We start from the raw sequence: 228,020 nt of genomic DNA on the forward strand, positions 1-228,020 counted from the left end.
TTAAACGCAAAGTCTTTCAAGATATTTAGAATTTGAATATGATAATATGTATAGTGAGTGTATATGACATGGGACATTTTCTGTAAATTTGTCTTCTGGAGAAAATTACATAATTATTAAAATGCCTCAGCTCCCAATGTGATACCATCCTACAATCATTAACCTCCATTTTCCAATATAAATAAATAGAAATGAAAGAAAGAAAGAAAAATGTTGCCTTCAAATAGGCATTCAATGAAAATACATCACTACAATTTACTGTGAGCTATTTATTTATATTCAAACAGGGCTTCCATTTTTTCATACATGGCCCTGACATAGATGTACTTATTCCCCTAAAATATAAATATTAACATAATTAGAATTTTGGTGAATTATTACACACACGTTAACAGAAGAAGCACCTTCAAATAGTTGGAGTTGTTACTGATATAGTATTTCTTTGTCAGTAGGTGAACTAAAACTTGACGACGCTCTTCTTAGCTCAGTTTCATTCCAGCAAGTGATCAGACAACAAATGTAGAGAAATTGGAGTTAAACCACTTTAGGAATTTGATTTCTTTTAAATATTTTGTTCTGTCAAAATACTACATCAGCATTCCTTGAAACCGTTTCTTCAGAATAAAGTGGAAGTGGACAAATTAAAGCTTGTTTATTGTGAATATTAAAATCAAAGTTAAATTAGATGTGAGACTAGAATATGTAATGTCATGTAACCCCTTACACAGGGTTGCATTAGCTTTCTAAGTCTACTATTTTCTTTGATTGATATTTCCTTTGTTTGAGTTTTACAACAACTCAACATTTTACAGTTACAAACTCACACGATAAAAAAAAAAGTCAATTTAAAGCTTTCAATTGGAGAAAGGACATTTATTCAACTTGAAAGCATCTTCAGGTCTACATAATGGAAAGACTTAGCAGGTTAATTAGTATTCGCAGTTAAATATTAAATCACAAGTGACCAAATTAACACAAAACTAAACTAAATGGAGAAAATTAATTTCAATTTTAAATTAATTTGTATTCAGGTGGTTTCTTGTGCTTGAGAAATTTTCATTTTTCACCTAAATAGTACCTTTTTACTTACATTTTTTGATTAATATTACTGCTGCATTAATGTGTATCTTGCATTTTACTGCTGTACATCTTTAGGGTTGAGCTAAGTTGAACTACTTTATACACTGTTGGGTAGTTTAATCTACAGAAATGCATCATGTTCTATAATCTATAAGATTATTTGCATCGCTGTCCAGTGAGAACCACTACTTTCAAAACGTGAGCTTTAAGCGAGCTCAGAAAAACATGCCTGTGTTCAGCTTTGTGACATTGCATTTCCAAGCTAATCCAAAATGATTAATAAGTAGTTTGTGCAGCTTAAGAAGCAGGAGAAATTTCTCAACATGCAAAGCAACACTTAATCCTTCAGTTTATTACAGACATTCAAAATAACCACAATCACCACACCCACAGGGGGAAAAATCATTACAGCCACAATTAAATATGTGATATTCAACAAAGTGAAATGTAAACAATATAAAGATAGAAGTAGAACATAATAAGGAGTTTTAGAAAAAACTTGGGGTCTTGAGATGATTTCTATTATTTTTATTATAATTTCTACATCTCTCAAGATCAATTTTGCCCTCATAATACTGAACAGAATTATATGTTAATGTCTACTGTGTGTGTGTGTGTCACTGTATCTGTAACTCAGTTGTTCCTGTGAATGGTGGACAGTCATTGTGGTGAGCAGCAAAATGACAGCTTAGTGGTGACTAAGGTGAGAGATTAGCTCTTGTGATGCACCAAGTCAACAAAATCAGCCTAAAATCTGGCAACACTGGTGTACAGAGAATAGTTCAAGTTTATCAAAAATTCAAATTCAGATAAAAATGACTAATTTGCTAAATCAGTCTAAAAGAGCTGACAAATATTTTTGTATTTCAGGCAACAGATTGAAATACAGGTGTTTAGAGACAGACAATGGACGCTGCTGGATTGAGGACATACCACCTAAATAGGTACCAACCAAGAAACTGCATTTTCAGGAGAGATGGTTCCATTGGCTTCATTACAGGCTGTCATCAAACTCAGCGCTGTGCAACTTTTTTGCTAAAGCCTTTATCGATAAAAAGCCACATATTGAAAGAAAGACAGATCCTGATTTTGTGTCTGTTGGATTTAAAGAATGAAAGAAAGCATCAGAAGAGCAAGAGCCACAAACATGCAGCCTCACATTGTTCAGTAAAGCTTATCACTGCAAAACTGTCATAGTCACAAAAGAAGCAGCAGGACGAGGCCTGAGGAAACCTCTGGAGGACTGTAGGTGGAAGACAATATCTGACTGGTGCAGTGGCAGTTTCTTTGAAATAAAACACAAAGTCAAAACTTTTCTTGCACAAACATTAAAATGAATGAGCTGAGTGGAATGAGAAGAAAGAAAAGACACAAAGTCTTTACAGCAGACAGCCTCGAAGGTCAGTGGTGCCATAAGTCACGTGATATTCTCTTAGCTGATAGCATAATTAATGTCTTCAGAGGCACCACACAGACTCGCTGTATCTCTTCCTGTTTCTTGCACATTCTTTTAAAGGTATAATAGTCTATTTCTGTGGTGCATGAAGCACTAAAAGCTAATAATATTGACTATTTATGCTGGAATGTTTACCATGATACATTTCACATGGACATGCACAGTTGCACAAGCAATAAAAATTTCGATTGTACTGGACAAGTTCAAGCGTTGAGAGAACATGAACGACTCCAAACTGACAATTTGCTACTCCTGAGGTGCAAAATGTAATATTGTAGATCAAAACAAACACAGTTGTCAAAGAAATCAAAAAGGGCATGAAGAATCTGCCAGAGGTGCAATATTTACTGATGAGGAACAGCACATGACTGGAGTAGAGCTTGAGTCAGCCTTTGTTTCACTCACAAAAGCCGTTAACACAGACAGGAATTTACTGGGTTGTACAAAATGAAAATAAAAGATGAGGGAGAGACTTGCATAGGCGGCTGCTGATGTGCTACATCAACTGGATCTTACAGTTTCACAGTGAAGAGGGCAGAACTATGATGAAGCAGCAAACTTGTTGGGTAATATACCAGGAGTACACATTACTCCTTGCACATTGCTCCATACATCCCATGGAGCAGTTTGGTTTCCCAAATGTAATGCCTGAGAAAAGACCCAACATTCCTACTGTGGCCTATGTACACTGCAGACTATACTGTGTCAGCCTCATAATGCCATCATCTCAATCTGATCATCTCCATTTGTTTAGAGATGAACGAAACTTGGTTCATGATTTGTACATTTTCTACCACCAGTCTGGCAAGTCCAAAAACTCTTTCAAGGAGAAAGCTGTTTGGACGATTGTGTCCTCGCAGATGGACTATACACACAGCTGCTGTCCAACTGTTGGTTGCACAATATGAGACTGTTCATGACAGAACATGGCTTTGTGCAGCGTGATAGAGGCTGCAGCAAGAGTCAACAGACTGCACAAAAGCTTCCTCAAAGAAAACACATTTCATGAGCTTCAACTAGCTCAGAATGTGGCATCAAAATTAGAAAGCCTGAATGTCTCCTTTCACCATAAACAGTAAACATTATCTGCTATGTTGTCAGCTACTGTACATATGAAAGAAGGCAAAGAAACAGAAGTATATCAGACTGGTTGTATTCCTTCACAAGGAACTTACCTCATCATTGGAGCTGCTTCATGGCCCTGAATATACTGTTCTCCAAAACGACTCCCAAGACCTGCAGAACCTCATGTCCATCTGTTAGATTAATTACATCTCATAGAGGTTCTTGGTTGCCTGTCTGACTGTGACCCTTTGTCCCAAATTTGTAAGACCAGATATAAGAAGATTGTTGATGGTTCCAAAATCTTTCCATTTCAGAATGATGGAAGTTACTGTACTCTTGAGTTGTTTTCAATATTGCACTTGACAACAATAGGGCTTGACATTGGCTATAGGCAGTCCTCTTGATTTCATTGTTTGGTTGTCACTCTGACATTCACCATCACATGTGAGACCTTGTATAGACCAGAGTATATGTTTCCAAATCACGACCAGTGACTTCAATTAAGAAAAGATGGACTTCATTCGAGTTGTAAAAGAAACACACACACACACACACGCACGCGCACACACACCAACCATGGAAGAGCAGATCATGAGTTTGATTCGCCAGGAGGGAGAAAGACATCGACTCACTGATCCACCTCACCAGGATCAACAGCAGTGAGGACATCAGGAAGTCATTTAGACTGGACAAGTGTGGCGACGTGGTGGCAAAGAGAGGGAAGATGATCAGGACAAAGTGGGTAGAGTGGCAGACATACAGGACAGCTACAAATACCAGGGCTCCTAAAGGTCAACGGGAGTCATGATGAGTGCGCAAGGAGGTCAGCAACAGCCAAATACCTCCAACTGGTGGGATAACATCCGAGCCGTCGATGTGTATTCCCTACCAGTCATCAGATACCCATTTGGATTAGTGAGCTGGACACAAAAACTCCTCACAGTGGCTTGTGGTTCCACAGAAAGTCCAGCACCTTGATATTCTACAAGCAGCGAAAAGAGGGCAGTGAGGGATTAGAGAATGTCAGAGCCATGATCCAGGATGAAACAACAAATATCCAAGAACATATCAGAAAAATGGCTCCCTGGGATGACCTGCTCAGAGAGTGCCTCAGGCACCAGAACACTGAGGATGATAAAGAGGAAGAGGAGATATCATGGGAGACCAAATCACTCCATGGGATGTATCACCTGCAGAGAGAGTATGTGGCTATCATCAAGAAAAACTGCTGGCCGCTAGAAAAGGCACAGTGGCTCTCATCATGGCAGCAAAAGAACAGGCCCTGAGCACCAGATCCATAGAGGCAGGTATCTACCATCACAGGACTCAAGATGCTGTGCAAAGATGCACCTGAGACAGTTCAGCACATAGCAGAATGCAATACACAAGCTGGAACACACAGAAACTCACAACCAAGTGGTCGGGTCAATATACACGAACATCTGTGCTGAGTTTGGACTGGAAGCCCCCAAGTCTCAGTGGGACACACAAGTGAAAGTGGCTGAGAACAGCAGAACAAAGATCCTGTGGGACTTTAAGTTCCAGACTGGCAAGCAGGTGCTGACTAAACAAACTGACATAGTGGTGATTGACAAGGGACAGAAGAGGGCAGCTGTGGCAGACAAAGCAGCCCCAGCTGTCAGTAACATCAGGAGGAAAGAGCATGAAAGATCAGGAAGAACCAAGGGCTAAAGGAACGACCGGAACAGATTTGGAAGGTGAAGGCCAAGATGTCCTCAGTGGTAACAGAAGCATTAGTGGCAGTGATGCCTAAACTGAAGGAGTCAGTCCAGAAGATTCCAGGTGCAACATCTGAGGTCTCTGTACAGAAGAATGCAGTGGAGGAACAGCTAAGACAGTGCAGAACCCTGTAACTCCCAGGTCTCTGGTAGAGGAACTGAGAAAGACACACACCACCCACACCAAGTGGTGACAGGGAGATTTATATGTGTATATATTCTAAAACACTGTAATTTATCTCCACAGATTCAGTTAGGTGGCTGTTACTTCTCTTGACCCTATTTTAGGCCTGTGTTTTTTAAGTTTGTGTCACCAGTATTGCATCTCAACAAAGCACTGAAAGCTAAATCCTGCTTCTCGTTCCACACTCCTCGTAAGTAATTTACAAAATATAACTGTAGAAATATTTGGAATGGTGAGTGTAAAGACTCAAGAGGTTAGTGAACATATGATTTCACATTCAAAGTCAAAATGAGAGCGGCAATTTTCCTTAAAACCCACAAACTGATGTTAACGTTGAAGAGGATGGGCATGTGTTAACAGTTTAAAATGTGAAAATTTCTGTGTCATACGTGAAAGCAAGTCATGGAGATAATCATTTGAATTGTATCAGCAAGTCAATGTCACATTTTTGAAATTGTATCACAGTTGAATATGTTGAAATTTTAACCGTCACTTAATCTATCTTGCTGAAATATTTGAAAACCACCTTTTTGAATTCATGGGATCTGGACTGTCAGGTTCTCAACTGTTAGTTTCAAGCTTCAAGAAACTTTATATCCACTACATTCTTATTTTAGGGTTCTCAAATACAAATAGAGAAGTCATCTAACTATTATCTAAGAGCTATAGTGAAACTGACCTATTTTAATAAGTTAAAATCAGATTATAAAATTCAAGTTAAGTTACAAACTCCATCTAGTTGCTCAAATATACTTGATTAAATTCAGATAATAAAATCTCAAAGCAGATGATGGATGATGTGGGACTTCTCTATCTGAGTTTGATAACCTTAAAATAAACATACACTGGAAATAAAGTTTTTGTAATTGAATAGATTGACTTGAAACTGGCTATAGAGAATTTCACAAAGTGAAAATCAGACAACATGAATTCATGAATGTGGTTTTCAGCATCAAACATGAGGATTTCATGCTTATGAACAACCTGTAAAATATGTTTCGATTTACCAGATTACAATGTAATATGAAAATCTATTGCTCTTTAAACTTAAAGACTATATTGAAATGTTGTTTAGTGCATAAATAAATGCAACAACAACCCTCGTTTTTGGAGATATTGTTTATACAGCAGGACTACTTGATTATTTTGTGAGATACTGTGCAGTTTTTTTTAAATAACATCTTCCATGTGATTCCCACTGCACAGTGCAGGACCTATTTTTGTGCTTCATCCTTTTCCTTTGACAGTAAAAACAAGACAAAGTAACAAGTCAAACGGGTGGTCCGCCGTACCTTGTTATTAGAGGTGATTTTTACCATTAGTCTTGGAAACCTTGGAAGGCAGTGCTCACCCAAGAAGACCCACATCTCAAGGGGGAGAGGAGATATGAGGCTGGAGAAAAAGTGGTTGAGGAAAATAAGCGGCTGTATTTCTGTACTCGTCCACACCCCACAGAGGAGGATAACATAATTACACCCGCACAGGACTGTGTAAACCACTTCAAGGGCGACAGAGGGGGGCCGCTGCTACTAAATATGACCAGTATGGAAGTACAGAGTGGAGACTTGGCTGGGAGGAGCTGCGAAAAGCTGCAGAGACCCTTTTCTGAACTCCCTGTTTAAAGAACAGACATACAGCCATGGGACTAACCAGGAAGAGATGCCAGGCATGGTGCTGCTCTAAACAAAACATGACAAATCTAATCTAAACACCCCTGTCATTGCTGGAGGGGACACTGCAGGCCAAGGTCCGGGTCCAGGAAATGTCTCTTCAGCAAAGAATTGAACAGATAGTGTGTTTTTATTCAGACAACTAAAGATAATAACAACAGTAGCTTGTGAGGGGACTGGATAGGACCAACGGATGTTCTCATTTAACTGTACAACAGTCTTCTTAAGTGGATGACTAAGCTGCTTGTGGGATCTATGATATAAAACAATTTTGGAAAGGCATGAGTTAATAGTGTTTTGTTGCTGCTGAAATTGCAATCCTGAACATTTCTCTGGACAAATTAAGCAAACAAAGCATAAATGAACACTGACTATAAAGATGCATCGAAGCAAAGAAACTCAAAGAATTGTACCCTAGTAATCTGTCTTTGTTTAAGGTTCTACAAATCAGTGTTGTGTTGTGGGGAAGATGTTATCACATGGTCATATTTTCAGTTAGTTTTTCCGTTTAGTTTCACTTCCCAAATATTTAACGAACTGGTGACTAAGATACGCACAGACTTTTAATTAGAATTAGAGCTGCAACTAAAAAATATTTTCATTGGTGATTGTTTTCTTGAACAACTGATTTGTTGTGGTCTGTAGAACATCAAAAATGATTAGTGTTTTCCAAAACCCAAGATGGCTCCACAAATGTCTTGTTTATTTCACAATCCAGAGATAATCAGCTTGTTGTCCTGGAGGAGTAAAGAAATCAGAAAATGTTTAAGTTTAAGAAGCTAAAATCAGACAATTTTGACTTTTTTCCCTTTTAAAAAAATTACTGGGTCTGAATAGTCGATTACCGAAAGAGTTGACAATACATTTTTTGTAGATTATTTTGGTAGCCTACTAATAAATTGCCTGTACTGTAATTCATGCTGTTATTCAGTGCATTGCGTCAAACAAAGCTCGGTTCTGATTGGCTGACAGGTGTGAAGTGATTTACAACAGCTCCGCAGCCGTAAACTACCGGTGGTCATGGCAACATTCAACACACATCAGCTAAAACCATATAAGGCTAAAACTTGCCACTCCGGTTAAAACTGGAATTTCCCTTATCTAAACAACTGAAACTGGCTTAAGGTACATGTGTTTTAAATAAGTCTTCATCTTAATTATCTTTTTCAACGCTGAGTAAGTAAAGTGATGCAAAAAATCTAACTCCAGTTGCTCTCTATTTGATGAACACAGCGGAGAAAAGTCCGCCTTCACCTTAGCTAACGTTAGCTTCTGCATGCTATCCTCACTTATTGTTAGCTCGGTCATGCTGCGTGTTTTGGCGTCCGTTCAGTTTAAAAATGTCTCCATGTTGTGGGTATTTGGGCAGAGAGCTTGTTCACCCCAGACTCGGACTATTGGCTTGTGGCGTGGAGACACTCCCTCTCCTGACCCTCCCTCGGAGCTGGAGTGATGCAGCGGTGAGCGGTCACTGGGGGGAAGGAGGGCAGCCCCGGCTACTCAGCTACTTGGCTGTTAGCTCTGGAGGACGGCGGCTGTGAGGCAGAGCGGTTCGGGTGTTGAGGCGCGACAGAAACCGCCTGACTCGGGATATATTGATCCAGACCAGCTCTCACAGGCACAACTTGGCTACCCGAGGATCCCAACATGCACCGAATAACGGGGAGAGCAGGAGGAGACAGTTTAATTGAGATGAGCCCGTCAGACTCTTACAACGGTGAGTCGCAGAGCCCAGAATACCTTTTAAAATGCTGCTATTGAACATCAGTTCATGAGATGCAAACTAATTGGGGAAATAATTAAGACTAAACTGAGCAAGGTACACCCTAATCTGTGTAGGCTTCAAAATAACTTAAAAAATAGGCTAAAATTTCAGGGGATTATCTATCATAGATTGAAACTACAGCTATTTAAGTCACATTAACTCATTCATGTCGAACATGTACATGAAATTAAACTTTCTAACAACTTTAAGCACTTTTTTTTATCAGACAGCCAAGGTAAACAGCTCATTTAATCACTGTTTGGGCAGCTAACAAATTATAGTGTTTATTTTTCCAGTAACAACAAGCTGTGTCTCCTTCATCCATTCAGAGGACATATTAACATCAATTTAGTGACATTTGCTCGGCTATTTTAAAAAGTATCCACACTGCTCATTTCCCCTTTAACGCCCCAACCAGCTCATAGTCTGGTTTTTCTTTTCATGGAGGCAGCAGTGACTCTGCAGGCAGCCAGCCTCTGACAGCTGGCCAGCTTACTGGAAACACTCTGTCACTTACAGACAGCCACTTTATCCACCAGCACAAACCCCAAATCCCTCTCTGTTCCTTGCTAAATGTAAATTTCAAACCCACGCTCAGACAGAGGGTTGCGTTTTAGCCGTTTATGCCTGTAAAATGTGTGTTAGTGAATGAAATATGAATCACCCTGGATAGTCTCTAGCAAACCATATCAGTATGAATCAATGTGCGAGTGTAATGTTTCCTCTGCAGCACTAAGAGCTTCACATGATGGTGGTCTAGCCGAGACAGACGACTGACTGCCGCAGGATCATGAACTATAGTTACTGTTACCTCGGTGTTGTGTGTTTCTGGTCTGTTTAGATAACAGTGGAAGCAGTGTTTTTTCTCACAGTATGCTCACAGCTCCATAATATTAAATCACAGTGAAATCTGTGAAAGTAAATCTTAATTTTTAATATAGAGATACAGATTGTTTGACAATTTGCTTACAGAGTCGTTGTGGACCACGATAAAAATACTGTAGGTAGAGATTGCCAAGCTAGCCGGGTTGGGTTTGGATCATGCAGATTCTGATTAGTTTTGATTTAAATTAACACTTACTTTTACAGTAAATTTGTCTAGAATTATCTTGATATGTGAGCTTGCTTGGTAAAACTGGCACCTGTGCACCTTAAACTTGTGAGATGAAATGTGACCACTGTCTTCCTGTCCCAGGAAATCAGTCTCAGCCACTGTGTTTATATGCAAAATGCAGCAGTTTCAAGTGAGGTAACTGACTCATTTACTCCTTCAAAGTGTCTTAAAACTATTGTCAGATTCAGTACAGCTGTATGGATACCAAAGATTTGTAGCTGTAGCTTCGAGATCTGTTATCTCTGTTATTTCAATACATACACTGTATCTGTTGTTATTGTTGTTTTAGTACCCACTAGAATTTGCTTTTATCATCAGTACAGAGTTGTACAATAATTTCATTTGCTTGAATAATAGATGTACATGAGGTGTGCACTCCAGTGTTGCTGTGGTTTGAAAAAGAGAGACAGTAGCAGCCTTGTGGCATTTCCACTGTGATCAGCTGCTCACTCTTGAACAAAGCCTTAACTGTGGAGGCTACTTAGTGGGAAAACACTCTTGGCATAGTTGACTGGATAATATTGCGTCCAATAGTGTATCAAACTGTGCAAAAATATGCTCAGCTGTTCAAGAGGCGTTCTCATATGTCGTCAAAGAAATACATCCAAATCAAAGTCAGTATCATATCCGCTTTTTAAGAGGAAGAAACAAGTTGGTTTCCCTATTGTGAGCACTCCACATCCTGCTGTAACTCAAATGATAGCAAAGGTAGCATAAGCATAGTATGGTATGTATGCAAATCATGATAACAGGAAGCTTGATTTTCATAATGAGTGTGATTATATTTCTTTGTTAATGTATACTATGAAACATAAATTGCCAAATAAGTTGGGTGTAGGTTGTAAGGCTGAAGTTAAATGAACAGCAGTGATTTTTATACAGAAAAGGTATGCAGTGGAAAAAGTTACATCACAGGTGTTTCAGTTCTGGAGTGCAGATTTTGTAATAAATGTCATTCATTTTAGTTTAGAACCACTAAGTTACCTTTTGGTAACTCTGTGTGTCATAATGTAGCCTGAAGGTTTGAATGCTTGTTTTCTGTGTAAGCACATTTTTTTGTGTTGAGTCCAGACTAAATTTAACCTCAGAGAGACCATCAATTAGGACTGTTGTATTTCTATTTAAAAACACAGACAGAGACTGAAACCTTTTTTTAGTGATAGTGATGCCAACATGGTTTGATGTTTGTCTTGTTCTCCATTACCCTTTCCATTTTTTTATGTAAATCTTTTCTCAGAATGTACTCTGGAAAGTTCTAATTATTTTTTGAAAGGCAGTGAGTGGTTTGTAAGAGCAGAACTTCATGATACTTAATGCCGTATATCATCACACTGGCAGCTTTCGTTTTCAGACACGTTGAGGGGGTTTACCAGAGTGCTCAGTCACTCCTGTAGTGGCAAGATCATGGCAACATGGCTGCTTGTACTCTTTCACAGTGACTTCTTCTTTCTGTGTTAAGTCACACTGCCTGCCCTGTGGGACCGCTGCCACGAAAAACTGTACAAATATAGACCACAACATTGGCTGTCTGTCAATGCTCCCCACTTTACTCGGGCAGCTGTTCATATGCCTGAATCTTTACTGCCACCAACCTGCCTATTTGAGATTACTCATAATTGCTACTTATTATTGTTCTTTTATGGTGTTTAGAGATTCACCCTGTAATTAACTCTGGTATGTCTGTTTTAATTTTTGTATTCTTTGTCTTACTGTCTTGCAGATGATCTAAACGGCTATCCCCAACATCCCTCATCGAGCACAGGATCTTTCCAGCAGGGACAATCAGGGGTAAACACCAAACTCACCACGTTTACGTTCACACAACACAGTTATGGGGATGCTTCTGTAAACCAACTTATTTTGCCTTAAGAGTGGACAATCTGCAATTAAAAATTCAGTTTATTGGTACTGTTTACTATGTATGTTTGCAGTTACCTTTGAATAGTTTGTCTGTATGTTGGTTTTCATTTATACCAGTTATTTAAATATCTGAAAACATTTCCTACCCATATGTAAATATTTAGCTGTCCAAGTCAGATTCGGGAAGGATTTCTGTTTGATAGTCATGTATCTTCACCTCCAACTTACCTCCTGCCAGCGTGGTTGCAGGAAGTTCACTGTGTAAAAGTAAAGTGCTTTATTTAGATTTCCTTCCTTCTCTTTTTCCATTGATATTTGTATACTCAGCAGCTAAAGCACGGTGGTTTAATTTGTAATTTTAGGAACCTGTCCACTGATGCGAGTATACAATCTACAAAAGTCATTATGGAGTTAGAGATTACCCTAATGCTTCTGTGTTCTCCTCCTTCCACACTGCATTTAAAGTCTCCTTTCACGCCTGATGTTTATGTAGAGACCTGTGAGTCTCTCAGCTCCAGCCTGGCCTCCCTGGCCCCCTCTGATCACAGCGACAGCCCACATTTTGAGACTCACACCTTAGAGCGAATCAGTGCTTTGACTGGGGTAAGACTCCAGTCAAGGTTTGGTTGCTGCTGTGTCGGTGTCTTTGTGTTTGTGTTTCTGTCGCCTCACTTGATCTCAGAACTCAAACCTACTGTCCTAAACCTGAGTGTGATTGTGTCTGAGTGTTATGCAGTGTTTTTGAACATAATCTGTAAAGATGCAAGCGTGAAGTGTTTGCCGTGTTGATCCATTTTAATCACCTCTTTAACGTTGCTGCTACAGTTTTAGCCATGTGCTGTTGAATTTGTTGTGTTGATCCACTTTCTCTCATTGTCCACTCGGTTCGTCCACAGATTTCGAGAAAGCGGGCACTATTCCTGAAGTTTCGTTCCAGGGTATGGCATGGTAAAACAGGCTTGTGATGTGTTGCAGCCTTGTGTATATGTCTGCCTGCCTGCCCGCTATTATGTCCTCTTTGAAGAATGTCTGCTCAGTGTTGAGTTTCTCCACTGGCATAGATATTTAAAGAGTAATGTTCAGAAATCAGGGAAATCAATATTCATTTCTTGGTGGAGAGCTGATGTTGTCTTTTGGAAAGCATGTTTTTTTTCTTTGGAGTAATGGAAATGTGCAGGCTTGAGCGATGTATTGATGTATCACGAGAGTTCATTAAAAATGAAGGGGGCCTTTGTACTTGCTTTGTTCTCACCTGTGATAACTGTCTGCCTCACTGAGGAGAAAGCAACAGCCTGGGGTGTTACAGCATAATTAGAGGGTGCACAGTTGCACGTGCACATGCAGATTTTCAGATGCACTGTGCAGTGCATCTGTCATTTGCCTTGCTGTTTTTGTGTAAGTGCACTTAAGTGTGTGTACAGTTTAAGTATATATACTGTAATCAAGGCCCTGCCCTGTGCTTATGAAAGGACTCAACTGTGATGCGGCTAACCATATACTGTACTACAGGCTTCTTCCTTTCAATCCCCCTAAATGCAGCCTTATTTAAGCAGCGTGTAACCTGTTTTAATGAAAAGTGTTATCATAACCTTAAATAACAACAGCCACTCTTCAGAATGACAAAGAATGCAGAAAGCTTTACTAGTAATCTGGCTCACTAAAACATACGATTTCGCTCATTACAAGATGACATCAAGGAGTTTTAAGGGGGGTTTACGCCACGTGTTACATTGTCTCTGGACTCGCTGTCAATCTCTGCGGTCTTACAAGACTTGAGAAATACAGGTCTTGTTTCATTACAAATGCAAAGTTCCATGTGCATGTAACTTTTAAAGAGGGTTTTGTACTCTTGAAGATTATAATTTTCTGCAAAATGGAGATCCAACTGGAGAGTTAGCTCTGGAGGAATGTCCAAAACCTTTTCTATGTTTAGAACAAATTTGAGGATTGCAATCATCTGTTACATGCAGTAAAAACACGTTGCAGTGATACAGTAGTCAGCATTTACTTACTTTACTGTGAGAAAAAAAACCACATTATCTTAGTTTAGTTGTTGCTGAAAAACAGAAAAGCATATACATTAAAGAGAGAGTGGCACACATTAGATTTTGTGGCACAAATATCAAAGTGCATTAAAACAAAGTCTAAATCTTTTCGTCCAAACCATAAATGCTTTAAAGATATTATTTTAAAGGACCCCCTCCCTGAAATCAAAAGCCTACTTATGTTCCACCATGTTCTACATTTACCCTCCTTAATTAAGATAAAAGGCAGCATACACATGTCGCAACGCCCAGTAGTTACGGGTTACTTAGTTGATGTATAGAAGTCTGTGGCTGCTACCAGCTTCACTGAGCAGAGGCACATCCCAGCAGATGCACTGATTCCATACGGCTGATCTGTAATTACCGCAAATTAGAGAGCTTCTGCAGCATCGTCCCAGTTAAAGAAAGCATCCACCCAGCCATGGTCAACATGGCCCAATCTGGTCAGGAAGGTAATGCAGACCAGTGGTTAAAACGTATGCATAATTTGGGACAAGAAAACCATAGAAACGTGGAAAACATAGACATGAATACACGTTGACTGCTCTTAGTTGGTACAGAAGGAACCAGGGTAGTAGATGAAGCTGTACAGTGGGTTAAAAAACAGTGGTGTTACTTACGGTACATCAGTGCCTTCATAGTTAATTTATGCAGCATGTCTGAGACTACTGCATTTTTCACTGTGCCTACAATAAGGTCTTCAGATTGTTCAGTCATTTAGGTTCAAAGAGTCAGAACAGAAAACAGTTATCAGTTTTGGTATTCTTATCAGGTCCTTCTAGAGAAGATTTCTTAACGTGGTTGTCTGGCTTTTGAGCTGAGATTTCACTGGTTATGTGAAATGTGAGGCAGCATATTTAAAGGACTGTTGGACAGCACAGGGATGCCACCTCCCCTCTCTGATGCTGTGCTCTCTATTAGATTAGCTAGCTGGTTGCGGCTATGCTACCCCCGGTGCTGATGTCATCTGTCAGACTCTCCTTCACCACTTGCCTAGTTTCCCTCCTCCTTTTCCTCTTTCTCTCTCTTTTCTGTGTGACTGAGCTAGTGAGGGCTTGTCCTGGGAGGTTAGTGGACTGGTTGTGTCTATCTGGACAGAGATCAGTGGAGTGAGAGAGGCAGTGCTTTCAGAGCTGGACCCTACTCCCTGGAGAAAGGCAGTTTTACTCTGTTGGATAGCCGGCCTTTCCGCTGATGCATCTTTACCATAAAGGGAGTGGGCCATGGAGGTAAAGTACACTTCTTTTCCTCCCTTCCCCGACAGTGTGAGGATTATGAGCCGGGTACACTCTGTCTGAATGACAGTACAGTAGCCACACAGGCGACTACGTGGGATGTTGTGGCTTTTGCTTTGCTAAATGGATTCTCTGTTGTGTATGTGGTAAAGTGTAGGTAGCTACTGTAGTGAGGTGTAGGAAAGTACATTGTACACAGTTATTTTTAGCTTTCTGAACAGCTGAAGCAGCACTGACAGCACACAGCCATGGCTTCTCCTCCTCTGCTAAAGCATTCCTGTGCAGTCCATTCTTGTCAGCCTTGTAGCTGCTGAAGAGACAGCCTCTGCAGGGCTAGCATTAGCTGATACACATACTTGGAATTTCTCTGGCCACCAATACAGGTGGTCTCCGTCACTGTAAATATTAGGATTTGCCAAAAAGCATAAACTACTAAAGTGGAATAATGTTGGAACCTTAACGCCCATACAACTGAGTTTGTTTAATCAGTTGACAGATGACTTGTAATTAAAGCATTCAGAGGATTCATAATGTCTTCCTGGACTTCATTCTGTAATACACAGACTTCTTTAAAAGCATGTTCCTCATCTTATTCAGTGCCATCAGATGCCCTACATTTAGCATGGTGTTTGCAGTGAAAATACGATAATCAGTATTTTTGTTTTGGACAAACAGTCGAGTGTGATGTGGTGTGGAGGCCTTGTTCTTTGTGCAGCCACTAGACGCATAGTTTAACTCTGGTCCGCTGAATGCATCCAAGGACTTGTTGATGCCGTACCTGTGTATGTATGTGTTTAAATGTCGCCACTTCTGTGCTTTCTCATTATAGATTGACAAACAACAGCACAGCAAAGACTCTGTGTTCTTCCGTGACGGAGTTCGCAGGATTGATTTCGTCCTGTCCTATGTTGATGATAAAGATGGGGAGAGAAAACAGGTAAGAAATAACTTCTTGGCACTGTTTATACATGCTACATAATTCCAGTTCAGTTTTTTTCCTTGAGCTGAGGGACACTAATTATTTATTGTGGTCAGGACTAAATATTTGGAAATTGGAAAATATCACCCAAAATAACAGCTGATGTTATTTCTAGTTCTTGATATTAACACTAAGAACTGGACTAGACAGGAAATCCTCAGAGTCCAGCGTGTGTCAGCAGCATACTCTAAATACCACAGCACTGATACGCTAAACTTTTCTTCTCAGCTAGTATCAGTAATCCTCTCAAGGCATTTTCTGAGACGGTGACTTAATCCTGCTTTGTTAGGTAAATCAACTCCAGCATTTCCATACTGTCGGTGGCCACATGTCCTTTTGTGACTAGTTTCTTTATCAGCTGTAGAGTGCTGAAAGACTTTGAGTGTTTCATACTGAGCTGTGAGCCTTCACATCTGAGTGTTACCACTCCTGGGCTTTGAGGACGCAGTCGACTCACATTTTGCCCACAGCCCAGTCAGTGAGTCAATGCTAAAGCCTCTGGTCCTGTCAGGGACTTGCTCATTTTTTCCACTGTTTGAGGAAGGGCAAATGGGAGGCCAGTTCCTGGGTATTATCCACATGTGTTGTAAAATATCACATTAAATTTCAGCTCTAACAAGGAGGGTTTATTTAATTATTTTTTGACAGTTTTCACTGAAGTGATAGGCCAGTTCATTTTTTAGGTGCTTGTTTCTGAAAACATTGAATCAGTGTCGTCACTGTGCTATCACAGCTAGCTTTCACTACCTGTTTTCACTGCTATGATGTCTTCCAACAAATCCACACAGAGGACTGATACTGCCTTATCCACACTGGTTGATACAACACTTTTGTAGCACTCGGGTATCTTCTGTACTGACTGTGACTTCATGTTTAGCTTGATTTCTTTTATTTGTGTCTTACCAGATGTGCACTCTTCACATGATTTATTTCACCTTACATGCAATTGTTTTAGATTTGGACATATTATCTCTGTGATTCTCATGACATGTAATACACATTTTCCATTCACTGGTTTTATTTTGTTTGTGTTTGCTTTAATTTTCCTCTTCGCCTGCTTAAGGAGAGGAGGAAGGTGTATGAGGCCAATTTGGAGAAAGTTGGCCTGGAGTTGGAGACAGAAGATAAATCGGTAAGTTTCACTTGTACTGATTTGATTGTTTCTAATAATGTAAAATGGAATGTAGTGGGGGGTTAGCACTGTCGCCTCACAGCTAGAAGGTCCTGGGTTCAGATCTCAGCCTGGGGTTTTTCTGTGTGGACTTTGTGTGTACTCCCTGTGCCAGCTTCCTCCCACAGTCCAAAGACATGTTGAGGTTAACTGAGGATTCTAAATTGTTCATAGGTGTGAATGTGAGTGTGATTGTTTGTCTCTCTGTGTGGCCCTGTGATAGACTGGGACCTCCAGGGTGTCCCCTGCCACCCTGAGTCACCTAGAATAGGTTCCAGCCCCCTGGAGACCTTACAGAGGAATAAGCGCTATATAGATAATGGATGGATAGAATGTAGTAGCCTGTCATTTTATCATATTTCAGAACATCTTAATGTTATTTAGTCAGAAAATTTAGAATTTCACAATAAAGCCGTGGATTGTCAGAGATGTCTTTTTATTACTGAATGATTTTTAAATGTATGAATCGCATTGTACTGTGACGTGTATTATATATGCGTTATGCTGTTCACTGTCATTATCATCAGGAGTCAGAGGATGGCAAGACATATTTTGTGAAAGTCCACGCTCCATGGGAAGTGTTGGCTACCTACGCAGATGTGCTGAAGATCAAGGTTCCATTCAAGGTCAACGACATCCCAGACAACAGCGAGATGCCCATGAACTGGCTGTCCACGCCGTTTCGTCTGCCTGAGCACATCATGCACCCTGAGCCAGACTTTTTCACAGCTCCCTTCAACAAGAGCAAATCTGACTTCTTCCTTATCGACGACAAGGACACGTTCTTTCCTCCCTCTACGCGCAACAGGATAGTAAGCATTTTTAAACAATGGCCGTCTTATCTTGTCTGTGACCTTCAAATTGTCAGTGACAGTTAAGTGATTAATATAGTGAAACTGTTGTGAACACCAAGTTAACTTTAACTTATCAAAATCAACTTTAAGTTTATAAAAAACAAAATACTATATACTTTTTTTTCTTTTTCTGACCAGGTCTACTATATCCTGTCCCGCTGTTCCTACTTCAGGGATGAATGTGCAGATAAAGACAAAAAGGGAATCAAGAGGTTGCTCAACAATGGCACCTACACTGCTGCCTTCCCCCTGCATGATGTGAGCCTCTTTCAGTCAAATTTTGGACAGTGTTTTTTTTTAATCATCGGAAAAACTGGGTCATCAGTGGAATGTGCGTCCATCGCTCTCCCACAGTAGCATCCTGTTGGAGGCAGTGTTAGACATTACAGTGTGAGGATGCATCAGAATTATACAATATGGTGGTGACTTGTGTCTTCCGTGTGTCTGCAGTCAAGATACTGGACAAGATCGAGGGATGATAAGTGCGAGAGTGAGAGATACAACCTCTACAAACACTGGGCCAGATTCCTGTGTTTCTTTAAGGAGCAGCCCCTCAACCTTGTAAGGTCAGACATGAGAATCAGCTACTTTTATCTGTCCTGTGTTTAGTCAACATTAATCTGGCAGTGGTATTAACAGCAACATTTTTTCTGTATTTCCTTCAACAGGAAGTATTATGGGGAGAAGATTGGGATTTATTTTGCGTGGCTGGGATTCTACACTGAGATGCTGCTGTTTGCTGCAGTTGTAGGGACTATTTGTTTCATTTATGGATTCCTCACCTATGATGACAACCAGTGGAGGTGAGATTTACCATTTTCTTAAGTCTTCCATAACATCTTCTTCTTCTTCTTTTTCTTCTTCTTCTTCTTACTATTACGATTACTACTATTAATATTGCTATTATTATTAATATTATTATACCTGCGTCTATTATTTAAAATAACCTTAATTTCCCCTACAGTAAAGAAATATGCAGTGAGAAAATTGGGGGCAATATTGTCATGTGCCCACTGTGTGATAAAAAATGTAGCTACTGGAAACTCAACACAACATGCAATTCCTCATGGGTGAGTAATTTTTTGGTCATCATGATTCATGTTCTACCCACAGTATGTGACATTTAAAGAGTTGTTGCAGCTAAATGTCAACAAATTCATTTTTCATTCTTTCACTGTTTCTTTAACATTTCTCCTTTCAGCAATCACACTTATTTGACAACGTGGGAACAGTGTTTTTTGCCATATTCATGGGGATTTGGGGTGAGTAAAAATTTGAACACTGCAGTTTGTGTTTTTGTACCCAGTGCACCACCTAGTGGGATCAGTAATCATTGAAAATATTTGCCATGTATTCTTCCACAGTTAAAAGACTAGCTTCACCCCAAAAAACAACATTTTCACTTCTGTTATAGTTAAAGGAGGTCAGAAACTTCTGCCACTGCTCTAATATAATATAGTTGAATGGGATCAAAGCAGCGGACAATGACATTTGAAAAGCTCAGCAACATTTCTTTGCAAATGAGGCAACACTCTTATTCCAGATTCAGTGAAACAAATACGAACTGACAAACGAGGTTATTATTGTGACGTGAAAACACTGTTGAGACGGTCTTGTGCCTCTGCAGTGACGCTGTTTCTGGAGTTCTGGAAGAGGCGGCAGGCCCGTCTAGAGTATGAGTGGGATCTGGTCGACTTTGAGGAGGAGCAACAGCAGCTGCAGCTTCGGCCAGAGTACGAGACCAAGTGCACCAACCGCAAGATGAACCGCATCACTCAGGTGTTTGTGTGCTCATGAAATACTAATACACCGTATTGGTCTTGATCTGTGTAGCTTCTACTTTACAAAGCAAATATACTGAATGGTCGGACTTGATTACAGATTATAGTATCTCCTGTATTTGTTTTACATAGTTTGCTCTCATTCATTAGGACATTTTCTGGAGAAAAAAAATAGTTTGAACTGGGACTCTTTTATCAGGAGCAGTATTATTGGTTATAGGTTCTGACACACACAGACTTGTAAGATGAACAGAAACGGATTGCTGCAATTTGCCATGACCACATCCCACCCATCTTTAGGAAACTGAGTGGGTTCTTGACAGGACTGCTACAGATCTAGTGGGGAAATTGTTTCTGTGCTGGGCCACCGTACTCCTCTGGGTAAGGGTGGCACTCAACAAGGAATGCCAGTTTGATGAGAAAGAGGCTTTGGTGTGGTGTAGTTTGTGTAGATAACTGAATTCTTCTGGAAAGACTCAGAGGCACGAGTTTCCTTCTGTACAGCATTACACTGTTTGCTGGTTGTGGATGATTATCTTGTAAGAAGTTTTTGCAAAAGCATGAGTTCACCAGGAAACCATAGATGACAGAATTGGACACAGGCTGACACAAACACACACTGTGAGTTCTGATTCGGCTACGTAACTTTGCCTCACATGTGAGGCTAGAGGTAACTAAAGGAACGTGGCCTTTAGAGCCCTCTTTTCAGGACGTAACAAATGCTGACTGACTCCTGTGTCCTTGCTTTGCTTGCATATGATTTAGGAAATGGAGCCTTACTTACCCATAACAAGCAAGTGTGCACGCACATGTCTGTCTGGAGCCACCGTCCTGTTGTGGGTGAGCATAGTATCTTTAGTATACTTGATCAGTTTAATGTACCTCCGTCTATCATCTGTCCTTTCACCCTCTCTCTTCATCTTCTCATCATACTGTTCATCATCACTAATATCATGTGTCTAGGGCTAGCATGTATAAAACTAATATAATTTAAGCCGTTAAGAAATTTTAATAACACCCAATTTTAAAAAAGATCATTAATGCATTTTGCTAAATTTAATAACATTATGGCTCACTTAGAACTGTGACCCAGTGAAAGTTTTCATCTGAGTAGTTTAATACATACTGGCCCACGATGTATTACTGTTGTACTCTTTTGTTTGTAAAAATCTGTAACGTGACTGAAGTAATCTTCTCATAGGACACGTGTGCACACTTCAAATAGTTACTTCTAACATCTCTGCTAATTTTAAAAAAAATCTGCTCACTTTCTGCACAAATATTTGCTTGCAATTGTACAACTGGTTTGGTGTTTTCACTGTACTTCTGTCTTGTGATGTTTTGTGCTTGTGGTTGTCTTTCATGTTGTCACTGTTTTCTTCGTCCTGAAGATCTCATTGATCATTGCCTGCATCATTGGGGTCATAGCGTACCGCTTGGCGGTGTATGCGGCCTTTGCTAGCATCATGAAGGACAGTCCCACCACCCACCTGGAGGTGGTTGGTCCCTACATCACACCACAGCTGGCCACTTCTGTCACCGCCTCTTGCATCAACTTTGTCATCATCATGATCCTCAACCTCATGTATGAGAGAGTGGCTATTTGGATCACTGATATGGGTGAGGGCTGGAGCAAGCCATGTATTTAAAGTGACTGCATTTCTGTGTCTGTCCACACATCAGTGTATAACATGCTGATTCTTGAATCTGTTAAATTGTGAAAATTTACTTAATATCTATGCTTTGTGTCTTTTTATCATGTGACAGAAATTCCAAAGACCCACCTGGAATATGAGAACAAACTGACGGTGAAGATGTTCCTCTTCCAATTTGTCAACTACTACTCCTCCTGCTTCTATGTGGCTTTCTTTAAGGGAAAGTTTGTTGGCTATCCTGGAAAGTATGCTTATATGTTTGGCTGGAGCACACTAAGGAATGAAGAGGTACCAGATATGACTCCATTAGAAGACGTATACTGGTGATTCAGCTTCAACCTGAATTTGATTCTGATCCATCCCTCCTCTGTCTCAACCTGTTTGCTCCCAGTGTGACCCTGGCGGTTGTCTTATCGAGCTGACCACCCAGCTGGTGATAGTGATGACTGGGAAACAGGTGTGGGGCAACATCCAGGAAGCTCTGGTCCCGTAAGTATATGAACATCACATTTCATCTGTACACAGAGTACATATGTCGGGGTTAAATTCACAAACTCTTTAAAGGCCTTGCAAGTGCACCTCTCATCTCATTAATATATCCACCATGAATGTGACCTAACATAATCTTAAGCAGTTCTTTTGCAACTGTAGCCTTGTCATCTCTTGATGAGATGAGTTTTGTTTTGTGCCGCCTGTTACCTAACTAACCAGCTAGCTGATTCAGCAAAGTAATGTTATGAATCCACTAATCACTAGTACACTGCAGAATTGTGATGCATTTACAAGAGAGCAGTTTCTAATTAACTAGATCATCAACAGCCTGGAACAGAAAATCAGTGTTCAAAAAAAGACAAGAACACCTGTTCACTTGTCACAGTAGGTAAAAGCACATATGTAAATAATGAAATGAATGAAGGCTGAGTTTGTTTGTGATCCATAGATCATTCTTTTAGTTTAATTTTTTGTAGGCATCAAAAAAGAAAAATGTTTCCACATTTTCATCATGTAGGAGGTAATTGATAAAAACACATCCATGTGTCTTGCAGTAGCATGTAGTGTCAAGCAATTTAAAAGCACTTTTGTATTTGAAAATTAAGGTGCATTTAAGAAATTAAATGTTTCCTGAATTAAACCCCAAAAATGAATGGTACTGTTAATCGAAAATAACATTCTTTACTATCAAGTTCATCAAGGGAGCAATTTTTTTAAAATGTATGCCTAGAAAAAATAAATGGTGGTGCATACTGACTCACTGTCACACTGTGATGACTCACTGAGATTCCTGACTTAAACAAAGCTATCGGTAATCTGACAAGTAATACCTGCGCTTTACTACAAGTGTGTATAATGAGAAATGATCTGCATTATATATTGGATAACTATAGACGATGCAGTCTTTTCATTGTTTACAGTTCAATACAGCCTTCAGCATAGCTTTCAGAGCAGGGTTAAGTTACATGAAAGCTCTCTATCGCCCCCTTGTGTCCTTCAGGTGGCTGATGAACTGGTGGGGCAGCAGGAAGGCACGAAACCACCCAGAGAGTCTGTACAGCCGCTGGGAGCAGGACCACGACCTGCAGGGCTTTGGACAGCTGGGCCTCTTCTATGAGTACCTGGAAATGGGTAAATATCCAGTACATAATAAATCTGTTACACACAGAGAGAAATTTAGAGACCCTGTTGGTGGAGTCCAAACTAAACCAGCACCACAACCAGTAATGTGTTCTGAAATACTACATTTGATGAACCTAAAGTACTGGTTTTAAGTAAACAGACAGAAACATACATACATGTGTACTAGTAGATGCATAAATAGGTGGATCCCTGTCATCCTTCAGATGGTGCTGTTTCCACATACTGTCTCTCACCAACGTCTCCCCTCTCTGTGTCCCAGTGATCCAGTTTGGTTTTATCACACTGTTCGTCGCCTCCTTCCCCTTGGCACCCCTGCTGGCGCTCATCAACAACATCATTGAGGTTAGAGTGGACGCTTGGAAACTCACCACTCAGTTCAGACGCCCTGTGGCAGCCAAGGCTCACAGCATCGGAGCCTGGGAGGAAATCCTCAACGGGATGGCTGTGCTCTCTGTGGTGACAAATGTGAGTGGTGGACTTAACGTCCCTGTCTATTCAATGGAAATTTAAAATTAGGCTAATATTCAGTATCCTAATAGTATTGTAAATGCATCTGAATGTGCATTTAGATGCCAGTTTATTTTGATACATGCAACCTTATGTTCATTTCAATACAATACTGACACACTGAGCCGATTTTAAGAGAATTCATCTCTCTATCTGAGCATTAACTGCTGTCTGTCTGGGGTTGCAGGTAGCTGTGTAGCACCTTAGATGCCACAGTTACCTGCCGTCGTACATGAATAAAATAATAATCAGTTTAACCAACTAGTGTTTCTTGTGTCCACCAGCGAGGCGAGCAGAGTTTAATTGTGCACATCACATTATGTTGATTTCGCTAACCCAACTAACATCTCTTTCCCTGCTTGTAGGCGTTCATCGTGGCCTTCACCTCTGATATGATCCCTCGGCTAGTGTACATGTACGCCTACCAGCCAGAGATGAACATGAAAGGCTACATAAACAATAGCCTGTCGGTGTTCAACATCTCTGACTTCCTAACGGACAGCAGGCCAGATGATGACGAGAATCCTGCCTGGTTCAACAGTTCCATCACTACCTGCAGGTGTGTGTGGTTAGAAGACTGTGTGTGAGAGAGAAAGAGCGACTGTGTTAGTATGTTACTGTGGTGGAACACGTATACTGATCTTTTACCACAGTAAAAGAAGAAATGCTTTCAAGTTAAAATTCAGTTTGAGTGAAAGTGCAGAGCTGTTTCCAAAGTATCAACAAAAAATCTGAATATTCATTGCAGACACTTGTCCCATACAGATTATTAAATATATTGCAGTGGTGGGTTATGGATGTTTTCAAATATATGTAGCATTTTAAATGTAAATGTAGCTAGCTGAGTGGAGCTAATTTAGCCTGTTTTATAGCTTTAAGTTGTCTAGTCCACTTCTTAAGTATTAAGTAAACTTTACTGAATATTACGTAAGTTTGTCTTTTGTTCTACACATTAAATTGATTATATTATGTTGCCTGCAGCATGACACCTGAGTAAATATTATTTCATTCTTCTTTGCACAAGTGGTTTTAAGTATGACAATAAACAATTCTGAATTTTCAGCCAAAGCTTGTATTAATATTTGCATGAAACTGAAATATTTTCTTGCTTTGTAGGTATCGTGATTACCGCTATCCTCCTGGGCATGAGAAGCAGTACTCCCACACTATGCAGTTCTGGCATATTTTGGCTGCCAAGCTGGCTTTCATCATTATCATGGAGGTAAAACGATCCCTCGGTTCCTCCACCAGCACCACCAACACTGACTGACCACTTGAACTGAGCCTCATATTCTTACCTTGTGTAGCAGTTGATTGTTTTTTTTCTCCCACACACACTGACTTCGGTTTTCTTCCTCCACAGCATGTTGTGTTCGTAGTTAAATTCCTTGTGGCCTGGTTGATCCCTGATGTGCCATCCGACGTGAGGGCTCGGGTGAAGAGAGAGCGCTACCTGGTCCAGGAGTATCTCCACAACTACGAAGTGGAGAAGCTGAAGATCCAACTCAGCCAAAACAGCAACGAGTGCAACTGCACGCCCATGATATATCCGTCTTTATCCAAACATGAGGTGCTGTCAGAGTGCCTTTAGCCCGACGAGCTGCTGCTTGACCAGCGGGATGTGGTGATGTAGATTCCCCTGCTTGTGTATTCTGATACTGACCACCCCTTTGCAGCGTTGCCTGTGTTGTTTATTACATGCTCACAGACGACGTTTACTAAAGAGCTAGAGGTTCACTCAACTCAAAGATATCCCTCTACTACAAACCTGCTGATAGTGGACTTATAGTGCACAACTTGCAAAGACCAAGTCTCCATGCATGCTGAAACCTTGAGGCACTTGAATTTAAACATCTTTCACCTATTTATGGCTTTTCACTCGCTGTGTTGTAATTACAGTGTTGAGGATATTTAACATTTGCTGTAAGGAAAGAGGAAATCATACACTGAGTCTAAACCGGACAGCTTGTTTTAAAACAAGACTATTTATTTTAAGTGCCACTATGAGTAACCAAAGACTTGATGCCTTAATATGATAAATCACAAAGTCATCATCGGTTCTATGTCAGTCAAATCAAAGTTACTGGAAATTTTGCTTCTTCTTGAATGTTTGAATATTTCCTTTGTTCAAACTTTATGTTCAGATTAATGAAGCTTTCAAGTGTCATATAATGTAAGTTTGTTCCAACTCTTTTTTTGTTGTTTTCTACAGTTATTGCAACAAATGTGAGCATTGTTTATTTCTCAGCATTGAGGTCACAGCACAGATGTAACACAATTTTCCCAAATTATGTGCCTCACTCCCCTGGCTGTTAGAGGCCTGGACACATTCTGTCATAATCTCACAACAAACCAACACTTTCTGTAGGCCAAAACCTGACATGTGAAGTAGCTTCTTCTTTTTTTTTATGAAGAGAAATCTGTGCTGCTGTTACTACTGTGAGTAAGGACAGATTTTGTCCTACGTTGGCCAGTTGTTCAGCCGCAGGAGCAGCAGCTGGTGCGCGTTGACTGTTGACAGTGTGTACTGTTCATGGAGATGAGAGACGAAAAACCTAAGAGAGTGAAGAGATCCCTTTTTAATGTGCCTCTGTTTACCGACATGTCGCCGCTAATGAAAGCCTTTCCCCTCCTCCTACTGAACCCTGTTTGCTCCATTACACAAAGCACATCAGCCATCGCCTAGCTCTTGTGCTTCTGGTTTCCTCTGCTGTTTCTGTGTAGAGAAGGAAAGATACACATTCTTTTTTTTTTATTTTGCACAAAGCACTTAATGAAACATGACTACCAAGACATACGCATGTCAAACTAATTGTTGTCATGACACTCTGTACTCATAATCAGTGTTTTGAAGCAGCAAGGTGTGATAATTGTTGTTCATTTAAACGGAAGAAAAGCTGTACTGTTAGTAAGAAGGAGTTCCCTGTTCTGATTTTGATGTTTGTATTAAGTTGAAATGTCAGCAAGAAAACAAAATGTAGCTTTTGTTAGAAATTATATGAAGGATGTTTCACATTTATAAGATGGCCTACATGGTCATGTGGGAGGTGTATCTGTTACTGAACTATTTAAATTGAATATCAAGTAGCCGACTGGTTGTGCTACAGACTCAGACAATTAAATCTGTTGATTTAAGGTGTATTTAGATCTGGCAGTCTAACTACACTTGCCTTACTTATTACCTTCGCTCAGCTGAAGTAATGCCTGTTGATGCCTTAATACATCCAATACTTTGTTTTCTCTTGTATTTACTTGTACTTCTCTCTCACCCTGTTTTGTGTATGTTGTTTTTTGTTTATACTTTAGTAATATTTTATTTTACATACTTGTGGGTGAAAAAGGTGAACCTGTTTACTGTATGCTTAAAGTTAAAATTTCAAGTTTTTATTCATTTTTGTAATTGTCCTTTATCCAAATGTGTAATGCAACAGAAAAAAAAATCTGTAAAATAAAGTACCAGTTCAGCTTGAGCAGTTGTCTGATATGTATGGAGCAGTACTGAACACTGTAGACATGAAAGGACATGAAAGTCGCTGTTCACAGAACAGATGGTCAGAGTGAACACTGATAACTATTCAGTGTTTGTTCACACTGGTGGGTGTGTGTTTTACACCAAAGTGTGTTGGCGTGGTTTCACTGGGCACAGTGCTGATGCCACCCGTAATAAAGGCATGGGCAACACTCAGGTTCAGGTAAGGGTTTAATGATTTTAATGAGTCAGGATGAGTTTATGAATCAATAAAAATGTTTTTCAGTGGAGTTAAATAGTTCTGACAAAGAGTGCACTGTAACAAATTGCTGTAAAAATACAGCATATTTTGTATAGCTATATACCGTTCTTTGTAAATACAGCTGAATACTGTAAATTCACGTGTTTTTAAAGAACAAAATATTAACAGCAAGCTACCGTACAATCTTACAGCAGATTACAGTATTTTTCTGGTTTGGGTTGATTTGAGTGTGACTGTTGCTGCAGTCCGACTGTTACTCGTCTTGGCAAATCTTCCTGCATATCACTGCATTTAGCAAACAGCCAACACAAAGAAGTGACGAAATAGGTTTAAAATATTATGTATCAGTGATTCTACTCATTACTGAGGGAAGATGTGGAGAAAAGGAAGAACTGAGGACGACGATTTTCGGCCCTCAGACCTGCAGGGACCATCTGTAGCTGATCCATCCTGCTCCGGTTCACTGGACAAGGTAACTGTGATTATTAAAAAGTCAGCCTTACTTTTAATTCTGTCAGTCTATTTTATGTTTTATTCTGTGACAGTAACATAAACATAGCCAGTTAGTTACTGCTTGGTGTTAGCCACGAGTCGCTAGCATGAATGCTAACGTTTCCCACACTGTTAGCTAGCAGCCAGCTAGCTAGCATCCTCTCCTTTGGCTGCAGAGTGGACACAACTTTGGGTCTTTCTTTTAAACCAGACCAGGAAAATTAATTTCTAAGCAACCAGATCCAGCTAGGTTAGGTTAGCTATCTCTGTCTTTCGTGTAATTTTTGATCAACTATACAGTGTGATGCTCCACTGACCTGTTATCAGATCTCCACATGTACTTGTCTGCATTCGAGCATTTAGGTAATTTCAAGTTTTAAAAAGGTTTGTAGGATGTGTCATGTTGCTTTTCTCTCCACTTAGGAAAGGTAAATTTGGGTGTTCTGCAAACAGCTGCAAAAACTGTATTTAAATGTGTACTGAACTAAACAGCTGTTATAAGTGGAAGCCTCTGTTTTGCTTAATAATTTGAGTTTCCTGTTTTTTTTTGTTTGTATGTTTTTTTTTTGATGAATGTGACAGAGTTCCATATTATGTTCAAGGGATGTTTGCCTACCACACCTAATATATTCTTTCTTTGTCATTTCGTTGTAGGCTCTTTCTTGGTAATCAACCCTGAGAGGGGAACAAAGGCCAGCCAGGAGAAGGTGATGTCCAAGAGGTCAGGAAAGGTCCAGAAAAAGACATCTACTGTAAATCCCCATGTAGTCACCTTTATAAAAAGACTGATGGACTCTGAGTGGGACTTCATGTAAACCCACAGCTCCTCTCCACAGAACCTCACTTTCACAAAGCAAAAGCCCAGTCTGCAACCAGATGTTCATGTTGTCATTTTAAGGTAACAAGTCTCAGTATTGTATTGGGTTCAGTTGAAAATACTTCAGTTCCAGGTTTGTTCCTTGACTAGGTGTTTATTGAACATGATCATGAGTTATGAAAGACTGATTCTGAAGGCAGGGTACCTGAAATGTGATGTGCAATTTTTAAACAGATTGTTGACAACCTGTTAAACATCATTAATTGTTTTTATAGATTTTATTTTACAAGACTTGAATTACTTGACATTTGTTAGCTGCTGAATGTGTTCAATGCAGTAGTTAAATAATTTAAGTGATATATAGGTATCTTTTGTTACAGTTCAGGAAAAATGGAAACCAAACTCAGTGTACCTGAACTAGAACATGCAGAATGGGAACCTGTGCAGCATGAGGAAATGATTGTATGTTACTAAAATTGAATGGGTTAGATAGGTCAGTTTTTGAACTATGATGCAGAGTTGGCTTTAATAAAAGCTTAATGTTGAAAAGTCATCTCTTGTCTGAGCCATTTCTATGCTATGCTATTTCCTGGGGCTTTCATTTTGAAAACCCCAGGAATTAGCTCTCTAAACGGCATAATACTGTAATATTTTTTACAGTAATAAACTGTTGTTGTAGAATACGGTAGGATTACTGTAAAATAACAGTGCGCTGCTGGCAACTTTTGCTGCCAGCTCTTTACTGTAAATTTACAGGGAAATTTCTTAGAGTGTGGTTTATAAGCTTTGTATGTGAGAGTGAATACCTCTACATATGTTTAATTTGAGGTTGGCTATCTGAAGCTTTAGATGAAATCCATCTATGTTTAAACCTCTCAAACCTCCTCCAGTCCCCAGCTGAGGTCTACTGCGACCTCGACACCAATCCGGGTCTACCTGTGGTGCAGCTCTACGTGATGCCCTCCTTCTTCCTGGCGGTGCTCATCCTCGGCCTCCCCCTCAACCTGCTCTCCCTCTGGGTTTTCTCCCACCGCCTGCGGAGATGGACCCGCAGCACGGTGTTCCTCTTCAACCTGACCCTGGCTGACTTCTCCTGGCTGCTGGCGCTGCCCTTCCTCATCCACTACCACCTGAATGACCTCTGCTGGACGCTGGGGCTGCCGCTCTGCACGGCCGTGAGGATGCTCTACCACAACTACTTCTACCTCAGCATCTTCTTCGTCACCTGCATCAGCGTGGATCGGTATCTGGCCATTGTTCACCCGCTGCGCTCCCTGGTGCTGCTGGGCCGCCGGCAGACCTGCCTGCTGTGCGCGGCGCTGTGGACGGCCGCTCTGCTCCTCAGTGTACCTGTTGCCACCATGACTCTGATCCAGACCTGCCCCGGGAGCAACCGGACCATTTGCACCCTGTACGTCCTCCTGAATGAGCCCTGGCAGAGCCTCCCCTACTCCCTCTCATGCTCCGTCCTCGGCTTCCTCGTCCCGCTGCTCTGCATCTGCTACTGCGGCCTCCACAGCGACAGAGAGCTGCGCCGTCGGCCCGATCCGCACAACAAGCAGCTGCGTCTGCGGCGGTTGCTGAGCGCAGTGTTGGTCTTATTTGCGCTGTTTTACCTGCCCTACCATCTGAGCCGCAACGCCTCCGTCATGGTGCGGGCAGTCTACCAGAACAGCCCTTCCTCCTGGGGGCCCGCAGACATGGTCTTCTCCCTGGAGATGTGCTTCTGCGGCCTCATCACCTGCGTTAACCCGCTGTTCAGCTGCTTCATCGGCTGCCAGTTCAGGAAGGAGTTTTACGGCACTTTTGCTGTCATGTTTCCTCACTGTGTAGGCCTGCAGGTGGACTCAGTGAAGTCCAAACGGTCCCGGATGACGGCGAGGAGAAGACAGAAGACGTCTGCTGTCACACCTGTGTGCGCACCGCCTGCTCCCAGACCATAGAGAGCAGTGGAAATGTAATGAATAATGTCGTTTCAGCTGATTGTGTCAAACACCATGAAGCTGTAAACATGTGATCCTTGTCTGTGTCAGTAGAAGATAACTGAACCAGAGAATCCAACTGAAGCTCTTAGAATCATGTGTTTCCGTTTAACCAGCTGTTTTACTTAATTGGTGACATCTGATAAATACGCTGTTCACAACAATGGTTTCCAGTCTGGTTTATCTCATCTTATCTCTTATCAGTCCATCTACTTGACTTTCTTACACAACACTGCCTCTGCGTGGCTGCCAGCGTACTGTACTACAGTCTGCTTCCACATGCGTAAAAAGCAAGGCTTTCTTTTTTTTTATCAATGAAATGCTGAATCCCAGTTCCGTCAATTTCAGAATTTTAATCCCCACATTTTAAACACAGATTTTACTTCCTATGAGTCAAACTAAACCTGAGAAATAACCGAGTGTAAAGGCGGTGTATTCGGGGGGGATCTCTGCTTTGTGCCTGCTGCACCAAGTGATTTATAATTGGTCGGAGCATCACCCTGAAACCCTTTCTGAGTTCGTTTAGAAAGTAGCGAAGGACAGGGGTTATAGGATTGGCGGTTGTGGCCGTGGAGAGATTTTTAAGTTGTAATTGAATTAGAGGAGCGCAGGGAGGAGGGGCGCTGCTCGGAGCTGCTGACAGGTAGATGAGCTGTGCGCTGTCCGCGGTGCTGAAACCTGCTCCGGCTGCCGCCACACCGGAGCTCCTCACCTCAGGTTAGACGGGAGCTCCACCGACCTCCACCGGCTCCAGATTCTCACGTTGCCCACCTCGATTTCTCCAAAGAAAAAAAGAAAAGCAGAGACCCTCCAACTTGTGCATTTTCTGCCGTTTTCTAATCGCTGGCTGGATCTTAAGATGGCACTGCACGGATTAACATTGCGCAAGGCAAAAGCGGACTTATTTGACTGCTGTTTTGTGACTGTGAAAGCAGCCCTTTCAGACTGAACGTGTTTCATCCTCTTTCTCCATTTTTCTGGCTCACCTTTTTTTCTTTTCTGGACATCGAGGCCGTTTTCTGCGTAAAAGGAAGAGGCGCGTTATTTGGAATAATATCTCAACAATATGCTCGTTAATGCTGCACTTCCATTTGTTATAGTATTATAGAAATTTTTTAAAAAGATTATTTGGATATGGAGCCAGGCAAGGAGAGAGCTTTCCCCACCACTAAAGAGGGGCTGAAACAGATCGCAGGAAAGGCCCTCGGGAGTCTGTACAGGTAAGAAAGGAAGAAATATATGCATTTATTTTAATCACGGATGCGCTGGGGTGAATTAAGATAGAAAATACGCAAATGTTAACATGGCACATCAAACGTGCACTGGTTTTTAATGTGCTCATTCCTGCGTTACAATCAAATCAAAAGGGAAATCTCTTCTTTATGGCATGAATCACGGACGGGATGTTGAAAGCAGAGTCGTGTGGCCCGAATATTTAAGGATCAGATATTTCCCTGGAGGCTGGTCCCCTCCACCAGCAGCTGTGGGTGTTTTTAATAATTAATGAAACAGAACGAGTCGTGACACAAGGTCGGAGGATATCTATTACCTTATGTATCCATCTGTATTAATTCAAGATCGATGAGCTTCATATCAATTGACTTCCTATATCCTTTATATTCACAAAGACATGAAATGGAGTCCAGAGGAAATCTGACTAGAAAGCAAACAGTTTCGATTTAAAGGAGGAATAAAGTGATGAAGTGACTCAGATGTAAATAATTAAATTAACATTTAAATTGTCACTGGAAAAGCAAATCAAATATTTCAAAACGAATTTGGCACAAATGATCCAGAATCAGAAAACCTGTCTATCTGATCTTTTGTGCGTTTTATTCGTTTGTTTTTGGGGCCTAAAAATGATTTTCAGTTGTTGGATTTGATTCCAAGCTGCAAAACAGAAACGTGACTGAAAGCTGTGAAAGAAAAAAAAACAGTTGGTGTGATTTAAGCAGCTGCAGGCCTGTAATTCCACTGGATGAGGCCTTCACATTTCAGCGTATTAGTTCAGAAATTACGATTTCTGCGGAGAAATTCCGATTCAAAGCGGAATTCCAACACTATATTTATGAGGGCTAATTTAAAAAAAAATGACAAGGGGTCAAGAATAACTCTAAACAACGATGGTGCTGATAGTGCTGCAATGCGGTATGAAGGTCATTTTCTCTTCGGTTCCCATCCAGTGAGGGTTTTTCTTTTCTGCGAGAAACGAATAATAAAAAAAGATAATTGGACCCTGTGAGAAGGATGCAGGCTTTCAGGGGCCTGTGTCCGATTTAAAGAAGAAAATAGAGATATTAAAGGCCTGTTATTAAGGGAGCACGATGAGAACCAGTTCATCTTTGTAGCATAAAAATGCATGTGAAAAAAAAATCATTACATAAGTAAATACAGTAGGTTTGTGCTTGTGCGTAAAATCAAGAAAATCAGTTGTGATTCTCGCCTCAATCTGCCTGTTTGCTTGATTTGACACATCCAAATCGGCTATGAATTTAACCCGAATAAAACGGTGTTATATAATCGGCTTGTCGTGCAGGAGGCTCGAAAAGAAGCAGCAAACAGGTGAGGCCATCGAGCTGACGGAGGATGGGAGACCCAGGGCGGACGAGGAGCGGAAGGCGCCCCTGTGTGACTGCACATGCTTCGGGCTGCCGCGCAGATACATCATCGCGATGCTGAGCGGGCTCGGCTTCTGCATCTCCTTCGGTATTCGGTGTAACTTGGGTGTGGCCATCGTCAGCATGGTCAATAACCACACGATCCATCAAAACGGCAAGATCATCATCAAAGAGGTGCCTGTAAACTCCGCCTCTCCGTCTCCACACCAGGAACTCCCATTTCTGATAGGAGATCAGGGCCAGAGCAAAAATTAAAAAATAAAAAAAAATCATGACAGGCTTTTTCTAGTTAAATCCACCTGAGAAAAATCCAGCTACATTGGCTTTTCTATTACATTTCAAGTGATATTTTAGAAGCAAGTTGGCGCAGCCTGTGTTATGTTTATGCGTAACTGTATCGAAAATGTGCGTAATTTTCGCTTCTATTGGATTCTGCTCTCATGCATCACTGCCAAAGCATCATAGTATCGAATTAAATATAGATATCGTTCTGAAATTACTTCCTCCTTAGAAAAGAATCGTTTTAAAATGAAATATCAACGAATTGCACCTGAAACTTAGAAGTAATTGTCTTTATTTTTATGTGTCTGAAAGAAAGCAAAATTCAACTGGGATCCAGAGACCGTGGGGATGATTCATGGCTCCTTCTTCTGGGGCTACATAGTTACACAGATTCCAGGAGGGTATATCTCCTCAAGACTGGCTGCAAACAGGTAACAATAAACCCCTAACAAATAATGTGTGGATGGGTTGTTCAGGAAGCAGTTTTAAGATACTGTATTTTTGAATTGAAGGTGTGGTATTTGTGCTATAGTCGGTGCTGTGAATGTTAAAGAAACCAGCAGATAAACTGGGGATTTGGCTGATGCCCGCCAGGCGTGCCTCCTCATGTTAATGAGCTCCCATGGGACTACCATGTCTAATCCTTTATGTTGAGAGAGGCATGGCAACCACACCAGCCAAAGCCCTGTGTGAGATATGGCTCTAAGTAAGAACTGTATTTTTATTTTAAGTGACCATTTTTACCCTATTATTGCACTAACAACTCATTGGCCATCTCCCATTAGACAAAGGAACAGAGAAAATGTGTAACAAAGAACAATAATTCTGAGGAGGAATCACAGAATTTGGAGAATAGTGTGAATGTGACTATGCTGAAGGTGTAAGATCACAGTTTTGGCCTCTAAATATTAATGTTAAAGGTTGTTAAAGCATTTTTATGCGGGGAGTTGAATCTAAAATAGGATGCAAATCTTTGAAGAGCCTCATCATGCCAAGTCAGCTGAGCCCACTGACGCCTTCTGCTGCAAACACCTCCTCTCCTCACTCCCCTGGTTACTGAATAACTGCCTGTTGTGTGTGTGTGTGTGCTTGCATGTGTGTGTGGCATCCAATTAGGACTTCATTATGAGTATTTTTCATCCAGTATGTAGTAAAGAATTACACTGTACAACATTATAGAAGACATTTAAATGAATGTTTCCCTGTTTAATGTACCTGCATTGGATCAGCACTATTTCTGTGTCTCTGTCTGAATAATATGATGATTTTGTTTGGATAATAATTTGACAAATAATCCCAACACACTGTTTATGCAGAGTTTTTGGTGCTGCCATCGTGCTGACATCCACCCTGAACATGTTCATTCCCTCCGCCGCCCGGGTGCACTATGGATGTGTCATCTTTGTGAGGATATTACAAGGGTTGGTGGAGGTACTGATGCACAGTTTTGCACGTCAGATTTCGACCTTTAAAAGACTCAAAAGTGATGCCTCATTATCAAGCCGAGAGCTGAGCTTGACCCCTAATGAAACTGCCCTGACATTCTGTATTCAACCAGGTTGTACAGAAATCCCCTGTTCCACGTTAAACCCTCCTGCTTTCTGTTTGAATTTCCAATGGAAAAAAAAAAACGGGGCCCATTATGAAGCGGCTCCATTCATTAAACTGTACACAGATTAGTACGCGGTCGGCAAACAACATAAAACCCTGAATAGCAGGGCTTATGTATGTTGGTCTGTCGTGCTGAAACTGCTCCATGTTCACATAGAAACACATCGGACAAAAGAGATAAAAAGCACTTGATGCAGGCGGCTCCCACAGCTCAAGAAGGGGCACGATTTCAGAGACGCTATTATCAGATTGAAGGTCATCCTCTTTTGTTGTTTTGTTTAGCTGCATGCTGTCGTTTCAATAGCAGCTCATGACCAATGAGGGAGAGCAGAGAGGCAGAGAGCTGGCTGCGTTCAGCACCACGACTTATTACTACAAATTAAACATTAGCATTTCAGGGTGTCTCCCACTGCAAGCCCCAGCAATTTGTGTCTATCAATAGTTGATTGTATGCCACTTAGTGTGTAATGAAGATTTAATGGGAGCAATTCAGTTTTTTTTTCATGAAGTGGGGAGTCAGTTCGAATTTGCACAGACTCACACCTAAGCCATTAGTCTCCATTAGAAAGGTCAGCTACAATGCATGTCAGTTTGTTTGTTATTAACAGCGATTTGTCCTGTAAGTCTTTGTTGAATCAGAAGAGACTGCGTCAATCAGGCAGAATATCTTCCCTTTATGTAAATTCTATTGAGTAAAGGTGCAAAAAGTAGATGTCTGTGTTTGTAAAATTACAAAGTTATGCATCTTGTGCAAAAAAAATTGTGTTAGTGGAAAATGTCAGATGAACCTCTGACTATTATGTCATTTACTTTGCAGGGAGTGACTTACCCAGCTTGCCATGGGATCTGGAGCAAATGGGCTCCACCGCTGGAAAGAAGTCGTCTGGCAACCATCTCCTTCTGTGGTACAAAATATACACGCATGGTTTTGGTTTCTGTGGAAAAAAACAAGATTAGCTCATGAGTGTCAGACAGCTTTTATCCTCACATTGCTCTATACACTGAGACACAGGTTTAGAATGACACAATATTGTTCCTGAAATGTGTCCTGGACACATTTGTAGCCACAACAATGGGACGACACTGATCTCTGGATAAACAGCCGGGATCACTTTCTGCTTAGTCATAATGTTCTGTCTCGTTCAGGATCCTATGCTGGTGCGGTGATAGCCATGCCTCTGGCCGGGATCCTGGTCCAGTACACTGGATGGTCCTCTGTCTTCTATGTGTATGGTGAGTGTCACAGCATTTTAAAGTGATAGAAAACAACCTTTTTCTTGTGAATGAAAGGTTGATTTAAAAAGCAACTACTGCAGCCTTACACAAACTGTCAGCAGACAATGCTGGAGAAGTGACATTACTGAGTCAGTTTGCTGTCTTCTTTTGTTTCAGCATTTGCTGTCATCCTATAATAGTTGTAGCTACTAGCCTAGTTTCAAAATGCACATTTTAATTCCTTTTAAGTATCTTCCAAGTCAGAAAGATCATCTTATTCCACAATGTCAGACTGTAACTGTCGTATGCTCTACTTTCTATCAGTTTATTATGTTCATGTTGAGTGAAATATTCAGACCAGAGCACCATGGTTGTTAAAGCTGGGCTATTCAGTCACATTTCTGCATACTTTTACACACAGTTCCTTCAAAATCTTCACATGTGTATTTGGTATTGTTGAAAATAATGGAACTGCCAGTAGAATTTAAAGTCCTGATTAAACCCTTAAAACTCACCTGTGTATCAAAGCTACATATTTATAAGTTTTATACAGGAAAATGATCCCGTCCTGCTTTAAAATGGCTTAGATGTGATTCTACACTGTTGCTTCCTTTAGAATGTGCAGATCCATTAAGTATCCACCTCTGTCACCACCCAACCCTCCACTACTTGCTGCAGCTTGAGCACACCAGCTCACTATTTTCTTTGGTAAAACACTCTCAGATACTTTACGCTACACAATGGCAAGCTGTAACATTGGAGTAAGTGGGTCCAACACGTTCACCAAAAGTTGACAGGGTTGGTTTGTTGCCTGAATCCATGTTTTTGAGACTGTCATGGACACACTGCAGTGGTAAAAATAAAACGTACTTTTCACCGGAGCTGGTCTGTAAGTTCTAATAATTAGGGTTTGTACTAACTGACATTTTTGGTTCTGATGATTTGTTCAGGATCCTTTGGGATAGTTTGGTACATGTTCTGGATTTTGGTGTCCTATGAAAGCCCGGCAGAGCACCCGACCATCACCGATGAGGAGCGCCGTTACATCGAGGAGAGCATTGGTGAAAGCGCCCAGCTGATGGGTGCAATGGAAGTGAGTCCTCGGTTTGTATCACTTCATTTGTATCATCACGCCGTGTGCTGTGCATCCAGCTGATTCTGTGTCTGACAAATGCTTCAATAGAAATTCAAGACTCCCTGGAGGAAATTCTTCTCCTCCATGCCCGTCTATGCAATCATCGTGGCCAACTTCTGCAGAAGCTGGACCTTTTATCTGCTTCTCATCAGCCAGCCTGCATACTTTGAAGAGGTTTTTGGCTTTGAGATCAGCAAGGTAAATAAATATATCCTTTATACTGCCTATTATTAGCCCTAAAAATATTTTAATACATCATCTGATCTGTGATAAGATTGTCAAGATGACAAACAATAATTTTCAATTACATAAATTAATCAAGTTTAATGTTTTAATCTTTTTTTTTATTCTTGCAAGCTAAACATTTTTTAAAATTTTTGCCCTTATTTTGAGTAAACTGAGTGGAGAAAAAATATCAAAGCAGCTGTAACTAGTGTTTCTTTCAGTGATAACAGTGGTGAGCGTCAACAATGTGATAATGATATGATATGATGAACCTACAGAGAATTAGGACTGAATCTGAAGGTCGTCATTTAACTGTCTGGCTCACAATTTTATTGTTTTGCTTTGCTCTTATCATAGTATTTGGTGAAAGAGGACAGTTGTTCAGAGCCCATGAACTCATGAACACAGTGCAGCGTGTAGCGGCTAAAGAGCCAGATATTGCAACCAGAAGGTGGGACAGACCAAAACAGACCCTTGTAGCCACAAATTGCTTCAGCTGCCCTCAAAATCAATTAATTCAATTTAATCCAATTTTCTTTATATAGCACAAATTCAGAATATATGTCATCTCACAGCGCTTAAAGACCTTACGAATTACAAACAGAAAACCCAACAATCCAAAGCTGTCTTTGGATTCACTGTGAGCAACGGTGCAAAGGAAAGAAAAGAACCCTGGGGTGGGAGGGGGGAACTCTAACAGAACCAGGCTCAGGGAAGTCAGCCATCATGCCTTGACCGGCTGAGGTGAGAGTGGGGATGAGGGGCTGGGGAAAGCAATCATAGAGTTCCAAATATAAAATTCCTAATAAAGCCAACCTAATACTAACAGGTTTAATGAGTTTAATTTCTAACATGAAGGAAAACTGAGAATGTACCAGTGCAGAAGAGTCATCGCTGTGATTCTCATTTAATGTGTATTACTAGTCTTGTTGTGTTTTACAAAACAAAAAAGAACAGATGTAGAATTAAGTGACATAGTAAAAAGATTTCCAGTATTCCCCATCTCAAGATGTATGACTGTTACAAGAAAACAGATTTGAACACGGATTACAAAGCGAAATGAATCATTTAATGGGGCAATTTTGTGATGAATTCCTCTTCCCTAAATAAAATGCATCATCGCAGCAACGTAATCCACTCAGTCTCACTCATCTGCCCTCCAGTCAGAGTGCACATCATGACTCAAGCTGCTCTGACAGGTGTAATTCAGGATCAGGATGAGATTCTGCTATTACTGAGGTGAATTATTGCTCACATGCGATACTGGAGTCAAAGGGACAGTTGTTCCGACACTGGGAGAATCACTTTTGTTATGACAGTTTCTTTGTAGCTGTCACAGTTGTTTCAGAAAAATATTTGCTGGTTTTTCAGGTTGGAATGCTGTCGGCTCTTCCTCACTTGGTTATGACCATCATCGTGCCTTTAGGAGGCCAGTTAGCGGATTACCTGCGGACCCACAACATCATGTCCACCACTACAGTCCGCAAAATCATGAACTGCGGAGGTGAGGCTTTAACCATCAGCTTTCTGTCTGCTCCTGGTGATATTAAAGACACATTTCTCTTCAGCTCATCAGCTAATACCTCTGGCTCTGTTGTTTTCAGGGTTCGGTATGGAAGCTACTCTCTTATTAGTGGTTGGCTACTCTCACAGTAAGGGGGTGGCCATCTCTTTCCTAGTTTTGGCGGTGGGTTTTAGCGGTTTTGCAATATCAGGTGAGTCTAAAAACAGTGGAATATTGCTCACCTTCTATCCGATCACCGTTCAAAAGAGCATCTGAGTCAGAATCGTCTCCTCTTTTTGCCATAGGTTTCAATGTGAACCATCTAGACATCGCTCCTCGCTATGCCAGCATCCTCATGGGCATATCCAACGGTGTGGGCACCCTGTCAGGGATGGTCTGCCCACTTATTGTGGGAGCAATGACAAAGAACAAGGTGAGTCACTCCTGATGTAAATGTTAATACAATACAGATGTATTTTTAAAGCTGCAGAACAGTTTAAAAAGAAAACTAAAGCTAATCTCATAGCTAGAAGTTTCTCTCATGAATCTGTATGATTTAAAATGGATTAGACGTAACTACACCTTTGCTTCTCTAGTAAGTATGATCTATGAATACATCTCTAGCTTCAGCCAGCCTTCTGCTGCTCACCTGCTCATACACTGTAGAACTACTCTAAGCTACACAATGGCAGGTTTTAGTCTCGGAGTAATGCAGGCAGACACCTTAGAATGGGAAATTGATTTTGAACAAGATGAAGAACAAACTGTACAGGGTTCCCTAAAAGTCAGTGTATCCGAATGGTAATGTTGATTATGTATTGCTCTCCACAGCGTGTGCATTGTAACAGTAGTAGATAACATAAGTCTTCAGCTTGACTACATTATCAAACAGCTAATAATGTGTTGCTAAAGTTAGATAAAGGCTTGCAATTTCTTCTTTGCAGCTTTACAATTGAAAACAGAACACATGGTCTGATATGGTAATCCCCACCTCACAAGCTGACAGGATTGGTTACTTATATTTGTTGTATGAACCCTAGGAAGTCTGAATCCATGTTGTTAACAATCCGCGGTAAACTAGTTTCAAGGTGGAAGTGCTCAACCATTGCGCTGACTGTTTAAATCACTCGTGATGTGTCTTCCAGCATACAGAAAAACATCATATAGACAAGTTTACAAGTCAAAGAATAAAAAAGATATTCATTAGAAAGGGTCTTCTACACAGCGGACAAAGCTACTGTGCTCAAGTGTCATTCAGATGAGATGGCGTCAAGAAAAACAGCCGCATCAGTTCATTTCATCAAGTGTTTCAAAAAGGAAGATCTTTAGATTGAAGTGGTAAAACCCAATGGTGGCTGCAGAAGTTATAAGAGAAGTAAAGGATGAAGTTGGGAGATGTAAGGAGGAGGTTGGGGTGGATGAAGAGGTCAGGAAAATATCAGACTTTGCAAATTTTTCTCCAGTTTTCAAGCATGATTACAGTCGTAGCCTAACCTTAACCACACGATCGTTATTGTAAAATGATAGCAAAGGTGCTGCAACATCAACAAAGTAGCTATTTCAACCCAAATCACAGTGTTTCCCCAACTGTTGCTATTATAACCCGAACCATGATCCCTCAACCACAGCCAAACTCAACCTTGACATAAACTTGACATGTGATACGAGCACAATTTTTGGTTCATATAAGACTTCATTGCTTCTAGTATGAAGGCCTTAAAGAAATGACTCAGTCTGGTTACAACTCTTTTCTGCTCCTAGACCCGGGAAGAGTGGCAGTATGTCTTCCTCATTGCCTCTCTTGTGCATTACGGAGGCGTGGTGTTTTATGGGATCTTTGCATCCGGGGAGAAACAGCCATGGGCCGACCCTGAGGAAACCAGCGAGGAGAAGTGCGGTTTTATCGATGAGGATGAGCTGGCGGAGGAGACGGGCGACATCACGCAGGGCTACGGCGCGATGGGTGGTCCGGCTAAGAGCTACGGGGCCACGGCTCAGCTCAACGGAGGTTGGGTGCAGGACTGGGATAAGACGGAGGAATACGTACAGGAGCCAGCAGGAAAGATGTACGCTGAGCGAGGCTATTCTTAAACCAGACAGTCGTGGTGAGTCTGCCTACAAAAAACAGACTCTCCATCAGAGATTGCACAAATAAGCATTATATTACATATTTAAATCCATTCTGTGTGTTCACGTGAAACTAGTTTCAAAAGCCAATTGTAAAGAAATAGTTAATTGCAATGCAGAACAATCCTCATTAGATTCTCACGTTTCTCATCACATCTACACACCGCAGGGCTTCACTATACAGATAGCGGTTGCAAAGAAAGCTGCAGAACTATGTTGTACCACTTAGACACCCAAACCTCATCAGTCTACTTGAACAACATGAGCCAGATGACACTGCAGTTGACCATCATATAGGGTCTTTCTCTGAAATACCACTCTGATTGCACTGAAACTAAGTATTCTAAAAACAAGATTCTATTCTGTTTCTCAAATGTGTTTTATGTACTGTATATACCTGTATACTGTTTCTGTGAGACTATTGTGGATTTTGGGTCGTTGATCTGTGTTAACATTAATATAAAAGGCCATATTTTTCATGGACAGTACCTCTTCAGGGAGACGTCTGCTTGCAAAAAAGGTCTTCTCGAGTGAGGCCTGTAATACACGATAAGACAAAAAAAGCGTGAGTGAAATTGAACTGTAGAGTTTTAGTGTGTGTTTGTTGCATGAATTTGCTCAGATCAATGTTTCAGATGCAGCCGCCTCACAGTCACTGGTAGTCCTCATTCAGCCTACTGCTTTGTTCTTAGATAAGTGTCTTCTGCCACTATGAATAATAAAAATGAACTTTCATAATAATCAGGTCTGGTCGTGATGTGAGACAAATCAAAAAAGTTTCGAAGGCAACTGCTCAGAAGACATTGTTTATTGATGTTTGGTGTGCACTGCAATAAATTCTGTGTACCAGCCGCCACCCATCACATTCTGTTTCGTAATGTAACACTGGCTTGCTGTATCTAACTGTAGTTGTTTTTGAGTCATGTGATGATCAACATTAAGGTGTATGTTTTAACAAATTACTAGTGTCTGGAGAATCCAGCTTTAGTGCTCATGATGCAGGAGATGTTGTTGCATTTTGACAGCAGGGAATGCAGTACTGTGTATGAACAACCAAGTATCGTGATCTCTTGGTGTTCCTTGGTTGTTGTCACTGTCACCAGAAGTACTTTATTGACACATTGATATTGTCACAATTGAGTGGACCTCATGAATTAATAGATGGCTCTTCCACCTGACTTTATTTGCTGTTTAACACTTTCCTTCATTTGCTGTATGAAATCTGCAAGGATGTTTAAAATATATGAATATTTAAGAATGTTTAAGATGACCAAAAGATGCTATTACGGCTTTGTGCCTGAAATTTATGTAAACAGATAAATGTGATTTTATGGCTTCTAATATTGTGTTTAATGAAGAGGTATGTTGATGTCAAAAAAAGTGTTATAAAAATACTCATATCATTTTATAAAAAAAAATACCAAAAAGTCATATATTTTTGTCATTTTTATCATGTGTGATGATGTGATTCTCCTATTCTAGACTACCTAATCAGTTAACCAGTTTTTCCGATCACTGCCAAGCATCTCCTGTTCTCTCCATGTTTCTCATTAGTAAATCAATGGCAGAGGTCTCTAGAGTCGAGGGGAGAGTATTGGACCCTGTGGCCTGGTAATTGGAAAAAGGACAGACGAACAGCAATGCTAATGATATTACCAGACTTTATATCCCTACAAACGAGGACTTCTGACTTTAATATGAGGTGAAGAAAGTGCTGCTGAGGTGTCGCGTTAGTGTATAAAAGTGTGATGAATCTATTAAAGCTCTCAGCGGCACCTCACGCCTTTCTGCGCAGGCAAAAGAATGAAAATCAGATGCTTAACTGAAGAAAGAAACACCTTGTGAGAGTGTAAAGTGTGTAATGCGGAAGGCTGGAAACACACTTGGCTTCTCTTCTCTGCACAGCTGAGGTAGAAAGTGTTAAATTCAACAACTATTGACCGAGCTCCTTCATTAAGTCCAATCACGTGACGAATCAATATGGTTTAAATGCAGAATCCATCTGTGTTTCAAAGGATAAATGTTCAAGTGAAAATTTGAATTTAAATTAGATGTGCTGATGACTTGGAAGGTCGTGTTGCTTTTGTAGTTATCATTGTGCTTACTGTTTTTTAAGCGTCTCACACTTGCTGGACAAACAATGAAAAAAAACTTTATGTATTAGTTTTAAAAATGGCATGTAGCATGAGCATGATTGTGACACCGTGTGACTACATTTCAGTTGAGGTTTCATGCAACAGTTGTGCTGACTTCAAGCTGAAAGTTTATATTTTATACATAAAAAACATCTTGAGTATGGAGTCACAGGAATGCCACAATAAAATATAGATAAATAAATAAATAAATGTGGAAATATAAATAGAAATGAATAAATAAATAAATGTGGAAATATAAAGAGAAACAAATAAATAAATGTGGAAATATAAAGAGAAATAAATAAATAAATGTGGAAATATAAAGAGAAAAAATAAATAAATGAATGTGGAAATAAAAAGAGAAATAAATAAATCAGTAAATAAATAAACAAACAAACAAACAAACAAATAAATAAATAAAATGGAAAATTTTGTCTTTGCTTTTCCCTTTTCGCTTTTTCCTTTTATTTTTCCATTTTATCATTGTCTTTTCCGTTTTGCATTTGTTTTTTCATTTTGTCATTCAGTCCACCAAGTAAAAGCAAAGACAAAAGCCTTTGCTTTTAATTGGTGGATTGAGCTGTCAATCAAATGGCTCTGGGCGGGGCTTTCTGTCCAGGGTGGGTAGTCATACCCATAGATATGAATGAGTAGATAGGACACGCCCCTTTGAGCTGCGTGCTACAGCGAGGCTAAGCTAGTGGGGGCAAAGTTTCAGTGCATTCGGTTGATGTAGACGGCGTGAAAACGGAAACAAGTATGCCGTCTCACTGTGCTGCATACAATTACACACTGCGTCGTAAGATTGAGACAAGGAAACCTGGAATGGCTTTTCATAGGTAAGAATAGTTTTTGGCTCTTTTTTCAGTATGAAATCTTGTTGAGAGCTTCCAGTCTATGAGAGCTAACTAGTTAGCCACTAGCAAAACGCTAAGGCGAGCTAGCAGCTTGACAACCAAATACCAGATGATTAATAGTAGCTGTAGTATAGTTGTACAAGCAGTAGTAGTAATACTAAAAGTACAAGCAGCAGTAGTAGTATAAATAGCTGTTCGAGTTGTAGAAATAGTATCAGCATTTGTAATAGTATTACGAGTTGTAGTGGCAGTGCCAGTATCAGCAGCAGTAGTTTGTGTACTAGTAGTAGTCACATTACTATTACTACCACCAATACTACCAATAGTAGTTATAAAGCTTAACTCATATATATCCAGATTACCATCTATGTTCTTCCTCCAAACCCATTTTATGATTGGGATTACAGACAATTCTTTAGGACTGCTCTCAAATAATTGAAATGTTACTAAACAAGGTTCTACTTAGCAAATTAAATAGCTCTGGTCTCCAGTATATTGGCTAATTTGGTTCTTTGTACTTAATTTATTAGCATGATTTCTTTTTAAATGTGTTGTGTACAGACTTATTTACTTCTCTGTCTACTTTTCTTACTCCATGTAGGTTTCCCAGAGACTATGGGATGAGGAGGAAGTGGAAGTTTGTCGGCTTAGACCTTGTGTCATTCCATCAGTGTTTAACTTCCGGGCTCATCTTGGAAGAGTACGTGCCAGAAAGACCACGACCAAGCAGCCTTGAGATCTTAGGTCGCGTCTCCCTCAGGTGGGTGTCAACGGTGTTCACGGTCAGGTCTGTGGTAATCCTGTCAAAAAACAAAACAAAAAAAAAAATCTAGATTATAAATCAACATGTAACCAAAGCACTCAGGGTATAACGCCATAGTATAGGATGTAGTTAAGAAAATGTCAAAGTATAGTATACTTTACTCAAGAATAACATAGTATGGCCTGTAGTTCATAGTACAGCATGTTGGCAAGAAACCCCCCGTAGATTATTATGTGGTTCAAAAAGCACAAAATGATAGGATGTTGCCTAAAATTGTCATGTATGATATGTGGTTCAAAAAATGTCATAGTGCAATATATTGTCAAAATAGTATGTTATTCAAGAAAACATCAGAGTATAATATGTCATCTAAAAAATGCCATAGAATAATATTTCATTGCACAAGTAAAAGTATAGTAAGTTTTAAAACTGTTCAAATTCTTATATGTTGCTAAAAAAAAAAAACCCAAAAAAACCAAAAAAAGGTCAGTAATAAAAAAGCCTATAGTATAGTGTGTCGCCCAACAAACATCATAGTATAGCTTGTCGCTCTAAAAACGTCATAGTATAACCTTTAGTCCACAGCTGTCAGTAGGTGAGGAGCAACACAAAAACAGTCCAAACGCTGGTTTCCAGAGGGTTAGACGAGTATTTATTTGAAAGAGTAAGTTTACAACAACACAACATGTGAGGGGGTTAAAAGTAAATGGGTGTTAGTAAAATAAAAATAAATAAACAGAACTAAAAGTGAACTTCATGTTGACATTGATGGGCATTCCAACCAGGAAAAAAGTCAAAGATAATCAATTCTAAAAAAATCTCTTCCTGTCCACCTCTTAAAACCAAAAAGACACCGCAGTAGCACCCTAAACTAAAACTACCAATGGGTTCTCTGTTTTCCTTTCTGAACAATTCAAAGGTCCCTCTCTATCTCCCCACACATCCACCAACCACTGGAACACATCTCCAAAGTTCTGCCGGGCCAGCTCAGCTTCCCCTCAGAAGAAGTTCCTCCACCTGCCAGATGAAGGAGCCTTTTGAGAGGCAGCTGGCATCGTGATTGGACTGTACTTTGGTCTGTTCCAATCCAGCTTCAGCTCCAGAGACGGCAGGCGGGACGAGTCAACGGAGGCCTGGTGGACGAAGGCATGCAGCTGAGTACAATCCAGAAAACAACAGAGGAGGAGTGCAGCGGCCCAGAGCCAGAACAAACAGTAGCATCATATGTCTCTGAGAAAACATCATAGTATAGCCTTTGGTATGAAAAAATGGCATCATATACATCGTATATTGTACAAATAAGTCAAAGGAAAGAGACATACATTGTAGAATTGTAGTAACTGTGGGCTGACTGATTTACTGATTATTAGTATTTTATTTTTTACTGATTTACGGTAATAAATACATTTAAAAATGGCGCTACTTTGGCTCTGAACCTTAATCTACCTGTGGTCGCTCTGTCTTCTGGAGTGATTTGATTGGTTATATGTCACGAATAAAACTTCTTTAACATCTGTAAACAAAACAACAACGTGATCAACAAAGTTTTCTGTTAGAGTTTGTGTTCTTCAAAGTTTAGCTCCAAGATTTTAAATACTTAATTTACTGCAAATGAATATCTACTCCAAATGTGTCACTAATAATCATTATCAGCCTTAAAAACCCACAAAACACCCCTCTATACTCGACCACACTTAGTACAGTCCGGTTCCCCCCTTCTATAAATCTGCTTGGAATCTTCCACTTCCTGTTTGTCAAAGTGACCTTCTACCTGACAGGTTTTGATGGAGCTCATGCAACAAACATTTTGGGTAACTGCACTTTAATATGGATGGATGACACTGAATTAGAGTCTGTTTTAATGAGACTGAGTTAAGATGTGTAGCTGTCATTAAATAGGAAATTATTTCTCAGAATTCACAGAGAAAAGTCTGAAATGTTTGCTAGGTTAGCGTCCCACATGTTCTTTGGCTCAGCTAAAGCTAACTCTGTCCAACTTCTGGCTCTCTTGAGTTGTTGTTCCGTTAAAATATCTTCGCTAGAAGGTGCTGAAGCTCAGAAGACTGAGAATGTTTGTTTACAAATAAGCTCATTCTCAAGTCTATCCTACTGACCTCTTTTGTGTTGAACTTTCCCTACACTTAGGAGTTAATTGACAGAGCCAGCAATCCAGACTCAGGTCTCATTTATGTAGAGATTAAACTTCTGTGTCATTCATTGATGTTAAAGTGCAGTTTTCAAATGTTTGTTGCACATGCTCCCGACCAAACCAGTCCAGGTGGAAGACGATTGTGAAAGAGAAAACTCCAGAGGATGAATATCACACATTTATGTTGGAAATAAATGTCTTTACATTAGACATTGTCATGCAAATTTGGATTTACCTTTAATGATGTTTCAAATCTTTGTTGAGTGTTTTGTTGATGTTGGTTTCTAAATGTTTTTTTGACACTCGGCCCAAAAATTAAAAACCTACGGCTCACAAGCTGCAACAATTCACACATTATCAAATATCTTTCTGACTAAACTAAGATAAAAAGTGAAAAACTGCCTGATTCCCTGCATCATGAATGTAAATCTTTTTGGTTTTTATGACAGTAAACTGAATATATTTGGGTTTTGACATTTTATAAACCAAAACAAGAAATGAAGTTACTGGAGAAAACAATCAACAGATTAATGGGCAAAGAAAATGTGTTTTCCAACATATATGGCTGAATTACTCCAACATTACAAGATACATACAATTTGAATTCAATTTTATTTATATAATGCCAATTACAGGCTCAAATTGTCTCAAGACCTTTTATTTTTATATTTTTTTGTCATATTATAATTAATGACAAGTAAAAAATTTAAACCTCTCGACATAATCCATTTATTTTTGGTTTTTTAAGAGACTAATCGAAACTACAAATAACTTTCTCCACTAAAACTAATAAACATGAGGTCGAAATAGAAGGAAGCAGTTTTAAATACTGCAGTCCACCCCGACTCCAAGAATAAAGTATCTCAACAAAAACTAAATCTGCATGGTGGATTCCATTAAAGTCCTAATAAATGATAATAAAGTGTGATACTAAAGGTTGTGGTGCTAAAAAATGTCAAAGTAAAGATATCAATTTGAACATCTGGATGGAGGTTGATAAAAGTTGACCTCCCTTCATTTCTCTGGAGCCGACTCCATGGATTTATGGATGGTGGTTAAAGACCTGCTCTTCTAGTGGTCTTCCTTCTAGTCGCTGTAAAAAGTCAGTCCATCCTGGCCGACTCACACCTCTTCATGACAAACTTGTTCTGCCTCCGACCTGGTGGAAAACTCCAGAAACTCGGGAAAAACCTTGTGGAGAACTCGAAGAACTCGTCGTTCCATCAGTGTTTAACTTCCGGGCTCATCTTGGAAGAGTACGTGCCAGAAAGACCACGACCAAGCAGCCTTGAGATCTTAGGTCGCGTCTCCCTCAGGTGGGTGTCAACGGTGTTCACGGTCAGGTCTGTGGTAATCCTGTCAAAAAACAAAACAAAAAAAAAAATCTAGATTATAAATCAACATGTAACCAAAGCACTCAGGGTATAACGCCATAGTATAGGATGTAGTTAAGAAAATGTCAAAGTATAGTATACTTTACTCAAGAATAACATAGTATGGCCTGTAGTTCATAGTATAGCATGTCGGCAAAAAACCCCCCGTAGATTATTATGTGGTTCAAAAAGCACAAAATGATAGGATGTTGCCTAAAATTGTCATGTATGATATGTGGTTCAAAAAATGTCATAGTGCAATATATTGTCAAAATAGTATGTTATTCAAGAAAACATCAGAGTATAATATGTCATCTAAAAAATGCCATAGAATAATATTTCATTGCACAAGTAAAAGTATAGTAAGTTTTAAAACTGTTCAAATTCTTATATGTTGCTAAAAAAAAAAACCCCAAAAAAACCAAAAAAAGGTCAGTAATAAAAAAGCCTATAGTATAGTGTGTCGCCCAACAAACATCATAGTATAGCATGTCGCTCTAAAAACGTCATAGTATAACCTTTAGTCCACAGCTGTCAGTAGGTGAGGAGCAACACAAAAACAGTCCAAACGCTGGTTTCCAGAGGGTTAGACGAGTATTTATTTGAAAGAGTAAGTTTACAACAACACAACATGTGAGGGGGTTAAAAGTAAATGGGTGTTAGTAAAATAAAAATAAATAAACAGAACTAAAAGTGAACTTCATGTTGACATTGATGGGCATTCCAACCAGGAAAAAAGTCAAAGATAATCAATTCTAAAAAAATCTCTTCCTGTCCACCTCTTAAAACCAAAAAGACACCGCAGTAGCACCCTAAACTAAAACTACCAATGGGTTCTCTGTTTTCCTTTCTGTACAATTCAAAGGTCCCTCTCTATCTCCCCACACATCCACCAACCACTGGAACACATCTCCAAAGTTCTGCCGGGCCAGCTCAGCTTCCCCTCAGAAGAAGTTCCTCCACCTGCCAGATGAAGGAGCCTTTTGAGAGGCAGCTGGCATCGTGATTGGACTGTACTTTGGTCTGTTCCAATCCAGCTTCAGCTCCAGAGACGGCAGGCGGGACGAGTCAACGGAGGCCTGGTGGACGAAGGCATGCAGCTGAGTACAATCCAGAAAACAACAGAGGAGGAGTGCAGCGGCCCAGAGCCAGAACAAACAGTAGCATCATATGTCTCTGAGAAAACATCATAGTATAGCCTTTGGTATGAAAAAATGGCATCATATACATCGTATATTGTACAAATAAGTCAAAGGAAAGAGACATACATTGTAGAATTGTAGTAACTGTGGGCTGACTGATTTACTGATTATTAGTATTTTATTTTTTACTGATTTACGGTAATAAATACATTTAAAAATGGCGCTACTTTGGCTCTGAACCTTAATCTACCTGTGGTCGCTCTGTCTTCTGGAGTGATTTGATTGGTTATATGTCACGAATAAAACTTCTTTAACATCTGTAAACAAAACAAAAACGTATCAACAAAGTTTTCTGTTAGAGTTTGTGTTCTTCAAAGTTTAGCTCCAAGATTTTAAATACTTTAATTTACTGCAAATGAATATCTACTCCAAATGTGTCACTAATAATCATTATCAGCCTTAAAAACCCACAAAACACCCCTCTATACTCGACCACACTTAGTACAGTCCGGTTCCCCCTTCTATAAATCTGCTTGGAATCTTCCACTTCCTGTTTGTCAAAGTGACCTTCTACCTGGACAGGTTTTGATGGAGCTCATGCAACAAACATTTTGGGTAACTGCACTTTAATATGGATGGATGACACTGAATTAGAGTCTGTTTTAATGAGACTGAGTTAAGATGTGTAGCTCTGTCATTAAATAGGAAATTATTTCTCAGAATTCACAGAGAAAAGTCTGAAATGTTTGCTAGGTTAGCGTCCCACATGTTCTTTGGCTCAGCTAAAGCTAACTCTGTCCAACTTCTGGATCTCTTGAGTTGCTTGTTGTTAAAATATCTTGCTGTAGGTGCTGAAGCTCAGAAAGTCTGAGATGTTTGTTCAAAATAAGCTCATTCTCAAGTCTTATCCTACTGTCCTCTTTTGTTTGAACTTTCCCTAAACTTAGGAGTTAATGACAGAGCAGCACATCCAGACTCAGTCTCATTTATGTAGAGATTAAACTTCTGTGTCATTCATTGATGTTAAAGTGCAGTTTTCAAATGTTTGTTGCACATGCTCCCGACCAAACCAGTCCAGGTGGAAGACGATGTGAAGAGAAAACTCCAGAGGATGAATATCACACATTTATGTTGGAAATAAATGTCCTTTAATTAGACATTGTCATGCAAATTTGGATTTACCTTTAATGATGTTCAAATCTTTGTTGAGTGTTTTGTTGATGTTGGTTTCTAAATGTTTTTTGACACTCGGCCCAAAAGATTAAAACCTTCTACGGCTCACAAGCTGCAACAATTCACACATTATCAAATATCTTTCTGACTAAACTAAGATAAAAAGTGAAAAACTGCCTGATTCCTGCATCATGAATGTAAATCTTTTTGGTTTTTATGACAGTAAACTGAATATATTTGGGTTTGACATTTTATAAACCAAAACAAGAAATGAATTACTGGAGAAAACAATCAACAGATTAATGGGCAAAGAAAATGTGTTTTCCAACATATATGGCTGAATTACTCCAACATTACAAGATACATACAATTTGAATTCAATTTTATTTATATAATGCCAGTTACAGGTCAAATTGTCTCAAGACGCTTTATTTTTATATTTTTTTGTCATATTTTAATTATGACAAAGTAAAAAATTTAAACCTCTCGACTAATCCCATTTATTTTTGGTTTTTTAAGAGACTAATCAACAACTAAAATAACTTTCTCCACTAAAACTAATAAACATGAGGTCAAATAGAAGGAACAGTTTTAAATACTGCAGTCCCACGACTCCAAGAATAAAGTATCTCAACAAAAACTAAATCTGCTGGTGGATTCCATTAAAGTCCTAATAAATGATAATAAAGTGTGATACTAAAGGTTTGTGGTGCTAAAAATGTCAAAGTAAAGATATCAAGTTGAACATCTGGATGGAGGTTGATAAAAGTTGACCTCCCTTCATTTCTCTGGAGCCGACTCCATGGATTTTATGGATGGTGGTTAAAGACCTGCTCTTCTAGTGGTCTTCCTTCTAGTCGCTGTAAAAAGTCAGTCCATCCTGGCCGACTTCAACACCTCTTCATGACAACTTGTTCTGCCTCCGACCTGGTGGAAACTCCAGAAACTCGGGAAAACCTGTGGAGACTCGAAGAACTCGGGGCTGCACAGTGGCGTAGTGGTTAGCACTTTCGCCTTGCAGCGAGAAGATCCCTGGTTCGCGTCCCGGCTTTCCCGGGATCTTTCTGCATGGAGTTTGCATGTTCTCCCTGTGCATGCGTGGGTTTTCTCCGGGTACTCCGGCTTCCTCCCACAGTCCAAAAATATGCTGAGGTTAATTGGTCATTCTAAATTGCCCGTAGGTGTGAATGTGTGAGTGATTGTTTGTCTATATATGTAGCCCTGCGACAGACTGGCGACCTGTCTAGGGTGTCCCCTGCCTTCGCCCGAGTCAGCTGGGATAGGCTCCAGCACCCCCCGCGACCCTAGTGAGGAATAAGCGGTGTATAGATAATGGATGGATGGATGGACTCGAAGAACTCGTCGGGCGGGGGAAGGTGTGGTGGGTGGTGGGGGGAGGTGGGGGAGTAGAGGGGGGAGGCCGCCACCCACCTCCCCACCTACTCTCCGCCCAGACTCCGCCTTGGCTCCACCCATGTGGTGACTTCAGAAACTACGATGCCAAAGGGACGACGAAATTATTTCTATTTATCTGATCTGTAGCTCAGTGAGTTAAGGATTTGCCTATGGAGCTGCAGGTCGCTGGTTCAAGACCAGACACTTCTTAAATTTTCTCAAAATTCTGACAAAGACAAAGAAAGAAAAAGGCCCATGGCGGGTCTTGAACCTGCGACCTTCCACTTGGTAGTCCGTCTTCTTACTCCCTGAGCTATTCGCTCAGATACAAATTCTTTGTTTTTTTGCGCATTTATCATCTATTTTTTGTCGTTTTCGAGTTTTTTTTTAACTCGAGTCTCGACTCGACCGTTTTTCTCAGGAGGTTGGACTTCAGCCTTTGTGCTGGAGGGTGGAACCCTCAGTTCCAAGACTTTCCAAAGCCTCCAGACCTCCCGAGTCCTCAGGACCTGAGCTTTCACACAGTCTGAGGGCTGAAATTTTCTAAGTCCCACAGTAGTTCTCTGTTAGTTTGAACCTTCAGACAGTCCAAGGACTGAAATCCTCTAAGTTCCTGAGTAGTTCTCTGTTAGTTTGAACCTTCAGACAGTCCAAGGACTGAAATTTTACAAGTTTCTCAGTACTTCTCTGTTAGTTTGAACCTTCAGACAGTCCAAGGACTGAAATCTTAAAAGTTTCTCAGTACTTCTCTGTTAGTTTGAACCTTCAGACAGTCTGAGGACTGAAATTTTAAAAGTTCCTGAGTACTTCTCTGTTAGTTTGAACTTTCTGGTTAACAGAAGCCTTAAAACTTGTGACCATGAGTCTTGATTTCACATTTAGACCATCCATCTGAGTTGTTCTCAGACCTTCAGCTGTGGCTTTTTTAGAAATCCTTAACAAACTTTGATTCTCTTCACTGAACAGTAAAGTTTGTGGAGATCAGAAGGTAACATTAGTTTGATCAATGCCTTCAACCATTAGTAGACTTTATCTGGAAAGCAGTTTTCTTAAATGAGTTCTTAGTAAATCTGTCCACAATCAAACCAAGAACATAGAAAGAGGAAATGTTTGAAGAAACAACTTGATGTTTTCATTTCAGACTAGAAAACGCGTTAAGACATTTATCTGTTTTTGCTCTTTTTGATCGTTTTATTGTCTCTTCTTTTTATTTGATCTTCCAAGGTCTAACTGGTGTCTTTTCAAATGTTTTGTCTTTAGTTTGGCACTTCTTAAATGTTTAGAAAAGAATAAAAGGTGAGAAAAGAGCAAAACTAATGTCTGATTTGATTTCCAAATGTTTTGTCTTTTTAATGTTTGTTAATTTTTCAAATGTTTTATCGGCTTGTTTGAAAAATTTCCTTTTCTTTCCCCGTGTTTAATTTTTTGATTAAATCTTTGTTGAGGTTTTTCTTTTTAAATGTTTTATCACCTTTTAATGTTTAATTTTCTTTTTAAATGCTTCATTGTATTTTCTGTTTAATTCCTATTTAAAGTTTTATTGTCTTTAATATTTAATTTTCTAATTAAACATTTAATTTTTTTAATTCAATGGTTTGTCTTTTTAAAGGTTTAATAATCTAATTAAATGTTTTGTATTTTTAAAAATGTTTAATATTCTTGTTTAATTGTATTTTTTAAAGGTTTAAGTATCCAAAATATTTCGTCTTTAATGTTTAATATTTTTTAAAATAATTTTGTTTAATTTCATAATTACATGTTTTGTATCTTCTCTTTAATTATCTAATTAAATATTTTGTCTGTTTAATATAATTTATTTGTATGTAATGTTTAATTTTCTTTCTAAAATTTTTATTGTATTAAATGCTTTTTTCCTTTGATTTAATTGCTTTATTTATGTAGTATATTTCTTTAATCATTTTTTTCTGTCAAGATTTTAACCCCAACCTTAAAAATGAAATAAACCCTTAAATCACAACAAAAATACTTCTGTTGTCACAATCATGAGTTAGTCAATTATTCAGTTTATCAATTCAACTTTATTTGTTTAGCACCTTTCACACATGAAAAAACTAAACAAGCAAAGAGAGAAAACTATGCTAAAACTATGATTAAAACTCAGTAACATTTAAAAAAAAAAAAAAAAGATTTAACATCGTAATAAAACGTGTCCAGGGGATGGAGGGAGTTTATTGAAGTCTTCTTCGGCTCACATGGTAAATCATTTAAAATATAAACTTGATATTCAAGTCTAAGGAAACTACAGAGCGACAGAAGAACCAACAATATCTCCTGTTTTCTCCTTTAATGAGTCGACTCTTCTTGTGCTTTCAGACCAAAGAACTACAGACTCTTCACAACCTGCTCAAACTCTTGGTACAGGACCTCATCACACGGGTCAAGAAGGTTTCCTTCTCCTCATTTCTACTCTGAAGCTCACCTTCTCAAACTGCTGACAAATGTTTCTGCTGCTCTAAAGTCTGGTCTCCAGAACTTCCTACAAACTCTCACAGTCTCTTCTGCTGCAGGTTGCTATGTAGAACTGTTGCAGAAAACCTCACTAAACCACATGGAGGGGCCTCAAGATAGTCGTCCAAATGAAACCATACAAAAACCAAACTAGCACAACCCAAACACTAAAGTCTCCTGCAGCCTACCAGAGAACCTCTGAGAACAGAGAATCAGGACAGGAACTCTTACCTTCTGGACAACCAACGTTGGTTCACAAATAAGAACACAGAATGTGTCTGACCAGAAACCTCTAAAGACTCACTACAGCCAAGATAAAGACACAACTCAGCTGCATCAAATCCACTAATCACTGCACACATCAGCACCATGTGCTAACTGTGGCTAAAGAACCACATTTACCAAGACAACTATCCAGTACAAAGCCCTAAAACACACTAAGAAACACATTAAAGATGATTTTACTGCTGGAAGCTGCAAGCCAACGCCTAAAGAACAAACTGAAGCAACGGAGCCAAACCCGGTTCAGTGGTGAAGAGAAGCAGAGGAAATGTTTGTCTGCAGCCACATAAAGCAGGAAGACACTGAGCTGCTCAGGTGTTCCTGATAACACCAAGCAGCCACCTGGACAGCCAATAGGAACACAGCTTACTGGAAGTCCAGAGGGCTGGGTTAGTAAAGGAAATTTAGTTTAAAGTTGAAGCAGAAAGTTAACAAAGAAAGTTGAAAACCACCTTCTGATACCTGAAATCTCTGAGTTTTCACACAAAGAACACCTGAACATGTCAAACTGGTTCCATAGTAGAACCATCATTGTAAAAATGTCATAGTATGGTGTGTTGCTCAAAAAACATTAGGACCCGGTTGTCTAGGGTCACTGAGGAGCAACACAAAAACAGGACAAACGCTGGTTTCCAGGGGGTTAGGCGGCTATTTATTTGAAAGAGTAAGTTTATAACAACACATGTGAGCAGAAAAATCACAAAGTCTGTCTTTAGTTCAGCTGAAAATATTAGTTTTTGTCTTTTTTACTGACCAAACTTTTCAGGAAGTAGATGAAGAATAATTGAAGCTCTCATGTAGAAGTCCAACTTATTTTGGATCCTTGTGGAGAGTTTAATCTTAGTATTTGTAAAGCTGTTGAGTTTTTAGAGTCACATGAATCGTTTTGACATTTAATAACCGAGTCCTGAAATAAAATTACAGTTGTGGATTTCTGTCATTTAGTCTGGACTAAACAAATAACAGCAACATGAATCTCAAACCTCATTATGAGGAGTCTGGATTGAGGTTTCTCACTTGATAATGATCAAAACATGAAATTTAGGTTGGTTTAAAGGAATATTCCACCTTAAATCTTTGAATGTTGACCTAAAAAGTTGGTTTCAGGAAGTATTCCACCTACAAGGTCCTCAAACATCCACCTTAAAGGAACATTCCACCAAAAATCCTTGGACATGCACCTAAAATGTTGGTTTTACCGAGTATTCCATCCAAAATCCTCAAAGAGACCTGAGGGGCTGGTTAAAAGGAATATTTCACCTAAAACCTCAAATATAGACCCGAAAGGGTGGTTTAGAAAAAAATCCTTCAATGTAGACCAAAAAAGTCAGTATGGAGGAATATTCCACCTGAAATGTAGAGCTGAGAAGTTGGTTTGGAAGAATATACCATCCTAAACATCCATACATGTAGACTAAAAGAGGTTTGGAAGAAAATTCCACCTAAAATCTTTCAATGTGGACCAAAAAAATCTTGGTGTAAAGGAGTATTCCACCTTAAATGTAGACCTAAAGGATGGTTTGGAGTAATATTCTACACTAAAATCTTCCAATGTAGACCTAAAAGGTTGATCTGATGGTATATTCTACACAACATCCTGGAACATTTACCTAAAAGGTTGGTTCAATGGTATCATTCCCAGAAGAACCCTTGAACATCGGGCTTAATGGTATATTCCACCCAAAATACCAAGAAGTCAGTGTAAAGGAAATGTAGACCTAAAAGGATTGTTTAAAGGAATATTTCAACGATTATGGTCAGCATTTAATAATCTGTTATCAGTCAGAACCCTGGCAAACTTATTTTCATCAGTTTTTTTAGTGGAAGTCACAAATAAAGGAGCTCTTGGTTTTTCCCGGCGTTACTAAGTCAAAAGCTGCTGTTTCAACACAGACATGTTCACATCCATCCACAAACCTCTCAGCACTCAAACACCCACAGACGGGAGGCCGGCTGGACCGAGGCTCGGCGGCGTCCTCAGACCCACGAGTCGGGGAGTCTGTGAACTTGTTGGTCCGGTTTGAAGGCCTCTGTGTGGTCCAGTTGAAGTCCACGTAGTCGGTGTTGGCTTTGAACCACAGCGACTGGCCACCATCAGGTGGACCAGCTCGTCCTCGTAGGACTCCTTCTGTAACCTTGAGGGAACCACAGGAACATTCAGTAGCTGTTGGAGTTCTTCCTGTCAGGCTCGTGGTAGAACGGCTCTGAAGAATCTTGTACTTGTCTTATCTGGAACAATCTAACATCCTAAACTGTTAACAGCAGTGTAAAGAAGCAAACACACAGACATAGATTAGGACTCAAGCTTCCTGGCTCATCTTGGAAGAGTACGTGAATCATTGACAAGGATGCAGCAACTCAGTTTTATTGAGTTTCATTATTTTCATGAAAATTTACACTTTTACTGTTTCTTTATAGACAACCTACTGTGACCCAATGCACACTTATTATTCACCCTACTTGTGTTTGTATCTAAATAAATAATACTTATCTGCTTGTATCCCTGCTTTCGTGCTGTTAGCATTTATATGTCAATTGTGTATATGTCTAAGTATTTTAAATTATTTTTGTCATGCTTAATGATTCAGTTCAATGTACCTGTTTCCTGTAAATGGCAATAAACTCTATTCTGTTCTATTCTATCTCCATGTATATAACAGCCTATAGCTGTAGAGAGAGAGAGAGATAGATAAATAGATATAAATTATTGTTTGATTACCTTAACAATTAAATATTTTGATCTAAAAACATATTTTCTATATATGTATATTTCTTATCTTTCTGTTTTGTTCATATAGCTATATAATTATTTACAATGTAAATTTTACATTTATGTATGTAATGACTGAATGTAGAAAGACTTTCCATTTTTTTAATCAAATGTTCTGTATTAATAGCACATGTTTTGACATTGACAATAAAGTAAATCACATGAAAATCGGTTGAGAAAAGAGCAAATTATGATTTATTTTCAATGTACATGGATTGCTTTTAATGGGAACGTTGCCCCCTTCAAGATGGCTGCCACGTAGGCACGTAGCTTAGCCGGCTGCTACAGCGCGCTAGCGTATCTAGTCTTCTATATATATCTATGGGTACAACTACCCACCCTGGACAGAAAGCCCCGCACAGAGCCATTTGACTGACAGCTCAGTCCACCAATTTAAAGCAAAGGCGTTTGTCTTTGCTTTTACTTGGTGGACTGAGGAATGACAAAATGAAAAAGCAAATACCAAATGGAAAAGACAATGATAAAATGGAAAAATAAAAGGAAAAATAGCGAAAAGGGAAAAGCAAAGACAAAATTTTCCTTTTTATTTATTTATTTATTTCTCTTTATATTTCCACATTTATTTATTTATTTCTCTCTATATTTCCACATTTATTTCCCTTTATATTTCCACATTATTTATTTATTTCTCTTTATATTTCCACATTTATTTATGTATCTATTTCTCCTTATATTTCCATATTTATTTCCTTATTTATTTATTTATTTATATTTTATTGTGGCACTCCTGTGACTCCATACTTGAGGAAAGAGAGTTAAGAACAAAAAAGCAGATGGGAATAGGCCTGTTGATCTCTCTTGATAAAAATAAAAAAGGATGAAAACAATGACAAGTACAACTAAACAAGAAATCTGTGGAAAATAATGCAAATAATACATGATAATACAAAAAATGCAATATGAAATAGGTCTGTATCAAAAACACATGCTTGTACTAACATATTCATATGCACAGAGAATGTTTTATGTTGGTTTGCTACCGGATTCAATGGAAAAAATGCCAGAATGATCACCAGATCCAAGTTATTATGAATATTTATTGAATTTGTACTCTTTTAGGGCAATAAACTATGTAGATTTGGATTTCTGATTGTGATTTGGGGCAAAATGAGCAGTTTAAATATGTCAACTTTGGCTTAAGAAAATTATTATGGGGAATTGTTTAATATTTTCAGACATTTTATATAGTTAATTTAAATATTAATCATCATATTAATTGGCAATGAAAACGATCAGTAGTTGCAATCCTTGCTTGCACACACAAATATTACTGTATGTTCAGAATGTGCCAATTTGGATATACAGAGAGCATCTTATGTAGTTCACAAACTAAACTTGAACATGATGTGAATGTTTCCATATCTGTTGTGTATTAAATTCAGGGATAGAGGTCTTATGGGAGACAGTAAAAACTGAAGTCAGAGAATCAGAAATGTGATATTACCGCCTGTGGCTGCTCTGTGCTTCTCTGCAGATTGTCCAACACATCACTCTGGAGGCCCACAAACTGCTACCCTTCACTGAGGTGGTAAATAATTCAGGAAAAGATGGCGTCCATCACCAGGCAGCACTCTGAGATTCTTCCTACAAGAGCTCGGTGGTGTGTTCGAGTACGGATCAGAGATTTAGATTCTCATTGTATCTGTTGTAAAAATGCAACTGGTGCCATTATTTAAAGCTGCCGGGTGTGGTACAGTCAATGAAGAGGTCATTTAGAACTAAAATTCAACAATTGTTGTGCTTCTTGCATCAAATTTCCTAGAGTTGCAGCTGAGAAACTTTAGCACAAAAAATTAGTTTTTCATTAAAATTAGTGTTTTCCGTCAGGCTCTTTCATTAAATTTCCCCAGATATACCTTATCAATATCATCCAAGGTTGCTTTTGTTGGCTTTGTGAAGCCGTAACTGAGTGATTTGGAGGATTTTCCATCATTTTTAAGTTTCAGAAAATAGCTCAGGCCTTGAGGGGGTAAATGTGTAGGTGTTCCACTGTCCTCTGACTGGAGGAAAAGGAGAACATGTTCTCTTTACCGCTCCTCTCTAAGAGAAATGATGGACAGGCATGAAGTTTGTGGGGGTGGGGGTTAAGGTGTTGGCCACTGGTTTTATGCACATGATGGACAGACTGAGTACTTTACTGTGTTGACTGATGGTTCGATCACAGGAAGCAGCTCCATGTCTGAATCATCCTCAGCAGCAGCAGCAGCAGTGGCAGCAATTACAATAAATCTCAGCTTCTTCTCCCCTGATTATCTGCCCAACTGAGGAGGGAAACCATTAACGCTCACCGCCGCCTGCTCCCCGGTGCACATGTTAATTTGACAGAAAACACAATTGTGTCAGCACTCACGTGGAACATGTTTTCTCATGCCCAACCAGCCGCGCACTGGTCATGGCTGTTACACCGGTGACGTGCTCAGTAATTGGGCGAGATCCGGCGTCAGCGTTTCATTCATAGGTGGAGATTCTCTGCCTGTAACATCGACCCTTCCTGCCTCTGCAGCATCTCATTGTGATGTTGTGAGGGCGAGGGAAAGGGGGATTGAGTGGTTGTCGGTGTGTGGGGCAGGTGCAGTTTGGCTCCTGGGGGACTGTAATGGGATGAGGCCCAGCCAGAATGAGTGTTTGATGACGGGGTTGCACGCCTCCTCTGGGACTCCGCCTGCATGCAATTATCCTCCTGATCCCTCCTCTTCTGTCTCGTCTACAACCCAAAATGTCTTCAGAAATATTTCCAGCGTGCAGACTCAATATCTGTTCATTTGCATTGTAAAATTCAACTCCTTCACAGGCTAGAATATGACGTAAGTAAACTGCAAATTTCAAAGCGGTATTGGAATAATTAAAGTTTTATGACACCCTCCAGTGTGACATTACAGCACCTCAGGGCGATTGAATTTAGACACACCTCCTTCTCCACCCTTGTTAATTGCTTTATTAATGGACAGCTTCTTGACCCAAAATTAGTTTTAGACAAAATGACATGTTATGCGCCACTGATCTCCTCCCACTGCAACACATGAGCAGCCTGAAATGACTATTTTCATCAGCCATGTTTCCAAACTGACTCCTGAACCTCGTCCTTGTTGTTGTGACGAAGCTAAAGATGCTCCGTCACAAAAACAGAGAAATGCAAATTGTTCCCACTGCAAAAATCTCCATTTCCTCAGCTCCCTGCAACAATGAGAAGCATCTGCTATCCTCAGTTTGTTCAGCACTTTACTTCCCAGCCCCACTTAAACATTTATAAGCACCAAACTGGATTTCATATCGCTCACAGTAATGAGGCAGAGAAACAGAGGTGCCAATTTCAGACCTGCCGTTTGTCTGCAATGAGAACTGAATGCTGTGTTCAGTTGGTTTTCCTCCTCAGAACTGGCTTCCTACAGTTGCATGTGAGGTCATCTATCATAGTACATCCAGTTAGTTCCCCTCCCCCATATCAGATCACGTTGACAGCTCCATACATGCTCATATAGTATCACACACACAGACAAAGGATGATTAGATTTCACATGATACTCTCACTACTGGCAGGTCCTTTACCAACGCTGAGAGAAACCTGGATAAAATCACGATCACATGTAAGCAGATAAGTTTGGATTTTGTCTCTTGATCTGCTGCACATTATATTTCATGTCACATGTAGAAAAACAGGTGTTTGTGATTATTTTCATAATCCTTTCTCAAGTAATCAATTAACAAATGATGTGGATATCATCAGAATTGCAGAGCCTTAGGTATGTCATCACTGGTCTTGTTTTGTCCAAAACTCATATCATGTCCAAAACCTTAAGCTATTTAGGTTAATATAATATAAAGACATTAATTTAAAATAATGTTAAGACATGAAAATACATTTTTACATGTGAGAAGCTTAAACAAAGGGCATTTGTCTTTTTTTAAAAAAAAGAAACATTTCAAACAATTAAATGATTATCAACTTGGTTATTAATTTTTCTCGAGTGGCCAATCAATCACTTCATCACTGCAGCTCTGCTTTCTTTTGTACTACAAACCAACTCCCTCCCTCTCCTCAACTTACAGTGTTGTTTCTGCAACCACAGCGCTTCACTGGACTCTGACAGAGCAGATTTTTTTTGGGATGTCATGCAGAGGACAATGAGAAAACCTTTCTCACAAGCTGCACCAGCATGACACACATTTACAGCGATCTTCTCCTCACAGCTTCACAGCAACAAACCAGATTACAGCATCAGCCTCTGGCCCTCGCTGCTCGTCTGATGGCGGCGGCCACCGATCATCAGCAGGCTCTGAGTGGGACACAGGTGTTCGGTGGGGTCCTCCTGCCTCTGTGATCCGTCACCGAGGCCACGCCAGGGCCAGGCTGGAGCGGCTTAGGCACGTGCCGAGGGAGGGCTCTACCCTCCCACAGCCTCCCCCTCAGAGGACTCCCTATTCACTCCACCAGATGGTGGCTGGCTCTGAGTTTTAATGAATGTTATCCTTCATGACCCTTTAGAAGCTGCAGAACAGCCGTCCCCCTCAGCACGTCGCACTGCAGTTTGTTACCCCACGCTGACAGGGAACAATATTACACTGGATGGAATATGAAATAAGGCAGGGAATACAGGATGCTTCAGCTGTGATTTAACATCCACATAAGACATTACCTCAGAGTAAAACACAAATACCACACATGGACAAATCTGAAATTCTATGGCTGAGACTGACAAGTTTGAGTTTTATCACCTTCAATTTAGAGAACAATGCACCTTTTAATGAGCTGGTTATAGAAAATAACATTGCAGTAACACTACAACCCTACAATCTACTTTACAGAGGGCAATTTGTGGGTAAAAAGCTGCATTATATTAGACTGATGGTCAGTGAAAGTGGTCATTTACATGTGTAGCTAAATACAGCATCTGCCTGTCAAAAAAAATAAGATTCTTTGGCATTTACAGGCTTCATTTTCAGCTTTCAAACATGTCAAATAACTGTTTTTCTTATATAAATATCAGAGGTTTCAGTAAATATAGATTGATAGATGCAAAGCACTGAATTATTGTCTTGATTTTCTTGTAAGCTTCTTGGAGTCTGACACTAACACTTCTGAATCATCTCAACGGCTGCTCACTCTCTCTGCCAATTATGTGTAAGGCTGCTAATAGGAGTGAGAAGCACAAAATCTAAAGAAAAAAATCTGTCAGTGAAACAGCCCAGAGATTAGATGCTAAGGCGCTCCTTGGTTGCAAACAGAGGCTAGAAATTCTCATTTGTTTGTTGAACAAAACTCTAAAAATGGGCAAAACAGAATCAAATTATTTAAATGTATTTATAGGATAAGAGTTGGTTAGATATCTCCAGTCATTGTTGGTTTCTGTCCAGCCGGATGCATATGTTCTTCATTGGTTGGAAATAAATTGGTTGTGTTCATGCTGCCCTATATTCAGTGACCCTTGTCTGTCTCGACGTGAATTGCCTTCACGGTGTGTTAAACGAGCCGTGGCTGTGTTGGTGTTTCCCTCCTCACGGTGGCCGGGGCTCTAATCCGCTGTCTGGCAGAGTTATGTCACACACCAGCTATTGTGGAGGCTTTGATTGAAGACGCCCGGACTGACTAATTGATCCCTCGCCGCAGAGGTGCAAGATCTGAAATGTGTGAATTGGCAGTCAAGTCACATGACTGGCATTAAGCCAGTGAAAATTTATGGGTTTAGATTGTACTGGAGGCGTCACTGACAGATGGTGTGAGAGGAACTGAAAATCATTTTAGGTGTGCACAGTTGGAGAAGGGTAAACTGGACACACAGTGCTTTTGCTCCCTTTGCTTTTTGATATTTCTGTGCAGCCTGTTGTCCTTTAAAACTGTTTAGGTCTGTTAAGGTCTGCTTATTGTGAAGTTTGTTTAGGTCCTCATGAATCAACAGCTGCAGAATAATTTTTAAACAGCACAAATCAATATTTTGGTGGGTGGATGACATTTGTGACGCTGAATGAAACCTTGAGTCTCCAGAGAGCCGTTTATCAGTGTAAACTATTCACTGTCTGACAATTACTTTCAGTTTAATTCAGTCACATCACGTGCTGCCACCTCTCACCAGGCAGCATGTGACGCTACCATCTGTCCAAACCCAGTAAGCTCTGCAGTTTATCAAATATCCAACTGGAATTACTAAAACAAAAAATGAATAACTTCCATTACCACAAGGCAAATAATCATCTCAAGTATTTATAATGCGAAATATTTAGTCTAGTGTTAGACTTTTTCAGTCTACTAAAGTAAACATCTTTATTATTTTGTCTTCTTATCGCAAATGCAAATCATTATGTTGGGTTTCTGTTTGTCTGCATACAGTTACATCTCATTACCTGGAGAAATGTGCATTTTAATTAATTAAAAATGTAATTTGCCTGGAAACTTTGTGTGGACAACAGTCAAGTGTCAATTCATCTGCATTTTGAAAAACAAAAAGCAGCCAAACACAGAGATGTATACCATTTCCACTGTTCTCATACCATTGCTGATACAGTGACTGAATTTTAGCGCTGACATCAAAACTTTCACTGATAGACAAATTGGTTTTGTGTAATAACATGCCTTTTTCATTTAATGAAAGAAAACTGCTGATATCTGGAATGCAAAAAGCTACCAAACCCGAAGCAATGCAGAAACTTTTCCTAAATAAAATGTGGACTAAAATTGGCAAAATTATGATTTTAAACCTTTGATCAGAAATATTGAAGAACATGAGCAGGAAATTCAGTTTTCAGTCATTTATAGTACTCTCTGCCACTGACAAAAATGCACAGAACATTTAAACATTACATTAACATTTACACAATCATTTTGGCCATTTTTCCCAGCTGTAAGAAAAAAATCCCAAATCTGACAGTCACATGTTTAATGCAGACAGAAGGTCTCCCCACACACTCAGACCCTTGACATCAAAGTCTCCATCAGAAATCTTCAAAGCTTTGAGCTCTTTTTCAGTATTCGCCCTCAGAGAAGGACAGGCCTCGAACAAGGCCATAAACTTCTCTGTCAGTTTGTGAAAGGACACTGTGGGGTTTGTGCTGGTTTGAACCCACTCACCCTCACTTATGCAGTACTCCATATCCGAGGCCCATTTTTTCAGTACGTCACAGTATGCATCTCTAAATTTATTGTGCTCTTTTGCCAGGTCTATAAGGAGTGTGGCAGGGAGTGCAGAACACAAACTCTGCAGCACACTGTGTTTATTCTGCAGCCAGTCCAAGAGGAATTCTCGTGGAGCAGTTTGTGCAGCTGAGTTTTTTGTTGTCAGCAGAGCCGCAGTGATGACTAAACAGAATTGTCGCCCTGCTCCTTGACATCCCTGGAGGACACAGCCTAAAAAGTGCTCTGCTGGTCGTGTGTCGCTGCCTCGGCTCAGCAGAGCACCGAGTCTTTCCATCAGCATCCGTCCCTGCACCTCAGCACCAGCAGCTGACAGATCAGTGAGGGGACTCAGGACCTTACAAGCAGCTTTGCACCGAATAATGTGGCTGCAGAGCCCGGTGACATCCTGATACTCACTCTGCATGTTGTCTAGGGGACTCCTTGTGTCAAAGAGCATCTTTATGAGTGAGATGGGCAGTTCAGGATTGTTTAACAGTCCGATGAGCAACAAGTGCTGGAGTCGGGGCAGATCCGAGAAGGAGACCTCAGTATATCCAGGGATGACATCTTGTAAACTCCGATTTGTGAGCTCCAGCTGCTGCTCCATGACCCTCCTTATTGCGGGGTTGTTGTGGAACCTGGAGTGGACGTGTTCACAGTACCGGGCCCAATCAAACGCCCTGGACATGGTGTGTTTGTCCCACTGCTCCACCGCACCGCTGTTCGCCGCACCGCTGTTCGCCGCCACGGCCAGCAGCTCCACCGTGCTCGACAGGTTTTTCAGCACCGCCTCCATGTGGCGCTCTGCTTTCACAGTTTAGTGATGGAAACCACTGAGGAGAAAACACACAACCTAAACATCCACCCGAACTGCCTCCTAACACCGCTAACACAGCTAAACACCGCCCAGCCGGTGCGTTAGCTGCGTGTTAGCCCGAACCGGAGTCAACAAAGTCTGCTGGTAGACACAACAAACAAACTTCCTTTTAACAAACGTGAAACATGAACACAAATACTAGATATGATACATTAGCGAGAGTAAAGTGTGTGTTATTAAGTAAACTCACTTGTCTTTGTTGTTTTCTGTAGCTCGGCGTTAGTTTAATTTGTATCACAGACTATATGTGCCGCCTTCGTCACTGCGCATGCGTCTGAGCGTGCAGAGACCAACTTCTCCTTCATTCAAAATAAAAGCCAGTCGATTAAATAACGTAAGACAAACATTTGAGTTTACCTTTCTATTTATTTATTCTGGCTTACATTTAATACTTTTTTTTTTGCAAACATTACATTAGTGTAATTTAAATGTGACTATAGCTGCAGTACATTAATGGACCAGATCTTACATAGTTAGGGTCTGCTCAGTTGGATCAGATTTGAACATGGGCAATGAAAAAAAATGATCACATCAAAATGTGGCGACGGACATAATATGTCTGGATAAGAAAAGTTGTGCCTTGTTTTTTTTTTTTGTTTTTTTTAAGAAAGTCTGTACAGTGCTGTCAATTTATCTTCCTTCAAAATAAAAGCCATCGATTAGCTAGACAAACAGTACACACATTTTTGGATTTTAATCATTTTCGTTAATGTGTATTTTTTGGCTTACATGCATGCTTACATCATATATTTTCTCCTTTGTATAGGCAACTCTGTCGTTACAAAAGTCCATCCAGCTTGTAAGATTATAAAAAAAAAACCCCATTCATGCTTGTAATTGTGAAAATGATTTTCATAGTTTGTGGTTGTCTTTCAATAATTATTTACCATTAATTTCCAAACATTACATCAGCATCATTCGCATTTCATAGGTTTGTCACGGTAAGTAAATGTAACAAATTTGGTTCAGATACTGGCGCACAGAAAAAAAAACTCCTTTATATCAAAACGCTTCGGAAGATATAATTTCTCGTGCTAATTTGTTTACAAACCAGAAATGTCATATTGAGGCAACACGAAGAGGAGCAGAGGGAGGCACCGCCAGCAGGATCAAACTTCCCTCCCATCACCATCACCAGCAGCAGCAGTGTGCTGTGAGTATTTCTATGTATATGTGTGTATGAGCGCAGCCAGATCTTAGTGCAAATGCGCAGCGAGGCAGACCTCCCTGGTCCACGCTGGTTCAGTGTTTTTGGAGCCTAACCTGTGGGTCGTTGCACCGCTGAGAGAAGCATGAAAACTGGGATCCTGCAGCTCTCAGGACGAGTGAGAAGAAGGTGCGCACCACCGAGCTGAAGCCTCAGGGTGAGCGCAGCTTTTCTGGACTCATACTGGACATTTTTGCTGCATTTCAGTTACCATATGGATGTCAGACTGTTTACGGTTGTTATGCATGCTCTGTTTTAGCTTTAGATTGTGTCTACTAACTTGTTAGTGCTTTTCGGAACTCTGAGGGGTCTGGCTTTGCAGATTTATGTCATCCTCTGAAGCTCATTGCAAACTTAGTTATGTCTACTTATTGACAGTTCACATGGAGATGTAGGACTATTTCTTTTGCTTGCTTTTTATTTCTCACACAAGGAGGCATTTTCAGTCACAGTGAATATAAGGTATTTTCTTCAGTAGCAGCTCTCAGTCAGTCCATTGGTTTTTAATTAGTGGGAGCTCTGCTGGATTTCAGTCATAACTCATCAGGCGTTCTCCCTTGATCCTATTTCTAGAGTGGTAAACTGTCTGCTGTGGCTGTTTTTATCTGTGACCGTTGTAAAGAAGGAGACAAATTTTAAAAAAAAAACTAATTGCAGTTGTAAAGGAAATCGGCTGCCAAGTGTTTTAAGAGGCCAAAACAACACAAACCATAACCTGAGTCATTGCACTGAATTCAGTCACAGTAGAATGTGTGTCTGCTTCCTGCATGTGTTGTCTGCTTGAGATGCTTGATATTTACTGCTGGAGACTTTGTCCTGCACTGACCACAGCAGCTGACACTATCTGATACTGGAGCACAGCGTTCACTCACAACACTCACAGTGTTTATCTGCAGTGGAAACATGCTGTTGTATAAATGAGCAAATCGGTGTCCAGATCAGTTTGCGGTTGTAGAGGAGAAAGGCATGAAGGGAAGTGAGGGTGAGGAGGACAGAGCCACTCTTGTACGTTGTAACTGATGTGATTCAGCAGTCAAAATTCCCATCCATATGTCTTTCCCGGAGCAATCTTCAGCCAACCATGGCATGTTACGATGGCTTCACTGAAGTCATGAGGCTCTCAGACTGACGAAATGTGTATTTATATCCCTGTATGTTTGAATATCGCCAGGCTCAGGGAGGTTATTTCTTTCTGATTCTAGAAAGTGTAGCATCAGATTCTGAACCTGATTCTGAAAACAGAACACCCACAAGTTCAGCAGACGGGGCAGGAAGGCTGGCAGAGCGGTGTTGGCTGAGGTTTGGGCCTAAAGTTGAAGAGGTCAGGCTACAGTGTGGTGAGAGGAACCAGGTATCTTCAACAACAGCAGCTTGTTTGTTTTGGGCTCTTTCCTGGGAGAAAGTGGGCCAAATTCATCCTGTCAAGAAGAAGACAACTTTTAAACATTTGCACCAACTGAATAGAAAATATTATGAATTGTATGTAATCTATATATCAAAACAGTGACTTACAACATGTATAATCATCTAATCCAGTTTTGTATTAAAACATACATGAATACTACAGTCGTTGGCACACACGGTTCTCATTCTACAGCAATAATAAGTGAATATACAACATTTAAAACAGTGAGTAAAATTTGCTGTATTTCCCACTGACTCATGTCAAATCCTCAGGTTTGTATTTACACATAGCACCGGGGAACGAGCTTGTCTGAAAGGGTCTCGCGCTGTGAGACACGGCACGTTGTCCCACTGCCCTTGTTCTGTCTGTTAGCCTTCACCTCAGCGGACGTGGGAATGTCTCACCTGTGTGTGAGTGCTGAGCTCCAGGGTTTAGTGTTTGTACGCAGCAAGTAGCTGTTGTCTTCACCCAAATACAGTGACCTTGGTCCGACATCAAGGTCCTGATGTCCAGTTTTGCAGCACAGTGCGATTTGGTTACAGCCAACTCCAGAGGGACCTTGAAATGTTACACAGCTTTAAAGGTCAGATTCCTCACATTGTGATGCACTCCCTCAGTATTCAGAGGAAAATTTCAGCCAATGCACACTGTGAACTAATTGTTCGCAGCAGCTACGCTTCCTTGTTTGAATAAGCTTCCCTTGCAATTTGCATCAAATATCCTGTTGCTGTCTGGGGAGTGTAAGATGTCCCTGCTTGTGTCCAAACGTTTATTTTAATTTTGTTATATTTGTTTCATTGACAATAAAGTTCTATTCCATTCTATTCTACAATGATAGAAAGAATGTGAATAGTTTCTTTAATACAGCCTTGACAAAGACTTTAACAATGGCAAAGAAGTAGAAAGTAGAAAATAAGGTCATATCTGTTATATCACAAATATGTGCTGTTAGGTAATCTGTAATAATAGAAAAGTTGGGATATCTCTTTCCTCTTATTTTCATTCAGTGCATCATAAACGACACAATTTTAAAGAATTCTCTTATTTCTGATTGTTAAGATAAAAGCCCTCCTACTACAACAGCCTTTGGAGTAAGCACTGAATTAAAGAAAACTATTTATACCCTTGTGTTCCCCCATCTCTGTAGTTGGAGGTTGTCTCCTTCCTGTCTGCATCACTTAACTTGTCCCTGTCAGTGTGTTTGCAGAGGTAATGGCAGCTCACACATTTACACAGTGAATATTAACTGCAGAGCTGTCGAGCTGTGTTGTTACTCTGCTCAGGTCTTACATCTGGTGCCCAGTTGTTTTGTCAATTACTCACTCTTCTCTCCGGCAAATCCATTAATGGAGTGACACTGGACTGAAATCTGAAAGATTTTCACATTACAGCTCATACAGTGAACACTTGGCAAGCTGTGGCACAGTGTTGGAAAAGGTTGTGAGAAATATCTCATTTACTCAGTGACTTCACTTTACAAGAAATAAGCAGCTATTAAATATCGCTCTTAATATTGATGTCAAATGCAATTTATCCATCAGGCTGTAATGTAAGGCCGGCCGTATTGGATTGATATAGACTCCAGGATAGACTGCATTAGAGAGAAGAGAGTAATCTGAAGGAGCTCTTTGTTTGTGGTGCTGTCTGTTGATTAAAAGTCCTACTGTATGAGTCTGGCTGGTATAAATGTGTCTTTTGTCAAATGAGGAAGTGGACAGGAGGGGTGCTGTCTAATTTCATCAGGTGGATTGTAATCCATACCAGGACGAGGACAAAGGTACTCAGATCCTCTTTGTCCTGTATGAGTCTGATCCAGTCCTATTCCTGTTGGGAATATGAGGCCAGGATCACAGCTGTTACTGAAGAATATCAGCACGGAGATTAATTTAAGAGCCTGGTTTAAGTTTATCAAATAAAAGGATCCATGGCTTTCCTCTGTTTTACATCACTGTCAGTTTAGGTGCAGGACTGTTGGTGAGTTAAGATAAGATGTTTGAAAACTGCATTGTGGACTCTGGGAAACTATAAAGGGAGTTTCTACAGTTTTTTTGACATTTACAGACCGGAGGATGAATCAGTAATGGAAATTAGCTGCAACTCTAATGAAGGACAGAAAATAATGCCCTCTAATTCCATATACTTAAAGGCATACATTATACACAAATACACCTATATACATAAATGCACAGTATGTCATATCCATATACATGCATAGGGGATGCTTTGATGCTTGAAGTGTGGCTACAAACACTTGTGTGAAGTTGAATGAGCATCTGGATAAGTTGAACAATATCAGCTGCATGAATGATTTATTTTACAGATCTGTTGTATTGTATGACGTTGGCCATGCTCACTTCCATATTAATCCAGATTCTCTACATGAAAATGGACATGTCTGAATTCTTAGATCTTGTCTCCTTCCTCCTCTGCCTTCAGGCTGTCATTAGGGAACCATGTGCAGCTCCCTGAGCCCCAAACAGCCCATCGGCCCGGGCCTGACGGACATGCAGCAGTACCAGCAGTGGCTCTCCAGCAGACATGAAGCCAGCCTGCTGCCCATGAAGGAAGACCTGGCCCTGTGGCTCACTAATATGCTCGGTAAGCCATACTCAGGATCAATACACAAATGCGTCTGTACTGCTGAAACTCCCATCTGAATATTCTGTCTTTGCTATATATCCTGATATCAATCAATGACATCTTGTGAGGGTAAGTCAGCATCAGGGTTAGGTGGTAAATTGTAATGGTTTAATCCTCTATGATACATGTATATGTGTTGCAAATGATTCAATTCCCCAGAAATGTTGCTACATTTGCTAAAAAATACAAGTTGTTGTTGCTGATTCATTGAAAATACTGTCCTAGAAATAGCATATATTGAAAATTCACTGCACATTTCCTCATCTTGACTTAAACATTAATTGAACTGGTGTTGCTGATGTAAACACTCCTGCAGGGAACTGGAATCAATCTGACCCTCATTACAAAGTATTTTCAAGTCACCAGACTGTGTGAGAACCAGCCTCAGTGTCCCACTTTCTCTCATAGATTACCTTAAATGAATAATGGACATCATTAACCTTTCTTAAATAATGCACAGCCAGTGGTGGAGAAGAAGCAGCGAAGGGAGTGTCAGCATGGTGGAAGGATGTTGTTGCATAATAAATCTTGCTGTGCTGTGTACTTCTTCAGCAGTGGGGCCACAAAACAAATGCATGTGATTTGAATTCAGCGGGATACAGCAATTTAGGAGAATGGTTTATTTGTTGGTTTGATGTTTTATAACAAGAACATGGTAAGTATAGGCATACACTAAAGCATGAAATATGGCCATCATTAATAAAAAGAACATGTCAAATTCATATTTCCACATCATTCTATGTCTAATTCATTATTCCAGTTGGTTTAACTGTGGCATCAGCAACCGACCAGTCAACACAAAAATGTACTTGTTAGCCAAACGCAAATTCTTAGAATTTCTTCTTAAGAATTAGACAGTTGTTTGTTGGATTTCTGAGGCAAACTGCTTGTTTACCAGTATTTTATCGGCATTCAAAGATTTTTAAACCATAGATTTTTAGAAGAGAAGCACTCTACAGATACACAACAATATTAGTGTTATTTCTCCACAATGTGCTTTAGAACTGTGTGCAGTTAGTTAATTACTGGGAGTGAGTCCAAGGGACATCCTGCTGAGTAAATGCTAGAAGCCAGTTCAGTTCCTGAAACGGACTCCTGCTTGTGTGTGAACAACTTAAAACAACTAAACTATCCTCGCTGTTATCTCTGGCGGTCTGAGTGTTTGCCCTGGAACCAGCTGAGCCAGAAACCTCTGGTGTGGATTAAGGACTTACAGACTTGAGAAGCAGAAGTGTCCATGTGTTTCCAGCGAATACACACCAGTTTGTTGGTTTAAGCCAACTTCTGTATACTTAGTTCATTTAAATTCAAACAGAGAGGGTGATGATATTCTTAATTACAGTTTCGGGAGGGAGGAGCAGAGCGGTTCGCTGATTGAGTGGGGGGTGAAAGTCTGGTCTTGCTGATGACTCATATTGTTGTTGAGATGTGAGGTTGAAGCGGCTTATGTGACTGAATATTTGAGTTTACATATTCCTGTTAGAGCCCTCTGGAATATATTCTCCTCACAAAGCGAGGGTTGTATAGGGTAGAGTATGAGCATAAAACTCACTGAGTATTTCTCAAGATTTGAATCTCTCTTTTCTGGGCTCAACTGCAACATTTGGAACTCATTAAACATCGAACCCCCAAACCCCTCCTCCTATAAGAAACAGAAAGGGGATAAAAAAAAAAAATGTCTCCAGTTTCTTTCCACAGACACCCCCCTGCCACCACCTCCTATTTCACAATGATCTAACTATGAAAGAATGGTCCTCTGGAAGTCAGTCAACTGGACACCACATGTTGATCACCAATGTATCTCTGCAACTGTGCAGGATAATGAGGCCTTACCGTGCAGACACACACACAGATGCCCCCTTTTCATGTGTCCTCGTCTTAGCTGTTCTGTGATGCACTACCAGGAAATCCCCTCAAAGTCTCCAAAATCATATTGTAATATTTCAGCATTTGGCTTCTACAGAGCTGCCACAGACCCAGCAGTAAAAGTGAGGCTCAATCATTAAAGCTGTTTCTGAGAGTCAACAACACTGCATCAGGTTCAGCTTCAACTGGCAACAGAGTGAGGAATAAACTCTCTGTCCTTACACAGTATATATATATATATTTTAAATGAGCATTTTATGGTGGATTTAGGGTGTTGGACTGTCTGCTGTCTTTATGTGTCCCCTGTTCAGGTCTGGAAATCACTGCTGAGACCTTCATGGATCGCTTAGACAATGGCTCCCTGTTGTGCCAGCTGGCTGAGACACTACAGGAGAAGTTCAGGCAAAGTAATGGATACCTGCCTGCTCTTGGCAACAGCAAGGTACAGGACTGCAATGGTCTGCTGTGATACGGGTTACAGTGAAAACACTAATCTGGAAGCTAAGTCGCGACTGAGTGTTCCCAGACTAACTTTCAGCTTGAATGATTTCACAGAGGATCATTTCTGAGCAGGCAAACATCACTCAGGCAGCGACTTATTAGATGAGATTGACTGACAAACACTTTGGTCCCAAATGTTTTAACAGCTCCCCTGCTCGAATACGTGTTTAAAATCATTTGTGTGCATTGCGACATAAATTATTTCTCAACGGCAAGTATTTCTGTGCGATTTATTGCGACCAGACAGCTTCAAGACAACACTATTGAACTTTGATTGATTCTCACTGAGACAGGAAATAACTATACCATGATCAGGTTTCCCTTTAGAGGATCAATAAAAAAGATCAACTCTGTTTCCACCCATCTCAATGACATACTGATATCCTGATATCTGGAGAGTAAACGACAGAGAGACCCTCTGAAAAGTAAAAAATAATGATAAAACACATAAATTTGTCATCCACCCTTTTCGTGTGTCTTACTTGTAGACTGGTTTTAAAAGATCAGCAGCAGCCATGAATTCATGTTTTGCAAAGAGCTCCAAAAATTTCAGAAATGAGTGCACAAAGACTCAGATGGGGGGATGGGAGACTGCAGCAGAAAGGAAAGAAAATAAGGCTGTAAGGACACATTTTCTGATGGAGCCCCACAAACCCTGTGAGAGTAGGAAGAAGTCATGCTGACCTCATTTAAATAGCACATTAAAAACAACAGAAGATGACCATTGACCCAAAGTCCTTTCCATTTGAAATTAACAGATATACTTGACATTTTTTTTTTTAAATTAAAGGCATGATAGTCATCTAATGACAGCTAAAATTCTATTAGAATAACTACAACTATTGAATGTATTGACTTAAATTCAGGTTTTATGTATTCAGCACATTACTGACGAATCAAAGGTCAAAATAAGAATGTTTTGAAATTTGTCTCAGTCAGTGCTGAATCATGATCCTGCAGACATGATCCATACCTTCAGCATCTACCGATATCTGTGTCACCCCCACACTGATCTGACATCTGGTGTTGGGTAGGATAATATGTTTCCAACAGAGGGATTAGGTCTTATTCTGTTCAGAGGGAAAGAAGTTAAAGACTCTTTTGTTGGTTCTTCAGTGAGAGTTGTTGATGTTTGCACTGAGGCATTACTGTGCCGATGACGGTGGGTCTCCTGATCCCAGTGTGAGTGCAGCTGCACAGATGTGAGGAAATACTTGAGGTCAATGACCGTGGGACAGCAGAGGAGCTACTGAAATAGAGGAGCCTATTGATCGCAGAGAGACAGAGAAAAAGAGAGCGGAGGAGTCCTGAGGCAGATCATCAACTCAGGCTTTAAAATCAAACAAAGTTGCACTATGATTCTGTGCTGCGAGCCTGATTTATGCCTTCTTATACCTCACATTGAATGCTTTAAGCTTAATGAGCTGTGAAAGATGAATCACGTTTTCCATGTCGGATACACTGCATCTCATCTTATGACATTTGAAGCTAATTAGGACTCTTTATATGCTGTAATTGTTTACTGATACATTTTACCACTTGAAACAAAGCTTCCATCTGTGTTCAAGCCCTGTTATAAGTTGATGTGGTGTTGAAGTGTGACTACTGTGAGTGAGTGCAGCACAGAGAAACAATAAATCACCCTTTATAGATCTCTCGCACATCTCCCCATGTGTTTACATCAATCAAAATCAACTTCAGATTAATGCGGATTGTCTTTCCAGTCATAATACTTTCATGTGCCAATTTCAATGCAACCATCTCATTATCTGTTAAAATTTATGGTAATACCACTAAAGTTTAAAGCAAAGGTTTGATGTTTTAGGAAATATTCTTATTTGGTTTCTTCCAGAGAGTTGGATGATAAAGTCAGACATCCAAGAAAAATAACACTGACCGAAACACATTTTTGAGTGTAAGGGGATTACATTTAAAACTGGTTTAGGTTAGCAGAGAGAGTGGAAACAGAGTAGCCTGACTCTGTATAAAGGCCACAAAATCAGCCAGATAGAGACCCCTGAAAACACTGAAACAACTTTTTTACCTTGTTTACATATCCATATGGTGTTTTTTATATGCTGGAGAAATAAGAAGTCAAAGCCATGGTTGAGCATTTCCACCTTGAAACTGCAGTGTATCAAGTACAGTCCAAAAAAAAAAACTAAACAAAGATTCAGACTTCCAGGGATTCCTGTGTCACAAACCCAAGGAACCAATCCTGTCAACTTGCATGGTTAAGCTTTTTGTATCATTATTCCTGCTCCAAGTCATTTTCTGGTTCAAACCTGCATGCCTGAACTACCCCCAACATTACAACTTGCCATTGTATAGTGTAGAGTAGTTTTACAGTGTTTGCGCTGAGTTGTAGGTGAGCTGGTGAGCTCGAGCTGCAGCACGTGACCAAGTGGGTAAAGAGAGAGGTTGGGACTTCTTACATCTGCACATTTTAGTGGAAGAAACAACAGATAGTTACATTGACACCATTCTAAGGCAAGAAGGGTTTTATTTTTGTGGAAAAACTATTTAAAAAGTAACTTTTATACACAGAAATATGATTTTAAAAGTTTAATCAGTGACTGGAGAGGAACTCTGACACTGCTTTAAACATCTTGTATATTCAATTTGTGCAAAAAATCTTTATGCTAAGCTAATTACAGTTATGATAGTGGCTTAATATTGTCATCTAAGTCTCAAGAAAACAAATACACTTCTCAAGTTGTTGAATTATTGCATTGTGTGCATGTAGAGCTGTGAAGCTAGAGGTGTTTGTAGTGTTTCTGACTGAAAGAAAAGAATGTGATTCTAACTGGCAATGTTCATTTCAAGTAAAGTAGTTCCTTTTCCCTATATTTAGTCCCCATCTGTTTAAAGATAATGTTTTCCAGAAGTCCCGTCCCTTCTGTGCAATCATTAGACATACAAAAGTGCAGATAATTCAGTGAGCCACAGCAGGAATAATAACACGTCATTCTGATTGTTAGATCAGACAATGCTGCCAAAATAATTTCTCAAGGAATGCAGAGTACGGTAATTCAACAACACAAAAGATCCCTGGAAAAAAAGTCAAAAGGAGAACCTAGAATGAAAAGAAAAATACCCACAAAAGCGTGCATATTTCCAGCATGAGCTCACTGCACCTTTCTCAAAGCACAGACACACATATCCTGTATAAAACCACAGCAAGGCACATAAATCTCCCTGAACAGACCGTGTGGGGGCTGAAAGCCATAGGCATGATATTTGATCCCAAATCATAGAAGGCCTGGTAAAGTAGCTCCAGTTTTCTTAGCCGTCATCCCCCATATTGATCTGTGTGGAAAAGGTCCTTGATCCTGAGCTGAAACCTGATTCTCAGTAGATGGAACAGATATAGATAAAGAGTGTGTGTCTGTGTGTTTTGATGGAAACTCTGGGGGCTGAATTGAACAAGTCACTCTGATAGACATTTGTTTTCTCTTTGTCAAATACAAAGTAAAGCGTCCAAGTACTTTTTAAGTGACAGTTGAGGGAAGTTTTCCATCGTCAGTTCATAATAACTTCTCTTTGTCTGTACCAGAATGTTCCCAGTCGAAGGATACCGTGTCGCCGGAGCGCTCCCTCTGGATCTTTCTTTGCACGGGACAACACAGCCAACTTCCTGGCCTGGTGTCGTGAGGTTGGAGTTGGAGAAACATGTCTGTTTGAGTCAGAGGGTTTAGGTGAGTCTGTTGTTTCACAGCCACAAACACCAGAAAACAATCTGAATGTAGGACAAACCAGGTCCACAAACAGACTTCAGCTTCCCTCACAGAGACACAACACTGTGGGCTATCGCTGGCACTGCCAGGGCAACGGGCTCAGATTTCTATCTCCTGTGAATAGCCTAATTGTGCAGGTGCAGAATCGCATAGGTTTCCTCCCCTCTGAGGCTCACACACCTCACATCTCCAGGCTCTGCTGCACCTCTGACATCCACACAAAGCTCTCAAGGGCATCCGTCTGCAGGGAACACAGCGAAGGGAGCAGCTTCACCTCACAATAAGGACGTCTCGGATACAGTGCTCATGCACAAAAATGTCAAGAGCAAAACAAAGAGAGCACAGACAGAAGGGTGTGAGTTAGCAAGAAAGTAGGCCAACATTATGCAAATGGGTTCCTCAGCTCAGAGTAGGGATATTTTTCTCTTCCTCATTCAAACTGTTTTCTTTTATCTACGTCTCTCTAATCAATGGCAAAGATTCCTGCATGATATTTCAATGAAATATGCTGGCAACTGAGATATGTCTGGGCTGGAATATTGTCCTTACAATTAGATGCACAGTATGTGACCGAGCCAGTAATAGAAATACCGAGGATATCCAGCACATTCTTGTCATTTCTGGCTAAAGGTTGGTCAGCCATCGCTAAATAATTTAAACTGCACAAATATTTCTGGATGCCAAGTCACACACTGATATCCACAATGAGCTATAAACACCTTCACATGCAGGAGACATGAAATTGTGATGAAATGCTGTGAAAATACCTCGGCAAACAAAAACGGCTGACAGATGTCTTCTTTCTTTCTTTATCTCCTTCTCCATCTTTCCTCCTCCCTTCCTTTCTCTGGGCGGATTTATCAGTTCAGCAGTAGATGTAACAACACCAGGTTTGCTATCATGTAGTGAATATTCTGTCTGTACTGCATGGTGTGGTGTGTCACATGTATCATACATCTTGTGTCCACTCCTGCTGTCTGATGTGATATTTGGCGAGGGTAAAATAACATCTCAAGTCTACATGAACACCCAAAGTTTCAACAGAACTCATTTCCATTTGATGTAACGAGATTGCTGAGGAGAGGATCATTTGATTGCATGAAGTTCATGAGCTTGTTTTTATGTCTCACCATCACACAGCCACTCATCCTCACCGACTGCCTCTTTACAGCACAGTGTCCTACTGAAACGACTCAAAGCTAAATCTCCTCTGATCTCTTCTTGTAGTTCTTCATAAGCAGCCACGAGAAGTTTGCCTCTGTCTGCTAGAGCTGGGCCGGATAGCATCGCGGTATCTTCTTGTTTTTTTATATTTTGTCTTGATTTGGCTTCATCCATTTACCAATCATTGCATTGTTTTGTAAATCTTTTATACACTTGATTCCTGGTGCAGGTACAATGTGGAGCCTCCTGGACTCATAAAACTGGAGAAAGAGATCGAACAAGAAGAAACGGCACCTCTACCTCCTCCATCACCCGTCTCCCCGGCTCAGCCTCTCCCCACGTCTCCTTCCTCGTCGCCTTCCCCATCTCCTTCCCAATCCCCGACTCCCACCAAAGTGACTTCCAGCAAAAAAAGTACAGGGAAGCAGTTGGATGATGCTGTAAGTCACCAGTGATTCACCTCCTGTTTAGCTGAGATATCAGAGGGGAAACATCCGTAAAAAGGTTTATTTTTATATGTATTACAGGTGAGGCATATCGCTGATGATCCACCCTGCAGGTGTGTGAATAAATTCTGTGTGGAGAGACATTCGCAGGGTCGATACCGTGTTGGGGAGAAGATGCTCTTTATACGAGTGAGTATAAAAGTGTGATTGGATAATGAGACATGCGGTTTAGACTGGTTCAGCATCAGGTGTTAGCCAAAAATTGGGTTTTGAGTGTTGAATATAAAGTAAAAGACCTGATTTCTTTCTCTATTTCTTTCTGTTTTGAAAATGTGATTAGCTTTAACACTGTTGAGGAAGGGCCAGATGGCACACAGTCAAGGTACTCCATCAGTGATATATTAGTTCATCTCTTATACATACATTTTGATATAGTGCCTCTGTTTTATGGCACTTCAGTACAGTTCAGAAATAAATGTTGTACTTTTTACTCCACTACCTTATACAATAAAGTGTATCATGTTCCTGTTAAATGTGGTGAAGCAAACTGTACATAAAATGTGCTTGTATTTTATACCTCTACTGAAAAATCTATGATGGCTAGATATGAAATTACATCTTCAATTAGTCTGGAGAATCTGTAAGGTCGTTTATGTGAATCACAGTTTTTCGAGCATAACAAAATAACATACCACCTTTAAAAAATTATTGATCGTTAATCTAAATTGATCCATTTTATTCAGTCCAGTTTGGTAGGTTATTTGGCTGAAAACAATAAGGTCTCACAGTGCAAAGCAAACCCTTTCCCCCACACACGGCATATGGCAGAATGCTGATACTTGGGGTTGGCTATGGGATGAAAGTCATCCATTGTGCCCGGAGAGCCAGGATTTTTGCTGTCCGGTCTCATTTTTGTGTAATTGTGTTCTGACAATGTCCATTTTCAACCAAACGTAATGCGGTGCACTGACTGTAAAGGGAAAGTAGCATCCACAGATTCCTTTAAAAAATAATTCGCTATCACACAGAACCTGCTGTTACATTATTTATATCCAATAATCACAATGAATTAATCAGCACAGGAAATGCTGCTCTACTTTCTCTGCGTGGAGGGATATTTCAGGAAAACAAATAGAGGCTAACAGACTTGAGAAGTAGCATCGATCCCCTTGGGATCCCGGTTACTTGGCAACCCACAACTAGGATTCACACCTCCAAGAATGTGATTCATGCTGACGGTATGTTTAGGATGTGCAGAGACTTTACTCTTGGATGTCCTCTGCTGTCAGCCCACTGAACTGCAACTACTAATGTCAAAATCAAACCAAATCAAATCTCAAAAACTGCCAGGTGAGATGATCAAAGCTGTTTTGTGATATTAGTGGGGACAATATTAAGGCGATTTTAAGACTCTAGTTTGCAATGTTGAAGTATTTCCAGGTAGAATAACATGGGATGTGATGTAAATGTGAGTATTTATCATCATTTGATGAATTCACGCTTCAGTCGTCGGTGTGTTGCTGAGCAACCAAGGACAAATGGTGAGAAGCTCATGTGTTGGTTGAATGCAATCTGTTGTACAGCAAACACTGAACAGCCACAACATTATAACCACTGGCCCAATGTGTAAGTCCAGTTTGTGCTGCCAAAACATCTATGAGCCGTTTGGGTACGGACCTCTGGGGGTGTCCTGTGGTTTCTGGCACCAGGACATTGGAAGCAGTTCCCTGAGGTCCTGTGGGTTGTTGGGTGGTCCCTCGGTGGCTTCAGCTTGTGCCATTAAATCCTGGAGACGTTGGGATTAGGATCTGGGGATTTTTGTGGCCTTGGGCTCTTTGTCGTGTTCCTGAGCGGTTTTTGCAGTGTTGCATCATTACACCACTAGGGGAAGTTACTGCCGTTGCCATGGTGCTGTCTGCTTCTTCTGCAGCAATGTTTAGGTGGGTGGCACAAGGGAAAGTAACACCCACATGAATGCAGGAAACAAGATTTCCCAGCAGAACATTGTGTTCAAAGTATCCAGTAGGTCACACTTAGGAAACCAATTTACAAAAAAAACATTCTTTACCTTGGTCTACTGTACCTTGCAAAGAAAGCATATATATTTTTTGGATGACAATTATATTTCAGAAGGCTTGAGAGCCTCAGTTCAAACAAGGAAAACCCCAATCCTAACCATAAACTCTCACCATTAAGCAAAAATATAATACACGTCATATACACAGAGAAAACAGAATTACCAATAGAAAAAATATACCACATTTTATCATGGGTTTTTATCACACCTACAGTATGTGAGCTTTTTGATTGGGCCAAACACAGCGAGTGTTAAACCTCCATTCCTCTGTCTCTCAGCCAGCGCTTTTCACAGTGAAGATGCTTTAATTAAAATTCCTCACATGGCTTTTTGTCACCCCCAGCAGCTGCTTCCAATGAAAAGACATGACTACAGTCAGGCCGCTCACTGTCTGTAGGCAGCTGGGACCGAGGACAGCAGTGACGTCTGGCAGATATAAGAGTCTCACTTCACAATAATGTGTGCAGCCTGAGAGACTGACCTTCTCAGCTCTTGAAATAAATGAGCTGGTTGTAGCTTCAACAGGAGGGCAGAGAAACATCAGGCTGTTTGTGAGAAGTGTTGTCTCGGCTCAGCCCCGGGCCTCTGCCCTTCTCCGGACTGCTGAGGAGGGACTCGACTCCAAAAGGGTCTCGTCCCAAAACAGCATGATTGAAAGCCCTCTGCATCACCCAGGTCCATTAAATCCAAAGTCTCACCGCCTGGGGCCTGATGCTGGTGATTGGAGGCACTGCCCTGACGCTGCCCCCTCGATTGATTCATTTAAGAGGCTTATAAATGTTGTATGTTATGTTGCTGGGGGGCTGGAAGTCTCATATCTGGCCAAACTGAGGTGACAATCTCACGAGGTAGTTTGCCCTTTTTAATCAAACTATTTAGTTTGGTAACTATCTGAATCATTCTCCCACTGATTGTGTTTTTAAAGGCAAATACAGCATCCTAATAATGTGTTTATTTACTTGTCTTCGGAAAGGGCCATTCAGTAAACAAGATTGTTTCTGCAGAGGTGTAATGATGTGTTAATGAGGCAGAGGGGCCATAAGCCTCCACAGTGAGGCGCACGTGTTTTATGTGCACGGCCTCTGGGGAATGCAAGTGTCTGATCCTCCAATATACCAGAGCCTTTTATTCCTACTCTTTATTATAATGGCTGATGTTGCCATGGTAGTAACCTTGAGAATGTGCCCTGATGTGGCAGGTGGCATCATTTTAAAGCAGAAAAAACAAAACACCGCGAATAATTCCTTGGCTAATCAGAGCACATCACTTTAAGGTTTTGAGCTTCTTAGAGATTAATAGCCTGAATATTTTTCGCCATGATAGCAGAGGGGCTGTAGGGATGGTGAAGGTGGTCTGTCTGGTGGTCAGTCCAACACTTTGTAGTAGCACACACTGCTGGACAAACTGCCTTACAATTTAGTAGACTTTCCACAGAGAATGAATCATACAGCAGTGGTGTTTTCTCTCCATTGCTACAAACAGGCTGACATTTCTATTTTTTAGTGATAAATCTTGACATCAACAAGGATTGCAATTACATTTAGTACAAACACTCTTATTATCCTGAGGATCCCCTGACTGTTTCTGTAGTGTCACTATGCAGTATTTGATGTTTTGAGCAAATATCTCATTAATTGTTAAATGACATTCAGTACAGATATTCGTGTCTTACTAAGAAATAATTGTTGTCTTGTGATCCCTTAAAATCTCTCCCCATTCACTGATTTAACCCCTAAAAACTTTTCTTCATATATCAAAACCCACTGGTACAGAAATACAACATCAGTTTATATACAGGGTTCTAATGGCTTAGAGGTAGCTCTAAGGTTTTGCTTTATTTAGAATGTTTGTGCAAATCCATGAAGCCTTTCACCGCTCATTTTGCACTTGATATGTCTTCTTGCATGTACAAAAACACCATTTTGACATGTTAGCAAGGTAAATAAAATGAAGGGTAACACAACAAAGTTAAAGTTTGTTCAGGTGTTATATGGATTAGATGCCTTCTCAAGAAAAATAACCACATCAGTTTACTCATCAAGTATCACAAAAAGATAGAGGTTTAAATTGAAGAGGTGAGACAATCCGGTGGCTGCAGAAGGAGGAAGGCAGGCGATGCTGAAGTCCGCACAGGGAGGAGGTTGGGGCGGATGAACGGGTCAGCAAAATATGCGACTTTAACACAGGAGGTTGCAATTTGTTTTACTGTTTCCAAGCATGACTACAATTGTTGCCTAATCTTAACCACACATTCAATATTGTAAGAAAAAAAATATGGCAAAGATGCTGCAACATCAACAAATGAGGCATTTCAATCCAAATCCTTTTTTTTCCGGTGGCACCATCATGAAGTCAAAACCTTTTGACTAATTTGGTTTATGACTAAATACTCGCTAATAGCATTCTGAGTCAAAGTATTTGTTTTTAATCCAAATGAGGAAATATTTCATTTTATATTCATATTTCCATTGTGTACATTGAGTTTTATAAATGTTACCATGGCTGTGCAGTCAAACAATGAGATGGCTCTATCAGCTTCAAGTTTGTCAGTAGCAGGTCAGTATAGCGTTGGGGTGGTAGTATGGAGAAAGCTTCCCTCCAGGGAAGCCCTCCACTGCAGGGCCCCACATCAATCAACAAGCTTTGACATCAAAGCCATGCTTAAATGTTCATTCAGCTTCAACCTAAAGGCTCAATCAGGGAAATGACATTAGTTCTATAGAAGGGCTCAGCTACAACCATTAAAGCTCCCCTCTGACACAACTACATCCCACCATAATCCTATTTCTTCTGCAGATGCTGCACAACAAACACGTGATGGTGCGAGTCGGTGGAGGCTGGGAGACCTTTGAGAGCTACCTGCTGAAACACGACCCGTGCAGAATGCTCCAAATCTCCAGGGTGGAGGGCAAAACGTCCCCCGTCAGCAGCAAGTCCCCCAACATCAGGGACCTCACCCCGGACAGCTACCTGGTGGTGGCAGCCCACTACCGCAGCAAGAAGTAAAGACTGAAAAGTGCCATTGATAAAAGGACACAGAAGATGACTTTGTGCTGGGCAACATGTCCGCTGTTCTTATGAATATTAAAGCTATAGTACAGCAGCATTTTTTGGAGAGCACTGTTGAAGAATAAGGATTTGGTTGGTGTGTTTGTGATGAGATTAAGCTTGAAATTACACTAGTGGGCCCATGATGTTGCATTTTATTTACTTTTATAGAACTGCTTTGAAAAATGTGTTGATCTTTACATTATAATGAGTTAACTGGTTGCAGCAGAATGTGTAGATTGTTTTCAGTTTTGTTTTTCAATCAATAATTGTATTTGAAGCAATACATGACTTAGATTAGGTATTTTCTGCCTTTAGCATACATGCTCCTCTTATAAAACTGTAATGTAACGAGCTTATGGCATGTGACTGCATAAACACAACTTTTTAAAAAATGAAATCAAGCAAAGGGTGAACATTTCAGCACCTTTGTGAAGTCAGTGTTCCTTGGCAATCTGATGTGGATTTCTTGATTTGTGTGTGTGCTAGTAGAGTTTCCATCCAGACAATGGATTGTTTCTCCTCCTTTTTAAAAAAAAGTGGTCTCAAGGTGAATTTTAGCTGCAATATAATCTTACAACCCAAAGAAAATGACCAACGCTTTATATGATCATTTAAATAGTATTCCTCTAGAAACGGACAACTCTCTCATAGAACCTAACATTCATCATGAAATGTGACAGTTTTTAATTCATAATGCATTTCTCAGAAGAAATCTTAATGTTTAGATCTTAAAAAAACTCCTCTATGCAATACATTACATACTATTATCATTTAATTGTATTATTCATTATTAGAATAGCTCTTATGTTTTATATAATTACTATACAGACAATCACATGTACAAACGAACCTGATTTATTATAATATGCCTACAGCAAAATTACTAATTTGAGACGCTGCGTTTCTTCAGTTTGTTGTATGTTACTGACCTCTAGAGGTGATGAAATCAATTAAATCTGAGCACAATATCAGCCTCTTAGGTTTGGATTTTTACCGTTAAGAGATATAATCCATTGTTTTTTAAACGCAGTGCATTCATTTGTACAGTTTTGTTTCTGGAAATGCCTTAAAATGATCTAATTTTACTTTTCAGGTGTTAAATTTCAATAAATTTTAAAAACTTTTTTTGCTTCACATCTTGAATATCTACTTTGTCTTCAATTGTTTTTATGATCAGAAGCCCAAACTATAAGAAGAGCTCGCTTTTGAATGGAAATCTTTTTCATTTAAATGAGACAGAAAATGTATCAGTAAATGTTCAGATCAACAGTAGATTTCTAAAGTCTATCACAGAGCAAACCTTGTTATCATCTGTGTATATTTTTTTTTGTCAAGGATTCACAGATGGGTGACAAATTCAAGGAAAAATCAACAATAAGTGTCAGGGTAAGGTGTTTGGTCACAAAATGCCACTAGACCAACATCATTTAACGATTCAGTGATCCATGTGCTGTAAGAAGGGGACACTCTCATCCTTGGAGAGACTCTCACATCAGGATAAAGGTGATCACTCAGAATTACTTTGTATTGATTTGCAGTAATCCTCTCCTCTAAGGGGACAAGTGGGCCCCAATAATGCCAGCAAATTGTTCTCCACAGCATAACTGGATCCCCTAACCCCTGAGGTCAAGGGTTCAAGTTCTTTTCTAATTTGTCACCCATCTATTTCTCCACTGTAGTATACCCGAATGTAAATTACTAAAAATGATCTGTATTGGATCATTCTTCTATAAAATTATAGTTCTACACAGAATCCACACAAGAGTAGCAGAAATGTGATTTATTGTAGCAAATAACATTGGCTAAATTTCCTGTTCTACAAAATGACAAGGGCACCGGAAGCATTTAAGGTTCAAGAAAAGGCTGTAAGAAATGCACTCAATTAACATAAATATTTCACTATCTGTTTGTCTTTCTCTTCCTTCAGTCTCTTCCTGTTTCCACTGTAGCTGACATGAATCTCCCAAGCATATTTGCTGTTTGCCAACTATTGACAGACTGTGTGCAAATCGGTGTCTAACAAAAGCTTCATATTGTATTGTGGCAATTCACAAATACATTTCATATCTCATATATATTAAGCAGCCATCACATCAGTGTTTTGCATAAATTGCAATCCAATGTGCAAAGAAAAAAAAAAGGGCTCCATGAAAGCAGGGCAAAGACTAAAGTGCAATAGACATCCACTGCTGCTCCTGTTCGTTGTTTTATCTTAGTGTTTTAAATTATTTACCAGCTTTTTATCAAGTGTAGTTTGTGCTTACTGATGCAATCACCAAATTAGCGAGTGATGTTACGCCATGTACGGACCGAGTTGTGAAACATATACTAGTCTAGTCTCACCACAATATTACTCCCATGTGAGATGCATTTTACTGGTCACCAAAATACCGCAGTGACAAGCAAAACACATAAGAAGTTTAGTGGAAGCCAACAAGTTAAAGCATTTTTTGCACTAGTCTTTGTGTTGCCAAAAAAACAGAGCCCAAAACAAAGTGATAAAGTGTCAACATGGTGCTTGGATTTTCAGAGAATTCACACAAAATATAATGTAGATATTAACGGATATACAGTGAAAACTGATCCTCAACTATGAAAACCAAAAATGTTGAGGGCAGCTCTGTCTTAATATACAACTGAACTTCAAAGTCATGTGCCCCTGTGTTATCTAATGGAAATCACTGTAAGATTATGCTCAATCAACTGTCAAATAAAACTAATAAAGTAGTACATAAAGTATGTTTGCTTGCAGTTACTGTGCCATCCCTGACTTGTCCAAAGTTCAAACATGGCTCGTATAAACTTGGCAAATACTTCTGTATTTTGTGTGGGGCAGCTTCAGATGTATTTTAATGATGTCAAACAATTGTAACCGTCTGTCTCATAACATGTTAAAAACAGGCAAGAAAAAGGTAAAAATGGACAGCAGTTCCAACATCTTCAAGTCCTTTTGCAGCAATACTTCATGTAGTTTTGGACATCAGAGTTCAGACTTTACCGTCCAGGATTTTCAGCCAACCTGCCACTGCAGAAGAAAACGCAAATGGTAGAAATTTTTTTACAACGTTTAGTGATCAAGAAATAGAGATTGTTGGCATGTTGCTAAAACACAGATCATCCTAAGAAACCAACGTTGGAAGGTACACAGTTTAAGAGAGCAGTAATAATTGCCATTGTTTATATGAAAATCCTCCAACGCATCAGTAGTAATCACGGAAATGTTGTCGCATTTTCAAACAAGAAAAGCACTCAGAGAGCGCTGTACTCCACCAAGACTGCTGAATTGTTGTATCATTTCCGATGGATAAGTCCCAATAAGTCCGCAACAGTGGATTTGTAGTAGGATCGCAATCATGTGATCGTCAGCAGGCAACTGGCATAACGTTCTCTTGTTGTCATAGCTACAGTGATGCCATGCTGCTATCTCGCAATGATACAGAAATCTTTAACAAATGCGTGGATCCAGACTATAAGCCGCATCATGGCCAAAATATAATCACTTGGTCCTTGTGTCATTTCTGACCTTCACTGAAAATTTCATCCAAATCCATTATTCTGTTTGAGTAATGTTGCACACAGACAAACAGACTAAGAGACGGACAAACGTACACCGATTGTCACATAACTCCGCCGTGTTCTTTGGCAGAGTAATAAACCAAAATCTGCTGCAAAATCTTATCTGTAAAAGCTACCCAACTGCATTGAGAAAAAAAAAAACTTAGTTAAATATAAAAGGAATTGATCCTTTCCGATATTTGTCAGTTAAAAAGGAGCTTCTTTTCATGACTGTGAAAGATGGTTCTGTATTTTTAAGCTATCTCATGGATGACTGCATGAACAGACATTTATTTGCACGGCATCTTAGGAATAACATGCAGTCTGCACCTCAAGTGTTTGGACAGTTACATACTTCTTGCTTTCCAGGCTTTTTGCTTCTGCATATAAAAGTTGAAATGAAATAATAGATAATGCACTGCTGAAATATGTTTTTGCAAAGTGCTAAAAACATACTTTTATTTCACTGACAACTCTGTTCAATCTATATGTCAAGTTTCAACTTTTACTCAACTCTGAGCCACATGTGAGCTCTTTTGTGTATGAAAGAGCTACCACTGAAAAACTCAACTGCCAAAGAAACATTTAGTTGTGACCAATTACTTTTGATCCCTTGTAATTTTGGCACTATGTTTAAACTTACTGGTACCTCTTAGTAGGCACTTAACTGTAGAATCCATTATTTTATTGCAAATTAAATTGGCAGAAGCACAAAGCCTAAGGAACAAAAACTGTGCAAAATATTTGTTATCCCTAAACACAAAACTGACCTTCAATCCACCACCACCAGACACAGAGGTGGTCATCGCCTGTTTCTCAACTTCTTCCTGTTTTTTCCTTTTCCTCTCGACTGCTTCTGGATTTTTAACACCCCTGTATGCTGTCTGTAAAAGCAAAATGAGATATGGTCAGGCACCAACAGGAAACGGCTTCTTTATAAAATGTTGCAGTTTGTTTGTGTCAGAATATCTTCAAGCAATCCTAAAAGCATGCATGTGTTTTTCAAGAGCATTTTAATCAGTTATTTTTTACCACAACCTTTCAGAAAACACAAGACAATCAGAATAAGCAGGTGGGCATTCAACTGCCACATGAGGTAGTTCGGTTAAAGGATGAAGTAGCTTCTTTCAACAGTGCTGCGCTGCTTACTGAGACATGACTGTGTGTTAGGGCTCAGTGCCTTCACCTGTGCTAGTACAAGTGCAACCTGTCAGGGTGTCAGGATATTTAAAGATGGAAACAGTGACTTGGAGCAGAAGGTTGTGGTAGTTGAGGCATCAGCCAAAATTCACCTGGCCAAGAAGAGTTTTTCTTCTGGCCCATGTCTGCTTACCTTGATACAACTTTAGCGTGCCGCTTACGGGTTTGCAAGTGGCTTTTCTGCACAACGAAAAATTACTCACCACAATGTAAAGTAGTTCTGCCTTTAATGGGGCTGATGTGTATAGTAAAAGGCGACGACGTTTTACTACATTTAATAACTAGTAAAGCCGCAACTAACTTTCATTTTCACTGTTGATTATTCTGTTGATGTTTTCTCAATTATTCAGTTAGTAATTTGGTATAAAATGTCACAAAATGGCGAAACTGATGACCTATGTTTCCCAAACCCCAAGATGATGTCATCAATGTCCTGGTCTGTTCACAATCCAAAAAAATGTGTTTACTGCGATAGAGGAGTAAAGAAACCAGAAAATATTCACATTTAAGATGCTGGAATAACAGAAATGTGACTTTTTTCCCCTCAATATCAAAATAGTCCACAATTTATTTAATAGATAACAAGTAATCGCTTATTTCAATTAATTGTTGCAGCTCTAGTTACCAGATACTAAGTTAATGTAAATACAAATACTGTGCAATAAATCCTACCTTTGTAAAAGTCATTTCAGTTTTGGGTGTAACTGTTTTCTCGAGGTGTTGTGTTTATGTTCACCTTTGTTCTGTGTTATGCTGAGAGGTGTTTCTAATGATGGTAGAAGATATGTCAAACACTGTACGGTTCAGCAACACCACAAATTAATGCCAACAATACCTTCATGATGGTAGAACAAACTTGCAAGGCTGATGTACTGTAACACATTACTTCTAACATGTGCCTAATAAAGTGGTAAGTGTATTAACAGTTTTATTTTAGCACTTTTCACATAGACAGTAAGAGCGACTCCTCATAACTCACCTCTTTTTGTCTCTTCTCTGCGGCTTCAGCTAACTGTCGCCTCCTTGTCTCCTGTTAAACACACAGAGAAGCTGTGAGCTAAAGCTGTAAACAGACTGTCTTCACCAGGTTACCCATGCTGGGCCTGGAGCATAGCTAACATGCCGCTGTGTCAACGCCTCCTCTGCACTACATAGTGGGGCCTACTGGTGTCCTACAGATGGTGAATCCAATTCACTGGTAATTTAAAACAGTTCCTCCTGTATTTTGAATACAAAAAAAACACAACCTGCCTTCTCCAGTGACACTGCTGGTAATAAAAGTTGTACAAATTTAACTTACCGGATCTGGAGTGACAACCACGTCGTCCGCTGCTCCACCAAGGCACGGTAAGCACATCCCCATACTGGAGTTATTATTCCAGGCAGTAAAAGGCAACGTAGAAAATGAGTTTTAAGTGTCTCAGATAAGCTAAACTAGCTACGTGACTAGCTGGCAGGCCCGTCTCAAACTGCTGGGCTGATAGTTAAGGCAAAAGAAGCAGCAGCTTCTACTTCCAGCGGCTGCTGCTGGATCATCTGGCATAACGTTCCCACCTAGCTAACGGTACCAGCGGCGTCTGTTAGCAACGTTAGCATTCTAGCTAACGGCTAGCGCAAACTAACACTACAAGCCAAGTTAGCTCTGAAAGCGACAGTTATTTACTTCTTCTCACACCTTTTGTTTAGCTGCCGCGGCATTTGGGAAATAGCTGTTTGGATGTCAGATGACTAAGCCAAATGTTTTTCCTTCTGAGTTTGTTTTGGTTCGAGTTCAACTGGCTGACAAATCTGCTAAGGTGTGTTCAATAACGTCAAGGTACGCTACTGTTGGGTCTTCTGCTATCATGCTATAAACACAAGTTACCAAACTGTAAAACTGTCAATGAAAAGAGTACTACTGTTTTTAAAAGTTGGCGAAACTTAAGTAGTGCTCGTCTTACTTATTTTTGTTCCCTGCATAATAATCTGCGGAGGAGGATTTTGAATGTAACTAGCCGATGTGGGTGGATGCCACACTCGTCCTCTGATCCAACAGCGCCACCTGCTGCTAAAGGATGAGACTAAGATAATAATCACCATGGTAACAACAGTATCCATCACTACTAGTACTACATTATTACTGATGGCTGGAATGAGTTTAGTCATCCATGACTTACACAGTAAATGTCCTGGATGCATTACCCTATGAAAAATACTGGACTAGATACGAGCTAAATGGGACTTGTGGGAGGAAAACTCCATAAAATATTCAGCAAAATGTCTAAAATTTAGAACAACCAAATGTGTCCCCACTGTATTTAGCCTACAGGATAACTGATAATGTCTGTCCTACCTCTAAGAGAGTGGATGGGCTGTCTTCTCCAGTTGCAAATTATTATCAGTTACATAGGGTGATGAGAAACCTCTGTGTGAAGTGAGTGATGTTCCATACAGCAGTTTTGTCCAATCAATATACTACAATCAATAGTCTGAGAGTTTAATGTTGTACCCCGCTTTGCCTGACAATACTTCAAACTCCACCCATTCATCTTCGCTGCTGCGTCCAGGCTATTTCACAGCTCAAAGTGCTGCACTATGGGAATGACAGGTCTGTAAGGCTGCATAGCTTTAGCAGTTGTACAAGTGACCGCTGAGAAACTTATTATTGATGGGGGACTTATTCTGAAGGTGCAATGGAAGTCACCATGTCACGGGCTCGTGGCACCTCCTCAGGTAAGTTTCACTCACTGCTGAAGGAGGCACATGGGGTTTATAGCTGGCTGTGGTTTGATAGTAAAACTGCAGCTGGCTGTAAAGCTACAATGATTTAATTTAATCTGCTTGTTTATGTTTGTTTAAATTGTTTGGTCTTTCTTATAAATTGTTTATATAGTCACTTTATTTGACTAAGTTGTTTTAATAAGCTGTTTTCTTGTAATGTGTTGTAGAATATTCAGCCCTTTTGGTATGAGACTAAAACAAAACATTATTCATAAAGTGCACGTGGTTAACAGCAGACAATTATAATGCTCATTCTGTCAGGATAAAAGCTGAAAATACCGTAAAATGTATTGCTAAAGAGTGCAGACAACTTCAGTATGTACAAACCATAATGTTAATCTGCTTGATGAAAACTGAGCCGTCTGGATTGATTAATTAATGAAGTGTGATATTGAATGCATGAATGAACAGGCAAGTTAGTGAAGCTACATTAGCCAATAATAGTTTTCTATGAAGGGTGCAAAATGATGCTTCTTTCACAGCATTTTCTGTAAATGAGGAACAGATTAAGTGGACATGCCTGTACATTTAATTAGAATTTTTATCACATAGGATACTTTATGGGCCCCTCTGGTGTACACGTTAATTTTATCACTGACATGTTAGCATGGCACTCAGGAAAGCTCATTGTAATGTTGTGGTGAAACAATCACAGACTGGAGAAGGGAGAGCGTGACTGTTTTCTAGGGAAATCCAGCAAAAATGTCCGGCGTCATTCAGTTTAATGAGGTAACTAATGCATGAATGCTCTGGCTTTTAATAGCTGCTCTAAATCATCATCACTGCCTCAGGCACAATTGAAAATGGTAAATATTATGGCTATTTCTTGACAGCTAATAGGACAGTGTTTTCTTCCATGTGAATAATGCTCAGGAGTGTACAGAGTCACTGACAGGGGCATGGGGGCAGATCATAATGGGGTGGCTCTATAGGAAGCAGCATGATGTGCTCACAAATCATCAAGCCCTCAAAGCCAGTTTGTATCTTGCTCACTGGAGAGACTTTCCTAAGAAATATGATTTAGAGTTCATTTTATACGTTACAAGAGGAAAAATATAATCACTCCTTGCTTTATGAGCATTGATTAGTACTGTAAAATAAAGCTTAGCTGTGTTCACTGATGACTTTGCATTGGAACTTTAATACAAAATAGAAACTATACATTTGGAGGACCTGACAGTTTGAAGTGAATCTGATCTGCTGGGAAGATCAATTCTTTTACGCTCTCTTTTTTGATGGGGGGAATTTTTTAATTGTTTTGCAACCATGGCACTATTTAAAGTAGTGTTTACAGGGTCTAATAGCTGCTTACTAATGCCGTTTTCATCTGAAGTAGCCCAGTGTTTTGCCTGCACACACTGGATTAGATAGGAGCAGGAGTGTTCTGACTTCACACAAACATTTATGTGGCCCTAAGTGATCTGTGCTGAGTAGCGTAAACTGTTTAGGAGATATAAAGCAGATATGCCAGCTTGAAGTAGCCATCATATAATGGAAATACTGTAGTATAAATGCCCTCCACCCTGGATATACACCCCCTTTAGCTTACACTTGTTAAGGTGATAAACACTTATGCCCTTTTTATTTAATTAACAGCGGGAAGGATGTGCATCTGCTGCTCTCAAACTAAATTCCATTTATATTATCAGCAGTGGCAAAATGATTCTGCACATGCATCAATTATATTATGCAATCACCTAAGCTTATTCAAAGTCCAGCATGTGTTTGTGATATTTGTTGCAAGGTAGTAATTTAGTCATGCTAATATTGTCTCCCAGACAGTCTGGCTGTGGCGCTGGATGAATTATACTTTTACATGGTTAATGGAGTCACACTTTCCTCGACATCTCATCATAGATTTACAGCTGTTGGAGGGAGGACCTTAGAGACATGGAGCTTTGAAATGTATTGGTTTAAATAAATAATGTGCCAGGAAGTTTATGCAGGAAGTATCTGCTCATCAATCGATTTACCTAATGTCTATATAGTTTTGAAACATTCAGGACAGTATATTGCTGCACTTAGCCTGCACGGCATTAATGGACACAAGCACATCTTAGGCCATGTGTTTTTTCTGACCAGTTGCCCAGAGCTTACATGTAGCTTCTTCCGTCCATTCAAGTGGAATGATCTCTTTAATGGCAGATATTGTGCATGTGTCAGTAAAACTAAAACAAACTGAGCGGATTTAAAACTTGGCATCATTGGCATCCAGTATTCACCATGTCTGGCTGCCAAGTTTACTTTTTTGTGGGCTCCGTTGTGGAGAGATGCTGAAGGGAGATGTCGCTGTTGTACCTGTGGAGAGTCATTTCTGAGAGGAAACCGTTGGTGAGTCATGGTGTTTGGACTCAGAGTGCAGCCCTGTGGCTCTTTCTGTTGGTCTTAATAAAGCTGAATGCACACATGAGACAAGGAGCACACATCAGCACACACTGAATACAAATATCAGCTTTTACATGGTATTTTTCTATTTTAAATAAATTACACTGCATTATTATGTGCTAACTTGGTCAACCTTGGCAGTGACCTGTTTAGGGTTAAGAATGAGGTCCTATGTATTGCATAAAAAGGCAATTACTGCATCATAAAGGCTCTGACTGTTTGCCAAATGAGTAAAATATTTGAAAATATAACGTGCCTTAAGGCATTTTCTTGTTATTGTGCTCATTATTCCTCATTCTAAATGTCAGAGGAGCTAATGTTTACTATAAACACTGCTGAAAATTTTTCGCATATGGGTCATGTTCAAGAACGAACAACCCATTAATATAGTCCTCAACATCCACAGTAATTCAAATACTAAAAGGGCAACGTTACATAATGACGTTACCCTTCATATTTGCAATAAGTACTGATATTCCGCCAGCAGTGTGCTAATTATCTTGCTTATTAATAAAACAGAAAACTCTGTTGACATTTTGCTCTGGTTTGCACAACTGCAAATTCAACAAATATTTTTTCGAGAAATCAGAGTTAACCATCTCTGAGCATAGCATGTGTGTTGGTATTAAGTGTCTTGACATTTTTGGAGGTTTAGCCGTTACACAGTTGGTTTTGGAAAGCAAGCGCCTTTATTGTTCCTCATTAGTGTCAAGTATCAGAGTGCAAAAAGGAGTTTTAGAGACATGTTAAAAATGTATGAGTGCTGTAACATTAGAGGGATACGTAGGGAACAGGACTGCCGTGGTCACCTTCATAATTTACTGATCTGAACATACAAGCTGCATTTTCCTAGTGATAAATTTAACAACAGGTGTGATGGTTTGAAAAAGATCACAGAACCAGTGAAAAAAACATTCAACACGAGAGCATTCTGATCACTGTTTGCAATCTTTTATAAATTTATGTATGTGTGTTTTGCAGGATCATGTCATCAAGACAATTGTATGTTCCTTCCCTTGCTGGAGGATCAGGTCTCCAGATGCTCTCCTGTCAATCCCACCATCAGCCACTCAGTGTCCTGGACCTCTTCACTTGCCAACAGTTCCCACTCAGGAGGCACCGAGACAGAGACCGACCCGCACTCTGGTGAGTTTGCCATCAGTTCCTGGGAATTCAGATTTTTACGAGCATGTCACCAGTCTGAGCTCGGCCTCTGTTTGTTTAGCACATCGCTCCACATCTAAAGTGCATATAAAATAGAAGGCTCATGCTGAAAATTGAAGCTGCCTCCTTAATAAATATGGATTTGTCTCAGCCAGTGAATGTCTTGCAGGTTTTGCTGTTGAGAGTCACAATAAAGCTGTTGACCATTTAGTACAACTGAAGCATTATATTGAGGGCACTGGACATCCACTATCCTCAAGTAGAGCTGAAACAGTTAGTTGATCAATCAATTTGATGGTCAATGAAATAGAAAATTAACTATTTTAAAATCTATTTTCTTGTTTTCTTGTGAATCTTGTAGGATTCACTGCTTTTCTGATTGCAGATTAAATATCCTAAAGTTCTTGTTTTTCCAACAAAGAAAACAATCTGGATACTTTAGCTCTGATTATGACAGATTAAGACAGGCATTATATTACTGTTTACATTATTCATCATTTAACTTTTTATCAAATAAATTATTGAAAGAATCCTTAGTGCACTAATCAATAATGAAAACAGCTGTTGCTCAGTAACACACTGAAGTTTGGCTGCTTGACCTCAGCATGAAGAGGAACATTTTAGACCCTCATTTGAACTTCTAAACTAACTTCATCAGCAGTTCCCTTGACTGCTCAGCACTACAGCAAGCCATCAGTGGTAATTTAGTTTAACGCGTTGATGTCAGAGCTTTTTGTCATTCAAGAGCCCCTCAAGCAAGCTCTTTGGTTCTTTGAACAATTCACAAACACTGAATGTGGTTATGCAACAGGAGATGTGTTAAATATTAGGGTAGATGGCTTTGGTTATGATTAAATATCTGTACGCTTGATTGTGACCTTTTCTTTGATTGGAATATTTGGTTGTTGTTATTTTAAATTGTTAGGGTGCTGTTGTTGATTGCTGGAAATTCAGTTTTCTGTTTAAAATGCATTTTGCTGCACAGATTTTTGGGATTTGATAGGTTTTATCTGTGGAAATTGTTGTTTGGCTTTTAGCTCGAAGATGACGTGACAGCTCGTTGTTTTGTTTGAAAGTTCCAAGAGTATCATTCGGCATGTGAATCTAATCGTGACTGTAAATTTACATGCATGGGATGAGGTTGATAATACAAAACCAGCTGTGGTTCTTTGAGTTCAATGCTGACAGCTCAGTTAGTCAATTGTTCCACAGGGTGGCAGTATTTTATTTGTCTAAAACCGCCCTTCCATTGCAGTGCTGTCATCTGACCTACATCTCTAAACTCACAGGCAGACATGGAGAAGGTGCAATTTTAAATGGGACTGACCGTATAAGAGCTGCTTATTTATTCATTAATCACCTGAGTGGAAGAGATGCATTGGCTTGGTAGCTGGAGGACACGATATAGGGGTTGGCACTCACAACCCTGATACCAGTCCTCTATAAACATCAGAACAGTGGGAGGAGTAGAGGCGTGCTGCGCTGCAAGAAAGCAGATGGTATTTGCATCTATGACAGATGCCAGACTACTCCTCAGAATACCCGCACAGACAGCGATTGATATACAAATCTGGGGCGGCAGACCAAATTGCAAACTGTGTTGTTGTGACTGTGGTGAAGATTGACCAGATCACAGCAGTCAGATCAGCCCCTGCTTATATAGAAATAACATGAACTACCCATGAGAGAGATTTCACTCTCATGGCCTTCTGATCCATGATTGGAGTTCTGCTGCTGTAACTATGTGTGGTTGACATTGAAGTAAGAGCAGTGACCTTGCAGATAATCCTCGATAAGATCTCTGTTCAGTTAATACTGTGCGACTTAAGACCTAAGAGTAAAGATGCAAGGCTTTCTGTCTCATAAATTGCTTGTGTGTGTTTAATACTAATGTGCATCCTCTTCCGTGTTTTTTTACATGTCCCATATAAATGAAACAAGCTGTCAAAAACAGCAGTAAAATGTACAGGTCATGACAAGCACTAAGACTCATCACCATCAATGAACTAAAAATAGAAACTACACATTTAAAACAGGTAAATGAAACAAAAAGATGAGGCAGAGCAATAAAGAAAATAATGAATAATTTTTAATGAAATTGAATCTACTGTGTGTTTTGCATTCTGTTGCCTCAAATGTATACATGATACAATTTCTTTGCCATTTCCGTTGAATTTCATTTGTGCAGCAGAGCCAGCATTAACATCAGAAAATCCAAAAAAACAACACTGCAGCCATTTTAACACTGTTCTCAGCTTCAGTTTCCGTGACCGATGTAACATTTACTGTGGAACAAGGGATCCCCCGCCACCACAGCAGCAGGGTGTGAGCTGTGAGCCCTGTAGTAGTGAGTGATAGTATCGATTATTTGGAGTTTTTCCTCTCAGCCCCACAGTATTAAATGCCTGCCAAAGCAAATGCTTCCTTCCAGGAGAGAAGCCACAGGGACTATATTCTATTTGTTGATGTTTTAGTCTTGAGTTACTTATTATTAGTTTAGTTTTTTAGGGGGGGATAGTTCAAGTTTGGCCTGATTCTGGCTGTTGCCTGTCATGTTATTTGTGTTTGCTGCTAAAGATCACGTGATGTCTAAGGGTTTACAGAGCCATAAACATCCAAAATTACTGTTTAATTTTTTTTTTTTTGGAATAGTTGAGTGATCCTTTATAATATTCAGAGGGTGTTTATAGTGGCTTTAAATGAAACAAAAGCAAAACTGAATTTCTATGCTCACTGAAGCTGCTGTTGCATATTTGTTTTGGAGCCACTGCATGGTATTTTTGGCACCGAGCTGCACTTTTGGTTCCCACTCAGAGATCCCAGTGAGGTGCTGGCATCTTTCGGGACAGCGGTGATTGACGAGCCGGTCGATACTCGTCCTTGTCGGTCCATTCTGAGACGTGCTGCCCTCTGGTAATTTCCCGCAGCTTATTTGGACTCGGTAAATCAGGAGGGAGGAGGACGTGTCCATCTCAGGACCTCCCCTCCCGCCCGTCACCATGACAACAGCCGTGGATGGTGATGGTTGGGTTGGGTTGGGGGGGAGCGCATGCGGGGCTGAGACAGGTGTTGCTGGGCTTTGCGCATCGGCCGTGTGATCGTGTGGCAGGATGGCAGATGAGGGAACACCTACACAAGCCCACCGCAGCTCCCCATGTACGCAACTGCGATCTTGCTTCACGAAAAACGGATTTTAATTAACGAGAAGTGGGAACCAAGTGAACGTCGCCATGGTGCACCACTCGGGCTCCATCCAGTCCTTCAAGCAGCAGAAAGGTTGGTGGCTGACGTGGAAATTTCGCCGTGATTTATTTCGGATCTGGTCACTTTTCGTGTCTTGTGAAATAGTTTGCGTGTGTAAAGCTGCTCGGAGGTGAAGATCTGTGTACTTGCTGTGAGTGTGACGCAGAGTTGCAGCCTCCTCCTGCTGGGATGGAGCTGGTTTCTCAACCTTGTGCGCTTTGATATTTATCCCGCTACTTTATGATGCACTGGCTGTTTTATTTTTATGATCCAGTTAAAATTGTTCAATTACAATAGCACATCTCATGTCAACTAAATCTATCAGAAATTGGTGAAATTTTAAAATATCGCAAGCTGTTTCAACCACATTTGTTATAATAAAAAAAAAAGTGTAAGGTTACATGACCTTTCCTCTCCATTCAAGCAATGCAGAAACTGACAACACTGTTTAAGGAGTGTTTGAACTTGCAGTGATTTGAGCTGCATTCACTCCCACGAATGAGCTTTCAGGGATATACCCAAAGAGCCGTACAAGTAGGCTATAATCCGTGTCAATATTGTGTTGGGCTTGTGCTTTGAGCAAAGATACAAACTGTTCCATGTAAATCTGCTCAGATGCATGCGGAATAGTTTGGGCTGAAGGTGAAGTAGCTTATTTGCGCCCTGCAACCTGTCAAGAATAGATGCACTCAGCCTTTGAGGTTCTGACAGTCATAAAAAATGATTGGAGGCTGTTAAAAAGTTCCCATCATGCAGTCAAATGGAAAATGCGTTTCCACTCAGCAAGTTATTGAAAGAGCAATATGAGGCATCACACTGCAGTTCATGTTGGTGTGTTGGGCTGATTTGCATTTTGGACAGACAATATTTTCACACAACAAATGGTGCTGTTAAAGGAAGAGACTTGATCTTTACACACTAGCGCGCATTTGATCAGATGTCTAAGTAAATACCAAATACCAGCACTTCACAGTGCAGCTAGATTACACTGTTGGGCCAGTATTGATCTTAAACCACAAGTAGGGATGCTCACAGGCAATTATTGAGTACTGCTTCATTTGAAGACGGATGCACAAGACTGACATGATACAGTCTCAGCCATGAAGCAGACTTTATAAAATGCTTATGACAGTTGTCATCAAGTATCAGTTGTTTCATTTTTAATGCAAAGTTGACATTGTTTCAGATGTCTTTTTAGACTCATCTTCTGAGGACACATTCAAATTTAATTTGTGCTTATTTTTTTCTATATCCTTTGGCATTTTTTTAAATCTAGTATCTCTATTTAAAAAAATGTCTTCATGTTTGTTTTTTGTAAATTGCTGCTGTAACACTGTAATGTCCCTTTTTATCTCTTTCTATTTTTTTTTAATCAGGAAAAATGTTGATTTCTTTCAAACTTTGAGCACTTGTCTTTCAGACTTGTGTAATCCTTCCTTTTTTTAGTTTATAACTTGCAAATGTAATGACATTCCCTTCAGCTTCAGCTGCTCTTTATGTTTACTGGTACTTTAAACATCGCATGTTAAGATGCTAAATTAGGATAGTGGATACGGTAATCATAATGCCTGCATTACAGCCTGCTGTAACTGTCATTGTGCAAATGTTGGTGTGCTGATTTTGGCATTTAGTGCAGTCATGAAAGTATTTAGTCAAATCACCTCATCTTTTCTGTTTTAGTAAATGTGAATCTATCTGTGTAACAGCAGTTTGACATTAACCTCAGGTTAGAGTCACAGGTAAGAAAAGGTTTGGGCCAAATTGTACCGCTGTAGTTGAGGTTTACCTCATAATCATTCTCTCTGTTTTGTCCTGGTTAATGTTATGGTTATGACAGTACAGAAGGCAGTATCTTCTGGTACAGTGTTGCCAATTAGTGCTTTTTTTTTACCGCTTTGTGTTTCCAGCTGTCTAAATATAGAATAATGATGAAGACATCACTTGTTTTTCATGCTGACTGAGGCTCATAAATGAGGAGCAGCTACTTCTTTGTGTTCACCTGGCGGAGGTTGGAGACAGAAGAGGTCTATCCCCTGGCTTCTGATGAGAGGATGCTGAGCTGAGCAGCTCCAAATCTCAGGACTGAGTGAAGCCCCTCTGAAGAGGCTGTTAGCTTATCTGCTTTGCTCACTTCTCTTTGAATGTGGACACAAAAGTGGACAAGAAATGCTTTTTTTCCTCACACTTAATCTTCTACTGTAGTTGACATGCACAATATGGACCATATCATAAGATCCCATGCTGGGCGTGGTTTTAATTTTCATTGTCATATAAGTATTTGTTATTATATTAACAAAGACTGTTTTTCCCTATGAATTGTGTTCCATCCAGTAATTATTTCCTTCTGTATTGCTGTTTCAGAGAAAATCCTAGCTTATAACATTTTAAAGCTCAGAATAAACCACTTTCTAATTTCAGTTCAGTGAACAGGAAACACGTAGCATAAGATGATATCAGATTTATGTTAAAGGCTGACTATAGGCTGGAGGGCCCACTCAATTTTTCAGTGACTGCTAAGTGCACCATTAAAGTGAAGGCAAAAGGGGTGAATTTTGGCTCACAAAGTCCTGCTATAGCAATATTCAGAAATTACGCTGCACTTCCTCAAACACAGCCAGCGACACCATAGGAGAGCATTAAGAGGTTTAGTGCTGAAAATGCTTGCTGAAAGCTGAACAGAGGTTTGTGTTTGAGGTGAAAAGCTTTGTTGAGCCAAGTGTTTATCACTGCGTAGGTAATCAGCAAAATCGGAAAATTGATTGCAAAATCAAATGGACGCCAATATTAGGTAGTTTATAGAGGAGTTGAATGTTTCTCTAAGTTTTTCCTTAGAGGCCCTGCAGAGCTGTAGGTGAAAGAACATTTTAGGCTGAAGAGTTAGAAATGGGGCGTATTTTGAAATTAAACATAACATGAGAGGTTTTTCTTCTCGCCTTAAAATATTACATTGATCGGTTGATGAAAAAATAAAAGAGCTATATTTGGACTTCAAAACCAAGATGACTCAGTACCATCTGATAATGCTTCCCAAGATTTGAGTGAATTTTAAATGTACTTTGGCAGATGGATTGTAGACTCAGATTCATCAGCAGCATGTTGGTGAACGCAGAACCTCATCTTACCTTCCACTGAACACTCTTTCTGTAGATAGTTTTTGATTTAGGCATATTAAGATTTTATTGTAACCTGCTTCTTACTTATATTTAGCTAAGCTCAGTTCATTTGTTCAATATTCTGCACTTTTGTTTGTAAAGAATTAGTATTGGTTTTCAAGAAATATTGGGCTCATCTTCCTTCCATAAATAGAATTTTTTTTAAGCCCAGTAGTGCTCAGTAGCCCAAAAGAATGACTTTGATGTTTGTGTGTTCCTGTTTGTGGGTGGATGGTTTCTGCAGGACTGAGACTGTCCTCTGTTGCAGTTTTCTACAGTGTGTGTGTGTGTGTGTGTGTGTGTGTGTGTGTGTGTGTGTGTGTGTGTGTGTGTGTGTGTGTGTAAACCTTTGGTTTGGTTGCACAGTCCGAGGCAGGCCACCTGTCCTCTTATGCAAGCAGGCAGATGGTTTTATAGATACAGACATTAATTTCAGGACAGATTTGGGTTTGGGGAGAGTGTATATCTAGTATCATCTGTTTAATATTTATCTAAGCTTGCTTTAAGAGTAAGACATTAAGCAGACATTAGTTTTATATAAGATGAGTTAATCATGTTTGAAATGTGTCCTATCAGATTTGAGCAGGTAAACACTTAAGTCAAGCCTATTGTATTGTCACTGCAGCCATATGCAGGTTTACAGTGAGAACAAAATGTCACTTTGCCAGGTCTGCAGTGCAGCTTACAAAAAAAAGACAAAAGACATTACAACAAGCAGTTCACAAAATGACAAAACAAAGAGTCTCTTTTGTTCTGCGCCTGTGTTTGTATGGTCTGGCAGTTACCAGCTTTAACACTTTCAGTCTTTAAATAGTCAGTGGTTGTTTTGTTGCTAGGTTATGAGGACAATACAGGCACAAGTTCTACTGGAGCCCAGAGGTATTTAATCATGTCTACAAAACCCACACATCCTGTCAACTCATCGTTGAACTATAATGATCCTCGTTGAACTTTATTCTCGGTATTGTGTTCTGAAGACAGTGCAGCTGGCCGGCATTCCCTCTTGAAGTGTGTGTGCGTAGATGCACCGGAGGCTTTGCAGAAAATCCTGTGACGTAGTAGAAATCACAAGCAATCAGGGGGTATAAGAAGATAGTGTGACGTGAAAGGAACAGGGTAATATACGGGCTGACAGAGGAAAAGATGTTTAATCTCCTCAAATGATGCAACCCAGAGGTTGTGCCAGGATTGTGTAATCTGGTCCTGAACCGTCCAAACTGTGGGGAAAAAGTGCCATCTGCTCAGGGGAGTGTTCACGGTCAGACTGTCTGGCTCAGCTGCACGTGACAGACAGACAGACCATAACAGATAGCAGTGTCTGTGGAGTTAATTGTTGGCTATTTTAAACTGTTGATATGGTCATTATTTCTCTCGATCTGGTAATTACATCCGCTGCGATTAAGTTTTGCTAAAAAAGATAAACATCCAGTCCAATGCAATGGGGATAAATACGTTTTATAGCGCTGCAAACATTGAATTTGTTTTGCTCTTGGCTGGTGGTTACAATCTTCCTATATACTTTAATTAGATTCTTAATTTTTTAATTTGATATTAAACTCATAATGTTTTTGAGAAATGTCCACTGCATCCATTTGCTGCAATATACTGTATGCCATCATAGTCATAATATATATCAGATTTAACTGTAAATTATCATCATTAGAAGAACAAATGACTAAACAGATGTTAATTACCGCTGTCACAAATCACATATACACATTAACATATATCATTCAACTTATGCATCCTGAAATACTGACAGGGAAATAAAGAACATTTTAAAGCCACCGCATGTAGCAAGATTTTTGAACTATTTGAAGGTTTTGAGAGGAGCAAAATAAGACAATCCATCTGAGAATTGGTGCAGCATCTTTCACAGTGTTTTTTTTCTCATTATACTGCTGGGGCGGCATTTTGAAACGATGAAATACCATGCATAATTTCTTCAAAACTCCCCTCAGTGTGGGTCATTTCAGGCAATTCAGCCCTTTATTCCAGTTATAAATAGGAAATCAAATTATCCTTCATTTTCTCCACAAAAGCCTACCTTAGTGGAAGTTCAAGCTGCAAACTTACTGTCACAGTATTAGAGCAGCAGTAGTTAAAGCTGTGTTTCCAGTGTTCTTAGCTGTAGCCTTAGAATACCTCCTTATAACACTTAGAAAATAATTCAGAGTACACTTTTCTGATTGTGAATGTGGACTATATTTTGCTCTCTATCTGTTTACAGTCCGAGTTGGATTTTATCAGATGAACACACAATTTTTTGACTGACTTAAAGTGAAAATTCACAAATTTTCTGAATCCATCTCATGAAATCCCTATTAGACATTACTGGTGCACCTGGAGCATTAAACATGTAACATAATATGGGAGCTGAATATTCAGTGGCTGCTAAATAGCACTCTTAATACTCCATGTGAACTCAGCTGTGTGTATATGTTGTTTGATATGCTGCCAGGCGGAGGATAAAACATGCTCTAACTGCTTGGAGAGCGAGGCTGTTTGCAGTCCCTGCACCAGAGAAAAGTAACTGATGGGGCAACAGATTCTCAAGGACAGGCTCTGGCAATGTAAACTTTTAGGTTTTAATTCTTAATTTAACGTTAGCTTTACATTGTGGAGTTTTAAAGACTCTCACAAAATTATAAGCTTGTAATTTCAAAAAGGACCCCTAAGATTTGCATCAGAGATTCACTGGGATCTGATATTGCTGACTGTTTATAAGAGTGGAAATGCTATAGTTGTGTAGTCCATTAAACCACGCACTTCATACACAAACAGTCCAAAGTGTATTAGGCCAAACGAAAGTCACTAAAGCAGCAATTTTGTGGCAGTTGCTCCAGCACCTTGGACAGCACTACACATTAAGTGAAGCTTAGGGACATTTTATTCTGCTTCCTCACAGATCTATTGCCAGTATTGGCAGACACTGAAAACAACCCACTGTCCTTATTTAAACCATTTAAAGGCTGTTAAAAATATTCAGTACGAAAAATCCTGATATACAACTAATATGATTACAATGGTCTGTACTTACCAAACTTTAGTGGCTGGACCTCATTAAAGCACAACAGTCCTTCTCAAAGCCCAGTCAAATTAAATGAGCTGTCCAAGGATGTTTCTTTGGTGCTCGGTGAAGTAGAAAAATAGTTCTTGCATTATGGTGTGGAAGCTCCAAGTTGGGGCAACATTAAATACTGTAAGGACACAGACCTTCAACGCTTTGTGCAAATGGGTGAGCAATGGTTTAAAGGTCTGTTTCTCATCTTCTCAAAGTGTGGAAGTGTTTGAGAATAAAGTGCGGGCTGAGTGAGGTACCAATCAGTGCTAGCAGGGCTTTCTTTTGTTTTCTGGGTGCACAAAAGTGCTGCTATGCGGGTTTAGTATAGATCACTTTGCTCTCTAAAACAGCATGTCCTTACCACAGCAGGTACATTCTTCTGTGGTCTTTTGGTTTTCCTGATGTTTCCATTCCCAGTGCACTTTTACCCACTCTGGAGGTTTTTGTTTCCTCCTGCTCAGCGCACTGACTCCATAAATCAGGAGCACTTTCTTGTTGCCGAAAGCTACTGTTCAAGTGTTCTTGTAGCAGGCCGGATGTTAGGAGGTCCATGTCTTCCAAATGCAGCAGCCTGTTGGGCAGCTCAAGACTCCACAATACTCACCAAAAGCATAAAAACTAAAGCTGGATATAGTTATTGTACTCAGCAATTCTGCTTCCTCCATGCTTGTGTCATCTAGAAATGAGTTTTCAGCATGATGGAACACTTGAGATATACACTTAAAGGATTTCAGAGCTCTGCTGTGGCCAGGTGCCCTGTCTGGCACTGTTCAAGTAAACACTTCAGTATGCCCACCGGATACTTGGCACAGGCGGTGGACTTTTGCATGAACTTGTACAGACATTATAGATACTGGGTAAATCCTCAATAGCCCTCTTGCCAGACATGGAATGAACACTGAGCCAGTGCAGTTAGTGATTAAAGCAATGAACAGTCGCAGTTCCACTTTACAGCTCATCCTGAAGGATTTTTTTGAGCTCCAGCAGGTCTCTCTGACATTAAACAGTCCTGATCATTATACTGGGCTGAGTATTCTCTGCTCAGACCAGCTTTTTAATAGTTGTTGTGAGCCAGCAGATTTTCTGATCAGCCTCAATGCGCATTTGTTTTTCACACACTGAAGAGGTGTATCTGTTCACTTTCTTACCTTTTGTCTCTGACATAATTTACTGTAGATGTGAAATCAGATGATTCATGAGCCATAAGCTTTCTACAAGGAAAACAGCATGCACCACTGCCTTTCACAGAAAACTCAAGCCAGGGTGCCAAAATGCATTTCTTCCTTTCAAAGTGGAAAACTATCATGGACTAGCCTCTTAGATTCATGCATCCTGAGGTCATCTGCAGTTATACTGCTTAATATCCCAGGATGAGGGACGACCGTCATGTACTCAGGTGCCAGCTCTTGGCAAAAATGTCAATCCAGCCTCCGGTATTAGTGGTGCAGGGAGGGGAGAGGAGATGATGGGAGAGGTGGTGACTTGCTTGGGGGCTTGGGGATAACGTTGCTAGGCACTGCTCCATTACTGGGATCTATAAAACTGTTGGTGTTGGCTGATTCTGACTGCACCTGAGTTTAAAAAATGGTCAGCGGAAGTCACATAGTTATGCAAACTTCAACAAACAGTCTAGCCAGATGCCAACAAAGAGTAACATATCACATTTATTAAGAATTTTATTCTCCAATAAAAACATGAAATTACATTGCCTGCAATACGGCTGAATTTGAATTAGGAAAAAAATACAACATCTGCAACAACAACATCGGTGATAATAAATCCTAATTATATAAATAAATGTAAATAATGAAAATAATAATAATTGCTGTATGGGCAGATCTGGCACCATGAGACGGTAACATAATGCCATGTCTGCCTCCATGTGATAATTTTTATGAATGCACTGTGTTTTGGATGTGCTTCTCTGAGCATGTGGTGCATGATTTCTTTCTTCTTTGCCCACTCTTTTATGGCAGGGATCCCCTGAAACGATCTCTGCACGAGCAAAGAAATAATGTGTGTTGTGTGTAAAAAAAAAAAAAAAAAAAAAAAGTCCTGATGCAGAATGTTCCTTAGTTGAAAGCTTTGATTCTAAAAGTGCCACGGGCTGAGCACGGATGAATAATTGAAGGTATAGAATAAGGAAACAGAGAGGCATGATGGGAAACAGCCTACTGACCTGAATTCTCTTTGTGCACCATCCTCACAGATAGCGTCTGGTTGCTTCAGGTGTCTCACAGTGACTGTGGACGATAGTGACTCAAAGCAACAGAACACATCTTGGGTAATTCTAAGTCAGTTTCACAGCACTGTTTTGCTTCTGGTGTCTGACAGCTTGTAACTGATCTTAAAATCCTTGACATTTTTCAAATTAGATGTTTGCTCTTCCAGCTGGATCAGAGCAGATTGGCTGCATTTGCACACAGACACAGAGAGTGATAGTGATGTGACTCTGCCAGGGATATGACATATCATACATAGTATGACAGAAATAATCAAGAGAAGCATAACAAACAGATGAACAACCTCACTTCTTCATATGTACATCCGTTCAAGCATTTAAAGGCAAGTATATAGTGCACAGTATACATTCACAATGGTCAGTATCATACGCACCCACATCCACAGACAAAAAAAAAAAATCCATTTAATCTGACATCAGAAGACCATCATGGACGGCAGAAATCCAAATCCCGGATCACGACCTCCACTGAAACTCGTCCAGCTCCACGTCAGATGAGCCTGAGTGGGTGTTTGTTAGAACACACACAGAACTGACATCAAGACTCTGCGTTATGCTGATGCAGAGGAAATACGGAGGTGTGTTTTTAATCACATCACCTCACAGCAGGCTTCCTCTGCCTGGACGCTCAGTGACTGCTTGCATGCATGCATGCACATACAGTCCATGCACACACACAGGATTAACTTTCTCCTCATAATGCAGTTTTAGCCAGAGCACAGCGAGATTAAACGCGGGATTTCACATTAGATGAACCCTTTATATATTTATATGGACTTACACAATGTACCATCTTCAAAAGGTACCGCTCAGCTGCTCTGACGGTGGGGCAGAGTTCAGAGAGGCTGAATGCATGAAAAAATGAGGCCAAAGCTTTGGAGCAGGGCAGTGATTGTCAGATAACTATTATCATATCCCTAATATTCACAGGGGTCTGAGAGATTTGATCAGTGTTTTTTTTTTTTTTTTATCTGCACATGCTCAGAAATTTCCATGGAAGCAATTTCACACAACATGAACTCTGTCCAATTTGTAATTCTATTTTAAACTTTGAGAGTCCTTTGGGATGACGAAGCTGTGCCCCTACAGACCCATTATCTCTGCTCTGATGTATTATCTCAGACATGTGGAGTTTTGCCGGTGTCTGTTGGGTTTACCTGGACCACTGATTGTACCTTTTTGATAAGGTGAGTGTAAGCCACTCTCTATTTATCAATAGGCAGAATGAGGATGGAGTGGACAGGGTACTCCTCTAACTGGACAGCTATAATAAATAAGAACACGTACACACTTCAGACTCTTCCGCAGAAGCCATGATATTATGGCACTTGATGGCCACTTCAGTGGAGCTCACAGCGCTCACTGATTTACACTTGACTCATAAAGTAAAGTATGTTGCTGCTGTGTTTGTGCTGAGAGGGACAAACCTTCCTCCTCACTGGACCATAAATTTGTCGTTTCTGAAATGTTATTGCAGATGTAATTGGCACAATACAGCAAGTCTCCTCACAGAATAATTGCTGAACAACCTGCAGCTCAGTGCTGATTTGAAAGACTGGATTTAATGAATCAACTGAAATATGAAAAGCGCAGGAAAGAAATGAATACTTGTGAAATTAAAGCACTGGGAAATCAAGAATTATTATTAGTCTAAAGACAAATTACATGACATAGAAAAATACATAAATTTGCGGTGTAGTTATAGCGTCATATTTTGTGCTGACTAATCAGACCTTTTTATTTAAAAGACTTTTATTTCAAACTATATTTAATATCTGTCTTGAGTGGAGTGGATTCTAACTGCAAGCATGATTTTGCCTTAATGCACATAAAAAATCTACAGTTTTTCCTTTCTAAATTATTCACTGTATATGTGAGCTAGAGTGCACAACTTTCATTCATTTCATATCTGTGGGGCTGTACAGGAAATAAACAGTGTGATTAGTGGTTCCCCTGGGCCTACAAGCTCACATCTTCACCATGGCTTCTTTCTCACCCAACAGCGCTAGGAAATCCCATCGAGATCAGTGTCATGAAAATGAGTTATTGCACAGCTCGCAGCACGAACCCTCCGGCTGCAGAGAGTGAATTAGAAATTCACGTTTCAGCTGAATGTTTCAGGAAGGTCACTGAGAGAATTCCTCACTGGAGGTGAAAGTAAGTCACGTTCCCATTTAAAGGGGGGCGCCTTCATTTCATGAATAAATATGTCAGGAGCTGCAGCAGTGACGCTGCTGTGGGGTCTGAAGGTCGGGTCCAATGTCCTGCTTCCACTGATGGACGTTCATCATCATTAATAGCCTCGAGATTCTCTCCACATTTCATCTGCACTGTGTCCCTCTTCCATCATCATACAGCTCCTCTGTTGCTAAAAGAACCTTGAAAATGACCTCTAACAAAACAAAACATTGACATGCTAATGAGGATGCAGCATAAAAGGAGGCTGTTGTTAAATGTATCTTTTTTGAAGTGGTTTCTTTAACAAGCATATGTTCGTGGTGCACCATCAGTCTGCTTGTCTTGAGCTATTGTAGTGTGTGATTTGATGGAGGGGGAGTGCTGATGGTTTTAATGCACTCCCCTATGAAGGACAGACATTATTACCACCACTGTAGCTCATAAAAGGATGGACCAGTTAATGACTGAAGTGATTTCTCCCTCCCTTCCTTTTTCCACCCACTCCCTTGATTTCAGTTTGTGCGCATTCAATATATACAAATATATTTTACCTTTTATTTTCCTTACTCACCATTGTGTTTTTTGTTATTTGTGCAAAATCTAATTATAATATAGAAATGTTAAAATGAAAAATAGTCAACAAACAAACAAAACAATGAAAGCAATAATTGTTTGTAAGCATGCTGCGGTTCTTTTATTTTTAATGTGCCTGATCGACCCTAATGTGGAAATTAAAGAAATTTATTATTGGCGTTATGGGTGTGCAGTTCCTGCTTCAGCACGTTGGAAAAAATCTTATTTTGCTGCCAAAGTATGCATTCCTGAATATGCAGTAACTGAATAAATGCATAAATATTAGTGAATGGAGTGTTGCATCAAAGTGCTGAAGTTGCGCTGTCATTAGCATATTAGCATGAGCTGCTCTATTCAAGAAGCAGTTCAGTGATTTAGGTTTTCACTTCCATTAAGCTGACTGACTCACAAGAGCCAGACATAAAACAGAACAGTCAAGAGCGATGCCGCACAGGTTGCGATATTCTAACTCTTACTCCCTATTGATGAAGTTCCAAAAAACACTGGATCGAACATTTTCAGTGATGCAGCTCAGTGGAGTCCTTAATTAAACCCACACAGCCTGGTAGATAATCTTGGTTTTTATGTCAGATATAAATTTTGCTGAACAACGTGGCATTATCAGACTTCTTTGTTTTTTTATTATACCATATATACAGTATGGACAGACAGAGAATGGGGTCATTGACCAGAAATCACAAGTCAGTAATGCGTCACAAGGCATGGAGTTAAAGAGGCTGTTGATGCTGCTTGTTGACTGTTGTCCCACTGTTCCTGAAGGGCTTTGGTGAAGCGGAGGCAAACATGTCCATCCAGAGCATCGTGTGGCAGATCGTCTGTGACACCACACTGTCTGAAACTGTTTCTTAGACAGCAAATGGTAGAGTTGTGGGCATTCAAATGTCTGACTACGACTCTAACTGACATGCAGCATCCAGCATAACAACAACCCGTTTTCATCCTTCTCTTGTTATCTGTGGCATCGAGTCCTTTCAGTAAAGCTGGTCAAAGAAGTGTCTGTGTGCTGGTCTGATCATTGTGATTTAAAGTTACACCTGACTGGGGTGTCTAGAATTTGTCACTAGCTAAACAGCTTAAAAAATATTTGTGCTTGAATTGAATCCTTTTCGAACCTCAACAAAATAAATTAGATTTTTAGCCAAATCAGAGAAGAATATTTGCATGCTGTGTTTTTATTTTTTAATATGGCCTGTCCCTCTGCCCTCCGTCCCCAGGGATGCACACCAGCATCAGCGAGATCCTGAAGGAGAAGAGCCTGAAGCCGTCTCGCCGCAGCCTGCCCTGCCTCGCCCAGAGTCAGACTCATCCAATCAACCTCAACCACTTCCTGTCCGTGCCTCTGAGCCCGGAGCCCAAACCTGAAGTTGCGGATTTGAGTCAGAGCATCAGCACCTCCTGCAGCCTCCTCCCCCCGCAGACAGGTCAGTCCACTGACAGGAACTTTCAGGCAGTTTCCTTCTCCCATTAGTGGAGGAGAGAGTAGCCGCATCAGTTTACAGAGCCTGATGTGTAATGACTGTAGAGTTGACCGCGGCGGTATCTGCAGTGGTGAGTCAGAGTTCAGTTACGCAATAGAAGAAAACATTACTTTTTATATGAGTTATCAGAGTTTCAGCCACTTTTACACCACTTGCTTCTTTATTGTCCCTCTCACCGGTTGTAACTTCTTGTCTTCCAAAAAACCTGTGAGTTTTGTTGGTCTCTATTGCCTCCCACAGCTAAAAGCTAAATGTTTATGGGATTAAACTGTGTTACTCAGCTATCTATGTAGGACTGATATGTGGTCAAGTTCTTTTTCCCAATTTACTTGAGATATTTCAATTCAGTACTGATAAGGAGCACTTACAACAAATGGACATCATTTCTCTATGTTTCATCAGTCTTAGTGTGCATGTAGATAAATTACAAACATTACATTTTGTTAACTGTTACTGCCATTATCATCTTATTTTCTAAATGGTGTGTTTAATTCTCCTCTCCTCCAGTGCACAGACTGCACTAAACATTAGGCTCAACAAACTTTAATAATCGTGGGGACATTTAAGGCATGCGCATAATATCGATCAAGCAGATTGTGTTATCGCGGCAGGGAATTTATCAAACACTGAGTAAAGTCACAGCTGTCTGGTGCACTTTCAGAGGCAGTGAGGTAGTGTGGGAAAGTACTGAAATGAAAACAATACATCATTGTGTGGACTGTTAACATGGAGACGCCTGTCAGAGAGGCAAATTATTCAGCCTTATTATAGCATCTTCAGGAATATTCAGAGGTCGTTTACATTGAAAGTTCTCTTTTTGTTGTAAGATTTCAACATATTGATATTTTCCTGACCTTGAAATACCCTTTATCTGACCTGCTGGTATTTCAGTGCTGAGTGCACTGTTCAAAAGAGGGAATACGTGTAGAATTCATGCAGATGAGGCGCCACAAGCTGTTTCTATTTTGGTGAAAAGTGCCTCTTTGACGCTGTGCTGAGAATAGACGTCTGAGGAGCGGGTCTGATTTTTTTTTTTTTGGCCCGTGGAGGGTGCAGATATATGGAGAGAGTGTAGACAGAACAGCCAGCAGTGGTAGATAGACAAAGCCCTGATCCTTCAACAGTTTCCCACCTGCAAACACTGACAGATGTGTTCAGTGGTTGTCAAACTAGATGAAATGCTGCAGGAGTACCCAAAATCAATATATTGTAGGGACTTTATTGCACCTTACAGCAGAGATAGCAACTGCACGTAACAGTATTTATGTGAAAGATGCTTTAAAAACATGATATTAAAAATTAATACAGCTTCCACATACTTAATGTTAGTCAAAGAAGTAAAGGGAGTTAACTCTATCTTTACTCTCTTTTCTCTAATTTCATAATAACCATACAGATATTTCCTCCACAGGTACAATAGGAAAAATAACTCACCTGACTTACTGTACACTTTAGAAGCCTCTTGATCAGCTACACATATTTTTATATCTAACCTTGTTGCATTAATTCAGATTTTTATTTCTTCCTTCCTTTCTGTTTTGTGTGAAAACACAGTGTGATCTGGTGTCCAGTCTCTTTTTGGATTCTTTTCAGCACCACATGTTGCCCAGACCTCTGAGTCATTTTTCAGCACAGCTGACACTTTTATCTTCAAATAAAAATGGACTATATTGACTTTCAGTGTGGAGGAAATTCACACTGATGTCTGTAGAGTAGAGATATCACTGGAATCAGTTCCCCACATCATTCTAGACTTTCTGAACTAGATGTGTGTGTTGTGCTCATTGGATGAAATAGTTCAGTGCTGTTAATTTTGTTGTTTTGGATCGTCTGTCGAGGGTATGAGATACATCCCTCAATAGCCTAATTTGCGCCTCACGTTAACGTGCACTCTGTTTTTGCATTACACGCATCGATGCAAGGTGTAAGCATTTGGAGGCTGTCAGGCTGTGATCAGATCTCAGCAGGTGTAAATGAAATCTGTTCAGCTTAATCACATGCTAAAGAAAATCTATCAGTTCCATGAGCTGCAGTTCTGCCTCTTCCTGGTCACCCCACTGAGACTGATGAAAACTACAGGGAGCAGCAGCTGCAAGTTTAGATCAGCAATAGAAACCCAACTACAGCCGCTATAGCAGCATTGCTTCCCTTCATCTACAGCATAATCTGGATTTCAAACACTTGGTTTTCAACAGTTCTGACTGTAGCTACACCAAGCTGATGTGTTAGTGACGTAGACACATTTGATTGGAGAAATGAGTGAAGCTGTCACACGTGTTGGAATAAATATAATTTTTGCTGTACTGCAAAGTGCTAAGTCTCCTATGACATGCAGATAGAGTGAATGTGTTATGAGATTGTAGATCGTGTCTAAAAGGCTTGTTTCAGCCTGATAGATGGCACAGTAAATCTCATTTTCCCTCCCATAAAAGCAATAAATTCCATATACTGAACACTGCAAATGGAAAAGCTCCCACATGTTGTGCTGCAAAAGAATTATTGTTAGTCAGCTAAACACATTTAATCTCGTTTTTGGCTAAAAGGAAAATCTGATAAGGTTTCACAACACACAGTTTCTGGAAGAGTTAGAAAATGAGTTGTTGGTACAGCATGTCCTGTTTGCCTTGCGTCGCAGTGTGGGCTTAGCAAAGCTTTATTTTGTTTGTGCACATTAGGAGGATGAATTAAGATACAGCAAGGAAACACGATTGGCGTTCTTTCAACATCAACACATGGATCTATGAAATTGCATCAAGGTGTCGCTCTCAAGCTGGCTCCCACGCTTAAATAACTTTAATTCTTAAACAGCTTGGATCTAATTTCAGTGTTGGCACTCAGATTAAGGAAAATATTGATTTGAGCAACAACAAAGACTTGATGCAGAATACTTTAAGTGGTTTCTCACCAGTTCAGTAACAACCTGATTGATGGAGTTGTGTCTGTGTGCAGCAGAGGATGGCAAGGATCACTACGTGGAGGAGACGGAAGTGAGTACGTGTGAAACAAGGGCAGACGAGTCGTTTCTGCTACAAAAGCCTGTCACCCGTGCTAAATTAGAGGCCCGCACAGATTCACTTCAGGTACCGCACTCTCAGTAACTCACATTAATTGTCACAAATTTTGCAAACCTCTGATGATGTTCAACTGAAGCTATTTTTGCACTTCAAGCATTAGCAGTCCTGTGTTTAGCTCCACTTCATTTAAATTCTGAGATGAAACTTTGCTGCTACAGGGGAAGAATCCAGCTGATTCGTCCGGGCTCTTTTTCCGAGATGGGAAAAAGCGTATCGACTACATCCTGGTTTATAAGAAGTCCAGTCCACAGGTGGAAAAAAGGTGCACGTTTGAGAAGAATTTACGAGCTGAGGGCCTGATGCTGGAGAAAGAGGTAAAATGTTTGGTTTGGTATTAGGAGGCTTTTTATTTGCTTGATTTGTCAACTTCGTAGCTGTTAAACTACTGTGTTCCTTTTTACTTGTCAGCCCTCTTTGACGAACAACGACATCATGTTTGTGAAGGTCCACGCTCCCTGGGACACACTTTGCAAATATGCAGAGCAGATGAACATCCGGATGCCCTTCAGGTAACTAAAGATGTAGAAAATCACTAAACCCTTAATTCTGGCAAATATGATTGCCGTTTTCCTCCTGTCTCTCTAACATGTCTTTTCTCTGTTTTTATTGAAGAAAAAAATGCTACTTTACAGACTGGAAGAGCAAAACATTGGGCAGGTAAGCAGATTACGGGTTGTGGATTGTTTCTCTTACAGTTGAAGCTTGAAGTTTCAGTGTCTCTAATGAAATTTGTGAGCATCTGAACTAGAGAATTTGGTGGTAATGTGAGCTGTGGGTTGTGTTTCAAGATTGAAGTCATCAGTCACCCCTGTGAGGAGCAGAGACTGAGGGAGTTTGAGTCAACCCATCATTGTCCTTTGTAACCCGCACAGTCTAAATTAATTAGCCCAGAATTAATGAAGCTTCTATCCACAGATAGCATATAAATACACAGCATTTACAAAGCCTGTGATTAGATTTTTTTAAAATTGGAAAGTCAACCAAAGAAGTTTTTTGAAAGTAATTACAAGAAAAACCTGTGATTAATTGCTGGACTAATTTTACCAGAGTTTTCAGCATTGTTGTTTATCAAACCAAATGTTCAGACCTTTTCAGTAAAAAGCACAGCTTCCATCCACTACATCAAGCCCATTGTTAAGAGTACAATATAGTAGCTCACCTACTTTTGACTGTGCTTTTCTATTAAATTCTTTTCAGTAAAAATAAATGGAGCTGCACAGGCTTATTTGCATACTATTTTTAGAGAGATGTACTCACACTCTGGTGTGATGTTCAACTGTTGTTCATGCTCTGTGCAGTGCTCCAGATTTACATCTCTTTATCGCAATGGAATATGTATGGAAACAGTCCAAGAACATGCCGGTGAAAGAAATGTATATAGCAGAATCTTTTGTTGTCGGAGCTCAAACATCTCCCAAACTCTGTTTTGCTTTAAAAATTTAAAAAACTTTTTGTGCATTCAAGATTTAAGTAAGTGTGTAAGTGTATAAGTGGGTTTTGTGGCAGTTACATTCCTCTACAACTAAATTGTTTTCCAAATTACACTAAGTTACATCGCTGGCTGAATTATGTTCAAAAACAACACATTATTAGGCAACACATTTTTTTTAGAACAACCAAAACAGAACAGTTAGTGTACACTAATTACCTACTTAAGTAAGTCATCAGAATGTGGCTGGGAGGAGACATTGGGTCTACAAAGTGCATGACTCTCTCACCAGAGACTGGGTTTGCATTCAGCATCCCATTAGTGGTTACTTTTAGGCAACAGAAGCATTTTGGTTAAGGTTAGCAAAAGATTGTGGTTTTCAACAAATGTCTGTAAAGATTGTCTGTTCAGCCATGAATTGACATTGACAGGAAAACATATTCTGGTTGCAATTACAGTTCCTCTAAAATGTATTTGCTGTTCCAGTTTAGTCCTGTAGGAACCTAATTTCTCTATAACAAAGTCAGAAGATCTTAGAACTCTGGGTTTAAAGTGGGGAGCAGCAAAAAGGTCACATACTTCATGTAGCAATGAGGATGTAGCGACATTGGAGACCAAATGTGACAACTTCAGCGTTGAGCACTGTTTAATTTTTTCATAAATTCTTAATGTTATAAAAAGCATAAAACTCAAAAGTGATATTTTCAGGGCCTTTATAACCCTGAGTTAATGAATTTCTGCTCTCTGTGATTAACTCCATTGATGGGATGTAACTGAAATGATGTTTTAACTACAGCAAAGATAGCAGAAGTTAGTATGTGGGCTTTGAGTGAGCCTGTTAAGCTCTGAATAGGCAACAGTTACTGAGGTGTGACATTACTGATCGTGAAGAACTGCTGGCTTTTATCCTTTAAACTGCAAAAATGGTGTGACTCATGTTACTTCTGTCCTTTGACTGTTCTGAACAGAGTTTATTGAGCCGAGATAACCAGACTTGACGAGTTAACTGCAGTAAAAGTCCTCATTTTAGTGTTTTATTGTGCTTCACCATGCAGATTGATAGACTGTATCTATAAATATGGATGGATCTCATACCCTAGTCAACAGAATCTCTCAGACTTGAAGGAGTTGGCGGTGTGGATAATTGTCAAAAATTGTTTTTGCATAACATGTACACATTAATGGTCATGCTTCAATGACACACACAGAGCAGACAAAATGACGCAGACAGACAAGAAACACTTGCCCACCTGTCCAACTGAGAACAAAGCACTTCAAAGGACTTTTAAATCTTGCATGACAGTGATCTTAGTCATTGTGAAGAATGAGAACCATTATATTGTCCTCGGAGCTCCTGCAGTCTTTCACTAAGCCGTTGTTCTTAAAAGAAAAATCTAGTTGAGCAGTAAATAGGCTTTATGTGTTTACTAATGGTTCGTCTCTAACTCACATCCCTGTAAAGCTGAACAAATGGACCATGTAAAGATGGTGACAGCTTGCTGGTTTGATATCATTACCTTCCGTATAGTATCTGCAGCCTTCATAACAACATTCATCAGGTTTTCTCTGGCAACAACGTGTTTTGCCCTCAGAAAGCCCATTTGTATTTATTCAATCCATATCAGAGCAGATAGTCTCGGAGAATCAGTGTCTGTCTGTCGACTTCTGTTAATCAAACACTCATCCAGACTGAAATAGATCAACAACTATTGGATGGAGTGCCAGGTCATTTTATACAAAGATTCATGGTCCCTTCAGGAGGAATTCTACTGACACTGGTGTCCAAATTGAGTTAATTTTTTTCCAATATCATAAATTTGCCTCAGGGATCTTCACAATCGGTGCAGCATACAACACTCTCCATCTTTACACCTTGGACTGTTCCTGCAGTACTACGCACTGTTTCAACTGTAATATCTCATTTGATGGATAAATTGCCATGGAGTGTTGCACACGTTTTACAATTATGGTTTTCAAGAGACTAATCTTAATGGCAATGGTGATCCACCAACATTTTACACTTTACTAGATGACTAGTAGGACGTAGATGTTACTGTGAAATAACCCCCAAGACTCATATGTGTTCATCAAAATTACATATTTAGGCTTTTTTCGTAAAAATTATCCCTTCATTATGCAAGTCTCTTAGATGGAGCTCTACACCTCTTCCTCCTTTAGTCTGCCTGAATGTAGAGTCTCCATTTGCATACCCCTGTGCTGCTTCTGCAGCTCAAGGACACCAGCTCACCTACAACTCTGCTCAAACTCAGTAAAATACTTCATGCTAAACAATGGCAACCTGAACTATTTGAGTAATTAGGCCACACATATGAGAACTGGAAACCTATTCTGAAGAAGAACAATGACACTAGCAGTTGATTTGATTGGTTCCTTAGGTTTGTTACATATGAAACCCTCGAAGTCTGAACCTGAATTTTGAGTTTTTCAGTTTTTAGAATATAAAAAATACCATATGTTTGTGTTAACAAGATGAAAAACTGGAGGAGTCCTTACCATTAAAATCTGAAGTGGTGAAAATGGAGCAAAGACTTTCATGGTTTACAGGCAGTGTTTTTTTAATGACTTTAGTACTCCTCTAAATTTTACAGTTAAAACAATACCTCTTTAAACTATGCAAAATAAATCATGCAAAAATATTTCCACATGTTTAAATAGCTTCTTTTGAACATTATGTTAAGTCAACCTATTTCCAAGAGTTAGTTCCAAACTTTTTTAGATGGGTTGCTCTAACTAATTTTATTAAAGTAAAATTATAGTGGGAAATGATGTTGGTCCAATTTAAGTAAGTCAATATGGAATTGCTTAATGCCAAAAGAAATGCATTTGTCCACATGGAATACTTTCCATGATTTAATTGAGTTAGTTCTAGGGATAGACCCATTATCAGCCTGGCTGATTATCGCGGCAGATATTTTCCATTTTTCCGATTATCGGTATTGATATTTTTATTCACCGATTATTGTAGAATTAAATACACTACTTCAGGTCTGATTCAGCTCTGTGGTCATAGAAATATCTCTCAAGCAGGGACTACAAAACTTAACAAGAAGCACAACATTTTGCCACAAACCAGAAAATTAGCATCTTTCAAAGGGGCACAGCAGCTATGCTAAAAGCTAGCGACTAAGTTAAAAGACAGCAACAAATACCCTGAAATAGTATCAGATTTTTTAAAAAATGCTTTAGGATACAGGTGTTGGTTTTGCAATAGAAGTGATAAAACAGTGAAAAATGAAGAAAATAGAGAAGAACAGCCGACATTACTGCAGGAGACAAACCAATCCCAATGCGGGATCAATCTCAGTCGAGGGGAGAGTGTTTATGTTAATCATTCCTATTTATATTTTCCTATTTCTATTTTACATATTACCTAAAAACAACAACAAAAAACATATCAGTTAATCCCTAGTTAATTCAGCTTTGTAAACATATTACCTAAAACTTAAGTTTCAGTCTACAGCCTGCTGGATAGAAACATAATTCAAGACAAGTGGAAGATGTTAGCATGAAATTGTATTTCCCAAAACAAGCTAATAATGCTATCGAGATTTTTAATGGGAATATCTTAAGAACTATCAGATTTAAAATAAATTTGTCATGTTATGTCATCATCAAGTCAAAGCTGAAATTTGTCTAGTAGTTTGTTTTATGACTGAATAACTGCAGATTAACGACATTCACATGGATCTCAGCTGTATTTTATTTTTAGCACAGATTAACAAATGTTAGGACACTGTCACAATAAATTAAGATGGTAAACATGGTGAACAGTATACCTGCTCAACATCAGTGTGTTAGCATCAATGCTGTTAGCATTTAACTCAGATCTCTTGGGCCTCAGTGCAGCCTCACAGAACTGCTGTTTAATCATGTTTCTGATACAGTTTAGGAAGTCAATGTATGCATTCAGACTTCTGGTTCATAAATCATGACCATAAAGACCAATTATCCTGTGAATGGGATTTAGCAAGCTGTTATCTTGGATCAGTGACTCCCAGGCTCATGAGTCATGAATGTGAAAATGACAAATAATAATAGCAGAGTGATGCCTGCAATGCGTGAGCTTGTGTGTAAAAGTGTTTTCAGCAGCGGTGCTTCGTTGTCAGGGTTGCGTTAGGGGAAATAAACGGTTTGGAGCCACTGTTCCATATCAAAGAAAACAATCGTCATGTTAATCTGTGCTGTTAATCCTTTTGCGCCTGTGCAGCAGGTTTCATCTGAGATGTCGCCAGATAAAAAGCTGGCTTCCCAGAAATCCCATGAAGCTGGACAAAGAGGCCTTGCCTGACCTGGAGGAAACCGACTGCTACACAGCTCCCTTCAGCAGAGCACGCATGCATCAGTAAGGAGGCTGTTTACACATTCAAAACAAGCCATGACAGACACTCATGAGCATGATCACGGTGTGACATAATGCCAGTGTCTGCACCAGTAATGTTAGTGATATTTATGCTGCTCCCAGTTTGTTGTTTCCTTCCCATCCATCACTTCCATTCATGTCTCGAGCTCCTGTATGGAATTCAAAACGAGGAGATGAACTGCACTAAGCAATCTTGTATATTTTATAGCTTTGCGTTTCGAAACCAGAATAATGAAGAAAAGATGATCATAAATAAGATATTGAAATTCAGCCGCAGATGTCCGTGAAATATTTCTCCTCTATTTCTTCCTGTTTTTTTTCCACCATTTTCAAAGCTTCTCTGGAATAAAAGGCGCCATCTGAACTCATTTGTCACTGAATCATTTCCACTTTTCCTTTGCTTGTCAGATTGTACGTTTTTTGGGAAATAATGATGCTGGAGAGAACACAAACTTTCCACCATAAATTGTATTTTAATGAACCTCCCTCATCATTGACTCAGCTCTCATTAAGGGCTTTGTCTGCATGATATCGATACACAGTTGCATGATGAATAACTAAAGGAGTGTGTTGTTATTTCCTCCCAGCTTCACTATCAACAACAGGGAAACGTTCTTCTCCAATTCCACCAGAAGCAGAATAGTCCATCATGTTCTGCAGCGCACCAAATATGAAGATGGAAAATCAAAGATGGGTAAAGCATCATGCTTGCTTCTTCCTCCCCTCATATCTCACATATGAAACAATATTTATATCAGTATTAGTGCCATCATAGTTAACAATGTATATATTTCCATCTTAAGGACATATTTCTGATCATGTTTTACTAAGAAAAAATGAACAGAGTCTATGTGTTACAAAGATATACTTGTTTGTTTCTGTTAATTTGACTTAAGGAGTGATAGCAGGGTAATGGGAGGAATTACATTTGTTGTTTTGCTGGAGGATGATTAAAATATAAGCTGCCTCTGAGCTGATGGTATCATCCAACTTTTGGCTGATCCCTCCTCTCCTTCTGGTCTGTGTTTTTTGTTTTTTCTCTCTCTTTTTTTTTATATTGACCAAACTGTCCATTCACTCCCACTCTACTATCTTGTGAGTCTGCTGCCAACATGCTTTGCTGATTAAAGTTTGGCCCTGAAGGACTGGAACGGATTTCACATTAATATTTTAATGCTGTTGACCACTTTACTTTCCAACAAATAAAATCAGCTCAGCCACAAGAGTGGAAAATCCATTTCAAATCCATCCATTGCTGCTCCTGCTCTCACTATCTACAGTTTCGGTCATTGGATGACAATGCAAATGACTGCACTGTAGAAATAATGGTTTTCAAACCGTACAAAGCCTTCACTCAGTTCAGTCGGTTTATTGTGACCACAGTTTAAAGATTTTGTAACCTCCATCAATGACTGTGTGAACATGAAGAAATTATTGCCCTGCAAAAATGAAAAGGTCACTTTCAAGTGCCTGCAGCTATTTGAAATCCTAACCTGAATGTCTGAAGCACCTAATGTAGCTTGCTAATTCCATAATATAGTAAACTGTTGTGACTGTGGAAGAGTGGGCTCAATGAGTCTCTCATCAGTCGCCTCTCTCAGTTATGACTGCTGCTGAATTTTTAATGTGGTGTCCTTGTGCTGTTCTAGCTGTTATTTGATGTGACCTGTTTTATTTCACTGTAGGAATTAACCGGCTATTGGGGAACAACACATATGAGGCGGCATTTCCTCCACATGAGGTGAGCTGATATTATTTTTTGTGCTGCATATCAGCAGAGAGTCATAAATGAGTAAAAACAATTCTATATTTTATTCATACTGGACTTTTAAAGGCATTCAAAGACCTTTTATATCGATTTTCAAAAGAGAGTTGCACTTGAAAAGCTGAGCACTGAGAATTGAAAGAAGAAAAATTAAATATTTCTTGTAATGCGGCAGTTTTTTTTGTCTTATCAGGGTGGCTACAAGAGCAGACATCCTATTAAGACACATGGAGCCCAGAACCACAGGCATCTTCTGTATGAACGCTGGGCCCGCTGGGGGATCTGGTACAAATACCAGCCTCTGGACCTCATCAGGTAATCAGCTCTGAAGCAGATGACACAACATCATGAGCTATACACAAGCTCTTGTGTCCTGGTTGTGATGCCGATCCTCTCTGTGATCTTATTCAGTAGTTTCATTTGAACACAGAAAAACCAAGTTGTTCATTTTGCTGCGTTCACTGCATGATTGCAGGTTCCTGATGATGAACACTCTTGTCTAGCACTTCTCAGCAGCTCACTGTGTGTGCTATTTCTGAACCGATTGATGACAGCTGAGGCTGAGCCCACATTAGACTGCATTTGTACTTCTGTTATTTAGCACCGTCTGTTAAGTTTGTCTCTTCCATGTGTGGAAACTGTGCTAAAGACAGTACAGAGTTGAATTTAGGAGCAGGAGTTACACTATATAACTCTCTCTGAACTACAACTTCTCATTTTAACATTTTTAGTTTTGTATGAACTGAACAAATGCGAGACAACATGTAAATTAGTAGATTTTCGAGGTGCTGATAAATACTTTGGATAAAACCTTGTTTGGGTTTTTCCCTTGTTTCTAAACTTTATGCTAAGCTAAATTAATCACACGACAGCTTTACCTTTATGTTTAAAGCACAGGTGTGGGAGTGTCTCCGCATTTAAGTCAAAGCAACAAAGCAAATTAGCATAATATCGATCCATCCATTATCTATACACCACTTAATCCTCATTAGGGTTATGGGGGGCTGGAATCTATCCCAGCTGACTTAGGGTGAAGGCAGGGGACACCCTGGACAGGTTGCCAGTCCATCACAGGGCTACATATAGAGACAAGCAATCACACTCACATTCACACCTGTGGACAGTTTACAGTTACCAGTGAACCTGAGCATGTTTTTGGACCGTGGGAGGAAGCTGGAGAAGACCCATGCATGCACAGGGACAACATGCAAACTCCATGCAGAAAGATCCCAGGAAGGCTGGGACACGAACTGTGGATCTTCTAGCTGTAAGGCGAAAGTGCTAACCACCAAGCCACTATGCAGCTCAGCATAATATCCAAAAATGTTCAGTTGTATTTAGAATTTAAACATTTCTGTTTGTGCATGTATCAAATCCTGCTTAGATCTAACTGATATGATGACAAATAACATGGGAAAAATTTGTCTATCAAGAAGAGATTTTATCAAACTGGTGACACAAAGGTAGCCATCCTTATCTGTGTTGCAAATAAATAAGCTCAACCACTTTATGGCAAAACTGACTCAATCTAATGAAGTATCTTTACTTTGAGGAGAAAAAGAGACATTCCTGTCTGGCTGCTAAATCCTTGAATTTTCCCAGTTGAATTTACTGTATAACAATATAGGCTGATATCAATGAAAATGACATACTGTGATGAAAAGTTACATCTTCACTGTACATAATCTCTTATCCTGTTGTTCAGAAACCTGACATGCTACAGGGCATGTAAACATACTGGGGGAAAACTGGTTAACTCTCTCTCTGCTTTATTCTCTTTTAGAGCACATGTGAAGTAATTGCGTTGCTCAAGGGCAACTCTGACAGCTGTGGTTTAGGAAAAAGATAGAGCTATTGATTTGTTTCCCACCACAGCATTATACTGTGCAACCTTTCAACCCAGCAGCCTCCCTATCCATTAAGCCTCTATGACCACCTCATAGTGTGCTAACTACACCCACAACTGCCTTCTAAAAGAATGTGAACAGGTTTAATTAACAGTCAGCGGTAAATTTTCACCACTCTGTCTCTTTGTTTCTCTCCCAGGCGATACTTTGGTGAGAAAATCGGTCTTTACTTTGCGTGGCTGGGTTGGTACACAGGCATGTTAATTCCTGCAGCCCTGGTTGGCGTTTTTGTCTTCCTCTATGGCCTCTTCACTATGGACTCAAGCCAAGTCAGGTCAGTTCACACAACAATTACCATGTAAGAGAGCGCACATGCCCCTTTTTATTAATGTAGAATGAAAATGAGAATTATCTGATTGTTGCTGTCTTTTTCTAATTCATTGTGTCATCAGTAAAGAGATTTGTGAGGATAATACCACCGTCATGTGTCCCATGTGTGAGGAAACCTGTGAGCCGTGGAGGCTGAGTGACAGTTGTGTCTACGCGAAGGTCAGTGCAGTTTTATTAATCATCTTATAATTACAGTCATGGTATGTTTCTCAGCCTCTTCTATCTTGTTAGAGACTCATTAAAAAGAGCTGTCAAGTTGTCACTAAAGTATGTCATGATCACAGAAATCAGCTCCATTAAAACCAATTTAGTTCAGTTTTAATTGAAGATACGGTATTTAAAAATGTTTAAATGGGGGTGCCCGGATAGCTCAACGGGTTAAGCGGGCAACCTGTGTACAGGGGCTGGTCCCCGATGCAGCGGCCTGGGTTAGATTCCCACTCACGGCCCTTTGCTGCATGTCTTCCCCCCACTATTCTCCCTCCTTTCCTGTCTGTCTCCACTGCACCTATCAAATAAAGGCCAAAAGGCCAAAACTATAACTTTAAAAAAAGTCTTTAAATGGTCGGTTGCACATCTTTGGAAATGCACTTAATTACTTACTTGCCAAGAGTTTAATAAGAAGATCAACACCATCATATCTGTTAAATATAAAGCTACAACCAGGAGCTTGTAGCAGGGGAAACATATAGCTTGGCTCTGTACATAGGTATAATCACAACTTTTCATTTTTTTGTTTTACTTTCTTTTTAGTACAGATTAAATAAACAACATCCAGTGTGTTCATTATTGAGCTTTGGTGCTGTTGGCCAGATTCATTGCCAGTGGACAGACCCACACTAGCTGTTCCCACCTGCTTCTAGCCTTTATGCAAAGTTATACTGATCAACCAACAGCTGTAGTTTTATTATTACTGCACAGATGGGAAGCTGGAATCAATCTTCTTATCTAACTCTTGGTAATTAAATAACACATTGTAACTACTTATTTAAGAAATCTCCCCTGTGAGGGCCTGAACTCAGAGATGAGAAGTAAATTCTTGACCCCCAACATAGTTTAGATAAAACTGAGGATGTTGAAATTGGCAGTAACTCAAAGTCATAATTCTGTTTCATCGGTAAAGCGAGCATGATACTGTTGTATTTTTTTAGAGCTGCCCTTCCTGTGCTTGTGTTTCTAGGTGACCTATCTGTTTGACAACGGTGGCACTGTGTTCTTTGCTATCTTCATGGCTATTTGGGGTAGGTAGAGGCTGTTTTTGTTCATTTTCCTGATGATATGATCGCTTGTTGTTTCAGCTTTGTTCTCTGCTCAATTCAAACCCTACTGGAATTCAAATCTATTTATACAATAGTGTGTCAGTATTCATGCATCCACTCTCCACTCAACTCCTCCAAACACATTAAGTTTTTCAACTGGGAATTTAATACAGTAGAAACTCTTCACTCTGTGCTGGGTTTGCCAGAAAGTAAATCATGGTAAAATTTCTGTGATTGAACATCAGCACTTATACTTCCGGTGCTTCCTGATGTAATTAGTCGGATAATTAAACATTCCTCCAGAGGGGGGCTATCATTCGACCTGACGGGGTTGTAGAACTGCAACCTGATATTGGTATATTGCAGCTATTTCCCACTGCTCTAATATCTTTGTAATGTAGAGGTTGAGCGTTACTGTGCAGCATCTGGCCCAGATCCATCTATCTGCCAGCGTGGTAAATAATCACCTGTGCCAGAGGGAGCACTTGGCACTCTGTGTTCAGTGTTTGGGCTAAATGAAGGCTAAGGAGCCGAGGAAGGTCCAGCCAACCATCCGACTGAGGTCTGTAGCTGTGAATCCTGCATTAAAGCTTCTGGCAGTGTGGACCAAAGTAGCAGTACTGCACCACTGAGCGAGTGCACTCCAGGTCTAGTGTGTGAGTGTGTGTGTGTGTGTGTGTGTGTGTGTGTGTGTGTGAGATAGACATGAAAAATTGGTTCGCCCAAGGGACTGAATGTAGGCATCTGAAAAGGCTGCTTTTCTCTCGCTTTAAACAAAAGTGGGTCAAGCTATATTAAACTTCAACATCTTCAACAGCAGACAAACTTGTTCTGACTGGAGACTCAAGTTCTGGTGCTTTTTAAGGCCACAGTTGTTGTGTGCGTCACAAATCTATCTTCATCAATTTGTTGGGCCTTAAATGTAGTCACAAAACAACACATAGGCAGCCAAGCAACAATCATTTTCATCATTTATAAATCAGCATTTCAATTCCTTGATTAATGCCTGTGATGTAAACAGTGCCAGAAAATAGTGATGTTCATCACAGCCCAAAATAATGTCATGGATTCACTTGTTTTACAGTTTAAATAATCATCTTACTGTCAAATATAACAAAAAAAAGACAATTATCATAATTGAGTGGCTGGGACTATTTAATGTTGAGTAATTTATCTTGAGAAAGGACTCGGTTATTAAAATAGTTGATCATTTATCTGCTGATTTACTAGAGCAACTGGCTAATAGTTTCAGCTGTCAGCATTTTCCTATGTGTAAAAATGTCGTCCTTACTAATTGAATACTCATGTCAGTATTTATTCACAGTCTGTCCTCCTATAAAGTCCCACAAAACATGTTGCATGTCATGAAAACTGATGTCAGGAGTGAGTCAGTAGTGTAGAGTTACACTGTACTGTCAATAACAATGCAGTACATGATTATACTGTTTTTTTCCCACCGACTTTGATGACAAATCCTTCCACAGATATTGAACCCCATAAATCTAGTTTCTGAGCGTGCGTGCCGTGCAGCTATTATAAAAGCCTTTTTCTGCCGTTATGTATTTGTAACAAACCAGGATACATATGAAAGGCTTGACAGAAAAACAACATATTTTCTGGTGTTTTGTGCGGCTCCTGTCACAATAGAGTCCAACAGAAAAGAAACAATGCCTCCAGAGTGAAGTGTGCCCAAAGAAAGCTTTACTTTTGAAGTCTTTCCACAGAAAATGGATCTCTCCTGACAAAGGCACGATTTAGGGGAGAACTCCGTACAAGTAAAGCCTTTCGCTGTTGCCACTTTCCCTTAACTTCACCTACAAAAGCAAAGCAGTGTGTGAGCTGATGGCTGTAATCAGTCGTCATATTGGGCCATGAATGTCACTGCAGCCTGTTTCACTCAGAATATCTGACCTGTTTGCTTCTGCATCGCCTCCCCAGTCACATGATTATCAGTCATACAGAGCGGCACATTTCAAAGCTGATCAATAACATGATTGATTCATGATCCCCTCTTCAGCCACAGTATTCCTGGAGTTCTGGAAGAGGAGAAGGGCGGAACTGACTTATGACTGGGATCTCATTGACTGGGAAGAGGAAGAGGTACATCAGCAATATCTTAAAAATAGATTCAGTATCATTTGATTTCCTCACGATGCTAACGTGTGTTCATACATCCCTTCATCTAAATTTGATGCTGCCATACAAGATAATAAAAGAAGATTGATTGATTCATTAGGCAGATAAAGCTGCAGTTCAGTTGCTCATATTGTAACATTTGTTGTTATTCAGGAGGAGCTGAGGCCTCAGTTTGAAGCCAAGTACTCCAGGGTGGAGAGGGTTAACCCCATATCTGGCAAGCCTGAGCCTTTCCAGCCCTTCTCAGACAAACTTAGTCGGCTCATGGTGTCCGTGTCCGGAATATTCTTCATGGTAAACCCTTTGGTCTTTGAATAATCTGCCCTTTTGGGATTCAGTCTCGATGAGCTCACCCTTGTTTTGTGTGCCACCTTTAGAGCAGCGTGATGTGTTAGCTGTGGTTTAACGTCGCCCCCTGCTGGACAAAGAATGCATGCATAGAAAAGACAGTATTAAACCTTTCTGATGGCCTAATTTCTCTTGTTTACATATAAGTTAGATGTGAACGTCTTCTTCTTTATAATACATTTTTTCGTAGTCATTTGATTTTCCTTTTTTCTGCTCAGTTCCAATAGAAATAAAGCCTCATCAGCCTAAACTGAGGTGCTCATCTGTTCCTAAGCACAGAGCTCATGGTGGTTTTTAAACTCATTTATCATTGTTTTTTTCTCTGCCTCCCTCTCTACATCATCTCTGCTTAGATTTCCCTCGTTCTGACAGCCGTGTTTGCAGTAGTGGTTTTCCGTCTTATTGCGATGGAGAAGTTTGCTTCCTTCAACTGGCATTTTGTGAAGAAAAACTGGCAGTTTGCCACCTCTGGCACTGGAGTCTGCATCAACTTTATGATCATCATGTCTCTCAATGTGGTGGGTCTCTGGACAAGCATCATCTGGCACGTTTACATATTCTGTCCAACAATGTTTCATGGAGCATTTGTTTAGAACTTTATTCCAGGAAGTATAACAGAGCCAGAAAGACTTTCTTGGTTTTTGCTGAGATTCCTATTTGCCTTTCTTTCTCATGATCATTATCCTGTTTAACCTTTTTCCTGTTGACACTTATGAGTACTATCATCCTGTCAGGTGTATGAAAAGGTGGCCTATCTACTGACTAATTTAGGTGAGTGTTACATGCATTTATGCCCTCATTATCTCTTGCTTCCCAGATGGTTGCTGAGTATTTCATCTGTCCTCCGTCTCCCCCTTCTCATCCCTTCTACCTCCCCTTTAGAGCACCCACGGACAGAGTCTGAGTGGGAGAACAGCTTTGCTCTGAAAATGTTCCTGTTCCAGTTTGTAAATCTGAACAGCTCCACATTTTACATCGCTTTCTTTCTGGGAAGGTAGGCCGGCTGCCATGAACTTTACCGCTCCTGTTTACAGTGCATTTAATGAGAAACCGTGCAAAGATGTTTTGTTTCAAACTCCCATGTCACAACATCTGCCAAGACTCCCTCCCTTCCCGTCCTCCCTGTATGTTTGGACCTCATGTTTCAGCACTTACAAAACACTTATTGGACATAATTGGCACTGTTAAGTGTTTTTTTTTTCTGCTCTGAGTTTATTAGTATTTATCTGATTGAATTTCACAGTTAATGTTGCCAATCTCAATTCACTCAGGTTTGCTGGCAGGCCTGGAAAATATAATAAGCTGTTCAATCGATGGAGACTGGAGGAGGTGAGTGCAATTAGGCATTAAAGTCAGTAGCTGATTATTTCAGCAATGATTGGGCTGATTAGCACCTTCTGTTTTAGGACACATCTAGAAATTTCATGCCATTCATTTTTGTAATGATCCGACTGTATATTACTCTGTGAACCATTAATCTCTTCGATAATTACTGGGATTTTCAATTGTAATGATCAAAAACGGAATGGGATTGAGTGTGTCCTAGGGTTCATTCTCAGCTTTGAATCTTCAGGCATGAAATATGAATGTTATTTTTTTAATTTATTTATTTTTTTTAAATGAAATGTGTTTGTCCTCAGTGTCACCCAAGCGGCTGTTTGATTGATCTTTGCCTGCAAATGGGAGTCATCATGTTCTTCAAACAAATCTGGAACAACTTCATGGAGCTCGGTTATCCGTAAGTAAATACCTTATTAAAACAATGTGGCTTTCTTAATGGCCTATTAGAAACGAACGCTGAGAATTCCAGAGATTGGTCATTTACAGACCGGATGTAATGTCTGATCAGGGTTTTGTCTTTTCGCTTATTAGCATATGAAAAGAATTTTCTCCTGCAGAAGCACATCAAATCCGCTTCTGTGCAGCTTAGTAAAAGGGGTCCTGCAGTGCTCATTGCATTGTCAGAAATAATTGCTTTGAGTTGACAGTCAGCTACTTCCTACATTTCCAGTTTGCTGCAGAACTGGTGGTCTCGAAGGAAGATAAAGAAAGGAGGTGGTGGAGGACAGAATGTAGAGAATAAAACCCAGCTTCCACAGTGGGAAAAAGACTGGAATCTGCAGCCAATGAACGCCCATGGCCTGGTGGATGAATACCTCGAAATGGGTAAAACATTACACTGCACTGGCGTTTGTCTGAAGGCAATTTCCTAAGCAAATTACTGCTATTATTCAATCCTTATCATCTGTGCCAGTGATGAGGACTAAATGGTTCTTTCCTTTGCAGTTCTCCAGTTTGGCTTCACCACCATCTTTGTAGCAGCGTTTCCGTTGGCCCCTCTTCTTGCACTGCTCAACAACATCATTGAGATTCGTCTCGACGCCTACAAGTTTGTCACTCAGTGGAGGAGACCCATGCCAGCCCGAGCCACTGATATAGGTCTTTATGTCACTCTGTGTAACTCGCACACTGTCTGTTATTTTTGGATCAGAGCCCTTTTTACAGTAAAATGCCATGGTAACCAAACATCGTCCACCCTATGGAGATAACACGTTTCCATATCTTATCCATCTGTACTGCCATATGCTGCACCTCCTCCATCAGCCCACCCCCCCATATGATTACAAGCGTCACACTTCAGCTGTCATATTCTATATGAACAATTGCTTCTGATGGTAATGAAAGGAGGAAACATTTCTGTCCCTTAGCTGTAATAAACACATTATGTGTCGCACAGAATGTGCTTTGTAGGTTTAAGCTGATTTTTACCGATCATTCACAGACAAATCAGATGCCGACAAACTGCACAAAATCTCCACTGTTTGTATCCTTAATTAACTTTATTGCAATGCTGCCAAAAAGCATGTTGTATTTTGAGTAACACATTATGTTTAGTTAAATCACTGTTCAAGTATTTTGAAAAGCATTACATCCTTGCTCCGTTGCTGCAGGCTGTTGAGTCTCATTCTGGTAAATTATTAACGGAAGAGAAGTAAATGAGGCACACTGAGGGAAAGTGGGCACATCAGAAGAGTCATATTTTTCTGTTGTTGGAGAGTTTTTTGGCTAATGCAGATCTTTAACGTATAAAAGGCACTGGGAGGTTAAGTTCCAAAATCAGGCTATAAGTAAAGGTGTGTAGGTCTAAACTATAGTTTACACTGACTAAAGTATTAACCCATTGACGCCCATTGTCGCGAATTCGCATCATACCACTTTCATTCAGACGGTAGCCGAGATGCAAGTTTGTGTATATTCAATACCTCGGAACCTTTTGCAAGCACTGGTTTCTCATAGGACCGGTCGGAGTGGGACTTAATTATTATATATCTGTTATTATTATATATCTGTTCTATGTGTAATAGACAAATTAACAATTTACACTTATTTTAACATCAGCTGGAAAGCAAAAATATACTTTTTTTTTTTTTTTAACATTTGTTTAACTGTAAATAAATTCAGGCATCAAAGGGTTAAATAATGTTTACCTTCCTCTGTTTTGCCCATCAGGTATCTGGCATGGGATTCTTGAAGGCATCGGCGTGCTGGCGGTGATCACCAACGCCTTCGTCATTGCCATAACTTCAGACTACATCCCGCGCTTTGTTTACGCCTTCAAATACGGCCCGTGCATGGACAAGGGACACCACCACCAGAACGAGTGAGCATTAAAAATCATGTGTTCAGTACATCCGGCGTGTGCTGCAGTGTGATAACTCTCCTTCGCCCTCAGGTGTTTGCGAGGCTACATGAACAGCAGCTTGTCTGTGTTTGATATGGGCGACCTGAAGAACGGCAGCCAGTCCAGATACTGCAGGTACAGAGACTACAGAGCGCCGCCCTGGAGCCCTGTACCGTACGAGTTCACCCTGCAGTTCTGGCATGTCCTGGCTGCCAGGCTGGCATTCATCATTGTCTTTGAGGTATGTTGCCAGTCTACATTCCTTTTTTGTGCTTGTGTTTGCAAGCAGCTGGAAAGAAATCCAGTTACAGTGAGATTCAATATTTTTTACCAGCTTTATTTAATTTTTATCTATTTATGTGTTTTTACTGTAAATGGAGGCCTCGCAATGCTGTTTTGATGAGTTTTGAGCTTTAATTAAATCCCGCTTCTAAGGAATGTTTTTACAACTGAAAGCCGGCAGAATGAAAATACCAAATTACATGGTCCTGCTTAAAAGACATAAATTTTCTCCTTCTTCCCTTGCAAGTTTTCCCCTTGAGATCACTGGTTTCTGTGTCGATTTCTGCACAGACAAAACCTTGCTTACAATATATAACGTATGAGACATTATAGGGCACATAAAGTTCTATATTTTGGTGCTTTTAATGTTTACCTGTGCAAGCTCAGAGAATTATGCAGCAAATATTGGCAACTAAGACGTTTGAGTTCTCTGGACAGTAACTCATAAATGATTAATGCTTCCCTCAGCACCTGGTGTTTGGGATCAAGTCCTTCATAGCGTACCTCATCCCGGACATGCCGAAGGATCTCTGCGATCGCATGAGGAGGGAGAAGTACCTGATGCAGGAGATGATGTACGAAGCAGAGCTGGAACATCTCCAGAAAGAGAGAAAGAAGAACGGACGACGTTATCACCATGAGTGGCCTTAGCTTTACCTCCATGTGTCCACTTCCTGCTGCACAGCCCTCAGCTCACAGGCACCACCTCCCCTGTCTGCTTACTTACGTATACTAGCTTCTAGAGTCCAGCTTCACTCAGCTGATTCTGTACACCAAAGACACCCTTTTGAGTAACCAGATCCTCCCCCCTCAAACCTGTCTGGCTTCGGGCCGAGCTCTGACCCTGGCCGCTCCCTCGCCATCTGTTCCACGTCCTGGTTCTTGGCTCTGACCCTCTCTGCCTCACCCTCACCCCCTCACCTGGCTTCACCCAGCTGGTTGCCCTTAGTTCTGTGCTGTGTCATGGCTTCACTGGGAAAACCTTTTGCAATTGTAATGTTTACTATGCAGATCAAGGGCTGCAGGTCACCACTGTTCACTTTCGGCACCCATCCTGCACTCTCTCTGTGTGGCAGCTAGCACTTTGCTTTGACTCTGTAGTCCGGTGCAGCTCGCAGCATGGCCGTGTTTTTTCTCCTGTAAGCATCAGCAGAGCCACGTCCATGTGAAAGAGCTACTGTGGCACTTTTCTCGTTGCAAAGTGATTCTGGTGATGTGGCTACCAAATAAAACTGGCACTGTTCTCGCAAAGTAAGTGTATATTGCTGACGAAGCATGCCAATTAATATCTGCAAAGAAAAAACTAAAATGAAAACAACAGCACTCATTGTGGAGGATGTTCACATCCATTCAGCACATTTGAGAAGGAATCCTCTCAGAAGTCATATAAAGTGAATGGTAAATCTGTTTTGTACCTTTTGATAGACAAAGTCCCCGTCTTGATGCCTGGTTCACATGTGTCTGTACTCAGTGTGAGCTGTGTGTTAATCTCCGTGCTACTGCTGAGCTTGACTGTCCTGAGTTGAAGAAATGTGAACTTAGTGCAATTTGATTGTGCCTACAGTGTAACAAAAATGATTGCGCGCCACAATTGTGTCACCACAACATCACGTGTGCCTGTATTGTGCAGCACGTGCTTTTTTTGAAGTGCAAGAAATATTCTCTCTCCTCGTTCTGTTGTCCGATCTGTCGTAAAACTGTGTGAACTCTCCTGTCAGGATTTGTTTTGGATGTGACTCACACCACAGTACCTACTCGGGTCTCAGCTAACGTCGACGGTACGCGCTGTAACGCGACTCCCGTCATGAACAATGTATACACTCGCATGCAGGATCCACAAATCTGCTCTTCCGCTCTGCCCTCACAGTCTGTTTTTCATTTGCTGTTGGAAGCCCTGAACCGTGGTTGAAACTTGGATCTCTTAGAAATAGCTGTGGCTTGGATGTTCACTTTGCAAAGAACATCCATCCACTGTTCTACACTCCCAAACCATAATATACGTGCTTCTGTTCCTGTCTTTATTAAACCCACAGTCAGACACAGTTTCGGCTGCTTTCTGACCTTTTGTCGATGGGAAACTGAGAAGATAGGGTTTTGCTAAATGCAGTCATGACGTTGCCTTTTTATGGTGGTCAGTTCTGATGTCATGGATTAGAGCAGCAGGTTTTCGCCCAGTGAACTCAGGAAAATAGGCCACATGACCGATATATCAGTGTGTGAGGCTGAGTCAGAATCTTTTCCTTCTTTGTTCATGTAGAGATGGAGACTTTTGGAGTGTGTAGAGTGAGCAGTACTAATGGAGCGGTTTTGTGTTTGGCGGGCGATGGGGACTTTATTGACCCAAACACTTCAGTTCAGGCCATATTGATCATATGATGGTAAATGCAACCATGTTATGCACAGTAGTGGTGAAAGCTACAGCAACCTAACATCTGAAGGGAATGTTACTATCCTGAATACATTGCACAACAGTGAAAAACATATTCTTCATTTTCAAAGGCTTGTACATTATTTGGATTTGTTCTCTTTCATTGCTGCTTTTGTACATACATTTTACAGCATATGTAATGTTTTTATACTATTATTTTGTGCTACCAGTTCACCTGCTCTCACCCTCAGATAGAAAACGTATTGTCCACATCTCTCAGGTGTCCTCTGAATGTTTGCCGATGATCGACTTTTTATCATATTTTCTAAGATTTAATCAAACCTATCTTGCTTTTTTAGGTATATATTTTTGCACTGCAGTGCTTTCGCATGACTATAATGCTCACGCACAGTAAAAAAGCATGTGTTTTTTTTTTTTGGCATAATCACAGTTCATGTATTAGAGCAGATCAAAAGTCGTACATTTGATTATGGAGTCACATAATGCAGGTTGTTGCTTTAAGGTCAATCCAATGCCTCATTATTTCATTCACAAGAGAGAGATATTTGCTTTTAAATCTTATTCTGACTTTTAGAAAACTAGTCCAGGTTTTCAGAATATCTTCCCTGCTATGTGAACACTGAAAATCTATGCATGTTGTTATCCTCGAGTGCTACGTTTATTTTGAACAGATGCAGATGTAAATGTATTGGTACATTTGTACTGTAGAGTATGCATGACTTAACACCTGCTCTGAGCAGAGCTAACTTCTGTAAAGTTGTTAACAGCGTCTTAAACATATCACCTCCCTTTTCCAGTGTTGATCATTTTTGGAGCTCCTGGATAAGACATACGTCTCTTGATGTGGTGGGATTTTATACTGAAAGAGTATTTTCTAAACAAAAGCTCGGACTCCACACTGATTAATATAATCTGTCCTGGAATTTCAAGGAGAGTCCGATCCTTAGACTTCTTCTGTTTAGACACTCTACTGGGAATTATGATTCCATTTACCCCCTAGCAGTTGAAGTGTTTAACCTAAGGGGATGGGGGGATTTTATGAATGAATAATTGTATGACCTTGGATGTCTGACTTGCCCAGCTACTAATCATGTCCGGATGGATGTTCATCTGTTCACCTCCTCACTAATACAAATGCTGCACAGTGGTGGAAAGGTGTTTTTCATGCCTTCTACCGTTGGCAATAGCACAATATGGGTATTGTATAATAAGTAATAATGGCGTGACCTTGCACATCTCTGACAACATAGCAGTCTAGAGGGGGATTAAGCTTTCTGTTCCATGCTACGCCTCCTAATAGGATTGTGCTTGAGCAATGATGTACTTGACGTGGAAGCACAGTGACATCAGCCCATAGATTTAACTGTATAGGATGATTATCAGTCGTGACATGAAGTGTATCAATAACATTGTTTACTTCGTTCCTGTTTACATGTAAAAACATACTGAAATGTATAAAAATAATGTAACATAAAATAATTTGGATATCACTCTTTTCTGTAATAAATCATGGATTGTATCTTTTAAATCAAATCTGTTGTCTTTATTTTTGTTTGTGTTATGAAATAAGGCGGCAGAGAAAAGGCTGTTATTGTCTCTGCTGCCATTCAAGGTTAATGAAATCTGCTTATGGAATGAAGCAAGAGCACACTAAAGCGCAGAGACTGTTTTCTTTTTCTTTTTTCCCTCGCTATTATGACACACCACAAATCCTCCTGCCAGAGAGCGTTCATATAACATATTGTTAAAAAGATTGTGTTTCTATAACGAACCCACTATTTGAGAATTGTAGGATTTTCCCACCACGTTGTTTCTGTTTAATGCCACTGCTGCTCAGCCTTCACCTCTAACTGCTTTTCCATTCACGTCAAGTTGCCTTCATTTTTACAGTGAAATCCAAACACTCCAAACGAAACATGCAAAGATTTGGTTTACTTTGAATTCTGGTGACAGATGGTTCATACTTTCGTTATTTCCTCTGCTCTGACACCCACACTGAGATATTTCCTTTCACCTCTTTCACTAACAGACATCACACTCTGGAATAAAAAGCTGTGGCTTCACATTCTCACCACTGTTGGGTCTTCTAAAGAAAATAGCAACTTGGATGTAGATTAATGCATCTTTATATGTAGTGCTGTGACCCCATACAAAGGCCAGCGAGTGTTAGACATTGAAGATTCAGATCTGTAAAAACCCGTGCAAAAAGATGAAATGCACTGACAGAAATAATAAAATGGAAGCAAAACACAACAGAAAGAAAAGGAAAAACGGTCCAACACTAAGCAGCTGCATCCTTTCCTGCACTGGTGGAAGAAATGCTCAGATCATTAACTTTGATAAGAGTAGCAATACTAAAACATAAAAATATTTAATGAATTCATCACTCCTTTGATGCTCAGGTGACTAATAGAGTGTTGATCCCAGCAGATGAAACATCCAAAGACTGCAGTTCACACAAAACACTGCTGCTGCACTTTTAGAACATACTAACAGAAGCTACCACATTATACTGACCTTACTGCCCTTCTCTGGCTACCTGTGAGTTTTTAAATTGATTTTAGTATTCCATTGCTTGTTTCAGAAGCCTCAAATGGTCTGGCTGCTGCTGATCTTTGCTTGGGATCCTCCAGCACAGCTTTACTAATGGCTCCTAATTCTGGTTTTGGTGCCAAAGGTGACCTGGTCCTTGCTGTCCAGGCCTCTTAGCTGTGGATCTCCAGCCAACTCAGTATCATCTTTTTAATATCTTCTTAAAACTCACTTTTATTGTTTGATTTTTGCTTAATAGATGGAAATCTTATATTGTCTTTTTTATGCCTTAAATTCTGTTTCTTTCTACTTTGGTAATGATTTTTGGTTTGGATACATTTCTATTGTAAAGTACTTTTACTTTGCTTTTAAAAGGTGCTATATGAACACAATTTATTATAATCTCATTATTACAAGTGAAAATCCGGCATGCCAAACTGTACTTAACAACGATAATAATAATAATAATAGTAATAACCACTGTTCCCTCTAAGATGCGCGGGTGCGCAATTGCGCACTGCTGACACGGTCTCCGCGCACAGAAAACCTGCGCTGCGCACACACAAAAAAAATCCAACCTAAATTGTAAGTAAAATAAACACGTAACAATTCATTCTGTGCTATTTTTCAGTGAGTCAGTGAGTGACCGGTGACTGGCTGCTGCAGCCAATGATGCGATTCACATACGTATTTACCATAGACTGTATATAATGGTATTTACGCAGCTAATCAACGTCAGGCGTCCTTATGTGCACCCACCGTTGTTCTCATAGATATGAATGAGTAGATAGGACACGCCCCTTTGAGCTGCGTGCTACTGCGAGGCTAAGCTAGTGGGGGCAAAGTTTCAGTGCATTCAGTTGATGTAGACGGCGTGAAAACGGAAACAAGTATGCCGTCTCACTGTGCTGCATACAATTGCACACTGCGTCGTACGATTGAGACAAGGAAACGTGGAATGACTTTTCATAGGTAAGAATAGTTTTTGGCTCTTTTTTCAGTATTAAATCTTGTTGAGAGCTTCCAGTCTATGAGAGCTAACTAGTTAGCCACTAGCAAAACGCTAAGGCGAGCTAGCAGCTTGACAACCAAATACCAGACGATTAATAGTAGCTGTAGTATAGTTGTACAAGCAGTAGTAATAATACTAAAAGTACAAGCAGTAGTAGTATGAACAGCTGTTAGAGTCGTAGAAGTAGTATTTGTAATAGTATTACAAGTTGTAGTAGCAGTGCCAGTAGCAGTAGCAGTAGTGAGTGTAAGACAACTAGTAGTAGTCGCATCGCTATTGCTACCACCAATACTACCAATAGTAGTTATAAAGCCTAACTCATGTATATCCAGATTACCATCTATGTTCTTCCTCCAAACCCATTTTATGATTGGGATTACAGGCAGTTCTTTAGGACTGCTCTCAAATAATTGAAATGTTACTAAACAAGGTTATACTTATCAAATTAAATAGCTCTGGTCTCCAGTATATTGGCGAATTCGGTTCTTTGTACTTAATTTATTAGCATGATTTCTTTTTTAATATGTTGTGTACAGACTTAATTACTTCTCTGTCTACTTTTCTTACTCCATGTAGGTTTCCCAGAGACTATGGGTTGAGGAGGAATTGGAAGTTTGTCGGCTTAGACCTGGTGTCATTCAATCAGTGTTAAACTTCCCGGCTCATCTTGGAAGAGTATGTGCCAGAAAGACCACAACCAAGCAGCCTTGAGATCTTAGACAGCATCTCCCTCAGGTGGGTGTCAACTGTGTTCACAGTCAGGTCTGTGGTAATCCCGTCAAAAAACAAAACAGAAAAAAATCTAGATTATAAATCAACATGTAACCAAAGCACTCTGTGTATAACGCCATAGTATAGGATGTAGTTAAGAAAATGTCAAAGTATAGTATACTTTACTCAAGAATAACATAGTATGGCCTGTAGTTCATAGTACAGCATGTTGGCAAAAAACCCCCCATAGATTATTATGTGGTTCAAAAAGCACAAAATGATAGGATGTTGCCTAAAATTGTCATGTATGATATGTGGTTCAAAAAATGTCATAGTGCAATATATTGTCAAAATAGTATGTTATTCAAGAAAACATCAGAGTATAATATGTCATCTAAAAAATGCCATAGAATAATATTTCATTGCACAAGTAAAAGTATAGTAAGTTTTAAAACTGTTCAAATTCTTATATGTTGCTAAAAAAAAAAACAAAAAAAATAAAACAAAAAAAGGTCAGTAATAAAAAAGCCTATAGTATAGTGTGTCGCCCAACAAACATCATAGTATAGCATGTCGCTCTAAAAACGTCATAGTATAGCCTTTAGTCCACAGCTGTCAGTAGGTGAGGAGCAACACAAAAACAGTCCAAACGCTGGTTTCCAGAGGGTTAGACGAGAATTTATTTGAAAGAGTAAGTTTACAACAACACAACATGTGAGGGGGTTAAAAACAAATGGGTGTTAGTAAAATAAAAATAAATAAACAGAACTAAAAGTGAACTTCACATTGACATTGATGGGCATTCCAACCAGGAACAAAGTAAAAGATAATCAATACGAAAAAAAAAAACTCTTCCTGTTCACCTCTTCAAGCCCAAAAACACACCGCAGTAGCACCCTAAACTAAAACTACCAATGGGTTCTCTGTTTTCCTTTCTGAACAATTCAAAGGTCCCTCTCTATCTTCCCACACATCCACCAACCACTGGAACACATCTCCAAAGTTCTGCCGGGCCAGCTCAGCTTCCCCTCAGAAGAAGTTCCTCCACCTGCCAGATGAAGGAGCCTTTTGAGAGGCAGCTGGCATCATGATTGGACTGTACTTTGGTCTGTTCCAATCCAGCTTCAGCTCCAGAGACGGCAGGCGGGACGAGTCAACGGAGGCCGGGTGGACGAAGGCATGCAGCTGAGTACAATCCAGAAAACAACAGAGGAGGAGTGCAGTGGCCCAGAGCCAGAACAAACACAGTAGCATCGTATGTCTCTGAGAAAACATCATAGTATAGCCTTTGGTATGAAAAAACGCCATCATATACATTGTATATTGTACAAATAACAAGTCAAAGGAAAGAGACATCAACTGTAGAATTGTAGTAATTGTGGGCTGACTGATTTACTGATTATCAGTATTTTATTTTTTACTGATTTACGGTAATAAATACATTTAAAAATGGTGCTACTTTGTCTCTGAACCTTTATCTACCTGTGGTTGCTCTGTCTTCTGGAGTGATTTGATTGGTTATACGTCACGAATAAAACTCCTTTAACATCTGTAAACAAAACAAAAACCTATCAACAAAGCTTTCTGTTAGAGTTTGTGTTCTTCTAAGTTTAACTCCAAGATTTTAAATACTTTCATTTACTGCAAATGAATATCTACTCCAAATGTCTCACTAATAATCATTATCAGCCTTACAAACCCACAAAACACCCCTCTATACTCGACCAAACTTAGTACAGTCCGGTTCCCCCTTCTATCAATCTGCTTGGAATCTTCCACTTCCTGTTTGTCAAAGTGGCCTTCTACCTGGACAGGTTTTGTTGGAGCTCATGCAACAAACATTTTGGGTAACTGCACTTTAATATGGATGGATGACACTGAATTAGAGTCTGTTTTAATGAGACTGAGTTAAAATGTGTAGCTGTCATTAAATAGGAAATTATTTCTCAGAATTCACAGAGGAAAGTCTGAAATGTTTGCTAGGTTAGCGTCCCACATGTTCTTTGGCTCAGCTAAAGCTAACTCTCTCCAACTTCTGGATCTCTTGAGTTGCTTGTTGTTAAAATATCTTGCTGTAGGTGCTGAAGCTCAAAGTCTGAGATGTTTGTTCAAAATAAGCTCATTCTCAAGTCTTCTCTGAACTGTCCTCTTTTGTTTGAACTTTCCCTAAACTTAGGAGTTAATGACAGAGCAGCACATCCAGACTCAGTCTCATTTATGTAGAGATTAAACTTCAGTGTCATTCATTGATGTTAAACTGCAGTTTTTCAAATGTTTGTTGCACATGCTCCCAACCAAACCAGTCCTGGTGGAAGACGATGTGAAGAGAAAGCTCCAGGGGATGAATATCACACATTTACGTTGGGAATAAATGTCCTTTAATTAGACATCGTCACGCAAAAGTTGGCTTTCCCTTTAATGATGTTCGAATCTTTGTTGAGTGTTTTGTTGATGTTGGTTTCTAAATGTTTTTTGACACTCGGCCCCAAAGATTAAAACCTTCTACGGCTACAAGCTGCAACAATTCACACATTATCAACTATCTTTCTGACTAAACTAAGACAAAAAGTGAAAAACTGTCTGGTTCCTGCATCATGAATGTAAATCTTTTTGGTTTTTATGACAGTAAACTGAATATATTTGGGTTTGACATTTTATAAACCAAAACAAGAAATGAATTACTGGAGAAAACGACAGATTAATGGACAAAGAAAGTGTGTTTTCTAACATATATGGCTGAATTAGTCCAACATTACAAGATACATACAATTTTAATTCAATTTTATTTATATAACGGCAATTACAGGTCAAATTGTCTCAGGACTTTATATTTTTTTGTCATATTTAAAATATGACAGTAAGAAATTTAAACCTCTTGACTAATCCAATTTATTATTTAGTTTTTAAGAGACTAATTGACAAAACTTTCTCCACTAAAACTAATAAACATGAGGTCAAATAGAAGGGACAGTTTTAAATACTGCAGTCCCACGACGACAAGAATAAAGTTTGTCAACAAAAACAAAATCTGCTGGTGGATTCCATTAAAATCCTAATAAATGATTAAAAAAAGTGTGATACTAAAGGTTTGTGGTGCTAAAAATGTCAAAGTAAAGATATCAAATTGAACATCTGGATGGAGGTTGATAAAAGTTGACCTCCCTTCATTTCTCTGGAGCCGACTCCATGGATTTTATGGATGGTGGTTAAAGACCTGCTCTTCTAGTGGTCTTCCTTCTAGTCGCTGTAAAAAGTCAGTCCATCCTGGCCGACTTCAACACCTCTTCATGACAACTTGTTCTGCCTCCGACCTGGTGGAAACTCCAGAAACTCGGGAAAACCCGTTGAGACTCGAAGAACTCGTCGAGACTCGAAAAACTCGTCGGGCGGGGGAAGGTGTGGTGGGTGGTGGGGGAAGGTGGGGGAGTAGAGGGGGGAGGCCGCCACCCACCTACCCGCCTACTCCCCGCCCCGACTCCACCCAGACTCCGCCTTGGCTCTGCCCATGTGGTCACTTCAGAAACTACGATGCCAAAGGGACGACGAAATTATTTCTTTTCATCTGATCTGTAGCTCAGTGAGTTAAGGATTTGCCTGTGGAGCTGCAGGTCGCTGGTTCAAGACCAGACACTTCTTAAATTTTCTCAAAATCCTGACAAAGGCAAAGAAAGAAAAAGGCCAGTGGCTGGTCTTGAACCTGCGACCCTCCACTTGGTAGTCCTCTTCTTATCCCCCTGAGCTACTCACTCAGATACTAATTCTTCTTTTTTTTGCGCATTTATCATCTATTTTTTGTCGTGTTCGAGTTTTTTTTTAACTCGAGTCTCGACTCGACCGTTTTTCTCAGGAGGTTGGACTTCAGCCTTGGTGCTGGAGGGTTGAACCCTCAGTTCCAAGACTTTCCAAAGCCTCCACACCTCCCGAGTCCTCAGGACCTGAGCTTTCACACAGTCTGAGGGCTGAAATTTTCTAAGTCCCACAGTAGTTCTCTGTTAGTTTGAACCTTCAGACAGTCTGAGGACTGAAATTTTCTAAGTTCCTGAGTAGTTCTCTGTTAGTTTGAACCTTCAGACAGTCTGAGGACTGAAATTTTCTAAGTTCCACAGTAGTTCTCTGTTAGTTTGAACCTTCAGACAGTCCAAGGACTGAAATCTTAAAAGTTTCTCAGTACTTCTCTGTTAGTTTGAGCTTTCAGACAGTCTGAGGACTGAAGTTATTAAAGTTTCTCACTACTTCTCTGTTAGTTTGAACTTTCTGGTTAACAGAAGCCTTAAAACTTTTGACCATGAGTCTTGATTTCACATTTAGAACATCCATCTGAGTTCTTCTCAGACCTTCACCTGTGGGTTTTTTAGAAATCCTTAACAAACTTTGATTCTCTTCACTGAACAGTAAAGCTTGTGGAGATCAGAAGGTAACATTTGTTTGATCGATGCCTTCAACTACTAGTAGACTTTATCTGGAAAGCAGTTTTCTGAAATGAGTTCTTAGTAAATCTGTCCACAATCAAACCAAGAACATAGAAAGGGGAAATGTTTGAAGAAACAACGATGTTTTCATTTCAGACTAGAAAATGCTTTAAGATCTTTTTCTGTTTTTGCTCTTTTTGATCGTTTTATTGTCTCCTCTGTTTAATTTGATCTTCTAAAGTTTAACTGTTGTCTTTTCAAATGTTTTGTCTTTAGTGTGATTCTTCTTAAATGTTTAGTTTTGCTCGTTTCTCGCCTTTTATTCTGTTCTAATGTCTGATCTGATTTCGAAAAGTTTTGTCTTTTCAATGTTTAATTGTTGTTTTTTCAAATGTTTTATCGGCTTGTTTGAAAAATTTCCTTTCCTTTCCCAATGTTTAATTTTTTGATTACATTTTTGTTAAGGTTTTTCTTTTTAAATGTTTTACCACCTTTTAATGTTTAATTTTCTTTTTTAATGCTTCATTGTATTTTGTGTTTAATTCCTATTTAAAGTTTTATTGTCTTTAAGATTTAATTTTCTAATTAAACATTTAATTTTTTAATTACATGTTTTGACTTTTAAAGGTTTAATAATCTAATTAAATGTTTTATATTTTTCTAAATGTGTAATATTCTTGTTTAATTGTATTTTTTAAATGTTTAATTATCGAAAATATTTCATCTTTAATGTTTCATATTTTTGTTTAAAAATTTTTGTTTAATTTCATAATTACATGCTTTGTATCTTCTGTTTAATTACCTAATTAAATATTTTGTCTAATATGATTTAATTGTATTTAATGTTTAATTTTCTTTTTAAAAGTTTTATTATATTAAATGTTTTTTTCCTTTGATTTAATTGCTTTTTTTTTACTGTAGTTTATTTCTTTAATCTTTTTTTTTCAGTCAAGATTTTAACCCCAACCTTAAAAATGAAACAAACCCTTAAATCACAATGAAAATACTTCTGTTGTCACAATCATGAGTTAGTCAGTTATTCAGTTTATCAAGTCAACTTTATTTGTTTAGCACCTTTCACACAGATTACAAAACTAAACAAGCAAAGAAAAAAAAACTATGATTAAAACTATGATTAAAATTTAACATGGTAATAAAATATGTTGTGTCCAGGGGATGGAGGGAGTTTATTGAAGTCTTCTTGGGCTCACATGGGAAATCATTTAAAATATAAACTTGATATTCAGTCTAAGGAAACTGCAGAGCGACAGAAGAACCAACAATATCTCCTGTTTTCTCCTTTAATGAGTCGACTCTTCTTGTGCTTTCAGACCAAAGAACTGAAGACTCTTCACAACCTGCTCAAACTCTTGGTACAGGACCTCACCACACGAGTCAAGAAGGTTTCTGTCTCATTTCTACTCTGAAGCTCACCTTCTCCTGCTCAAACTGCTGACAAATGTTTCTGCTGCTCTAAAGTCTGGTCTCCAGAACTTCCTAAAAACTCTCAAAGTCTCTTCTGCTGCAGGTTGCTTTGTAGAACTGTTGCAGAAAACCTCACTAAACCACATGGAGGGGCCTCAAGATAGTCGTCCAAATGAAACCATACAAAAACCAAACTAGCACAACCCAAACACTAAAGTCTCCTGCAGCCAACCAGAGAACCTCTGAGAACAGAGAATCAGGACAGGAATTCTTACCTTCTGGACAACCAACGTTGGTTCACAAACAAGAATACAGAATGTGTCTGACCAAAAACCTCTGAAGACTCACTACAGCCAAGATAAAGACACAACTCAGCTGCACCAAATCCACTAATCACTGCACACATTAGCACCATGTGCTAACTGTGGCTAAAGAACCACATTTATCAAGACAACTATCCGGTACAAAGCCCTAAAACACACCAAGAAACACATTAAAGTCTATTTTACTGCTGGAAGCTGCAAGCCAACGCCTAAAGAACAACCTAAAGCAACAGAACCAAACCCAGTTCAGTGGTGAACAGAAGCAGAGGAAATGTTTGTCTGCAGCTAAATAAAGCAGGAAGACACTGAGCTGCTCAGGTGTTCCTGATAACACCAAGCAGCCACCTGGACAGCCAATAGGAACACAGCTTCCTGGAAGTCCAGAGGGCGGGGTTAGTGAAGGAAATTTAGTTTAAAGTTGAAGCAGAAAGTTAACAAAGAAAGTTGAAAACCACCTTCTGATACCTGAAATCTCTGAGTTTTCACAAAGAACACCTGAACATGTCAAACTGGCTTCATAGTAGAACCATCATTGTAAAAACGTCATAGTATGGTGTGTTGCTCAAAAAACATTAGGACCCGGCTGTCAGGGGACAAACATGTAAGAAACATGAGAACAGAGAGAACCCAACCAGTAGGTCACAGTTTATCATCCCCCAGTCATCTCCTGAAGTCCATATGGTGAGAGACATCAGTATCTGGTTGTTAATTTACCAGAGGATGCTTATAATCATGCTGATGTGGTCTGTACTCTACAGTATTTTAGTGACTCAATAAATGCCTAAGTTGTTTTGAGTTGTTTTTTAAAATGCTTTTTACTTTTTAATGAACATTTAAGAGCCTATATGTAATCAATAAATGGCCTTTGCCTATCTTAAGAAAATTCACTCAGAACTCTGATATGTTAACAGTACTAAATAAATCAATAAATACATGCATACACACAAAAATAAGTTAATACATTAACTGTGTTAAGATTTAGATTTTTAAAAAAGTTGTTTATGTTTTTGCAGAATCCAGTATTGCTCACTGGTTGGTCATTACATTTTATTAGTTTGATTTCACTGTTTAAAATGATGCCACCTCTTTTCAGACAGAACCTGTGTTAATAAAACAATACAAAATTTTTAGTTCCGTGTTAAAGCACTTAAAGCTTTAAGTATGGCTAAATTCTTTTTTCAGAATTAAATATATCACTCCTTAGGTGGTAGTGACCCCAAGTTCAGTAAAGTTGGAAAGATATTCACAGATTCAGACTTCCAGCATCAATAACTCAATAGATATAGGTTGTCAAAACATAAACGGTGCCTCTTTCCCATTGTTGCAAGGCAGACAATGTGCTACAAGCCCAGTTTTATCAAAAGTAGCTGTCTTTCAAGCTACAGGAATAACATTGGTGTCTATGGAGTGAACAGGGTCCGTCTGCAATTTGCAAAACCACTGCAACAGTAAAGAGAGACAAATATTCAATAACTTCACTCTTATACATTGTAGTGTCACTAAAATCACTGCAGCCTTCAACTGGCTCCTGTTGACAAAGTGTTTTAACAGAAATGTAAATACTGTAATTTGATTCTTTTAATGAACCATGTAACTTGAATGGATGTGATGCTGGTGTGACCACAGTGCACACGTCTGATGTTGCTCACAGTGGTCCAAGGGACGCTCAGGGAGTTTGTGTGTTTGCTCAGACTCATGAAAAATTACAGGGAACATTGGTAATAACTATGTGTATAGCATCTTTCAAAAACAAAATTGCAAAATGCCTTACAATAAAAAACAAATGTCACACGAGACAAATAAAACAATTTTTAAACAAGTAAATAAGCTCTTAAATAAACAATATGCACAAGATCAAACAGGTGCAACAAATACTGAAGAGAAAAAGCCAAGTGAGTCGTAAGAGGAGATTTAAAAGTGGATACTGAGTTTCCCTCCCTGAGAACTCCAAACGGAGATGCTTCAAAATTCAAGGCTTTAAAAAGTTTTTTAAATCAATTCTGAAACTCACAGGTAACCAGTGAAGGGCAGCAAGGATTGGTGTTACGTGGTCGCTTCTTTTCATGTGTGTTAAGAGCCTGGCAGCAGAATTTTGTACCACATGCAAAAAAAAAGCTAAATAAGTAAAGTGCATTGCAGTAGTCCAGTCTGGAAGGAAATAAAAGCAGGAGTGACCTTTTCTAAGTCTGCAGGGCAAAGAAATGACCTGATCTTGGTTTGCTTAGTTACCTGAGTGCAACGTCAGACAGTTATGAGTCAAAAACAACCCCTAGGTACTGGACTCCCTTTTGCACATAAGATAAAATACCAAGACTAGAGGAGAGATTGTTTACGCTGCTACCGCTGGGACCAGAGGGGGTAACAATCATGGCTTCTGATTTGGAATCATTGACCTGCAGAATATTGTTTGACAACCAGTTTTTAACTTCTGCCAGACAAAACATGATATGAGAAAAATCAGTAATACGGGACACACAGTTGGCCAATGCCATGTCTGAGTAGGATTTGCCCCAGTGGTAGCATGTAAACAGTTAAAAGGAGTAGACCCAAACCCTGGGGGACGCCACACTGTGGAGGAGCACAGGAGGAGGAGGAGATATCTCCAAGCATGACAGATATGAGATAAACCAATCCAGGGCCACATCACTGATGTCAACATTATTGTGTAAAGAATAACTCAACCTTCTGAAAGTGTTTACACACCTCTACAGAAGTCTTTAAGGATGTGCTTGATGTAAATATAGTCATCCACCTGAGTGCGCGAAGGTCTGCAGAGTCTCCTATGGACTGTCTACACTGCAAATATGCCAACTGCACATCCACCAGGAAAACACGATATTCACAACAAATGCTTGTTGTGGAGAGGTTCATCCACACCTTCATAATTCATTATTTAAAAACACGGTGGGAAGGTCCATATTCAGCAGAAATCCTCTGCCATGTCCACCCACTGAGCTCATCACACCTCAGGAATAACCACATCGACTCTGTGCTAACGTCCAGTCTGTAACTAGCTGCTGTTTTCTGTAAAAAAGTGCAGAAACCCCCACAGATTCCCTGTGGGTTTTTCTCTGTTCAGTGTCAGAGGGAACTGTCTGGGCCCTTAGGTAGGAGGATGCCCAAATGTCTGCACAAACTGTGTGTTTGTTTGTTGTTGTTGTTGTTTTTCAGATCATGAATAAAGGAAGTAGTGCATTAACATTTGAAGAACGGCAGAATTCTTCATGTCTGTCTGCTGCAAGGGTTGTACTTGTTTTCACTTTACGGTAGAGTCTGTAATTCTGGAGAAAAATGAAGGATATCTGGTTGGTTAGTATATTTAGATAATGAGCGCTGTGCTCCGACATGCCAGAGCTTGAACATACATGGGACACGCTGGAATAATGTTGTATTAATTGGTTCAAAACGCTTTGTCTGTCTTGATTTTTAAAGCACATACAGAACAGAAATGAGTCATTTATCTAAACGACTGTGTGATCTGATTGGAAAATCTCTGAACTGAAAATAATGATTTAACTGAAGGAAAAAAAGTTGATGTATGGAAACCGAAACCATTGAATAACACAGTGTCTACTGAAAGAAGCAACGAAGCAACATTTTTACATATCTGCTCCCCACAAATACATGAATGCTCTGGTTTGAAACAAAATTTATTCTCCAGCTCGGCTGCACAAAGCTGCTCTAGTTGGAGTTATTCTGCAGGGCACCAAAGTTAAACCTACGGGTGTATTTACCACTAAAACAGACAGCGTTATTCACTTTCTGAGCAGAGCAGTTTTCCAGATAATTCCAACCACAGTCTCATATATCAGCGACTTTAACCACCTTCCCACTTGTACAGACTGCAGACATTATTCTTGGTCTCCACAAGCACCTTCATGTGACTGCTGTTATTCATACAGCACAGATTTACAGTGAGGGTTAGAAAGGTAATCAGTGGACCGCTGAGACCGAGGCCATAAATCCACCAGCACTGATGTGTAAACAGGGCAGGGAGCAAAGGATGACCAGCAGGGGACAAAGGAGTCACAACACTAACGTCCACAAATCATCGGAGCGCTTGGCAAGCTCTGGAAATGTTTCCAGCGTTACACAGGCTGCTGTTTACTGCTGCATCATGAGTATTGACTGGAATTTGCTATGGGAAATATCTGTTTTCACAAACAAGACAAAATGTTTGATTAGATTATTTTCCTATGATTTCATCTGCTGGCAGCATGACTCGAAGAGCAGCGCGCACACAGTCAGCCCCTTCTGTCCAGACTGAAATATCACAACATGACATGATTTTAAACAGACATGCATGGTCCCCAGTGGCTAAACCCTGAGAACTTTAATTAAATTTTGCCTCACATCATCATTAGATTTACATCTGGTGCTCTTAAAAAAAAAACAAAAAATAAAAAAATATTCCACGGGAGGAACAAATTTTTATTCTAATTCTTATTTTCAGACCACTTCAGAGCTTAAATATTTAGGTTCTTCTAATTTGGGGTACTCAAAGTGATGACATTATGAAGCTTGTAAGAAATAAAACTAGCAAATAGGCAGACATACCAGGATGCACTGTTAGAGAGTAAACATTCTCCAGGGAAATTTGAGAAAACAGATGGTGGAAGTTTTCTGTGGGTCTTTAACATATAGTAAAATACGCTGCCCGGCCAAAAAAAAAAAAAAAAAAAGTTGCACACTGTATTTTGTTGGACTGCCTTTAGCTTTGAGTATGGCACTCATTCACTGTGGCATCGTTTCAATAAGCTTCTGAAACGTCGCAGCATTTATTTCTGTCCAGAGATCAAATCTATTTTTTCTTGTTAAGATAAGATAAAATATAATAAACTTTATTGATCCCTCTGAAGCAAAAGTTACACATCACAGCAACTGGATACAGATAAGGCATGAAAGAAGCAGAACAAGATTTACAATATTACAAAAAGGCTATAAAATAAAGATACAATAGTAAAGGTCCTATAGAGACAATATACCAGGAATGATAAATCTATATATGGATATGTATATGTGTATATACACTGTCCGGCCAAAAAAAAGTCACACACTCTAATATTTTGTTGGACCGCCTGTAGCTTTGAGTATGGCACTCATTCCCTGTGGCATCGTTTTGATAAGCTTCTGCAATGTCACAGCATTTATTTTTGTCCAGAGATGCATTAATTTTTCACCAAGATTTTCTATTGATGATGGGAGAGTCGGACCACTGAACAAAGTCTTCTCCAGCACATCTCAAAGATTCTCAATGGGGCTGAAGTCTGGACTCTGTGGAGGCCAATCCATGTGTGAAAATGACGTCTCATGCTGCCTGATCCACTCATTCACAATGTGAGCCCCATGAATCCTGGCATCGTCATCTTGGAATATGCTCGTGCCATAGGTCAAGAAAAATTCCACTGATATAAAGACCTGGTTATTCAGTATATTCAGGTAGTCAGCTGACCTCATTCTTTGGGAACATAACATTGCTGAACCTGACCAACCCCAGATCATAACTCTATCCCCCACTGGCTGGTAGGTACTAGCCATGATGAGTGCATCACTTCATCTGCCTCTCTTACCCTGATGCTCCCATCACTTTGGAACAGGATAAATCTGGACTCATCAGACCACATGACTGACCACATTTCTTCCTCAAAGATGATGGTTCACTACTATCCTTCAGGTTTTAATATTGTGCTGGACGGTTCTTAACCTGATTTTAGTAGTTTCAGAAATCTCCTTAGTTGTTTTCTTTGCTTGAAGCAGGCTAATATTTTGACCCTTCAGAGACAGATTACCATCCTTTCTATGACCACAGGATATGTCTTCCGACATCACTGTTTAAGAAATGAGAAGCTCCTCCCTGCATCAGCTAGGGTTAAATAAGTTGTTGCAGCTGAAACATATTCATCACTGCAGTAATTATCTAATGGAAAGCTCTTACCTATTTGCTTAGTTAAATCCAAGTGGTGACTTTTTTTTGGCCAGGCAGTGTAAGTTATGGCTGTACCTTCCATAATAGACAAAACCGCTTTATTCAGAGCAAAGGTTAGTATTGAATTCAGTCCTTGCATTTGTAGAGCATCAAGGTTATTTTTGTACTGATTTTGGTAAAATAACTTCAGCAGCTGAGGCTGTAGGTTCTCAGTGTTGAATAAAGAATAAATGCTTTAAACTTTAAAAACAAATGGAAATAAAATCTGATATTAAGTTGATTTAACTTAATATCTTAAATTTATTGAATTTGTTTTCTTAAGTTCAGTTAGTCGAACTCAGCTAATTTTACATTTTCATAGCTCATAAGACGACATTGAACTAATTAAGTGAAGTATAGTTTACTCACATCTTTAAGGCAGCAGGAGAACTTCTATTTCTGTATCAACTCAAAGTGATTTACAGTGTAGTATTTGGTTACGTCTGTTTTCCCAGAGCCACCTGCATGACTGTAGACTCTTGTATTACACTCAAATGCAGGCTGTCTTTATATTTTTATCAGGTCATTGGACTGCAGTGTAGTCTTTGTTGGCTCTTCTTATTAAGCTCTGAGATCCATCCAAAATCCGTTTGAAGCATCTGAACTGACAGTACATCTGGAAAGCTTAATTTGCACAGAGCAGGAGGTTTGTTCATAAACTGTTCGCTGTTTTTAAAATCTGATGAGATAATTGCTGCTTACCAAATGAAGACACTCTTGGGAATACAACTGAACCATTTCGAGTAATGGGAATATTTTAAAATTCTAATAGTATAAATGTTTTTCTATATACAGGATGTAGATAATGCATTTTGCACAGCAGCTGGCGAAGATAAAAAGCCTTGCAGGGTGAAAGCGGGGTGAGATTCAGACATGAAGCGTGAGTAACAGCAGTGACGGATGAGTTGACCTGAGTAAAATCTCCTGCACTTACAAGCAGCGGCAGCCTCGAATTACTCTGCAGAGTCGGTATGATTCATCCTATTATCTGCAAATAAAACTTCAGTTATGATCACCACCTTTGCTATGTTTTATCGGATACACTAGTATAAGTAATGCATGTGTGTTGGCATACCTAATGGTGTTTTTCATGATACACACCTCATTTAAGCTGTGCCTCAGGATGAATGTGTGCGTCATTTGTGCATTTGCCTGCAGAATTTCCCCTCAAACACTGACAGCATAGTGCAAGCTGTTCCACAGTAAACATATGCAAATTAATCCAACATGTTGTCCCCTCATGTAATGTGATATATAGCATCTTCTTAGCCACTTTAACACTCATCTTACTGGTTTATTTTGGTGCTCTGCAGTCAGGATTTATCTCTAAATACCAATAAACAGATTCTGTGTTTATGGAATGTTTGTTGGTTCAGATGCTGCCGGTGTTGGAGAAAATTATACACAACACCAGACATAAGCGAGTGATACTAGCAGAAGCCGTGCTGAGTGTGATAATAAATGACTGTTTTTTGTCAATGATAAATTGAACATTTCAGATAAAGCTACAGATTTGACCAGAAATTCCATAAATGATGATCTGGTACAGCAACAGACATTAAATCATGTGTTAAACTGCAATAAGACACATAATGTCAAGTCAACAGATCTGCAGGTGTTCAAATTTTAAACATTTTTGCACAGAAAGACTGCACTAAGAGCAGAGTGAGGAAGCTGAGGGACAGTCCAGCAGTGAAAAGCAAAATGAAAAGCAAATTGAGTTTTAACAGAAACCATTTGTTTACTCCTGGCTTTATCTGCAAATAATTAAAAAATGACAAGCAGGTCTTCTGCATATATAATAGTTAGAGTCTGTGGAGGAGCTGAAGCCTGGAAGATATTGTTTTCAGTGGAGAGAGTCCAGATAGTTAGGGTCAAAAGTGAAGCGGAGGTTATTTTTCATCAGCACTGTTTCACTTAATAACTCTATGAGGGGCATTATGGAAACGAATCCTCTCATTTGCACCTTTGAATATACATTTATTACCTTCAGTGGCTTCACTTCCAGTTGATTCATTATTTGATGCTCCCACTTTCCAGAAGGCTTTGTGACCTTATTGCTTTTAAACTGGTGAGCGTGTGGGCTTTGAAAGTGTCGTCATTCAGCTGTGTTTCGTACGTGTAGGAGGAGAAACTGAAACCTACTGCGACTTATAATGCTGCAGATAATGAAAGATAACCGGGAATGATAGGTTGTGTAGCTGTGTTACATCAAAGTCTATAGAGGCTTCTGACAGGAGAACAATTACCTCCTCTGCTTCAGTACATTCCTCCTTCCTCCTTGGAAGATTGTTAAACAGTGAAGAACAGTGAGCCAGAAAAATCTCTTCCTTTTGCAGCTGATATCAAAGCCTGAGGCTTACACTCTGTGCTTCTGATGTATTTTCTGTAGCCAACTGCAGCTGCACTGGGGAACAGTTTTGATATGAAGTGATCCATCTGTATTTGGCATGCTATCTACAAGAATCAAAACAATACTATTCTGATTTAAAATGTAAACGCAGCATGTAAGATGTTATTGAATTCTGTTCATTCTTGTTAACATAAAGGAAAGGGGATATCTCTACAACAGAATAGACATCATGAAACAATCAAGGATGCACTGTATCGGAAATGATGAAGGGCAGACTGAGAATGGGGTCATAGAAAGTAGAAGAAATAACAAGTCGACCTCATATCTGCGAAGGATAGAGTTAAAGAGGTGTTAGTGCTGCTTGGTGAACATTGTTCCACTCCTCCTGAAGCGTTAGGTGCAGTTGACAGACATTTTGGCCACCTGATCATCCAGAGCATCCCACAGTGGCACATCTGGAAAGTCTTCAGGTCATAGCAGGGCTGTGACATTTTCAGGTGCTATAGAAAGGCAGTGCAGGTTCTGTTGACATTAGGAAGCACACTGACTTGTTAAGACGTCATGTTTTGATGGTGAGTGAACAGGATAATGAGGTGTAAGGATTTTATCTTGATACTGAGCATTGTGATTGTCACTGATGAAATGCGGGTGTGTTTGACATTCTGTCGTCACTCCTCCACATCCATGGACTGATCTTTATACAACGTTGACATCTGCAGCGTTCTCCTTTACAACACCAGATGTGATGTCCACCATCTGCTCCAAACAGATGAAAACAACATCCATCAGTGAAAAGAGCCTTCCTCCATCTTGCTAGCATCCAACAGACAAAAGTGTTTGCCAATTGGAGCCAATAAAACAACAGTTTACAGTCAGATTAAGGCCTTGATGAGGCCCTTCCTCCAGATAAAGCAGATATAATCCAGTTATGCTCTCCCACAACTTCATCAGCAGTCTGCAGACGATCACAAATGGTTTCGCAGAAGCCAGATTTAATAATCCTCAGACTGTGTGCTATAAGGTGTCTCAAACGATTTCTTAGTTGTCATCTGCGGACATTCAAGTATCTGACTGAAGGTCTAACTCACAGCATACCAACAACCCGTTCTCATCTTTCTCTTGACATCTGTGGCATCGTGTCATTTGAATAAAGATGCATCTTAAAGTGGCCTTTCATAGCCACTGGTCAAAGGAGCGTCTGTGTTCTGGTCACGCTCTCTGATCGTTGTACTTCAAAATCACACTCATTTGCCTTTGTAGTTTGTGTTCAGTACACTTAAATCTCTGACAAACAAAAGGACTATTGCAAAGATAATTTTCTAGGCTGTCCACATGCATTCATGAAGAGTTTTATGTTTTATTTCTAAACCATGAGATATAAAACTATTATTTTTTCCCCTTGGATATACCAGTCCATTTATTTCTACCTTAATGTTTTATTTTCAGTTTTTCACCACTGCTCCCAGAAATGTTCTCTATCATTTGTTTTTTGAGTATCCCACATTCTTTTCTTACATATTGCTCCCATATGACACAACTGTTACCTCTCTTGAATATTCTTTGCAGTTGCAATCAACCCTGAGGGCACATGGATGAACATGGACATGATGCAATCCTCCAGAATTAGCATTTTGCTCTTAAGCAACATGATGCATTTAAATGGCCATCAGACGGCGGTGATGAGTTGGACTCATTTGAAATTTTCAAAAGGAAATCCTTGCAGAGAGTCCAATTATATTCAGACAGGATTTACCCTAAGTAGCTAAATCCAAAACTCATGGCCACCGGCGGCAAAGCATTACTGTCTGTCTCTGTGTACAATTTTGAAGCAGCTCTGTTTCCAGATGCAGATTTAAAACCTCACAGTAAGTTACAGCACAATTAGAGGACTGTACAAAGCCTTGTGGCCTCTGGGGGCTTCTATATGTTTTTCAACTGATTGATGATTAGTAGAGGTCAATGTCATACACATAAATGAAATTAGCTTCAGTGCTAATAACTGATGAAAAGATCTCTCTGATATGAATGATGAGATCTGAATAATGTTATCTAATGAGCACAAAGTCGTTGAGATTCAGTGTGAGACTGTGAGTCAGTCTGTGCAGCTGCCCACACATCCTGCAGGCCCTCGACCTCCTGCTCCCTCAGATCAGCGCTGTGAGGAAACCATCTGAAAGTCATCCAGTCCTGTCCAAACTACAGCCTGAAGCTTCCTCATGCACACACACAAACACAACATAATGCAACAGAGGATCGACAAGAACATCCCTTCCAACCCGAAACTAAATTATATTTGCTGTTACATGTGTTGCTGCATCTGCTTCCACCCTGCAGTACCCCGCTCTGCCTTGGCGAGCCCGTCAGTTTGCTCTGTCAGTGTTTATGTTGTGAGACGCTGTATTTATTCAGGTGTGCGACTTTGGACGAAGCTGAGAAAGTCGGCATGCCAAGAAGCCTCAAGCTGTCTCTGCTTGTATCCTTCATTCAGCACCGTGTTCGGGAGCACAGCAGTGTTTTAGTCAAAGTGTTGCTCTGCCGAACCAAAGCTGAAATGAAAATGCAAAACATGTGCATTTACTGCATTTCTCACACTTGTTCTAAAGTGCAATTGCAACATGTTTGCACACATTTGCACAACACATGACAGTGTTGTGGTGCGGTGACCCTTCAGTGAACCGAGTGAAAACATGTAATCAGCTACTGTTGACTTTCACATCAAAGTCAGTCAGCAGAGAGAACAGCAGCTTCTGTTCAAGGTTTGCAAAATGAAATCCTGTTCAACAATATTTACAGAGGGACAATACGTCTGAGGATAAGGATCTTTTCAAAGCTCCACTAATTAATGCTGCAAATTAAAAATAGATTAGATTGTGTTTGTAATGTGAAAGGGGTCATTCAGTTCCCTTGAGCTCTGCTGAGCTTTTTAAGCACATTGTCTTTTGGGGCTTTTATCTGTTGTGCAATTTTCAGCTGAACCAAAGTTTTAATTCTGTCACTTTGCACTATAGACACAGCTAGCATCAGGCTGTTGAACGCTGTGTAAGTTTTAGCAGCTAAAGAGTATAACATTCCCTAGAATGCGGTGGAGACTCAAAATGGAGCTAAAAGGAGAGTTAATACTGAGTTTGAATTAATCAAGTGGCCAGAAAAACAGCTATAAATATATTCTGTTGTTGCTCTGCATCTGCTGAATGTCAATACAGGCAACTGGGTGCAAACATTTATCCATATCAACTTTTGGTAGTATTTACATTTGCTCTAACTGCTCCCGTCTGATCCAAAACTCAATTACTGGTCCTGTAAATGCAACTCATAGTGTACAGGTGATAATTTCAAATAACTAAGTAAATGCAATCATACTTAGTTTTTTGAACAATTTTTAGGCGGTATGGAAAGAACCAAATTAGAATCACTATATAATTTTGCCAAATATACTGAAAATCAACAACAAAACACTTCATTGCTACGTGATAACAAGGAACTAAACCATGTGATTAGTCGCCCTGCAGCAGAATTCCCTGCCGCTGGCCTTTCAGGAGGCATTTTGACAGTAAACCCACACATGTAGCTGCTAATATTAACAATGGCTGCAGTCCTACTACTGTGTATGCTGACGTGACTTACTGATACACTTGGATGGAACAGAGACATTGTTAACTGTATTATTTCTGTGACTTCACTATACTGTGGCGAGTCCAACTTTAACACCTATTCCTATTTCCCACTACTTTCAGCAGCTCCCATTACACTACAAGTGCTCACATTTGTCCATGTTTTCTATTCTGCCTCACAGCTACACCTGGTTCTCAGATTTCCTTGCTGATGTATTTAGGTTTTGTTTGCGACCACCGTCTGCTTACCTCTTCCTGACCTGTATCCTTCCACTGACAAAGCCTTTAAACCTGCTTTTATCCCGCTGCTGCTGCTGCAACCTGCTTGTTCATCTCAACTGAGAAACTGAGAATGCCAAGTAGAAGCCAGTGGCAATTGATCACACATTTTTCTATTTCCCTGTGTTCTGTTTCTCACAGTCTTCTCCATGTTGTGAAGCAACAAAGACACAAACCCCTGCAGCTCCAAATACTGTATGGACTATGAATGCATAACAAAGGACACAGCCAGACATTTCCATCCCTGTGTTTACATCTCCCCCATATGTTTCCAGTTTGTGTGAGTATTGCTGACGTGCTGAGAGCCATATCTGAGACCACCCTGGGATGATGTAATTATCCAAGACAGGATATGCAGCAGAGGGGATCATAGCCCAGGGGACCCTCCCTCCGTGCAGTAATGTAATCACCTGACTGGAGTCATCATGGTGAGCTCTAAATACACTTTCACAGTCTGAGGATATGATAAATATGCATCAACCTCTAAATCTATTACTTTCCTCATTCTCTTGTGTACTTTTTGCAACAAAAAAGAAAACAATATGAAGCTTTTATTCTCTGGATTATGATGGATTGCTTTTCCTCACGACTTAGAAGACAAATTGGAAGCTAAAATAACTGATGCAATTTATTTTACCCATCAATTTTGACTTATTGATTTGATTTAATGACTGCATATTTGGCATAATGTTTAGTTTTATTTTATCTGTATCACTGTTGTAGTTACATATGTGCAAATGGGTCAAAATTAGGTCACAACACTGATTCAGGCAGGCGGTGATTCAAATGTTAGCCCCAAATCTGTCTTGTTTGAAGGGGCTGTAGCGACTGACAAAAAGCTCTAGCAAAGTTTCCAGATTTTGTAATAGAAAGAGTAAAGATATGTAAACTAATTTGTACAAAATATACAATTGATCACAAGTGATGGCAGATGTGTTTCTAAGAACTATGTTAGACAACCACTGAATAGGTTTCTTAGTTAATTACCAAGTACTCTGCTGTTGCTATAGTTCACTGGAGTATACTAAGTGCATTTACTCAAGGATTATCCTGTGAATGTTCTCTTTCCTTCTACATCTTAGAGAGAAACTCTGCATGTTTTACTTCAAAACATTTATCAGACAGCTTGTGTTACTTTCCATATGGAGATTTTTATGAATAAAATATATGAAAGTGTTCTAAAATGCATTTTCTTGCAAATTAATCGACCAAACTTTTAACACAATGTTACTAATTGATGAATCAATTAGTAAATTGACAGTAAATTGGCAACTATTTTCATGAATTACAGTAGTTGTGACATTATTATCAGAATTTATGCAGACCAAAATTGATTTATGGAAAAAATATATAATCAGCAGATTAATCTGTAATGAAAGTGATCACTACTTGCAGTTGAATATAAGACCTAACGGTAAAATTCTGCCATTACACTAATGCAAGAGAAAAAAATAATCTAATAATATATTATATAATAGCACAACATCAATTTGGGGCCACTTTTCTGTACTTTCATTTTTCATAGGTCTTGTTTTTAGGAACTTTTTGAGATCATACTCACATTTCATTTTCATATAATATTTTCATTGCAGGAATTGAACAGTGTGATATCAGTGCTTCTACTTAAACAAAGGACGTGAATTTTTTCAAGATGTGCTCAGATGAGAAAGACAAAACAATGATTTTGCACCTAAAGAGCTAATGTTTTGCTGAGATCCTGCTTCAAAATAACGTGGTCTGAATATACACACCAAAACTATATTTTAAATACGATATAATCAATAACCTTATTGCGCTTTATTGACACTGTGTGTTACTGTGTGCTTGCAGTGGACAGGGGCCTCCAGGGGCCCCTCTGACTTTAACTGGCAGTCTGCGCCTTTTAGGTGACGGCGGATCGTGTAACATGAGTCGGGATGAAAACTGCTCGCTGGATCCGGCTGCCAGTCCAGATGCTGCTCGCCAAAGAGAGAGAGGAGGTGCATGATGGATCCCGTCTCACTGCTGCTCATCTTAGTCGCATGTGTGCCGCTGAGCCCGGCGGTCTACACCGGGCCCCTGCAGCCGGAGATCTCCAACGGAACCTTCCATCACTTCTTCGTCCCGGACGGAGACTATGAGGAGACGGAGGACCCGGAGCAGTGCCAGATGCTGTTCAAGTTCTCGGACGTGTTTCCCTGTGGAGCCTCCGAGGACACCGACTCGGTGGTGCGCGACGACTTCGTCATCACCAAGCTGCAGGCGGAGGACGCGGCGCGCCTGTTGGAGAGCATCGGCCGGACCGTTGCGCACGACCTGGACGGAGAGGACAGCTACGGGAAGTTCCTCCAGCGGGAGATCAGCCAGATCAGCGAGGCCTTCTCCAGCGTGGACAAGTCGCTGCTGGAGCTGGAGGTGAAGTTTAAGCAGAGTCAGGAAACGGAGCTGAAAGAGGAGCAGCAGCTGAACGGCTACGTAGTGAAACAAGTGAGCGACATCAGGGGCGCGCTGAGGGAAACCACCGACATCTCCCAGGGACTGAAGGACAAACACGAGCTGCTGTCCCTCATCATCCGCAGTCATGGGACCAGACTGAGCCGCCTGAAGACTGAGTATCTCAACGTGGGCTCTTAGTGGACTTGTGGCAGCTTAATGTGAGATAGAGGAGCCTCCAGTATAAACCAGTGGAAAGTTCACTGTGGCTTATGAGTATCCTCCTTAAGTATCCGAAATCCTCTGACCTCCGGTTAGTCCCATTCTTTGGAGCCGTGTCACTGAAGGAGCTCAAACACAAATATCAACACATTCCTCTGAGTCAGGAGGGAAAAGGGAAATGGGAGCATAAAGGCGCTCTGTGGTGCCACATCTGAGAGGAACTTTATACAGGAGAGAGTCCAGAATTCAAATCTAAATGACCAGTTTGTATGATTTAAACTATGTTGTTTACAGTTTTAGGTTATTATAACTGATTAAATAAATATTGACTCCATATCCTTATTTTCTCTCTTTATTCTGCTCTGTCTTTTCTTTTTCACACTTTCTCCTGAGACATATGTCCAATGTCACACAGTGTTACATTATAAAACCTCCTCCATCCTTTTAAGCCTGAGCTCTGCGTAAACAGCGACAACATTTACAATCTTCATCTTTGGTTTTCAGCAGTGAGAAGTGACCCCGCTCCTCCTCGTCTGCCATGTCTTTACGTCACCGTGTTTGTTGTTGGCACTACAAGTGGCAGACTCGACTGTCCCTTGAAGTGGCCCTGGTTAATTGGCGTTTGAAGTCTGTCACTGCCTCCCACTTCCATCTGGAAGTCATCTACTCCAGTATGAAATATGTTTGTTCAACGGCGGCAATTGTCGTCACTATCTGCTCTTTGGTCTGTCACAATCCATTCAGATCATGTTTGATATGAAATGTTACTGTGCTGAGATTCTCAGCTCTTTCAGATGGTTGTTTTACTGAAAGTAGACCTATAATCGACCTACAGCTTGTTTGTATCTCTATCGAAATGCTCCTCAGCTGCTGAATACAACATCTTATTTCAGAGACATGGGAGAAAAGTTGTTTTGAATTCCAGAATAAGGCATTAACTCTGCCCATCAGGGTCACATGCACAAAGTCATAGTCATGCTGTTTTAATTTGCTTTGCCTTGAATTTAATATTTTGAATTCCTCCAGTAGTAATCTGTCTATTTTCTGTCTTTAACTACCATTTAAAAGGCTCTTGTTCCAGCCAACGTCTGCAACAACCACAAAGTAACTGCCATAAGCATGCCCACTTTTTTTTTTCCAGAGATAATGTCTCTGCAGATGTGAGGGAGCCATGGGCGCAACTGGGTGTGATTTCCTCTGTCTGGTTTTCCTCACAGTCCGGCTTCCCCTGAGGGACCCCTTTTTAAAAACAGCTCTCTGTAGCTCGGCTCAGCGCAGGCCAACCCCGTCAAAAACCCCGAGCGGCAGGAGCTCCATGTGCAGAGAAACCCTATATGTCTGCGAGCCTCTTAATTTCCAGGGGCGCTGCACAGGGCTCGCAGGATTTGATTAAAAGATCTGGTTAAAATTTCCACTGTGAAAGAAAAGGTAGAGCGAGTCTCAGAAGAAATCCACCCATCATACTTAATTTGTCTTTTTTGGCTCAAATCATTAAGTCCACCTATAGAAACATGTGTTTTTTCTGCGGGTTGGACTGAGGTCCCTGATGCTTAGAAGCATGAAGGCCTGAGCCTGCTGTTAGAAGAATGTATTCTCCTCATGACACATCTTAAGGACAAACAAAGAAAGGTCAGGAATGCAGAGGAGAGTTGACCTGAGAAAACTCTGACCCTTCAGCACAAAGCCCCAGAACCACATGCCTCAGTAGTGATGTTGTAAGACACACAAGAGCTGCTAAAGACTACATCTGCTACTAATCCTGCTGTTACTATCACTGCTGTGAATCCTATAGTACAACTACTACTAACAGTTTTACCATCTTTCAGCTGCGGCTGATGCATTTTCATTCAGGAGTCCTTGTTTAAGGAAAACACAGACACTGGTCATAGTTCAACTCCATGACAACTAAGCTATTAGAGGAGCTGCATGTCAAGTGGGAAAATTCCTACTGAGCAAAGTCTGTCTTCTAATGAAGGACGTGAGATGTTGTTAACAAGTTGACCTACAGTGAAGATTAGTTTGTCAAGTTGCTCTTTTGGAGGCTAAAAAACCCTTTTATTCTCAAGTGTAGAATGAATTTACATGAAGAAATGTTACTGACATTAGAAAACAACATAGTCTAATACTCATTCAGACACAGAGAAGGACTCTTTTACACGAGTAATTGTAACCATACAAGAGTGTAAAAATACTACTTGCAAGTAAAGTCCTGAATGTTCAATTTTACATTTGTTAAAGTAGTATTGACATCAATTAACTTAATATTTGATATAGCTTGTTTGTAAATTGACGGATTATCTAAGGATTATGATAGGTGAACTTTATGATTATAATCCAGCTAGTAAGGTTTGGGTTTATTGTAACAACTTTGTATACTGCTGGTTTCCTTAATCTATAATATACCATCAGAATTTATTGGTTGATTAGTTTGTCTTAATCTATATTAGTTAAAATGTCATGAGGAATAAGACGGCATTATGTGGAAATATCCAAGCAAAGTACCTTCTAATTGTACTTAAGTGCAAACTTTTAGCAAATGTATCAAATTATATTCATACCATGGAACAAAAACATGAACGCTGTATGAAGAAAACTTCTATTGTGACTCACAGGAAAGATTAAAAAATCATTTCTGTTGTTATAGTTAGAAGACTGTTAAATTTATCCAGCTGTGTAGAAAAGGTGTTTTAGATTTTCAGCAGGTGGCAAATTCAATCACTAAATGAATCCACACCTTAGTCAGGTGTGGCTTTAACCCTTTGATGCACAAAATGGGTAAAAAGTGACCCAAATCCAACTGAAAATTGCTATCTCCTGACCCACGCTGCACATCAAAGGGTTAAAGCACAATGATCAGATAATGTGACCAGCATCTATAAAAGGCCGCCCTAAAAATGCAGCGTTATTGAAATGGCTCAGCGGCACATATGACAAGAGAAAAATGAGCTGTTGGGATGCTGGATGCTGCATGTCACTCAAGGCTGTAACCGGGCACTTGAACGTCCACAACGCCATCATTTGTCATCTGGGAAATGCTTTCAGACAGCATAATATGACGGACAATCTGCCACATGATGCTCTGGATAAACGCGATCCCGTCCCCAAAAATGTCCACCAACCTCGCCGAGCCCTTCAAGGAAGAGTGAGACGACATTTCAAAAGCAGCAGCATCAACGTTTGCCAACGCAGTGCGTATTTGGTTGTTTTATTCCGCTGTAGAGATTATGCTGTGTTGGAGGAACAAATGCTTGCCTTTATGTTTAAATTCAGTGTACATTATGCACTTCTTTACTTTACTACAAATGTCAGACCCGTAAATAGTCACTTTGCAGACTGTGGTTTTACATGCAGAACATAGTCTGAGGTCATGCAATTTAATGCACTTATAGACTATAAACTGTCCAGGAGTATGTGCAGTAATTAGACCACCTACAACAATAAATGGCTTTTTAATGATGTGGGCACATATAGGAAATGTAGGTTTTCTCTCTTTAAACACAGACTGCTTTGTATCACCGTTACCAGACTGTAAAAGGAGTCATTGAGCTTTGATATGTAAACACATTTTACTGCAAATAAGTTTTGTTTTCACATAAAATTGCTCGATTTTTCCACAGTGGAATTGTTAAGGAAAACTCAATGACAATGAATTACTGCTGCTGTAATATACTAACAGAATATAACTGTTTAATCCCAAATAAGCTCATCTTTCACCTTGTCAGAAAGTGCAGATAATTTAATAACCAAATGCATTGTCTGCTTTATAATATACAGCAAATCATATTATGATCTAATGTCTGCTTATGAAAACACCGTCTCCAGTACAGAGTTCATTTTTGACCAGCAGCAGCGATTTCTTTCAAGACTTCATCTGCACTCTATGAAGACAATAAACACAATTTGAGTAATACAAAGAACAGTGGAGTTGTAAAGGAGCAGAGAAATCTCAGGAAATAACTGAAGCCAGCGTCTGAATTAGACATCAGGAAGATTTAAATTCTCATAAACGCTGTGGCAAACTAATTACAGCTCACAGTGGCCGCTGTGTATGTTGTTAATGGAACAGAACTCTTCAGTGTAATCAATCAGACAAGTGTGCAGCTGTCAGCAATTTTTAAGTACGTGATCAGAGAGAGTTGTCTGGATTTCATTTCTGATTTTGTGTCGTCAATGCTTTTAAAGGGGATTTTATTTCGCTGTAACGCCTGGCATAAAATGACTTCACTCTTTGTGTTCCATTTTATTTGGACTGACTTATTTTTGTCCGTTTTGTCGCTCACTTTTGGTCACTGACTCATGCTTTGGCCACTCACATTAGCAAATATAAGTGTTTAGAAGTGGTTTGCATAAAGCGGCGGCCTGCACACAGCTCCTCGTAACACAACAGAACCATATCCAGCCACTGGTTTAAAATAACGCTGTAAAACTTTGGACAGCATTAACAGCCTCACAGAGACGCTCTCAAGTCTATTCAGTGCGTTACAGAGGGGAAAATACAGTTTTGCATGGCTGTTTTATTTTTCAAAAATATTTTGATGGGGGTAAGACCTCAAGAACAACAAAACATTTCCCTCAAATACAGTCTGGTCTTAATGCTCATATTTTTCCTTGAATAAACACAAATGCATCTGCATACATACAATTCAAAAAGTACATGTACATATCTTGTTTTGAACGGGTACATAATGATACACAATTGCCCTTTTTCAAATGTGACGTACACATCCATAGTTTGATCTTCAATACAGATTTCAAAGTTGTGCTATTGATCTTCTGCCAGTTTGTCTTTTTCTCGTTTTTTCTTCTTCTTCTTCTCAAAGTAGCAGATTTTACAGGAAGAAATTATTATATTCTCCTCTTGAGGAGCAAGCAATGACACTGAAGAGTTCATTCATAAAGAGGGACAGGGGAAAAAGCACCAGAGGAACTGAAAATCATCTTCAGTCAATCTCACTTCTTCATCATTTTCATATGAGTGAGAGCCAGTGTTCTGTGCTTTCTTTGTGCCGAGCTGAAGGCTCTCCATCCATCCATCCATCCATCCATCCATCCATCCATCCCTCTCTCTCTCTGCTCTGAGTCCCTGCATGGGTAAAAGTGTCTCCGGAACAGGGCTCGTCACTGTTTCAGGATGAGACAGGTGTCTGTTAGATGTGTCACACACAGCCGTTCTCCTGTCTGGGCTTGTGCACCACCGGGGTCTGTGGTGGGTACAGGGAGGGGGCCAGTGTGCACAGGAAGCCAGCCAGCAGCGTGAGGCCCAGCCCACCCCACGCACAGAACATGGACCAGCCGTAGCCGTGGCTGATGTCCTCCGGTATCCCGAACATGTAGCGAGGATAGCGGGACAGTTCAAAGTTGATCCCAGCCACACATGTGCAGAGGGAGATTATGCAGCATGTCCCTGCCAGAGAGCCAGAACAGAGCCAGTGAGGCACAGACCCATTTTCATCCCCTTGTGATGCATCATTACAGCAGCTGTGATTAACACGGACCACACCGCCCCTCTGTGGCCAGTCGGGGCAGCGCTCCTTTACGTAAAAGTGCATCTTACCTCCCATGAGGAAGAGAAGTCCGGCGACATACTGCATCAGATCATGCTCCTGACAGCAGCCCAGCACTCCAATGATCCAGCCGAACAGGATGATAGATATGGCCATGCCTATGAAGCTGGCAGTCATCCTCTGCAGGTCTGCAAGAAGGCGCACAAGCGTTATTTGTTGCCCTGCCTGGTTTCTCTACGTTAATTCATCAGATGGAAAGAGGGAGAATAAACTGGGAACTCACGGAGTGCGTGCCACTCATCCTGCCTTATTGTCTTGGTCAAATTGATAGGCAGGTTTCTGGGGAGCGCTGATGAGGAGTAGTAGTATTTTATTGGTGTGCAGCGCGGAACCAATCCTGTGGATGTAAACAACACAAAAGAGGATGTCTCACGTTAGCTCCGAGATTAGATGGGAGAGGATATCACAAGGCTCTCTGCTGCCACCCCCTCCCAAAAAAAAAAAAACAAAAAAACAAAAAAGGTACCCAAAATCCCCCTCCATTCCTTTCCTTTCCTCTCCACCCACCCATCCACCCACACCATTGTGGAGTAGCTTATTGTACGCATTTCGAGGCTTCTGTTACTACAGCTCGCCCTTTAGAGCTGGGAGAGAAAGAAAAAAAAACACACACAGCACGTCGATTGCATTGTAACTGTACTCCGTGTTATACTGCGTAGGCCTTCAGGGTCTGTGCGCAGCATCAGCACCTTGGGTAGCGCATTCATGCACAAAGTATTTACTGACAGCGTCTCACACACGCGCACACACACACACACACGGGGAGAAAAAAAATCCAAAACAAACACATTATAACACAAACCTTTAAAGATCAAATCCTCCGTCTCCAAGTCAAATCCCTCCCGGTGGCACTTTCTCCACAGTCCGGTGACGGTGGAGTTGTACTGCCGACTGCAGAGGGACTCCATGGCCGGGGCAGGATCCAAGAAGTGCCGCTTAGCCCGCAGCAGCATCCCGCCACCGACGCCGGAGCCTCTCCGCTCCGCGCTCCGCTCTTTGGGCAGCATGCGGAGCGGCAGGTTGTTGTTGGAGATGTAGATGTAGCCGGGGTCGTTTCTTTTGTTTGAGTAATTCTTGCAGCGCTGCCGGTGCCTCCTGGCGTCGGTCTCGTACCAGTTGTCAGTGCTGATCGCCACCGCTATCAGTCCCAACGCGCAAAACGCCAAAAACAGACCCGCCACGGTTAAAGTCCTCATAGCAGCCATGTTCCATGCGTCTGTCGGCTCGGTGCCGTGATATTTCCACGGGACAGCAGGACTCCGATCCTGGCCGCTGCTGCTGATGCTGCTGCTGCTGTCAGTGTCTGAGGTGCGGAGGAAATTCAGCAACACAGAGGAATCTGAAATGCGGATAAATCACCGAAGCCCTCATTTCGTTGATTTGTCAACCATCTCCGAACAGAGCCAAATTCTTCGGGGGGGGGGGAAGGATCAATAAATTTGGGCCTCGATGAGCTATTTTGGTTGTCTCCTCTAATGCCTCTGAACTCAGTCTAGCCTAGATACTGGTCAATCCAACATGTCTGTCCAGTAGATGGAGACAGAGCAAATATTTGGAGCCCCAGAGCTGCACTTTACGCACTGTAGGAAAAGACTGCTGGAGTCTGCAAAAGTTAGACAAGAGGAATACCCTGCATTTGTTTTTCTGTTGTTTTTGTTTTTTTAAATTGAGCCTCTCTAGTATCGCTTCATCTGCTGCTGTCTAAAGTGATAAGAAACACCATAATAAAAAGGGCCTCAGTTTTTCTCTGTGTTTAAGGAAACAGTTGCATCACATCCAGCAGATTGCCTCTGGTAAATTTCCGTCCAAAGAGTCAAACACATGAAAAATATTCCAGAACACTGTTTGGTTTATTGTATTATTTTGAGAGCAGGTGTAAAAGTGTGTGTGTGTGTGTATATATATATATATATATATATATATATATATATATATATATATATATATATATATATATATATATATATATATATATATATATATTTATATATATATATATATATATATATTTATATATATATATATATATACACATACATATATATGTATATATGTGTATATATATATATATGTATATATATATATATATATATATACACATATATACATATATATGTATGTATATATATATATATATATATATATATATATATATATATATGTGTATATATATATATACACATATATATATGATTGAAATTGTAGAATTGTAGACACAATGTGAGACAGATATTACAACCACCTTTAACATTTTTTTTATATATATATATATATATACATACATACATACATACATACATACATACATACATACATACATAAATATATATATATATATATATATAATGTTAAAGGTGGTTGTAATAATATCTGTCTCACATTGTGTCTACAATTCTACAATTCTACAATTTCATTTAGCAGATGCTTTAATCCAAAGCGACATACATCTGGGACTAAATACAACACAATCAAGGATCTAGTCAGGAGAAAACAACCCTGATAAGAGCCATAAAACAAGTTCAAGCATGATAATAGGAACGTGTTGTCTACAGGCTGTGAAGACGTAAAAGGTTTTATATTTTATTTGCTTTTTTGCAGTCTGTCAAGTGCAAAGGTGTTCAGTGAAGATCTGGGTTTTTAGTCTTTTCTTAAAGCCTGAGAGGGACTCTGCAGATGGAGCAGAGTTTGGTAACTGGCTCCACCACCGGGGAACCACAGAGGAGAAGAGTCTAGCTATCGATCTGGGTCTATTGCACAACTTTGCACAAACAAGCTACACAGTGGCTCCGTCCCTGTCAGTCGTGTTTTCACTGGTTTTATTCTCATAATCAGAACTTCCTCATTGAAAACCATAATTCCAAACTAAAAGAGGAACAAAGCTGGTTCCAAACTTCACTTTTGGTTTCAGCCCCCGTGTGCAGCAACTATAAAAAAATCCTACATGAAGTTGTTGTGATTGAAAATGTGATGTGTTGGAAAATTGGTAGATCATATTTTCCTGCACAGTTTTCCACAGTGTTAACTGAATTACTTAAATACTTAATAATACTTAATAATACTATTACTTAAATTGTGATTTTATAATAGATTTTACATTGTGTTAGGAAGGATTGAAGTGTTAAAGTCACAAAAGGGCTCAATGCTTCATACGTGTGATAACTGTCCACTCTCAGTGCATCCGTTTTAGCTTTTTGTGACTTTCTACACAAATATCTGTAGATGTTTTATACATGATTTAAAGCGTAGACCAACACAAAGACATATTTTCCTGTATGATTTAGAGAAATGCATGTACACATGATGCTCGACCATCAGGAACCAATTGATCACACCAATCTGACATGTGGATGATGTGAACGTCGCCTGCATATAGTCCAGCTTATTTCTCACTTTCAGTTCCCATTTTTGTGTTGAAGTCAGCGCTCGGCAACGTTGCGTGTTTTTCAGTGAAGAAATAGGAAAAAGTTTACTTTTGTCACAAGCTTCAAGAACCACGAAGCTCATGCTGCCTTGTTTACATGATGGACGGCTTCGTCATATCACCTGTAAGTTATTCTTTTCAGTTTGTAACATTACCGATAAAGTTTTTGAGAATAGTTTGTTAGACAGAATAGGATATTTGACAAATTAACCTGTGTGTGTTTCTATAAGTTATATCTAGTGACATTTAAATGTTCTCATGGACAAGGTGGAGCTTTAGGACATTGAGAATTTCATTTATTGACTATATAGATATGAAAGGAAGAGTTTTGTTTGTGTTTATTAAGAATCACTAAGTAAATCCTCCCGTTTGGTCTTTTTGTTACGTTATTGTATTGATTTTTCTGTCTTCATGTTCTTCTAAAAGCTTTTTTAAAATTCTATAGTTAAGAAGTAAAGGTCATATTTGACTTAGTTTTGGCTACACAGAGAGATTCAAACATTGAATTTTTCCCCTTCAAAGGCTTCAGAGGAAATTATTCCAGCCGAGCCAGAGAATTATCGCCCTCCAGTAGAGCTGTACCCCTACCTCAGTACTGTGGGGGAGATTTATGAAGGTGAGAAGACTGGATGTACTCACTTTATAAAATGAAAATCCTCACAGCCAGGTGCTTAAACTTACATAACTTTCCAGACCATAGATGGACCTTCCACTCTGAGCGAGTCCAGCCGTCAGACTTTGAGAACTCCCCCGTGAATCACCTCACAGAGCTGCAGGCTGTGTCTCCTCAGCAGCTCATACAACCCTACAGATACAGCAGCGAGTCTCTGCCTCTTCACCTGGACCCTCCACTCGTCCCTCTGTCTGTGTCGCCACAAGTAAGTCTACAGATGGAAGATTATGAGAGTGAAAAGTCAGTCTCTGCATATGTGACTGGAAATACTGACATATAAGTGTCCTGACATAAATGATCGATATGATTGCATCCTCTCATTATTAAATTCCATGCAGTGTCCGTTTAGACTGTCATTTTATTAATAGCAGGCAGCAGTGATGCTTTGCAGTGACATTATATCAGCTGTTACTACAGCAGTGATTCACATAAGTCTGTTTGCTCATGGAGAGATGACACACTTAGTCAGTGCAAGTGTAAGGATCTCAAGCATGAAAGGCCACTCACAGGAAAAAACTAAGTCTGGGCTGAACTTGGCACCAATTTGACACAGCCTCTTTTCACATTTTAGGAGAACTTCACTTGACTTGGAATTTAAATGTTAATTAGGGCTGTTGGTTATTGTTATTTTCATTAAAGTTGCCTATTCTATTAATCCTTTACCCCATGCACTGACAGAAAATTATGAACAATGCCCAACAAGGTATTCCAGAGCCCAAGTAGCATCATTAAAGAAAAACAGCAAATATTCGCAATTAAGAAGCTGAAATGTGAGAGCTTTGGGGGGTTTTTTTGGTTACAAAATGACAAATTAGTTGTTAAAGTGGTTGGCAAATAATATATATTTTCGAAAGAGTACTAAATAAATCCACTAACCATTCAACTGTAATGTCGATATACATATAAATGTTCAATTCAAATAGTGTTTCATTTATATAGCACCAATTCACTACAGAAGTAATCTCAGGAAATCCACATGGTGAGGTCAAGACCTTACAATATTACATTATAGACGGAAGCCCAACATATCCAGCGAGTCCCTTTGAGCAGCTCTTTTGTAGATATGTGAGCTCCAGAATTTAATACTGTGTGATGTGTGTCTGTAGAGTCAATCCATCGCTGCCTCCAAAATGAAAACACATTATTTTCAGGAACTACTCAAAAGAAAACATTATGGATTTAGAGCTTTTAGAATGTCCTTTTTTATATAAATGTAATTTCATCTCCACAAATACAGAACACGATGTGGACAGTCTGGGATATGTTCACTGAAATGTCATCTGCACCACGTGGTGCTGCTGAGGACTGAATTCTATTTTGGCCGAGCAACTTCCTCTTTTGGTACAATGGCAGTGTTTAAAATGTCAGACGGTGAATAATTGCAAAACAGAACATTGCAGCCCTGTCTCTTCTTTGTGTAATCTCCAACTATATATATTTCCCCTAAAGATCCCGTTTTTCAACTACCCGTACCAGGCCTCGTCCTCACCTGGACAGTACTACTCAGAGGAGGACAGACGAGGAATCAGTCCCCCACTCGAGGTGTCAGAGGGGGAGGAAGAATTTGAGGACCGCAGCCACTCTTCCTTCAGGAAAGACATTAGTGAGTATTTGAGATAGAAATTGTACTTAAGCCTTCATGAACTGGCAGAAATTGCTTCAACAAATATATTTTCCAGACAACAAGAGGAAAATCCGCCTGTACCAGTTTCTCCTGGACTTGCTAAGAAATGGTGATATGAGCGACAGCATCTGGTGGGTGGACCAGGACAAGGGCATCTTCCAGTTCTCCACAAAACACAAAGAAGCTCTGGCAAGCCACTGGGGATATCAGAAAGGAAACCGCAAGAAAATGACCTACCAAAAAATGGCTCGAGCTCTGAGGAACTATGGTAAAACTGGAGAGATCAAAAAAGTAAAGAAGAAGCTAACCTACCAGTTCAGTGAGGAAGTGCTGAGGAACCTGTATTTATGTCAGTATCCTCACTGATGAGTGAACACAGGCTGCTTTTTATCACGCTGAAATCACGAAACTAACCCAAATTCTGTTTTGTCTGTACAATTGTAATTTCACCTTGTTTTACTTCCAAGTCTCAATACGTATTTATTTGTAAGGCCAGTGTGTTTCCTCTTGCAAAATTCTATATAAACGGCTTAATTTCAAACTCAACTAAGCTTGTCTGTGTTTGTGTACAGGAATTGAAGAATGATTAAAGATCAGAGACTGCCAAACCCCCCCACATGATCTGTGACATTTTGAGAGGTAGAGCAAAGTAAAATAGCAACAACTTAATGTCTGATTAATTTCAGCTCCTGTTAATATCAAATTAAGAAACATCCATGTAGATCACACCTTCTATTATTAATACCTATAGTGTTCAGAATCAGTGTCTTGAGTAACTTTCATCTGGCAGTGAATGCAGTGACACACCATTTTACAAAACAGAAACAAAAATATAAGAAAACTATATCAGTTGGAATTCAGACAAAAATATTTGCCATGTAATTCAGGTAATCGTTCCTTATGGTAGTGAAATTTGGGGTCCACTCAGTCATCAAGATGACAGTAGATGGGACAAGCATGCAGAATTCTGTGGGTCCATATTTAATTCAAAGAAAAACACAATCAAATGCATATAGGGCAGAATTGGGTCATTACCCACTAATTATTGATACAACACAATGAGATTTCAGGTGCTACAAACCCATGTAACACCTAATACTGTTCAACCTCAGACCTGCTCTGCTCTCTAACAACCAAACAGTCAGCCACAATATTACACCAACAAAAAATGTGTATCTGGAGCACTGGAATAATCAGACTAAAACTCAGAACAAATTTAACAGGGTATCTCTTTACTGTCAGAGGTGCAAAGCAGTTATAGATCCTGACCAAATACAGACCCAGTGACCACAGTGTAGTAGGGAGGAGGATGACACACATCCATTGCAACAAAGCATCCTGAATTTTAAAAAACAAAGGAGGGATATGTGTGTAGGCCTGCTTCAGTGTTCATCATAGGTGTTTTTTTTTTTTTTTAAACAAATATTCTAAATGGTATATTATTATGATTATTTTGATATGATTATGGGTTTTGTGAGGAATTGCCCATCTGCTCTGATAATAATCTACGGTGGCCGAGAGGTGCAAACCAAATTTACATAATGCAAAACACTTTTACAACCTCCAAGACAAATTTACAAGCGATAAAACACTTTTACAAATCCAAAAACACTTTTACAAATCCAAAATCCAAATTTACATAATGCAAAACACTTTTACAACCTCCAAGAAAAATTTACAAGCGACAAAACACTTATTCAATACAGATTTCAAAGTTGTGCTATTGATCTTCTGCCAGTTTGTCTTTTTCTCGTTTTTTCTTCTTCTTCTTCTCAAAGTAGCAGATTTTACAGGAAGAAATTATTATATTCTCCTCTTGAGGAGCAAGCAATGACACTGAAGAGTTCATTCATAAAGAGGGACAGGGGAAAAAGCACCAGAGGAACTGAAAATCATCTTCAGTCAATCTCACTTCTTCATCATTTTCATATGAGTGAGAGCCAGTGTTCTGTGCTTTCTTTGTGCCGAGCTGAAGGCTCTCCATCCATCCATCCATCCATCCATCCATCCATCCATCCCTCTCTCTCTCTGCTCTGAGTCCCTGCATGGGTAAAAGTGTCTCCGGAACAGGGCTCGTCACTGTTTCAGGATGAGACAGGTGTCTGTTAGATGTGTCACACACAGCCGTTCTCCTGTCTGGGCTTGTGCACCACCGGGGTCTGTGGTGGGTACAGGGAGGGGGCCAGTGTGCACAGGAAGCCAGCCAGCAGCGTGAGGCCCAGCCCGCCCCACGCACAGAACATGGACCAGCCGTAGCCGTGGCTGATGTCCTCCGGTATCCCGAACATGTAGCGAGGATAGCGGGACAGTTCAAAGTTGATCCCAGCCACACATGTGCAGAGGGAGATTATGCAGCATGTCCCTGCCAGAGAGCCAGAACAGAGCCAGTGAGGCACAGACCCATTTTCATCCCCTTGTGATGCATCATTACAGCAGCTGTGATTAACACGGACCACACCGCCCCTCTGTGGCCAGTCGGGGCAGCGCTCCTTTACGTAAAAGTGCATCTTACCTCCCATGAGGAAGAGAAGTCCGGCGACATACTGCATCAGATCATGCTCCTGACAGCAGCCCAGCACTCCAATGATCCAGCCGAACAGGATGATAGATATGGCCATGCCTATGAAGCTGGCAGTCATCCTCTGCAGGTCTGCAAGAAGGCGCACAAGCACAAGCGTTATTTGTTGCCCTGCCTGGTTTCTCTACGTTAATTCATCAGATGGAAAGAGGGAGAATAAACTGGCAACTCACGGAGTGCGTGCCACTCATCCTGCCTTATTGTCTTGGTCAGATTGATAGGCAGGTTTCTGGGGAGCGCTGATGAGGAGTAGTAGTATTTTATTGGTGTGCAGCGCGGAACCAATCCTGTGGATGTAAACAACACAAAAGAGGATGTCTCACGTTAGCTCCGAGATTAGATGGGAGAGGATATCACAAGGCTCTCTGCTGCCACCCCCTCCCCCGAAAAAAACCCAACAAAAAAACAAAAAAGGTACCCAAAATCCCCCTCCATTCCTTTCCTTTCCTCTCCTCTCCACCCACCCATCCACCCACACCATTGTGGAGTAGCTTATTGTACGCATTTCGAGGCTTCTGTTACTACAGCTCGCCCTTTAGAGCTGGGAGAGAAAGAAAAAAAAACACACACAGCACGTCGATTGCATTGTAACTGTACTCCGTGTTATACTGCGTAGGCCTTCAGGGTCTGTGCGCAGCATCAGCACCTTGGGTAGCGCATTCGTGCACAAAGTATTTACTGACAGCGTCTCACACACGCGCACACACACACACACACGGGGAGAAAAAAAATCCAAAACAAACACATTATAACACAAACCTTTAAAGATCAAATCCTCCGTCTCCAAGTCAAATCCCTCCCGGTGGCACTTTCTCCACAGTCCGGTGACGGTGGAGTTGTACTGCCGACTGCAGAGGGACTCCATGGCCGGGGCAGGATCCAAGAAGTGCCGCTTAGCCCGCAGCAGCATCCCGCCACCGACGCCGGAGCCTCTCCGCTCCGCGCTCCGCTCTTTGGGCAGCATGCGGAGCGGCAGGTTGTTGTTGGAGATGTAGATGTAGCCGGGGTCGTTTCTTTTGTTTGAGTAATTCTTGCAGCGCTGCCGGTGCCTCCTGGCGTCGGTCTCGTACCAGTTGTCAGTGCTGATCGCCACCGCTATCAGTCCCAACGCGCAAAACGCCAAAAACAGACCCGCCACGGTTAAAGTCCTCATAGCAGCCATGTTCCATGCGTCTGTCGGCTCGGTGCCGTGATATTTCCACGGGACAGCAGGACTCCGATCCTGGCCGCTGCTGCTGATGCTGCTGCTGCTGTCAGTGTCTGAGGTGCGGAGGAAATTCAGCAACACAGAGGAATCTGAAATGCGGATAAATCACCGAAGCCCTCATTTCGTTGATTTGTCAACCATCTCCGAACAGAGCCAAATTCTTCGGGGGGGGGGAAGGATCAATAAATTTGGGCCTCGATGAGCTATTTTGGTTGTCTCCTCTAATGCCTCTGAACTCAGTCTAGCCTAGATACTGGTCAATCCAACATGTCTGTCCAGTAGATGGAGACAGAGCAAATATTTGGAGCCCCAGAGCTGCACTTTACGCACTGTAGGAAAAGACTGCTGGAGTCTGCAAAAGTTAGACAAGAGGAATACCCTGCATTTGTTTTTCTGTTGTTTTTGTTTTTTTAAATTGAGCCTCTCTAGTATCGCTTCATCTGCTGCTGTCTAAAGTGATAAGAAACACCATAATAAAAAGGGCCTCAGTTTTTCTCTGTGTTTAAGGAAACAGTTGCATCACATCCAGCAGATTGCCTCTGGTAAATTTCCGTCCAAAGAGTCAAACACATGAAAAATATTCCAGAACACTGTTTGGTTTATTGTATTATTTTGAGAGCAGGTGTAAAAGTGTGTGTGTGTGTGTGTGTGTGTATATATATATATATATATATATATATATATATACACATATATACATATATATGTATGTGTATATATATATATATATATATATATATATATATATATATATATATATATATATATATATATACACATATATACATATATATGTATGTATATATATATATATATATATATATATATATATATATATATATATATATATATATATATATATATATATATATATATAATGTTAAAGGTGGTTGTAATAATATCTGTCTCACATTGTGTCTACAATTCTACAATTTCATTTAGCAGATGCTTTAATCCAAAGCGACATACATCTGGGACTAAATACAACACAATCAAGGATCTAGTCAGGAGAAAACAACCCTGATAAGAGCCATAAAACAAGTTCAAGCATGATAATAGGAACGTGTTGTCTACAGGCTGTGAAGACGTAAAAGGTTTTATATTTTATTTGCTTTTTTGCAGTCTGTCAAGTGCAAAGGTGTTCAGTGAAGATCTGGGTTTTTAGTCTTTTCTTAAAGCCTGAGAGGGACTCTGCAGATGGAGCAGAGTTTGGTAACTGGCTCCACCACCGGGGAACCACAGAGGAGAAGAGTCTAGCTATCGATCTGGGTCTATTGCACAACTTTGCACAAACAAGCTACACAGTGGCTCCGTCCCTGTCAGTCGTGTTTTCACTGGTTTTATTCTCATAATCAGAACTTCCTCATTGAAAACCATAATTCCAAACTAAAAGAGGAACAAAGCCGGTTCCAAACTTCACTTTTGGTTTCAGCCCCCGTGTGCAGCAACTATAAAAAAATCCTACATGAAGTTGTTGTGATTGAAAATGTGATGTGTTGGAAAATTGGTAGATCATATTTTCCTGCACAGTTTTCCACAGTGTTAACTGAATTACTTAAATACTTAATAATACTTAATAATACTATTACTTAAATTGTGATTTTATAATAGATTTTACATTGTGTTAGGAAGGATTGAAGTGTTAAAGTCACAAAAGGGCTCAATGCTTCATACGTGTGATAACTGTCCACTCTCAGTGCATCCGTTTTAGCTTTTTGTGACTTTCTACACAAATATCTGTAGATGTTTTATACATGATTTAAAGCGTAGACCAACACAAAGACATATTTTCCTGTATGATTTAGAGAAATGCATGTACACATGATGCTCGACCATCAGGAACCAATTGATCACACCAATCTGACATGTGGATGATGTGAACGTCGCCTGCATATAGTCCAGCTTATTTCTCACTTTCAGTTCCCATTTTTGTGTTGAAGTCAGCGCTCGGCAACGTTGCGTGTTTTTCAGTGAAGAAATAGGAAAAAGTTTACTTTTGTCACAAGCTTCAAGAACCACGAAGCTCATGCTGCCTTGTTTACATGATGGACGGCTTCGTCATATCACCTGTAAGTTATTCTTTTCAGTTTGTAACATTACCGATAAAGTTTTTGAGAATAGTTTGTTAGACAGAATAGGATATTTGACAAATTAACCTGTGTGTGTTTCTATAAGTTATATCTAGTGACATTTAAATGTTCTCATGGACAAGGTGGAGCTTTAGGACATTGAGAATTTCATTTATTGACTATATAGATATGAAAGGAAGAGTTTTGTTTGTGTTTATTAAGAATCACTAAGTAAATCCTCCCGTTTGGTCTTTTTGTTACGTTATTGTATTGATTTTTCTGTCTTCATGTTCTTCTAAAAGCTTTTTTAAAATTCTATAGTTAAGAAGTAAAGGTCATATTTGACTTAGTTTTGGCTACACAGAGAGATTCAAACATTGAATTTTTCCCCTTCAAAGGCTTCAGAGGAAATTATTCCAGCCGAGCCAGAGAATTATCGCCCTCCAGTAGAGCTGTACCCCTACCTCAGTACTGTGGGGGAGATTTATGAAGGTGAGAAGACTGGATGTACTCACTTTATAAAATGAAAATCCTCACAGCCAGGTGCTTAAACTTACATAACTTTCCAGACCATAGATGGACCTTCCACTCTGAGCGAGTCCAGCCGTCAGACTTTGAGAACTCCCCCGTGAATCACCTCACAGAGCTGCAGGCTGTGTCTCCTCAGCAGCTCATACAACCCTACAGATACAGCAGCGAGTCTCTGCCTCTTCACCTGGACCCTCCACTCGTCCCTCTGTCGGTGTCGCCACAAGTAAGTCTACAGATGGAAGATTATGAGAGTGAAAAGTCAGTCTCTGCATATGTGACTGGAAATACTGACATATAAGTGTCCTGACATAAATGATCGATATGATTGCATCCTCTCATTATTAAATTCCATGCAGTGTCCGTTTAGACTGTCATTTTATTAATAGCAGGCAGCAGTGATGCTTTGCAGTGACATTATATCAGCTGTTACTACAGCAGTGATTCACATAAGTCTGTTTGCTCATGGAGAGATGACACACTTAGTCAGTGCAAGTGTAAGGATCTCAAGCATGAAAGGCCACTCACAGGAAAAAACTAAGTCTGGGCTGAACTTGGCACCAATTTGACACAGCCTCTTTTCACATTTTAGGAGAACTTCACTTGACTTGGAATTTAAATGTTAATTAGGGCTGTTGGTTATTGTTATTTTCATTAAAGTTGCCTATTCTATTAATCCTTTACCCCATGCACTGACAGAAAATTATGAACAATGCCCAACAAGGTATTCCAGAGCCCAAGTAGCATCATTAAAGAAAAACAGCAAATATTCGCAATTAAGAAGCTGAAATGTGAGAGCTTTGGGGGGTTTTTTTGGTTACAAAATGACAAATTAGTTGTTAAAGTGGTTGGCAAATAATATATATTTTCGAAAGAGTACTAAATAAATCCACTAACCATTCAACTGTAATGTCGATATACATATAAATGTTCAATTCAAATAGTGTTTCATTTATATAGCACCAATTCACTACAGAAGTAATCTCAGGAAATCCACATGGTGAGGTCAAGACCTTACAATATTACATTATAGACGGAAGCCCAACATATCCAGCGAGTCCCTTTGAGCAGCTCTTTTGTAGATATGTGAGCTCCAGAATTTAATACTGTGTGATGTGTGTCTGTAGAGTCAATCCATCGCTGCCTCCAAAATGAAAACACATTATTTTCAGGAACTACTCAAAAGAAAACATTATGGATTTAGAGCTTTTAGAATGTCCTTTTTTATATAAATGTAATTTCATCTCCACAAATACAGAACACGATGTGGACAGTCTGGGATATGTTCACTGAAATGTCATCTGCACCACGTGGTGCTGCTGAGGACTGAATTCTATTTTGGCCGAGCAACTTCCTCTTTTGGTACAATGGCAGTGTTTAAAATGTCAGACGGTGAATAATTGCAAAACAGAACATTGCAGCCCTGTCTCTTCTTTGTGTAATCTCCAACTATATATATTTCCCCTAAAGATCCCGTTTTTCAACTACCCGTACCAGGCCTCGTCCTCACCTGGACAGTACTACTCAGAGGAGGACAGACGAGGAATCAGTCCCCCACTCGAGGTGTCAGAGGGGGAGGAAGAATTTGAGGACCGCAGCCACTCTTCCTTCAGGAAAGACATTAGTGAGTATTTGAGATAGAAATTGTACTTAAGCCTTCATGAACTGGCAGAAATTGCTTCAACAAATATATTTTCCAGACAACAAGAGGAAAATCCGCCTGTACCAGTTTCTCCTGGACTTGCTAAGAAATGGTGATATGAGCGACAGCATCTGGTGGGTGGACCAGGACAAGGGCATCTTCCAGTTCTCCACAAAACACAAAGAAGCTCTGGCAAGCCACTGGGGATATCAGAAAGGAAACCGCAAGAAAATGACCTACCAAAAAATGGCTCGAGCTCTGAGGAACTATGGTAAAACTGGAGAGATCAAAAAAGTAAAGAAGAAGCTAACCTACCAGTTCAGTGAGGAAGTGCTGAGGAACCTGTATTTATGTCAGTATCCTCACTGATGAGTGAACACAGGCTGCTTTTTATCACGCTGAAATCACGAAACTAACCCAAATTCTGTTTTGTCTGTACAATTGTAATTTCACCTTGTTTTACTTCCAAGTCTCAATACGTATTTATTTGTAAGGCCAGTGTGTTTCCTCTTGCAAAATTCTATATAAACGGCTTAATTTCAAACTCAACTAAGCTTGTCTGTGTTTGTGTACAGGAATTGAAGAATGATTAAAGATCAGAGACTGCCAAACCCCCCCACATGATCTGTGACATTTTGAGAGGTAGAGCAAAGTAAAATAGCAACAACTTAATGTCTGATTAATTTCAGCTCCTGTTAATATCAAATTAAGAAACATCCATGTAGATCACACCTTCTATTATTAATACCTATAGTGTTCAGAATCAGTGTCTTGAGTAACTTTCATCTGGCAGTGAATGCAGTGACACACCATTTTACAAAACAGAAACAAAAATATAAGAAAACTATATCAGTTGGAATTCAGACAAAAATATTTGCCATGTAATTCAGGTAATCGTTCCTTATGGTAGTGAAATTTGGGGTCCACTCAGTCATCAAGATGACAGTAGATGGGACAAGCATGCAGAATTCTGTGGGTCCATATTTAATTCAAAGAAAAACACAATCAAATGCATATAGGGCAGAATTGGGTCATTACCCACTAATTATTGATACAACACAATGAGATTTCAGGTGCTACAAACCCATGTAACACCTAATACTGTTTAACCTCAGACCTGCTCTGCTCTCTAACAACCAAACAGTCAGCCACAATATTACACCAACAAAAAATGTGTATCTGGAGCACTGGAATAATCAGACTAAAACTCAGAACAAATTTAACAGGGTATCTCTTTACTGTCAGAGGTGCAAAGCAGTTATAGATCCTGACCAAATACAGACCCAGTGACCACAGTGTAGTAGGGAGGAGGATGACACACATCCATTGCAACAAAGCATCCTGAATTTTAAAAAACAAAGGAGGGATATGTGTGTAGGCCTGCTTCGGTGTTCATCATAGGTGTTTTTTTTTTTTTTTTTTTTTTTTAACAAATATTCTAAATGGTATATTATTATGATTATTTTGATATGATTGTCGGTTTTGTGAGGAATTGCCCATCTGCTCTGATAATAATCCTACGGTGACCGAGAGGTGCAAACCAAATTTACATAATGCAAAACACTTTTACAACCTCCAAGACAAATTTACAAGCGACAAAACACTTATACAACCTCCAAGACAAATTTACAAGCGACAAAACACTTTTACAAGTCCGAAAACACTTTTACAAATCCAAATTTAACCGGAAAGGGAATGTCCCAACTCCGGGGTATAACCGGAAGTGACAACGAGGAGCGGCTAATGCACTCTGTCGGTCTGATCTGCGACATTTAAACACTCTAAAGACCGACAACACGAAAACCAAAACCGCGTCAATCGGTTCATATGTTACCCACAAAACGGGCAAAACATCACCGTGGTATACTGAGATTTAATATTATTGTTTTAAATGTTATACCAAGGCTTGTTCCAAGTTAAATGTACAAGTATACTGTGGACAGTAATTATTACAATGTTATATTATTGTTATACGGTTTCTCCAGTAGAGGGCGCACGAGCGTAATGTTACCTACTGAATGTTACTGTTGTGAGAGAACCACAGAAGAAGCGGTACCTAAAAGATATGTGCTTGGTGGTTGGGCACGAGCTTCAGTAAAAACAACTGAACTACACTTGAGATGTTGTGCAAAGTTATTTGGGCCACGATGCAACAATCACCCGCTCGCTTGGTTCACCATTAGCAACAACGAAAAGTTGCATTAGCCGCTCCTCGTTGCCACTTCCGGTTATACCCCGGAGTTGGGACATTCCCTTTCCGGTTAAATTTGGATTTGTAAAAGTGTTTTCGGACTTGTAAAAGTGTTTTGTCGCTTGTAAATTTGTCTTGGAGGTTGTAAAAGTGTTTTGTCGCTTGTAAATTTGTCTTGGAGGTTGTAAAAGTGTTTTGCATTATGTAAATTTGGATTTTGGATTTGTAAAAGTGTTTTTGGACTTGTAAAAGTGTTTTATCGCTTGTAAATTTGTCTTGGAGGTTGTAAAAGTGTTTTGCATTATGTAAATTTGGTTTGCACCTCTCGGCCACCGTAATATTCCCTGTTTGAGTCAAGCATTTAATAGAAACACCCAGTGACAGACTATCACAACAACTATCGAGTTAAACACATTCAGTGAAAACCTGGTGGGTTACCTGGGTGGTGCTGTAGTTGTTACAGACACACTTGACACAATTTAAAGTTCTCAGATCCACTTTTCTTTTGGAGAAACGGCTCATTCTTTGTCTCATCTGTAGCTGTTTCTCCTACAGTCGCCGCCTTAAATGAACCGAGTCTGACAGAAAAAAAAATCCGAAGCTTCCGCTGACGTCTATTTAATCAGCCAATCAGAGCGCAGAGGTTGTTTCGGTGCAAATTTCAAACGTAGTGAACAAACGGACGGAAAGCAGGAGAACTACAGCCGCACCGACACGAACCCAGCCAGCTTTGTACCAGGGAACACAGCCTGGGCGTCGAAGAAGATTGTTTTTAATATATTTTAACTGTCCGAACAACATGAGAGTGAGGTTCGTACTAGATGGTTTAAATACCTTGTTTAACTTGTGTTTTCTGTTAGCAAACTTCCTGATTAGCCTGTCGCACATCGCTTGTATCATCGAGGAGCTGTCTGTGTTTGTTGCAATAACTAATTTTGAGCTGTTATATTTTTTGTTAGTGTTTTGTTTGGCTCCTGACGTGCTGGTTGTGACATTAGTTATTTGACGTTACATCTAATGCAGCATTCATCGTCTTTAGCTATCGATAGCAACTAGCTAAGGTTAGCTTGATCCGTCGATGAACTGATTGTAGGCGTCTAACGTTAGCTTCTGGCAACTAACAGAGTTTCCTGAAAGGGCTGAACAGTTATTTGATGCCGAATTAAAATGCAATGCACTGAGCTAATTGTTAAGGCTACAAATTAGTGTGTGTGTGTGTATATATATATATATATATATATATATATATATATATATATATATATATATATATATATATATATATATATATGTATATATATATATATATATATATATATATATGTTCTACAGCAGGTCTGACTCAGGTTTTTAACTGTTGTCAGCGGTGTGACAGCCACCCTTTGATGGTATCTAATATAATAATGCTCCACGTTTTAAATCTATTCCACAGTGAATGTTGAATGGAAGCTTCATTTTTGAAAGTCATAACAGAAAAAATCGTTATGATGTCGCCCAAAACATCCAGCCCTATTTGCTATTTCATTTTAAGCTCCTCCTTTGCTGGTTTAGACTAATATTACAAGTTTAAACCCCAGACCACTAACCAACTTGACCACTTGCTTTCCTCCAGTGAAGTCCATGCAGCTGAGTCTGTTGCCTACATGAACAGGGCAATGGTCAGGCTGCAGGACATTTGGGATGAAATAGGGATACCTGAAGAGCAGCGTGTGCAGAGAACCAACGATGTTAACAAGCACATTAAAGTAAGTCCAACATTGAAGTACGTTACACTGTACAAAAAATGTGAACGCACTGAGAAAATGTTTTGTTTTTCTTAGAGAAAAGTTCAATAGGCAATGGTCCACAAAAGGTTTTTGTGCTTTTCGTTGACAATTCTCTAACAGTGAGTTGATCCATGCCCTAGTCGGGTGTGGCTTTAGATGACTGATCAAATGTTGTACCCATGAGACAGACACTGTTTTGGTCAATGACTATCAAAGGCCACCAAAAAATGCAGCTTTATTCAAGTGACATGATGCAAAAGATCATAAGAGAAAGATGAGAATGAGCTGTTGGCCTGCTGAATGCTGGTGGATAAAATATTACATGTTGCAGTTAAAGTCACTGTTTGGTCTTACAGAACTAAACTAACAACCCCTTTTTGCGGTTTTCCTTCCCTGCAGGGTTTGCTGGACCTCATGATTGTTGAAGAAGAAGGGCTCAAAAAACGACTAATGAAAAGCATAGAGTCTTGTCGCGAAGAACTCAGTCAATTGTGCTCTGAACTTCAGCTGCCCCCCTTTGAGGTACACTCTTATTAAAGAAATATGTGGTTGTTTCTTTGTCCATGTCCAGAAAATGTTGGTGTTTTTGTGGCTAACTTCTTGTCTTTCTTTGCAGGAGGAGGAAGGCTGCAGCATGCTGCAGATGGAGAAGAACAGCCGCACACGTCTAGAGGTGATGAAGGAGCACAAGAAGCAAAGAATGGAAGAGATTAAAGACCTCACTGCCAAAGACCGCGAGCTGTGTGACATTATGTGCACCACACCCTTTAGCATTGACCCCAACTCTGTTCCATCGCTGAAGCAACTGGAAGCCTATCGTGCCTACCTTGATGATCTGACCAAAGAAAAGGTGGAACTGGCATTCTGCTTTGCTAAACTGTTTCCTTGCATTTATTATTAGGTTTGTAACCCGTCTTCCCATTTCAGGAACGTCGTCATGAGGAATTTGTGAGTATCAAAAAGGAGATTGTTGTTTACATGGATGATCTGGAACAACAACCAGAGACCAGTTTTGAAACAGATGTGATGTGTGAGGATGAGGAGGAATTCTGTCTATCAAATGACAACATCGCAGCTCTGAAACTGCTCCTCAGTCAGGTGAGTTCAGGATATTTGCTTCAACATATTTGCTTGTCTGAAGTATAATATAATATATTTGGTGTATGATTTATTTCTCCCTCCAGCTACAAGAGCGCAAGGCTGAGAATGAGCTTCGTTGTTTAGGTCTCCGCACTAAGATCCAGGAGTTGTGGGAAAGGCTTCGTATTCCACAAGAGGACAGGGATGCCTTCGCAGAGCATATGGTCAAGTCAAAGAAGAAAAACATTGAGGCAGTAAGAAATTGACCTCCTGTGGTGTTTTACAATAGTGAATGATTTTTGATGATGGAATAGTGCGTTGTTTCCCCAAGCATGCTCCTCCATATGAATTTGTAATACTGTCTGTGTGTTTCCAGCTCCAGACTGAAGTCCAGCGTCTAGAGGTGCTAAAAATGCAGAGCATGAAAAGTGTCATCGAGGCCATCAGAGCGGAGATTGCCCTTTTGTGGGAGAAATGCTTCTATAGCCAGGAACAGCAGCAAGCTTTTGTTCCATATCATGACGGTGAGTAGCTGTTGTTGAACGAAAATGCCCTTACACCGAATCTAAGCAACAAATGTCACACAAGAAGTGACTCAATGCGTGTTTTCTATCCACAGAGGATTTCACTGAAGAGCTTCTCAATCTGCATGAGGCTGAGGTCAGCACCCTGAAGAAGTATTACGAGGCCCACAGCGAACTCTTTGAGGGAGTTTCAAAATGGCAAGACAACTGGACCCTGTACTTGGAACTTGATGTGAGCATTGTTCTCATTAGTGTAGATTTCTTTTGATGTGGTTAAGAGACTCATATGTGCTTCCCTTTTCAGAAAAAGGCTAATGACCCTTCAAGGTTCAACAACAGAGGTGGAAACCTTCTGAAAGAAGAGAAGCAGAGAAGTGACCTGCAAAAAAGTTTGCCTAAGGTAAGGAAAAACTGACTTTCTGTTTATCCAGTAAATATGTAAACATGATGATATTGTGAGCAGATGTCTGCTAGTAGGAGCACTAGTTTTACATGAATTGCCAGTAAAAGTGATGAGGTCAGGCAAACCATCTGTGAGCAGAGCGAAAGTGGCAGGTTGTCAGTGCATTACTGGCTTTAACCATCAGGTGGGGATGGTAAAACATGACCCGAGCCTGTAATTTATGTGCATTTTGGATTGTGATCTCACAATCAACTGTCAATGGTAAATCTGTTAATGTGGCAACAAGGTAAAAAGGATGTTGTGCTTGTTTCAGCTGGAGAAGAATCTGAAAGCCCAAATTGATGCTTGGGAAGAGCAACATTGCAAGGAGTTCCTGGTCAATGGACAGAAATTTCTTGAGTATGTCCAGCAACAGTGGGACCACCACCACAGCGAAAAGGAGAAGGAGAAACTTGAGCGGGTATGTTATGTTACTGCTTTAAAATAAAATAACTGCATCAATCCCTACATGTCCCTGAGAGAAGAGTACTAATATTACACGCCTGTTTGTTTGTAAACAGCAAATGAAGAAAACGAAGCAGACACAGGAGGATATGTTATATGGGACAGTAATGAGAACACCATCTAAAAGGCGGTTAGCAGGGACTCCCACACCTGTAAAAGTAAGAAAGGTAAGACACTCATACATTTTCAACAGAATTGCTGAGTTTTAGTAACATGTTTTTAAATTTAACGTATGGCTGCAGAAAGGCAATGGAAATGACAAATTTACCTTCTATTTCTTCCGTCCATGTAGCTCAACGGCACCTCGACCATCTCCACTCCTAACAGCTTTCTTAGTTCAGGCCTCAGTGGAACCATGTGCCAGTCCTCCGTCCAGAAGCCACCTCTGTCTGCCAGCAAGGTAGGCTCACTGTGGTCCTTGTGACTCATCTTACTTTGTGTTTTGACAGTGATCAAATCAGTAAACTTAGGTAGGTTGGTTCTGTATCTGTTTTTTATTTTATTATTTTTTTTTTTTTTATAGATTCATACCTAAGTGATCGTCTTTGTCCTTTGCTCTTAATTACATTAAATGAAACCGCTGGCTAAAAACACACTATCATTGTTGGTCTTACTGTAGGGTTTTGGCCTGCGAACGCCCGGAAACGGACGGACACCCCGTGCACTAGACCGAAACAAGGAAAACATCTCCCATCTAAATAGAAACACTCCAGGTGGCGCTCTAAGGTCTCAGGATACTCAAGATCACACCTTCACCTTTAACTCTATTGCTGGCTCCTATTCGGAATTTGCGGTAAATGTGGGTTTTACATCTGATTAATCCTTAACTACACAAAGTCCTCTGAAGTACAGGCTAAAACATTGTTTTCTGCGGGATGGGGATTACATCAGTACCAAGAAGCAATATATATTTTCAGGTCCATATGAAGGATTGTATTAGGACTAAATTTACGGTTTCTTTAGCTGGATTTAAGTCGTAAAAGTGCCTTTTTTTAAATCTGAAGGAAGGATTTTCCCTCTTTTAATGCCTTTGTTGCTATAAGATGTTAATTTTTCCATTTCTATATCTACATTTATCTGTAATATGTGATAAATTACGTGATGACAAAACTTAATTAAAAAGATTTGAGCCATCTCATAGTGTTTTCTTGACCATACAGTGAAAACCTAGACAATTACCACAACTTAGTAAAAACTCGGCCTACCACATCATATAGGCAGCATTTATTACATATAAAACATGTTTAGAAACTGATAATCTATGTAATTATGTGACTGACAGTAAGCTTCAGTCCTCAACTGTAAATCTTTCAAAAATCTCAAACATACCAGACTCAATAATTGTGGCTGCAGGGAAACTGAAACTGTTTTTAATTTTCTCTCTTTACAGAGAGACCTCTCGAAGGCTTCTAAATCAAATGTGAAGTCGGGATTGTTGAACTCCACTGTCAGCCATCACTGATAGTTCAGAGGAGCCGCTCCACATCGAGTCATCCAGCTCAGCCGCAGTTTCTCATAGATTCCAGCAGTTGACAAGGAGAGATCCTCAATGTAAACTTCTTCCAAAAGTGTAAATATTTTAATCTGTGTGAACATTTTGAGTCTCTTTTCTTCAGGGTTAACTGCTGTTGCAGTTTTCTTCACTGTATGTATTTCTGTGTCTCTTAAGTGATTGTTGTTTCTTTTAGGGTTACAGCTTTTCAAAGGGGTAAACGTTAACTATCTAAAGCACTGATTTGTTTCAGAATATTAGCATTTGGCCAGTGAAACATGGTTTCCCTCCTGCATCTGGTGTGACATCTAGATTTGTGCTTTAGTAACCACTTTTTTTAATTTTATTTTTACATCAAGCTGTAAATAAACGGTAAAAAAAACTAAATCTAAGTGTCTGTTTTTGCCTCTGTTTTTTATGCGCATGTTTTATATCTACGGAGTCCAAGTAAGAATGCAAAGGCAGGATCAGTGGAGTCTTTTCACTTCATATGTGAAAGTGATTTTCTGTAGGAGATGGTCTGTTTAAGCCATGTGTGTCATGAGTTCCTCAAGAGCCCTCTCACGGTGGTTTTCATGAACAAGAAGCACTTCTTTGATGGCACTTTGCTGGAAGCCCATCTCATTGAACTGAGTCAACAGGCGCAGGAACTCAGCAGCCTGAAATCACATTTGAAGTGTTACTGGCAAACAAGTTAAGAAAAGACTGATGTGTTTGGCATTAAGCTGGACTCACCTTGCTCTCACAGTTCTGAAACATCTCCAAGGCCTCCTCCACCTGTGCTTCATCATAGCCCAGCTCACACAGGCGGTCACTGGCAACCAGGTACTTTAAGACCTATCAGGAAATCAGACTGAGATTGGCATGCTGGGACTAGAGAAAGTAACCATGAATTATATGCTTCTATAAGTATGTATGCCATGAAAAGTACTATGCAAGTACAGCTTTTTTTTTGGCATATTTCCATTGCTTATTAATCTTTTATTTGTATTTAATACTTTTTTTAATCTAGTCAATGTGCATTACTTCAGCTATCCTGTTCATATGGTTGTCTTCATGTTTATACTCCAATTTCTTGGTCGTTTCATAGGGTATATAATATTATAGGTTCCTTAACATTTAAGTTAGTTATGCTAATTTGTATTCTGTATAATATAGAGTCTAAACCTTGATATTTAAATTTGTCAGGTGAGTTTGTATTTTAGTTAATATTGTCAGGTTTGAACCACAATATTCACCGTACTCGGGTAAATTTACCTGTACAGTGGTGGAAAAAAGTTTTTGGACACCCTAAAAATTGTACACAATCTCAAATATTATCATGAAATATTTGTGGAAAAATCTTTTTTGTGTTTCAAAAGGTGTAGCTGCATTAGACAGAGACAAACCAATACAAATGGCATTGTTTTTGTTTATTGTTTATAAGAAAAACTAACAAAACTATAGTCTACTAAAATGACCCAATACTCAAAATGTCTTATTTTTATAGAACCAATCAATTTTAAGTTTTAATGGCTTTTTATGATTTGTTTTAGTATTATGGCTGTGATTGTACTAAAAGAAATTGCAGTTGAAGACCTAAGAGTGATTTTTAATGCAATATATATGCAAATACATGGGGTGTCCGAAAACCTTTTCCCACCACTATATGTGTGCTATATAAAAAAATACTTGACCAGTATTAACATAGTGCATTTTTGCATCTGCTATGTTTTAACTTTGTCCTGATTGTTGCTTTCTGGGTGCCCTGCTTTTGCTTTGTCTGTCAAAGCACTTTGTAAACATTTTTTGATTGTTAATTATAAATAAAGTTATTTTTATTTTTTATTTTTATTGTTTTTATATATATATATATATATATATATATATATATATAGAGAGAGAGAGAGAGAGAGAGAGAGAGAGAGAGAGAGAGAGAGAGAGAGAGAGAGAGAGAGAGAGAGAGAGAGAGAGAGAGAGAGAGAGAGAGAGAGAGAGAGAGAGAGAGAGAGAGAGAGAGAGAGAGAGAGAGAGAGAGAGAGAGAGAGAGAGAGAGAGAGAGAGAGAGAGAGAGAGAGAGAGAGAGAGAGAGAGAGAGAGAGAGAGAGAGAGAGAGAGAGAGAGAGAGAGAGAGAGAGAGAGAGAGAGAGAGAGAGAGAGAGAGAGAGAGAGAGAGAGAGAGAGAGAGAGAGAGAGAGAGAGAGAGAGATTTATCTAGGCTCAAATATTAGTGCTTTAGAGGTCATGGGTTGTGAACCCCCACACAATACAAGTGAAGAATGATTTTAGTAGGTGTATTTTCAGTTTCAACCTGTCTGACTTCTTAATCTTCCAAGAAGCTTTTATTTCACAGTTACAATATTTTATGTCTTGGGGTTAAATGAAAAATGTCATCATATCCCAAAAGCAGCACTTACTTTCTCTGGGCTCCTATAACCTGTCTTCTGCAGAGCCAGGATAGCCGTGCATAACGGGTAGCCCTTCTCAGTGATGGTTTCAAGAAGCTCCCTCTCCTCCTGGCTGAGCGCTGACAGAAGCTCTGCTGCTGAGTCAAAGAAAACTCCATGAGAGCCACTGGTTGTCAGGACCTGATGATAGAAGGAAGAACAGACAAATATTGTGATGTATTTGTAAAAAAAAAAAAAAAAAAGAGAGAGAGAAAACTACTTCAGTGGCCTTCAGTTTTAAGTTATTATACAACGGAGAAATCTAAAGCCATCCACAGTTCTGCTATAAAGCTTCTACATTTTCATTGTAGTGTTGATTTCACTTTATGTTCATGATTTAAGTTCTAATGGGTGCTGCTGCTGTACTGTATTACATTTAGGGGAGTGTTCTTAATATTTTTCCCCCTCATGTATTTTAATGGGGTGGATTCAGTTACATTTCAAAGACATGCCTAGTAAAATGGTCACTGAGTGTATATTTTTCTCAAACTGACCTTCTTCCTGCGGTTTTTGACCACAGGCCCTGCAGAGGAGGGTCTTTGCTGCTGCACCCTGGATGGAGAAGGACCAGCTGGTGGTGTGTTTTGGGAGTATTTTCTGCCCCCAGAGCTCAGTGAGCGCTGCCTCTTCTTGCTGTTCTTCTGGCTGTGATGGAGGGGGCTGCACTGCTGCGACCTGTGCTGCTCCAGAGCACGTAGAGGCTGTCTGCAGTCTGGGAGAGAACCTCTGTGGCCTCTGAGGGTCTGAGGGGAATCAGGCTTGCAGTGGTGAGCGGCAGGACCAAGGTGCATGTCTTTGACTCTGGAGATCGGGTCTTTGGGAGCAGCGCTCCGGGGCCGCTCTCTGCTCTTGGGGGGTTGGGGTGCATCTTCAGTGGAGGAGCCTTCTTCATCGTCAGAGTCAGATATGAGGAACTTGACGGTGCGATGGTGCAGCCAGCGGGGGTCTGCAGAGTTCAGGCTGTGGCTACGGGGCCGTGGGCTGGTGGTCCACGGATCGCTGCTCCTACAACCGACCCTGTGACTGTCCTGAGGGCTGCTGAACATCATCCAGTAAGGGGGGCAGGAAGGAGCCTGACAGACTGGCTGCTGCCCAGTTAAAATCCACCTCTCTAGGTTGAATCCATACTGCAGAACAAAGAACAGAAGCATTTTTGGAAGCAGAACTTTTTCACAGCATGTGTTACTAATAACATTAACAAAGGCTGCATTGTTGTGAAGTGTCCCACAAAACCCTGACGATGTGTCAGTGAGCTAACATGCACCATACAAAGACTTTGAAACTTATTTTATCATTTACACATGTGCTTTTTTCAACTGGGACAGGGTGTATAAGCAATAGTTTAACATTATTGAGTACATTTTCTCAAGTACAGGACTTGTACTATACTGAGTATTTCCATTTTATGCTACTTCATACTTCCGTTTCACTACATTTAGAGGGAAATATTGTACTTTCTAATTCACTACATGAATATGACAATTTAACTTTGAGTCAAGATTTTACACAATACTGTTAAAATACAACAAACTGTTAAAGATGAAACCAGGTTTTCAATTTTTTCACTTCTGTTGTTTTACAAAAAAACAAAAAACACTGTAGTCAACGTCCCATTTCAGATGCTTTTAAGTTAATAACAACTCCACTAAACAGTGATTTTTAGATAAGAGTAAAAGCCCAAAAACTGAAATTACATTTGAGGATCAGAAATTAGCTTTTCATTTTTCCGCTCTCATTATTCATCTGACAAGCCATCAGATTTATCTAACTATCTTTAGCTACAACAGTAACATGCTGCTGACACACTGATCCCTCCGTATGAATTCATCTAATGATGCCATATATAATAAACTATCAGTCAGACTCACTAAACCAGTACTACGTCTTTAATACTTTACTACAATTTGCTGACCATAATCATGTATTTTTACTCAAGTAGGATTTTTCATGCAGGACTTGTGCTATTACTTTGGTAAATGATTGAAAAACTTGCCTGTGAAGGTATAATACCACTAAGATGACAAAAACACATTTCAACCTTCCAGTAAGAACACAATATTGTATTCTGATTATTTCTTGAAAATGACAACTCCTCATTACAGCATCAGAATAGCCAACTTGGGCACTACATTAACATGATGTTGTTTTATGAGAACACTTTCTACTGTACTGGATCTGTGTCATCAAAGATACAATAGGATGAAAAATAAAGCTTAAGACCCAGCATTCTAAACGCTGGATTTTCAAACAATTAAGCCGAAGCATAATTGAAATAAGAAATTATAACCAGCTCTTATTAACAGATGCTACATGAGCAAGAGCACATGAGCTCTAAAAGCAAATATATAGAAAGGAGACATTGAGCTTAGAAAATGTGTGTATGATCACTAAAGTGTGTGACCTCAGTTTCCTTCATTATCTGGTGGCAGTTTGGTTCAGTGATGTCCGGAGCTGTCAGGAGCTGCACTTCCTCCTCCAGTGGACCCAGACAGGTCTGAAATGGGACGTCTTCCAGAACGTTCATCACTCACCGCAGTACACCAACAAATGTCCTGCATCATAAGAATCAAAATGAGCTCCTGGGTTTTCTAGTTATACGTCACATTTATTTTGTATTTCTATAATTTCTTACCTTTGCAAGGAATTCTCCTCCAGGTCCACAGACCTCTGAATCATCGACAGGTGTTTGGAGTAAATGACACAGACATCACTGAGTGATAAACCTGTTCCTCACTAAGCCTCTGACATCATCACAGGGTTTGTTTACCCATAATATCCCATACGCCTGCTGTAATCCAACCTGCACGGGTCCACTACAAATAACAGGGTATTTAAACAGGGGTACATTCAACCATATGACAAAGCAATGCATTCACAATATCATTTACTGTAAATTTAGTTCATTATTTTATCAGTTTTCTTATTGACTGCAGCTTTTTTTTTTTTTTTTTTAAATCCATATTCAAAGCCACATTACAGACAGTAATTTCCATGTGGACTGGATGGAGGATTAGGGAAATGCTGAGGTATCGGGAAACAAAGCACAGCACGATACTTTCCAGAGATTAGCTGATTACATAAAGGTGACAGCCTGACAGTGTTGTACCACATTAGAACATCTGACATTCATTTGTTGTTTGTTATGTGTTGTGAAGGTCTAAAACATTTCATTGCATCTACTTTGGCAGGTAGCAAAATGAATTTAAATTGCACATTGTGATTTGAGCACAAATTCAGAGGTAACAAACTATTAAAATTTTTACAGATATACATTTTATTTATAGATCTTAAACAATCACAATAAATTTAAGGGTCACAAACTTTCTCGTAGGGGTTTACAGGTTTGTAACAGATCTCTGAAAACAAAAGCAGTTCTGAAATTTTACTCAAAGAAAATGAAACTTAAAGCAAAGGGAGAACAAATCTAGTTTAATCTAATTTTATAGCACAGACAGCATTTTAGAGAGTACAGCAGTGTGGTTCAGTCAGAGAGCATTTAGATAGAGACGTGACTACAGACTTGTATTGAGGTACCATTTAGTAACAAGTTAACATCACTAAAGGCGAGGTGAGTTTGACAGTGGGGAACACACAGGAAATCAGAATATGTTTTGTTCTGAGGGCTGTTGGACAAAGCAGGTTTGGAGAAGAAGCTGGTTCAGTGTGAGAGAGACGATCAATCTGATAATTTCAATCTGGACAATAAACTTGACATCTGGCCTAGCGATATGATTCAGTCATGAACATTGGAGAACACTACAAAACGGAACTTGAAAGGATATTTCATGAACACTTCAGAGTTACCCAGCTAACCTGCTAATCCTGCTTTGTGAAGCAGCCCTCTGATCCGGTCCTGCATTACAGAGGCCTGCAAGTAAACACATGTACATTTCTTAAAGAGTGGGCTGAAAGAGGAAGCAAAACACGGAAAAAATAACCATTCTGGCTGTTTAAAAGGTCACCCTTATTTGTCACCTGCTGTGTTTAGTGTGCTGGTGCGCTATATTTCACAATATGTTCTCCTAATTAGAGGTTGTGTCATACAAACTGCTTACAAATGCTACCTATGCAGCGTAGCTAAACATTTACAGCCGATTTCACTGTGAGCACCATTATTACAATGGTGGTAAAGAAGAAACATCAAAATATTGATGTGCTCATGGAATACCGTGCCCTTATGATATAAGGCATTACTTGACATGGTAACATCACATTTACACTTTCGCCGCGCCCCGTGTTGGTTTTCAAGTGTACAGTATGATCCCATTAACTTCCAATTGCTTCCCATGCCATTACAGCCCATCATCACAACAAGAGAAAACAAATAAACTAGCTACAAATACTTTCATGAATAAAATTGCATTATCTTTATATAGATAAAATGTTAACAATCCCCAGAGATTGAAATATTTTATTAGGTCCACCCTGTGAGTACACCAGTACAGAATTAATATCTGATGCACAGGACCAAAGGTTGTTACACTCTCTCAACTTGTTCAGGATGAAAACCTCTTCAACAATGTCCAGAGCTTATGATCAGGGGCTATAATAAAAGAGTTGGTACCGAGCTCGGTATCCAAAAGGTTCATAGTACTCTAATGATTTGTGACACAACAGCCTTGAGGTGAAATGAGTCACACGTGGTTCAGTTATTAGCAGCGTCCGCCTGCCGAGGCCAGTTCTCCTCCTCAATGCCAGAGTCGTACTCCTCTTCTGCCGACTCCTTGGCTGGAGCTCTGAAATTCAAATGGAAGCCGCAGTTCAAGTTTCTAATCACGCAACTATAGAGACTCAGTGTGATACACTTAAGGAATCCGATCTCTGACGTGACACAAGCGCCCCAGTTCTGTGGGCAGAGACACTGACCTGATGTATCTTGGTTGTGACTTTCCTTGGACCACATCTTTGTCCAGTTCAACAGCCATGATGTCTGAGTGCGGCACCTCGAACATCGGCTCAAGGAGGAGTTTTTCCTGTGTTTGACAAAAACATATTTTGCATGAACACTACAAAAAACTAGGACAAGACTAAAAAGTTTGCCACCTTTGGGAAAAAAGAATATCACATACCATAATTGATCTGAGCCCACGGGCTCCAGTTTTTCTCTCCAGAGCCATTCTGGCTATGGCCTTCAAGGCATCTTGACTTACATTGAGTTCACACTGAAACAAAAAAAAACACTGCAGATTAGTTTCAGTTCCTAGAAATCCAGGTCTTTATGTCTAAACAGGCACATGTTGATAAGTTTCCTGATAAGGCCTGTGTTGGTAGGAACATGTTTCAGGTACCAATGAGACAAAAAAATATCTATTCAAAATATCCAGGACAGACTGATTGGCGTAATATAAGCATCAGTTTAAATCTCTTGAAAACGTCAGGGGGTCACAAATGACTTATATTTTAGTACATCTATTCTAAGGCAGAGAGCAGAAATAGGGCACACGCATTACAACGTAATCTACCAGGAATGTGCCTGAAGGTATTTGAGGTGCTGACGCTGCATTCTTTGCTGGACATTCTGTTTATTCCCTGTTGTGTTTTTTGTCAGAGCTCTCTGCATTGCCACCGTCTCTGAGCAAACACAGCAGGCCGCATATTTCCCCATTGTGCTGTTTTCTGTCTCAACATAACCAAACACTGTACTGGAACAACCAGGAGCCCTTACTTTGTCCATGCTGAACAGAGCCTGGTACTGAGGCACCACAGCATTGCGGGGTTCAGTCAAAATCCGGACTAGTGTTTCTTCATCCAGGCTGTGCAGAGGAACAACAACAGGAAGACGGCCAACGAACTCTGGGATCATGCCAAACTCAATCAGGTCTCTGGCCTCTACGTGCTTCAGCAACCGGTCCTTCTCCTCGATCTCTGCAACTGTGTCAGTCTCACCGCTGGTATTGGCCAAGTCTGCTGCAGCGGCTGCACGGCGCCCTTTCCCCAGGTTAGAGGGGGTTCCAAAGCCCAAATACTGAAGAAACACGAAACATGAGGATCAGGTTGGAGACAGGAATGACAATAAACAGGGGTGTTGGCTGAATGCCTGCTGATACACAGTATATATCTGAGCTGTGATAATTTCACCTTTTCGTTCTTTCTTCTGCTAATGATTCTGTCGAGTCCATTGAAGGCACCAGATGCAACAAACAGGATGTTTGTCGTGTCGACCTGCACCGTTTCCCCTCTCAGTTTCCTGGAGTTTTTCTCAGGAACATTGACAATTGTACCCTCCAAGAGTTTAAGCAAGCCCTGACCAAGAGGAAAACGAAAAAGTCAACACAAGTCCAAGTCATAGAAAACAGGGAACTGGTTACAAATGCACAGAAAATCTGTGGCTCCATTAAAATATATTTTGTTATCAAAATTGTACTGAGCTTCATATCAGGAAACAAATTGAAGCTGCAACAGTCAGTCAATTACATGTGATAATCAAATCAAAAATTCCAAAACATCTGATGGTTCTAGCTTCTTATCTGAGAATATGAAGCTTTCTGTCACACACAATAGAAAACTGAATAAATATGGATTTGGATTGTGGGTCAAACAAAACAAGACCTCTCAAAAGATCACCTGGGGATGTAGTAAAAATAAACAGAAAAATAATAACAAGAAAAAATAATTTGTTGCTGCCTTAAAGCAAATCACTGTTTAGAGGTTATATTTAGTTCAGCTCAGGCTGAATACTGACCTGCTGAACTCCTTCCCCACCCACATCTCTCAGCTGATGGATTCCAGGCACACTGCCAATCTTATCGACCTCATCCAGGAACACAATACCTGCACACGAAGCAGAGGGACAATGGTTAACGTCTTATCATTACCCAAGACAGTACCAGTCTGTGTATAAATGTAGTCTTTACTAGGTTTCAGTTTACACAATACACACCAGTATTCATGTTGAAAATACAAGAACATGCAAAATAAAACTACAAGAACATGCAGTTTACTTAAATTAACATGTTTGACCTCATTTTTTAAGCCTGGAGCCAATTCTTTCCTTTCTCGTCCTGTTAGTACCCAAGTAAGGAGTGGAACATGGAAATGTGATGTCAGTGTGTACGTTTAAACAAGTTGCAGCAGAGTTGTACAGTAATTTGTGTGAAACTAAACGATATTTATTGTTTACAAGGATCAAGTCTCACTGTGGGGTTTTCCACACAGAATAACGTGGTTCCCTTATATTTAGTTTGTACTGAATTAGTATTGAATTTTGGGCACAGTAGTGGCCTGGTTATATGAAAGGCAACGTTGATCAATACATCTTATTGGTCACTTTCACCTAGCGCCATCATGAGGTCAAAATATTGTACTTTGTGTTCAGAGCTTATTAGGAAATGCTAACAAGAAAAAATTAAGGTAAACACCATATGTGATAAACATCAATATTCATTGTGAATATATAAACAAACATGCTGACATTCGGCCCAAAGCACTGCTGTGCCCCCTATGCTCTACTGTGACTGTAAACTCTTGCTTGTTCACATTACGTCACTCTTTAACCTTTATACTGTGGGTGGGATTATTTCAGACTTACTATATAAAATGAGAACAGTAACAAAAAAAATTGCCCACTGATTGAATGTGAAGAAAAATGTAAATGATGAGGGAGCAAAGAGAACGAATGTTTTGTGTTACACACTGGTGCTTGTTGAGTTCTTGTGCTTATTGAATGTTTACAGTGGCTAGCTTCTTACTTAATAAACATATGGCATGACTGACATTGGAAACTACACTGCTGTTAAATATAGACCCTCTGCCCACCTTGCTGTGCTTTCTCCACTGAGTAGTTGGCATCCTGCAGAAGTTTGGCAATAACTGACTCGATATCTTCTCCCACGTATCCAGCTTGAGTTAGTGTGGTGCAATCGCAAATTGCAAATGGGACATCCAGACAACGTGCCAGCGTCTGCGCCAACAATGTTTTTCCTGTAAAAATTGTGAATCATCATGAAATTACCTTTAATAAGACACATTTATACTACAAAAAAACTGCATCACTGTGCAATACTACAATATTAGACAACGTTGACACAACACTAACCTGACCCAGTTGGACCTAGAAGTATGATGTTGCTCTTCTCCAGTTTAATGTCAGTGTGTGTGGAGTCCAGCACCTCCCCTCCCCTCCTCTCCTGAGGTGCCTGCTGGCTCGCCTGCTGCTGCATCGACGCTCCGAGAGCATTTCCATGAGGACTGATCCCTGCAATCTGCAGCAGCTCTGCAACAACACGCCAGTCACAGCATTAGCTCTGTGACTGAAAAGTCAAAATTGTATCTTTAACAAATAACTCTGAAGAAGTGACTTAACGCTCACCATTTGTGTCACTGTTGTATTAACAGGCAATTCATTGATGGTGTATGTGGCAATCTGAGCATAGTACCAGTTTCCATGTACAGGCTAAAAATACATGTGCCTTGCTTGATGCCAGGGTGGAGTTACTAAGTGATGATGGCTGGACTGAAAATAAAAGTCTGAATGTAGGTCACAGGGGTATCTTATCTGTATGTCTGGTCAGTCAAAGATTTACAAGATTCATTTTACTGTGTCAATTTCTGTAACCTATTTGTATAAGTGGTTAACAGGTGAAAGTGCACACAGTTTCAGTCACAGGTCCAAACCTGAAAATGCACTCTATTGTCAGGTGTGGTTTAAATGCCCAGGGGGGCTTTAAATCATTAATCACTAATAGTCTAATTCTTTGGACTGGGCACGGCTTTAAATCAGTCATTAAAATATCTCACTGAAAAGCTCAGAACAAATCTCTGCCTGAGGAATCACAGTGACCTGTACATTTTGGCATTTGCGCAACTCGAAGATAAACAAGCAGAAAAGTGCAGATTAAGTGTTGTGACTTTTAAGGTCACCACTGATAAAAGATAACAGTAATGAGGACCCGTCACTTACTTGTGAATCTGTATTCATCCTCTCGTCTTCTCATCTCTAGCTCTACAAGGAGAGGACGAAAGTACTTAAATCAATATTATCATTAACCATTACCATTATCACAATATTAATACAGTCCCTGAAACAAAGTCTGTACAATTGTGTGCGATAATTATTGAACAAATGCCAAATAATACAGATTAGAATTCAAGGCAAGCAATGATTTAGGGCCACAGCTGCAACTATTTATCAGTTATTTGTGTAGACGGTATAAAAGTGCTCTTCATACAGTCAAGTTCCCAATCTGTAAATAATAGCTACTATGCCCTAACTTGCATGGCTTAAATGTGACCGACTTGAATATTTGCAAGAGTATTCAGTTAAGAATTTGCATTAAAACATTTCATTACAGTCAGTTGTAATTAAATGTTTTAATCACTTTATGCTCACTTTATCAGCAGCTCAATTAGAAGTGCTATTTTTAGATATGCCGTTGCTGTGTCCAAATTAACAATGTGTTGACTAATTCCTCCTCTCTATATAACGGAAACTCAATAATGAGCAGCAAAATGTGCCTTCGGACACTCATCACCATCAGTGTGCAGAATGATTCACAGTCGTCATGTCGTGCAATGATGTGACATCTCTAAATTGCACTGGATTGTGGGATAGTTAAGAGAAATTAGTGTGCATGTCCTTCTTGGTAAAGCCATGGTAGATTTTTTGAGGACACTATGTAGTGAAAACATTTACACACTCAAGGTCTGAACAGTAAATTAAGACAGTAAATATGGTACATTGCATAGCACATGAGAGTGATTTTGGACACAGCTTTTGCTTCTATCTTTAAGATTAGTGCTGAAATTATATTTAAAAAAATAACAAAGAAACACTGGTATTGATTTTGTTTTCCATATTACAAACAATGTTGCCTGTCAATCCCGCTCACTCGCTGTCCTGAAGACAAAAATGCTGCCCAGAATTAGGTTAACCTTAAATGTATTTGAGTTTTGTCTAAACACGGGCGATACAGAACATGGACTTTTATTTGCACTACAGTATTTTCCAATTCTGACTGTTAGTCTGGTTTTACTTGTGCAATATGCACACAATATTTTTAAATGAATTTTAAAGTTGTAAGATTGAATTAGTTTGAATTAGTTTGGATGCCGACTGAAGCAATGTACCACAGAAAACAGGAATACTGACCACGAGGTGTTAAAGACGGCTGTTTTTCGACCTCCACCTGCTGTCGACTCCCAGCAGGGATGTTGTTGTAGATGCGCTTGTAGTGATTATATACAGCAACTGCCAACACCTTTTTTGCATAGGACTGGCCAACAACATACTTGTCGAGATAGGCATATATCTGAAACACAAGGAGCCATTGTATTCTTCACGACTGTATAAAAGCGTAACAAAATGACAAGAATGTGTTAAACTACAATGACAGTAATTTAACAGCAAATGTATTCCCTGCTGGCTTCATTTCTTACCTTCTTGGGAGGAGGGGGAGGTTTCTGTGCAAATGCCAGTTTCACTGCCTCCGCAGCAGATTCTGGCTCTTTGTTTAGCCCTTTCTTAGAGTCCGTCTCAGACAGGACCACGAAAAAGTGATGACATTTCTCACATTTGACAAATCGTGTTGATGCTATAAAAGAATACAGAAAGAAGTAAAAATTTCAAAACCTTGTTGAAAGAAATTTTTACAGACAACAATTTTTTATGGCTACAGATTAAGCTGGCTAATACAAATGATTTAATGTGAATATGCTGCTCAAAAAGATTTTAAAGCATTAAGATGTATAACAGTTTTTATACTTCAGCATTACACTGATATTTCAATTATTTTCTAAACGTGCTTGTACAACATGAAAATTTAGGATAATATAAATGACTTACAACCAAAATGCAATATTACTTCACTGTGATAAGACAGTGACAGATTGTTGCTTCTTTGTAAGATGAATCAGAAAATGCTGTGTGCATAAACTGAACAAAAACAGAGCCAGTCTGAGTCAGTAGATAGCTACAATGAATCGCAGTCTCAGTATCGATTTTTGTTCAACTGACAGTAAGCTGTGTAAACATCTTTCTTTTTAATGTATTGAAACGATATTCTATCTTGTTTCTGTGGTCTACAAGAGAACATGACTAAAATGACTATTAACAGCACAAAGGTACAGGACAAACCATTTAGTAACACAGAAAGTTCATTCAACTGTTCAAACGGCACAATGTCATCATAAAAAAAACTAAAAAGGTGGGCAGTGGAGTCATGCCAGTGGGGGTGTGCACTTGTGGCTTCTTACTCATTATGACAGTCAACACTGACATTACAACATGGAAACTGGAGGCTGAAAAATTCCCCCCATTCTATTGTCTGAGTGTTTTCTGACCTCAAATATCGATCCAAGAAAAGACTTCTAAATTCACACCTTTGATGTCGCAACACAAAGCAGAAAATCGTCACTGGACAACGAAGAAACCAGCATCTTATGATTTACTTGCATGTCTGTATTGTAACAAATCGCAGCAGGAAAACAGTGAGGGTGGTTGTTTGTGGTGCACTATTTGTGTGCTGTTTGCACTACTGCTTATAGTTATTTCAGTCTACCACCAAGGTTTGTAACACAGAAAAATGTGGAAGTTGGAGTGTTGCTCCAATGACAAAACAGTGCACCATCTTTCTTCTTATGTTTCTCCTTTTCATCCATGTTGAATGGCATCCAACCAAAACAGACACCTTTCTTGTTGCAGTGGCGATGCCACTTATTCATTCATGGCACTATGTACTACCCTGGAGACAGGACTGCTTTCATAACATGTCATCTCCCCATTCTTTTCCTTTTTTTAATCTTTGACACACAACCAACAACTGCCACCAAAAGCCGAGGCTGATCACTACTTGTGATGGCTCCAGGGAAACTTGTGTGCAACTCCAAGAAAATGTCTCTGTGTTTACAATATTATCTTAACGTCATGTACCTTCAAAACTTACTCCTCTTGATTCTTATAGTTTTTACAGAAACCTTTCAGCCAAACTATGCTTCAGATCATTTGCATAGATAAACAGTTTGCTGAGGAGTACAACATTTACTCACAAACAAAGGTCTCTACATGTGTACAGGGGTCTCCACATTTAGGGCAGCGGAGCTGGCTCCCACCCTTGCCTGATCCTCCAGAACCAGACAGTCTCTTCCCCTCACTGACGCTTTTCTGTGTAAAGAAGACTGCGTTAGCACATTTGAAATTACAGCATCACCATATATTCCATCTACAAGGTGGCATGGAAGATAGTTGCAGACCCATTTTCCAAGAGATTACCTTTCCACCATCACTTCCACTGTCCTTTGTTGTCCCATCTTTAGAAGCGTAACAGACAGCGGTCTCTGAAAATGACCTCACACGTACCCGGGGAGGTAAATGAGGTTCCCGAGACCCCTGACGACTCAGTGAAAACAACTGAATCCGAGAGCATGACAGTCCTGTAACAACAAAAACATCTTTTTGTTTTTTTTGCATTGTGACCAGGTGGGTCAGATTAATTATAGCAAATGTTATTTAAAGCTATTTTTGTAACCTACACAGAACATACTATCCTGCATAATAATCAAGTAACAAGCAAATAGCAACATTATGCAAAATTTTCATAACTGACCCTATTTGTCATGTTATCAGCGCAGACACGAGTCACTGATTAATCTGTTACACAATCACCAGGAAAATTTGACACTTCAACAATTCACAATTAATTGTTTTGCTAATTTCTGAATTACAAATACCAAACAGGCTGTGGCTTAAGGTTTTCAAATGTGATGGTCTGTGACACTGGAAAAATATAAGACAGTAACCTGCTTAGTTTGGGTTGATCTACATTTAGACATTTGAATATTTGAAGGTGCCTTACTCACAGTTAAGAAACTATCCTTATGGTCATTTTTACAAATTCATTACATTTAAAAGACTATGTAACTACGTGGTTAATTAAGTAAACAATCAGCAAATTAATTGGAAATGAAAATAATAATTAGTTTCAACTCTACAAGAGGAGAAAGAGACCTTCATTAGTTGACAACACATCAAATGAGTCAGAAACTCAGCATAACGGCTTAAGATTGTGTTTCTGTTAGTTGTATGTGATCAGAGCAACATGCCATTCTCTGGGACATTATGTCCATTGTAGTGTACATGTGCTCCAGCTACCGCATGTTTTTTCAGCCCTGTACTTCATGTAAGTTGTATGAAGGTCTCTGCGAGAGTGGTTGATGTAACAGGTTAGCTTAGCTATAGCTACATAACTCCAGTTTGTGTTGTGCTATATTAGTCTATAAACTCTTCAAAAAGTCACAGCTGGCGACACCATGAGGGGCTGTGTTATGTAACAAGGCTGGCTTAACTATAGTTACCAAACTCTTTGACTTTCCCACCTGCTGTTGACATTAGCTACATAACTGTCATAACAAACAGTAATCTATGTAGGTTAGCCGGAGACCTACTTTACAGCCTGAAGCAAAGAGCACAATGTCATGCTCAGCTGGCTCCGAGTATACTTTCTCTTTCTTACCTCTGTGGGCAGTGTTAAGGAGCAACCTGGCAGCCGAGGTGCACGGACAGGACATCTCTTCCTTCGGTTTCTAAATCCTGAAAACGAACATAAAGTTAGCACCGTGCACCGAGGGGAGGCGGCAAGCTAACTTAGCCGACGGCTAACACCGAGAGGCCATTTACGTGAAACACTTCATTACTTCAACGTCACTGTTAGCATTAGCAGGTCATGAAGTGGTCGTCAATGCTGCTCACCACTGACGAAATGGTTTAAACAACAAAAAATGTTGAGCTATCGTGGCTGACCAAGTGCATCCAGCTAGCCTGAGAGCTGTATGAGAAAATAAACAACGTAGCCAGTTAGTATTGACAAACAGGTGACTGTTAGCTACTTAAGCTAGGCCCAGGCCAGAGCCACCTAGCGTCTCTACCACAGGGAATGACAAACAGCTCTGGCTGGACACACAACCAAGGCTGCACAGTGGTGGAGCACAGCGGCTTCCCCCTGCCAATTAAGTAGGCTGGCAGTAAACACAGCTAGCTTAACTCTTAACGGTACAGCAGCAAATAAAAAGAAAATAACGTGTGACGAGCTAATTTTACTCACAGTGAACGATGAAACCAGTCGCGTCTTGACAGCCAGCTAGGAAAAACAAATTTGCTAAGTCACTACAGCTGTCGCCTTCTTGTTTCACTGTGACAGGTTAGTGTGTCATGCTAATGTCGCGGTGCCTATTGCATGGATTCGGTAGAGTCGCTTCCTTTAGGCCGTTATTTCCCAGGTGGGACACGACCCAAAGTGATGTAACGTTGCTGCTGTGAAGTAGGTTAGGTCGGATACCCGGCTAGCTGGCTAGCCCTGCCTGTCGGTACAGTAGCTAGCACGTCTGACTGAATCGATGTAAACGGTGTAAGTAACATGGAGGCTGCATTCATGTTCATGCAGTCCACCCCCATCCAGATATTTACAGATCTGCTCAAACACGGAACCAATGCTGCTCCGTTCAGGAGTACGTAACATGCACCCCTGACAGGGGTTGCGAAATTAGGTTGCCTTTGAATGATCCTCGTAAAAGCCAGACACTTATTAAAACCAGGACGTTCAGGTTTGAAGCCTCAAAATAAGCAAAGTACTATAAAACACTGCTTCTCTGCACCCATCCCCCACCATAGATCAATGCATTACTAGAATGTACAGCTTTTAAACAGGATTATTATTATCCCTTTGCACATTTCAGGTTGTTAACATACATGCAGACTATGACTACACACTGTGTCATTTTCCACATTCCCAGGCAAATAAACTGTACATTCCTACAGAATGTCCAACTTAAATACTTTGTAAACATTTTTATTTTTATATTAGCTTTAATTTGCCACACTTACTTGTTATTTGTCTTTGAAGACATACTGCTTATTTAACTTGCAAAGCTTTTTTGTTAGTTTGTTTGAATGTTTCTTTCTGTTTTCTATTTTTACCGCCATGCACGAACACACCGAGTCAAATTCCTGTTTCATAAAACTGATTCTGATAAAGCACTAGGCTTATTTATTGTCACATGGTGGTATTTTAATCTTTCCCTAAATAAAAATCCAGTAAACACAAGTCAGTCGATCAATGAAAAAGAAAAAAAAATATATATATATATATAGTTTATTACATGGGTCCGTGTATTTATCTGGTAATTGGATATTCCGTTCTGAAACAGGTATTGAAAAACAAAAAACGAGTGGTTATTTGATCTTCGTTTTAAAATACAAAAATTTTAATTGAAATACAAAGCGTTTTTCCTTTTTATGATCAAAAAAGGATGTACGAAATTTTAAAAATGCTTTGATTTTCATTTTATATTTAGAATAACAAAAAAATAAAATCAGTAATAGACAGAAACAAAAAAAGGTCAGTTTTTTTCATTTTCTGAGACCGGAAGTGGTCATCAGCAAATGTGGAGCCAAACGACAACAAGATTCTCAGAGGGCGGAGCCAGAGAGCAGTGATTGGTCAGACCATAGATATACATAGAGGACAGCGCGCTAGCGTATCTAGTCTGTGTATATCTATGTAGTGATGCTCCTCTGATACCCGAGGCTTCGACACATGCGCTGTAGCTCATGAAGCAAACGTATCGAGCCACTGTGCTGAGGCGTGGTTTGGTCACGTGACTCGTGACGTTTGAATCACTTCAGTGACGTTTGAAGCACTCAACTGCTTCGAATCACCTGATTGGTTCGGTTTGTTATGTGAATCACTCAGCGGGATCGAGTGTTCCGGGATAGGAGATCCCTATTTAGTGTTGTTCATTTGAATTGTTTTTCGCAGAATAGATTGGTTTTTTTGCTGTTGTTTTTGCTTTGAGAGTTAGTAGTATGTCAGATTTCATATTTCGTAGAGAATAGATAGATAGATAGATAGATAGATAGATAGATAGATAGATAGATAGATAGATTATATATATATTATATATATATTATATATATAGATTTTATATATATATATATATATATATATATATATATATATATATATATATATATATTCCCAACTCACCACCCCCATGCTACAACACCTGGCACAGAACCTTGTCAGGTGCTTAGCTGACAGACTACAAACCAAAGAAAAGAACAGTTCACTGACTGTTGCTACACTTGTGGCTCTGCAGTTCAAAACTTTTGGATTCACCAATCAGAGTGGCAGCCAGTGTGAAAGAACATTTAATAACAGAATGCACAACAATTAACATAAAGAATACCAAGCAGCAGTCATCTACGTCACCAGCATCACCGCAGCCTCGTCCTCCACCACCAGCAGCACCTTCCACAGGTATTCTTTTTCTCTTCTGAATAGGGAATGACTGACATTTCTGGTGATGATGATGATGATCTTCAATATTTTTCAGTTCAACTGTGGAGCCTATTAGAGGAAGACGCAAGTAGAGCCTGGCAAATGCAAAGCGCCACAGCGAATGCAATTGTAGAAAGAACGGCAGACCCACTGGCTTACTGGGCAACCCACAACCCAAACTTGTACAATGGAGCCAAACATTTCCTGTGTACCTCAGCCTCATCTGTGCCATGTGAACAGTTTTTTTTTTTTTCTAAGGCTGGGGAGATAGTGAGTAAAAGAAGGAACTGCTTGAGTCCCAAACAATGTTCCCTGTAATTTTTCCTGAGTCTGAGCAAACACACAAACTCCCTGAGCGTCCCTTGGACCACTGTGAGCAACATCAGACGTGTGCACTGTGGTCACACCAGCATCACATCCATTCAAGTTACATGGTTCATTAAAAGAATCAAATTACAGCATTTACATTTCTGTTAAAACACTTTGTCAACAGGAGCCAGTTGAAGGCTGCAGTGATTTTAGTGACACTACAATGTATAAGAGTGAAGTTATTGAATATGTGTCTCTCTTTACTGTTGCAGCGGTTTTGCAAATTGCAGACGGACCCTGTTCACTCCATAGACACCAATGTTATTCCTGTAGCTTGAAAGACAGCTACTTTTGATAAAACTGGGCTTGTAGCACATTGTCTGCCTTGCAACAATGGGAAAGAGGCACCGTTTATGTTTTGACAACCTATATCTAACAAGTTATTGATGCTGGAAGCCCGAATCTGTGAATATCTTTCCAACTTTACTGAACTTGGGGCCACTACCACCTAAGGAGTGATATATTTAATTTTGAAAAAAGCATTTAGCCATACTTAAAGCTTTAAGTGCTTTATTAACACGGAACTAAAAATTTTGTATTGTTTTATTATCACAGGTTCTGTCTGAAAAGAGGTGGCATCATTTTAAACAGTGAAATCAAACTAATAAAATCTAATGACCAACCAGTGAGTAATACTGGATTCTGCAAAAACATAAACAACTTTTTTTTAAAAAAATCTAAATCTTATCTTAACACAGTTAATGTATTAACCTATTTTTGTGTGTATGCATGTATTTATTGATTTATTTAGTACTGTTAACATATCAGAGTTCTGAGTGAATTTTTCTTAAGATAGACAAAGGCCATTTATTGATTACATATAGGCTGTTAAATGTTTATTAAAAACTGAAAAGCATTAAAAAAAAACAACTTATGCATTTATTGAGTCACTAAAATACTGTAGAGTACAGACCACATCAGCATGATTATAAGCATCCTCTGGTAAATAACCAACCAGATACTGATGTCTCTCACCATATGGACTTCAGGAGATGACTGGGGGATGATAAACTGTGACCTACTGGTTGGGTTCTCTCTGTTCTCATGTTTCTTACATGTTTGTCCCCTGACAGCCGGGTCCTAATGTTTTTTGAGCAACACACCATACTATGACATTTTTACAATGATGGTTCTACTATGGAACCAGTTTGACATGTTCAGGTGTTCTTTGTGTGAAAACTCAGAGATTTCAGGTATCAGAAGGTGGTTTTCAACTTTCTTTGTTAACTTTCTGCTTCAACTTTAAACTAAATTTCCTTCACTAACCCCGCCCTCTGGACTTCCAGTAAGCTGTGTTCCTATTGGCTGTCCAGGTGGCTGCTTGGTGTTATCAGGAACACCTGAGCAGCTCAGTGTCTTCCTGCTTTATTTGGCTGCAGACAAACATTTCCTCTGTTTCTCTTCACCACAGAACCGGGTTTGGCTCCATTGCTTTAGTCTGTTCTTTAGGCGTTGGCTTGCAGCTTCCAGCAGTAAAATCGTCTTTAATGTGTTTCTTGGTGTGTTTTAGGACTTTGTACTGGATAGTTGTCTTGGTAAATGTGGTTCTTTAGCCACAGTTAGCACATGGTGCTAATGTGTGCAGTGATTAGTGGATTTGGTACAGCTGAGTTGTGTCTTTATCTTGGCTGTAGTGTCTTTAGAGGTTTTTGGTCAGACACATTCTGTATTCTTGTTTGAGAACCAACGTTGGTTGTCCAGAAGGTAAGAGTTCCTGTCCTGATTCTCTGTTCTCAGAGGTTCTCTGGTAGGCTGCAGGAGACTTTAGCGTTTGGGTTGTGCTAGTTTGGTTTTTGTACGGTTTCATTTGGATGACTATCTTGAGGCCCCTCCATGTGGTTTAGTGAGGTTTTCTGCAACAGTTCTACAAAGCAACCTGCAGCAGAAGAGACTTTGAGAGTTTTTAGGAAGTTCTGGAGACCAGACTTTAGAGCAGCAGAAACATTTGTCAGCAGTTTGAGCAGGAGAAGGTGAGCTTCAGAGTAGAAATGAGATGGAAACCTTCTTGACCCGTGTGGTGAGGTCCTGTACCAAGAGTTTGAGCAGGTTGTGAAGAGTCTGTAGTTCTTTGGTCTGAAAGCACAAGAAGAGTCGACTCATTAAAGGAGAAAACAGGAGATATTGTTGGTTCTTCTGTCGCTCTGCAGTTTCCTTAGACTGAATATCAAGTCCATATTATAAATGATTTCCCATGTGAGCCCAAGAAGACTTCAATAAACTCCCCCCATCCCCTGGACACAACATATTTTATTACCATGTTAAATCTTTTTTTTTTTGTTTTTTGTTTTTTTAAATGTTTTTGAGTTTTAATCATAGTTTTTTCTCTTTGCTTGTTTAGTTTTGTCATCTGTGTAAAAGGTGCTAAACAAATAAAGTTGAATTGATAAACTGAATAATTGACTAACTCATGATTGTGACAACAGAAGTATTTTCATTGTGATTTAAGGGTTTATTTCATTTTTAAGGTTGGGGTTAAAATCTTGACAGGAAAAGAAGATTAAAGAAATAAACTACATAACAAAAAGCAATTAAATCAAACAAAAAAAAATAATACAATAAAACTTTTAAAAAGTTTTATTGTTAAAAAGATTTAAGAAATTTAAGATGTAATTTTCTAATTAAACATTTAATTTTTTAATTAAATGTTTTGTCTTTTTAATGGTTTAATAATCTAATTAAATGTTTTGCATTTTTTTTAAATGTTTAATATTCTTCTTTAATGTTTTTTTTAAATGTTTAATTATGGAAAATATTTTATCTGTAATTTTTAATATTTGTATTTTAAAAAATTTGTTTAATTTCATAATGACATGTATTGTATGTTGTTGAATTATCTAATTCAATATTTTGTCTGTTTAATAGAGTTAAACATTAAATACAATTAAATTATATGTACATATACCACCTTTTAATGTTTAGTTTTCTTTTTAAATGCTTCATTGTATTTTCTGTTTAATTCCTATTTGAAGTTTTATTGTCTTTATGATGTAATTTTCTAATTAAACATTTAATTTTTTAATTAAATGTTTTGTCTTTTTAAGGGTTTAATAATCTGATTAAATGTTTTGCATTTTTAAAAATGTTTAACATTCTTCTTGTTTAATTGTATTTTTTAAATGTTTAATGATGGAAAATACTTTATCTGTAATTTCTAATATTTGTATTTTAAAAATTTTGTTTAATTTCATAATGACATGTATTGTATCGTGTTGAATGATCTCATTCCATATTTTGTCTGTTTAATATAATTTAATGTAATTTAATGTTTAACTCTATTAAACAGACAAAATATGGAATGAGATCATTCAACACGATACAATACATGTCATTATGAAATTAAACAAAATTTTTAAAATACAAATATTAGAAATTACAGATAAAGTATTTTCCATCATTAAACATTTAAAAAATACAATTAAACAAGAAGAATGTTAAACATTTTTAAAAATGCAAAACATTTAATCAGATTATTAAACCCTTAAAAAGACAAAACATGGGTGCCCATATAGCTCAATGGGTTAAGCGAGTGATCCATGTACAGGGGCTGGTCCCTGACGCAGCGTCTCGGGTTCGAGTCCCGCTAGTGGCCCTTTGCTGCAAGTCTTCCCCTGACTCTTCTCCCCCGTTTTCTGTCTCTCACTACACCTATCCAATAAAAAGATAATACATTTAATTAAAAAATTAAATGTTTAATTAGAAAATTATATCTTAAAGACAATAAAAGTTCAAATAGGAATTACACTGAAAGTACAATGAAGGATTTAAAAAGAAAATTAAACATTAAAAGGTGTAAAACATTTAAAGAGAAAAACCTTAAAGATTTAATCGAAACATTAACAGACTGTCTGAAGGTTCAAACTAACAGAGAACTACTCAAGAACTTTTAAGATTTCAGTCCTCAGACTATGTGAAGGTTCAAACTAACAGAGAAGTACTCAGGAACTTAGAAGATATCAGTCCTTGGACTGTCTGGAAGTTCAATCTAACAGAGAACTACTGTGGGACTTAGAAAATTTCAGCCCTCAGACTGTGTGAAAGCTCAGGTCCTGAGGACTCGGGAGGTCTGGAGGCTTTGAAAGTCTTGTTACTGAGGGTTCAACCCTCCAGCACAAAGGCTGAAGTCCAACCTCCTGAGAAAAATGATCGAGTCGAGACTCAAGTTAAAAAAAACTCAAAAATGGCAAAAAAAAAAAATAGATGATAAATGCGCAACAAAAACAAAAGTATCGCACGCAGCTTAGAGGGAACAGTGGTCCCAAAACTGTTGATAAATTATTTCTCAATAAAACCTCATAACCAGTTACATAAGCACACCCTCTTTACTGACCTCTTTACCAATAAACCCCAAGACATACTTTGCCAAAATCCATAATAATCCATAAAATCTTTATTTGCACCAGCCCCATGTGAAAATGACATCAGTCTGTATTTGTAGAGCATCTCATGAATGTAGCAGCACCGTTTAAATGTTTCATAACACAGAATATAAGCAAAGAGTATATAGGGATAAAGACAAACATGGGAAATAAGAAACGTGCTCTTCAATAGTTATTGTCATTATTATTACTAGTAATATTATTTTTGTGTCCACTACAACCCATACAATCATCTAGTGTAGTCAAACAGGAATGTGTGCATGGCGAATCAAATCCAAAACAATCCATGAACCAACGACCACGTCTTGATTGCACTTCATATTATTGACCACTAGATGTCCTACTCGAGCACTGTGTGTCATTGAGGCCTCGAGTAATGAACCATGTTTTGAATGAAGTGTCGAAGCTTCAACAAAGCCTCGATCAGCCATCACTATATCTATGGTCGGCACTAGTGGTGGCGGGATGAAGCTTCATGAAGCATTGAGGCTTTCCATCCAATTGTTTCACTCATGGTTCGAAGCTTCATGGGGCTTCATTTGCTCTACTGCGCCATCAACTGGACAAATAAAAGTAAAACAGGCAGAGTGCCTATAGTGACACACTAGCTTTGCTATGTGAAGCTTTGAATTGTGCTTAAATGATAATGCCAATAAACAAGTAATATACTTAATATAGTGTCTGCTTTTCCTGATAGCAGAGACAGAGGGGGAAATGGAAACAAATTGGGGAGAGATTTGTAGCTTGACTGCTTGACTGATGTCAGGTTCTGGCTTTCTGTAAAGTGCTTAGATACTTTTAATTGTAATAAGGGCTATATAAATAAAATTTATTGTGCTTTTGCTACTTGTTGTTTTGTGACTGCGTGTGGTACCAGTGACAACCTGTAAAACAAAAGTAGGGACAACATTTTATTTGTTTTTTTTCAAAAATATCAATTTTTCCACAGTGCTGGGATTCAGGTGGCTTCTTTTTTTGGACAATATTTCTCTAGCTCCTTGGAACACAACAGACACTTCACCTTTTAAAATACCAGAAAAAAAAAGAAATTGGAACAAGCGGTGTGTGGTGTTGTCACAGTTATTCATATTACACTTCACTTGTTATGTGCCTACTTTATTAGGAGAAATCAGGTCAAAGTGTTCCCAGACAAGGGGAGAATCTTCTCTTTCTGGCTGGTTCTATAAAAAAAAGTGTCTCAAACCGATTGAATGCAAAGATATAGCAGGTAAAAATCCAACAAATGTGAACAGGGAATCCATTGCGTTTCACTGCCCTTTATATTTTGAATTGCACGTCAAACTTGCGAACCACTTCCTGAACTAGTCACGCGGTATGACCGGCTTGCGAGGCTTCGAACGTCATCATTTTGGCTCCTCCCCTAAATGAAGCAAGCCTCGATACGCGCTTCGCGGACACGCGCCCTCCATTACTCGGCACACGCTTCGTAACATCACTAGTTAGCACGTCTGGTAGCATGTCTGGCTGCTGTTGACCTTGTTTTTGGAGTAAAACACGGTAAGAAGACAAATACTTCTAACCTGTATCGTTATTTTGTTGTGCGTTAAGTCAGCGACGTGTGAAGAGTTGTGTTTTGTCGTGTTTGAGCAGTTGGTCCGGACGCGTTAGCTAGCGGGCTAATTAACACAGGTGGCTAACTTGCCGCTGACCACCTGTGTTAGTTGCTGCCACAGCTGTCCGTCATTATTAGAATGACCTTCTCAACCTGTATTTCTCTGCTGTGTATTTTAGCTTTTAAAAAAGTTATTTTTCTTTAAGGTTAACTGAAACCCGTTGAGCTGCACTGAAGTTTAACATTCAGCTGGTTTGAATTAAACCGCGCTTAACTTAACATTGTGCAACATTACCTCTCTGAATCCCCATAATTTCATTAAATTCCTTCTCTCTTCCACTGCTCAAGTTCAATCCAGTATATAAAATGAAATTAATAGTGAATAAACTAACAACCAGCCATTGTATTTATTTATTACTGCATGTATTTGTAGTAAAACATGAGTTGAAACATCCTACTTTTGGATCTAGAACTGCACAAGCCGTTCATTTTCAGTCACCTGACGAGTTAAACTCCCCTTTTTATGTGAGGTTGAAGCAGAAAGTCTGAGTTAACAAAGAAAGTTCTTTATAATTTGCGATACCTGTTATCTCTGAGGCTTTAGTTTTTGTTGAGCTGATTTACACATAGAAATTTTGTTCAGGAAGATTTCTCAGTAGCTCAGAGGACAGGCTGCTTTTTACACAACCTTGTAAGAGAATGTCTGTCAATGCTTTCAGCAGAATTTAGAAACACAACACTCCCTAAACAGATATTTTGAGGCTGTGAGGTTGAACGTTTGAGAGTATATCAGTGTGTATGTTTGTGGTCTTTCTGTTTCTAGGTGGAAGCTGAAACAGTGAGGATGACTCCTGCTCCTGTCATCTCTAAGCTCCTCACACATCTTTACCTGTACATGAGGAAAATCACTCCTGTAGAATGCAGGTATGTTTGTCATTATTATAAAAAGATGTTGCCTAGTGACCTATCAGAAACCCATTATACAGAGTCAGCCAAAATAATGTTTACACACATCAGGAAAAGAAAAACTTGCATAAATATTTCAATATCAAATTTATTCAGACATCACGAGATTAATAAAAGTTGTCTCTACTAGGGCTGGGCAGTAAATCGATTTTATCGATTAATTCGAGTTTGTACTTAATGTCGATTTGTTTCAATGAAAATCGATTTTCTCATCAACATCTGCCACCAACGCCTGCCTGCTGGGCTCCCGTAGTTCAGAATGCGCACCCCCCTCCCCCCCGCGCTTGATACACAAACAACATGGCGGCGAACGGTGCAGCTCTAAAGGCGCGTGTCCACTAGATGCGATTTTCCCGCACGGCAACGCACCGCATCTGAAAATCGCACCGACGGCAGGCGTTCACTAGCGGACCACAACATGGTCACATGACAACGCTGAGCAACAGCAGGCCGCTACGTGGTCACCTGACCGAGCTTTCAGCTGGACAGTCCTGCAGACAAGTTGGATAAACACAGCGGCTCGGCCACAAATTTTCCCTGTTATTTCAAAAAACACGTCAGCGAAAAGTATTTGTGAAAGCATTTGAGGTGAGAAATAATCTGTGCAGCAGCTGAATCTGTCCTCGTTTTAGGTCACCGACGCCTAGTTTAGAAGTTTGAGGACAGTTTCACGATGCGTGGAATCTCTGCACGCAACATCCAATTTGAGTTAGGTAAAGTTGGCAAGATATTCACAGATTCGGACTTCTGGCATCAATAACTCATGCGATATACGTTGTAAAAACATAAACAATGCCTCTTTCCCATTGTTGTAAGCTAGACAATGTGCTGCAAGGCCAGTTTTATCAAAAGTCGCTGTCTTTCAAGCTGCAGAAATAACACTGATGTCTATGAGCAGCCGGCTGTGCAACGAGTGAACAGGGACCGTCTGCAAATAGCAAAACCGCTGCAACAGCGAAGACAGGCACTACACAAATATTCAATTACTTGACTTTTATACACTGTAGTGTCACCAAATTTACTGCAGCCTTCAGTTGTCTCCTGCTGGTCATACTACAACTCTTGGTTTGACACTAAATACAAAATCTGAATTTTAAGGAATTTTCATAGTTTTAGTATTGTTTTATTAATAATAAAACTCAATAACTTCACTCTTACATACTGTAGTGTCACCAAAATTTTTGGAGCCATCAGTTGTCTCCTGCTGGTCATACTACAACTCTTGGTTTGACACTAAATACAAAATCTGAATTTTAAGGATTTTTTATTATTTTATTATTATTTAATTAGTCATAAAATTCAATAAATTCACTCTTATGCACTGTAGTGTCACCAAATTTACTGCAGCTTTCAATTGTCTCCTGCTGGTCATACTACAACTCTTGGTTTGACATTAAATAAAAAATCTGAATTTTAAGGAATTTTTATTACTCATAAAATTCAATAACTTCGCTCTTGTCTACTGTAGTGTCACCAAAATCACTGGAGCCATCATTTGGCTTCTGCTGGTCATACTACAACTCTTGGTTTGATATTAAGTACAAAATTTGAATGTTAAATAATTTTTATTTGTAATAAAATTCATTAACTTAACTCTTATGTACTATAGTGTCACCAAACTCGCTGATGCCATTAGTTGTCTCCTGACTGTCATAGTACAACCCTTGGTTTGATATTCAATACGAAATCTGAATTTTAAGGAATTTTTATTGGTAATAAAATTCAATAACTTCACTCTTATACATTGTATTGTCACCAAAATCACTGGAGCCATCAAATGACTCCTACTGGTCATACTACAACTCTTGGTTTGATATAAAAACATTCTTTCATAATTTTAATGAATTTTATTATTATTTTATTAGTAATACAATTCAATAACTTCACTCATGTACTGTAGTGTCATCAAATTTACTGGAGCCATCAGTTGGCTCCTGATTGTCATACTACAACTCTTGGTTTGGTAATAAATCAAAAATCTGAATTTTAAAGAATTTTTTATAGTAAATAAAATTCAGTCACTTCACTCTTAAACACTGCAGAAAAAATAAACTCCATCCAACCATCAAAGGGGTCCTACTGATCATACCTTCAGGTTTTTTCTTCCAAGTATTGTCCATACAGTCCTTAACTTGGAAAATATTATTAGCTGTTTAACATTATGGTTTAAATGAATCAGTTAACACTGCAGCCTTGTAAGAAGGCATCTTATTTTCTTTCTTCCCAATCATCAGTACTTGAGGAGACAGTCTAAACAGTTTAGTTTGGTATATTGGTGTTATCTGATCCTCTCTTTGATGAAGATTCCAAGTTCCATTACTATTCAGTATCATGTATTTGGACAAACAGGTGCACTGTGGATCTAAAAATATAGTACCACATACATCAAGAGAAGAGCCATCAAAGCTAATTTACTCATAATCCTTAAACTTCACACACAAGCATGCACACTAAAAAGTGTGCACAACTTCACATGGCAATAAACAACCCAAATAAAATTTAATTCAGTTACTTTTGGTTATTAATGTTCCACAATCTACCAAAAAAATGGATGAGCACTTTTATCTTTTACAACAAAAAATATTTGAGATATATAACAACAATTTCATTACTAATAAAAAAATCCTTAAAATCATGAAAAATAGTTAAATATCAAACCAAGAGTTGTAGTATGACCAGCAGGAGCCAATTAATGGCTCCAGTAAATTTGGTGACACTACAGAGCACAAGAATGAAGTTATTGAATTTTATGACTAATAAAATAATAAAAATTCCTTAAAATTCAGATTTTTTTTATTCAGTGTCAAACCAAGAGTTGTAGTATGACCAGCAGGAGACAATTGATGGCTGCAGTAAATTTGGTGACACTACAGTGCACCGGCTGCTCATAGAAATCAATGTTATTTCTGCAGCTTGAAAGATAGCGACTTTTGATAAAACTGGCCTTGTAGTACATTGTCTAGCTTACAACGATGGGAAAGAGGCATTGTTTATGGTTTTACAATGTATATCTCATGAGTTATTGATGCTGGAAGTCTGAATCTGTGAATATCTTGCCAACTTTACCTAACTTCCAATTTGGATAAAGTAGAAGTCAGTCTACTTTATGCAAATGAGCTGCAGCCCTCTCCAGGTAAACACACTGGATCGCAGCGGGAAACGCAACTGGACCAGCATGCCACATGCGGCGCATTTCCAGCTACGATCCGGTGTGTTTAACCGTCAAGGGCTGCAGCTCATTTGCATAAAGTAGACTGGACTCCGTCATGCAGAGATTAGGTAGGGGGTAAAAAAAAAAAAAGTCGGATAAATCGTGAATTGGGATTTTTTGTGAAAAAATCTGAGATTTTTTTTTTAGGCCATATCGCCCAGCCCTAGCCTCTACAATTACAAGAGGTGCTCAAAGTGGTGGCCACTGGCTTCCAGACATTTCTGTTGTGTTGTAGACGTCACTTGTTGATGCTCCATTCATGAGGGTAGCGCCATCTGTTAGGAAAACATCGTACAACAGGACACAGAGTTGTCGTGATTTGATCAAACTTAGAAAGAGGTATCTATATGTGTAGAAGTACTTATACAAATGAAATATTTATAAAAGTTTTTCTTTTCCTGGTGTGTGTACATTATTTTGGCTGACTCTGAACTTAATGAGAACAAAACTGTCATTTAATTGTTGCTTTGAAAGCTACTTTAGTGAAAACCAGCTGGTGTTCTGCTTTGAAACAAACTGCTGGTGAGGTCTGTGTTTTTAGGTTTAACCCCACAGTTTCTGAATGAACTGATAGTTTTGGGTTTTTTTTCCTGATCAATGTGGACATTATAATTGATGGTAATATTTACTGATCATATAATCAGCATGACAATATAACAGTATAACATTCTGACCACCTGACTAATACTGTGTTGGTCCCTTTATGCTGCTAAAACTCCTCTGACCCAGTGGTTCATCAGAACCTCTGGGGATGTCCTGTGGATTCTGTGGATCCTGTGGGTTGCAGGGTGGGTCCTACCTAGACCAGGCTGATCCTGGACCATCCCACAGATGCTCCATCAGATCTGGATGTGGGGAGTGTGGAACCCAGGTGAACAGCTTAGCTCTGTCGTGTTCCTCGGACCACTCCTGAGCTGTTTTAGTTTGTCCTGCTGAGGGTGGCAGCTGGCATCAAGGACTGCTGTTGCCATGGAGACTAGGGGGTTGTTTGTCCTGCAGTGTTTAGGTGGTGGTACATGTCAAACATCCACATGAACGTCAAGGTTTCCCAGCAGAACGTTGCATTAGAACAAGATGATGGATGTTGTTCTCTTCAGCTGTTAGTGGTCAGAATGTTGTGGCTGATCAGTGGATCTGTCTGACTTTACTCTGACATCCAGAGTTATACAAAAGCATAGTATGTGTGCAGTGCAGAAGAGATTTACTTTATTGTATGCTTTTTTTTTTTTTTTTTTAAGGGAAAGCATTTTCTTAATCCACCTGAAGAAGACCTAATCTTTCCCTTCAAAGGATAGTTAATTGCAGTTCTTGTTTTAGCAAAATATGTTATAATAGAAGATCTTTATTGTCATTGTACATGAAATTATCTGCAAACCAGCAAAGTGCATTAGTCTAAGGCGGGCCTATTCAATTGGCGGCCCGCGGGCCCCTCACAACTGGCCCACCCCCCAATGACCCCTTTCCAACCATCTAAAGCAGCCCTATTCAACTAGCGGCCCGCGGGCCACATGCGTCCCGAAAGCAACCCTCGAGACGACAAGTTCTTACAAAAATTCCAACATTATTGCGAACATTGAATGCAACACTTACCGTAACCTAGCAACTAACCCACAATGCATTGTGTTGAGGAGACGCGTTTGAAAGGTTAACATTAGCAGTTCTATACAGGCGAAAATAGCAGCATGTCTTTTTCTATCCTGAAACGACAAATCGGCGAGGAAAACAGTCGGTTTAATCCTGCGTGGACTGACAAGTATTTATTTATTTACCACCAAGTCCGAACGCCAAACCAATGCGTTTACTCTGCAACGAGTGCTTTGCAGCGCTGAAAGATTATCATGTCCGAAGACACCACATTGGAAAAACATGCTGCGTTTCGGACAAACTTTCCCGAGGGATGTCATGAGAGAGCGGCTATAATTCAGAGTTTGACTGCATCTTACAACCGGAGCTGTACTACAATGAAGCGGACCTGCACAGCTCAGGAAAGGGCCACGAAAAAGAGGCCGTTCACAGAGTCAGAAACTGTGAAGGACTGCATGTTGGCTGTCGTGGATGAAGTTTTAACGGACGATAAAGTTAAGACGAGTGTGACATCTGCTGTCAAACAGGTCTGACACGTCAAACATTCTCGCCACAGATGTCTTCGAGACATGGTAAATGCAACAAAGCAGCGTGCTGTAGCAGACACTAAAGGTAGTTTTATGTATTTATGTGACTATTTTCTGTTCACTTATAAGTTTAATATTTAAGAAATACATTTTGTTTTGACAGTTATTTCACTTAGTTGCACTTTATTATGCACTTTGATGTCAGCTTTATTTCATTTCAAAGGGATAGTAACTATCACTGTGCCCATTGTTTATTTTTTTTTATTATATGCACTGAAGATGTGACTGTCTCAGATGAGACCAAATATGGACAGGGACAAACTCTGTTTTTTGTTATTTCAAAAGAAGAAAAATGTCTCAAGTTCTGAAAAGTTACTGTTAACCAAGTTACTTTTTAATGCACTTTGAGATGTGACCAAAACAAAAGATGGTGTTTCTAAACGGCACTTAGTTTTTATGTTCATATGCATCTTAACCTGTGCTTATATTTACCTATCAAAATGTGTTGAAGTTGTGTGTTTGAAATGTAAAATTTAAAGAAGCAGTATTTCAGCACAGGTTTAGTTTAAGTACTACTCTTCTATTGTGTTTATGTCCTTTTGGATGTGGCAATACGTTAATAAACATCCAGTGTCTTTGTTATCTGTTTGTGTTTATTTTAAATGGTTAACTTTGCTCACTTTCTGCTAAAAACGTCCGGCCCAGCTCATGTTCTTAGTCTGAAAATCCGGCCCCAGTGAATTTTTAATTGAATAGCCCTGGTCTAAGGTATCTAAAAATAAATAAGTAAAGAAAAATGCTTCTAAAGCCAATAATAAACAGAATATTTTGAGGGAATATTCTAAAAAGGAAAGAAAAGCTCCATTCTCACTCCTCTCAGGATAAACTGTCATTAAAATTGACTTTAAATTTAGCTTCAACATGAGATAAAAACATTTACTTCCATTACTGATGTTGTCAAGTTTTAATAAAGTTCATGCTACTTTTATAAAATGATGAAAGTGAATAAATTGTATTTCTGTGATCTGTGTTTGATTTCTGTCTTTTCTCCTGTCATCCAGATGTTCAGAGGGAGATGATGCCACATCTGGTCCAGCTGATGGAAGGTCTTGAAGTTCTCTGACTGGCCTCGACTGAAGATGGTCGTCTCACTGGATTTAAGGTTCAGATGCTCAGTAACAAACTCCACCAATGTGCCAACAGGGAAGCTTTAGGTTTATTAAATGTTGCTGTGAAGGTTTCGCTATTTTTCTTTGTGAATGCAATGTGCTCCAACTGAAACTTGAATTAGAACTTAGAAGTAAATCCTTCCATCTGAAAGGATCTAGTTGCATTAATAACCTCATAACATTCTAATTTTTATTCCAGTCTTGGTTGATAATAGAATCTCTGTATTGATTCACGTAAAAACTGAACTTCACAGCATAACCAGATGAAAACTGTGATGGTGTTGGATTGTCAGACCGTAATGTTGCAGCTCAAAGCAGCTTTTCTAGCTCAGTTCATTCTGACATTCAGCTATGAATCAACACAGCAGATGGTGATCCATGCTGTGGAAGTCTCACATCTCCTGATTTAATGGAGCTGCTGTGCACTTTTTACACTGTTTATTCACCAACACTTTATTTAATAAAAGTCCCATCTAGTTTTTTATGAGGAATGTGATGTTTTAATTTCTCTGTGAATAACTGCAGTCTAATGCAACAGCTGGAGTTGTAACATCTGTCCTGATATTGATCATGAAGTATTGATCAGAATACTTATGGTCAGCAGTCATCCCTGAAATTTTACATTAAAACCTTTACTTGTGTTGTGAACTTTGGTAAGAAGCAGAAACTTTTGCGTTGCCATGGATATATGAGTGTTAAATTCTGTCCATGTTTCCATTTTGGGATGCAGTCCAGTTCCAGAATGTGGAGGAATTTAGTCTCACAATCACAGACAAATATTATCTGAAAGTCGGGTTATTGTTGTTTATCAGCTCAATACAAAAAGATTAATGTTAGAAATATTCCAGTTAAGACTCTAGAATATTAGGATTTATGTAAATTTACCTCAATAATATGAATGTACGGGTTAAGATTGTACAGTGATATTTATTATGTAAGTTTAGCTGATTAAAGTTTATGACTGCACTAAAATATTATAAAAATTTACATTATTATTATAATATTTAGGGTCAGACCCGACAGTATTGAGATTAAGAAATCAAATATTCTATAAAATGTAAATACACTGTACTCATTTGGATATATTTAAGTGAGACTCTACAATATTATTTGACACAAATCTATCTAAATCAAAATTTTAATAATTTTCACACCAAACATTTACTGGACTGATTTGAATATTAAAATAACTCCTTTCTAATCCTCTGCTGTACGTTCAAACCTGAGGCCTTAAATAGAAACACACAAGTATCTGATTGAAGGAACTTCTGCAGAGTCCTGGTTCCAGAACATGATGATAGAATTATAGACAAACGTTAACAAAAGCTGCCTGAGAGTTTACAGCTTTTTATGTTGGATTTCTTCAGTAATTTAATGAGCGTTATCAGCAATAATCAAGTGTTCATTTGATGAACTTCATTTCCTAAAACATATAGAATTGGAGCTCATATCTTTGGCAGCTGTAAAGTTTCTGCTCCTTCAAAGATCACAACACAATGAATGAATTCCTAAAACACTCTCAATGCTGGAGAGCGTTTGTGATGCTGAAGCAGTGATCAGTTTTTCTGTTTCTTCTCTGGAGATGCACAATGAGGGACGTCTGCAGAGACTGAGAAAGAGTCTCACCACATCCTGACATGAGGAAAAAGACTTTATTGAAGACTACAATGAGAAAAACTATCAGACAGCAGATGGCTGCATTCAAGGTGAGCTCTGAACATTTGATCTGGAACAGGAATTCAATAACGGCAGCATGAGCTTCATTTCAGTCTGTAGCTGCTGAATTCATGGATGAATCATCTGGCACTAGAGAAGAAGACCATCAAACATCCACGTCAGCTGATGGAGGTCCAAGAGTCTCACCAAACAAACAACCTACAGAGTGAAGACCTCAAATCTGATTGGACGGCCTCCTATTCAGCCACGTGTGAACAAATGCCTCTAAGCTGATTTGTTTTCTAAAATAAATCTAGTTTGAGTCCTAATCTATGCCTGTGTTTGCTTCTTTACACTGCTGTTAACAGTTTAGGCTGTTAGATTGTTCCAGATAAGACAAGTACAAGATTCTTCAGAGCCGTTCTACCACGAGCCTGACAGGAAGAACTCCAACAGCTACTGAATGTTCCTGTGGTTCCCTCAAGGTTACAGGAGGAGTCCTACGAGGACGAGAAGGTCCACCTGATGGCGGCCAGTCGCTGCAGTTCAAAGCCAACACCGACTACATGGACTTCTACTGGACCACACGGAGGCCTTCAAACCGGACCAACAAGTTCAGCGACTCCCCGACTCGTGGGTCTGAGGACACCACCGAGCCTCGGCTCAGCCGGCCTCCTGTCTGTGGGTGTTTGAGTGCTGAGAGGTTTGTGGATGCATGTGAACATGTCTGTGTTGAAACAGCAGCTTTTGACTCACTAACGCCGGGAAAAACCAAGAGCTCCTTTATTTGTGACTTCCACTAAAAAAACTGATGAAAATAAGTTTGCCAGGGTTCTGACTGATAACAGATTATTAAATAATGAAAATAATCGTTTAAATATTCCTTTAAACAATCCTTTTAGGTCTACATTTCCCTTAAACTGGCTTCTTGGTATATGTACAAGTATTTTGGGTGGAATATACCATTAAGCCCGATGTTCAAGGGTTCTTCTGGGAATATACCATTAAACCAACCTTTTAGGTAAATGTTCCAGGATGTTTGGTAGAATATAGCATCAGATCAACCTTTTAGGTCTACATTGGAAGATTTTAGAGTAGAATATTACTCCAAACCATCCTTTAGGTCTACATTTAAGGTGGAATACTCCTTTACACCAAGATTTTTTGGTCTACATTGAGGATTTTAGGTGGAATATTCCTTCGAACGAACTTTTTAAGTTTATGTTCAAGGATGTTGGGTGGAATATACCATCAGACCAACCTCCAAGGTCTACAGTAGTGAATTTTAGGTGGAATATACCATTAAGCTCACCTTTTAGGTCTACATTGGAGGATTTTAGGTGGAATTTTCTTCCAAACCATCTTTTAGTCTACATTTAAGGATGTTTAGGATGGTATATTCTTCTACCAACTTCTCAGGTCTACATTTCAGGTGGAATATTCCTCCATACTAACTTTTTTGGTCTACATTGAAGGATTTTTTCTAAACCACTCTTTCGGGTCTATATTTGGGGTTTTAGGTGGAATAATCCTTTTAACCAGCCCCTCAGGTCTCTTTGAGGATTTTGGATGGAATACTCGGTTAAACCAACATTTTAGGTGCATGTCCAAGGATTTTTGGTGGAATGTTCCTTTAAGGTGGATGTTTGAGGACCTTGTAGGTGGAATACTTCCTGAAACCAACCTTTTAGGTCAACATTCAAAGATTTAAGGTGGAATATTCCTTTAAACCAACCTAAATTTCATGTTTTGATCATTATCAAGTGAGAAACCTCAATCCAGACTCTTCATAATGACGTCCGAGATTTATGCTGCTGTTATTTGTTTAGTCCAGACTAAATGACAGAAATCCACAACTGTAATTTTATGTCAGGACTCTGTTATTAAATGTCAAAATAATCCATGTGACTCTAAAAACTCAACAGCTGTACAAACTCAAAGATTAAACTCTCCACAAGGATCCAAAATAAGTTGGACTTCTACATGAGAGCTTTAATTATTCTTCATGTACTTCCTGAAAAGTTTGGTCAATAAAAAAGACAAAAGCTAATATTTTCAGCTGAACTAAAGACAGACTTTGTGATTTTTCTGCTCACATGTTGTGTTGTTGTAAACTTCTTTGTTAACTTTCTGCTTCAACTTTAAACTAAATTTCCTTCACTAACCCAGCCCTCTGGACTTCCAGTAAGCTGTGTTCCTATTGGCTGTCCAGGTGGCTGCTTGGTGTTATCAGGAACACCTGAGCAGCTCAGTGTCTTCCTGCTTTATTTGGTTGCAGTGAAACATTTCCTCTGTTTCTCTTCACCACTGAACTGGGTTTGGCTCCATTGCTTTAGTTTGTTCTTTAGGCATTGGCTTGCAGCTTCCAGCAGTAAAATCGTCTTTAATGTGTTTCTTGGTGTGTTTTAGGGCTTTGTACTGGATAGTTGTCTTGGTAAATGTGGTTCTTTAGCCACAGTTAGCACATGGTGCTAATGTGTGCAGTGATTAGTGGATTTGGTGCAGCTGAGTTGTGTCTTTATCTTGGCTGTAGTGAGTCTTGAGAGGTTTTTGGTCAGACACATTCTGTATTCTTGTTTGTGAACCAAGGTTGGTTATCCAGAAGGTAAGAGTTCCTGTCCTGATTCTCTGTTTAAAGAGGTTCTCTGGTAGGCTGCAGGAGACTTTAGTGTTTGGGTTGTGCTAGTTTGGTTTTTGTATGGTTTCATTTGGATGACTATTTTGAGGCCCCTCCATGTGGTTTAGTGAGGTTTTCTGCAACAGTTCTACAAAGCAACCTGCAGCAGAAGAGACTTTGAGAGTTTTTAGGAAGTTCTGGAGACCAGACTTTAGAGCAGCAGAAACATTTGTCATCAGTTTGAGCAGGAGAAGGTGAGCTTCAGAGTAGAAATGAGATGGAAACCTTCTTGACCCGTGTGGTGAGGTCCTGTACCAAGAGTTTGAGCAGGTTGTGAAGAGTCTGTAGTTCTTTGGTCTGAAAGCACAAGAAGAGTCGACTCATTAAAGGAGAAAACAGGAGATATTGTTGGTTCTTCTGTCGCTCTGCAGTTTCCTTAGACTGAATATCAAGTTTATATTTTAAATGATTTCCCATGTGAGCCCAAGAAGACTTCAATAAACTCCCTCCATCCCCTGGACACAACACATTTTATTACCATGTTAAATCTTTTTTTAAATGTGTTTTTGAGTTTTAATCATAGTTTTAACATAGTTTTTTCTCTTTGCTTGTTTAGTTTTGTCATCTGTGTAAAAGGTGCTAAACAAATAAAGTTGAATTGATAAACTGAATAATTGACTAACTCATGATTGTGACAACAGAAGTATTTTCATTGTGATTTAAGGGTTTATTTCATTTGTAAGGTTGGGGTTAAAATCTTGACAGAAAAAGAAGATTAAAGAAACAAACTACATAACAAAAAGCAATTAAATCAAAGGAAAAAAGCCTTTAATACAATAAAATTTTTAAAAAGTTGTATTATTAAAAAGTATTTTTTAAATGTTTGATTATCGAAAATATTTTATCTGTAATTTTTAATATTTGTATTTTAAAAATTTTGTTTGTCAGAATTGCATGTTTTGTATCTTCTGTTTAATTATCTAATTAAATTAATATAATTTAATTGTATTTAATGTTAAATTTTCTTTTTAAAAGTTTTATTGAATTAAATGTTTTGTCTTCTTAAAGGTTTAATAATCTAATTAAATGTTTTGTATTTTTTTAAATGTTTAATATTCTTCTTGTTTAATTGTATTTTTTAAATGTTTAACTATCGAAAATATTTTATCTGTAATTTTAAATATTTGTATTTTACAAATTTTGTTTAATTTCATAGTTACATGTATTGTATCTTAATTATCTAATTCAATATTTTGTCTGTTTAATATAATTTAATTGTATTTAATGTTTAACTCTATTAAAGTATTGAATTAGAAATGAAACATTAAAAGGTGGTAAAACATTTAAAAAGAAAAACCTTAACAAAGATTTAATCAAAAAATTTAACATTGGGGAAAGAAAAAGGAATTTTTCAAACAACCAATAAAACATTTGAAAAAAACAACAATTAAACATTAAAAAGACAAAACATTTCAAAATCAAATCAGACATTAGAAAAGAATAAAAGGTGAGAAAAGAGCAAAACTAAACATTTAAGAAGAATCAAACTAAAGACAAAACATTTGAAAAGACACCAGTTAAACTTTAGAAGATCAAATTAAACAGAAGAGACAATAAAAGGATGAAAAAGCAAAAACAGATTAAAGTCAAAGTGTTTTCTAGTCTGAAATGAAAACATCAAGTTGTTTCTTAAAATATTTCCTCTTTCTATGTTCTTAGTTTGATTGTGGACAGATTTACTAAGAACTCATTTAAGAAAACTGCTTTCCAGATAAAGTCTACTTGTAGTTGAAGGCATTGATTAAACTAATGTTACCTTCTGATCTCCACAAACTTTACTGTTCAGTGAAGAGAATCAAAGTTTGTTAAGGATTTCTAAAAAAGCCACAGCTGAAGGTCTGAGAACAACTCAGATGGATGGTCTAAATGTGAAATCAAGACTCATGGTCACAAGTTTTAAGGCTTCTGTTAACCAGAAAGTTCAAACTAACAGAGAAGTACTCAGGAACTTTTAAAATTTCAGTCCTCAGACTGTCTGAAGGTTCAAACTAACAGAGAAGTACTGAGAAACTTTTAAGATTTCAGTCCTTGGACTGTCTGAAGGTTCAAACTAACAGAGAAGTACTGAGAAACTTGTAAAATTTCAGTCCTTGGACTGTCTGAAGGTTCAAACTAACAGAGAACTACTCAGGAACTTAGAGGATTTCAGTCCTTGGACTTTCTGAAGGTTCAAACTAACAGAGAACTACTGTGGGACTTAGAAAATTTCAGCCCTCAGACTGTGTGAAAGCTCAGGTCCTGAGGACTCGGGAGGTCTGGAGGCTTTGGAAAGTCTTGGAACTGAGGGTTCCACCCTCCAGCACAAAGGCTGAAGTCCAACCTCCTGAGAAAAACGGTCGAGTCGAGACTCGAGTTAAAAAAAAACTCGAAAACGACAAAAAATAGATGATAAATGCGCAAAAAAACGAAGAATTTGTATCTGAGCGAATAGCTCAGGGAGTAAGAAGACGGACTACCAAGTGGAAGGTCGCAGGTTCAAGACCCGCCATGGGCCTTTTTCTTTCTTTGTCTTTGTCAGAATTTTGAGAAAATTTAAGAAGTGTCTGGTCTTGAACCAGCGACCTGCAGCTCCATAGGCAAATCCTTAACTCACTGAGCTACAGATCAGATAAAAAGAAATAATTTCGTCGTCCCTTTGGCATCGTAGTTCCTAAGTGACCACATGGGTGGCACCAAGGCGGAGCCTGGGTGGAGTCAGGGCGGAGAGTAGGCGGGGAGGTGGGTGGCGGCCTTCCCCCTCTACCCCCCCACCGCCCACCACACCTTCCCCCGCCCGACAAGTTCTTCGAGTCTCCACAGGTTTTCCCGAGTTTCTGGAGTTTCCACCAGGTCAGAGGCAGAACAAGTTGTCATGAAGAGGTGTTCAAGTCGGCCAGGATGGACTGACTTTTTACAGCGACTAGAAGGAAGACCACTAGAAGAGCAGGTCTTTAACCACCATCCATAAACTTCATGGAGTCGCTCCAGAGAAATGAAGGGAGGTCAACTTTTATCAACCTCCATCCCCATGTTCAACTTCATATCTTTACTTGGAGATTTTTAGCACCACAAACCTTTAGTATCACACTTTATTATCATTTATTAGGACTTTAATGGAATCCACCAGCAGATTTACTTTTTGTTGACAAACTTTATTCTTGTCATCGTGGGACTGCAGTATTTAAAACTGTTCCTTCTATTTGACCTCATGTTTATTAGTTTTAGTGGAGAAAGTTATTTTAGTTGTCGATTAGTCTCTTAAAAACCAAATAATAAATTGGATTAGTCAAGAGGTTTAAATTTCTTACTTTGTCATATTTTAAATGACCAAAAACAAGCATCTTGAGACAATTTGACCTGTAATTGGTGTTATATAAATAAAACTGAATTCAAATTGTATGTATCTTGTAATGTTGGAGTAATTCAGCCATATATGTTGGAAAACACATTTTCTTTGACCATTAATCTGTTGATTGTTTTCTCCAGTAATTCATTTCTTGTTTTGGTTTATAAAATGTCAAACCCAAATATATTCAGTTTACTGTCATAAAAACCAAAAAGATTTACATTCATGATGCAGGAATCAGGCAGTTTTTCACTTTTTATCTTAGTTTAGTCAGAAAGATAGTTGATAATATGTGAATTGTTGCAGCTTGTGAGCTGTAGAAGGTTTTAATCTTTGGGGCCGAGTGTCAAAAAACATTTAGAAACCAACATCAACAAAACACTCAAAGATTTGAACATCATTTGCATGACAATGTCAAATTAAAGGACATTTATTTCCAACGTAAATGTGTGATATTCATCCTCTGGAGCTTTCTCTTCACATCGAGCATATGCAACAAACATTTGAAAAACTGCACTTTAACATCAATGAATGACACTGAAGTTTAATCTCTACATAAATGAGACTGAGTCTGGATGTGCTGCTCTGTCATTAACTCCTAAGTTTAGGGAAAGTTAAAACAAAAGAGGACAGTTCAGATAAGACTTGAGAATGAGCTTATTTTGAACAAACATCTCAGACTTTCTGAGCTTCAGCACCTCTAGCAAGATATTTTAACAACAAGCAACTCAAGAGATCCAGAAGTGGCAGACAGTTAGCTTTAGCTGAGCCAAAGAACATGTGGGACGCTAACCTAGCAAACATTTCAGACTTTCCTCTGTGAATTCTGAGAAATAATTTACTATTTAATGACAGAGCTACACATCTTAACTCAGTCTCATGAAAACAGACTCTAATTCAGTGTCATCCATCCATTTTAAAGTGCAGTTACCCAAAATGTTTGTTGCATGAGCTCCAGCAAAACCTGTCCAGGTAGAAGGCCACTTTGACAAACAGGAAGTGGAAGATTCCAAGCAGATTTATAGAAGGGGGAACCAGACTGTACTAAGTGTGGTCGAGTATAGAGGGGTGTTTTGTGGGTTTTTAAGGCTGATAATGATCATTAGTGAGACATTTGGAGTCGATATTCATTTGCAGTAAATGAAAGTATTTAAAATCTTGGAGTTAAACTTTGAAGAACACAAACTCTAACAGAAAGCTTTCTTGATATGTTTTTGTTTTGTTTACAGATGTTAAG

At 39.6% G+C, this 228,020-nt stretch overlaps 15 protein-coding genes and 3 long non-coding RNA genes across 35 annotated transcripts; 12 read left to right on the forward strand and 6 right to left on the reverse strand.

The window, feature by feature from the left end:
• Positions 1-8,588: 8,588 nt before the first annotated feature.
• ano5a (anoctamin 5a) lies at positions 8,589-27,265 on the forward strand. Of its 7 annotated transcripts, none has more exons than XM_035958650.2 (22): positions 8,589-8,911; positions 11,794-11,861; positions 12,399-12,536; positions 12,830-12,871; positions 16,043-16,150; positions 17,256-17,324; positions 17,891-18,175; positions 18,356-18,475; positions 18,668-18,783; positions 18,886-19,020; positions 19,182-19,287; positions 19,419-19,479; positions 19,845-19,996; positions 20,299-20,379; positions 21,390-21,618; positions 21,766-21,941; positions 22,045-22,142; positions 23,146-23,276; positions 23,548-23,753; positions 24,161-24,354; positions 24,912-25,017; positions 25,159-27,265. In XM_035958650.2, exons 1-22 carry the CDS (start codon positions 8,842-8,844, stop codon positions 25,384-25,386), a joined length of 2,919 nt encoding a protein of 972 aa, XP_035814543.2. In that variant the 5' UTR covers positions 8,589-8,841; the 3' UTR covers positions 25,387-27,265. The 7 variants fall into 7 exon arrangements, with proteins under 7 accessions (XP_035814543.2, XP_035814546.2, XP_035814547.2 ...); XM_035958652.2 differs by lacking the exon at positions 20,299-20,379 and adding an exon at positions 20,764-20,838 and having other exon boundaries at positions 8,595-8,911; XM_035958653.2 differs by lacking the exon at positions 12,830-12,871 and having other exon boundaries at positions 8,590-8,911.
• A 69-nt stretch (positions 27,266-27,334) lies between these two features.
• Positions 27,335-30,981, forward strand: LOC111584112 (succinate receptor 1-like). Its single transcript, XM_023293371.3, has 2 exons — positions 27,335-27,487; positions 29,726-30,981. Exons 1-2 carry the CDS (start codon positions 27,344-27,346, stop codon positions 30,776-30,778), a joined length of 1,197 nt encoding a protein of 398 aa, XP_023149139.3. The 5' UTR covers positions 27,335-27,343; the 3' UTR covers positions 30,779-30,981.
• On the forward strand, positions 27,508-29,386 carry LOC129348586 (uncharacterized). The gene is made up of 2 exons (XR_008601176.1): positions 27,508-27,998; positions 28,673-29,386. It is a non-coding gene; the product is annotated as an uncharacterized LOC129348586 (long non-coding RNA).
• Positions 30,982-31,224: 243 nt separating the features above from the next.
• LOC111584103 (vesicular glutamate transporter 2.1-like) lies at positions 31,225-42,965 on the forward strand. The gene is made up of 12 exons (XM_023293364.3): positions 31,225-32,037; positions 33,354-33,609; positions 34,030-34,148; positions 35,034-35,148; positions 36,146-36,233; positions 36,475-36,561; positions 37,494-37,636; positions 37,727-37,876; positions 39,275-39,407; positions 39,508-39,618; positions 39,713-39,840; positions 41,169-42,965. Exons 1-12 carry the CDS (start codon positions 31,952-31,954, stop codon positions 41,496-41,498), a joined length of 1,746 nt encoding a protein of 581 aa, XP_023149132.1. The 5' UTR covers positions 31,225-31,951; the 3' UTR covers positions 41,499-42,965.
• A 21,824-nt stretch (positions 42,966-64,789) lies between these two features.
• fancf (FA complementation group F) lies at positions 64,790-66,335 on the reverse strand. Of its 2 annotated transcripts, none has more exons than XM_023272832.3 (2): positions 66,236-66,335; positions 64,790-66,001 (listed from the first exon to the last, which is right to left on the reverse strand). In XM_023272832.3, exon 2 carries the CDS (start codon positions 65,962-65,964, stop codon positions 64,924-64,926), a length of 1,041 nt encoding a protein of 346 aa, XP_023128600.2. In that variant the 5' UTR covers positions 65,965-66,001; positions 66,236-66,335; the 3' UTR covers positions 64,790-64,923. The 2 variants fall into 2 exon arrangements, with proteins under 2 accessions (XP_023128600.2, XP_023128601.2); XM_023272833.3 differs by having other exon boundaries at positions 64,790-66,126; positions 66,236-66,328.
• Positions 66,336-67,171: 836 nt separating this feature from the next.
• LOC111570200 (growth arrest-specific protein 2) lies at positions 67,172-85,273 on the forward strand. The gene is made up of 8 exons (XM_023272829.3): positions 67,172-67,409; positions 71,094-71,255; positions 73,475-73,605; positions 77,221-77,362; positions 78,629-78,692; positions 78,795-79,005; positions 79,093-79,200; positions 83,885-85,273. Exons 2-8 carry the CDS (start codon positions 71,111-71,113, stop codon positions 84,092-84,094), a joined length of 1,011 nt encoding a protein of 336 aa, XP_023128597.1. The 5' UTR covers positions 67,172-67,409; positions 71,094-71,110; the 3' UTR covers positions 84,095-85,273.
• Positions 85,274-85,904: 631 nt separating this feature from the next.
• svip (small VCP interacting protein) lies at positions 85,905-90,820 on the reverse strand. The gene is made up of 4 exons (XM_023272821.3): positions 90,195-90,820; positions 89,874-89,924; positions 88,465-88,578; positions 85,905-87,164 (listed from the first exon to the last, which is right to left on the reverse strand). Exons 1-4 carry the CDS (start codon positions 90,255-90,257, stop codon positions 87,150-87,152), a joined length of 243 nt encoding a protein of 80 aa, XP_023128589.1. The 5' UTR covers positions 90,258-90,820; the 3' UTR covers positions 85,905-87,149.
• Positions 90,821-91,483: 663 nt separating this feature from the next.
• On the forward strand, positions 91,484-135,669 carry ano3 (anoctamin 3). 4 transcript variants are annotated; one of them, XM_035949350.2, is made up of 26 exons: positions 91,484-91,606; positions 95,021-95,185; positions 110,891-111,097; positions 114,104-114,234; positions 114,387-114,542; positions 114,637-114,737; positions 114,841-114,885; positions 119,886-120,020; positions 120,626-120,732; positions 121,724-121,779; positions 121,997-122,118; positions 123,850-123,984; positions 124,103-124,199; positions 125,221-125,281; positions 127,317-127,399; positions 127,589-127,729; positions 128,137-128,301; positions 128,518-128,554; positions 128,666-128,777; positions 129,055-129,112; positions 129,424-129,521; positions 129,795-129,949; positions 130,070-130,222; positions 131,294-131,444; positions 131,517-131,706; positions 132,216-135,669. In XM_035949350.2, exons 1-26 carry the CDS (start codon positions 91,567-91,569, stop codon positions 132,396-132,398), a joined length of 3,084 nt encoding a protein of 1,027 aa, XP_035805243.2. In that variant the 5' UTR covers positions 91,484-91,566; the 3' UTR covers positions 132,399-135,669. The 4 variants fall into 4 exon arrangements, with proteins under 4 accessions (XP_035805243.2, XP_035805244.2, XP_035805245.2 ...); XM_035949351.2 differs by having other exon boundaries at positions 119,889-120,020; XM_035949352.2 differs by having other exon boundaries at positions 114,107-114,234.
• Positions 135,670-137,156: 1,487 nt separating this feature from the next.
• Positions 137,157-139,844, forward strand: LOC129348598 (uncharacterized). Its single transcript, XR_008601196.1, has 2 exons — positions 137,157-138,415; positions 139,342-139,844. It is a non-coding gene; the product is annotated as an uncharacterized LOC129348598 (long non-coding RNA).
• An 18,851-nt stretch (positions 139,845-158,695) lies between these two features.
• Positions 158,696-159,724, forward strand: fibina (fin bud initiation factor a). Its single transcript, XM_055009395.1, has one exon. The coding sequence runs from the start codon at positions 158,740-158,742 to the stop codon at positions 159,367-159,369; it is 630 nt and encodes a 209-aa protein (XP_054865370.1). The 5' UTR covers positions 158,696-158,739; the 3' UTR covers positions 159,370-159,724.
• A 4,160-nt stretch (positions 159,725-163,884) lies between these two features.
• LOC129347260 (transmembrane protein 178B-like) lies at positions 163,885-169,185 on the reverse strand. 2 transcript variants are annotated; one of them, XM_055009392.1, is made up of 5 exons: positions 169,057-169,185; positions 165,757-166,293; positions 165,178-165,291; positions 164,945-165,082; positions 163,885-164,794 (listed from the first exon to the last, which is right to left on the reverse strand). In XM_055009392.1, exons 2-5 carry the CDS (start codon positions 166,157-166,159, stop codon positions 164,547-164,549), a joined length of 903 nt encoding a protein of 300 aa, XP_054865367.1. In that variant the 5' UTR covers positions 166,160-166,293; positions 169,057-169,185; the 3' UTR covers positions 163,885-164,546. The 2 variants fall into 2 exon arrangements, with proteins under 2 accessions (XP_054865367.1, XP_054865366.1); XM_055009391.1 differs by lacking the exon at positions 169,057-169,185 and having other exon boundaries at positions 165,757-166,773.
• LOC129348613 (transcription factor PU.1-like) lies at positions 168,345-171,218 on the forward strand. Of its 2 annotated transcripts, none has more exons than XM_055009393.1 (5): positions 168,345-168,499; positions 168,898-168,991; positions 169,069-169,253; positions 170,498-170,651; positions 170,728-171,218. In XM_055009393.1, the coding sequence occupies exons 1-5, from the start codon at positions 168,473-168,475 to the stop codon at positions 171,036-171,038; spliced, it is 771 nt and encodes a 256-aa protein (XP_054865368.1). In that variant the 5' UTR covers positions 168,345-168,472; the 3' UTR covers positions 171,039-171,218. The 2 variants fall into 2 exon arrangements, with proteins under 2 accessions (XP_054865368.1, XP_054865369.1); XM_055009394.1 differs by having other exon boundaries at positions 170,525-170,651.
• A 1,156-nt stretch (positions 171,219-172,374) lies between these two features.
• LOC111570191 (transmembrane protein 178B-like) lies at positions 172,375-177,214 on the reverse strand. Its single transcript, XM_035949338.2, has 5 exons — positions 177,084-177,214; positions 174,010-174,546; positions 173,424-173,537; positions 173,185-173,322; positions 172,375-173,034 (listed from the first exon to the last, which is right to left on the reverse strand). Exons 2-5 carry the CDS (start codon positions 174,410-174,412, stop codon positions 172,787-172,789), a joined length of 903 nt encoding a protein of 300 aa, XP_035805231.2. The 5' UTR covers positions 174,413-174,546; positions 177,084-177,214; the 3' UTR covers positions 172,375-172,786.
• LOC111570193 (transcription factor PU.1-like) lies at positions 176,372-179,245 on the forward strand. 2 transcript variants are annotated; one of them, XM_023272815.3, is made up of 5 exons: positions 176,372-176,526; positions 176,925-177,018; positions 177,096-177,280; positions 178,525-178,678; positions 178,755-179,245. In XM_023272815.3, exons 1-5 carry the CDS (start codon positions 176,500-176,502, stop codon positions 179,063-179,065), a joined length of 771 nt encoding a protein of 256 aa, XP_023128583.2. In that variant the 5' UTR covers positions 176,372-176,499; the 3' UTR covers positions 179,066-179,245. The 2 variants fall into 2 exon arrangements, with proteins under 2 accessions (XP_023128583.2, XP_023128584.1); XM_023272816.3 differs by having other exon boundaries at positions 178,552-178,678.
• A 2,299-nt stretch (positions 179,246-181,544) lies between these two features.
• Positions 181,545-187,043, forward strand: LOC111570196 (protein regulator of cytokinesis 1-like). 3 transcript variants are annotated; one of them, XM_055009141.1, is made up of 14 exons: positions 181,545-181,697; positions 182,500-182,632; positions 183,053-183,175; positions 183,270-183,503; positions 183,581-183,751; positions 183,838-183,987; positions 184,110-184,257; positions 184,353-184,489; positions 184,562-184,657; positions 184,974-185,120; positions 185,221-185,331; positions 185,457-185,564; positions 185,784-185,963; positions 186,555-187,043. In XM_055009141.1, the coding sequence occupies exons 1-14, from the start codon at positions 181,687-181,689 to the stop codon at positions 186,624-186,626; spliced, it is 1,821 nt and encodes a 606-aa protein (XP_054865116.1). In that variant the 5' UTR covers positions 181,545-181,686; the 3' UTR covers positions 186,627-187,043. The 3 variants fall into 3 exon arrangements, with proteins under 3 accessions (XP_054865116.1, XP_023128588.2, XP_054865117.1); XM_023272820.3 differs by having other exon boundaries at positions 185,784-185,957; XM_055009142.1 differs by having other exon boundaries at positions 185,784-185,890.
• LOC111570195 (ubiquitin-associated protein 1-like) lies at positions 186,354-191,961 on the reverse strand. The gene is made up of 6 exons (XM_023272819.3): positions 191,715-191,961; positions 191,484-191,634; positions 189,577-190,209; positions 189,053-189,223; positions 187,392-187,493; positions 186,354-187,315 (listed from the first exon to the last, which is right to left on the reverse strand). The coding sequence occupies exons 2-6, from the start codon at positions 191,604-191,606 to the stop codon at positions 187,181-187,183; spliced, it is 1,164 nt and encodes a 387-aa protein (XP_023128587.2). The 5' UTR covers positions 191,607-191,634; positions 191,715-191,961; the 3' UTR covers positions 186,354-187,180.
• A 371-nt stretch (positions 191,962-192,332) lies between these two features.
• On the reverse strand, positions 192,333-203,430 carry LOC111570204 (caseinolytic mitochondrial matrix peptidase chaperone subunit X). 2 transcript variants are annotated; one of them, XM_023272834.3, is made up of 15 exons: positions 203,116-203,430; positions 202,528-202,604; positions 201,288-201,448; positions 201,065-201,179; positions 199,457-199,611; positions 199,170-199,329; positions 197,982-198,023; positions 197,118-197,294; positions 196,838-197,002; positions 195,765-195,853; positions 195,161-195,325; positions 194,748-195,047; positions 194,152-194,244; positions 193,949-194,055; positions 192,333-193,818 (listed from the first exon to the last, which is right to left on the reverse strand). In XM_023272834.3, exons 2-15 carry the CDS (start codon positions 202,580-202,582, stop codon positions 193,728-193,730), a joined length of 1,875 nt encoding a protein of 624 aa, XP_023128602.1. In that variant the 5' UTR covers positions 202,583-202,604; positions 203,116-203,430; the 3' UTR covers positions 192,333-193,727. The 2 variants fall into 2 exon arrangements, with proteins under 2 accessions (XP_023128602.1, XP_023128603.1); XM_023272835.3 differs by lacking the exon at positions 197,982-198,023.
• An 8,114-nt stretch (positions 203,431-211,544) lies between these two features.
• On the forward strand, positions 211,545-221,110 carry LOC129348124 (uncharacterized). 2 transcript variants are annotated; one of them, XR_008600578.1, is made up of 4 exons: positions 211,545-211,613; positions 212,492-212,592; positions 219,018-219,118; positions 220,708-221,110. It is a non-coding gene; the product is annotated as an uncharacterized LOC129348124 (long non-coding RNA). The 2 variants fall into 2 exon arrangements; XR_008600579.1 differs by lacking the exons at positions 211,545-211,613; positions 212,492-212,592 and adding an exon at positions 216,431-216,716.
• The last annotated feature ends 6,910 nt before the right edge of the window (positions 221,111-228,020 follow it).

The sequence above is a fragment of the Amphiprion ocellaris genome, chromosome 3, assembly GCF_022539595.1.
Source record: "Amphiprion ocellaris isolate individual 3 ecotype Okinawa chromosome 3, ASM2253959v1, whole genome shotgun sequence".
Lineage (NCBI taxonomy): Eukaryota > Metazoa > Chordata > Actinopteri > Pomacentridae > Amphiprion > Amphiprion ocellaris.

What these genes read in the sequence shown, in the direction of transcription:
- ano5a (XM_035958650.2), top strand. Translation starts at nt 8,842, where the DNA reads ATGCACCGAATAACGGGGAGAGCAGGAGGAGACAGTTTAATTGAGATG. An exon ending in TGGAGACAGAAGATAAATCG is followed by an intron (nt 17,325 to 17,890) that starts GTAAGTTTCACT and finishes CATTATCATCAG; the next exon opens with GAGTCAGAGGATGGCAAGAC. An exon ending in CCTCTACGCGCAACAGGATA is followed by an intron (nt 18,176 to 18,355) that starts GTAAGCATTTTT and finishes TTTTCTGACCAG; the next exon opens with GTCTACTATATCCTGTCCCG.
- LOC111584112 (XM_023293371.3), top strand. Translation starts at nt 27,344, where the DNA reads ATGGTCAGAGTGAACACTGATAACTATTCAGTGTTTGTTCACACTGGT. An exon ending in TGGGCAACACTCAGGTTCAG is followed by an intron (nt 27,488 to 29,725) that starts GTAAGGGTTTAA and finishes AACCTCCTCCAG; the next exon opens with TCCCCAGCTGAGGTCTACTG.
- LOC111584103 (XM_023293364.3), top strand. Translation starts at nt 31,952, where the DNA reads ATGGAGCCAGGCAAGGAGAGAGCTTTCCCCACCACTAAAGAGGGGCTG. An exon ending in GCAAGATCATCATCAAAGAG is followed by an intron (nt 33,610 to 34,029) that starts GTGCCTGTAAAC and finishes TGTGTCTGAAAG; the next exon opens with AAAGCAAAATTCAACTGGGA. An exon ending in AGCTGATGGGTGCAATGGAA is followed by an intron (nt 37,637 to 37,726) that starts GTGAGTCCTCGG and finishes ATGCTTCAATAG; the next exon opens with AAATTCAAGACTCCCTGGAG.
- fancf (XM_023272832.3), bottom strand. Translation starts at nt 65,964, where the DNA reads ATGGAGGCGGTGCTGAAAAACCTGTCGAGCACGGTGGAGCTGCTGGCC.
- LOC111570200 (XM_023272829.3), top strand. Translation starts at nt 71,111, where the DNA reads ATGTGCAGCTCCCTGAGCCCCAAACAGCCCATCGGCCCGGGCCTGACG. An exon ending in CTGCTCTTGGCAACAGCAAG is followed by an intron (nt 73,606 to 77,220) that starts GTACAGGACTGC and finishes TGTCTGTACCAG; the next exon opens with AATGTTCCCAGTCGAAGGAT. An exon ending in GTTTGAGTCAGAGGGTTTAG is followed by an intron (nt 77,363 to 78,628) that starts GTGAGTCTGTTG and finishes CTCTTCTTGTAG; the next exon opens with TTCTTCATAAGCAGCCACGA.
- svip (XM_023272821.3), bottom strand. Translation starts at nt 90,257, where the DNA reads ATGGGGATGTGCTTACCGTGCCTTGGTGGAGCAGCGGACGACGTGGTT. An exon ending in TGGTTGTCACTCCAGATCCG is followed by an intron (nt 89,925 to 90,194) that starts GTAAGTTAAATT and finishes TGTGTTTAACAG; the next exon opens with GAGACAAGGAGGCGACAGTT. An exon ending in CAGAGAAGAGACAAAAAGAG is followed by an intron (nt 88,579 to 89,873) that starts GTGAGTTATGAG and finishes TTGCTTTTACAG; the next exon opens with ACAGCATACAGGGGTGTTAA.
- ano3 (XM_035949350.2), top strand. Translation starts at nt 91,567, where the DNA reads ATGGAAGTCACCATGTCACGGGCTCGTGGCACCTCCTCAG. An exon ending in ATCGATGGAGACTGGAGGAG is followed by an intron (nt 129,113 to 129,423) that starts GTGAGTGCAATT and finishes GTTTGTCCTCAG; the next exon opens with TGTCACCCAAGCGGCTGTTT. An exon ending in TTCATGGAGCTCGGTTATCC is followed by an intron (nt 129,522 to 129,794) that starts GTAAGTAAATAC and finishes CTACATTTCCAG; the next exon opens with TTTGCTGCAGAACTGGTGGT.
- fibina (XM_055009395.1), top strand. Translation starts at nt 158,740, where the DNA reads ATGATGGATCCCGTCTCACTGCTGCTCATCTTAGTCGCATGTGTGCCG.
- LOC129347260 (XM_055009392.1), bottom strand. Translation starts at nt 166,159, where the DNA reads ATGGCTGCTATGAGGACTTTAACCGTGGCGGGTCTGTTTTTGGCGTTT. An exon ending in GGAGGATTTGATCTTTAAAG is followed by an intron (nt 165,292 to 165,756) that starts GTTTGTGTTATA and finishes TTACATCCACAG; the next exon opens with GATTGGTTCCGCGCTGCACA. An exon ending in GGATGAGTGGCACGCACTCC is followed by an intron (nt 165,083 to 165,177) that starts GTGAGTTCCCAG and finishes GCCTTCTTGCAG; the next exon opens with ACCTGCAGAGGATGACTGCC.
- LOC129348613 (XM_055009393.1), top strand. Translation starts at nt 168,473, where the DNA reads ATGATGGACGGCTTCGTCATATCACCT. An exon ending in ACGGCTTCGTCATATCACCT is followed by an intron (nt 168,500 to 168,897) that starts GTAAGTTATTCT and finishes TCCCCTTCAAAG; the next exon opens with GCTTCAGAGGAAATTATTCC. An exon ending in TGTGGGGGAGATTTATGAAG is followed by an intron (nt 168,992 to 169,068) that starts GTGAGAAGACTG and finishes ATAACTTTCCAG; the next exon opens with ACCATAGATGGACCTTCCAC.
- LOC111570191 (XM_035949338.2), bottom strand. Translation starts at nt 174,412, where the DNA reads ATGGCTGCTATGAGGACTTTAACCGTGGCGGGTCTGTTTTTGGCGTTT. An exon ending in GGAGGATTTGATCTTTAAAG is followed by an intron (nt 173,538 to 174,009) that starts GTTTGTGTTATA and finishes TTACATCCACAG; the next exon opens with GATTGGTTCCGCGCTGCACA. An exon ending in GGATGAGTGGCACGCACTCC is followed by an intron (nt 173,323 to 173,423) that starts GTGAGTTGCCAG and finishes GCCTTCTTGCAG; the next exon opens with ACCTGCAGAGGATGACTGCC.
- LOC111570193 (XM_023272815.3), top strand. Translation starts at nt 176,500, where the DNA reads ATGATGGACGGCTTCGTCATATCACCT. An exon ending in ACGGCTTCGTCATATCACCT is followed by an intron (nt 176,527 to 176,924) that starts GTAAGTTATTCT and finishes TCCCCTTCAAAG; the next exon opens with GCTTCAGAGGAAATTATTCC. An exon ending in CTCTGTCGGTGTCGCCACAA is followed by an intron (nt 177,281 to 178,524) that starts GTAAGTCTACAG and finishes TTTCCCCTAAAG; the next exon opens with ATCCCGTTTTTCAACTACCC.
- LOC111570196 (XM_055009141.1), top strand. An exon ending in ATGTTAACAAGCACATTAAA is followed by an intron (nt 182,633 to 183,052) that starts GTAAGTCCAACA and finishes CCTTCCCTGCAG; the next exon opens with GGTTTGCTGGACCTCATGAT. An exon ending in CCCTGTACTTGGAACTTGAT is followed by an intron (nt 184,490 to 184,561) that starts GTGAGCATTGTT and finishes TTCCCTTTTCAG; the next exon opens with AAAAAGGCTAATGACCCTTC.
- LOC111570195 (XM_023272819.3), bottom strand. Translation starts at nt 191,606, where the DNA reads ATGAACGTTCTGGAAGACGTCCCATTTCAGACCTGTCTGGGTCCACTG. An exon ending in GTTATAGGAGCCCAGAGAAA is followed by an intron (nt 187,494 to 189,052) that starts GTAAGTGCTGCT and finishes ATTTCCTGATAG; the next exon opens with GTCTTAAAGTACCTGGTTGC. An exon ending in TTCAGAACTGTGAGAGCAAG is followed by an intron (nt 187,316 to 187,391) that starts GTGAGTCCAGCT and finishes ATGTGATTTCAG; the next exon opens with GCTGCTGAGTTCCTGCGCCT.
- LOC111570204 (XM_023272834.3), bottom strand. Translation starts at nt 202,582, where the DNA reads ATGTCCTGTCCGTGCACCTCGGCTGCCAGGTTGCTCCTTAACACTGCC. An exon ending in GCAGAAGAAAGAACGAAAAG is followed by an intron (nt 195,048 to 195,160) that starts GTGAAATTATCA and finishes GTGTTTCTTCAG; the next exon opens with TATTTGGGCTTTGGAACCCC. An exon ending in TCACAACCAAGATACATCAG is followed by an intron (nt 193,819 to 193,948) that starts GTCAGTGTCTCT and finishes TTTGAATTTCAG; the next exon opens with AGCTCCAGCCAAGGAGTCGG.